The 258,975-nt window shown below is 43.0% G+C and overlaps 3 protein-coding genes across 4 annotated transcripts; 1 reads left to right on the forward strand and 2 right to left on the reverse strand.

The window, feature by feature from the left end:
• Positions 1 to 7,264: 7,264 nt before the first annotated feature.
• STIM2 (stromal interaction molecule 2) lies at positions 7,265 to 82,097 on the reverse strand. The gene is made up of 12 exons (XM_081924463.1): positions 81,782 to 82,097; positions 47,232 to 47,362; positions 35,097 to 35,211; positions 22,043 to 22,154; positions 21,475 to 21,590; positions 18,253 to 18,430; positions 17,182 to 17,359; positions 14,921 to 15,088; positions 13,707 to 13,807; positions 12,910 to 13,148; positions 9,676 to 9,910; positions 7,265 to 8,699 (listed from the first exon to the last, which is right to left on the reverse strand). Exons 1-12 carry the CDS (start codon positions 82,050 to 82,052, stop codon positions 8,222 to 8,224), a joined length of 2,322 nt encoding a protein of 773 aa, XP_081780589.1. The 5' UTR covers positions 82,053 to 82,097; the 3' UTR covers positions 7,265 to 8,221.
• A 19,922-nt stretch (positions 82,098 to 102,019) lies between these two features.
• TBC1D19 (TBC1 domain family member 19) lies at positions 102,020 to 177,906 on the reverse strand. The gene is made up of 21 exons (XM_081924535.1): positions 177,692 to 177,906; positions 171,586 to 171,658; positions 170,150 to 170,195; positions 168,540 to 168,615; positions 166,405 to 166,479; positions 166,171 to 166,234; positions 162,585 to 162,631; positions 159,519 to 159,629; positions 157,087 to 157,159; positions 155,513 to 155,551; positions 150,492 to 150,604; positions 136,302 to 136,376; positions 133,270 to 133,332; positions 124,301 to 124,385; positions 121,288 to 121,332; positions 119,090 to 119,122; positions 117,169 to 117,278; positions 114,808 to 114,899; positions 112,728 to 112,843; positions 111,549 to 111,619; positions 102,020 to 103,954 (listed from the first exon to the last, which is right to left on the reverse strand). The coding sequence occupies exons 1-21, from the start codon at positions 177,788 to 177,790 to the stop codon at positions 103,880 to 103,882; spliced, it is 1,581 nt and encodes a 526-aa protein (XP_081780661.1). The 5' UTR covers positions 177,791 to 177,906; the 3' UTR covers positions 102,020 to 103,879.
• A 33,262-nt stretch (positions 177,907 to 211,168) lies between these two features.
• CCKAR (cholecystokinin A receptor) lies at positions 211,169 to 236,096 on the forward strand. Of its 2 annotated transcripts, none has more exons than XM_081924575.1 (5): positions 211,169 to 211,519; positions 214,823 to 215,068; positions 226,177 to 226,438; positions 230,448 to 230,575; positions 235,453 to 236,096. In XM_081924575.1, exons 1-5 carry the CDS (start codon positions 211,411 to 211,413, stop codon positions 235,977 to 235,979), a joined length of 1,272 nt encoding a protein of 423 aa, XP_081780701.1. In that variant the 5' UTR covers positions 211,169 to 211,410; the 3' UTR covers positions 235,980 to 236,096. The 2 variants fall into 2 exon arrangements, with proteins under 2 accessions (XP_081780701.1, XP_081780702.1); XM_081924576.1 differs by having other exon boundaries at positions 211,430 to 211,519; positions 214,869 to 215,068.
• Positions 236,097 to 258,975: the final 22,879 nt, after the last annotated feature.

A 258,975-nucleotide genomic window follows, 5' to 3' on the forward strand; every position in this document is an offset into this window, starting at 1 on the left:
ATCTACAGGAGCTAACTGACTCAGGCATTTCCTACAAGAATGAGAATTACCTCTTTTTAGTCCCTATCTTGCTTTTCCAACCTCTTGCTAATAAATTTGACACAGTCGCAGGAGGGAAATGTAAGCCAGGAACAGTCATATTAGCAGTTTGCTGGGGAAGTATTTGGAATTTTGCAAGGCCTGGACTCTTATAGACAGTGCGACTCTGCCACCCAGAGGACAAATGCCGAAACTTTTCCTAACCAGACACTTCCTTTTCCACAGCTCAAATAAAATGATGGTCTCTCTTGATAAAATGACAGTCTTGAATGTCAGGCAATTATAGCAGATCATATTATGCCTGTATTAATATTTCAGTCGCACTGCATAATTATTGAAAGAGTGTCTTCTATGTCAAGCAACTCCGATTTAGAATTGTCAGGACTTTTTGAATACAGGGAACAGTTGAAACTCCCAGCCTAGAAATCATGTTGCTCCCCATTTATTGAAATGAGAATTGTGTGTCTGCAGCATTCTTTGTAGGTTTTCACAAGCAGAGCATGAGGGTGGTGCCAATTAACTGAGTATATAGTGATTTGAGAGCTAGTGCTTCTGAACATAGAAGTACAGTTGAGTTCCTACAGCTAATTGTCATTGACCCACCTCTGCTCCCATTCATTTATCTATTTTAATCCTTCTTTAAATCTTCATTTTCCCCCTTTTTTTGTTGAGACATTGTGGGGGGAAGGGGTGGAGGGGGGGAAGATGGTTGGGGTGGGGTCGGGTGGCGATGTTCCTATTTTGCTTAAGGTATGCAGGGTTTGGTGTCAGCGTTGCTCGTGCAGATTCTCTGCTGTTCATTTGTGCTTCTTTGGTGGTGAAAGAGGTTGGTGTTGGCCTAGGATGTGATTGTTTGTTTGTGATGGGCTATGGTGATCACTGTTTTTGTGTGCGAGTGGGATGGGTGGGTGTTTTGGATCAGGTTAGCCATACTGATTTGTATGCTGTTGGTGGATTATTGTCATTGTCTTGTTGAGCTGTGTATGTGATAAAGGGGAGCCATACCGGGGTAAAGGCGTCTTCTTCTGTTTGTCCCCGTGTCAGTTTCAGTTTGTTGGTTAATTTTTCTAGTAGGGCTGTTTCCCATACTATTTGGTACCATTGGTCCATGCTTACTCCTGACAGGTCTCTCCAGTGTCTTGTTATAGTGTTTCTTTAAATCTTTCTGAACTAAAAGCAAGAGCCACGTGATACTAAACCTCACAACATTCCTGAAGAGCAGAGATTCTCCAGCTGTGATCTGCAAGCTCCATTCTGATGGGCAATGGTGCTGACCATTAAACCCTTTGGCACCACTGAGCCTCTTGAGCTTGCCAATCAGAAGGTCAGCGGTTTGAATCCCCGCCTGGCCTGTTGGCTTTGCTAATAAAGTTTTGATTTGATTTGAATCCCCGCGATGGAGTGAGCTCCCCTTGCTCTGTCCCAGCTCCTGCCAACCTAGCACAGGGGACAGCAACCTTTTTCAGCCGTGGGCCGGTCCACCGTCCCTCGGACCATTTGGGTGGCCGGACTATATTTTGAAGAAAAAATGGAACTAATTCCTATGCCCCACAAATAAGCCAGAGATGCATTTTAAATAAAAGCACACATTCTACTCATGTAAAAACACCACACAGGCCCCCACAAATAACCCAGAGATGCATTTTAAATAAAAGCACACATTCTACTCATGTAAAAACACGCCGATTCCCGGACTGTCTGCAGGCAGGATTGAGAAGACGATTGGGCCTTAAGTTGCCTGCCCCTGACCTAGCAGTTTGAAAGCAATCCAGTGCAAGTAGATAAATAGGTACCACTGTGGTGGAAAGGTAAACTGCATTTTCATGTGCTCTGGTATCCGTCGCAGTGTTCTGCTGTGCCAGTAGCGGGTTAGTCATGCTGGCCACATTACCTGGAAAGCTGTCTGTGGACAAACGCCGGCTCCCTTGGCCTGAAGGCGAGATGAATGCCGCAACCCCAGTCGCCTTTCACTGGACTTTAATGTCCAGGGGTCATTTACCTTACCTTCTACCTGAAGGAGCATCTCCACCCCCATCTTTCAGCCCGGATCCAGTTCTGAGGGCCTTCTGACCATTCCCTCATTGCAAGAAGTGAGGTTACAGGGAACCAGGCAGAGGGCCTTCTCAGAAGTGGCACCCGCCCTGTGGAATACCCTCCCATCAGATGTCAAGGAAATAAACAATTATCTGGCTTTCAGAAGACATCTGAAGGCAACTCTGTTCAGGGAAGCTTTTCATTTTTGATATTTGCTGTGATCTTATTATGTTGGAAGCCACTCAGAGTGGCTGGGGCAACCAAGTCAGATGGGTGGAGTATAAACAATAAAATTATTAATATTATTGAAATATTTGAATTATGTACAGTGGTTGTAGGCTCCCGGTAGACCTCCTCCCCTGCAAAGCTACTGTGGGCTCTGAACCTTTGCAAATTTACAAACGCCACCTAACTAAAGTGAAGAGTTGTGCTGCAGTTCAGAATAGGTCCCTGCTCTCAACACACCGCTTGCCCCACCCAATGTTGCAGGGGACAATTTGCAGGTGTTTGGCTCCATTTTCGGGTGAATCGGAGGTCGTCAGAATTTTGGCAAAAACCGTGACCTGCAAGTCAGGGCGCCTAGACCTGTTTTTTCGCAAAAACCATGACTCGTGGGTAAGGATGCCAAGGGCTCATTTTTTGGCCTACCTTAACATGCAGCGTTTACATAGCCAAACGTTGCAGGTGGAAATTTGCAGGCGTTTGGCACCGTTTTTGAGTGAATCAGACAATGTCACAATTTTGGCGAAAACTGTGAACCAGGTCAGGGTGCCGAGACCACATTTTTGGCCTACCTAAAAACGTGGCATTTCCATTGCCAAATGTTGCAAGAGGCAATTTGCAGGTGTTTGGCGCCGTTTTCGAGTGAATCGGACGTCAGAATTTTGGCAAAAAGCGTGCCCTGCTAGTCATGGCACTGAGGGCTCAATTTTGGCCTACCTGGAAACACGGTGTTTGCACCACCAAACATTGCAAGAAGCCATTTGAAGATATTTGGCACCATTTTCAAGTGAATCGGACGTCAGAATTTTGGCAAAAACCATGCCCTGCGGGTCAGGGCGCTGAGGGCACAATCCTGGCCTACCTGGAAACGCGGTGTTTGCACCATCAAACGTTGCAAGGGGCTATGGGGTGTGTGTGGCTGCGTCATCTCCAAATTCAGCAGCAGATGTAAAGCTAAAACAAGACTCTCTGCATTGCAGCAGCACATTTAGATCTCCACCACCAGCTCCCGAACAACCCACTAGATTTTCCCCCTCCTCAGTCTGTCACCATCTGCCCCTAAAGTAGGTCACCTGAGGCCTTCTTGTAGCGCCAAGCCTTTTTAGAACTTTACATAAAAGGATGCATCATTAGAAGTCACATTTTATTTTCACATAGCTTAATAAAGGTAAAAAAAAGGTAAAGGACCCCTGGATGCTTAAGTCCAGTCAAAGGTGACTATGGCGTTGTGGCGTTCATCTTGCTTTCAGGCCGAGGGAGCCGGCGTTTGTCCACAGACAGTTTTCCGGGTCATGTGGCCAGCAGGACTAAACCGCTTCTGGTACAACGGAACACTGTGATGGAAAGCAGAGTGCAAGGAAACGCTGTTTACCTTCCCGCCGCAGAGGTACCTATTTATCTACTTGCACTGGTGTGATTTCAAACTGCTACGTTGGCAGGAGCTGGGACAGAGCAACAGGAGCTCACTCTGTCGTGGGGATTCGAACTGCCGACCTTCCGATTGGCAAGCCCAAGGGGCTCAGTGGTTTAGAAGACAGAGCTACCCATGTCCCAACTACAGCCTGCAGACACATACATTCATGCACCCAGCCCTGTCATCAGCTTCCTTCCTCCCTTCTTCCTACTGCAGCAGCATAAAGATTTTCACAAGTCGAAATGTTGGTGGTGGATAAGATTGCAGGACTGGGAGAATAAAAAGGTGCAACTGCATCAACTCTTGATTCCACAATAGATTTAAAGGTAAGGGGAGGAATCTCCAGGTTGCAACACATGTCATCTACTTATAGGGTAGCAAGGAGGGACAAGGCAACTAAAAGGACTGGAGGAAGATTCAGTTTGAAAGGCCTCTGATCTTCCAGATCTTCCCACCTCCCTGAAAAGTTCTGTATAATGGCATTATAGCAGGAAAATAAATTCAAATACTAAGCAAAGGCAAGCCCTTCATGAAAGGTTACCTACCAGCAAGATAGTTGAGCTGGAACGGATTCTGCTATGCAGTTATGCAAATGTCAGCCAACACTTGGACCCCCCCCCCCAATCTCCGATGACTATTGAGACCATGTCCCATTGCCACTGTGAAGAAATATGTGAATATTTCTTACAAATGTCCTTTGTACTTGCTAAGTAAAGAGGAATCGGGAAGAGTTCGCTTCCACAAAATTCTCGATCAGCTCTACACTCTTCAAGACTAAGAGACGCCGTTATTTGACCGATATCAAAATGGTGATGGCTTTGTACAACCAGCCACTATTTCACTATGAAAGCTCCCTTTGTTACTGAACTGTAACTTGAAACAAAAAGATAAAAGCTTGCTGAACATAAAGATTGGCTGCTTTTATCTGAAAGCTTGCCTTCTGAATCTCACAGCAGTTTTAGATTCCAAGATCTTAGACTGGTGGCCCAGCTACGCCCCTCTCTGGACAGGGATGGCCTAACTACTGTTGTCTATGCTCTGGTAACTTCAAGGTTAGATTACTGCAATGCGTTATACCTAGGGCTGCCTCTGATGAGTTTGGAAACTTCAGCTAGCGCAGAATTCAGTGGCCAGGTTGCTCTCCAGAGCAAGACGGTTTGAGCATATTGAACCCATCTTGGTCCGATTGCACTGGCTACCAATTAGTTTCCAGGCCCAATTCATAGTGGTGGTTTTTCCCTATAAAGCCTTAAATTGCCCAGGACCGCAATACCTCAAGGACCACCTCCTTCCATATGAACCGACCAGGAGCCTGAGATCATCTCTGGAGGCCCTCCTTCGTGTGCCTCCTCCTCGAGAGGTCTGGAGGGTGGCAACACAAGAACAGGGCCTTCTCTGCAGTGGCTCCCCATCTGTGGAATGCTCTCTTCAGGGACGTTCACCTGACGCCTTCATTATGCACCTTTAGGTGCCAGGCAAAAGTGTTCCTTTTTAACCAGGCCTTTGGTTGATCTGATTTACATCTTAAGCCCTTTTAAAATGTGTTTTTTTGGGGGGTGGGGCTATTGGGTTGTTTTGGTTTTTATTAGGTATTTTGTGATTTTATATCTTGATTTTATTCTGTGAACCACCCTGAGACCCCTGGGTTTAGAGCAGCATATTAAATAAATAAATAATGACTTCGCACTGCAATAGTGTTAGTTTTAACACAAAAAATTACATCTGGCCCTTAAAAATTACATTAAGCTAGCAGCATAAGATCATACAAATCTGACACATGCATAGAGAGGTGAATTACACGTGTATGTTCATTACTTGGCTGCAAAATCACCCATCACATCTGAAAGGGTTATTGCAATTATAACACCGCATATAGAACTTTAAAATAACTTGCAAACACAATGCTTTTTTAATAATAGTCCATTCACACATCCAAGCTGCCAAGTCATTTACCCATAGTTGCTGATCATCAGCTATTACACATACATGCAGGTGTGGGTGGCGCTGTGGTCTAAACCACTGAGCCTCTTGAGCTTGCCAGTCGGAAGGTCGGTGGTTCGAATCCCCACAACAGAGTGAGCTCCCGTTGCTCTGTCCCAGCTCCTGCCCACCTAGTAGCTCGAAAGCACGCCAGGGCAAGTAGATAACTAGGTACTGCTGCAGTGGGAAGGTAAACGGTATTTCCGTGCGCTCTGGTTTCCATCACAGTGTTCCGTTACGCCAGAAGCGGTTTAGTCCTGCTGGCCACATGACCCAGAAAGCTGTCTGTGGACAAACACCGGATCCCTCGGCCTAAAAGCGAGATGACCCCATAGTCGCCTTTGACTGGACTTAACCGTTCAGGGTCCTTTACCTTTACACATACATGTGTGAACCCAACCTTGTTAAAACAAATACGTAAGAGTTTATGCTAGAACCAAGGGGTGTAACAGGATAGGACTGCAGTTCTATACAATTGCTTGGAAAGAAGACCCACTGAACCTGGACAGCTGATTCCTACTTAATAGCAAACAACTATTTGGTGCTATGTGAATGACCTCAATGTTTATAAGTTCCCTCCAAATCAGAATTGTGAACCGGCTTCAAACTAACTTGGGTTAGTTTGAATATAGTGCCACTGTATTCTGCTCTGGTCAGACCTCACCTGCAGTACTGTGTCCAGTTCTGGGCACCACAGTTCAAGAAGGACACTGACAAACTGGAATGTGTTCAGAGGAGGGCAACCAAAATGGTCAAAGGCCTGGAAACGATGCCTTATGAGGAACGGCTAAGGGAGCTGGGCATGTTTAGCCTGGAGAAGAGGAGGTTAAGGGGTGATATGATAGCCATGTTCAAATATATAAAAGGATGTCACATAGAGGAGGGAGAAAGGTTGTTTTCTGCTGCTCCAGAGAAGCGGACACGGAGCAATGGATCCAAACTACAAGAAAGAAGATTCCACCTAAACATTAGGAAGAACTTCCTGACAGTAAGAGCTGTTCGACAGTGGAATTTGCTGCCAAGGAGTGTGGTGGAATCTCCTTCTTTGGAGGACTTTAAGCAGAGGCTTGACAACCATATGTCAGGAGTGCTCTGATGGTGTTTCCTGCTTGGCAGGGGGTTGGACTCAATGGCCCTTGTGGTCTCTTCCAACTCTATGATTCTATGGTCTCGAAAAGTGGAAGGTGCAAGTAGTAGTGTTCTGGTGTAGCACTTGGTTTATGCTAAAAGAAGAACAAAATAAATGAATCAATGGCAAACAAGAAGAGGGGAAGAGAAAGTGTACAAAGCACAAGGCTTATTTGTGTAGCAGTTTGGCATGACATCTAACCGAATCGGGGGAGACTTGCTGCAAAAGTAAACATGCTCGACTGACAATTTGCTTCAAAACTGACTATGCCCAATAATAGGATTAAGTGTTATTAATACTTATGCTCACTCCAATAAAATATATAAGATGAAATACAGGCATCCACAATATAACGGCAAGTACCAGTCGTGGCAGGCCATTACCTCTAACAAGCAAGAATTTGGGGGGATTTGGACTGGAATGGCTAAAATCAGAACAAGTCAATGCACAATAATATTTTCAATTTATTATCTTTGCCACAGTACAAATATTCACAAATCAAACATCCGTCGTCTGTCAAAGTATGTAAACAAGTGCCCACAGTTGTCCCTATCCCAGTTTTAAGGTTGTGAATGTCTTAAAAAGTCCTTCAAAATCAAGTTTTGAATTTTGTCATTTGAGAATGGAATCAGGAGCCTCTTCTTTTTATAATAAGTCTTTTTTTTTTTTTAACCATTCAGCCTGTGCAATGCAGTAAAATCACAGTGAAAGCCCTGGATAAACATGATTTTTTACAACAGGACCCAACCCATTAGGTTAATAAATGCATTTAAAGAAGCATTATGTTGGCGAAACGAGGTTCCAGTTCCAGAAATCAATTGTTAGAAATGCTAGCTTCTACATTAAAAACAATTTTAAAAAATAACCATGAACCAACCCATCTCTTCCATCATTTTACAAGTCTAAACAGTTTCACTTGCAAAGATACTTTCCAGTCAGGAAAACAGTAGTGCAATTTAAGTAGTTTTACTTCATTAAAAGTTACTGATGTCCAGTAATGCAAATGCCATAGCTTCTGTGGAAAGATAAGAAGATGCTTCAGTAAACAAGAAAAAACTTTGGCAAGCCCAGACAGGCTTACTAGTCCGTTAAAGCTCGTGTTAAAGTGTTGTGGGGTTTTTTTAAAAAATGGCGTTTTTATATAAACTAAAAAAAAAAGCAGAAATAAATAGACAAATGACTGTAAACTGTCTTGAAATTAAAATTTTTCATTGACAGCTGGCACAACTTTTACCATAAAGTCATTTAAAACAGAAGAGGAATTGACCTAAGAGGTTTTCCTGCTGCGGCATCCAAGCCCAGAAAACAAAGAAAACTACATTCTTAATTTAGAAAAAGAAAAAAAGAAAAAAGAAAACAACAAGTCTAACGATGCCACGATTGCGCATTATCCTCCGGCAGCCTCACTTTGACTTCTTCTTAAAGAGGCTTTTTATTTTGGAGGCCTTTTTGTTTCGCTCTCCATTCTGGCAGAGGTCCTGTGGGTTGCTACTTATCCGAGGGACAGCTGAGGTTTCGTGACCCGTTTTGCTTTCGCTGCTGGTGGAGGAGCAAGAGGTGTGGCGAGGCTTGGGGACGGGGGCACTGCTGGAGAGCTGGTTCATGCTGCACGACTTCTCCAGAATGCCATTGTACACCTTGTTTGCGGGACTGAAGATCATACTTTTAGTTTCCGTCATGCCAACACAGTCAGGGGAACCCCTGGAAATATCGGCCGTCAGGGAAGAAGAGTCTCCAGTAGACGACTCTTCCAATGAGAGTTCCTCTCGTGATATTTTCTGAGGTGACAAAGGTTGATATATTTCAAGGCTCGAAGGAGGAGATTGTTTCCTTCCAGAAGAATTTAAGGAGTCACATTCAGAAACTGTATCTTGTACTTCCCTGCAGCAAAGAGGAGACAATTGTAAGGTGTCAGACTGTTCCATTTAAGAATTTATCCATCTATCTATCTATCTATCTATCTATCTATCTATCTATCTATCTATCTATCTATCTATCTCTATCTCTCTATCCCTCTGTCAATAATCAAATTACCTACTTCATTAAATCATCCAAATCCTGAGTTTACACACAAACACACACACAACTTTTACTTGTCAGCAGCGGAAACAAAAACTGCAAATGGCAAGGCCCATCATGAAATAGGTTATTTCCTGTGTCGGACGTTCAGAGTCCAAAGAGCGTCCGCAAACTGGAACACTCAACTTCTGGGTCTGCAGCATTCGGGAGCCAAAACATTCGACTCACAAGGTGTTCGGCTTCCAAGGTATGTGGAAACAATCAATCTACTCCTTCTGCACTAAAATGATTTTTTAAAAGAGCCAACTCAATTCTTGTTTATCTGACCCTCCCCAGGATTCATAAAATTCTAAAATTGTGTAACCGTTCACCCCCCCATCTCTCTTCAAAACAAGGCATCAAGCAGTTCACTGCACAGAGACTCTGCTAACAGAAAGATGGCCCTGGCACCACAAGAAACACAGTGCTCAGAACAGTCTCCTCCACTTGCTTCATTGTCAGCCATGACTTCATCACCTCAAGGTCAGATCTCTGTTAGCAGCTTTTATGTCGGGAATGCCCTTGTAGACCGTGCCAAGTGTAGCCGCCTGCCTGCTGTAACAGACGAGTCTCTAAGGGCACATTAAATCTGCATTTCAAGCCCTGAATACCTTGCATCTTGCATACCACAGAGGGCACAGGGGAGTTAACAGCCTTATCGCAATCTTCCAGATCTAAACGGAAAAGATCCTTTGCAAATCCTTCTGGTGTGTCCAAGTCTGGACAGCGAGGGCACATAGAGACTTCATGGCACTAGCTCTAACCGAAAGCGTCACAGTAGCGTCCCCAATGCCCATACCATTGCTTGTCAGCAGTGAAGTAAATTGCCTCTTCCTCCTCTTCTGTACGGTAAGCAGCGGGGCAGCTGGACACAGAAAGGATGTCTGGATCTGCAGAGTGCAACGTAGCTTGGGCATGTGGAGGGTGCGGTGTTTGTGCTGTGTGTTGCGACTGCGGAGACGACGGCATGACGCTTCGCCGGGAGCGACACATGCTACTGCTCCTTGCTAAGGTGCTCGTTTTCACGACGGACCCTGAGAACGACAAAACAGGGTTATTCAAAAATCAACCAGCTGCTCTAAGTCATCAACCGAGCCATTACTCTGTTGCAGGCAGGCAGAATTTGCAAACAGTCCTATCTGCACGAGCCCACAAGTGATTTTGAGTAGAAGCAGCAGCAAACATAGACTTCATTTTAATCTTGAATAATATATCCTTCCTTCCTTCCTATTAATCCATACTTAAAATACATCAGCAAAAGAGACAGGCAAGGGCAAGGCAGGTGTAAAACTGACCTCCACTTGACGGAATTTCACAGAAGGCTCGGTTATCATTTTGAAGTCTTACTGGAGAAGGTCACAAAGGAAGTCACAAACTTATGATGTTGGCAGCAACACCTGACTCAAATATTTAACAGGAATCTGTAACATCTCACTAAATGTATTATGATCAATGGGATGGATAGAGAGGAATTCTATGAACATCATCTATTAATTTTAAAGGAAAAACTGTATCTGTGAAATGAGCCTTAGGTTACTTATGATATCTGAAACAGTATCTAAGGAGCTGTGGAAAACAGTTAAAATGTGAACCAAAAAACAACCTCAGAATTGAATGACTGTCCAGTTGAAGAGTGTTGCTGATTAGATCATGCGACTTCAGGATATTGTTCAGGCCCAGATCAACCTGATCACAGTTGTGGTATGCTCTGTGAGTGCAGCTTTCTCTCAATTTAAGCTCAAGAGTGTTTGAGGACCGGGACATTCGCAGGTAAACCAAAATGCTTGCTTACAAAGCTATACTACCAACTTTCCTGTACACTTGTGAAACATATACCACTTATAAACGCCATCTCCAACTCCTCGAAAGATTCCATCAATGTTGTCTCTAAAAAAAATTATATACCACTTGGGAAGACAGGTGAACTAATGCCAGTGTACTAGAAGAAGCAAAGATCACCAGTGTTGAAGCGATGATTCTTCAACATCAACTTCATTGGACTGGTCAGTGTTGTGTGGATGCCCAATTATCATTTTCCAAAGCAACTTCTGTACTCTATTCCCAACTTAAGAATGCTAAATGTAATGTCGGTGGACAGCAAGAGAGGTTTAAAGACGCTCTCAAGGCAAATCTAAAAAAAAATGTAGTATAAACACCGACAACTGGGAAGCACTCTAATTGGAGAACAGCCTTTATCAAAGGTGTCATAGACTTTGAAGAAGCACGAACTCAGGACAAAAGGGAGGAATGAGCTAAGAGGAAGGCACGTTTGACAAACCCTCACAGTGATCAACTCCTGCCTGGAAAACCTATGTCCACACTATGGAAGGACGTGTGGATCCAGAATTGGCCTCCACAGCCACTTATGGACAGATTGTTAAGACCACGTTCATAGAAGACCATCTTACTCAGGTACGAGAGACTGCCAAAGAAGAAGATGATGTCGCCCTCTGCAAATATCAGTAATTACATCAGATGTAAACCAAACCAAAATAATTTTCAACTGCTGCAGATTAGAAGCAGAGTGGGGTTTTTTGTTGTTTTTTTAAAAGGCTTTATCAGTAAAATCACACAGCCCTCAGAATCTCAAAAGGTTAGGGCGGCAGTAGAGGGAAACAATTGTTTTGCCAGCCATAGAAATGAAAAGTTTGGTGGGGGGAATGTGGAAAGTCTTACGGGTATTGAAGAAAAGATGTCTAGAATCAGCTGTGAAAATGAAGTTTAAAAGGAACAGCATTAAAAATGCCCTCCTCTGCACAGCAGAACCCTGGTAAGACTCTTAATCTCTGAGACACTCTCTCCTTTCAGGCTTCCCAGAAACAAGAGTGCCCAACAAGCAGCTTTCTGTTGCAACTTCCAAATGAGAGCCCTTTCTTTTATTTCCGACAAAAGCAGGAAGGAGAACGCTCCATCCACAAAGCCAGTATTTCGAGGCTGCCTGCGAGAGAGAAAGCAGCTCTTTAAGCACCACACTGTGCACAAAGAAGCACAGTGCTAAAATTTGAAACCCTGAGCGTGTGGCTGTTCTTTTCTCCTTTTTTGGGAAACTAGCGGCTGGGAGGGGAAAGCTTCCGGCACTTTCCAGGAAGCAAGCCTCCAGAGCCCCATTTCCCCTCTGCCTTTTAAATGGGAAGAGCTGGACCCGACTAAAAGAGCACACCTTCTCTGCTTCCTTCCTGGAAGAACATGTTTTGTTTTCAAAAGATCCCCTCCCCGCTGATTTTTTATTCCCATAAATATAATTCACTCTCAGTTTCAAAGCTCTTATACCGTCCATTATGTGGGATGTAACTGAATGCAAGTAAACCTTATCATTGCTTTCTAAAAGAAGACTGTTGTGTCATTATTGTTTTTAAGAGGAAACTAAAGGTCACTGGAAGGACAGATCCCGAAGCTGAGGCTCCAATACTTTGGCCACCTCATGAGAAGAGAAGACTCCCTGGAAAAGACCCTGATGTTGGGAAAGATGGAGAGCACAAGGAGAAGGGGACAACAGACGACAAGATGGTTGGATACTGTTCTCGAAGCTTCCAAACTGCGGGAGGCAGTGGAAGACAGAAGTGCCTGGAGTGCTCTGGTCCATGGGGTCACGAAGAGTAGGACACGACTAAATGACTAAACAACAACAGCAAAGGGGATTTACCAGGAAGATTCCAATCTGGACAAGCCAGACTGGACTGCTTAACTCAAAAGGTTCTAACAAATCCATCAGCTAGCTTCCTGTTATGTACAAGGGAATGTGTTCTCCTACTAGCTCACTAGCGTGAGTGAAGAAGGATAATATTTAATCAATATATCCTCTCCTACTATCCTCAACATTCCCACACATTAAATAGCTGGGGTTCCATACGCCAAGTTTTTCTGCTTTTCCATATTTCCTAGCATCTTTGTTCTGCTGAATCTTGCTATCCCCTCTGACCCATTGCTTCATTTGGTATTTCATTCTGCCAATTCTTCAAATGGTTGGGGTTATTTGCCAAACTCCTGTGTATCTCCAGGCATTCAATGTCTTCTTAGATATACCACCACATACCATGAAACTGAGAAACGATAGGAGGAGTGTCTTCGTCAAGGTCATCTACACCCCCGGCAATTGGATACGGCGGGATGGAAACTCGCGGCATTACCACCCAACTATGATCAGAGTAAAGTGATGAAGTCAGACTCGGTAATCCTGAGTTATGTGCTATCTGGAAGCCACAGATCTTCTCAATCTGCTGCCATCGGTAGAGTCGCTCTCTCAAACAAGTGGTTAATTCAGAAAGTGCTTTCCTAGGAAACAACAGAAGTTTGCGTTTGCTTGGGGTGTTATCCTCTCCAAATTATGCATTTGGGGACATTTATGATCAGCCATATTAATGTATACAGTACTATCATTTTTCAGGAGCTACAAACAAACAGTTATGTTATAGAATGGGGTATTTTCAATTGAAAATGCAGCCCACATTAAAAGGTTCGTAGACAGCTTTCCAGGTCATGTAGCCAGCATGACTAAACCGCTTCTAGTGCGACGGAACACTGTGATGGAAATCAGAGCGCACGGAAACACTGTTTCCCTTCCCACTGCAGTGGTACCTATTTATCTACTTGCACTGGCATGCTTTCAAACTGCTAGGTTGGCAGGAGCTAGAACAGAGCAACGGGAGCTCACTCCATCGCAGGGATTTGAACCGCCGACCTTCTGATCGGCAAGCCCCAGAGGCTCAGTGGTTTACACCACACACCACCCACGTCCCAATAAATTAAAATTAAAATATCAACATTAAAATATTGAGCACCAACTTTATGCATTAAGCACAAAGGGTTTCACCCACTAAGAAGTTCTCTTACTTTGCTTCCAGAATCTTGTGGTCCACTTCATCGAGAGAAGAGCTGTGCGCAACATGCAATGTCCCAAAGACGGTACTTCTCTTTTTCTTAATCTTTTCTGCCTATTTTTGAAAAAACAAACTTGAAGCCAAGTTTACATATACAATGCAATGGGTAAAGAGGAATATATACCTTTTTTATCCAGCCAATAGGATTTGGGAGACATTACGAGGTTAAACTATAGTGAATCAAACTCTAGTGACTCTCTCAAGGCAAATCTTTAAAAAAATGTAGTATAAACACCGGCAACTGGGAAACACTGGCCTGCAAGCGCTCCAGCTGGAGAACAGCCTTTACCAAAGGTTTGAAGACGTTCAAACTCAGAACGAAAGGGAGAAACATACTAAGAAGAAGGCACGCTTGGCAAACCCTCATCATGTTGAACTTCTGCCTGGAAAGCTATGTCCCCACTGTGGAAGGACGCATGGATCCAGAATTGACCTCCACAGTCACTTATGGACTCACTGTTAAAACTGTGTTTATGGAAGACAATCTTACTTGGCTACAAGTGATCACCAAAGGAGGAGGAGGAGAGGAAGAAAAAGAAGAAGAAAACTATAGTGACCTGGGAATATCATATCGAAAGAGACATGCTGTCCTATCACAATCTCTAAAATAGAACAAAAACTCCCTTAAGGTTTCCTATCCTTACATAAGCGAGAACAGCTAGGGGAATAGTCAAAGGTATTCTCAACAGGTAACTCTACAACTATGCAACTCCCCCAAACCAGAGACACGCCAAAAGTGCCTTTTAAGGTGAGATTAGCATTCATTTATTTCTTTTATTAAAATGCTTTATGAACTGCCTTTAAATACAATTTACAGATATTGCGTTAATCTGAGTAACTTATGTTTGCTGCCTCAAAGGGTATCTCTCCTGGACTTTAAGCCAAAGCACAAAGTTAAAAAATCTAAAACATTTAAAGCTGGGCTGAACTCAGAAAACTGCGGGCAGGCTAGAATAGAGTAGCAGGAGCAGCTGCCCAGGGCACAGCTCTTAGGATGCCCCAGAATTGTAACTGTCCTTTTTGCTCAAAACTTAAAATTTGCAGGAGGCAAGGGCACACACACATACATCTAGTTGCAATCCCACATCCTGAATTGTATTAGTTCAGTGATGAAATCAACAGAGGACACACTGCTTTTGATTGTGAGGACTCAAAAATGAACAATACCTCATCCTTGGCAATTGCCAATTGCATTTCTGCATTTTGTCTCTTAATGTTGTAGTACTGCACTTCCACTTCGTGCGTGAGCTGGAGCCATTTCTGCAGCGCATCAGGAACAGACCAATTGCTTCTCAGTTCAAACTCCTTCTCGGCCTTTTTTAAGGCCATGCGGACCTAGGAGCCAGAAGAGATATGCAAAGATATTGAGACACCTAAGCCTGAAGTGTAAAAACGTTTTTAAAACAGCTTTTGCCCCTTAACACTTTGCATCAACGATGAGTCACTGAGTATTACTATATAATATGGTTGATTAATTGATTACTCAACTAAAATAGATTTTTTAAGATGTTCCAGATATAAGACTTCAGAATTTCTCAGGATTATTGTAATTAATGTAAAAACCCCAGTACATGTAGAAATTATAGGTGGTGGACCCCATCTTTAAAGAGGCATTTATTTACTCCCGCAAAAGGGAGAAAGCCTTATCTAAGATGTTGGCTACTGTGGTGTGTGCATCCTCTTAGCACCAAAGGGCACACTTTATTCTTTTCAGGACCAGTGCTTTTATTTATACAAATTTATATAGCTTTAACTGCAGGATGAATAAATTAAAACTCATAGGATTAATTTCTCTGGGCAAGACCCCCTTGAACAAAAGCCCTATCAGACTAAAGAAGAATGGCAACTTAAACGGATGGAATATGCACAACTTGCAGACCTAACACAAAGAATAAGAGAATGCTTAAAGAAGATTGGAAAATGTTTATTGAATATATGGAGGAAAATTGTGTTTATTTGAAAACGTGGGCAGCATTAAGATAAATTCAACAGTGTAAATAAGTTTTGATAGATGCAATAATGGAATACCAGATGGTTCAGTTTATATAAAATATGCAGGGATTTATGTGATGCAAAATGAACCATGGAAAGAGAAGAAGGGAAGTCACTGATATTTTAAGGTTGTTTAAATGAATATTCTAAAATGTAAAACAGGAAATTCAATAAAATTATGAACATAAGCCCTATCAGTGTCCTTGAACAAATGCGGTGTTTCAGTTTTCTTTCCCTATTATTTCTTTAGACTGCATGTGGATGATTCGCAGCCTGCAGGCAGCCCTTGGGCACCCACGGGTGCAGCCCCCAAGTCTCCAGGAGACACACCCACTTTCCACACTGCTCAGTCATCAGCTGCCCCGTGGGGAAAAGATTCCTGTTCCTGCAATGCTGAACAGTGACAAGGTGACAATTTCAGCTGCATCAGGATTGCTGGGAAGCGCAGGTTAAGCCTTGGGACATCCCGGTGATGCTAATGCAACTGGGGAGGGTGAGATTAAAGTCTGTGTGTGTGCCAGTTAGTGTGAAAAGAGAGAAAAACAAAGCGAGAGAGTGGGGGAGCTACGTGTGGAGCCAAGCTGTTACTCCAAAGGTAAAGGGACCCTCACCATTAGATCCAGTCGTGCCTAACTCTGGGGTTGCGGTGCTCATCTCGCTTTATTGGCCGAGGGAGCCGGCGTACAGCTTCCAGGTCATGTGGCCAGCATGACTAAGCCGCTTCTGGAAACCAGAGCAGCGCACAGAAACGCCATTTACCTTCCCACCTGAGCAGTACCTATTTATCTACTTGCACTTTGACATGCTTTCGAAACTGCTAGGTTAGCAAGAGCAGGGACTGAGCAACAGGAGCTCACCCCGTCATGGGGATTTGAACCGCCAGCCTTCTGATTGGCAAGTCCTAGGCTTTGTGGTTTAACCCACAGCGCCACCCGCGTCCCTGTTACTCCAAAGTGTATAGTTAAAAAGAGGGCTACCAGAGGAACTTTTAAGTGTATAGATGCAGAGCTGCAAACTCAGCTCCCCTTGGAATATGATAAGAGGAGGGATATTCCTGATGATGTGTGGAAGAAAAAAGGGGGAAAGAGGAGGAGGAGGACATGGTGAGTGGAGTGGGGTTGGGTGGCAATGCTTCTAATTCTTCTACTTAGTTTATGTGTGGGGTTTTGTGTCAGCATTACTTGATGAAGCTAGGCACCTACAGTGTGCAGCTCAAAGGCCCCAGTTCTGACTCTTTCCTTTTACTGATTGTTACATCTATTTCTCTACCAGTTTCAGCTTTATATGTCTAAACTACCTTTCTGGACTTGATCTCCATTTGCTTCTCTGATTTACGATTTCATCATGTCCCTTACTCCAATGCTACAGTGCCATTAAGTGGCTGGAAAAGGTACAACTCTGCGTGGGCTGAGATGGTAGATTTTATTTGCAAATACCTGCACCAGCTCCTCTTCTGCATATTTAAGCCTGCTGAGTTCACATTCAGCTCCTTCCCTCAACTCTCGCAGCCGACATGCTTCCCGTTTTGCGTCGCTGATTTCATCCATCATCTTGCGCTCCAGGTTTTGCTTTTCCACAGCAACAGTCCGATTTTCCTCCTGTGCTTTTTCAAGCCTTCAAAGTAGACATTTTTTTCCCACAAGTTAATAGTGTTTGTTCAGTTCTGTTCATGCCTCAATTGATTGGACAAATAATTTAAGCTACTCTGTGGCATCACCAAGCGACATGTCACTAAACCTCTCAATATGGGTCAAAAGAACACCAGAGGGTTACCTGTCTCTCTCAACAAACTTAGCTATGTTTACTGTCAAGTTACGAAGCTAAGGCTCAGGACCGCAATACCTCAAGGACCGCCTCTTTCCATATGAATCTTCCCAGACCCTGAGATCGTCTTCTAAGGCCCTCCTTCGTTTGCCTCCTACTCGAGAGGTCTGGAGGGTGGCAACACAAGAACAGGGCCTTCTCTGCAGTGGCTCCCCATTTGTGGAATGCTCTCCCCAGGGATGTTTGCCTGGTGCCTTCATTATGCACCTTTAGGAGCCAGGCAAAAACATTCCTTTTTATCCAGGCCTTTGGTTGATCCGATTGACATCCTATGCCCTTTTTAAAATGTGGCCCTTTTCAGAGGTGTGTGTGTGTGTGTGTGTGTGTGTGTGTGTGTGTGTTATTGGGTTGTTGTTTTTATTCTGATTATATATACTGTGATCTTTTCTGCGAACCGCCCTGAGACCTCCGGGTATAGAGCAATATATAAACTCAATAAATAACAATAATAAGGCAAGGACATTCAAATTTGTGAAAAACATCAGAACTCATACATTAACAGGAATGCTGGTGTAGCTTAGTGGCGAAATGTAACTTGAGTAGTCTCCTCTTCATACATCACCTTAACCATGAATTCACTATGTGGAACAGGCAAAGTCCTGCAATATTTTCACACTAAATGGCCTTTCAAGGCTGTCATAAGGACTCTGAATACCCTAAAGTATTGTCTATTTTTTACGTACCTCTCTTGCAAATCGCACAGACTCTGTTCTGCCGTTTGAAGGCTTTCTAAATCTTTCATCATTTTTGTCATATGCTCTTTTGAAGTCTTGTTCTGAGTATATGCAAACCAGCAGCCCCCGACGCCAATCACTATAGAGATGGTGAGGATGAAATCTTTCATCCAGTTGTGAGGCGGTCCTGAAAAATGCAGTTGTACATGAGTTAACGAGATAGGTCATCTAACAAGATTGGGCTGATTTGGATACAAGGCTAAACCAGGGTTTAGTGCTACACAAGCTACAACAAGCCATGAGCCCATACGCTCGCCTCCAGCATAGCTCTGTGAGTTCAGAAACTTCCACTTCCATTTTAGGTCGACCAGTTTGTCGAAGTTTTTTTTTTTAAAAAAAAATTACAAACTGCAGTTAATCTTAAGTATGGTTAGTGCTCAGCATAATTTTTTCCCCTCTCTCTCCTGGCAACCCGTCTGCACATGTGTCTTAAAGAAGAGTCACTGTAATCCTGAAAGGGTCAAACCAAGTTAAATTAAGCTGGCTTGTTTTCACTAATCATGCCTAAGATTAACTGCAGCAGCAGTAGAAAACACGTGGCGCCGAGAAAAAGGTTGATGAGCAGCGTTATTTGGTGCAGCCGGTGGTTTTTCTGATGAAATATTCCAGAAAGGAGTACCAAAATCTTCGCTTGGGCTGCCACTGCTGCCTGCTAGCCTTTGCCTGCCCTGGGGCTTACTTCAAAAAAACAAAAAAGTTCAAAGGGGTGGGGAGAAGCAATGAAGTTATCATCGTATGCTTTGGCAGTGGCTGCCCCTGCCTTCTTAAAAGGAGCGGGTGCCTCCTTCATCCCATGCTAGCTGGAGATATGGGGGAAGTGGCTGGGGATATTCCTGCAAACGTCGGCTGCAACTGCCAGCCAGCCAGCCACAAGTACCGTATTTTTCACTCTATAGTGCGCACCGGCCCATAGGGCGCACTTAAGGTTTTTTGGGGGGGGGAATAAAGAGGGGAAAAATTATTTCCCCCCGAGCTTCCCCCGACCCCAGCCCCCAGAACAGGCTGCTATCCGCAAGCCTTGGGAGCCCGGCGGGAACTCCCAAGGCTTGCAGACATCTGCCCGAAGCCCGGGGTGCGCTCCCAAGGCTTGCGGATAGCTTCCTGAAGCCTGGAGAGTGAGAGGGGTCGGTGCGCACTGACCCCTCTCGCTCTCCAGGCTTCAGCGAAAGCCTGCATTCACCCCATAGGACGCACACACATTTCCCCTTCGTTTTTGGAGGGGGAAAAGTGCGTCCTATAGGGCAGAAAATATGGTACCTCTTTCACTCCATGCTGGGGGTTTTTTATTATTATTAAAAGAAAAAGGTTGGGGGGAGCAGTGGTATCCTCACACACTCAGGCTGCTGTTGTCTGCCACCGATGTGGAACTGGTGGCAGGTGCTTCCTCTGCCCAAGGGAAGGCCTTTTTCTGAAGGAGGGGCTATGTGCGAGAGAGGAAGAGATGTATTTGTGGCATTTGGTGGGAGGGAGAGATCTATATGTTGTCTGTGCGGATGAGAGAGAGAAGGAGGCAGGCATGTGAGGTCTCCCAGGGAGAGAGGTACATCTGGACAGAGAGGAAGAGATCTATGTGTGGCCTGTGTGAGAGAGAGGAGGGGGAGCTATGTGTGCATTTGTGGCGTGTGAGATGAAGAGAAGGAGCTGTATCTGTGAAGTGCATGTTTGTGAGTCACATGTGTCTGTGCTCTGAATACATGCATGCGCTCGGTGTAAAAAAAAAAAAGAGAGGTAAAGGTAAAGGACCCCTAGACGGTTAAGTCCAGTCAAAGGTCACTACGGGATTGCAGCGATCATCTCGCTTTCAGGCCAAGGGAGCCGGGTGTTTGTCCACAGACAGCTTTCCAGGTCACGTGGCCAGCATGACTAAACTGCTTCTGGTGTAACGTAACACCAGGACAGAAACCAGAGCACACGGAAACACCGCTTACCTTCCCGCTGAAGTGGTACCTATTTATCTACTTGCACAGGCGTGCTTTTGAACTGCTAGGTTGGCAGGAGCTGGGACAGAGCAATGGGAGATCACTCTGTTGCAGGGATTCAAACAGCTGACCTTCTGATTAGCAAGCTCAAGAGGCCCCGTTTTTTAGACCACAGCGCCACCCACTCCCCATGTGCTCTGTGTGTGCATCAGAGGTCAGAGGGAATGCGGCTGCCCACCTTGGGTCACCCCGCCCCCTCGTAGTGGGGAATGTTACCTGTTGTTATTAGATAACATCTCTCTCTCTCTCTTTCATTTTCTCGGGGTTTGGGTTGGGTGTGGCATGGTGAGTGTGTAAAAGCAACATTGTGTGATTGTCACAAACAGGACTCCCATGGCAAGCATGAGGTGGAAGAAACGTCAAAGAGCAATTCTTCCAATGTCCTTGGCACCAATCGCGATTTTTAATTCTTTTTAATAAATGTCATCCATAAAATGTCAAATTTCAATTGAAAAGTTGATAATAAAATACAAAATAAAAATGTGTAGCACAAATTCAATAGAGAAGGGGGAGGGACATAGAAAGAAGGGCTGGGTGGGATCTAGACATTTTTCAATTTATCAAGGTATGAGTACCATTGTGGTGGTGGTGTTATTTTTATTAGGTATTTTGTGGTTTTATATCTTGAATTTATTCTGTGTACTGCCCTGAGACCCCTAGGTATACGGCAGTATATAAATTCAATAAATAATAATAATTTTTACACCCCCTCAAAAAAAAGGCTAATTCAGAATTTGACTGCCCCCTTGCCATTTCCTTTCACTTAAAAACAAGTGAAATGATAGTTTGCATCTACAGTTTGTCTGAAACAAGGCAGCTTCAAACCATGCAATGAAACTGGTTTGCTATAATTAGATGACTCATAGCTTAGGATTCAGATGTAATGCTAAATTGTGGCTCATCTAAAACAGAAGTGAAAGCTTCCTAACTCCTTAGGACTGCACAAGAGGATAAAATAGCACACGAATCCAAGACTTACCTAGGTTTATTCCTGTCTTGATCAACCATGGTTTATTTTTATACTCAAAACACACCGCTGAAGGATACCCACAAGAGTATCATTGGACATATCCCTCAGAGGAATTAGCTAGCCTAAATATTAACGTAAATCACAGTTCAACAGAACAATTCTTTCTGCTAGCAGTTTAAAGGTGTGTACCTGGGGAGGAGGAAGAGAGGAAATAATACTAACGTGTGAGAGGTCCAAATAAGACAACATCCAAGGCCTTCAGCTGTAGTTTCTGCCGGTGGCTCCGATCAATTATTTTCAACTGAGAGATCATAAATGCGGCTTCATTAACTGCTATCCTGTACACAATAAAGCAAGGATTTTATGTTCCTTGTCCTGAAAGCAACTGTTAGAGACACAACTAAAAATGCAGATTCTATTGTGTGCAGTAACTCAGAGTCACTGAGAAATAGATAATATGTTGTGTGGTTTATTAAATTTCATGTACAACACTAAACCAGAGATGGTAGATTTTAATATACCAAACTAACATCAAGTTTGGCATTAACAGACTGTCTTTGTTTAAACTGATATAGCATGAAACTATACAGAACTGAATGACTTTGTCAGTTTAAGTGCAATAATGTACCATCAAAAAAGCAGATTTCTTAGGCTAACAATGTTTTAGATGTAAGAAATGTTTAATCTTAATGTTTAATATATTTCACTAAGCATGCTCTGCTTAGTGAAGAGCGTGACACTGCAGGAGAGCCCAAAAAAGTACAAAACTTATCAGGGCTGAAAAATTCACCTTGGCAATGTTGTTCCTTTGACGTTATTTTCTCTGAAAGTCTTCTCATACTGAGGAAGTTCAACAAATTCTACCAGCCACTGAAGAGTCTCCTCCTGCGTCCAGTTGTGAACTACAACACAAATACAAATACTATTTTACACTGGCTAGATTATCAAGAATTAAAACAACCGTACAAATAAAAAAGCAATGGCAAGTTATTGGCAGGTTCGCCGTCTTCATCATGTGCTCATCCAAGTCAAGATTACAGAAAGATTATAAAGAAGTAATTCTTAAAAATATTTCATTATTAAAAATTCCATGGCATGATTGAAAAAAGAAAAGGTCTTGTGACCAGTGAAGTGTACACAGAGTTCTTGATCCTATTATTCTTCAACTCATACTGTGGAACGAAGCGGATGCAAACAGGTTGTGTACCCACATAAGGGAAGATCTCTACTTGAGTTTGGTAGAACATCATGTGGGTCCATGATATTTTGGTGACACAGAGAGCATGCTAGTTGGGAAATGAAAAAATTAAAGAAAGCAACATACAAATCCTAAAATACTACTGATAATTAAAACTTTAAAATACAGTGCCATATAGACTGGTATCAATCTCAATTTCAACTGTGCTGCTCCTTAAATATAATAATAATAATAATAATAATAATTTTATACCCCAGTCACTCTGGGTGGCTGCCAACAGAATATTAAAAACACGATAAAACATCAAACATAAAAAACTTCCCTAAACAGGGTCACCTTCAGGTGTCTTCTAAAAGTCAGATAGTTGTTTATTTCTTTGACATCTGATGGGAGGGCGTTCAACAGGGCAGGAGCCACTACCAAGAATGCCTGGTTCCCTGTAACCTCACTTCTCGCAGTGATGGAATCGCCAGAAGGCCCTTGGCGCTGGACCTCAGTGTATCCAAAATGAACAAAGAGGAGCAACCAGCAGGCTCAGAAGAACTCCAAAGTCTCAGAAGACGACACTTTGGAGTCCATTCACCTTCCCAGCCAAACCGAACACTGACTGAGCATGCTCAGTGCGTAAGGCGAGAGAGAAAAGGGGAATGGTACGGAGCGGCTCCACAGACGAAGCTGCACAGAAGCATTCCACACTGCAACGTTTTGCATCCGCTAATCGCCTACATAACAAAACAATTAAAATGCCCAGTGTTCACCCAGCTAAAGGGTTTATCTTTATCTTCACATGCAACACTTATTAATGTGAAAGCTAGTGGCTTGGCTAGGATAAGGCTCTCTACGTTCAAGACCTTGCAGACAAGAAAGCACAATCGCTTAAATATAGAAGGAACCGTAACCTTGGCCTCAACTGACAGCTTTAGGAATTGCTTGATGCCATCACAACAAGCTAGTAACATTCTCACTGGAATACTAAGAGTGCTTTTAGCATGCCAAAGTGCTTGCTCCCACCCAGCGCAATCTATTCTTTTCTTTCTTTCAAAAAGAAGGGCATTCTTGTTTCATGATTCACGAACCGCCAGATGATAACCGTCCGCATGGCAGAGGAAACCAAAGTCAGCCTTAAAAATACCTAGGCTCAGAGCCATAGCTAGGTGATCTTGCACCCCTGGCAGAACCGTCCAGATTGCGCCCCCTAGCCATGGACAAATTAACTCTTCTTTCCACCTCTCCTCCACACACACCCTTCCACCCATTCAATTCACCCTCTATTTCTTATGAGGCAATAATCAATATTTATGTTTATGGACATATTTTTAGCCGATTTTGCGGGGGGGGGGCAGTGGCCCAACTCACCACCCCCTAGCTACGGCCCTGCCTAGGCTAATAAACGAGGCACAGCTGAACTTCCTGGAGGGGAGAATTCCAGAACTGGGCTGCGGCCACTGAAAAGACACTTACATGCCCTGTCCAACTAAGCATCAATGCAGAGAAGGGGCATTCCTTCAGGTATCCCAGTCTGAAGCAATTTAGGGCATTATAAGCAATAATTAACACTTTGAATTGTGCTGAGAAACATGTTGGTAACCAATGCAACTGTTCTAAAATGGGTAGAGCATGCTCCCACAAGCCATATTCTCGTAAGCATCTGGACCAGCTAAGGCTTCTAGAAACACATCAGAGACAGTCTTATATAATTATTATTATCATCATCATCACCATCATACATACATACATGCATACATACCCAGCCCATATGGCTGGGTTTCCCCAGCCACTCTGGGGGGCTCCCAATTGAACAACAGAAACAACAAAAATAATAATAAAGTGATAAAGCATCAAACATTAAAACTTCCCTAAACAGGGCTGCCTTCAGATGTCTTCTAAAAGTCAGATGGTTGTTTATCTGTTCAACAGCTGATGGGAGGGTGTTCCACAGGGTGGGCGCCACTACCGAGAAGGCCTTCTGCCTGGTTTCCTGTACCCTCACTTCTCGCAATGACAGAACCACTAGAAGGCCCTCGGAGCTGGACCTCAGTGTCCGGTCTGAACAATGGGAAGGGGGGAGATGCTTCTTCAGGTATACTGGGCCAAGGTCGTTTAGCGCTTTAAAGGTCAGCACCAACACTTTGAATTGTGCTCAGAAACATACTGGGAGCCAATGTAGGTCTTTCAGGACCAGCGCTATATGGTCTCTCCCAGTCACCAGTCTAGCTGCCGCATTCTGGATTAGTTGTAGTTTCCGGGTCACCTTCAAAGGTAGCCACACGTAGAACGTGTTGCGGTAGTCCAAGTGGGAGATAACCAGAGCATGCACCACTCTGGTGAGACAGTCTGTGGGCAGGTAGGGTCTCAGCCTGCGTACCAAATGGAGCTGGTGGACTGCCAACCTGGACACAGAATTGACCTGCGCCTCCATGGACAGCTGTGAGTCCAAAAGGACTCCCAGGCTGAGCACATGGTCTTTCGGGGCACACCTGCCCGCTCCCTGTCCCCCATGTCACAGCAACCCTAATCTACTTGCTGATCCTGGCCTTCTTAATCCAATGCATTACAATGTGCCACATGAAATTAAAAGCTTATACCATACCCTCGTCATCCTTTGAAATCCATTTCACCTCTCACTGTACTCCTCAAACATAATCTCTGGTCTACAGGCAACGGCCTGTTCAATGGCTTTGGTAGTTCCGAATCTTCCTAACTGCAGTCTTTGCTGCCCTAGACTAATGATTGCTTGCCTCCAAACTGTTCCTTCCAGACACTTTACTAAGCCTGTGTGACTTGGTTTTGTTTTAGACTTCAGTTTAGCAATACATAGTTCATGAACTGCTTTTAAATCTGACTTCTTCTTCTTGTATTATTATTATTATTATTATTATTATTATTATTAAGCTCCTGTAGGCTGGCAACTCCCGATTTAGATAAACTCCAAGTCTTGTTGCTTTCACTGTTAGAGTTCTGGGGAAAGTAAGGGTGCATGGAGTTCAAAGAAAATCCACTGCGAATTAAAAGCATAAGTAGTGGCGGGCAACTTAGAGAAAGTCACAAAATGTCACAAAACAGGAGCTCATTATTTAGCTTAACAGTGAGGTTCTATTCACCACAAAATTAATTTCCTGTGGAATCTGGTGGGAGATTTTGCAAGGATTAACATGTTGGTGTTGTTGAGATGCTAATCCCACTGCGGCTCATTTCCAGAACTCTCTTTACCAAAGTCAGAGAGTTGTCAGTGGGAATGAACACACACACACACACACACACACACACACACACACACCTCTTCCTATAGGAAGCCCCAAGCTGTATGCTTCCAGAGAAGATTTGGAACGTGTGGCCTACCCAAATGACACCAGAGACAATGCCTCGTCATAACACATATCAGATAAAAAAATCTATAAAAGACCTAAAGCTTCAAAGCAAAACATAACTTGCCATAGGCACAAAGCATGCCAAAGCAATGAAGCACACTATCACAGCTTGATTATTTTGGACAGGTCTTGCCTGCAAGCTAGCATTGCACCAAACATACCACTAATCAGCAACCAAGTAGATAACATTTTTTCAAGCTGCCCCTCCTTCCTGGGAATATGATTTCGGCCAGTTGGGGATCATGCACCAAATGTGATCACAGAATTTTGCCACGCTTGCCAGAAGGAGCAGAAATGTAATCTCTTATGTAAAGTATCTTATTTGTGTGTGTAAAGCATATTGTTTGAGAATTGCACTCCCGACTAGGGAGATTCAGATAACCCAAGTTTTATTATTCAAAACATTATTATCAACACAACAGAGGTCTAAACAGACTACTACATTCACTCAAAGCTCTAATACACAGTGGTTTGCTGTTTTAAGGAAAAAGACGGCGCTGGCAATCACCATGAAGTTGTTACAGTAAGTATCACACTTTTAACATTTGGGGGAAAGGTGCTGGTACTTGAGTACCTTGAGTACCCCAGGAAAAAAGCACTGTTAATATAGTATAATCTCCCCAGTTCCTCACTCCCCCTCTCCTTTTCCAGAGTGCCACTTGGTTTCTTTTAAAGAGGCTCTAACACATATTAATAATCAGCAACAAGAACATTTATGTTAGGCTAATTACATTTCACATGAAGCAGGCTTTAATTATTTTTTTTTTAAAAAACCCTTATAAGTATCATTGTCTTCCTTTAGTATCACTCCGCTCCACTTTTCCAAGTTTGCAGTTTGTACTTGAAACTTCACATCTAAAACGATTCCAAGAACCCCAGATTTACTGTGAAACTCAAAATAGGAAAGAAACTCAAAATAGGAACAGCAAGCTTAAGACCTCTCCCCCCAATTTAATAGCTGTGTACAGAAAAGCAATCACGGTTACTAGCTATACTGAATAAATAACAGCTATTTACAGTTAGCAGTAATTTAAGAGAAACTTAAATTTGCCTCGGGCAGTTCTCCTTTCAGCATTAGTAAAGGGGCCAAGTTGTCCATCTCTGCTCAAACTGGTGCCAAGATGTTACATAATGAAACAACAGTGATGTTTACTCTAAACTCACATTCAACCAACAATTGAACATTGCAAGCATGCGCTTCCAAGAAAGGGGATCTGGAACTCCTGCATTGGCTTATTTGAAAAGGAATTTGAGGTTACATATTGCATCCCCAGTAGTGCTTGGCTTGCATTCATTTCCACTGTCTAGCTATTCAAAACCCGTGGCTGCCAATAATGAAGAATGTGCAATGCAACCATAACATTTCTAGATGGTATGCAACTTGTTCCCAGTTGCTGGAAGAACATCTGCTGTGCACAGAGCCTTAGAAACATTATTTGAAGATGGTCACATGCTACCCACGCCACATTTGTGTTGGTCTGTTTCTCCACTATTAGCGCTGTTCTTTGCACATATGCAATTTCAACTGAATGAATTACTGTGCCAGAAGGCTAACTTCCAAGTCATGCAGATTAACCATTCAATAGCAGAGCATTTTCTCACTAACTGAGGCCCCTGACAACTTGTTAAAGGTAAAGGTAAAAGACCCTTGGAGGGTTAAGTCCAGTCAAAGGCCACTATGGGGTAGCAGCGCTTATCTCGCTTTCAGGCCAAGGGAGCCAGTGTTTGTCCGCAGTTTTCCGGGTCATGTGGCCAGCATTACTAAACCACTTCTGGCGCAACAGGACACCGCTACGGAAACCAGAGCGCACGGAAATGCTGTTTAGCTTCCCGCCGCAACGGTACTTATTTATCTACTTGCACTGGCATGCTTTCGAACTGCTAGGTTGGCAGGAGCTGGGACAAACCAATGGGAGGTCAGTCCGTCGCGGGGATTCGAACCGCCAACCTTCTGAACTGCAAGCCCAAGAGGCTCAGTGGTTAGTCCTCATTCCCTTCTGGATGGAACACTAGAATTTGTTCTGCTTTGGACTTGAGCAATTTGCTCCTATCCTGCTTTTTGCGTTATAACACATACAAAGTTGTACAGATGAGCATTATGCCTTTGATCAAGGACAAGAAAGCAAGAGTATTCACTCTGAATGCCACTCCCCTCCCCAATGTGCGCACACAGCAACAGGAATTCTCACAGGCTTTATATGTTAGCATCAAGATATATGACCTGAGTGGGGAACCTTTCTGAGTGAAAAGGACCACAGTCCCTACTGGGCGGCTTTCTAAGGGTCACGTGCCAGTGATGAGTGGGGCCAGAGACAAAAGTGGGCAGATGTGACTCATATTTGTACACTAGGCTACATTCCAGCCATGAAAAATATAAGTACCAGACGTTTTTACACATCTCTTCCACCCAAGCAAGCAAGAAGCATTATCACACATCAGGAGCATATTCCAGCCTGGTAAAAGCACACAAGGAGGGCACGGAAAAGTCACCTGCGGAGAATCCTAAGGGCCAAATATAGAGGGTTGGAGTGTTGCCTTTGGCCCCTTAGCCCGAGGTTCCCCACTTCTGACATGCTAACACCAACAGTAATACAGTGGTACCTCGGGTTAAGTACTTAATTCGTTCTGGGGGTCCGTTCTTAACCTGAAACTGTTCTTAACCTGAAGCACCACTTTAGCTAATGGGGCCTCCCACTGCTGCCGATGAGCTGCCGGAGCACGATTTCTGTTCTCATCCTGAAGCAAAGTTCTTAACCCGAGATAATATTTCTGCGTTAGCGGAGTCTGTAACCTGAAGCGTATGTAACCTGAAGTGTAAGCGTATGTAACCCGAGGTTCCACTGTACAGTGGTACCCCAGGTTAAGAACTTAATTTGTCCTGGAGGTCCGTTCTTAATCTAAACTTTTCTTAACCTGAGGTACCACTTTAGCTAATGGGGCCTCCCACTGCCACAGCACAATTTCTGTTCTCATCCTGAAGCAAAGTTCTTAATCCGAGGTACTATTTCTGGGTTAGCGGAGTCTGTAACCTGAAGCGTCTGTAACCAGAGGTACCACTGTACTTTCAAGCAAAAAGCATTTTTGATCCATTTATCATTTGGGGTATTAAGAGGGGGGATTTATGCACATGCACCTGTATAAATGGAAGTATAGTAGCACATGTAAAAAATGTACCTGTTTTAAAGAAAGGAGAAGGACATTAATTTATGGACACACAGTTTGCAAGATGTGGCAATCAAAGCTATGGGTGGAACTCAATTCACTGCTAAGGAAAACTGTTCTGTCAGCTCAAGCATTTTTGCTTGTCCAACTGATCTCCCCTCTTCTTTGTCCACTTGCTGCTCTCCCAACCCACCAGAGAGGACTTGGCGGGGGGTGAGGGAAGGACCACTGCCCTAGCAAGAGACCTTGCGTTGGCTTCCACCAACAGAAAAGGTTAGTTGAATCTTGCTGTGTATTTCTTTTGTTCCCTTTTATAGTTTTATTTTATTTTTATTAAAGAATAAAACAGAACATACAAATGTGAAAAATGACAGATATTAACAATAAAAAACGTATTTATCCAGTACAAGGAGCTTTCGGTGATAAAGTCAAAAATCAGGAGCTACAGATTTATGAAAGGGGTGTAAAAACACAGTAGAATGGGTTAGTTAAATCTGGCCCTATATTTCTAGTTCATTTGATGGTGTGTAGGCAGCCTCTTTCATTGTAAAGTCTGTAGAAAAAACTGCAACCTCAAATTACCATACTGCTACCATAGCTCAGCAGATATTGGACAAGTCTCCTTCAGCCTAACTCAGAGTTGTTGCACTGCTAAAATGCTGGGAAGAAAATCAGGAAGGTGCCAGCAACAGGGGAAAGGAAGGAGGGGTACACCCAGGTGCACAATATTTTTTTCATTTTTAACTGAGCCCAACACATTCTGAACAAAGTTCTTCCTCAGGGACACTTTTGAACAATAGATTTCAGCCTGGCACCTGCACACTGCGGCAACTTATTTTTTCCTTGGGCACCTGGAGATCATCCTTTCTTTCTGTTTCTTGCACAAAAGACAGGACACAAATATAGCACATAAAACACAGCTGTAATTATAGAAGAATGACCAGAACAGCTAAATGCTTTAACAAGATAAACAGCTTTCGATACCATCAACCATGATATCCTTCTGGAGGGCTTTGTGGTGGTTCCAGTCCTACTTGGATGGTTGTTCCCAGAGGGCGTTGTTTAGGGAGTGCCCCGTGAAGCCTTCAATGTGGGGTCTGCAGGGCTTGATACTATCCCCTATGTTGGTCAACATCTACATGAAACTGCTGGGTGGTTTGGAGTACGTTGTCGGCAGTATGCCGATGATACCCAGCTCTATTTCTCCTTTACATCTGCAGCTGAGGCCGTGGAAGCGCTGGACCAGTGTCTTGCCTCAATAATGGACTGGATGAGAGCCAACAAACTAAAACTCAATCCAGATAAGATAAAGGTCCTGTTAGTGGGTGGTTCCCTAGACCAGATGGGTGGGAGATCGCCTGCTCTTGATGGGGGTTACACTTCCTCTCAAGGAGCAGGTTTGTAGCTTGAAGGTACTCCTGGATCCTTGGTGTCACTCAAGGCTCAGGTGGGCTCGGTGGCCCAGTGCGCCTTCCATCAACTTCAGCTGGTGGTCCAGCTATACCCCTATCTGGACAGGATAAGCCTGACTACTGTTGTCTATGCTCTGATAACCTCAAGGTTAGATTACTGCAATGCGTTATATGTAGGGCTGCCTCTGAAACGGTTCAGAAACTTCAGCTGGTGCAGAATTCAGTGGCCAGGTTGCTCACTGGAACAAGACGGTCTGAGCACATTACACCGATCCTGGTCTGACTGCACTGGCTACTTTTACCAGGTCTTTGGTTGACTGACATCCTATGTCCTTTTAAAATGTGTTAATGGGTTGTTTTTGTTTTGATTATGTATTTTGTGGTTTTATATTCTGATTTTATCTTGTGAACCATCCTGAGACCTACGGATATAGGGGAGTATATAAATTTTAATCACCATCATCATCATCTTATGAGCAATCTGCAATGGAATGGTCTCACAATTTCATTATTTTTTAAAAAAGAATCTTAAATTGATGCCTTGGCATAACCTAATCAGTCACCTCATGATGAAGTATTTCTGGGTAGGGCTTACTTTGGTGCTTAATCGGCCATGATCAGTACTATTTATGGCCTGTGACTCTGACACACAAATACCTTTCAAGCAAGCTCAAGGAAGTTGATGTTATTGACACCATCCTTTACACGAGCATCTTAAATCCATTTAATTCCATGCCAATAACTTGCTTAACCTGCAGCAGTTAACCAAATGGTTGGGAAAGCAAAGCAAGCCACAATTTTAATTAAAACAAAATACCAAATTAAAGTTGCCATTAAGGACAAACATACATTACAGGGCAAGAGAGTTAAAAATTATGTTTTCTTTTCCACCATCCTATTTTTGCATGGCCTAAAGCAAAATGCAGACCTGTTTTGCAAACTAGAATATTGAATTTATGCAAATATAGCTGTCCAATTAGATTCATAATAGAAGGCTGACATGCTTTTAGCACCCCAGGGGAACTTGTTTACAGCTCCAGTTTGCAGATTAATACCTGAAAGTTAAACCAGAGGTTAATTAAGTCCATCTGGTTGCAAATGACTTTGGAATGTTCAAGGAACAAGAAGATCTCATTTAGAAAACCAAAGTAAATAAAATAAAATAATAAGCAATAAAACTGTTTGTTTACAACGTGGTAGAGATGTACTATGCATCATATTCATGGTACACCAATTACAATAATTTCTACAATTTATCATGGATTATCTAGTGGGGGACTTGTGTGAGACAAAACCTAATGATTAGTCTCAGGGGGGAAATATTCAAACAAGCAAGAAAAGTTTTATTAAACAAAAAAAGTTTATGAAACAAAGTCAGTCAGGAAATGCATTCTTTCAGGTAGAAGACTTGAGAAAATGGAACAACACCAACTTCACCCTATAAGACAAAATAGGTAAAGGTAAAGGGACCCCTGACCATTAGGTCCAGTCGTGACCGACTCTGGGGTTGCAGCGCTCATCTCACTTTATTGGCTGATGGAGCCGGCGTACAGCTTCCAGGTCATGTGGCCAGCATGACTCAGCCGCTTCTGACGAACCAGAGCAGCCCACAGAAACGCCGTTTACCTTCCTGCCGGAGCAGTACCTATTTATCTACTTGCACTTGGACATGCTTTCAAACTGCTAGGTTGGCAGGAGCAGGGACCGAGCAACAGGAGCTCACCCTGTCGCGGGGATTCGAACCGCTGACCTTCTGCTTGGCAAGTCCTAGGCTCTGTGGTTTAACCCACAGCGCCACCCACGTCCCTGCATAAGACAAAATGGTTATGACCAAAATGCTCACCCTCCCAAAATTAACCTATCTATTCAAAACTCTTCCAATCTGGATTCCCCCAACCCAACTCCGCAAATGGCAGAAAAAATTACACTTGTTTATCACACAAAAATCCAAGAATAAACCCCAAATACCTACACCTCCCGTCCTCAGTTGGAGGGTGGGGTATTCCCAATATAGAACTATACTACATTGTCAACCAAGTGCACCACATAATCCCATACATTTTAGAAGACTAGACAAAACATTGGGCACACTTGGAGAGAGACATCGTCAAAAATACCTCCACCACAGCATACCCATTCTTCCCAAACAAAGTAAGAAAAATCCCTACACTAAACAGGTTCACACAGACCATACTTAAAGCATGGAAGGAAGAAGCAGGTAAACCGTCTCCAACTCCATCTCAACTAATTTCCCTGGCTCACCACTCATTATTCCACCATGCAGCACAAAACTCCCAGATAAAAACCTGGCAAGCCAAAGGCTCATACCACCTAGCAGACCTTTACAAAAATAACAAAGCCACATTGACACAAGAAATACAAGAAAAACTAGGGGATACCCAAATGCCCTGGCTAACACACCACCAATTACATGCCATCTTAAACAATCCAGTAGTAAAATCAGCAGCAACTAGGCCCTTGACAACCTTCGAAAAGCTCCTCCTAACATGGCAAGGGGATAGTATCCACAATATTCAAAATAGTGCTCCAAAATCCCACAAACCCCCTCGATGTAATAAAAATACAATGGGAGGAAAACATAGGCTATGATATTAACCCCACCCAATGGACTAGAATGTGGTCTAAACTTCCCTTTAAATCCATCTCAGATAAAAGAAAAGAACTCACCCCGAAACTCATTTATATCATGGAAAGTAGCACTGATACACCCAGGAGCCTCACCAAAATGCTGGAGAGGCGGCACTTCCACAGGCACATATTTCCACATGTGGTGGGAATATCCCAAAATCCAACTCTTCCGGACATCAGCCATACAAGAAATATGCAAAATAACTAAGCAAGCATTAGAAGTCACCACACAGCTGACCCTACTGAACATCTTCCAAGATAATAATGCCCACTCACATCACAATGAGCTCATAACCCACCTACTCTCAGCAGCCAGAAGCATATAAAAGGATGTCACATAGAGGAGGGAGAAAGGTTGTTTTCTGCTGCTCCAGAGAAGCGGACACGGAGCAATGGATGAAACTACAAGAAAGAAGATTCCACCTAAACATTAAGAAGAACTTCCTGAAGTAAGAGCTGTTCGACAGTGGAATTTGCTGCCAAGGAGTGTGGTGGAGTCTCCTTCTTTGGAGGTCTTTAAGCAGAGGCTTGACAACCATATGTCAGGAGTGCTCTGATGGTGTTTCCTGCTTGGCAGGGGGTTGGACTCGATGGCTCTTGTGGTCTCTTCCAACTCTGTGATTCTATGATCATAGCCAGACATTGGAGAGACATGTCAAGAGTAAACATGGACCAATAGAAAAGCCTTAATAGAAAAACCAACCAATAAACTGAAACTGACACGGGGACAAGTAGAAGAAGACACCTTTTTCACATACATAGCCCAACAAGATAACAAGAAGAATCTGTTCACCGCTACAAATCAATCTGGCTAACCTGATCCAAATATGTGCACACATAAACAAATCTCACTACAGCCAACCACTCCCTAGACCACCCTCAACCTCTCTTACCACCAAGGAAATACAACAAGCAAATAGCAAGAGAACCCATACAAGTGACGCTGACACAAAACCCCACACATACACTCAGGAGAAGAATAGAAGCACCCCACTCACCATTTCCCCTTCCCCCTCTTTTCTTCCCAACCTAATATTGCATGCAACACTAATGTTTCACAACAAATGAAACTGATCTGTAGAAAACACAACTTGAAAAAAGAGACAGTGCATGTGTTTATATATATATTTAATAAAAATATATAAACAAACAAACAGCAATACAGGGAATGACCAATTGACGCAAAATCGCACACATGCACGCACACAGCGCCGAACCTGTAAATGACCTAAACGTGGCTAAAGGGGTGAAACAGGGGAGGGGCGGAACACTTTACATGAGGTCTGAAATGTAACCCCTGTGCAAAACAAGGATTACCTGTAAGAAAAACTTCCTTAACTAAGCATAAGAGGGGTCTGATGTTCAAAGACTCAAAATCCTACTTAAATAAAATAGTGCAAAACCATCCTTTAAAAAAAAACAACCCAAAGCAACAAAAACAATACACAGCAAAATGTACTACACAATGTGCTAAATCTTTACACGAATTTCTACAAGTAGGCACACAACAAACCACAACTTTTAACATCACCACCTTTCAAGCAGTAGAGCAGACTTGCAGATATAGCATAATGACTAAGAATGAACTGTGAACCAAAGTATTCCAAGACTGAAATCTAGCATCATTTTTGATCTCATTATGTACGAAGATTTTACTTAGCCTTTCGTCTGCAATACGGGAACAGCAACACTGTCGTACCTTGCACAGTTGTAAGGATTCCCAAAGAGCTTTACACATTACAACCTGCTATATAAAGGCTATCTGTTGTTGTTTTTTATTGCTCCACAGACCACATTGACTCAGCTCCTTGTTAGCTCTGGCTTGCCTCTCCAAAACCAGACCTTTCTGCAACCTCCTGCTGACTCCAAATTGCCTAGAATACCCTGCTATGACACGCTGCCAACAACTGAGCTCATGACCTTTGCCTGCAGGTCCCTTCTCCCCACGGCTTCCAGTCCTAGGTCAAGACAGTAATTAAATATGGTCTGTTGTGTTCACTAATGAGAGCAGTAAAGACTGCAGAAAAGGGACCAGTACAGCTTTCAGTATCTTACCTTCAGATGTTTTCCAGCGTTTCCACAGATCTTCAACGGTGATGTGTTTGTCTTCCCGGTGTAGATGGTTGTGCTTATTAGAAGCGTCTTTATATTTCATATCTTCTCTGATAAACTGGAAAAGAAAGAAAGCTAGGTCAGAGAGTTCTTGCAGCTAAGACACTAACAGTGGTGGGTTACAAACCCCCAAATTGGTGGTACTTAAAAAGATCCTCTCAGTACTTCATCACCAATTTCCCCTTACTTCCACTCACAATTCTCAATCCTTCATTTGTCATTAGATGGTCACTGTAATTCAGAGAACGCAATGGTTTCAGTACAATTCAATATAATTCAGGCAGAATATTCACATCTCTGCTCCTGAAAAATGTGGAGCGACTTGCATTGCACTAGCACTGTAGAATTAAGTGCTTTTGAAATGTTGCTTTTAAAAATAGTAATAGAATCAAACTCTTTCCTCATTGCTTTATGGTCATACCGTTATGGTCTCACACAGGTTCAACCTTTGATCATAACTGTTAAAGGTAAAGGTACCCCTGCCTGTACAAGCCAGTCTTGACAGACTCTAGGGTTGTGCGCTCATCTCTATAGGCTGGGAGCCAGAGCTGTCCACAGACACTTCCGGGTCACGTGGCCAGCGTGACAAGCTGCATCTGGCGAGCCAGCGCAGCACACGGAACGCCATTTACCTTCCCGCTGGTAAGCGGTCCCTATTTATCTACTTGCACCCGGGGGTGCTTTCGAACTGCTAGGTTGGCAGGCGCTGGGACCGAACGACGGGAGCGCACCCCGCCACGGGGATTTGAACCGCCGACCATGCGATCGGCAAGTCCTAGGCGCTGAGGTTTTACCCACAGCGCCACCCGCGTCCCTATCATAACTGTTGCTTCAACCAAATTATTATACAGCTTATCCTAGTATTTTTGTTGCTTGGTATTTCAAAATAAAACAATTCCTTCCAGTAGCACCTTAGAGACCAACTAAGTTTGTTATTGGTATGAGCTTTTGTGTGCAAGCACACTTCTTCAGTAACTTGGTATTTCAAGTTACTTTTAAATGCTGATTTGCATTACCCAACTGATGCAGGCTAGAGTTTCAAACTGAAAATGAAAAGGGCCTCCCATATGAATGCTTCTTATTTTGGGAACCGCCCTGAGACCTCCGGCTATGGGGCAGTATAGAAATTCAGTTAATAATAAGAACAACAACAACAACAATAATAATAATAATACAGCAATGGACTAGATTATGTTTATATAAACCCTTAAATTGGGCTTTTTTTGCTTTGGTACTGGACTCAATCCTCAATATTCTCTGGTTGGCCTCTGTTATTTTCTCCGACCGATGGAGAACCTACAAAGGACTCTACAAGGGCTCTTGTGTCCCCCATAAGGGAGTATTACACAGGGAACCAGGCAGAGGGTCTGCTCGGTAGTGGCACCCGCCCTGTGGAATGCCCTCCCACCAGATGTCAAAGAGAAAAACAACTACCAGATTTTTAGAAGACATCTGAAGGTAGCCCCATTTAGGGGAGTTTTTAATGTTTAATAGACTATTGTATTTTTATATTACGTTGGAGGCCGCCCAGAGTGGCTGGGGAAACCCAGCCAGATGGGCGGGGTATAACTAATATATTCTTATTCTTATTCTTATCATCATCATCATCATGTGTGTGCAAGCACAGTACAGCAAGTTACTGACAGCACAAATTTGAAACCAGAGAGGGACCTAGAAGGATGTGGGCTGACCCTGAAAGTGGGAGGGGGGCTGCATTGACAACATTGATCCCCCAACCCCTTGTGGAAGCTGTGCTGCTCTCCTTTGCCTCTGAAAGGAGGATGCAACTGTCCCTGGTACAGGGGAGATGGAGCTGTTATTTCGCCCTAGGGCTCCTTCATGCTAGATCTGGGATCTAGTGGGCTGCCTTTAAAAGTATGGGAAGCTGCGGGGGTGCAGCACTGTCAGAGGAGTACATTTAGAAGGGCTTGCTACTTTGGCAAGCCGCTTTGGCAAACAGAGAGGCTGCAAGAAAAGGCTGCTGCAGCAGCAGCATTTGAGACACTGAAGGAAAGGTTATTGGCTGCATGAAAGAAGAGAGTTTGAAACCTGTTTAAGTAAACACATAAAACCTGTCAGGGATGTGGAGACTGCCTAAAACAAAGGATTACAGTTCTGTTGAAATGGAAGCATTAAGTAAAGCTTACCAACTGAGATTGTGATGTAGATATGGACATTTAACTCTTTAAGTAGCCTTGACCTTGATAGAAATAAGATTACTATTTGACAGCTTATTTGGGAAACATATTTGACATTACTCCTTGCAAGCATTACTCCTGTGCAACCGAACTTCTGTTTTTTCCCCAAGCCAAAACTGTACAGTGTACACCGATAAAATTGTCACTGAACACAGGAACTATCAAACTGAATCAATTAAACTAAACATATCTAAATGAACTTGAGAGACTTTATAAGCATTTTGGGCATGCACTGGCTGTGACTGAACAAGCTAGTTAGAAATTTCATCACCTTGGATTACATAGAGTGAATTTTGAACTTACTTAAAACACATTTGACTGACTTAAATTGAAAGAAACATTAGTGACCAGATTTGGCAAAGAAACAGACCATCTTGATTTCTTAGATTTTAACGAAATGGATGAATATCCTCTATGAGTTATTTGATTTACATATATGGATAGTATTCATTATACTCTATCGAATGAACTGATTTTAAAAAGACATATATGATTTCAGCTAAGAATGAATGAATATAACCTTATATAGAAGTGTAAGGTAAAGATAAAGGGTAAAGGACCCCTGAAGGGTTAAGTCCAGTCAAAGGAGACTATGGGGTTGCAGCGCTCATCTCGCTTTCAGGCCGAGGGAGCCAACGTTTGCCCACAGACAGCTTTCCAGGTCATGTTGCCAGGATGACTTAACCGTTTCTGGCGCAACGGGACACTGTGACGGAAACCAGAGCGCACAGAAACCCCGCTTACCTTCCCGCTGAAGCGGTACCTATTTATCTCCTTGCACACGTGTCCTTTTGAACTGCTAGGTTGGCAGGAGCTGGGACAGAGCAATGGGAGCTCACCCTGTCAGGTAGATTCCAACCACTGAGCTTCTGATTGGCAAGCCCAAGAGGCTCAGTAGTTTAGACCACAGCGCCACCTGCGTCCTTATAGAAGCATATTGGGGAGAGGGTAGTACCTCTGGTGAGGAACACATCATGCTCCTTCTGGGGTAGTCCCCACCCGACACTAAACTCTCATCTGTGGCTCCTAGAAACTGTCAGCATATCAGCATATCACAGCCACACCCTGGGAAACTACTTTGACTGCAGCCTCGGCAGGCCCCGTTGAGCCCATCAGAAGGCGTGCAGGGTTCCATCGGGCCTCCTCCCGTCTGACATCACAAATGCTGCACACATGATGTCGTGCACACACTTGCACACGTGATGTCACATGCACACACATCTCTCTCCCCCCATCCCCATGTTGAATGGAAGCCGGCACACCTCGGCATGGGAAACATTATATTCTGCCTGCCTCTAATATTTTTTATTGGAACCTCCGAAGGCTTGCATTCTTCTAAAATCTAAAGTTGCCAGTAAGTCTCACGAGAACAAGAATAGACTTGCAAAGTATGTATCAATTTTAGCAGTGCAGCTAATGTGCTCCAAATATTACTGGGGGGGGGGTTCATCTCTAGCTTCTGAACAAGCAACATACATGCTGCCATTATAACTGGATAATCATTTCCTAACTGAACTTTTTAAGGCAGGAATACAAAGCAAGTTTTTTAAAATGCTAGGGAGAAAAACGTGAACCCCAAGTTACACCAGAAAATTCTGGAGATCCAAATCACATCATTTTCAAAACTGGTTTGGTACTTTAGCAAGATTCAACTCTTTGGAAGTGGAAAACTAGTAATAGGAACAGGTTGAAACCTCCCTGTGATTTTAAAAAACAACTATCTGCAGAGAGCTCTTTTTAAAAAAAATATGGGAATGTTTAAAAGCTAATTCTCCCATCCACAGTCTAAAATGGTAGAGTCCCTCTACCACCTCACCTTGCTCATAAGTAGAGCCAGACAAAAATTCAGTTTTTTTCCAAGGAACCTCAAGGACATAAGTTTAGAAACTTATGTATATTAGAGTAGCAAGGAAATATACAGATAGCTTCCCTATTTTTGCATGCCCAGACTGGTAGCAAAGATCAGACACTCTCTAGTTTTAAAGATGTAATGGGGAAAGAACCTGATCTTTGCTACCAATTTGAACGGTGTTAGAATACAACCAGTGGAAATAGTCTCTGATGTGATGTTGAGCAGCCTTTCACAATAAGTGTGGGGAAAATATCCAAATGCTTTTTGCTCTGTATTAGGAAACACAATGAATGCAGCCAAACATTCACAATACTCACAGTCATTCAACCACAAAAAAAGGATTGGGGAAGTTGGATTTTCTGAAAACAAGGCTCATCACTTCTAGCATAAACAACCATCAAGGACACTTCCTTTTACGTAAAATGTTCTTACTTTCATTTGGCAGGCCTGGTCTTGTTCTAGCAAGTAGTCTTTGTGAAAAGAAAAGAAATGGTATCCTCAAAAGCCCCCAAATTCAAAATGCAAACCAAAGTGTTCAATGCTGCTTGGAAATATTTGGGATCACACTCCTAAACTGGAATGTTGACATATTGATACCAACATCTACAAATTCTTACTCTAGCCAATTTAGTTGCTGCAAAAGAAAAGCACCTTTTGGGATCGTAGTCCCAAAGCATAAAAAACAGCCTACTTGCAAGTCAGCAATAACAGCAACCATTTATTAAAATGGGCTTTCCAAGAGACAAAGAGATAATTTCAATCGTCAGTTAAAACACATCAAGCTGAATGTAGAATGCCTTACAATTGTAACCAGCCTGCAAATGAAGCTTAGCCCCGCTTTTTAAATTGTAAAATCCTCAATATTTGTGATATATAGTTTCTCACTAGCACATTAAGTTGCTTTGGCTTTAAGTCCAGGAACATTTCCAATGGTCCTAGAATGAAATACCAAAGGCAGTCCTACTACAGTGGTGCCCCGCAAGACGAATGCCTCACAAGACGGAAAACTCGCTAGACGAAAGGGTTTTTCGTTTTTTGAGCTGCTTCGCAAGACGAATTTCCCTATGGGCTTGCTTCACAAGACGAAAACGTCTTGCAAGTTTGTTTCCTTTTTCTTAACACCATTAATACAGTTGCGACTTGACTTTGAGGAGCAACTCATAGAATGCAGTGTACATAGTAGCCTTTTTTGAGGTTTTTAAAGACTTTGGTGAGTTTTGAAGCTTTTCCCAAACTTCTTTTGCAGCCATTTGGTAAGTTAAGCTTTTAAAACTTGGGGGGGTGGATTTGGGGTTGGGGTGTTTGGAATTCAAGGACCTGGTGTTGGGGAGGGGTTTGCAAGAATCTGGAAGCTTGTGTGGTTTTTTTCTGCATTTTTATGATTTTTTGTGACCATTGGGCCACTCTACTGTTTTTTTTATAAAAAATCTGGATTTGAATTTCTGTGTGCTGGGTGGCTGGGGGAACAGTTGGGGAGGGGTTTGCAAGAATCTGGAAGCTTGTTTTTTCCCTGCATTTTTATGATATTCTGTGACCATTGGGCCACTCTGCTGTTTTTTTAAAAAAAATTATGGGTTTGAATTTTGAAATGCTCTTTACAGTATGTGTGACTTTAAAGAGCACTTAATAAACGCTTGTTGTACCAAATTCGGCTTTGTTTGGACTTTTTTTGACCATAGGAATGCATTAATTGATTTTCAATGCATTCCTATGGGATTTGGTGCCTCGCAAGACGAAAAATTCGCTAGATGAAAAAATTCGCTAGATGAAAAAATTCGCGGAATGAATTAATTTCGTCTTGCGAGGCACCACTGTACTTTTCTTAGGAGGCTCTAAGAATGGCAAAATGCACAGGGAATTAATTTTTTCAAAAAAAAAGATTCATATTCCACCATACAATCAGCAGTCTCCAAGAAGCTTTTACATACTAACACAAGTACAGCACAAGTACAAAATAAATCAAGCTCCAAACCGCATCAACCTAAAAAAGTAGTTTATGCAATTCATTAACAGCATAGTTATTTTATGCCACTCTAAGCCTAGAATAACAGAACAGTTTTCATCTACTGCCTGAAGGATAACAGAGCGGGTGGCAGGCAAGTTCACACAGATGGCTTTCCTAACATCTCTGATGCAATTTCCTGTTGATATGGCAGGTGGTCCAGGTCAATCTGTAGAATGCTTAAGTGATTCAGTCTGCAGAAACAATCACATTTAAATTCCCCTTTCCACTGGACAGTGTTCATTCCGCTCGTTGGCATTCCTATCCATGAAACAATTGGATTGATGGCTTTGCTGCAAATGGAAAACTCAGAACAACTGCCTGAACGCAAGCTAGAGTTCATTTTAGAGCCTACTCTGTGGAGGTAAATGCACCAAAGAATGCACAAGGACTTCCAGGGGACTAGTTTTGAAAGCAAGCGCCCTACAGACTTGAGTGGATCAAATAGAACTCTCAAAACACCACCACAAATTCTTTTCAAAACCCCTTTCTACAGGTAACACTGCTTGCCTCAGATGCAACGTGTTCAAAGAGCTGTAGCCTACAACCCTGAACTCCTGTGTTGCAATTCTCTCCTTCTGGGCCACAGTACTCAGCCATAAGGTAGCAGTTCAATTCCAGGCATTTGTAGATGATGCCGATTACGTGGACCCATTTTAATCTGGCTTCCAGCTCAGATGTGGCACAGAAACTACCTTGGTCATTCTGTAGGTGGCATGCAAAAGGATAAGGACAGGGGTGTGAATCTGCAGCTGCTTCTCAGTATGAAAGGTTTCTTTCGAGACCACCTCTCTGGGATGAATATGTTCATGTTTACTCTTCTCCGGTGGGTGTATTCAAGAAAGTGGAGCTGAGGAAAAGTAGTTCACTGCTATGTGTTCCCCAGCTTCTAGTCCAGTCCCCATCCTATTGAAAATGTTGAGGAAGCTGCTGGGTGAGATTTTTTTGATATTTGGAGTAAGGGATCATTAGTAGGCTATTTCTCCTTTTCATCTGAACAAGGAAAGGCAGTAGAAATTATGAACAGGTTCCAAGAATCAACAATGCCCTGGTCTAAGAAACTGAGGCTTAATCTAGATCAGGATGCTGTGGACATGACATCTGACCTGTTCTGGATGGAGTTGCACTCACCCTTAAAGAGCATGTTGGAAGCCTCAATGTATCTCCAGGATCCTATACGATCTAGCACTTTCGCTAGATGCTCAAATCCAGTGACGCAAGCACATTTACTAGCCAGGCGCTTCCTAGACGGACATATGTTTTATACATTTATTCACACTAGATTACTAGCGTGGTAGGGGAGGTTGCCTTTGGAAACTATCCGAAAACCTCTAGTTGCTTCAGAACATAGCAGCTAGATTATTAACTAGAATGTGCCAGCCTAAATATCTCATCCGTCTTCCAATCTCTTCACTGGCTTCCAATGTTACTCCAGCTTTAATGCTCTAAACAGCTTGGTACAGAGGTAGTTGTGCCTACCCAGTTTTTCAGATCTGCTTCAGGGATTCTCCCTCCAGGTGGGCCAGGCTTTAGTGGTTAGAAGGGTGGCCATCAAAAAGACAACCCTTCCAGTGTTGGACCTTGTCTTTGGAATAACTTCCCAAGCAGATCTGTGTGGCACAAATATTGTCTTTTTAAGATGACAGGTTAAGGGATATATCCACCTAAGTGCTACTCAGAGTAGACGAAAAAAGAACTTGTTAGTCATGCCCATTAATATTAATTAATATAATAGAAGCATCGAGTTGCAGAGTTGGAAGGGAACACGAGGGTCATCTAATCCAACCCCCAGCAATGCAGGAATCTTTGCCCCCAATGAGAGGCTTGTCAATATGTCTACTCTGAGTAGGACTAGCATTGCCTATAACCCTAAGACTTTTCATTTTAAATAATTATTTACAATTTTCAGCTTTTATTATTAATAATTAATAAACACAATTTACCATTTTTTCCCCATCTATAAGACACCCCTAGGTATGACGCTCCCTATTTTAGAGGGCTCAGATTTAAGAAAATGTGGGGAATGTGGAAAAATGTGTATAAGACGCCCCCTAATTGCTGACATTACTTTTTAGGAAAAAACCCTAAGTCTTATACATGGAAAAATACAGTAAGTGGCATACACAGATTAAAATCAAGACATTCTCCATCTGCGGAGAGATGGAGAAGGAAAAGGGAAAAAACAAACTTAGGCAACAGTTCTTAAACTTATAATGAAATGTAAATAGTTCACAGAGAGAAGCCAACTAGAGCTAGCCTTTCAGCTAAATCAATGGAATGGGCTCTGCCCATCTCTTTGGCAGGGTTAGCCAGGTTGAATGACTAATATATTTTTAATGCTGTATGGGGTTCTGCTTTGTCAATTTAATTTGTGCTTTTTAGTTGTTTTAGTTGGATGACCGATAGAAAGCTGCTTTGGACTATTTTTAATCTGCAACCCATGTTCCATGAAAGTAGGAGAAATCTAGCAACATTAAGACACGCTATGAAAGCTGAAGACAATGTTTTAGTATGATTGGAGAACATTCCAACACTCCTATGTAGGTTTTGCTAAATGTTTCCAACGGATTCTCTTCATTTGATATGTAATGACATAGAGTTAGGTTTTTTAAAAATCATAAATAAAAGGTTTAACACAAAATTGTCTTGAATTGGAGTAGTATTGTCACATGAGCACTATTGCCAGAAAAATGAATAGCTATGTGGCCATTTCAAGCTCAATTTGGATCAATAAATGTAAGTTCATTGTAATAAGCATTAACTGTTTTTCCTGAATATTCACACATTGAATGCAGGATTGAAATCTGTACAGTATATGAACCCGCTTTATAGAGTCAGACTGTTGATTCTTCTTGGGAGGCAGCTTTCTAGAGTCTCAGACATACTTCCCCCCAAACACCTTCTACCAACTATGGGAAAAGTGGGGGGATGCTGAATCACATACATAAGGGACGTCCATTTGTGACTTGTTTTTATTATCCTATAAAAGCTGCTCGAATGCTCAGTAAACCCAGTTAGAAGAGTCTGCTGGAACAGATCAATGCCCCATCTAGTCTGTGGCCACAGCAAGGAGGACATGAACGTAAGAGCAGTCTTCCCTTCTGCAGTTTCGAGGAACTGGTACAGTGGTACCTTGGTTTATGAACTCAATCCGTTCAACGGAAGTCCGTTCTTAAACCAATGCTGTTCTTAAACCAAGGTGCGCTTTCCCTAATGACGCCTCCCGCCGCCGGTGCCCTTCCACCGTTCAGCTTCCGTTTGTAGACCGAAGAAAAGTTTGCAAACTGGAACACTACTTCCAGTTTTGAACATTACCAAATAGTGCATAAACAGGGCTGTTCTTAAACCGAGGTGTGGCGTTCATACAGAGCCCCCGGTCGTCTCACAGACTATTGACCCGTACACCACTAATCTGCTGCCACCAACCAGGTCCTCCCTGGTAAAATCACTTCAGTCTCAGCCAGCTTCTCAATTAATAAAGAAGAATGTATTTTATTTCAGACACAAACTTTTACGGCATTCCAAACATTGTTGCTCTTTACTTTCTTAGTCTTATTTTCCTCTCTCTCTCTTCTACCTCCCCGCGCTCAAGAACCCACTGCCCTAACTGTCTCTCTATTACCAACTGCCTTTCCCAACCAGCCAACCCACTAAAACCAACCAGCTACCCACCAACAACTCCCAATGAACTCCACCCAGAACTGGTTTTATAGTCCCACTGACTCCACCCCCCTAGGTTCTGACTGGGCAACCTGTTTAACTATTTACCTCCAGTACTCTATCATATGTTAATGTCACACGAGGTACCACTGTATCTTAAAATAGTCATTTATACTCTGTGGCATGAGTTGAAAGCATACAGCATTTAAGCTCACCCCACTTTTTCTAGTCTGTTTTAGCATAAAGTCTGTCCATAGCATGGGAGAGAGGGGTGGACTCAAAATGCCTCTTCCTTACACCTCCAACCTTGTTATACAAGCTGCCCTAAATCAAGAGGAGCAGAAGCAGCTGAGCAATTCACACCTTCTACTGCCTTTCATAGTGACTGCTACACTGGAGGCCAGGACATGCTCGAGACTGAGGAGTAAGGGTCAAGTTCGTACCATCGGCAGCTTTCCTGTACCCTGCCCTACATTCTGTATTCCTAAATGTGCAACTTTGCTTCTGACAGCATTAAAATGAATGTGACCATTTTCCACTTTCCCATCGGGCACAGTGCTATTTCCCCCCAATTATAGTAGCAATTGTGCTTGAAAATGCATGATATTCTCCCTGAATGTTTGTTAACATTCACAATCCCTATCCTAGAAAAAGTCCATGTTTAGACTTCTGTGTTATTTTCTCTGCTCTACTGGTTACAACTGAGCTTTCCACTTCCCCATCGGGCACAGCGCTATTCTTTTCCAGTTATAGTAACAATTGCACTTGAAAATGCGTAAAATTCTCCCCAAATGTTTACTAACATTCACAATCCCGATGCTATAAAAAGTCCATGTGTTGTTTTCTCTGCACTACTAGTTACAACTGAACTGCCAAACTTTTCACAGCATTTTTTTTAAATGCCAAATAGTTATCATCAAAGTATGGCTAAATTTTGAAAATTTAACATGACTAAATTGTAGAGGTTAATTTGGAGTTTTTAAAGAAAGCATGTTCTTGGCCCGCTAACAAAACTTTTTAATAGACTAGCGATCCTTAAAGAGGCTCATGAATATAATAGAGTTTCCTATGAAGTGATGTGATGCAAAATTGTATATGAAAAAAGCAAACAGCTGTAGCAGGGTAAGAAAAGCAGTGACAGTAATACACTATGGACAGCTGTATAAACTGAAGACTTGGCACTCCTACTCATAAATTTTTAAAAGCAGTGCTTTGTCAAAGTAAGCACAGAAAATCCAGCAAGATTCTCTTCCATTTCTATTTCCCTTGTTCTCTACTTCACTAATAATCTCCATACAGTTTACTAAAAATAGAATTCGGTAACATTTTCTTATTGCAAAGTAAATCAAAATACTTAGTCTGTTAAAATATAGATTACTGTTTAGTTTTAAAACTTGGCACTTATTTTGGCATAATACTTTACATCACTATGGTTGTGTAAAGATTGTTTACTCTCTCATAGTTTCTGCTTCTTTGGGGAAGCAACTATCATTATATTGACAAGGCTGCTTCTGTGCAGCTCTGCAGATTCTTTTGCAGATTAGCACCTGGACAGACAATAACCCATTGGGCTGTCATACTTACCAACAACTGCAGCTTAGTCGTACTCAGCCCAGTGTTCCGGGGTGTAGAAGGGTATCAGGGGTAAGATTGGAGCTGGGAGGGGTGCAAAAAAGGGTCTCTTGGGGGGGAGGGGACATACGGAAGGATCTTTTCCGGGAGTGATTAGAGGGGGAAGGGTTTCAGGGGGCAGGGGGCATATTCGGGGGTGGGCTGAAGGGAGAGGGAGCAAAGGAGGGGGACACAGTCTGAGGGGGACACAGGGGGGAGGAGGATATCTTCAGGGAAGATATCAGGGGGGAGGGGGGCATATCCGGGGAGGGGGAAGGCAGGAGGGGGATATATTCAGGGAAGATCTAAGGGGGGAGCGGGCAAATTCAGGGAGGTGAGAAGGCGGGAGGGGGATATCTTCAGGGAAGATCTCAAAAGGATTGATATGTTTCATAGACAGCTGAATTGGTCTATTTCAATATATTTGACTATAAATGGTAAGCAAAATTTTCTTTGTAAGTTCATTAGTAGCAATGAACGGACGACAATTGTAAATATGAGCTTAGACGAGTATGGAAGTTTCAAAGGATCTTGCTTTGCTTCCTAATACAAGTAAATTAGATCATTTGTAGAGCATCAACAAAATTTCTGGTTCACAATTTTCCAGAAAAGCTACACCACTAATGTAAAGCATAAACTCCACAGCTGCAAGGGGTACAACAAAACAGTGGTAAGTTAAATGTTTATGTGCTCCTTTTCATGCAAAATTCCATTTTTAAGGAAGATATTTAGAGTAATATATTTTCTTCACGTACCTCGTCACTTTCATCTACTTCAATGCCCCCATCTTTGTCATCATCCATTTGTTTATGAATTGTGCGAAGAGCTTCCAGGCTGTATTTATCTTCCTCAGTGAAACATGGTGGACTCAGTAAATGGCAAGGATCTAAAGGACAAAAATCAGAAACAATTCTTAACAATTTGGGCTTCAAGAGGGAAATGGAGGAAACGAAACGCTACTTTCAAGTTTTTAGGAATTATAAATCTCAATTCATAATAGTGGGGCCCAAGTTCCATGCTACTGAACTGCCATTGGCCCAAGTCCACTTACCCTTTCGGTGTGGTGGCACTGCAGAATAGCTGAGGCGCCAATGGGACCCCGACAAGGGAATCATGACATCAGTGCCCCTTCCTGATAGGTGGCGGAGCCATAAGCCCCCACCGCCTATCAGGAGCTGGATCCTGGCTTGCATCCTGATTTGGCGAATGGGGATGCAGGCTTGGACACAGACTGGGCCAGGATGTGGAGCTGACGAAGCGGTCTGCTTCATGGCTATTTAAACAGCCCTCACCTGGGGCCCTACCTGCTTTTCCCTCATCGTATTCCCCACCCACCCACCCTTGGTTCAAGCTCATAGTCAAGGACTTTGCTGTGGCTACGGTGGTTGCCATTTTATGGGGCCGGGTACGAACTTGTCCACCAGGCAAATTGGCTCCAGCCCAGTGGTTTTGCCTACTTCATAGCAATCATCACAACTGGGTTGGGCATTGGGGCAATCCTTTATTTTGGATGGAGGGGAGGTTGTAGTCTCCACCTGCCCCTGCAAATGCTGGGGTATCCCATTAAAGGGATTCGGGGAGGGGAGTGGACATGTCCGCTTGCCCAGGCAGGGCCAGGGGGGAAGGCACTGCCCCAGACAGTGGTCCCTGTGGGGGGTCACCCTATCTGATGTAAGTCTTAGGAACCCACACCTGAATTGACCTACGAATCACTTCTGGTGGGCAGGCCAGAAGTATTCTGATTGCCCCATGCCCAAGCAAAACCTCTTTCATCTATATTCAATAAAGTTGTGACCTTTTTCGATCCAAACCAGTCTTAGTGGTCTTTTATTTATACAGGTTGGGGATTGGGAACATGCCAGGACCTAAAATTCACACACTCCAGTATAGCATGGGAAATGCTTCACAACAATGCCACTACAGGGCATACAAGAACATTGGACCACACAGGCTGAATCAGTTAACACAGGTTTTGCTCATCAAATCCCTGGTCTCTTATTTAGCCGCATGTTAATCAGGTAAGAATGACCCTCATAAGTGGCAATTCTAGTCTTCATATTCATACACACACACACACACACACACACACACACACACACATACAAAAGTGTGTGAATATTAATAATAAAGATAGGAAGCTTTAAACAAAACAGAGCCAAGCAGTTCTATCCTGTTTCCACTTCCTGTTTTATTTAATCCACTCCACTTGGTTTATTTAAACCAAAGACTTGTACACTGACCACTAATAATGAATCATAGATATTGTAGATATTATTGCAAATTTATTATGCTATTTTTGCGATGTACAAATGGCATTTGAAGACTTGGTCTTTTTATTTATACAGTTTATTATTCCTATGATCCTTGTTTATAAAATCCAATAAAAGGTTACTTAAAAGGGGGGGGATAATAATAAAGAGGGGTAATAAACTAAAAGGCAGCAAGTACAAAATAACTTATTACTGGGAAGCGGTTGTTAATAGCTTCTCTAACATGCGTGTTTTTCATACAAACATACAATAGTGGGGGTGGGAAAGTCCACACATAATGTGGAGTGCAAGTGTGTAGAACAAATTTGCTGGAAGCACCCATTACAATAGACTAGAAGCGGTCCAAGCTTCTTCATCCTATAATACTATGTTTTGGTCAGAACAGCTAAAAGGAATCTCCCTGCAAAGAGCTGGGGACAAGAGGAGGTAGAAATGCCAGAAATGCAAATAAAGGAAGTAGAAGCAGCCATGCAATTAAAGAGGAAGTTGGGCAGCGCTGAGGTGGTACCAGTGGGTCACCAGTAGCTCCCCGACTGTACTACTAGGTGCCACAAGTCCTTCTTAATTTTCTTCCACAAACAGAAATTGTGGGCTTCCCATAGGCATCTGGATCCAAAAGGCCCTTGGTCTGATCCAGCAGAGCTCTTATGCCAGCCTGTGCTGTTATGACCTGTCTGAATTTCCTTGCACAGCACAAAGCATTCTTCCTTACAAAAGATTCTGCAGAAAACGAGGGAAAGGAGAAGTATTAAAGCATTCTGAGTAAATTAGTTCTTGGCATCCGACAAGGCCATCAAACTTAAATGTGCTTTCAATTTATTTTCCTGCAGGAAACATATTGTATACCACAGAGGAAATCTAAGTTATTGCTATTAAATGACAGCTTATCCAGAACGGAAGTCCCCTAATTAACTTTTAATTAACAGCTTTGGTCGCCCTGTATGATGACCTCTGTCAGGAGAGAGACAGGGGAAATGTCTTCATTTTCCTTGACCTCTCAGCGTCTTTCAATACCATCGACCATGATAGTCTTCTGGAGCAGCTGCCTGAGTTATGGATGGATGGCACAGCTTTGTGGTCCTACTGGATGGTCGTTTCCAGAGGGTGACGCTTGGGGTGTGCTCTTCGGCCCTGTGGTGCTCTCAATGTGGGATTCCTAAGGATTCAATTTTATCCCCCATGCTGTTTAACATCAACATGAAACCACTGAGGGGGGCTATCCAGAGTTTTGAAGGAAGTTGTCAGCAATATGCTGATGGCATATGGCCTTACTTTCGCTGGACCATTGCTGTCTTTGGAAATGGACTGGATGAGAGCCGACAAACTGAAGCGTAATCCAAACAAGACTGAGGCACTGTTAGTGGGTGGTTCCCTAGACCGCATGGATGGAAGGCTGCCTCCTTTTGTTTTTGATTTTTGTTCAAAAAAAATTATTGATTTTCCAGAATTTTTAAACAAACAAACAAACAAACATATTAACTGTACTTAATCCAATCTTAGTAACATTGTTGAGTGACTTCCTCAAATCCCCCGAGCTGAATTTCAGTGTATTTCATTGTAACTGTTTTCCAAAACCAATTTTCTCATAAAATTAACTTAATCACTTAACATCTTTCTTCCTTTTCATTTTAACTTTAAAGATATTATTCTCTAACATCACATATTTAAATCCTAGGCCTATGGTATTTGCAAGTTTTTCCAGTTACCGTATTTTTTGCTCTATAAGACTCACTTTTGCCCTCCTAAAAAGTAAGGGGAAATGTGCACCTTATGGAGCGAATGCAGGCTGTGCAGCTATCCCAGAAGCCAGAACAGCAAGAGGGATTGCTGCTTTCACTGCACAGTGATCTCCCTTGCTGTTCTGGCTTCTGAGAGTCAGAATTTTTTTTTCTTGTTTTCCTCCTCCAAAAACTAGGTGCGTCTTGTGGTCTGGTGCATCTTATAGAGCGAAAAATATGGTAAGTTATCTTAGCAGATTTAACTAAATAGTCTTTGAATTTCATCCATTCCCCCTGGTACTCCTCCTCCTTCTGGTTGCGGACTCTTCCAGTCAGGTTGGCTAGCTCCGAAAAGTCCATCATCTTCATCTGCCATTCCTCCACTATTGGGACTTCTTGTGTTGGAAGGCTGCCTCCTTTTGATGGAGTTAACCACCCTCTGAAAAACCGGGTACACAGACTAGGGGTACTTCTGCATCCTTTGCTGTCGCTTGAGGCTCAGTGGCCTCAAGCTCTTTCCACAGCGGCTTTTCTAGCTCTCCATTTGTATTTTCCTGCTGATCACAGTAAAACCTGCTATGGAGGGAGTTTTTTAAGCATTCCACCTCATTTACTGGACTCTGGGACGGTCATGTGAGGGCCCTGGAGGCTTGCCCATCCTTTACAGAGTTCAGTAAGCAAGGTGTGGGGGACAATGCCTGTTCCAGACAGGTAGGGATGGTCATACAGAGGGAAGGTTCTGCATGTTTCTGGTTTTACATGATTTTGTATTTACACATAGACCCTCAGAAGCCAACTCTCACGTAAGCTGCAAGTTACCAGTACTAAATTTCATATCTCTCCTCAAACGTACATTGAATTGTCCCATACTTTGAATCATATTTCATCACAGCATAGGCGAAACCTTTGTGATGATGCAAAAATGACAAAATGCTGCTTTTAATCAGTTTCACTGGGGATATCAGCTGCATCTCTTCTCTGGCTACAGATATCAATGTTCTCTTAGAATCCAGTGTTGACAACTACAACATGTTGTAGATGAGGCTGTCTTTGAAAAGTATCCTCATTACTTGTTAAGCACCAAGCAGTTCTGTTCTCAGGTACCTTTAATGGTTCTTAATGGCATTGGAGCCACAGCTATTTATCTTTTATCTGTTGTTTTTATTTTAGTCATAACTTCTGGCTTTATTGGTTTATGTTTACAGGTTTATTTGCTGCTTTTATGGTTATTTGTGTCATTGCTTATTTTCTTATGTTTTTATTGTAAACTCCTTAAGACCACTTTGTGAAAGGTAGGGTAAATACACCCATAAATTAAATGTGCAGGGGTACCACATTGCAAATAAAATCTAGATTCTAAAATATGTCAAACCCCATTCTATTACACACACACACACACACACACACACACACACAATAATCAGGGAATCTGTATTGTAGCAGTGGGAGGGGCTGGTTCTCACTTGCAGTCCACACCAAAGTAAGTACCAACTACGGTCACAGACATGAGGCATCCACTAAAGACAGCCCGACGCTTTGTAATTAAAAGTTTATTCCTAAGACACTGGACTTACTTTTTACACAACTTGTTCCTCATAACCCTCTTAATTTTACAATGGACAAATAGGTGCTATTTTTCTCATGTAAAACGTTATGTGCTTTTTTATACAAGAGAGCGGAAAACAGTATGGGTTCCCTTGAGCATTTGTCGACAGAACACTTGATACCGCTCACAGATCAAGTTCCTGAAGGCATTCAAGAGTGAAGAACATGAAGGGAAAACAGTGAACAGTTTGAAATTAAGAAACAAGTCATTTTATGAAAAATAAAGGCCAGTTTAATTATAGCTGGGGTGGGGATTGATAAAAGTTAAAAAACGTAATTCTTAACAACATACCTATGTTCTATTTTACTTAAGACTAAAAGAATGCCTTTAGATTATCAATATTATTCTTGCTATTAAATTTTTTTACTGTTCTTCTGCCCATAGAACACCCAGCAGTTAAGATGAAGAGAAGTACAATATATTTCTAAGCAAATAAAATAAACACAGTTACAAAAAGGGAATGAAGAAAAAGCAATTTAGAGAAACGTAATCTGAAAAAGCAGTAATCATGTTAAAAATAATTTTTGAAAAGCAATTGAATTATACATTACTGCCAAGTAAAAGTGTTTTCTATTTGTGTCTGAATGGACCAAAAGAGGGAGCCAGAGAGATCGCCACGGAAGATGAGCCATAGCATTGGCACCATCACTAAAACAGCCACATCTCTTATGCTCACTCATTTAACAGCCCAAAATGGTGGTAAGGACTCCAAGGAAGTTCTTAAAGCCTGGGCAGGTCTGCATGGCAGATCAAGACCATTTAAAGACTTTCCAAAAACGAAGGGAACCAATCAAGCTGAAACAAGATTGGAGTTAAACATGCCAATGATTAGCCAACACTCAAGAGTCCAGCTGCCACATTTTGGACTAACGGACATTTTAAAGACATTTTCAATATGTCAGAATGTCAAAAGATAGCCCCCATATACAGAATAGTGCAGTCATTTGGTCTGGAAATAACTGAAGTATGTATGCCAGGTTCATTTTCTCTAAGAAAACCAATTCTGAGACAAACTTCACAGAATTTTGTTTATGGGCATCTTTGATATCATGATGACAGGTGCAATGTGTCACTAACGCAATCATACAAGTCAAGCAGCGAGAGGAACGAGATGATGTTGAAAAGCAAGAAAACACCAAAAATACAGATGTCAAATATTGGTTTAAATAAGAGGCTCTTTTTAAGAAATGTGAAAAAATGGTGCAGAGATCATAATTATTTGTGCATATGAAAAGCCTAGTCAGGAAAATAGAAGAGTAGCAATTTAAAGATTGAAAGACACAGGGCAATCTAGGCCACGGCACACACCATTTTTAACAAAGGGTGGGGTGTAGTAAAAATACAAATCACAATACAATCACTAATGGTCAGTAATAAATGGGAAGAAAGCCCAATATTGGGGATGGGGGAGAGGGAGAGAGCACCTCCAGCTGCACAGAAATACCTTTGAGCCCAATGCAGGAGCCAATGCACTTCAGAAAACCTAAAACCACAGCATGTTTGTCTCTTAGCCTTCCTGATTAAGAGAACTCTTAAGAATCATGCAGAACATGCCTATAAAACAATCACACACTCCCATGCTAACTACTTCATGCACCATAAAGAAACAGAGGCCAATGAAACACATCTGGGGGAAGTTAAAGTTGTCTGAATGTATGGCAAGGGAACTGAATCTTTAACTCCATGATTCCCAATGAGCAGCACACTAACACTGCCACCTCTATGAAAACACAGGCATGAAAAAGAGATCACAAAACAGCAAGAGAGTAAAAACAGGGAAAGTGGCAAGACCACAACAATTAGGTCAGTTTCCAGAGAGTCAATCTCTTCTTTGAACAGTCAACTCCAAAAGCCCCCTTTAAAACAAGCTTCCCATCAAGTCACTGATTCTATTGTTTTAAACTTAACACAGCTGTTCAAGGAGGTCATGCTAACACAGGAGAGTTTGTCCTTACATGTAACCAGAGCCAGTTCCATTAAGGACTTTCAAGACGTAGGCTGATACCCTGGATTTGCCTTGGTATTCAACAGGGAAGCTAGTAAATCAGTGCAATAACATGTTCTCTACAGCCGCAGCTTAGTAGCTGTTTTCCAAATCAATTCCAACCTGGTGGAATGCTCTGTCACAAGAGACAAGGGCCCTGCAGGACTTGACATCTTTCCGTAGGGCCTGCAAGACAGAGCTGTTCCGCCAGGCCTTTGGTTAGGGCGCAGCCTGACTCCCTCCTCTGGCAACCTTTACAAAACTTTATGGCTGCCATCAATCTTGATTTTAATTAATTTTTATAATGTTTTTATAATGTCGCACTATTTTGGTGTTGTTAGCCGCCCTGAGCCCGGCTTCGGCTGGGGAGGGCGGGATATAAATAAAATTTATTATTATTATTATTATTATTATTATTATTATTGTAAAGACAATTACTATAATTTATGCATCACGACTGAAGGGTTTTTTATCTGACTTTTGGAACTTAGGCTGAAGACCAAAACGGTTTCTAAGACTGCAATCCTATACCCACTTACCTGGAAATAAACCCCATTGACCACACAATGAGACTTGTTTCCAAGCAGACGTACAAAATTGCACTCTAAGAGCTGGAAGTGGTTGGACAGACACAGCTGCCATTAGCATAGAACGAGGGAAGATCCGGGTTCAAATCCCAACTCACCCATTAACCTATTTGGGTGCCTTTGGGCCAGTTTCTTTTTCAGCTTGTTAGGGTTGTAGGGAGAATAAAATGGGAAAATTGGACATAAATGGAATAGAAATGTGTACACATATTTCTTTCGTCCTACTGTTATCTATGAGCAAACAATTTGTAAAAACACAACCCAAACCTAACATGCTATTTGCTGTAGGCAATGGACAGTCAAGTATATACAGTATGGGCAATACTGCCACGACAACAAAACCATCTTTACAACTCTAAAAAAGGACCTTACTGTGACAATATATATACAAGAGAGAGGACAAAGTGTGTCTCAGCTGTTTCTGTTTAAGTGCAGTTTTCTACATCTTATGCACAACTGCTCTAGGGGCCAGTTCACATATTAAAATCTTCTCTGCCATATCAATTTGTGTACACTGGTACATCAATGTGTAAAGGGAAGTATAACCCCTGGTACATAAAGGTAGCAGCTGCTATCTCTGTGATAGCAGAGGCGGGAAAAAAGTTCGGAGTTACGAACCAACATGATGCAGGTGGTAAGTCCACCCTCTGATATGACAAGTGGCTAGCAGAGGGTTTCCTTTGAAGTGTAGTGATGAAAAGTCGTAAACACCACACTTGTAAGACAAGTGAGTAGTAAATGAGGATCCCGATTACACACACTGTCCTCACCATCTGGTAATCATTTACCACCTAATATCTAGGCAACACAATTCAAAAGAAATATGCTACCTCCTACGAAAGAGTTGAATGCACCAAATTTAAAATTAAACCTGTTCTGCAGATGTACCCACAAATTTAGTTATGTAATTCTTCACTGTCAGTTTTCCAGGCACCAAAATGTTAGTGGAGATGCTAATATTTGCATAATGCATTTTACAGAAAGAGAAAGTTGTATCAGTGACTTCATTAAAACCCCAAAGCCATCTGCTATGCAGGCACATAGGAATGGTGCAATTTGACCATGGCCAGTGTTCAAAACTCCCATTGTTCTAGGCACATTTTGCAACTGGGAATTTCATTAGCGCGAGCAGTTTCTGAGCTCTGGGCGCAGTACTGCACCCTAAGATTTCAGATTAAAACTGCAGAGTGGAAGGAAAGGAGGAGCTTTTCCTGCCTCCCCACTTCCAGCTACTCTCTGAAGGCTGGAGAAGAGATCATCTTAAGAATATTAGGGGGTGGGGCAGGGGAAGGACTAGACCATGTGAAAAATGAACACAATGTTTTAGCTGCAGTTCATTCATTTTCAGCTTTGTATTCTTGTTATTAAAAAAAAACGCACCTAGACATTGCGTTGTTGCGCCCATAACCTAGGCTTAAGGTGCCACTTAGCTCCTGGCTTTCATATCTCAGTTTCCAACACTGACCTTGACTCATCTCATGCCTTCCAGTAGCAAAATGTGTGACCGAAGACCAACTAGTACAGCAGTGCGAAATTCAAGCTAATAAGTCTATTTAACAAGAGGGAAGAAATAGTTCCACTCCATTCTGCCTTGGTCAGACCCCACGGTGAGTACTGTGTCCAGTTCTGGGCACCACAGTTTCAAGAGGATGCTGAGAAGTGAGAACGTCTGCAGAGGACGCTGACCAAAATGATAGAAGGATCTGGAAACCAAGGCTTATTAGGAACAGTTGAGGGAGTTATGTAAGTTTGCTGTACAGGAGAGAAGTCTCAGAGGTTATATGATAGCCATCTTCAAATATCTGAAGGGCTGCCACATGGAAGATAGAGCAAGCTTTGGTTTTTTTGCTGGTCCAGAGGGTAGGACCCAACCCAATGGATTCAAATTAGAAGAAAGGCAATTCCGCCTGAACATTAGGAAGAACTTTCTGATGCTAAGAGCTGTTCAACAATGGAATTGACTCCCTTGTGCTCTCCTTCACTGGAAGTTTTCAAACAAAAGTTGGATGGTCATCTGTCAGGCATTAATTAGGTGTGATTCCTGCATTGCAGGGGGTTGGACTAGATGACCCAGGAGGTCCCTTCCAACCCTACAATTTGTGATTTCTAAGTTTGGAATTTTGTAATACACATGCTCAAGGAAAGAATACTTCGGCTGCATTGTTCTGAAGTTCCTGACAGTATTCAACATATTCCCGGGTAAGAAAGAAATTGAAGTGGCTGAGCGAACTTCCTCTGTAAATGGTTCATCATAGCAACTGGAAATGGCTGCAGTGCCAAGCAAAGGAAACACAAACAGGGAGACAATCTGTTCTTAGCTTCACAGTGTTTCCTCTATACTGGTGAAAGGGAGATGGCAGCATCTTGACTGATATATAAAGGTTTTTTTGTTTTTAGTGGGTGACTAGAAGTATTTGTCAAGGCAACGTGAACAGAGTTAGCAGGGGAGGAAACCGACTGCAGCAAGATCAAGGGCAAACTGCAAGCTTTAAAGACTACATGAATACAGAAAGAGGAATACCACAAAACCCAAAAGGTTTATCCTTTTGTTCCATCTGATTGTAACTATACCATTCCTACCATCCCGAATAAGTTCCACCTACAACCTAGGTACTGATCCCCCTCTTCTCTTGCCAGAAAGTTTCTCTGCTACCTTCAAAGTTAACACACCCATTCAGCTTTCAAACAAAATACTGTGGTTTAGACCACTACTATTACATATAAAAGGATATGCAGTCTGATGACATTAAATAGAACTACAACTATTCTCAAAATTTCATACATGGTTCTCCCTCTGTAATGAATAGGACAGTTTGGTTCAGGGTTCACCAAACTGTAGCTCCTAAACTTCATGCACCTCTTTGACACTTCCAGCTGCAGCTCTTGAGACCACAAAAGGTCCCATGTGTTTTATAATTTCCTGTACCCTTCATTGCCTAGAAGAAGGGTCGATCAATCTGCCTACTATCTGACTTTTAGAAGACATCTGAAGGCAGTCCTGTGTAGGGAAGTTTGATGTTTTACTGTAGTTTTATAATCTGTTGGAAGCCCCCCAGAGTGGCTGGGGCAACCCAGTCAGATGGGCGGCTTATAAATAACATTATTATTATTATTATTATTATTATTATTATTATTATTATTATTATTATTGTTATTATCATCATCATCATTGCTGCAAGTCAGAAACTGTCCAGCAGTGCACATTTGCAGTGTTCAAAAAGGATATTGTGCAATATATTTGTGCAGGCAGTGATAGACATCTTGCCATCTTGCAATAAATCCTTTCTAATCAGATGCTGGAGTTTGCTGTGGCATCTGATTTATATTCTGTGCATGCATGAAAGCATAACATAATCAAGTCATAAGAAATGCAAATATGGAGAAAATTGAAATTTTAAGCCAAAATGGGAGGAAGATTTTACATGCACCGTTAAAGGAGACAAACCTCTTGGCTTTAACTGCAATGCATCAGTCACTCTAAACTTTAAAGTACCGGTAAGCAGCTTGAAATGCCACTCCTAAACAAATCAAGAGACATTTCATTTGAATACACACACAGAGCCTGCATTAGAATTAAGGAAAACATATTGCTTTCTGCAATCGCTAAAGCAGTCTTTCCCAACCTAGTGCCCTCCACAGGTTTTGGACCACAAAACCCGTTGGACCTAGGCAGCATGGCCAATGGTCAGCGATGATGGGAGTTGAAGTCCAAAGCATCTGGAGGGCACCAGGTTGGGAAAGGATAAATTACAATTACATACAACTGACTACTAAAGACAGGACAGGGTGGCGCTGTGGTCTAAACCACAAAGCCTAGGGCTTGCTGATCGGAAGGATATTGGTTTGAATCCCCGTGACAGGGTGATTTCCCGTTGTTTTGTCCCTGCTCCTGCCAACCTAGCAGTTCAAAAGCACATCAAAGTGCAAGTAGATAAATAGGTACTGCTCCAGCAGGAAGGTAAATGGTGTTTCCTTGCGCTGCTCTGGTTTGCCAGAATGACCCAGAAGATGTCTGAGGACAAACACCGGCTCCCTTGGCCAGTAAAGCAAGATGAGCGCCGCAACCCCAGAGTCGTCCACAACTGGACTTAACAGTCAGGGGTCCCTTTACTTTTACCTAATGACTAAAGACAGGATCCAACGTTGCATGCGGTGCACAGAAGGTTGCAGGGGTGGGGAAAGGAAGATGAAGTCTCACTGTGTGATCTTAAGTCTGTTTCACTTCCACACAGACAGCACTGGACACAACTCTAAGACTGGATTGCTAGAGAAGCTTGAGAAAACTGGAAAGTGAAACTTCTATGTAAACCCTACCATAATTCACACACTAAGTCTTCAGTTGTTCATGTTCACACACTACCCACGGTGAATAAAACAGACCTCTTGTACGTGGGTGCTATTCACAGGCAAACAGGGGGTTCCTATTCAGGAACGCCTTAGATCAAGGGGGGACCTGTGGCCCTCAAAATGTTGTTCAATTACAGCTCTCATCAGCTGTTAACATTGGCCAGGCAGAATTGGGCTGATGCGAGTTCAAATCCAACATAATCTGGAGAGCCACAAATTCCTACCTCCGCTTTAAAGTTTGTTAGGTCATCTGCAACAGTCATTAAAAGACACTTACAAACCCAGAGCTTTCTCCTGCATTTTGGAGTCCTGTTGGACCTAAACGACGTAAGTTTCTACTAGCACTTAACCAAATACAGAAATTGGTACTTTATACATCTCTTTGCAAGACGACAAAAACTGCTGTGCTTGCTAAATACTGCTACCCTTCACGTACCTTCCACATAGCAAATAAACCACTACAGATACGTCCCTCCCTTTTGATATGTATCATCTTCCTTTTACACCTTCTCAATTCTATTTTTATCACAGCAGATTAAAAATGCAGCTATCAGCCACTGAGTTTTTTCAGTAGAGTCTCCCACACACACACAAATGGATAGATCATAGCAAACATGTGACAAATACTCCTGACAAAACTAGCAAGCATGTGGTAGGTTCAACCACTGAACCAAGTTTCCTGCAATTTTGAAACAAGGAGGTAGAACAGGTGGCCCCTGAGATGTTGCTGCACAACCAGTCATCATTCCTAATCAATGGCCCATACCAGAAGAGGTTGATGGGAGATGGAGTCCAACATAATTTATTAACATTTAGGGAACTCTCCGACTGTAATCCTGTACTCACTGATCTAGGAGGAAGTCACTTTGAACTCAACGAAACTAGAGGAAGAGAAGTGTTGTGAACTGCCCTTAGATCTACAGGTGTAGGGAAGTATAGAAATTTACTAAATAATAAATAATAATAAATGAATGTGGTTTGCCTTTTCAAATAAACACACAAACCAGAACAAAACTCTCCTCTATGTGTCCTAAATTTTGAGATGTAGTTCTGCATGTCAGCATGTATAGAATTGCACTGTCAAAGACACCTCAGAGTTTATCTACTTTGTCTTAATCACCTTATTTCTTATAGCATTTAATGGCCTAGTCTACATGCTCATCATTAAAGCACCTTTAACATAAACAATGATACAAGCATCCTGTTGGTCATCTGATCATCAGCATCTGATCAGAGATTCTGCAATTAAAAACCAATTACAGTAAATTACAGATTCTTACTTTTAAGAACTAATTTATCACTTTGTGCTTTTGTCAATTGGATATTGTGTTTTATACATTTTGGTACATATTTGCAAGGGGAGAAACAATATAACTGGGCAGCATATTGAACACAGGAGGAAAGAAAGATGGGGAAATCTGAAAATAAAGTCAAGCCTTCATAACTGGTCAACGGCGTAAAATATTGGTAAGAAAAAATATTGAGAAGGAACATCAGATGATCAGTAATATCTGAAAACAGATTTTGTTTTTTGGAAGGCTTTCCCATAAAGCAACAGCTACTATATGAACTTTAAAAAATGGAAAACCTAGAAGTATTACCTCAAAGTAACTCCCACTGAACACAGTAGAGCTTGCTTCTGAATAAACATTTCTAGTATTTGCACTCCAAGTGCTAATAATTTAAACCCCAGAATTTCAATAAAAGCTCGAAAATCCTCAATTTATACTTACCAAGAACTCCTAAAGCAAAAATACCATCTAAATTATTCTGAACAAGGCATTACAAATTGACGGCAAGCTCAGTAGTGTTTTGTTTAGTGATTTCATAATTTACTGTGCAGTAATATTTACTACATATGTGCAAAACAAACACAAGCCTTGAAAAACTCTTGAACTCAAAATCACAGGACTTAATCAGCTACCACACAATGTTACAGAAATGAAGATTTACCAACCACAGTACAAAAGGACTTTGTTTGTTTTTGTAATGCTGTAACTGCTCTCTTACTGAAGAAAGATTTAAGAAAATGAAATGTAAGACATTGGCATCTAAATTCCTTTTTATAATCCAGAACACATGCCTTGATCTTTTGACTCTCTCCCAAAAGTATTCATTAGTAAGTTGCAGTCTGACCAGAAATTGTTTTCCCTTCCTAGACTATTTCTTAAGTTCCTACCAAAGGAGAGAAATAAAAAATAAGTAAAATAATTTTTAAAATTTGGATCCGTTTTGATTCACATTTGAGTATATAGTTTTTCAAGTCTCAATGAATTTTTATTCTGATAGAATAGAAAGGTAGCAACATTTCAGGAATACAAAGAGCAAGCTTGCTATTTACATCATGGGCTTTATACAAAGCTTGAAAACATCTGCATTGCTGGGATAGGTTATCTTAGGGTTACCAGACTTCCCCGGTTCCCGAGGACAGTCCCCGGATTTGCAAATCTGTCCCCGGACAAATTCCGTCCCCGGAATGTCCCCAGATTTGCAAATCTGTCCCCGGGAAATGTGGCAGTGGCAGCCTCAGCAGCCCGGAGCCAGCCTGGTAGCGCAGTTGGCTCTGGCTGGCTTCAGGAGCTACTCACAGCTGCCACCACTGCCGAAGGGGAACCGGGGATGTCTGGCAGTACAGATCTCCTGCCCCCTTCCCCCTTTGTTTTGACAGATCAGGGGAGGCTCAGGAGTTGTGGGTGGGCGGCCGTTGCCCAGGAGGGGCACAAGGCAAGCGGTTTCTCTGTCAGGCAAGGTGCAAAGCCCTTCAGTCAAAACAAAGGGTGAAGTGGGCAGGAGACAGGGGGAGGCTCGGGAGTCACAGGCAGGTGGCAAGCAGTTGCCCAGTTTTTTAAAAACTCTGCGCATTTATGTTTCACAGGGTGTGAAAGAAGGGCTTTCCCCATTTATACAATATGCATGTGTGCTTGGGCCTCACCATCCCCACTACTGACTCGCTGTTGCTACTCAGCTTCCCCCCCCCAAAAAAAGTGTCCCCGGACTCATTGAAAAAAATCTGGTAACCATAGGCTATCTGCAAAGCCAAGTTACACTTAGAAATAGACAGGATTGCCTTAGCAAATATTATACATCTTCCAATTTGCTTATTTTGAAAGATCTCAGGTCTTTTTTCCAATCAAATACAAGAATCCCTAAAATTACACAAACTCTCAGCCTTGAAATTACAAACTAGAATTCAAGTGCTTCTAAAGCTCATATGGGGATCTTTAATGAGCTCCTGGTGTTTTCACTACATCTTTAGTTAAAGGTAAAGGTAAAGGTACCCCTGCCCGTACGGGCCAGTCTTGACAGACTCTGGGGTTGTGCGCCCATCTCACTTAAGAGGCCGGGAGCCAGCGCTGTCCGGAGACACTTCCGGGTCACGTGGCCAGCGTGACATCGCTGCTCTGGCGAGCCAGAGCCGCACACGGAAACGCCGTTTACCTTCCCGCTGGTAAGCGGTCCCTATTTATCTACTTGCACTTAGGGGTGCTTTCGAACTGCTGGGTTGGCAGGCGCTGGGACCGAGCAGCGGGAGCGCACCCCGCCGCAGGGATTCGAACCGCCGACCTTTCGATCGGCAAGTCCTAGGCGCTGAGGCTTTAACCCACAGCGCCACCTGCGTCCCAACATCTTTAGTTACATCGCCTTTAATCAAACATTCAGTATATGCAGGGGAAGTGTTTGAAATATTTGATCTTTTTTGAGATTATTAACTAAAGAATGATTCTTAAATTGAGGTTCATGGTTTATTTTCTAGGAAGTCCTCAATACTATGATGTTAATAAGGGGGAGGGGGGATACTGAAGAGTCATATATTACTGAAGTTGCTTACTTCAGTAATATATGTATTATTAGCATGTACATGCATGTACTGTTACATGCTAATAATATATGTATTATTAGCATGTAGCAGGGAGAGGCTCACTGTTCCCCAAAGTGCAACAGAATATAGAAGTGATATAAATTCTTTACAATGCACCAGCAAAAAGAGTTACACTTCTGTGTTGCAACATTATGAAGATTAACAAACTTGTACGACTAAACTTTGCAGAAAGTGTGGTGGCTCAGCAACTTTGGGCATGCTTGCAGAAACTGGATTATCTGGACCCATTTCAATCTGTTGCAGTTTTTTTCTCCCAAAGAGTAAAGGCAGGTACAAGGTCAGAGAGAGAGGTAAGGTAATGGTTTTCAATAGTGTTCACGTGTATCACAGAGTTCTTCTTTTGCCTCGCCGGGAAGTAGCGGGGTGGGGCAAGGAAGCTTGCACTTCTAAAGTAACAGGCCAGAATAGCTGTGAAAAGGTTACACAAGTGTTTCCATGGTTATTTGACAATGGGCTGTGAACAGGTATCTTTGGACATATTCTTCTTGGTTCTTTGAACCAGGTAGTTGTTTCAAGTTGTCAGTGTCGGGAATTTTGACCTGTGACTGTGTGGACTGTGATCTGCTGAAGCTGTCAATCAATTAATGGACTAGTTGTCTAGGTGGAAGATTCTCTAGTGTGGAGGTATATGAAGGGTGAGGTTATAGAGTGTGAAGTTTGTTCAAATGCTTTGGTAAAGAGGTGCTCTGTTGAGAACTCTGTTAGAGGGGTTTCTAAAGTGAGGTTTTCAAGTCTTGGTTTATATATTTAAGTGGAGTTTATATACTGCTAATGAGATATAAGTTAAGGTAAGGTTTATAAGATAGATGTTTTGATGAGTTAGGTGTGTTTTTCCTCAACTTTGTCAGGTTCCACAGGTAGTGTTTTGTTTTATAATGTATGGGCTACATTTAGTTTAAGAAGGTTGAATTGGTTTTTTCTAGCAGCTGGGTTACAGGCTGGATAAACTGTGAGGAAGGGGAAGATTCAATCTGGCTTCTTGGCACTGAAACAGTTTTCACTGCCCTGGATGATAACCTTTATTGGAAAAGAGACACAAGTAGTGTGTGAAACCATTGATTCTCCTTGATCTATCAGCAGCTTTTAAGACCATCAACAATGCAATCCTCCTCAAGTACCATATTGGCCCAAATATAAGCCACACCCGAGTATAAGCTGCACCTATAAAATTGGACCAGGGAAGAAAAAAAGAAAAAATATCCAAATAAAAGCTGCTCCATTCCTCGCTGCTCCTGGCTGCATACTGGGGGTGGGGGGTGCTTCCTGGCTGCATATCATAAGGTCGCGAATATAAGCCACACTTTAAGTTTTCACGGTCAGAATTTGGGGGGAAAGTGAGGCTTATATTCAGGCCAATTTGGATTGGGAATTGAAAGCATCATGGTACTGTGATTCCTCTCCTACCTGCAGGGTCATTTCCAGAGTAGCATTTCGGGACTACTGCTTGGTCCCTCATCTACTATGCTGTGGGGTTCGGCAGTGGTCCATCCTGTCTCCTATGCTGTTTAACAGCTCTATGAAACTGAAGGGGGTAGTCATCTGGTGATGTGGAACATGGCGCCATCAATATGCAGGGGGAACCCAGCTCTCTCTCTCCCCAGTATGAATGAAGTGAAGCTCTGCAAATGCTGGACTGGTGTCTGGAGGCAGGCTGGATGAGAGTCAATAAACTAAAGCTGAATCCCAACAAGATGGGGGTGCAGCTGATGGATGGTTCTTGTGTCCGGGATTTGGAGGTATGGCCTATGCTAGATGAGATTGCACGCCTCCTGAAGGAACAATTTTGTAGCTTGGGAGTACTCCTTGATTCTGCACTGTTACTCGAAGCCCAGGTGGCATCAGTGGCCACAGCTGCAGCTGTTCCTGGGCCAGGATAACTTAGTAACAGTTATCCATGCTTTGGTAACCTTACATTTAACATACTGCAATGTGCTTTATACTGGGCTACTTGTGAAGATAATCCAGAAGTTGCAACTGGTGCAACATCAGGATTGTGAGCGGTACTTCTGTTTGGGGCCATGTAACACAAAAGCCGCTTTGAGGTTCCCCACCCCCAATCAAGCAGTACATAATTTTTTGAATAAAATAGATAATGTACATGTACAAAGTGCTTTGTCTGCCAATATGATACAAGACTCAATTCAAGATTTGTTGTTGCCATATAAAGTCCTGAACAACCTGCATTCCAAGTACTTGAAGGAGTGCCTCTTCCATTATCTGCCAGACCATGCCTTAAGATCTGCTGAGAAGGCCTTCCTTGTGCAGTAGTACCTTGGAAGTCAAACGGAATCCATTCCGGAAGTCCGTTCTACTTCCAAAATGTTCGGAAACCAAATAGTGGCTTCTGGTTTTCTGCAGGAACCTCCTGCAGGCAATGAGAAGCTGCAGAAGTCCCGTTGGACATTCGGGTTCCAAAAGAATGGTCACAAACCAGAACAATCACTTCCTGGTTTGTGGCATTCGGGAGCCAAAATGTCCGAATTCCATGGCATTTGGGATCCAAGGTACAATTGCACTCTCACAGCTAAGCACAGTACATAGTGTGGCGCCATCTCAGTTGTGGCATCCTGTTTGTGAAACTACCTCCCCCTGGCCTAGAGGTTGGCTCCCTCCTTATTGAATTTTAGGCAAGGATAAAGATATTTTTTATTTTTAAAAAATGTAGTTTTGAAGTTTGTTCTGATGTTGTTTTGCTACAGCTTATTATGATTTTGATTGCCAGACACTTTGAAAGGGCCTTGGTCCTGGAAAGCAGCATAAAAATCCTATAAATAAATGGCAGGTTGGGTTGGTCTTTAAGAAAAACAAAAATAATTGAAGAAGTATGTGGCAGTTGTAACCAAGTTCATACTCACAGCAGAATCACTGAAATAGTTATGCAAGTCCAACATTTTCGATCAGTCTATGCTGCGTAACACTGAATATCAACCATAACAAAACATCTCAGGATATTTCAACCAAGCCTCAATACCTGCCTCCTACGATTGGACCCTTTCCATTTTCCTTGCATGTTTATTCTTGTAAATACTATACAACTGTTCCAGTGAGCAGAAGGTACTAAGTTTTAATTTGGAAACTTTTCAAGTCCCCTATTGTGTGATGGCCATAAAGTAAGAGGGTGTGGTATCTCAGAAGGAACTGGCAAACCACCAGACTATGTTCCTCAATACAACAGTGCTGAAGGAATTCTGGTCCACAGTGTTCAAAACATGATGAATTCCCAGGTACACCATCCCACTTTCCTGGTCCTTAGCCTTAAAAAGACATCTACGCACCTCTTTCCAGACGAATCAGTGTTAGAAACTGACATATGAAAGCAAGGAGCTAAATTGCGCCTAGGTTATGGGTGCAACAACGAAACGTCTAGGTGTGCTTTTTTAACAACAAGAATACAAAGTTGAAAATGAACTGCAGCTAAAATATTATGTTCATTTTTCACATGGTCTAGTCCTTTGCCTGCCCCAACCCCCTAAGATTCTTAAGAGGGTCTCTTCTCCAGTCTTCAGAGTAGCTAGAAGTGGGGAGACAGGAACACCTCCTCCTTTCCTTCCTCTCTGTCGTTTTAATCTGAAATCTTAGGCACAGTACTGCACCCAGAGATCAGAAACTGCTTGCAATGATGAAATTCCCTGTCGCAAAATGCGCCTAGAACAATAGGAGTTTCGAACACTGAAAGGAATGTGAAGAAACAAAGACATTTATAATACACATGGCTAAAACAAGTGACAGTGCTCATAGCTCACTCCATAAGTGCTCATAGCTCACCCCACTAACTATGGCAGAGGATTCAAAGATTCCAGATCTGTCTATCTCTAGAACTAGGACTTCTGATTGAACACAGGTGGTCAAGCTGAAGCAGAAATATAACATCTTTTAAATGTCAATCACTATCCCACTGCAGCCTTTCTCTCAGGTGCTTCAGGTACAGAAAATTTCTGTCCAATAAACAGTGAAGGGGGGAGAGGCTACCTTTTGTTAACCCCTCAAAGTAAGTATCAAAGGAAACAGAAGTTTGAAGGTGTATCTATCTACAATAGAACTATCATTACGGAGAGTCAGTCTTTGGCTGCTTATTATGCAGGTGGCAAGTCTGGCTAGCACTCTGTGCATGCTGCTAAACACCTTGGCTTCTTTAGCATTGCTCTACAGAAGGCTGTGCAAGACAAGGATGAAAGAAGCAGTAAGCCTAGCTGCACACAAGCTATCTTCATTAATAGGAGACTAACTTCTCTGCAATGTCTGCAAACATAAAGTGCTCCAGACGCATGACCTAATTGTGCCTGATCTATTGGCTAACTGCCAATACCAGCAAGTGCCTCCATTAGGCCATCCTGGCAAGAAAAAAGTGGCTTCCCCAGCAAGAACTGCCTCCACTGGTAACATAAACAGCAATCATTTGTATCTCTGAAAGTATCTTCCATCTCTATTTTGCACAGGAAAATCCATTGACACCTCACTATTTTGCCCTCAAAGCCAAGAACAGTTTAGATTTCAGATACCAGACTGCAGCCCAGGAGCCAGAGTGGTCCATCATTTTCACTTTAGGATACCCATCTTGGTCTAGAATTCCCATCTCAACCTAATTTATGGTACAGAACTCTAGGGTGGCTTACAGTGTTCTAAACCACTGAGCCTCTCGGGGTTGCCGATCAGAAGGTCAGCGGTTTGAATCTGCATGACAGGGTGAGCCCCCGTTGCTCTGTCCCAGCTCCTGCCAACCTAACTGTTCGAAAACATGTCAGTGCAAGTAGATAAATAGATACCGCTGTGACGGGAAGGTACCGTATTTTTCGCTCTATTGGACGCACCGGACCACAGGACGCACCTAGTTTTAAGAGGGGGAAATCAAGGAAAAAAATTTATCCCCCCCCCAGCCCCAAAGAGCAATGGACAGGCTGCGCGCAGCCTGTCTGCTTCTCCCAGAGCTTCTCTGGGCTGCGGGGGAGGCCCGGGTTCCACCCCCCAGCCCCAAAGAGCAAAGAAGCCAAGACAGCGAGCGGGATCCATAGCCGCGCAGCCTCTCCAGCCAGGAGCTAAACCTCTCCAGCGCGGCTAAAGAAGAAGACAAGGCAGCAAGCGCGATCCATCGCTGCCTTGGCTTCCTCTTTAGCCTTGCGCAGCATCTTTAGCCTTGCGCCACGGGATGGATCGTGCCCACTGTCCACCAGGGCTGGACTAGATGACTCCTGGGGTTCCCTTCCAACCCTGCAATTCTATGACTACAGAAGGTGTTGGGGGTCTCCACCACTGGAGGCTTTTAAGCAGCGGTTGGGGGACCATCTGCCTGGTGTTCTTTAGCTGTGATTCCTACATTGTGAGGGGGCTGGGCTAGATGACCCTCGGGTGGCCCCCCCAACTCTATACAGTCCTATAGTTCTGCGGCAGGAGATCCAAGCCACTTCACACAATGCCCACTCCCAATTTTCATCAGAGAGACACTGGCTTCAGTGTCTAGGTAGGTACCCCCCTACCTGCCACACTTCCCCCACCCCACTTAAGCTGAGGGAATTTCTGCCCAGAGAAGCTCCTAGGTGAGGCAAGGGTTAAGATCTACCTCTGGTGGATCACAGAGAGGCGCGCAAGGCTAAAGAGGAAGCCAGGGCAGCGAATGGGATGGATCACGCTCGCTGCCCCGGCTTCCTCTTTAGCCTTGCGCAGCCTCCCCCGCCCGGCTGGAGGGGCGCGCAAGGCTAAAGAGGAAACCAGGGCAGCGAACGGGATGGATCGCGCTCGCTGCCCCGGCTTCCTCTTTAGCCTTGCGCAGCCTCCCCCGCCCGGCTGGAGGGGCGTGCAAGGCTAAAGAGGAAACCAGGGCAGCGAACGGGATGGATCGCGCTCGCTGCCCCGGCTTCCTCTTTAGCCTTGCGCAGCCTCCCCCGCCCGGCTGGAGGGGCGTGCAAGGCTAAAGAGGAAACCAGGGCAGCGAACGGGATGGATCGCGCTCGCTGCCCGGCTTCCTCTTTAGCCTTGCGCAGCCTCCCCCGCCCGGCTGGAGGGGCGCGCAAGGCTAAAGAGGAAACCAGGGCAGCGAACGGGATGGATCGCGCTCGCTGCCCGGCTTCCTCTTTAGCCTTGCGCAGCCTCCCCCGCCCGGCTGGAGGGGCGCGCAAGGCTAAAGAGGAAACCAGGGCAGCGAACGGGATGGATCGCGCTCGCTGCCCCGGCTTCCTCTTTAGCCTTGCGCAGCCTCCCCCGCCCGGCTGGAGGGGCGTGCAAGGCTAAAGAGGAAACCAGGGCAGCGAACGGGATGGATCGTGCTCGCTGCCGGCTTCCTCTTTAGCCTTGCGCAGCCTCCCCCGCCCGGCTCGAGGGGCGCGCAAGGCTAAAGAGGAAACCAGGGCAGCGAACGGGATGGATCGCGCTCGCTGCCCCGGCTTCCTCTTTAGCCTTGCGCAGCTTCCCCCCGGCTGCAGAGGTTGCGCAAGCCTTTTCTAGAGGAGGGAGAAGGGACTGACTGGCGGTGTCTCTCCCTTCTCCCTCCTGGGGAAAAGCCCGCAAGAGCCGCGTGAAGCTTGTGTGGGGCTCTTGGGGGCTTTTCCTGCCTGCCTCCCCCCTGCATTCGCTCCATAGGACGCACAGACTTTTCCCCTTAGTTTTTAAGACGGAAAAAGCGCGTCCTATGGTGCGAAAAGTACGGTAAATGGTGTTTCCGTGCGCTCTGGTTTCCGTCTCAGTGTCCCGCTGCGCCAGAAGCCGTTTAGTCATGCTGGTCACGTGACCCGGGAAGCTGTCTTTGGACAAACACCAGTTCCCTTGGCCTGAAAGCGAGATGAGCGCCGCACCCCATAGACACCTTAACTGTCAAGGGGTCCTTTACCTTACCTTACCTTTTAGATTCCACATCATTGCCACTCCATTGAAGAAATATTTCAGTGAATGCTTACTAAGTGGAATTCAGAAGTTGCATGTAGCCACAATGCATACCTTCGTTTTCAATCCAATCCCTCTGTTCAAAAGCCTGTGAAAGTCAGGAAACCCACTCCTACTCTCTTTGGAACAGGTAACTACTGGTACCTCAACTCCTTTATTTCTCTCTACTCCATTTCTCATATCTCAATGCCTTTTCTACCTTTGTGTGGTCCAAACACTTGCCATTTGCATCTCAGCTTCTCCTGGTACATCAGGGCCTTCAGTCTGATAGATCCGTAGTGCCACACCCTGCTCCTTACACAGCCACAGTAATATTATCTTCCTCTGTCTCCATCTCTATCCCAGGAACAGGCAAAGTGTCTGTTGTTGGTCCAGGCAGAATGGAGTTAGTGAAGCCCGATTATAATTTCTACGCCAACAAATTTACTCTCTGTGTTTACGGAATAAAGAAACATTACTTTCCTTCATGCCCTTAAACACGACTGCTAGCTATTTCACAGTCATTACATATTACAAGCTTATAAAGCATGACGTTTTCTTTATGCATTTGTTTCTATTAAAGGCAAGAGAATACAGGTATTTAAGAGCTTGAAACAAAGCTTTGAAAAGCTAAATTTAAAAATGGATTCAAAGCTGCTCAGAGAAAGAATTCTTCTTCATGAGACACAGCAAAGAAGCACCTTTTGAAATAAGCATGACAAATTAGCAAGATGCAAGTAGGTTTCCCATCCCAAACAATAACACCACTGTTGGCCTTCCTACCCTCTTTTCTAGGAAAACACAACGAAATAGTAAAACATCCCACACCGCTTCTGGCGCAACAGGACACCGTGATGGAAACCAGAGCACATGGAAATGCCATTTACCTTCCTGCCACAGCACTACCTATTTATCTACTTGCACTGGCGTGCTTGCAAACTGCTAGGTTGGCAGGAGCTGGGACAGAGCAACCTTGTCATGGGGATTCGAACCGCCAACCTTCTGATCAGCAAGCCCAAGAGGCTCAGTGGTTTAGACGACAGTGCCATCCGCATCCCTATAATCAAGTGTAACACCAACCAAACAAGACTCCTGGTAGTATTTAAGTGTGTTGCTGTGTGGTACAGAGAGGGACATTATCCCACATGCAATAAGGTCTCTAGCCAAATGCAAACTACCAAGGAAGGCAATGAGGGAGCTCAACTGAATCCGCAACTGGCTATCTTTGAAGCCAATCCAAATGACCACTCCACCCGATCCAATAATCCACTCCTATTCAGTAATCTACCTGCTGTGAGAGACCATATTCTATATCCAGAATATTAATTCTATATTAATCAGATATATGAATAACGCCCCCAAAGACAAACAATGTGGGCATTTAATACATTCAGTAAGTCACCCTCCTACACATGTATGTTCCAGACAGCAGTGAAATATAACCAGGATGATTGGCAGTAAACTGGAAGTGCCTGCTTTAAAAAAAAACAACCATATTGTAACGTGCTGGTTTTGCCCTCCTTTAATAGGTGTAGAAACTCATACAAAACTTTGTTACTCAGCAAAGCTTTAACACATGGCACAACTGGAATGGAATCTTGGTTTATAAATCACAGCATTATCTATTTGCATGAGGCTTTCCTACAAAATTGTGCCCAATGCAACTGATAGAATATCAGGTGAATAATAACAATTTTAAAAGATCAGAAACAATTAAAAGCAATCATAATATTAATAAGTAAAAGCCAAACCAAAAAAATCAATCCATACAGTACTTTACTGAAATTATAAATATAAGCTATCTCAACTAAACAGTTTAAACTGAACAACATTGTATAAAACAATAAAAATTAACTAACCTAATTTAATGGCTTGCATTTGATGAATACTTTTCAAAGGCGAGCAACACCCACATCTTTAGGCATTGACAGAGGCTCTTCAGTATAAATGCTACTCAAGAAGGGTTGCAGCTTTTCCGTGATGTTATGGGGAGGGTACATATTGAGAATTTTTTCTGCCTCTCATGTAATTCTAGCTCCTCCAAGGTCACTCAATGAAACTGAGTGGCAGACTGCAGATTCAGGGTGGACAATAGTACATACTTCTTCACAAAATGTGCAATTAATTTATGGACTTGAAAGCCACAGGATGTGCTGACGGGAGATTGGCTTAGATAGCTTTAAAAGAGGATTAGACTAATTGGGGACAGAGAGGGGAGATAGAACTCTATTAGCCATGACGGCTAAATGGAACCTCCAGTGCAGAGGCAGCATCCCACTGAAAACAATTTACTGGAGGGAAAACTATCAGGAAAGAGTATTTCCTTCATGCCTAGCCATGGGTTTCCCAGGGTCATCTGGCTGACTATTATAGATAGACCCTTGGACCAATTCAACAGTAATCCTCTTGCATTTTTAAAACTTTGTTTCTATGAACATGGCTCTTCTTCTATATATATTCTTTCAAATATGGCATATTTTGAAGTTTCAATTATATTTCCATATTTGTTTGCATACAAACAAACAAACATAGGAATGAGTTTTGGAAATACCAAAGAAAAATGTTCCTTCTTGCAAAAGACATAAAGAATAGTATGTATAGTAGGATGGAGTTTCCTTCTCTTCAGAAGAGATACTGCATTATCTTCTGACATGTAGCTGGGCCAAGAGGAACAGGGTGGCACCTAAGAGACGGAATGTCCATTGACAACACTGAACAGGAATGTTTCTGTTGTTGCAAGGATGCTTCTGTTATTGGGACCAGGTCACAATAACTACTGAACAAAGATATAAAACTATTGTTAAACGGAGCAAGAATTTCATTAGATAAATAAAACCAACCCTTTAGATGTAACTTTGGAAGAACAGTTTGCAGTGAGATAAATAAATTAGGAAAAGAGATCTTGCTAGCCAACGTTTTTGTTTGTACCACCTTACTGGAGCATTTCAGGTTACCACTAAGAGAAGTCAGAATCAAACATACTTGGAATTGCAACAATCAGACCACAAAGTCAAAAAATATGATATACAGTACTTTCATTGTTAATTACAAAACACCACAATCTCAAATATGCCTGTAAGCATGATCATTTGCTTTGAAATGTTTATTTTAAGCCCTTTTTTTGACAAAACTAATACAAGTGGTGATAAGTTACTTATTTATCACTACAAGAAATAATAATGCTGACCCAGCAATTTAATAAGTGTTTCACCCATAAATTTATACAAAAGACAATTTCAATCCATGGAGACATGCCTTATTTCTCTGAATTAAGCTGCACGGAAATCGATGGGATTTACGTTCACGTTCAAAACAAATTCTTTTAAAAAACAGGGGTGCTACTTAGAACAAGAGCTCCTGAAAAATGAAGATCCATTCTGAATCCACAATTTCTGTCAAATAAAATACCAGAAAACAAAATGGAACTTGAAATACGTAGTGATCATGTCCTTCCAGCGTAGGGATATGCCTGCGTACTGGGAGGGATTTCACCCAAGCAAGCCAAAGGCCTCTGCTAAAACCAACCCTGCATGCTTTGCTGGGTAAGGGATCTTAACTTCATAGAACTGACACACCATGCAACTCATAGCACTGAATGAAGAGGTCCAAGCTTTAGTTGTCCTAAGCTGGTTGAACAGCTAAGTAAAAAAATTCCTTCAAGAAAATTATTCCCCAACCTTATCACCCGTGCAATAGGTACATGAAATCAATAAATATTATTGTTGATCTATAAGCCTGCAGCGATCAGAATTTCTAGCCCTGCTCAACAATTCATGTTAAGAAAGAACAGCAGTTGATCCCTTCAGAAAGCATGCTGACAAAAGAACGCCAAATATAAGCAGGAACAACATGACCTCAACAGCCAGAGCACTAGAATCGAACTGTGTCACAGAAAACAAATTAACTCTCTGCACCCCCACAAAAAAAATACTAAAAAGCAAAAGAAGAAATTAAACCCATCCTTCTCCAGAGAGCAAAGACAAACTTAAAGTCTGCCACTATACACCAATATTTTCAACAATGATCAGAGCCACTTTACACATTGCAGCAAATATAAGGTGCCCAACTTTGAGTTGACCATATCTCTTCTGCAACATCTGAAGCACTTTTGTGTAACTGAACACATGCAAAAAAATAAGTTCTTAGGATTCTCAGCCAATCATGTGGCTTCCAGGGGCATGACTGCAAGGGTTTTTCAGAGACATGTTGCATAAGAATGAATGAATTTACTTTATTACGGTCACAGACCAGCAGAAGCAAAACATCTAAATAAATAGCATAACAATATCTCTAAGCAGATAATTATTAAATTAATTGGGAACAAGAACCAAACGTAGATTAAAACGTCTAACCTAGAATACTTGATTAAGCATAGGTAATGGATGAATAAAAACCAGTAAGGAAAATTTAAAGGAGATCAGTTAAAAAAAAACAGCTGTATGGGGTGGGGCTTCATAAGTGCAGCTCTAACAATATGGGCCTTTTATTTAGGACTGATTTCTAGCATAGATCATCCTTCGACGAATATCTATCATGGCAGTACAAAATCTAGCAACTAAATATGTGACTTCTGGGCTATCGTCCTGTAGTAATAGGGAGATGTAGTGTTGTTCTGAACACCCAGGGAACTTATATAGGATGGGCTGGATAAACCTAGCTTGAATGTCTACGTAATACTGGCAATGAAGAAGGGCATGCTCCGTTGTTTCCTGCTGCCCAGAGCCACATGGGAATTTCCTCTCCTCATATGGTATCTTCCTATAACTGCCTTCCTGAACTGCTGAAGGGAAGGCCTGACAACGCGTCAAGGCGAAAGCCCTTCATTGTTTTGGTATTTCAAGATTAGCTATGTATGGCATTTAGTAAGTGGAATATCTTCTAGTTTCACCAATTAATAATTGGGGGGACCTGGCCAAAGAAAAAGGAAGACCACACACCGTTTTATAATGGTTTTTGCTTGCTCATTCCCCATGTTAAGTAAGAACTGTGGATTGAATCCTAGAGTTGTTATTATATTATGCACTGCTTGTTTCCATATCGATTGGAAATCGTCTTTTAATAGTCAAGGAAGCAAGGCCGCTGGGAAGAGAGGCCAGTCTCAGCCAATAATTGCATAAGAGATATTACCAAAGATGGGTGTGTGGGAAGTAGCCCTCATTTAGCACTGTTTATCTAAAATCAACTCTTTGCATATAAAAAATGTGGTAACTTTTTGCAAACCTAACCAGTACAAAAGTTGAAAGTTAAATTTCTACTGTGCACTGCATCCTTTCTGAAGTTCCATTTACGATGGAAATGATGTCTGCGATAAAAGTAGCCAATAATATTCCCAACTGAAAACTATCTGTTCTTAGCACTATAGTCTGAAACACATATTTGTGATATACAGTAATATATTTTTTGGCCTATCAGTACAGTGTTACCTCTGGTTACGTACTTAATTCGTTCTGGAGGTCCGTTCTTAACCTAAAACTGTTCTTAACCTGAAGCACCACTTTAGCTAATGGGGCCTCCCGCTGCTGCCGTGCCACCGCCACACGATTTCTGTTCTCATCTTGAAGCAAAGTTCTTAACCCAAGGTATTATTTCTGGGTTAGCGGAGTATGTAACCTGAAGCGTATGTAACTCGAGATACCACTGTACTACATATACAGTGGTACCCCGCAAGACGAACGCCTCGCGAGACGAAAAACTCGCAAAACGAAAGGTTTTTTCGTTTTCGAGTTGTCTCGCAAGACGAATTTCCCTATGGGCTTGCTTCGCAAAACGAAGCTTGCCCCGGGGACAGCGGGTCTTCTCTTTTGAAGCAAGGGGCGGCGGGGAGATCGCTTCTCCCCACCGCCCCTTGCTTCAAAAGAGGTCCGGGGGCAGCTCTTCCCGCTGCCCCCGGACCTCTTTTGAAGCAAGCGGCTGCGGGGAGATCGCGTCTCTTCGCAGCCGCTTGCTTCAAAAGAGATCCCGGACCTCTTTTGAAGCAAGCGGCTGCGGGGAGATCGCGTCTCTCCGCAGCCGCTTGCTTCAAAAGAGATCCCGGACCTCTTTTGAAGCAAGCGGCTGCGGGGAGATCGCTTCTCTCCGCAGCCGCTTGCTTCAAAAGAGATCCCGGACCTCTTTTGAAGCAAGCGGCTGCGAAGAGACGCGATCTCCCCGCAGCCGCTTGCTTCAAAAGAGGTCCGGGGGCAGCGGGAAGAGCTGCTGCGAAGCCGGGCGGGGGGCGGGAACACCTGCCCCAGCCACCCCGCTTCGGAACGCTGCTCCGAAGCAGGGGGGGGCGGGAACACCTGCCCCAGCCGCCGGGCTTCGTAGCGCTGCTGCGAAGCCCGCGCCCCCCAGCCTTCAGAAGAGGTCCGGGGACAGACTGTCCCCGGACCTGGTCTGAAGGCGGTTTCCCTAGGAACGCATTAATTGATTTTCAATGCATTCCTATGGGAAACCGTGCATCGCAAGACGAAAAAACCGCAAGACGAAGAGACTTGCGGAACGAATTAATTTCGTCTTGCGAGGCACCACTGTATATAGCATTCACTGCCTGTGGTTAGTACAAATGCAAGATTACTGTAATTAGTGCAATATAAAAGTATATAACTATTACATAATGAATTTGCTTTAACTACTGTGGGTATCACATAGCTTGGTTTCCACAGCAACCAACACTGCAGAATGATAACTGTATCTAAAAAGAATGAAAGACAGATCATTATATAACTGTCACCAGCAGTGCAAGATACTTCATAGATAGTTAATCACCAACTTTCAGTTTGGGAAACATAAGAGTTCCCAGGCAACAGACTTTTTTTTACTTCATCCAGAGTTTTATTATCAGAAAATTAATACACACAAAAATGACCATTTCTAATTCAGTTCTGGTTTTCTTAATCCTTAAAAAGAGATGCCAGCTACACTGCACATTCATTCTACTATTTTTGCTATCTTGTATCATCACATTGTGAAAAACTATTTAATAAGCAAAATCCACCTTGGACCAACAATATACTCAGTAGACTAATGTTGCAGATCAGATCCAAGTGTTCTTGAAGACAACTGATTTTCTAGATCCATTCAAACTGGGGTTTATGTGTCCTTTGTTAACTTTGCAGTGGTTCCAGTCCTACTTGAATGAACATTTCCAGAGAGTGCTACTTGGGAGAGTGCACTTCAGCCCCATAGAGCCTTCTAGGTGCGGTTCCTCAGAGTTCGATTTTACCCCCTATGCTATTTAACATCTGTAAGAAACAGCTGAGTGGAGTCGTCCAGACTTTGGTAATTACGCTGTCAGTAACATGTAAATGACACACAGCTCTACCTCTTCTTTACATCTGGCAGGCTTGGCTATGAATGTGCTGGACTGTTGTCTTGTCTTGGTATCTAGATGAGAGCCAATAAACTGAAGCCCAATCCAGGTAAAACTGAGGCACTGTCAATGGGAAAAGGCCTGCTCTATTGGGAAGTAGAAGAGAAGCTGGGATTTCAACCGTTGAAACTGTGTGAATTTTTATTTTATGGAGTCCGCTTTAGCTATTTGCTTATATTTTGATTTAGGCTAGTACATGTTGTGAGCTCTTGGAATAGAAAAGTGTACAAATTCAAAGAGACAGAAATAGCTTCCCTTCTCACCCAAAAAACCAAAACAATCCAGAGTAATGTATTGCAGAAAAGTTTGCTAAACAAATGATTGTTGTTGACAATGTTTGCTGAATAAGATATTTTGCATGCAATGACATCTTCAGCCATAGTAATATGAAGAAGAATTTGGTTCCAATTTCCATTCCCAGCCTCAAAGCTGAAAGGCTCCTCACATGAATCCACGTAAAGTCCTACATCTATTTTAGGCACTCCATATAGGACACTTGAACCATGGCAATTTACCACAACCTATCCCAAACTTAGAATATATGCAGCATACCATCACTTGTCAAGTAGGATTGTTTCTCATTTATCAGTGTAAACATGCAGCTGTACTTCAGAATCACTATTTAGAAAGTTGAGATAAAAGCAGCATAGTGCAATAGATATCAATCTACAGGAAGACTTCAGAAAAAGAAAGATTAACAAGAAGAAACTGATAAGAGAAAAACATACCCACAGTAGACAGGAAATATGCTGAGAACTTGGACTACAGGTAAGAATCCCTCAAATCCCGAGATGTTAATACACTGTAAGTCAAAGTGAATTGTATGTTGTATATTGTTTATGTAAGATGCCTAAAGAACATTGCTGATCAATGGTTTATAAAGTTCTCTGGGCAGCTCACATAAACAATATACAAAATACAATTCCCAACACAATAAACAAAATAAAGTAAAACTCTGCAAAACTTGACTAAAATCAGCATAAACCCCAGCAGCAACAATACTTAAAACCAGCCAAACAAAAAAACCAGCAACGGGAAACTTGGTGCAAGAACTAAAACAATACATAAGATTGTAAATAAAAGGTCTGAGAGAACAGGAACTGGTCTTCACTTGGCACCTAAAAGATCACAGTATACATACCAGGGCAGTGCCCATTTGCCAAAACTTCTTTTAGACCAAAGAAGAAAAACAGAGCTGAGAAAATGTTTTTATACAAGAGAGAGAAAAAAGGCAAGAAGGGTAAATGATTCACTGCACACTATGTCTCTGATCCTAAAAAACAGAACAGAGAAACCTAATTTAACATCATGCTATTCTGGAAATACCACAGATCCTTAAGCTATTTATCCAGAAAAAAACTTTTCTGGATAACACACTTTTCAGATTTATTACAGTATAAAGAATGGTTTAGGTCCTAAATTGCCACCACTCCCCTCAATATCCCAGGGGCCAACCAATTCACAGCAGCAAGGTTTCAGGGGGCTGCAGAGGAAAAGGGGGCAGGAAAGCCCTGTTCCATTAACATGGATCCAAGCCAAAGTATTTAAAATAGAAAACAGGACCACTCCCATGCTAACAGGATAAAATAGAATCACAGGCTCAGTCCAGTTATCAGAAAACACTAGTCAAATCCCCAACATTATTCCATCATTTACTACTGCAGACTGCTCCACAATTCCCCATTCATACCCACTGCCCCCCCCCCAAAGCAGCAGCCATACTTGGTACCTAGAAGCTCTGGCTCCTCCCGGCATCACCATTCTGGCTGGGAGAAATTGCTAAAACTATCCTGAGTCGGGAACCCACAAATACAGGACACATTTTCTCTGGCTCTTCAGCTGCTCCTGATCCCTGGCTGTGTATATTGCTTCTCCCAGTTACAGAAATACCATTAGAAAAAGCAAAGTAGCAAAGCCAAGCAAGTTCTGGAGCTTAAGAATATCCACGAGGACAAAACAGTTCCCTGTAGCATTCTGCAATGTGCTGAAGCAGCCATTAGAACAGGACTTGAGTTCAAATACCTATTTACTCATAAAACTCACTGACAGGCCACAGGCAAGTCACCAGCTCTCAGCCTAACTAACATACCTCACAACATTGTTTGGAAAACTTGATACTACCATCCACATACCATTCTGGACACCCTAACAGAAAGACAGGGCACAAATGTAACAAATAAAGAAAATTCTGCAAAAACCCACACACCAAATGACCTGATACATGCTCCCCACCCCACCCCAGGATGCTTATCTTTCCCACAGAAGCACACTTGTCTTTTTTGCCATCATTCGCAGAAACTACATACTTCTGAAAACACTTTCATGTTTTGTTGTTTTTTAATTTGCTTTTAAACAGTATGGTCAATTCATTTCCAAAATGGTTACTTTTCCCCCCAGGAAAGTGATTCACTGTCAAGGTGTTCGCTGAACACACTTTTGAAGATGTTAAGGTACAGGGTCACAGGACAATGTCAAAGTTTCAGTTCCATCTCTCGCGTCCATGAAACTTCCTGCAGAACAATCTACATTCCATCTTCTCATTTTCAACAGTATGATGGCGAGTTTATTTCCTGGGAATGAATTCATCCGCCTCTGAGCAAGTCTTCCTGCTGATAATATATTATCAACACTTCATAGGACTGTTTATTTCAATCCCAACTTCCTTCATTCTGCTTCAGATTCCACTAACGTGCAAACAGCGTCTTTTGCCCTCTGCACAGCGCAAGACCCAGACGTAAGATAAATGCTTAGAGCAGTTGCTATATTCCACAGTTACACACAACTATAAAACATGCAGACAATAGGATGATAAATATTAAACAGCACCCTCCTACGAAGATTATTTTTAAAGCCTCCGGAGCACTTTTATAGCAACTTCCTTGTGGGTTAATGTCGAGTTAGAAGTCTGGGATTGCCGGGAAAGCTCCATGCACTTGCCTCAGTTCCGCATTGCTGCTTCTACTCCTTTTGACTAGTAATTCAAACACAGAGAGAAAAAGAGAGAGGACCACAGTTGCCTGCCGACACATCTGGTTCTTCTGCAGGAGTAAGTGGATGAGCAATGAAAGAGCCAAGAGAACTGCATTGACAGCCTTCCCACTCCATTTATTTTTTACAAGCCGTTTAAGACGTGTAAAAAAACAACACATTGCAAATGGATAAGATAAATGAGGAGTTGGCCCAAGGGGGGCTTTGAAACTGAAACTGAAATCCTAAGCTCTTCATTAATGCTCCACTCAAAGACAGGAATTGAAAGGGTGCAACACTGGCTACATTTCAGTGTAGATACAGCAAGAGTGTTCAGAACACTTCCTAAACAGTGTGATTTAACAGTTAGACTTGGGAGACCTGAGTTCGAATCCCCACTCAGCCATGAAGAGCACTGGGTGATCTTGGGCCAGTCACCAGCCCTACCTCACAGGGTTGTTAATGAGGATGATCTGGGGAGGAGTACACAACCTTGAGCTCCTTAGGAGGAAAAAAGTGATGTATAAATATAATTAACAATAATAATAACAGTGACCAAACACTGCAAAGAACTGAAGAATGGAAGACAGTAATTAATTCTCCCAGCACGCCAGGACTGAAACAACCATGTATATGAAGGACTACACATGTGAAATGGATTTTATATTTGTAAGATGTAACACAGGCACTGTTTGTAAGGAGGAAAAAATGTCTCTTAAATAAGAGATGATGCGGCTACGGGAGGAAAGGATCGACATATGTTTGCAACAGCAGCGGGAAACCTGATTTTATGAAATTGTATTAAATCGAAGTAATTTGGTTTGGTAATAATCTGGATAATTAGTAAAATAATTGGGGAGGGGCGGGAACTACCAATGACCAAACTCTGTCAAATGTTCCCTATTATGCAGCGCTTAGGGTAAAACGCCACTTCTCCTCCCACCTACACATCCATAGGTACCTCAGAACCCGCAACTCGGGTCCTCGGATGTTGTGGGACTACAACTCCCTTCCTGGCAGCTAGGGGGGGGGGGTGTTATTGTTTTTATTTTGATTTTATATATTGTGATCTTTTCTGTGAACATCCCTGAGACCTCCAGCTATAGGGTGGTATATATATGCAATCAATCAACAAACAAGCAAACAAAATCTGAAGACCCAAGGTTGAGAAAGGCTGGTTTTAGGAGGCTTTCTTCCCTTCCCCTGATCCGCACCAACCCCAAGATCCCCCCCCAAAAAAATCTCCATCCTTGGAGAGACTGCCCCCACCCACCCACACACACCGCTTGGCTTCTCCCTCCCCAACTGAGGACCACTTTACACGCGTCGCACCCCAACAAGTGCTCGCTCTCACGAAACACGCGTCTCCCGATCCACACGTGACGCCGACACCCCCCTCCTCCTTCCGGAGCAGAGGCGAGACCCGAGGGATCCGTTCCGTGCCCTGCATTGAATGGCCGTTTCCTCCTTTCGCCTCCCTCACCAGCAGGAGATGCCGGCGCCGAAGATCCGCATCCCCGCCCCCGCGCCCCCAACTCGGGGCCAACTTCGCGCGTCGCAGCGCCCCGGCGAGAGAAAGGAGCCAGACACGCGTCCGCCGTTCCACACGTGACGTCAACGCGTCCCTGAGGAGCCGCAACGAAGACTCCCTCCCTCAGCGCTGAGGGCTCCCCCGTTTCCTCCTCCGGCGGCGGCGGCGGGGATGCTCCAACCCCCCGGCGGCTTCCCTCACCCGCTGCTTCTCACCTGTCCCCGGGGCCGGGTTCTCGGAGGCAGCCGCAGAAGCCGCTCCGCCTCCGCTTCCCCTTCTGCCGCCGCCGCCGCCGGCCACGTCCGCCGCCTCCGCCTCGCAGCGCCCCGGGGCCGGCGGCGAAGGCGAGGAAGCAGCGCGGGCGGCGGCGGCGGCGGCATCCGCCTTCGGCAACAGCAGCAGGAGCAGCAGCAGCAGCAGGGTCCCTCCCGGCCGCGCGGCTCTCCTCACGGCGGCGGCGGCGGCGGCGGGGCAGCAACGGTTCATCGGCGCGGCGTCTCGGCTCGGCTCAGGCGACGGGCTCCTTCGTCGTCGCCTCAGCTCGCGAGGATGCCGCCCGCGCCGCCGCCGCCGAAGCCCCGCCCCCCGCCGAGGGAGGGGGGCCTCTCGCGCTCCGCTGACGAAAGCAGCCGATGCGGCGGTTGCTGCCCGCTCGCGCCGGCGGGGCCGCTACTCCGCATGCGCGCCGCCACGCAGGCGGCGGGGCGTGCGCAGTAGCGGCGTGCGAAGCCGCGCCTGCCCTTACGGCTTGAAGGGTCTCTCTCTCTCTCTCTCACTCTACCAAGGCTCAGGGGCATCCCTTTGAATGGGAAGCTGCCACGTGGGGATGCGCATGCTCAGGAGCATCGCTGTCTTATTGACTCCTGCCACGTGGGCTGAGCATACTCAGGGCCAGCGCTTTATTTTTATTTTATTTTTTTTGAAATAATTTTATTTGGTTTAACAAATATGAAATCTCATAACAATATAACCATATATATCCATGTTTAAAGATCCTCTGAATCTCTAGACTTCCCACCTTCCCCTCCATAAGTCTATTACTCAGTTATTTATTATTATTATTATTATTATTATTATACACACACATACTGAGTAATACACACTGAGTTATACAAACACACAAAACTGAGTAATATGTAGTTGAAAATGTCATATGTTACATATATATATTACACACACACATATATATGTAATATATATTTAAAATACTCATTTTACATCCTTAAGATATCAGTGACTTCCCTTCTTTCTGTTGTTCATTTTACATATAATGAATTCCTGTATATTTTCCAAATCTATACCATTCAGTATTCCATTATTGCATTCATACACACAGAGTGCTTTTTTTCTTTAAAAAATGTCTAGGGGTACTCTCATTTTCCTACACATAATATAATATTGCCCCTCAATGAGGCCAAAGTTTGATTCACAAAATGTTTAGGGGTATGTTGTGGTGATCACACAGGATTCCCGGACGTTTCACCGTCTATTGATCCCTGTGCCACCACTTTATTTCTCGCTGCCACCACCCAGGCCCTACCTGGGACAATACTGAGTCCAGTCAGGGTTAAAGTGGAACATAAACTTCTGTTTATTTATTGCAGTTTAACAAGTGTCTCAGTCAATTACAATCATGGGGTGCCTATCCAGACCTATAACTTCCGCTACTGCTCTCACTCACTAAACCACCTCTCAGATATTTACTTGTCCTCCTAGCCCCTGTTTCTTACTCAACTTATTTCTCTACACTAACTGAATCTACCCACAGTCTCTATCCCAATTCACTCCTACTCCATCCAACCAACCACCCAACTCCCAACGAACTCCTCCTTCACCCCTCCCAGAGCTGGTTTTATAGTCCCTCTGACTCCACCCCCCTGAGTTCTGATTGGGTAACCTGTTTAACTATTTCACCTCCAGCACTCTCATATGTTAACGTCACATATGTGTAGCCCTGCTTCCCCCCATAAAAAAGCACTATGTGTTTGTGTATATATATAATTTGGTACCTTGGTTGGGACCTTGCTCGTTTTCCATTTTGGGGCCGCAGTAGTAGCATACATAAATAACCTTTTTTGACACCTGGGAATTTCAGTCTGAATTATCCCCAACAGAAAGGACTCTGGGGGGGGGGTTGGGGGGGAGTACTTTTAAACATTTTTTTTCAATTTATTTTGGAACATTTCCCAATACGGTGGCATCATTTTTAATTAAGTGCATGGGTGGGCCAGAAGGATTGTGGTAATTCTTTTTCCTTTTGCCAGGAAGTACATTCCACCACATCTAATACTCAAATTTTAGCGCTGCCAACTTGATACCACAGATCCCATTTTTATGGATTTCTTCAAAGAAGTTTCTCTGTGCCGCTGTAACAATTTGTCTGTATTTTCCCGTAAGAAAAAACAGTTTCCAGAGAGGGCATCGTGTGTGCAGGCTAATCCCTAGTTCCTGTTTATCCAGAAGCAGGTCCTTCTTCTTTGAAGGAGGCTCCTTTCCAAAATAAAGGTGTGCATCGAACTGCGGTCAGTTTTCAAATGAATGGAGAATGGAGAACTGCAAAATCATCCATCCACCCCTTTGAAACAGACTGTGTATTCTATTTACTGCGTGTAAGATCATTGTTTACTGGAGACATTGTGATCAAAATGCAATCAAGCTAATCAGAAGTTTTTTAAAAAGAAAACAACGGGCTGCTAAAACTGATGCTCTGTTATTGAGTACCTTCTGTATGCAAGGCAACCTCAGGATATTCGAAGCAACAGAATCAAATGTGTGTGTGTGTTTTCCATTCTCCCACTAGCCCTATAAATTATTGGTTGCATCTCTATTTTCGTTGCCAGCCATCGAGTCTGCTCTCCGGCTTACTTAAGGAATCTTATAAATCCAGATGGTTCTAACTCTTACATAGCAAAATCAGAACTATTGGTATTTATTTACCAATTATTTATACTTTTCAGATATATACATTTCACTGATTTTACATGCATTTTGACATTTTAAATCTTGACTTCCTTCCCCCTCTTTCTGCGGTCCCTTAAATTTATTTTTAATATCTTCCGCATATCCAAATTAACTTAACTTACTCTGTTATTTATCATTCATGTGTGTGTGTGTGTGTGTGTGTATACTCTCTCTCTCTCTCTTATATAGCTCCTGGTTATTACAATCCTGCCAGTGTTTTTATCTGTTTACAATTTATCTGTAAATATTCAATAAACCATTTCCATTCTTTTATAAGAAGTTTGTTTTCTTCTTTTCTTATTCTTCCAGTAAGTTTTGCCATTTCTGCATACAGTGGTACCTCGGGTTACATATGCTTCAGGTTACAGACTCCGCTATCCCAGAAATAGTGCTTCAGATTAAGAACTTTGCTTCAGGATAAGAACAGAAATCGTGCTCCGGTGGCGGGGCGGCAGCAGGAGGCCCCATTAAAGTGGTCTTCAGGTTAAGAACAGTTTCAGGTTAAGTATGGACCTCCGGAACAAATTAAGTACTTAACCTGAGGTACCACTGTATTCCATAATTTTTTGTATCCATTCATCCTTGCAGCAATGATAATATATTAGTTTAAACATAAAGGACTAGAAACATTGGGCTTTTAAATCAGTCTTGCAATCAGACTTAAAATCTCACCTGTAGTGGCTGATCGCTGCATTTCAGTCTATTCCCTCTAACCAAGTATGCAAAAGGAGGGAGCTACCTCTGCATTTGAATATCCAGATGATTTGTTGTTGTTGTTTAGTTGTTTAGTTGTGTCTGACTCTTCGTGACCCCATGGACCAGAGCACACCAGGCTTCCGCTGCCTCCTGCAGTTTGGTCAAACTCCTGTTGGTAGCTCCGAGAACACTGTCCAACCATCTCGGCCTCTGGCGTCCCTTTCTCCTTGTGCCCTCCATCTTTCCCAACATCAGGGTCTTTTCCAGGGAGTCTTCTCTTCTCATGAGGTGGCCAAAGTATTGGAGCCTCAGCTTCAGGATCTGTCCTTCCAGTAAGCACTCAGGGCTGATTTCCTTCAGAATGGATAGGTTTGATCTTCCTGCAGTCCATGGGACTCTCAAGAGTCTCCTCCAGCACCATAATTCAAAAGCATCAATTCTTCAACAATCAGCCTTCTTTATGGTCCAGCTCTCATTTCCATACATCACTACTGGGGAAAGCACAACTTTAAATATACGGACCTTTGTTGGCAAGGTGATGTCTCTGCTTTTTAAGATGCTGTCTAGGTTTGTCATCGCTTTTCTCCCAAGAAGGAGGCATCTTTTAATTTCATGATCGCTGTCACCATCTGCAGCGATCACGGAGCCCAAGAAAGTAAAATCTCTCACTGCCTCCATTTCTTCCCCTTCTATTTGCCAGGAGGTGATGGGCGCAGTGGCCATGATCTTCGTTTTTTTTATGTTGAGCTTCAGACCATGTTTGGCGCTCTCCTCTTTCACCCTCATTAAGAGATTCTTTAATTCCTCTTCACTTTCTGCCATCAAGGTTGTGTCATCTGCATATCTGAGGTTGTTCCAGCAATCTTACTTCCGGTTTGGATTCATCCAGTCCAGCATTTTGCATGATGAATTCTGCATATAAGTTAAATAAGCAGGGAGACAATACACAGCCTTGTCATACTCCTTTCCCAATTTTGAACCAATCAGTTGTTCCATATACAGTTTTAACTGTAGCTTCTTGTCCCACATAGATGATAGAAAACACTATTACAGGAAAGTACCCACAGCCTGATAGATATCTGATCACCCTGATTAAACTTCCACCCTGTGAGCAACTGTCCAAATCACTTCAGAATTTTTATCCCTTGACCAATTCTATATTATTCAACAAATATTTATAGAATTATGGGGAATGGGAGACGTTGGAACAATCTGCAGCTGCATGATAGCTAAAGTAAACACTGCTAATCCCCAAACATCTGCCTGGGGTTTCCTGCTTCATTTTTCCTACTAGAACTGTAATCCTTTTACATTGTGAGCTCCTATAGGAAATTTTATTATTCGATTTACGCCAGACAACCTATAAAGGAGGCCTAGAATTATTTGCAAGCAGGGAAGAATTCCCACTTCAAAACATATAAAACCCACATCAGGGGGAGATGGGAAGCTGTTATTTTCAAATATGATATCTAAATCAACATGTTCTCTAGAAATAGGAAGAGGGCACATGTATCTTAAAGAAGAAAATATTTGGAAATGTATAGAGATACCTAAAATGAAACTTATTCATTTTAGAAACTTATTCATGTATCATGTATCCAAGAATGTTACTTGCCCCAAAATGGAAAGAAGCAGAAGTCACAGCAAAGGAAGAACGGATACAAAAACTTACAGAATATACAGAAATGGCAAAACTTACTGGAAGAATAAGAAATCAAACTTTTTATAAACGAATGGAAACGGTTTATTGAATATTTGCAGATAAACAGATAATCGTAATAACCTGCCATTTTATAAGAGCATATATTTGTTCATTTGTTAATATTTAAATATTAAACTTAAATATTAAGTTTAATATTTAAATATTAAGTTAATTTGGATATGCAGAAGATATTAAAAACAAATTTAAGGAACCGCAGAAAGAGGGGGCAGGAAGTCAAGTTTTTAAATGTCTAAATTATTGTAAAATCAGTGAATGTATAAATTTGAAAAGTATTTTTTAAAAATTAAGGGAATGCTTTGTGTGAGAATGTCATGCCTTGACAAACATCTCAGATGCTGGTTGAGGGATAGGGTCAAACCAGGCAAATCTGGAGAAAAACGACGTGGAGAATTGATATCCCGCAAAACAGTAAGCTCTTTCTTGCAGTTTTCAGTGTCCAAATGCTTAAAATGTTATATGCTTTCTATCCAGGACATACCCTGGCCCCCAAATTGCTGCAGCATCTTAGAACACGAAGGGTGACTCTCTATCTCTCTCTGTCTTGCACTATCATCTCATTCATTTCCTTGTACACTATGCACTCCATCTTAACTATGGGGTTTGGCACTCTGGCTTGTTCATCTAAGCAGTTTAAAGCAACTCACACTGTCAGCCGAGCCTTCCAGAAAGCACTCTTGAAGCGGAGAGGATAAATATTGTTATAAGAATTCTAAGGTCCCAAATATAAAATAAACGTTCATAAATGTACAAGGCAAACACATACAGTGGTACCCCGAGTTACATATGCTTCAGGTTACATACGCTTCAGGCTACACACTCCACTAAGCCAGAAATAGTGCTTCAGGTTAAGAACTTTGCTTCAGGATAAGAACAGAAATTGGGCTCCGGCGGAGCGGCGGCAGCAGCAGGCCCCATTAGCTAAAGTGGTGCTTCAGGTTAAGAATAGTTTCAGGTTAAGTACGGACCTCCGGAACGAATTAAGTACTTAACCCGAGGTACCACTGTACATAAGTATATAAACCACATGTCTGAAATAGTACAGGATAGCAATCCTGAAGCAATTTTGACTCTCCCAAACCATTTTGACTCTCCCAAATTGACTTCAAATTTTTCTCTGCAAGGAGGAAGGAAATGGGAAAACCTGTCCATTGTGTTTTGCTTACCTGTCTTAAGGGCGTCTTTGTGTTTGAATAGGGTGAGCCTGTGACTGGGATTCAGGAATTAAACTATTTACCATCGCAAAAGAATGGCCAGGCTGCCCAATTAAGCAATCACTGGCCATTGTCAGGCATCCTGGCAGACAGGATTTCTGCTGCAGACCATCTCCTGTGATGTATTTCTGCTGTAGACATACATCATCCTTCTTTGATGTATGTATGATGTTTTGGAGTGGTGGTCTTGAGCTACAGGGTGGGCAGTTTCAAAAGTCTATATAAGGGCTTGCGCACCATTGTTCTGAGTTCCTCTTCTCTCCTGCATGTGGTGAGTGAGAACCCTGTTGCAACAGTATAATAAAGATCAGGCTTACTAGCTGCTTTGCTTCTCAATATTCTCTGCTTGGCCTCTGTTATTTCCTCCTACCGATAGAGAACCCACTTAAGGACTCTATACGGGCTCCTAGGTACCCCATAAGGGAAAAGGAGCAGGTTTTTTCTGTAGCAATGATGAGCTAGAAATCCAGAAAAGTTTGGAGGCTAGAAAGGGAGCCTTTCTCAGTGGCCAAAGCCAATGCTGTTTGGGCACAAACATATATAGCTGGTGGTGGCGCTGTGGGTTAAACCACAGAGCCTAGGACTTGCCAATCAGAAGGTCGGCAATTCAAATCCCTGTGACGGGGTGAGCTCCCATTGTCAGATCCTAGCTCCTGCCCACCTAGCAGTTCGAAAGCACGTCAAAGTGCAAGTAGATAAACAGGTACTGCTCCGGTGGGAAGGTAAATGGCATTTCCGTGTGCTGCTCTGGTTTGCCAGAAGCAGCTTAGTCATGCTGGCTACATGACCCAGAAAAACTGTCTGTGGACAAACATCGTCTCCCTTGACCAGTAAAGTGAGATGAGTGCCGCAACCCCAGAGTCATCCACGACTGGACCTAACGGTCAGGGGTCCCTTTACCTTTACCTTACATTCTTTATTGCTTTCGTTTTATGGGTCAATGGTCTCGTTAGAGAGTAAAATTCATGTTAAACTGCTGTTTTAGGGGTTGTTTTTTAAAAGTCTGGAACGGAATAATCTGTTTTGCATTACTTTCAATGGGAAAGCACGCCTTGGGTTTGGAACGCTTTGGTTTTGGAATGGATTTCCGAAATGGGTTAAGTTTGAGAACCAAGGTACCACTGTATTAGCAACTAAAGCAAAAGGATATGCGCTTCTCTCCGGCAGTTCTTCAAAAGAAGATCGCATAACCCTCTGCAACACAATGGAATGGTTGATCCCATTTAACTCACAAATACCCACTGTGTCGTATCATGGGGAACTATGGGTATTCCCTGCTGACGTTATTGTGACATGAATTCTCAGAGAACTCTATGGAGGCAAAGGAACTGCTATTGTCTTGTTTCACATTATTTCTTGCTTTTAGTTTAGTCCACGTAGGAGTTAGGAAGTGCCTGGCACTAATAAACTTATCACCCTCTTAAAAGGTAAAGGTAAAGGTACCCCTGCCCGTACGGGCCAGTCTTGCCAGACTCTGGGGTTGTGCGCCCATCTCACTCAAGAGGCCAGGGGCCAGCGCTGTCCGAAGACACTTCCGGGTCACGTGGCCAGTGTGACATCGCTGCTCTGGCGAGCCAGAGCTGCACACGGAAACGCCGTTTACCTTCCCGCTAGAAAGGGGTCCCTATTTATCTACTTGCACCCGGAGGTGCTTTCGAACTGCTAGGTTGGCAGGCGCTGGGACCGAGCAACGGGAGCGCACCCCGCCACGGGGATTCGAACCGCCGACCTTTCGATCGGCAAGCCCTAGGCGCTGAGGCTTTTACCCACAGCGCCACCCGCGTCCCCTCATCACCCTCTTACATTAGGTTAAAAAGGTAAAGGGACCCCTGACCATTAGGTCCAGCCGTGACCGACTCTGGGGTTGTGACGCTCATCTTGCTTTATTGGCCGAGGGAGCCGACGTACAGCTTCCGGGTCATGTGGCCAGCATGACTAAGCCACTTCTGGCGAACCAGAGCAGCGCATTGAAAGAGTGGCGTAGCGTGGGTTGTCAGCACCCGGGGCAAGGCAAGTAATTTGCACCCCCTAACCCGTGGATTTGCACCCCCTAACCCGTGGATTTGCACCTCCTAACCCTAACCCCCAGATGTTGCGCCCGGTGCGGCCGGCCCCCCCCCCGCACCCCCCACGCTATGCTACTGCATGGAAACGCTGTTTACCTTCCCGCCGGAGCGGTACCTATTTATCTTCTTGCACTTTGACATGTTTTCGAACTGCTAGGTTGGCAGGAGCAGGGACCGAGCAACAGGAGCTCACCCCGTCGTGGGGATTCGAACCGCCGACCTTCTGATCGGCAAGCCCTAGGCTCTGTGGTTTAACCCACAGCGCCACCCGCGTCCCTAATTATTCTGATTTTTACTTTGTTATAAGCATTTTTATTTCTTTTCTTATTTTATCCAGTACTGGGATGAACAATAAAAACCAGAATAGAGAACAAACACTATAGTGCAACGTCTTACGCATGTGCCTTCTTAGAGTTCTTAATTTCTTTTTTGCCCTCCACAGTTGCACAGAGAAGACTATAACTATTAATGGTGTTTGCTGTCCAGCTATAACTGCCAGAAATATTGCCAAATGTGCCACGCCTGAAGTGCAGGATGTTTGAGATATGCAAGTCATGACATAAGGTCAAAAAAGATTGCCAAATCATATAAAGAGAGTCCGGTATGTCTTGACACTAACAAAGCTTCAGCTGATGAGTGATCTTTTCTATGAAAGTTATATTCCACTTAAATTGAAACGAACTCTGCAGTGAAAGGTCCTTAGCAGTTTCCCATAACTAATGAATCTACCAGCGCCATATGTATAATCAGTTCCTTCAACAATATATCCTTGTTCTCATCTTCAGACATATTTAGCTACGACAGGTGTGGACAAAATAGAAGAAGAAGAAGAAGAAGAAGAAGAAGAAGAAGAAGAAGAAGAAGAAGAAGAAGAAGAAGAAGAAGAAGAAGAAGAAGAATAGTAGTAGTAGTAGTAGTTTGGATTTGATATCCAGCTTTATCACTACCTGAAGGAGTCTCAAAGCGGCTAACAATCTTTCCCTTCCTCCCCCACAACAAACACTCTGTGAGGTGAGTGGGGCTGAGAGACTTCAGAAAAGTGTGACTGGCCGAAGGTCACCCAACAGCTGCATGTGGAGGAGCGGGGAAGCGAACCCGGTTCCCCAGATTACGAATCTACCGCTCTTAACCACTACACCACACTGCTGTTCCACATAAACCACTTCTCAGAACTTTTCCACATCCCTTCATAAATATTGGTGGTCCAGAAGAAAACATTTTGGATAGCTGAGCTGGAGTCTGATACCATTTGTGAATCCATTTCAGTGAATTTCCTCTCATGTTGTCAGAGACCTGAATTTCCAATTTGCATATCCGCTTCCTATGTTTTTTGTGTTTGCTTTTTAAGAATAGCAGTGGAACTCGTTCACATCCTGCAAGATAGAGGGCAATTTTTTATTATTATTTAAATTTTTATTTATACTTTTCAAATTACATTTCACTGATTTTACAATCATTTTAACATTTCAAGGTTTGACTTGTTTCCCCCTCTTTCTGCGGTTCCTTATATTTATATTTTAATATCTTCTGCATATCCAAATTCATTTAATCTGCTCATTTAATTATCTATTTTAAACAATAATCCTGCCATCATTTTTATCTGTGTTTTATCTGTAAATATTCAACAAAACATTTCCATTATTTTATAAAAAGTCTGTTATCTTGATTTCTTATTCCTCTGGTAAGTTTCGCCATTTCTGCTTATTCCATAAGTTTTTGCATCCATTCTTCCTTTGCTGGGACTTCTGCTTCTTTCCATTTTGGGGCGAGTAACATTCTCGTTCCTCGGCCTTTCGGCTAAGATCAAGTGTCATATCTGTTCTTATCAGATAGAGGGCAATTTTTAGACTAAGCCTCTCTCTCCCCCTTTTGCATACTGCTGAGTAAATTTCCAAAGGTGACAATGGCCCCGTCTTGCATTTTAGTACAGTCGCTAGTAATAAAACTGCAAATAATTCTGATTTTTTTCTATGCAAATATTCTGCTGGTTGGATCTGATGGGGTGACCAAGGTGGGTGACCAGCAGCAGGTTGAGCCAGAACCAACTAATATTGATTTTGTCCCTTCGAGGCGCTGTGGGTTAAATCACAGAGCCTAGGACTTGCCGATCAGAAGGTCGGCGGTTCAAATCCCTGCGACTGGGTGAGCTTCCATTGCTCGGTCCCTGCTCCTGCCAACCTAGCAGTTCAAAAGCACGTCAAAGTGCAAGTAGATAAATAGGTACTGCTCAGGCGGGAAGGTAAATGGTGTTCCCGTGCACTGCTCTGGTTCGCTAGAAGCGGCTTAGTCATGCTGGTCACATGACCCCAAAGCTGTACGCCGGCTCCCTTGGCCAATAAAGTGAGATGAGCACCACAACCCCAGAGTCGGCCACAACTGGACCTAACGGTCAGGGGTCCCTTTAGCTTTACCTCTCTCTACTGAGTTCTGCTAAGAGGATCCTGAGAGGCAGTATATTGTAAGTAAGAAGGCAGTTGGATGAGAAGCTATTTGAGAGCAGAATGAGGTTGGTGGTGTGGGAATGTTCAGGGTAACAGGAGTGGATATATTGTTTATTAATATTCTTCCTACCTTGCGCTAGCAAGTTCTTTACTTAGCAGGGTTTACATTCCCCTTTTCACATGCACAGCAGATAGCTGGTTGCAGGCTTGTATAAGCCTCTCACTATTGTACAATTCAGTCTGCCTGAGATTGAATTGTACATTTCTGATAAGTTCCCTTGAATCCCTCTTAAAAGAATAAAGACGCCACAACCTTATTCAAAGTCAATAAAAGAAGTTTACTTACATCAGTTCACAGCTGGATCCCTGAAGGCAGACTTAGTTACAAATATGTACACGTGGATCTACCCCATATGGGGAAATAATTCCAGTGCTTCTGCTAGCTGAGAGCTTGCAGAGCAGTCCTAGCTAGAAGCTAGTCAAACAAAGAAGAAAGTGAAAAAGGGAGAAGTGTGCTGCATGACTCGTCCTTTTGTTACCTGGACAGGTTAAGTCACGCCCACCTTTAGTCACATGCAAAGGAAAGATGCTCCAGCCAGGAGGAACAGGAAGTTTCAACTGGCTGTACCTCGCCTGTAACTCTAGCATTACAAGGAATGCTGTACTCGACTGCTCCCAGTAGATTACATCCCACAGGTGGAGCATATTGCTGTTTTCTTTCTGATATGAAGTTCTTGATTCAACAGCAACATTTTAATGGCTTAATTTGGTGCCATCCGACTGTCTTTCATGCAAAATGATCCCCATGACCTCATACAATGGGCAACTCGGATATTTAATCATTTGCCGTTCATGTATTATTATTATTTTTTGAATTCTTCAGACATCTTTATTGAAAGTTCAAAAAGTACATAATTATATGTGCACTAAACACGATGAGACGTAAATAAAAGAAAGAGAAAAGAAAAAAAGAAACAGCACCCGTGTAAAAGGAAAAATAAAGCGGGGAAGAGGGAAAACCCAAAACTGTATACTTTACAAAGTTGCTATTGTACTTCACCAGATCTTAACCTATTACAGTACAGTGGTACCTCGGGTTACATACGCTTCAGGTTACAGACGCTTCAGGTTACAGACTCCGCTAACCCAGAAATAGTACCTTGGGTTAAGAACTTTGCTTCAGGATGAGAACAGAAATCGTGCTCCGGCGGCGCGGCAGCAGCAGGAGGCCCCATTAGCTAAAGTCATGCTTCAGGTTAAGAACAGTTTCAGGTTAAGAACGGACCTCCGGAACGAATTAAGTACTTAACCCGAGGTACCACTGTATTGTCCAAAAACAACTGGAGACCCAAGTTTGGGAAATACTGGCTTAGATGGATTTGATTGAGCAGTTGATTGATTGATTGATTGATTGAATTTATATACCGCCCTATACCCAGAGGTCTCAGGGTGGTTCACAGAATAAAATTACAACCTATAAAATCAAAATAAGAACAATAACCCAATAACCACCCACATAAAGAACCACATTTTAAAAGGGTATAGGATGTCCATCAGGTCTGGTTAAAAAGGAATGCTTTTGCCTGGCTCCTAAAGGTGTATAGTGAAGGTACCAGGTGACCTTCCCTGGGGAGAGCATTCGACAGACGGGGAGCCACTGCAGAAAAGGCCCTGTTCTCTTGTTGCCACCCTCCAGACATCTTGAGGAGGAGGCACACGAAGGAGGGCCTCAGAAGATGATCTCAGGGTCCAGATAGGTTCATATGGAAAGAGGCGTTCCTTGAGGGATTGTGGTCCTGAGCCATTTAGGTTTGAATTGAGCCTGGAAACTAATTGGTAGCCAGTGCAGTTGGACCAGGATGGGTGTAATATGCTCAAACCGTCTTGCGCCGCTGAATTCTGCACCAGCTGAAGTTTCCGTACCATCTTCAGAGGCAGCCTTACATATAACACATTGAAGTAATCTAACCTTGAGGTTACCAGAGCATAGACAACAGTAGTTAGGCTATCTCTGTCCAGATAGGGGTGTAGCTGAGCCACCAGCTGAAGCTGATGGAAGGCATTCCGAACGACAGCAAAGGATCTAGGAAACCCCCCAAGCTACGAACCTGCTCCTTCCGAGGAAGTGTAACCCTATGAATTTCGCTTGGTGGGAGATTATGGAAGAAAGGTACAGTGGTGCCCCGAAGGACGAACGCCTCGCAAGACGGAAAACCCGCTAGACGAAAGGGTTTTCCGTTTTGGAGGCGCTTCGCAAAACGAATTTCCCTGTGGGGTTGCTTCGCAAGACGAAAAAATCTTGCGTCCCCCCGCGGGTTTTTTTCGCTTTTTTCGCCCTTTTCCTAAGCCGCTAAGCCACTTATCAGCTGTTCCGCTGATAAGCCGCTTAACAGCTGATAGCTGAAAGCCGCTAGACCGCTGTAGTGCTAATCCGCTAAGCTGTCAATGGGCTTGCTTCGCAAGACGAAAAAACTGCTAGACGAAGAGAATCGTGGAACGGATTCTTTTCGTCTAGCGAGGCACCACTGTACCGGTAATTGTCTGCCGCATGGGATGAGAACCAGCAATAATGGTGGGCATTAGACTCCTCTGGGTGAGAGCTGGTAGCAATGTCTGTGTTGTTCTAGGTGAGAAATGAAGCCTGGTTCTTGGATTTTGAGAGATTTGAGTCTCCGATCTATACAATTGAATGATCTGGAAACATGGTGGTGTTTTGTGTTAAGTTGTGGGTGAACATATCAGACGACACAGCGATTCTTCAAACAGCTCTTGTTTATTCAGATGCCAGAACAGAACTGAGCTGAAGGGTTCAGTCAGCCTGCTTATATAGAGCTCCAGTACAACGTAACTGTAGCAACTTTCTAAAACTATCCAATCACTGAACATCACTTTCAATCCCTTATCTGCATAACTATCTACAGTATCCCCCTGCTGGCCCAGGGTGAGAACTTCAGTACATAACATTTTGTATACTACTGTGCTTTTATAGTGTTTGTTTGTTGGTATTACTCTCTCTTCTGTTTCATTTAAGCTACGAAACGAGGTTGGTTTATATGTACCCTTTTGAACAATGTTGTATGGATTGATTTTTTTTCTTTTGTATTCACTTACAGTACTGATATTATTTCTAATTGTTTTTAAAAAGTTATTTTCATTGCTGTTGCTTGTTGGATATATTGCGAACCACAATCAGTCACAATTTTGTGCAGAAGTGGTCTAAAAATAAGCAAGGTGGAAAAAATCTCTTTTCCCCCCCTGATGTCTTTTGGCTATAAATATTCTGATGGACAGGGGTTCTAATGTCATTTAGGAATGGTGAAACTTACCGGAAGAATAAGAAATCAAAATAACAAACTTTTAATAAAAGAATAGAAATGGTTTATTGAATATTTACAGCCGAATAAAGTATTATCTATCTATCTATCTATCTATCTATCTATCTATCTATCTATCTATCTATCTATCATCTATCTATCTATCATCTATCTATCATCTATCTATCTATCATCTACAGATAAGAACATTGGCAGGATTAGTGTAATAACCTGCAGTTTCATAAGAGTACTGTATATATTTAAAGAAGATGAATAAATGAGCAAATTAAGTTAATTTGGATATGCAGAAGATATTAAAAATAAATTTAGGGAACTGCAGAAAGAGGGGAAAGTCAAGTTTTGAAACGTTAAAATGATTGTAAAATTTGTGAAATGTATAAACCTGAAAAGCATCTCTTTTTTTATGTCATTTAGGAATGACAGCAGGATCAGCCAGGCCCCAACCCAATATCCTAGATTATATGCAATTATTGGCTCACAAGGAAGTGTATCTGGTATCTAGCCAGATGGAATGGCAATTATTTCATATTAACTGGGCCTCCGCTTCCATAAAAGAGGGTGTTCTGTTTGCCCCGTGTCAACATTGCTATAGTTCTTATGGAGTACTTTAAAAATAAAATACCTACAACTGCTTTTGAAAAACCTTCCTTTCCCCCTTTTTGCAGTTTAATCTTTAAGGTGCCCAGCTCAGCCCTGCTACTACTGTAATTTGTACCTCAAAATAGTATGCGACTGTACACACATACAAAACCCTGTGGTCTCTACCTGAAATTGGGAATGAAAATAAGGAGTTCCGTTTCATCATGCAATTTTTAGGCACTTGACAGCTGTAGGAATTCCATTGCCACTTGAGATGGGAGGGGGGCAGTTATTGGGTTGTTGTTATGTATTCTGTGGTTTTATATTTTGATTTTATTCTGTGAACCGCCCTGAGACCTCCGGGTATAAGGTGGTATCTAAATTAAATAAATATGTCCCCCTCTTTATTTCCAACTTTCTCGGGCACATGAAACTAACCACAATTACCTTGAATTTCTGCTTAACCCTCAAGAAAGAAGGGCGTTTTCGCTGGCCAGGTTTAATTCAAATCCAGCAAACCTCCTTTGGGGAATGTTCTCAGGCAGGGTGGGAGGAGAAAGAACTTGCCCAGGTGAAGACCACCTGGTGGAAACCCTTACACATATGGTTCTTAATTGTAAACTATATGCTGATCTCCGTCAGCAATTTCTAGATCAACTCTGTATCCCCAAATGGAAACCAGAGTCGGAGGTCATACATTTTCTATTACTGGGGAATGATCAGGAGCTCACCAAGTTAGTGGCTAAATATCTCTATGTGGTTTTTTGTCATCAAAATACACTGCAGACATCTGATCTCCCTGGAGACCTAGAGATGTGACGACAGACTGCTCTGCCTCCTTTCTTTTAGCAAATGTTTTGTGCCACTGGAGAAGTGGTAATTCTGTATTGATTTGTTTTGGATGTTTGTATGTGATGCCGATAAAAGTTTTGATGAATAATTAACAATAATAATGAAATAAAAAGAAAGAAAGAAAGAAAGAAAGAAAGAAAGAAAGAAAGAAAGAAAGAAAGAAAGAAAGAAAGAATAATAGGATACTTGATTTAGCCTGGCAGAGAGAGAATCTGAAGTACATACATGCACACACACATAATTTTATTAGTGTGCCAGCTTTTCAAACCATGCTTAAGGCGGCTTACAACATGAAAAAAAATACTGAACTGCAACACGACAAAAGCAGTCATAAACAATAAATTTAAAAATGGACAGCCAAATGGAACTATTTCCACATAATTCACAAGATCTAGCATAAAAATCCAAAAAAATCAACAGCAACAACCGCCTCCCAAACAAAACAAAATAACCCTCAAACACTCCAGCCCAATAGTGGCATCTAGGAATTTGCATCTATGCTTACAGAACCTTTATTCGTATTTGTATATGTACCATTTGTAATTGTTAGCTGTGCTGCACTTAAAAAATAACTTTTGCTCAACCGATTGAATGGCACCATTATATTCAAATTGCATGGTGGAACACCAGCAAAAACACAGGAAGCCGAACAAAGGTTTTCTTAATGGAAATCACTTCCTTAACACCTCATGGACAAATTATGGGATGGCCACTGGCCACCATCCCGAGGATGTCCATTTTAGCTTTGCTCAAAACCTGTGGGATTATTATTTTCCTCTGAGCAAAAACCATCCCTTCTCTACACCACACACTGTACACACACATTGCCTGAAGCCCCTTTTGGGGCACGCTGGAAGGAAATCTCTGAATTTTGCCCTTGATTCATGATGCAAATAAAACAGGAATGAAAAGCATCCCTAACTGCTCCTTTTTAGAGGAAACTAGTCTGAAGCTTTCTGCCGGTAAAATGAGTGGGCTTGTGCCATCAGTAGTTGCGCAGAAGAAGGAATTTTAGCAAAGGAAGTTTTTCTCTTCCACACCTCTATTCAAAGAACAGGAGCAATGACCCCCCTTAGGCTGTATTATAAGAAAAACTGCTCCCTTTCCCTTATGGGGTATTCCAAAGCCTGTATAGAGTCCGTAAGTGGGTTCGCTATCGGTAGGAGAAATAACAGAGGCCAGCCAGAGTAAATTGAGAAGCAAAGCAGCTAGCAAGCCTGATCTTTATTCAAGGAAAACTGTTGCAACAGGGTCCCCACTCAACATATGCAGGAGGGAGGGAGAACCCTGAACAATGGTGCACAAGCATCATCACTTCTGTCCTAGAAAATTTCCTCTACACTAGTCAAGTCTCCTAAGCATTCTGTCCACCCCACCCCACATTCTTGGATCGAGCATTTTGGATCCGGGTCTCTGTTTTGAAACCGAACGATGCTGACACAGGTGCAAGCAGAAATTTCCAAATCATTTTAGGCCCTGTCTTTGTTTTCTCAGCCACACATACCGTGGTAGCTCGGGTTACATCCGCTTCAGGTTACATCCGCTTCAGGTTACAGACTCCGCTAACCCAGAAATAGTACCTCGGGTTAAGAACTTTGCTTCAGGATGAGAACAGAAATCGTGCGGCGGTAGCAGGAGGCCCCATTAGCTAAAGTGGTGCTTCAGGTTAAGGACAGTTTCAGGTTAAGAACGGACCTCCGGAACGAATTAAGTACGTAACCAGAGGTATCACTGTACTATCTTCGTATGGGAGCTGGAGATACGGTCACGCATGCAGATAACATCACTTGGTTTCTCATCCTTGGTTTCCTCAACACTTGATGTCTCAAAGCTGAATGTGTGAGCTGCAAAAGCTTTGTGAGATGTTATGTTTGACCCGTGAGGACTCATTCGTACAAGCAAGCTATCACAAATTGTATACCGCTTAATAAAAAAATCGAAGTGGCTGATAATAATAATAATAATAATAATAATAATAATAATAATAATAATACATAATACATAATACATAATGCACATCCACCTCTGACTTTTGTCTTCTGGGTTTCTGGGGTTTTTCCTGTTATTCTGTCTCTCACAGCTACAATAAACCTACCATTAAAATTATGGACTGGTCATTTCTTGGTCAGAGGGCAAACAGGCAAATTTAGCAGGGGTCAAATACTTTCCCCCAATAATAATAATAATAATAATAATAATAATAATAATAATAGTATATTATTTATACCCTGTCCATCTGGCTGGGTTTCCCCAGCCACTCTGGGCGGCTCAAAGCACATTAAAAAATTGTAAAAACTTTAGATATTAAAAACTTCACGATACAGTGGTACCTCGGGTTAAGTACTTAATTCGTTCCAGAGGTCTGTTCTTAACCTGAAACTGTTCTTAACCTGAAGCACCACTTTAGCTAAAGGGGCTTTCTGCTGTCGCCGCGCCACCGGAGTACGATTTCTGTTCTCTCCCTGAAGCAAAGTTCTTAAGCTGAAGCACTATTTCTGGGTTAGCGGAGTCTGTAACCTGAAGCGTATGTAACCTGAAGCGTCTGTAACCCGAGGTACCACTGTATTTCTATGCATGTTTATTCAGAAGCTAACCCAAGGAGGTTCAATAGAACCAGGGTTTCCAGGCTCTGGTTTCTAGCTGTTTTTGGACTGCAGTTCCCATCATCCCTGACCACTGGTCCTGCTGGCTAGGATGATGGGAGTTGTGGTTCGGGGGCAGCTGGGAGACTCGAGTTTGGGAAACCCTGAATTAGACTTACCCCAGGTTAAGTCTATATAGGATTGAAACCTATGGGGCTATTATGGGGCTACTTCATACAATGCAAACTGGCTCGATTTTTTTGGTTGTTAGTCGCTATGAGTTGCCTTGGGCAAGATAAAGCAGCTAACAGACGTAGAAGAAGAAGAAGAAGAAGAAGAAGAAGAAGAAGAAGAAGAAGAAGAAGAAGAAGACCAGTGCAGTCAGAAGTAAGCAAGCTGTGCTGAGTTCAGTGATGCTTACTCCTGGGGAATGATGTACAGAATCATCATCATCATCTATTGGAAGCTGCCCAGAGTGGCTGGGGAAATCCAGCAAGATGGGCGGGGTATGAATTAATAATAATAATAATAATAATAATAATAATAATACAGTGGTACCTTGGGTTACATACGCTTCAGGTTACATACGCTTCAGGTTACAGACTCCGCTAACCCAGAAATAGTGCTTCAGGATAAGAACTTTGCTTCAGGGAGAGAACAGAAATCGTGCTCCAGCGGCGCGGCAGCAGCAGGAGGCCCCATTAGATAGTGGTGCTTCAGGTTAAGAACAGTTTCAGGTTAAGTACGGACCTCCAGAACGAATTAAGTACTTAACCCGAGGTACCACTGTCATAATAAATTCATATCCCGCCCATCTGGCTGGGTTTCCCAGCCACTTTGGGCGGCTTCCAATAGAATATTAAAAACACAATAAAACATCAAACATTACAAACTTCCCTAACCAGGGCTGCTTTCAAATGTCTTCTAAAAGTCAGGTAGTTGTTTATTTCCTTGACATCTAATGGGAGGGCGTTCCACAGGGCGGGCGCCACTACCGAGAAGGCCCTCTGCCTGGTTCCCTGTAACTTGGCTTCTAGCAGTGAGGGAACCACCAGAAGGCCCTCGGAGCTGGACCTCAGTGTCTGGGCTGAGCGATGGGGGTGGAGACGCTCCTTCGGGTACACTGGGCCGAGGCCATTTAGGGCTTTAAAGGTTGGCACCAACACTTTGAATTGTGCTTGGAAACATCCTGGGAGCTAATGTAGGTCTTTCAGGACCGGTGTTATCTGGTCTCAGCGGCCACTCCCAGTCAGCAGTCTAGCTGCCGCATTCTGGATTAATTGCAGTTTCCGGGTCACCTTCAAAGGTAGCCCCATGTAGAGCGCACTGTAGTAGTCCAAGAATTGCAGTCAGGCTGCTTCTTATCTCTGGACTCTCCTTTGGAGTCTGTTGTGATGAGCTCCTGGACTTCAAACTTTGCCACTGCACCACTGGTGACATTGGCTAAAAAAAGTGCTCTATGGCATATACACTTTTGGGACTGACTGCATTCTAACAGGATTTAAAGCAATGGTGTGGAACTTGTGCTGGTGTGGATCCCAACTCCCATTAGCCTTTGCTAGCCTGGCCAATGGCTAGGGATGATGGATGCTTTGTACAACAACATCCCAATTTAAAACCTGCTTGTATGCAGAACTGTTTAGTAGTAGAGAGAGACAATAGAGATGTATTTTCACCTCACAAAAGAGGTTTTATCTATGGAAGGTGTAAAAATGGGGAATGCTTCACAGTGGTCTGTAAGTACAGTGGTACCTCAGGTTAAGTACTTAATTCATTCCGGAGGTCTGTTCTTAACCTGAAACTGTTCTTAACCTGAAGCACCACTTTAGTTAATGGGGCCTCCTGCTGCCGCTGTACCGCCAGAGCACGATTTCTGTTCTCATCCTGAAGCAAAGTTCTTAACCCAAGGTACTATTTCTGGGTTAGCGGAGTCTGTAACCTGAAGCGTATGTAACCTGAGGTACCACTGTATCCTGAAACTGAACAACAGATTCTGCAGCCAGCATATATATTATGAAAGAAAACACCATTTTTATTATTTCAGTTAACAAAAGGAGGAATTAAGCTCCAAGGTCAATGCCATGGAAGCTTCACAACAACAGAAAGGCTGTGTACAGTACAATAAATAAAACACTTTTAAATTATTCAACTCAACCTTTAAAATACACTTTAGGAAAATGGACAAATATCAGTGTAGGTTGCCACCATCTTACATGCAACAGAGCATAAATTTAAATTTGGACTTGAAATCATTTTTCAGCTTTGCTGACAGCTCAAAATCTGGATGATGAGAGTGCCACACGTATCAGGTGGACAAGTGACTCTCAAGTCTCTGCGGCAAGGTCTATGCTGGGGAAAAAACACATTTTGTGGATCTGCTCAAAAGCCATGCCGTTCTCTTTTCTACAAAGATTCGAATACTGCAAATGACAGACAACAACTTGGAGCCGGGGAACGTTCATAAAACTTCCTTTCGATGGGAAAAAAAAGTATTACAAGTTACGTCTTTAGGCCGCTGGGAATTGCAAGAGCAAAGTGGACCTTGTGAAACAAATTGGCCCAAAGTAACGCAGCATATCAATGATACAGCTTTACCGCGAATGAGGTCTCGACATCCAATCTTAGCCAACAGCTGTATGTGGTTAAATTAGAACAACCTGGTAATCAATTAGGATTTTAGGGAGGCTTACTGGAATCCCTGGAGAAAAGGGGGGGCAACGAATCATCATCGGTAAAAGACTGTCTGTCCCGACGGCAGCGCGACTCAAAGTCACGCAGCAATACGAGCTTAGACTCAGCGAGTTGATACACAAGTTCCTGGACCAGCAGGGGCTAGGGAAATGGCAGATGCAGCACATTCAGCTCCTAAAGAGGAGGTGGGAGCTAGGGGGGAGAAAACTATTGACGTCATTCACAAGCAACTGCTTTGGCTCATGTTCAGAAAGGCTTTGATAGGTTCTGAAGAAAGCTGTGCTGAAGCATTTTTATCTGTAATATAAAGCTTTGCAAAGCAGAATCACCACGGATAAAGGGTTGAGAATAAGTTGGTAAGGGCTGGAGGAGAAAGATTAGCTTTTTTCACAGCACAGAAGGTTCTATGATAAGGACAATTGTTGCCGGTCGGTCCTGCTGTCAGCTCCAAAACGAACAGGTTTTGGAGGTTTTTGGAGGTGTTTCAAAAACTTACAAGACCTGTTGGTTCAAAGAGAACAGCAGGGGAAAGGGAAAAGGGAGTACGTCACAGAAAAAAGATGCCTCCATCATACCACCTTCAACTCTAAACTCGTCCTCGGCCTTCAGCCAAGAACAATAAAACAAGATGCTTCTTCCATCAGGAATGATATAGAAAGGTTGCAAAGAGAGGTATTGCTGCGATTTTTCAAAGGAAGTGTTATTGTTACACTTTTAAAGTTAAATACTTTACAGAGATACTTTTTTTCAAGTGTTGCAGGACTTTGAAGATGAGGGATGGTGTGACTGGATAACAGATTATAACTGAAGACATCCTTTCCCCACCTTACAGCGTCAGAAAGGCAGAATTGAACTCTAGTGTTATTATATGCTATTTCCTTTTTGGTGCATTTAATTGTACATGCATTTGGGGGTTATCACTTAGGTGGATTGGCTGTTATGTGATTTGCATTACATCCAGGTACTGCAGTTTGGCTAAAATTCAGCAGCATGCAGCAGCACTAACTTGATATGCAAAAAGCATTGGGGGGGCGTTTCCATGTCAGAAGTGCATTTTTAACTCTTGCAGAATTCCGCCCATTAACGTTTGAGCTTGATTTTAATGAAAGCGTTGCATAGTTTATTATTAGCGTCTGATGAAAGTCTAGCAGTGCAGCACAGCAGCTCTGAGGAACATCAAGTGCCGGTGGCGAACAGAAAAATCTGAAGAAGAGGCATAACTTTCAGAGTTGAAAGATCAGCAAGTACAGCCTGGAATAAAAGGGGAAAATATCACATTATGTTTATAATTAAGAAATAATTGCCGCTTTAAATTTTTTTTGCACCATTAACTAATGACATCTCCTTAATTTACCGTATTTTTCGCTCTATAAGACGCACCAGACCACAAGACGCACCTAGTTTTTGGAGGAGGAAAAGAAGGAAAAAAATATTCTGACTCTCAGAAGCCAGATTAGCAAGAAGGATCGCTGAGCAGTGAAAGCAGCGATCCCTCTTGCTGTTCTGGCTTCTGGGATAGCTGCGCAGCCTGCATTCGCTCCGTAAGACGCACACACATTTCCCCTTTCTTTTTATGAGGGAAAAAGTGAGTCTTATAGAGCAAAAAATACGGTACTTGCTTTAGCTTTTATCTACAGAAATTCTCTTTAATTCTGAACCGTACTATGAGAGTCCTATACATAGTGGGATCAAGTACACCGAATCCTTATTTTAGGATTTAGGCCTCATTCAAATATATGTGGTATCATGGGTGCGGAAGACAGTCTAACATTTCACCTTGTATCTAAAAATAATTGTACGTTCGGAACCCTTATCCTGCTTGTCTGGAGTACTACTTGCGGAATAAGTCTTGATTTGTAAGAATGCTTCACAGTGAGCCTTCTCAGTGAGAGCGACATTTATTTTTGAAAATCTTATATTAAAGTAAGAGTGCTTAGCATAATCATGTACAGATGACCCGCTTTCATAAAGGCAGCAAAATGCAAAGATCACTCTCCCCAGTCCAAATATTTTGAGGGACATTTTGTTCAGACGAAAATGATCCCTGGACAGAAAAGGTTATACCGTGCAATCTATACAATATCATGAAACTGTTAAGAAGTGGGACAGGCTGGGGGGGTAGGGATGAATGGAAGGATCATTTATGGAAACATAATAAATCATAGTTAATCTTCTCATGGCAACAAAGGTGTTAATCTTCAAAGCTTCAGAGTCCAAGTCTTGGAGATTTAAGTAACCATATCCTCTGACATTTGTCTCCCATTTTTTTAGTTTTGGAATATGGCCTTTTCGCAGGTGGCATCACCATCTGAAATAGAGATGATCACTACTGATATTAGGGAATTTTCTGTGGTGACTCCATGGTAATGATATTTCCTTCCATTAGAAATATATGAGATCTGTGTAGCCAAAGGTTGTAGGATGACCGTTGACCCCCCACAGCAGAACTTTAGATTGTCTGCCTTGGATAGGGAGTTTCTGTTTCTGTATTGATACCCTGCCATTTTAATTTTTGGGGGACAACAGTTTTTTCTAATCATAAAGTAAATGAAAAAAACCTGCTGTTTTAAAAAACGTACTAATAAACCTAATCAAATGTGGGCCACTTGGGGACTAAAAGGGCTTAAAAATGTATTAGTAACAACAACAAAAAAAGCAATAGTACAAAACTAGCAAGGGGAGGGGGGGAGGAAGAACCAAACACCATGAGCATCTGTGGTTTCTGAAAATATATGACGATGCAAATACTGGAAAGTGTACTCATCAGCTCAAAGTTTTAAATTGCATAAGGGCACGACTTATGTCCTGCAGAATGAGTATGGATGAACCTTTTAAATATAGCTCCCTTAATTGAGTTAGGCAAATAGCGGATGTGTGGATAACTCTTGAAGCGTTGAACACAGAAAGAAGGTGATTGGTTATGAAGTGGTTTTGCATTTTCTTTAATATTACCTTGCTCAGGGGTTCAGGACGATCCACTATTATGTAGTAATGTTTTAAAGAGTCTCTCTCTCTCTCTCTCTCTCTCTCTCTCTCTCTCTCTCTCTCTCACACACACACACACACACACACACACAGAGGTTTTCTGGCTTATCACTGTTAACTGAGAACAAGAGCATTCCTGTGTACAGCCTGATCACTCCCATTTCATTTCCCCCCGCCTCTCAATATGAGTGGGATAAACCAGGGGTATTTCCAAAGCCCATATTGTGGGGGGGGGGGGTTTGCTCCTTAATAAGTCATGAACAGCAAGCCAACAACAAACCACGGCTGTAGCTTGGCTAGAAATTGTTGCCTGTTAAGAGAGCCCAGTATGATCCCTGGCTCAGAGATAACACAAAGCCAAGGTTTGTCTTGTTCTTACCAGGGGAGGAGTGAAGTGAGAGCCACCTGGCAGCCCATATAAACACAGAACTGATTCTCGGGAAACAACAGTAAGTTAGAAATCTGCCTTGTTATGTGTGAATGGGGCCGTAGTACAGTTGTACCTTGGAAGTCGAATGGAATCTGTTCCGGAAGTCCATTCGACTTCCAAAATGTTCAGAAAGCACGGCTTCTGATTGGCTTCAGGAAGCTCCTGCAGCCAATCGGAAACCACGGAAGCCACAGAAGCCCCATCGGACCTTCGGCTTCCAAAAATAGTTTGCAAACCGGATCACTTCCAGGTTTGCGGCTTTCGGGAGTCAAAACGTCTGAGTACCAAGGTACGACTGTATATGAAAATTTTCTTGCCGTCATTGCTCATTAGTTCATAAGGTAAAGGTAAAGGGGCCCCTGATCATTAGGTCCAGTCGTGGCTGACTCTGGGGTTGCGGTGCTCATCTTGCTTTATTGGCCGAGGAAGCCGGCGTACAGCTTCCGGGTCATGTGACAAGCATGACTAAGCCGCTTCTGGTAAACCAGAGCAGCACACGGAAACACCGTTTACCTTCCTGCCAGAGCGGTACCTATTTATCTACTTGCACTTCATGCTTTCGAACTGCTAGGTTGGCAGGAGCTGGAACAGAGCAACAGGAGTTCACCCCGTCGCGGGGATTTGAACCACCAACCTTCTGATTGGCAAGTCCTAGGCTCTGTGGTTTAACCCACAGCGCCACCCACGTCCCTACCTCAAGTTATACAGTGGTGCCTCGCTAGACGAAAAGAATTCGTTCCACGATTCTCTTCGTCTAGCGGTTTTTTCGTCTTGCGAAGCAAGCCCATTGACAGCTTAGCGGATTAGCGCTACAGCTGTCAAGCGGCTTCCAGCGATCAGCTGTTAAGCGGCTTATCAGCGGAACAGCTGATAAGCGGCTTAGCGGCTTAGGAAAAGGGCAAAAAAAGCAAAAAAAAAAACCTGCCGGGGGATGCAAGATTTTTTCGTCTTGTGAAGCAACCCCATAGGGAAATTCGTTTTGCGAAGCGCCTCCAAAACGGAAAACCCTTTCGTCTAGCGGATTTTTCGTCTTGCGAGGCGTTCGTCTTGTGGGGCACACTGTATTTATTTGTTTGTAATATCACAGCCCAAAGGCAAAATGTCAAGAAGGCAGCAAAGAGTTGGACAAGATAAGCACCTGTGCACATATAAATTAAGCACAACCTACATTAAAGTTGATGTGGACGGTGCTGTGGTCTAAACCACAGAGGATCCCCATGACTGGGTGAGCTCCCATTGTTCGGTCCCTGCTCCTGCCAACCTAGCAGTTCGAAAGCATGTCAAAGTGCAAGTAGATAAATAGGTACCACTGCGGCGGGAAGGTAAAGGGCGTTTCCATGCGCTGCTCTGGTTCGCCAGAAGTGGCTTAGTCATGCTGGCCACATGGCCCGGAAGCTGTACGCTGGCTCCCTAGGCCAGTAAAACGAAATGAGCGCCGCAACCCCAGTGTCGATCGTGACTAGACCGAACAGTCAGGGGTCCCTCTACTTTTACAATAAAGTTAAACCAGGGTTAGAACAGATTTAAGAACAAAGCCCTAAGAAGGTAATCCTGCAGCAATTTACAATTTTTTACCTCTACTCTAGCAATTAAGACAGATTAGCTACAGATAAGCCTTAATGGAAGCAAAGTCTGGAAAGAGTAAAGTTAGCATATTTGAAGTGAAAAGCTCCAAGTACAGATTTAGTTCAGCAGTAGAATATAGTTTAGCTGATTTCCTGGGAGATATAAAAAACTGAAAACTAAAACTGTAAGTTTAGCTGAGGTTAAAGAGAGCCATGTTTCTGGGCTCTAACACAGGTGCAGTACAAACCCATGTATGTCTACTCTTAAGTCATAATCAATCAATTTATTGCATGTAGCCAAAGGCATTCACAATAAAATCTGCCCCATTCTTCCATGGGACTGAATGTGTTTGGATATGACCTTAATCATCTTTAGCTGTAATCTTGTTCATGCCTGTTGAGCTTCATAGCAGCCAAGCCACCTGAATAGCTTTGCGGCTGTAAACTAGCCAAGTAAAAGGACCCCTGACCATTAGGTCCAGTCATGATCGACTCTGGGGTTGCGGTGCTCATCTTGCTTTACTGGCCGAGGGAGCCGGTGTACAGCTTCCGGGTCATGTGGCCAGCTTGACTAAGCCGCTTCTGGTGAACCAGAGCAGTGCACGGAAATGCTGTTTACCTTCCTGCCAGAGTGGTACCTATTTATCTACTTGCACTTTGACGTCCTTTTGAACTGCTAGGTTGGCAGGAGCTAGGACCGAGCAACGGGAGCACACCCTGTTGCAGGGATTTGAACCGCCGACCTTCCGATTGGCAAGTCCTGGGCTCTGTGGTTTAACCCACAGCGCCACCCCTTTTTTGAAGGCCAGTCATTTTACCTAACTGGGGGAAAGCTAGCCATATTTAGTAAAAGTTTGGAGAGAGCTCTGCAGATGAACTGGACCCTAGAGATGAAGCATTGAATTAAGGAGTTGGGAAAGTTAAGAACTTTTGCAAGTTTGCCAACACAGTGGGGCCAGGAAGCTTTTCAGAAAACCTCACCAAACCTCACAGCACTGGACTCTGCTTAAAAAAAAATTCCAAAAAGGAAAATCCGAAATTAGAATGTCACCCAGATTGCCACATGTACAACTGTCTGCCTGATGGGTACAACTTGTGTTGACATGATGCAATAACAGAAAAACTAGCTCTTCAGGACAAAGTTCATTCCTTTGAAGGCAAGGTGACTAATACAGGTAAGATGAGAGAAACAAAAAGGGAGACCTTTAATGATACAGTAAGGAAATGCCAGTTTCCTGTTGGTAGCTCCGCTGCTCTTAGAGAGAATTAGGGTTTGGACAAAAGGGGAATAAAATGGGAAAATGTGATTCAGTGCAAGTATGTATAAAGTGTCATACATTGGGGCAAAATAATGATGATGATGATGATGATGATAATAATAATAATATATTATTTATACCCCGCCATCTGGCTGGGTTTCCCCAGCCACTCTGGGCGGCTTCCAAAAAAATATTAAAATACTGTAATACATCAAACATTAAAAGCTTCCCTAAACAGGGCTGTCTTCTAAAAGTCTGATAGTTGTTGTTCTCTTTGACATCTGGTGGGAGGGCGTTCCACAGGGAGGGCGCCACTACCGAGAAGGCCCTAACTTCATTATAAACCTTTAGGTGCCAGGGGAAAATGTTCCTTTTTAACTGGGCCTTTGGTTGATTTGATAGATATCCTATGCCAGGCATGTCCAAAGTCTGTTTCGGGAGCCTAATCCGGCCTGCCAGTCAGTTTAATCCTGCCCCGGCAGTTTATTTCCTGGGGTAAAATCCCCCCCAAAAAACTTCAGTCCTAAAAAAAGTCAACAACTTTGGTCGGCCCTCATGCATGTTCACTTCATCAAATCTGGCCCTCTTTGAAAAATGTTTGGGCACCCCTGTCCTTTTAAAATGTGGGGGTTGGGGGGTTATTGGGTTGTTGTTGTTATTTTGATTATAAATTTTGTGGTTTTATACTTGGATTTTGTTCTGTGAACCGCCCTGAGACCTCCAGGCATAGGGTGGTATATGAATTCAATAAATAATAATAATATACACTGAGCCAGCAGTGACTGGCAGGAATGAGATCTTAGGGTCATGGTTATAGCTAGGTGAAGAAGTCCACATGGTATTGCAGCAGCTATGAAGAAGGTGGATTCTACACTATGGATCATTAGGAAAGCAGAAGAAAACAATGGTGTGACCATACTCGTAATAACTATCACCAGGATATTGGAAACATGGAAACTGGCAACCAAAATGCTAAGGAAGCTGGAAAAACTCCCCTACAAGAAGAGGTTACAACGTTTGCACATAATTTTGATGTGTAAAATTATGCATGGTCAATTCTGTGTCCAGGGCAGCTGTCTACCATCTCCATCTGGTACGCAGGCTGAGACCCTACCTGCCCGTGGACTGTCTTGCCAGAGTGGTGCATGTTCTGGTTATCTCCCGCTTGGACTACTGTGATGTACTCTAACTTGGGCTACCTTTGAAGGTGGCCCGGAAACTACAACTAATCCAGAATGCGGCAGCTAGACTGGTGACTGGGAGTGGCCGCCAAGACCATATAACACCTGTCCTGAAAGATCTACATTGGCTCCCAGTACGTTTCCGAGCACAATTCAAAGTGTTGGTGCTGACATTTAAAGCCCTAAACAGCCTCAGCCCAGTATACCTGAAGGAGCGTCTCCACCCCCATCGTTCAGTCCGGACACTGAGGTCCAGCTCCGAGGGCCTTCTGGCGGTTCCTTCCCTGTGAGAAGTGAGATTACTTCTGAGCAGGTGTTTAGAACTAGACCGTGAGAGCGTCTTTTGAAAATCTACACATAGCAGAAATGGTTCGTAGTAAACATATTTTTTTCCAAAAAAGTTAAAAAGTAGACATGTTGGCCGGCCCAGGAAAAGGGCTCCAAAATCCATTATTAGGGCAGTACCATTTATTAAGGGACGCGGGTGGTGCTGTGGGTTAAACCACAGAGCATAGGACTTGCCGATCAGAAGGGCGGTGGTTCAAATCCCCATGACAGGGTGAGCTCCCATTGCTCGGTTCCTGCTCCTGTCAACCTAGCAGTTTGAAAGCACGTCAAGTGCAAGTAGATAAATAGGTCCCGCTCCGGCGGGAAGGTAAACAGCATTTCCGTGCGCTGCTCTGGTTCGCCAGAAGCGGCTTAGTCATGCTGGCCACATGACCCGGAAGCTGTACACCGGCTTCCTCGGCCAATAAAGCGAGATGAGCACCACAACTCCAGAGTCGGCCACGACTGGACCTAATGGTCAGGGGTCCCTTTACCATTTATTAAGGAAACTAACATGTCCCAAAATAGCCTTTATCAGGCTAGATGGTAAAACAAAGCAACAAGGGAGAAAGCCTCATTTGAATACTTGCTACTTCCTCCAATATTCTGGAAGTCTCTTAGCAGATGAAGATCCAGCCAATTTCTATCCTCTGCACTTGCCTTGTTCAGCCTCTGCCCTGACTGAAGTTCAGCAGGACTCGAAAACTTCCACGCTTTGGTTGGCCTAATAAAAGTATTCCCCTAAAGTAGATTTAGGAATTTCTCGAGGTATTCTATCATTCTTCTCAGAACAGTGGTGCACATTTTAAAAAGTGTACACTCAAAGTATATGGAAGGCCCTAAGTGTAACTGAAAAAAATAATTCAATTATTTCATAGTGTTTATAACCCAGTTTAAACATTCTTCTTTGTATCTGTCATAGGAGTATCATGAGCGTCAGCCATATATTTTCATAACTTCCTTTGAATATTTAGCCGAGATAAGAATTTCAGCAGAGAGCCTCACATTGCATGCTATGTGCACACGAAGCTTAAATTACTGTGTTTGGCAAGATGTCACAAACTATTTCCATTTTCTCCCACTGAAACTTATCCTTACTTCAGCCGCAGCCAGTGAAGTCACCTCCATTAGATTCACAGCTCGGAAAGCAAACACAGCAGCTGCCAGGACTGAAAAAGAATGCACAATATTTAGACTGGCGGCCTACTAATTAGTTGCTACAGTTATTTTGGTCTAGCTATTCTTTACGTTCAATTCCGTAATCACTTAGTTTGGGAAATACTATATAGCCAGCTTAAATGCGCCATTCTAGTCAATTTGTGACAGTTTCGTTTTAAAGACGTACGAGAAAGTCATTTAATGTGCACAACAAAATAAATATATTAAGAATTTCTTAAGTTAAATGTGATCTTTGCCTTACTTGTAGTTCTATAAATCCAGTCTCAACACAAATAGAAGTTATTAATATTGCAGCTGTTGTATAAGGGATTATTATTTTGACCAGAATATAATTGAAATTAATAAGCTTCTGCAACGCAGAAATAAAGAAAATCATCACACCATTAAATCTACCACTTGGGGGACTACCTAAATTATAAAATGCAGTATGTGAATGATTGGTATTAGTCTTTGTTTTATAAATGGGACACGGGTGGTGCTGTGGCCTAAACCACAGAGCCTAGGGCTTGTTGATCAGAAGGTTGGCAATTCGAATACCCGCGATGGGGTGGCAATTCGATGGGGTTGGCAATTCGAATACCCGCGATGGGGTGAGCTCGTTCTTTGGTCCCTGCTCCTCCAACCTAGCAGTTCGAAAGCATGTCAAAGTGCAAGTAGATAAGTAGGGACTGCTCCAGCGGGAAGGTAAATGGCGTTTCCGTGCGCTGCTCTGGTTCTCCAGAAGCGGCTGAGTCATGCTGGCCACATGACCCGGAAGCTGTCTGCGGACAAACACCGGCTCCCTCGGCCAGTAAAGCGAGATGAGCGCCGCAACCACAGAGTCGGCCATGACTGGACCTAATGTTCAGGGGTCCCTTTACTTTTATGCCAGTTCTCAGAATAGCAGAAGTGAGTGAACAGGACAGAGGCCCAGCCACTCTCCGCTTCCAAAATTCTAAGTACACCGGAGGTCACACAAGTACACCGGAGGTCACACAATTGAATAGCTACTGAAACCATGCAATTGCACATGAGGAAACTGAAGCCTCTTGTGTTGGTATCGTTTTTCTTTAAAAAGGGAGAAATGTCAACACCATCAACAAAATATGTTCTCATTACCGGCAAGAATTTCCAGAGAGTTGTATCCCAGAACTCTGTCCCACAAAAGCAGAAGCTGATCTGTAGCTAAGTAGCCAGAGAATGCTCGTACCATCCATTTAAATGATATCCTTAGACTATGAGTGGGAAAAAACACACACGATTATATTTCCCCATAACATACAATCACAGTGGATTTGCCTTTTGCCTTAGATGTGCTTATGTGGATTTCTGAGCCTTAAACGGAAAAGAGCTCAGCTAAAGCCAAAGCCAACTAAAAAAGTAATTCTTCTTAATGCTAAATCTGGCATGATACACTCAGTTCACACATTCAGAATCTATTTGCTATCTGCTTCTTGAGCTTAACAGTATTTCAATAGTCAAAATCGAAAAAGAAAGTACTGTTTAGAATCTTTTGTAAATGCATTCTCCTTAGGGTAACAGCAAATGTTATGTGTCTCCACGCAGGTAAGCAAAGATGTCAACCTTGATTTTTGTTACTCTGAGCCTGTACCTTGAAGCAGGAGTCTTTTTCAGACCTGAAAAATCATCTTTTACCCAAAAACGTGTTTTGGGACCCGCTTCTTAATTTTTTTAACCTGTATTTGAATTGTGATATTTCTAGTGTTCCTACCCACATCTGATTCCGTTGTGGATCCCAAGGGAGGAGTGATATACTGTACTTTTCCGTGTAGACTAGTTTTTTTTTAATACTAAAAATAATGTTAAAAAGAGGGGTAGTCTTATACACGAGGGCAATCTCCCCCCATTTTTCTTAATTTTAAGTCTCCAAAAATACACTGGGGCGTGTTATACATGAAAAAATATGGTATATCGTTTTTATTTGATTTTACAAGTGTAAAATCAAAACCAAATACATAGCCATATAAAGAGATTTCTCTGAATTTCGAGATTTCCCATCATCCCCTCCCTAGATCCTATTGTCAACATTCTCAATTGTTTGTGACTAGTTATGTTATACAGTGGTACCTCGGTTTTCGAACAGCTTAGTCTGTGTTCCAGTTTGCAAACTTTGCTTCAAAAGTCAAACGTGCTCCGTTTTGAGTCCTGAGCTTCTGTTTCTACTGTTGCGCTGCTAATTTGCGTCCCCCATTATAATTGAAACCTTCCATTTCTGTTTTTAACTGTTGCACTGCTAATTTGCGTCCCCCCGTTGTAATTCAAGCCATCTGTTTCCGATTGCAGTGTTCTGAGGTGATATTTGGAGCTTATATTTGGTGCTTTTGTTTTTGCTATTTATTTTGCATTTTTTGTTTTTGAGGCTTTTTCAATTCATTTGTTTTTGTGACCATGTGGAACCCAGTTCAGCTACTGATTGATTGATTGATTGTGTGACTGCAGAAATGGATAAAAGCCCCCCATCCAAACAATGACTAGCGTCTCCACCCCCATCTTTTTGCCCGGACGCTGAGGTCCAGCGCCGAGGGCCTTCTGGCGGTTCCCTCATTGCGAGAAGCAAAGCTACAGGGAACCAGGCAGAGGGCCTTCTCGGTAGTGGCGCCCGCCCTGTGGAACGCCCTCCCATCAGATGTCAAAGAGATAAACAACTACCTGACATTCAGAAGACATCTTAAGGCAGCCCTGTTCAGGGAAGTTTTTAATGTGTGACATCTTAGTGTATTTTTGGTCTATGTGGAAGCCGCCCAGAGTGGCTGGGGAAACCCAGCCAGATGGGCGGGGTACAAATAATAAATTATTATTATTATTATCATCTTCAGTGCAGGTCAGGAAAAAAATAATTTTAATTTTTATCATCTATAATATTGTCTTATTTATTTTATAGTACAGCACATTGATTATTGCTTTCATTTTAGGGGTTCTTTTTAAAAGTCTGGAACGGATTAATCCATTTTGCATTACTTTCTACGGGAAAGCGTGCCTTGGTTTTGGAACGCTTTGGTTTTGGAACGGACTTCCGGAACGGATTAAGTTTGAGAACCAAGGTACCACTGTATTTGTAATTTAGTAAACCTTTTCAAGTTGTAAGCTGCCTCGAGCATGGGTTTAACTACAGAAAGTTGGCATGCAAATATAATGATGACGATGGTGTCAGTTTTTAAAGGTAAGGGAAAATACTTACGGCTGTGCTCCTATTTCTCGAAGGTGATAAAACAGCTGTGGTAGATGGGTTTGGAGAAGGGTTTCAAACAGCAAACATAATGATACAATGCCCTTTAAAAAAGAAAAAGTATAATAATTCACTTTTTATAAAAGCACAACCATACAACAAGTGTACCTCTTACTACTAATGAGTTTTAAAGATAGATAGTGAAAAAAATACCCAATGTAGTTCATGCATAGATTGAAAACATACATACAACAAGTCAAAGTAGTACAGTAAGATTTGATAAAGTGAGCTTGTGGAATTTTTCACATTAAAACATCGTCGGCTGCAGACACAGACAACAGATTCTTTCCTAGATACATGCAATGAAGGGCTACGAAACGGAATTTAAGGCCAACAAAATTAACGTATAATTATAATCTTGATTTCAGCATGAGTTTTCTTAATTTTTAAATTAAAAATTAAATTAAATTAAACCACAAAGTCAGCACTACGCGCACTCCACACCAAAATAAGAAAAACTGAATTCTGTGATGGATATTAGTTTTACAATATAGCAAAGCTTCCTTTTTTCCTGTTATACTGTCATTTTTACTGTTTTACATAATTTTTCCTGGTTTTTCTGTCATGAGGAAGTTGGGATTCCACTCTACTTCCTAGGATTAAGTAGACATTACATCTTCCAGCATTTATTTGCAACCAAAAGCATGAGAATTATGTTCTTGCTTTGTTTTGTTTTTTAAAATGAAAGCTAAAAGATTCTTGGGAAGCCAAATTTAGTACCTAATACTTTTTCTGAGTCCCTATGAAATCACAGTATTTACATAGCCTTGCACCCTATACCTGCAGGTCTCAGGGCATCTACAACATAAAATCACAATATAAAAACATAAAATACATAACAAAAACAACTTAATAATCTTCCCCCCATAGGGCTTTCCCTCCCTATCTTCTCACTGTGTACCCCATAAACCTGTGCTGGAAATTCTCCCAATGCAGATTTAGGGGTTGTGGCAACACACAAAGGAAATCTTGTTTCATGAATGCAAAAACTCATTTGAATCCCTCCCAGAGCCAACCTAAATTAATCCCCTGGATAGAAAATATCAAACTTCTCCAGAACATTTAACGCGTGGGAAACACTCTGGCCCGATTCAGACATAACACCTTTCTCCCTGCCTAGGTTTTAAGTTGCAGGCAACTCCTGTTAACGCTGGATAAAATTAACCTGGGTAATTTTGCATCAGGTAATTAAATTACAATCTCAAACTGAAGAGGATGTTGTCATTGAAGGCTCAGTATGTTAGCCGTGGTTGAACATGACCCAAGGACTGCGAGACTTCGTTTCCAAACTCACTCCCGTTTCTGAAATTCTTTTCTATCCCTGTACGTATACATCTGTCAATTTTTTTTACAATGCTTTACAAATCTCACAAGTGGACCCTAGCTCCAAAAAAAGCTTAGGCCGCAAGAAATGTATTTGCCTTTGAAACCGACACATGGTAGCATAGTTTTGCAAGCAAAATGACATGATAGATTACCGTATTTTTTGCTCTATAAGACTCACTTTTTCTCTCCTAAAAAGTAAGGGGAAATGTGTGCATCTTATGGAGCGAATGCAGGCTGCGCAGCTATCCCAGAAGCCAGAACAGCAAGAGGGATTGCTGCTTTCACTCCGCAGCGATCCCTCTTGCTGTTCTGGCTTCTACGATTCAGAATATTTTTTTTTCTTGTTTTCCTCCTCCAAAAACTAGGTGTGTCTTGTGGTCTGGTGCGCCTTATAGAGCTAAAAATAAGGTATATTTTAATATTCTGCTGGAAGCTGCCCAGAGTGGCTGGGAAAACCTGGTCAAATGGGCGGGGTATAAATAATAACAAATTATTATTATTATTATTATTATTATTAGGTCCCAGGTTCAAACTCCAGATCTCTAGTTAAAGAATCTCAGCAGGATTGGAAAAGACATCCAGCTGAGGCTTTAAACTGTTGCTTCTGTAGCTCAGTTGGCTAGAGCATGGTTTACACCAAGGTTGCAGGTTCGATCCGTAAAAAGGACACCTGCATGTTCCCGCATTGTAGGGGGTTGGACTATAGATGATCCTCAAGGTCTCTTCCAACACTTGTGATTCTATTATCCCTATGAAACAGGCCAATAATCTGACAGTATAAAGCTGTCTTGTATGTTCATATTTAATACGCAAGAGATTTTATCAACACAGAGGTCTACATTTTAAAATATTTTTGTACAAGTCAAACAAAGCGAAGGTTTGCATAGACAGCGGTCCTGAGTTTTTAGAACAGGCACAGTAAAAAGAGACAGGCATATTTTAGTTCGTTGTGTTTTGCATGTTCAGATTTGTTCAAAGCAAACTTACGGACGGGTGAGAAGAGATGGAATGAAGTCGGAAGAAATAGCGCACGTATATTTCGCGAAACATCTGGTACAGCTTGGAAGGTTCGTTATACAGGAAACAAAGTGGAGCGACTGAAAGGATAAAAGACATTTGTTATCGCAACACCACTACTTGTTAAAATCACAAGATGCATGTCAAACAAAACCTGCGTATTCTGAACGAACACCAGTTCTTTGTGGAGGTAGAAATAAGAACAACAATATGTTAATGCAGCCGCAGCTATGGAATAATCGTGTCTTTTCTTAATTCAAGTATTGCCTTTTTATTGACAAGTGGAATAACAACATGCCACTTTAAACATGTGATTACTTTGGGAATGACAGTCTCACGGTTGAGACAGATTTGCTTGAAGGCACAATGCTGTTACTCAGGACCAATGCATGGGCTGCACATACAAAGTCACACAAATTTATTTACAGTGGTACCTCAGGTTACATACGCTTCAGGTTACAGACTCCGCTAACCCAGAAATAGTGCTTCAGGTTAAGAACTTTGCTTCAGGATGAGAACAGAAATCGTGCTCCGGCGGCGCAGCAGCAGCAGGAAGCCCCATTAGCTAAAGTGGTGCTTCAGGTTATGAACAGTTTCAGGTTAAGAACAGACCTCCAGAACGAATTAAGTACTTAACCCGAGGTACCACTGTATTTATTTATTTGGTAAAGTAACCAGTGAAGAAACTGGGGTAGCCACATAAATACTATTCCATAGGTAAGTACTTCCATGCAACCCCAACCTGGTTGCAAAATATGAACCAGCCCAGAACCTGCGATCATCACCTGAAGCTCTTCTTTGTGTACTCCCTCCATGAGAGATACCAAGGGCGGCAACACAAGAATGGACTTTTTCTGTGGTGGCTCCCTGTTTGTGGACTGTTTTCTCCTGGGAGGCTTGCTTGACACCATCATTTTATCTCTCTACACACCAGACAAGAACTTTCTTCTACAACTAGGCCGGTGGCCTTTAACGATCTGTGGCCTTTTAGAAGTTGGTTGGGTGTTTTAAATGTATTTTTTAACCTTCATTTTAATGTATCTATGGGGGGGTGTTTGGTTGGTTACTTGGTTGGCTGTAAGTTGCTTTGAGTTACAGTGGTGCCTCGCTAGACGAAAAGAATTCGTTCCGCGATTCTCTTCGTCTAGCGGTTTTTTCGTCTTGCGAAGCAAGCCCATTGACAGCTTAGCGGATTAGCGCTACAGCTGTCAAGCGGCTTCCAGCGATCAGCTGTTAAGCGGCTTATCAGCGGAATAGCTGATAAGCGGCTTAGCGGCTTAAGAAAAGGGCGAAAAAAGCGAAAAAATCACGCGGGGGGACGCAAGATTTTTTTCGTCTTGCGAAGCAACCCCATAGGGAAATTCGTTTTACGAAGCTCCTCCAAAACGTAAAACCCTTTCGTCTAGCGGGTTTTTCGTCTTGCGAGGCGTTCGTCTTGCGGGGCACCACTGTATCTTGGGCAAAATAAAGTGACTAACATTTAATTAATAATAATAACAAGAACAGCAACAATAGAAAAATTAATAAAAAATCAGAATTAGCCTCCTGGGCAGGGGCGGACTGTGGAAGAAGACTCTTCTTCCTCCAACGATGAACAAGAGGCCCCATCACTTGCCAAAGATTCCCCGGGTCCTAAGGCTATGAGATGCAAGCCAAGCATAGGAGCCCGACAGCTCAAACAACTCCCTGGCCCCATTCTCCACAAATCCCACCTACTGAAGTGCTGGAACTAAGACCAGCAATCCAACTTAATCCCCACCAAACCTCCAGGTATGATAGCTATGATAAACACAGACAGATATTATATTGCAACAATATAAACTGACTTACTTATTCAATTAATCAAACTTCCAATTTTTAGCTCCAGTGCTAGTACTGAAGAGTCACTTACCGTACATCGAAAAGCCATGGAAAGGGATTACACCTGCAAAACAGACGTTCCAGTTTACTGTGAGGGTTGTTCATGATTCCACAGTTCTTTATGCTTTGTAGGGGGGAAAACCCCAGACAAAAGTACACCCAGGGAGAATCCCACAAAATATTTCAGAACTTGATTCTTTTCATATGCATAAACATATCTTTACCTCTAGAGATGGAACTAATAACTGCTCTCCTGGAAACTGGAGATCAGGATCAATGAACTTGTGACCCAGCTAGGAGAATGACGTCCACCTCTGACTTATGATGGCTAACCAGTGGCTCAATAAAATCTCCTTCTTCAAATGCCAAAAACAGAAGGCCTAACAAGCCTAACAACAGATGGTTGGCGAGCTGCGTTCAGTGTAAAGGGTCAGAAATTCCGCAGGCTTCTTTTAGTTCAGAGTTGATGGCTTTTTTTGAGCCAAATTTAAAGTTGGCCACCCCCCTAAGTGCTGCATGTCCACAATGTGCTCACAATCATTGCACATATATGTTCACCGCCTACACTCGCTACATATGCAGACACACAGTGTTCTCTCTGTGTCTTGCACTTCCCAATGCGATTAGGAATAATAATAATAATAATAATAATAATAATAATAATAATAATAATAATAATAATAATAATTTTATTGTTTACACTCCGCCCATCTGTCTGGGTTTCCCCAGCCATTCTGGGAGGCTTCCAGCAAAATATAAAAAATAATAAAATGTCAGACGTTAGAAACTTCTCTGAACAGGGCTGCCTTCAGATGTATTCTAGAAGTGGTGTAATTCTTTATCTGCCTGACATCTTATGGGAGGGCGTTCCACAGGGAGGGTGCCACCACCAAGAAGGCTCTCTGCCTGGTTTCCTACTGAAAACTCAGAAGTGGAGCCACTTGTGACAGTTCAATTGTGAAGGAGTTCTAAGATGTGTTGGTGCTATTTGTCTGGAGTTGTATTATACTGTCTTGCAAATACACTTCTTCTCCTTCAGGTGCAGCACCATTGCTAATAATAATAATAATAATAATAATAATAATAATAATAATAATAATAATTTATTTATACCCCTCCCTCCCCAGCCAAGACCGGGCTCAGGGCGGCTAACAACCAATAATAAAAACAAGTTGATTAAAATACAATTTAAAAGATTAAGATACAATATTAAAATAATTAGGGAGCAATCTCATCATAAGAAGAGAAAGGAAAAAGAAAAAGGGGGAGGGAATCAGACTGATTCTGAGCCAAAGGCCAGGTGGAACAACTCTGTCTTACAGGCCCTGCGGAAAGAGATCAGATCCCGCAGGGCCCTGGTGTCAAGAGACAGAGCGTTCCACCAGGCCGGAGCCAGTGTTGAGAAGGCCCTGGCTCTTGTTGAGGCTAATCTAACTTCCTTAGGGCCCGGGACCTCTAGGGTGTTGCTATTTATGGACCTTAATGTCCTCCGTGGGGCATACGAGGAGAGCCGATCCCGTAGGTACGAGGGGCCTAGGCTGTGAAGGGCTTTAAAAGTCAAAACCAGCACCTTAAATCTGAGCCTGTACTCCACCGGGAGCCAGTGCAGCTGGAAAAGCACTGGGTGAACACGCTCCCATGGCAGAGACCCTGTGAGGAACCTCGCTGCAGCATTCTGCACCCGCTGGAGTTTCTGGGACAGCTTCAAGGGCAGCCCTGCATAGAGCGAATTACAGTAGTCAAGCCTGGAGGTGACCATCACATGGATCACTGTGGCCAGGTCGGGGCGGGAAAGGTAAGGGACCAACTGCTAGAAGGTCTTAGCGCAGGGCTGCCATATTCCAGTCCCCCAAATAACGGGGGGCCCGGTTTGCAAATTGTGCAACTCACTTGCACAATTGCAAATCGCATGGTGAGTTGGGAAAGGGTTCAGCAAGCCTGCTCCCACAGACTTCCAACTCCAAACCATGAGCTAGTGGCAGAAAGGCCAGCTCATGCTGTAAAAATTGTACTACAGCATATGCAAAATATGCTCAGCCAAAGACAACGGTTGGATTAAGCATGCCCAAACAGTGGCTAGAACATGATAAAACATGGTCAATTCTCTAAGAAAAGAACCCTGTTGTGTTTCCAGTTGTCCATTACATAAATCAGGAGAATTTGTGGTCTTAGAAATTACTGCAGTTTCCCCTTTCCCCACTAGAGGAGGCAACAGGATAACTGCTTTACCATTTGGCGGATAAAAGACAGCATATTCTTCCATGCCAAGTTTCCCTGTGAAAAGAACAGTCAATGGAAAAGAGTAAGTAACAGACGTACGGGAAGAGAACACAGACTTTTCAAAATTGAAAATGTAGATCTGATACAGTTAAGAAAGTGGAACGGCAGTGGGAGGTTAGGAATGATTATGATGTAAGGCTACAGAGCTGTAAAACAGACCAATCTACCAAATAATCTTCTAAAAGAATGAAAAATGAATGAGATCTATGCAAATACGTGAAACATGTCTTACTCAAACCTTTAATAGCCACCTACTGGATTTCTTAATATGAATTTTGGGGAAACAATCCTGTCCCCATTTCTGACTTCGCACGCAGACAAGCAAGTTGGACAGGATTGATTGATTGATTGATTGATTGAATGATTTTATATACCACCCTATACAGTGGTACCTCGAGTTAAGTACTTGATTCATTCCAGAGGTCCGTTCTTAACCTGAAACTGTTCTTAACCTGAAGCACCACTTTAGCTATTGGGGCCTCCTGCTGCTGCTGCGCCGCCGGAAGACGATTTCTGTTCTCATCCTGAAGCAAAGTTCTTAACCTGAGGTACTACTTCTGGGTTAGCGGAGTCTGTAACCTGAAGCATATGTAACCTGAAGTGTACGTAACCCGAGGTACCACTGTACCTGGAGGTCTCAGGGCAGCTCACAGACCAAGTGAGTGAGTGGTTTTCTCAATTCACTTGCCATTTAGCAACAACAGTTCAAATACTGAGCACCAAAGCAGATGTGATTGATGGTTCGCTTCTCTCATAGCTAGGTAGATTTAATTTAAAACAGTCCTGTGAGGCTGGTAGTTTGACCGGCAAACTATCACTGGGTGCTTAACCCTTTCTTTCTACGGCATTTCCCTGCTGTAATTATCCTACTTCATATCTATTTCGGAGGTGGGAAGGGACTTAAACATCCCTCCCACAATCACAGTTAAACTAGCAGCTGATGCTGCAACTTTGGAGTAAAAATGTCGCTGGGAAATCCTCATCACGGATCTTTCCCATCACATTTCCTTTGCAGCTAGGATTTGAACCTGCCGTTGCTCAATTGTAAGTGAAGGGAAAAGCTGACTCCTTTTGGCATACTCTCTCCACAGCGGCGCAGAGATACGGGACCCAAACCTGCCTCCATTCGCCTCTTCACCCAGATGAGCTTCTGAAGGAAAATGCCATATATCAGGTCTAAGAAGAAAAGGACTAAGCCCTCTCTGCAACGCCACTTCCCTGGTCAAATTAAAGTTCCATGCAGCTGTTAGGGAAAGGAAGTGTGAGGTCCTGATCAATTATGCCCTGGGTCACATCAGGCAGAGGAAGAGAGCAAAAAGTGGTGAAAACTCTGCTGCCCATTCAGTTAAAGGGCCACCACTTTTCCTCTCAAGGCATCAAGGGGAATAGAGCACACCATGGTTTTTTTGGGGGGGGGGATCAGTTGAGACCTTCTACTGGAAGAAGAGGATCTTAGGCTGTTCTACCCAGCACAATACAAAACGGCCTTCCTGCCTTCACTTTCTGTGAAGACAGATTTCCATGACAAAGCCAAGCGTCATTCCCTCTCCCCCTTCCCTTCTGCCTAGTTTCAGTAAGGCTTAAAAGAAATTAGCAGGACTTAAAAAGTGCTTTGCTTTGAGAGGATCAAACCTATTATTTAAATCTAGAGCGCAGAAGCATTATTCGAGCGAAACTGCTGTTTTAGCATATGCCTACGTGAATTTTAAAACACAGTGGTACCTTGGATTACATACACTTCAGGTTACAGACTCTGCTAACCCAGAAATAGTACCTCGGGTTAAGAACTTTGCTTCAGGATGAGAACAGAAATTATGCTCCAGCGGTGCGGCAGCAGCAGGAGGCCCCATTAGCTAAAGTGGTGCTTCAGGTTAAGAACAGTTTCAGGTTAAGAATGGACCTCCGGAACTAATTAAGTACCTAACCCGAGGTACCACTGTAGGGGCATTTTCTCTCTCTGAAGTTAAGCAGGGACCTATGGTGCGATCTGGAGAGAATGTAAAAGATGACAGTCATGCTTGGTTTTATGGTAGACGAAAATGCCCTCTAGTTCTGCTTTTGATCTGTTTTCGTCTTTTCTGTGAACCGCCCTGAGACCTCCGGGTATAGGGCGGTATATAAATTCAATCAATCAATCTTTCATAAATACTGTTCATGTACAGTATGTTTAGCAGTAAAAATCCAATCTGCAACACTGAATCCTGCAGGATTTTTTTTTAAAGCTGTATTATAAAACATAATTAGCATTTTTAAAATGCAGTAACAGTTGGGCACAAAGTCACAAGCATTCTGTTGGCCAGGAAATATACCTTTGTAGACTTCCTACTTTTATGGCGGGGAGAGAAATCCTATTATACAGTACAGCTGTTTAAAGTATTGAACTGCCTCACAGGTAGGCGACTGAAAAGAAAGCACAAACACACAGCCAGCTGCCTTTACAGTCACTAACAAAAACAGTATGGGTACATGTTATTTTTTCCCTCCACAGGGATAACAGTATCAGTGGGTGAGACTTGTCAGGAGAAAAGCACTGCAAGAGGGACGATTAGAATGACCCTCTTCCCCTGGTCTTCAGCTTCAAATTGCAGCCTCAGTATATAGAAGGAGGCTAAGCATGGAGAAAGAAACACAGAACTACACATAATGTCTAGTTCCGCTCTTTGTCAGACTTGTGCAACACAAGAATTGCCACCCCAAATGTAGCCTACCGGCTATGCTGCCAAGTGCTCAACCCCCGCAACAAAAAAGCGAATTAAAAAATCCACCTGTTTTTGCAGGCAGCACAAAAGTAGGTTATTTGTGGTGAGCCACAAATACAGTTTGCATTGTAGGGCTAAGACCTGGACCAGAGAAATCTGGTTTTGAGTCCTGCTCAGCCGTTGACGATCACTAGTGGAAGTCAAAGGCTGGTCACCAACAATAATCTTTTATAAATACCATCAATAAATATTTGTTTCTTTACCTCGAACGTATGACCTGGGTGGAGTAGCACTATTGTACGCAAAGTGTTCCAACACTGAAGTGTCTCGTGAGAAACAAAGTAATACCTGTAAAAACAACAACAGGAATATCAGAAACTGTTCAATGAATAAAATCACCTTGAAGTTTGACATTAAACTGCCATTTCCTGCAAAATAAAAATACAGGCAAATAAATTTGACTCGGTTAGCCTCTTCATCCTCTCAAGTTGTACTGGACACTTTGAGAAAGGTGAGTTAAATCCTTGAATTTCTCTATAACATGCAAATTGTCTCGCCAATTCAGAGCAAAGTATATCTAATTCAGACAATAGATTTGTCCACACTTTTACAGCAAAACTAAATGTAATGCAAGAGATTCATGATCAGATCTCCCATTTTCTGGGTTTTCTTAAAAGCAGCTAACAGGGAACCTCAAATTGCAGAAGGGGGGGGTTTAATATTTTCCATCCATGTCTCTGTCTCTGTCTCTCTCTCTCTCTTTCTCTCTCTCTCTCACACACACAAACCTGCTTATTTGTCCAGCTGTGGAAAACACAGGTGAAAACAGAATTACATTTCCAGGAGTGCTTCCATCTCTTAAAAATCTAAACAAAAGAACTGGTCTTTTAGAAAACTAATGCAAGTTTGAGGAGGAAGCAGTTTATCTTGCCTTCATTCTGAACAACAGCCAGAAATTCACTTTTCTCTTTGTATTCACCTCTGTTGTTATAAATTAGCTTTAAATTTTTCCTATTTATTAGCACTTTGTTGAGTGTACCATGTTTTGATAGTTTAGATAGGATCAAAAGCTGGCAATGAATAATGTTGGTTGTAAAGTGTGTGTTTAAGATAAAGGCCCTTTGTCATCCGAAAAAAATGTTAATCTGCAAAATAGTAAACTGCTCAAGGAGGTAAAAGCCAGAAAATTATTATGTCCTCTGTCAGAAGCGCAGACATTTTCCCAAGACATTTTTGCTTTTGACAAATATAATTATCAAAAGGCTGCGTTTACAAAAATATTAAACAAAAAGGAGCTGTCTGAGTCGATGATGTACAGTGAAACATTACCATGGCATTCTAGGTAGAATGAAGGCAAGATAAACTGTGTTTCCTCCTCAAAATTGCATTAGTTGTCTAAAAGAACAGTTCTTTTGTTTAGATTTTGAAGAGATGGAAGCATTCCTAGAAATCTAATTCTGTTTTCACCTGTGTTTTCCCCAGCTGGACAAATAACAGGTGGGGGGGGGGGAGGGAGAGGGAGAGATAGACGGACAGAGACATGGATGGAAAATATTAACCCCGCTTCTGCAATTTGAGGTTCCCTGTTAGCTGCTTTTAAGAAAACCAGGAAACTAGGAGATCTGATCATGGCTCTCTTGCATTACATTTAATTTTGCTGTAAAAGTATGGACAAATGTATGCAGCTGCATAGCAGACAGGAAGCAAAAGTATATGGATCTACATTCTACCTAAAACAAAAAAAAATCCTTCCAGTAGCACCTTAAAGACCAACTAAGTTAGTTCTTGGTATTGCATGCACACGAAAGCTCATACGAAGAACTAACTTAGTTGGTCTTTAAGGTGCTACTGGAAGGAATTTTTTTTGTTTTGACTATGGCAGACCAACACGGCTACCTATCTGTAACTACATTCTACCTAGAATGCTTTCAGTGCCATGGCAATGTCTCCCTGTACATCATCCACTCAGACAGCTCCTTTTTGTTTAATCTTTTTGTAAACACAGCCTTTCAATAATTACATCTGTCAAAAGCAAAAATGTCTTGGGAAAATGTCTGCGCTTCTGACAGAGGACCTAATAATTTTCTGGCTGAGATAATGGTTTTTACCTCCTTGAGCAGCTTACTATTTTGCAGATTAACATTTTTTCAGATGACAAAGGGCCTTTATCTTAAACACACACTTTACAACCAACACTATTCATTACCAGCTTTTGATCTTATCTGAACTGTCAAAACATAGTACACTCAACAAAGTACTAATAAAAAGGGAAAATTAAAAGCCAATTTAGAACAACTGGGGTGAATACAAAGAGAAAAGTGAAGTTCTGGCTGTTGTTCAGAAAGCAGATGCACACACTTTTGCTTCCTGTCCTGTTTCCTGCCATTTACATTCTCAGATTTCCCCAAGAACAGTGAAAGCCTTATATTTCTAGCAATAAGCAAAGCTGAGATGACCCATCCCTGGGCAGAGAGGCCTGGGCAAGCCACAAAGTCCTGCCAATTCAAGAATAGCTCTTTAGCAAGAACACTGTAACTCTTGAAACAAGAATAGTCAGGTTTTACGTCACTTTATTTATGTTTCGTGTAAATTTCATTTTACGTTAGCACTTGTTCAGATAGGGACCCATCAGAGAATACTGCCGTTCACCAAGGAAATTCAAAATGTGAAGTTTGTGTTTTATTTTGGTTTGTGTCCATTGCTATTGGCTGTTTTACACTGATATATAACTCCCTTGCTTTGTGATAGTCTGATGGCACCTATAAATAAATAAATGAATGAATCTGAACAACAGTCAGCAGTGCAAGGCTACCTCTCCTGCTAAGCAATGACTTAGTTTTAAAGAAGCTGGGGAGGATATGACTTGATCAGTCCAGACGTCGCATGCAATCCATTCTCCCCAATCACATCACTGCATTTGCTTGTATGAGACACAGAGAAACATCTGTAATGAGACATTAAGAAAACTGGCGGTTTTCTTTGCAGCTAAAACACGCACACAGACTTCATTATATTTGTATAGTTATCAAGGTGTTTGTGCTGAATCAAACCTAATGCCGTAGTACCACAAATGTCTGCATTTAGCCAAAATGAGATGGGAAAGACAAGTCCCTTCATTCTTCCCAAAGAATGAAGCGTTGCTCCCATCAGAGCTTATACATTAAACATGTGTCCTCTGATGGTTAAGGTGAACGTGGGAAGCAGATTTGCAAAGGAGAATCAAGTAGGCAGGAGGAAGGTACCTTGGTTAGAACAGAATCATAGAATCATAGAGTTGGAAGAGACCACAAGGGCCATCGAGTCCAACCCCCTGCCAAGCAGGAAACACCATCAGAGCACCCCTGACATATGGTTGTCAAGCCTCTGCTTAAAGACCTCCAAAGAAGGAGACTCCACCACGCTCCTTGGCAGCAAATTCCACTGTCGAACAGCTCTTCCACTGTCGAACAGGTTCTTGAGGGGAATCTGTTGCGGAAGTCCGTTTGACTTCGGAAAACATTCGAAAACCAAATCACGGGTTCTGATTGGCTGCAGGAGCTTCCTACACTCAATCGGAAGCCGCGGAAGACTTTCGGGTTCCAAAAAATGTCCGCAAACCGGAACACTCACTTCCGGGTTTGCGGCGTTTGGGAGCCAAAGCGTTCGAGTCACAAGGCGTTTGAGAACCAAGGTACGACTGTACTTGCTGTGCCAGCCAATAGTTCCCTGAAAATTCCACTAGGCCATTTTCTCCATAGGCAGGCCTGGCTAAACGAAAAAGAGCAAAAAACAACAACATGTCTCCAAGGATAGAGTAACATTTCCAGGGGAACTGGGGGGGGGGGGAGCATTCAGCAACCCCTTCCACCAAACGACACTCTATTCTAAGTGTCCCTCCCCACAAGGCACATGCACTTAGAGCCCCAGTTTTCACTTTCTAATATGAATTTTTACTCTTAGATAGCTGCCTGCTATGAGGTATAGGAGTGACCACACCTACAAGAAAGTTTAATTCTGTTCATTTCCTGCCCATTCGTTTGTTCTCTGCACCGGTCAGTGTTTTTGTTGACGAATTAGATGAACAAGGACACACACCATTTTTGCAAAATGATAACTTAGTACTGCCCTGCAGAGAGCAATTTACGGGTAACTGACTTATCTATATTTATCCCCAGGATTTTGAATGACATGAGATTATTGACTCTGACAGAGATGAGTTCGCACTGTCGTTAGCATTTCAGAGCTAACTGATTCAGAAAGTGGCGTTTGAAACTTCCATCAGTCAAAACTGTCAAGGGACCACTGACTGGAAAGTATTTTTCATTCTACCTGCTGTCAGTCCAGAATCTCCTTTTAATTATGAAACAGATTTTTTGAATTAATTTTGCCTGCCCAGGACTGGGCTGCACTTCCCCTGAAATAGCAGGTCCAGAGTATGAGGGTTCTTCTGGTTCCACCTTTGTCACTGGGGGCATAGGCAGCCTCAGTGGTTTAAGTGCCTTTTACCAGCTGCACTGGGTATAACAGCTACAACCAGGATAACTTGACCACAGCAGTTTAGGCATTGCTGACTTCAAGATTGGATTACTGCCATGCACTTGTGGGGCTTCCCTTCCACTTGATCCGGACATCTGGGCACCACAGTTCAAGAAGGACACTGACAAACTGGAACGTGTCCAGAGGAGGGCAACCAAAATGGTCAAAGGCCTGGAAACGATGCCTTATGAGGAACGGCTAAGGGAGCTGGGCATGTTTAGCCTGGAGAAGAGGAGGTTAAGGGGTGATATGATAGCCATGTTCAAATATATAAAAGGATGTCACATAGAGGAGGGAGAAAGGTTGTTTTCTGCTGCTCCAGAGAAGCGGACACGGAGCAATGGATCCAAACTACAAGAAAGAAGATTCCACCTAAACATTAGGAAGAACTTCCTGACAGTAAGAGCTGTTCGACAGTGGAATTTGCTGCCAAGGAGTGTGGTGGAGTCTCCTTCTTTGGAGGTCTTTAAGCAGAGGCTTGACAACCATATGTCAGGAGTGCTCTGATGGTGTTTCCTGCTTGGCAGGGGGTTGGACTCGATGGCCCTTGTGGTCTCTTCCAACTCTATGATTCTATGATTCTATGATTGCATTTTTTTGCAGAATACAGGTGCTGACAGCTGTGGGACTCTGTCACCATATAACACCTCTGCTCATAGATATTCACTGGTTGCCAGTTTGCTACCAAGCCAAGTTCCAGGTGTTACTGTTGGTAAAGGTTAAAAAAAGGTAAAGGACCCCTGGACAGTTAAGGCCAGTCAAAGGCGACTCTGGGGTTGCAGTGCTCATTTTGCTTTCAGGCCGAGGGAGCTGGCATTTGTTCACAGACAGCTTTCCGGGTCATGTGGCCAGCAGGACTAAACCGCTTCTGGCGCAACAGAACACCGTGATGGAAACCAGAGTGCATGGAAACGCTGATTATCTTCCTGCTGCAGCGGTACCTATTTATCTACTTGCACTGGTGTGCTTTTGAACTGCTAGGTTGGCAGGAGCTGGGACAGAGCAACGGGAGCTCACCCTGCTGTGGGGATTTGAACCACCGACCTTCCGATCAGCAAGCCCAAGAGGCTCAGTGGTTTAGATCACAGTGACACCCACATACCAACAGTAACGTTACTGTAGGTATATAAAACCGGTAACGTGGGACCTGTTCAAATCTGTCTTTTAGTGTTGTGGTACCTACACTTTGATACTCCCTGTTAATAGACATTTATTTATTTTTTAATGAATATTTATTGGTATTTTCAGCATACATATAAAAATCAAAAACAAAGATAAAAAATAAACAAAATAAAAACAACACAGAAATACAAAAAATTCAAGACTTAACAACAATTAAAAACACATAAAGTTTCAATTACTTATTTTCTTTTACCTTATTTCTCAGACCTCCTCACACCTCCCCTTCTTGTATTCCAATTTAAATTGTCAGTTCAGCAAGTCCTTAACTTATTTCTCCACTTTAACTTAATAATTTGTTCTAACCTGCTGTTATTTTACTTTTATTCTTTCTTCCATTTCCTCAATTTATATTTTTGCAAACCTTATTTCTATTTGATTTAAAAACCAATTTTAACTTATCCAAATTTACACATCAATACTTATACCTCATTAATTATTCTTAAACCTTTTCCCTAAAGTCGACCAAAATTTCCCTTCCACGGTTTTCCCAATTTCCATACAACTAACAAAAATATAAAAGCCAAGCAAATTATATTTGTATACCTTTTGGATTCCCAAACTCCGCCCACCCTTTTCCCGGTTCCTGTCCCCAACCAATATCCATCAGTCTTTATATGTTATTTAGCCTGGAGATCTCACGTCCGAGGCCCTTAAATCTCTCTCAGTTCCTCTCTGCCGGTCTTTTTGATAGTCTTTGATATTAAACCCCAAATCTCGGAGAGGCTCCGGCCCAACAGGATCCATATTGCTTCCAGCCAGACCTCCATATTTAAAAACAAAGCCTGTGGGGTACTCCAACTCTTGTTTCATACTCCTTTCAAATCCACCTGTTAATAGACATTTAGAGAAGTGCTTTTGCTGTATTTTTTTGGCACATTCTTGTTTAGGCAAGCCTATCAAAACATCTATATGGGGACACACTGGGCTATTTTTGAGGTTCTTCCCCACATTAAGGTTATTTTTAACTAACTTTTTTTGTATTTCTGCAAACTGCAGGCTTCCCCTGAACCTGCTAATACTTGGATATAGGTGCTGCTGCTTTGACTAGATAAGGACTCATGCTCAGATCATGAGTTTTCAATTAGTATATTAGCATTACTAGTAAAGAGGGATAGGGAGGTATAAATTCTGCTGTAGATTTTTAATATTAAAAAAAAACAGCATCATACATATCACACACAAAACAGGAGTCCTGATTATTGTTAATTTCTAGCATTCAGAGGACTAAACAAATCAGTCTGTCCTCTAAGGAGGGATACATTCAGCCACCAATATATTTCAGCTTGTTTTATGTAGCTATAATCGACAAAATGACAAGCCCACCCTAACAGCTGTGACTAATCGAGTTGAAAGTGCCACGAAAATGTGAAGCCTCCCCCATGACATTTATGTAGACACTGCAATCAAATACACATTAGGAAATTTGCAAATGTAATAAGCTTCCATTTAAGGAGATTAAAAAGAAACAATATATGCAAGTCCACACAAATTAGTTGGCTCTCCTTTACTAGAAGCAAAGGTAATAAATTACGGATGCTTGTTTACTTAAGACTAGCACTTCCCCATCCTAAGTGTTCAAGGTCGGAAACAGTGTTGTATAAATATAAGAATACAACATTTCCTGTGCAGAGGCTTTAGGACAAGAGGTTGCTTAATACTATTATATTTTAAAACTAGCATTTCTCTCTGGGAGTTCCTCCCAAAACTCTTATCTCACACCTTTCACAAAACTCACCTTTTCTTTGCCTTTTAATCTTCATCTCCAGCTGAAACATGGTTTTAGCACATCTAACTGCATTTGATCACATTTTTTTACCCTCCCATTTCCCTTCCTTCTTTATGATGCCATCAGTGACAAAATTTAGCTTGCAAGGTCCTTGGGGTAGTCCACCAACCCCTTTTGCTCATGTCATTCTGTGTAGCACCATATATATCTGTAGCTCTCTATATAAATCATGATCAACAATACTACTTTTCTCCTGCAAGCCCCATAGGACCCCAATGTGTACATGGTTTCGGCATGCAGAATCTGCACCAATATCTTTCAATATCTCTCCACAGTTGCTCTTAATAAGCTAGATAGCTTAGGGCTCATCCATACTGTTGTTTAATATGGATAGCAAGCTGGGAGTGGCCGCCGAGACCATGTAACACAGGTCCTGAAAGACCTACATTGGCTTCTGGTACGTTTCTGAGCACAATTCAAAGTTTTGGTGCTGACCTTTAAAGCCCTAAATGGCCTCGGTCCAGTATACCTGAAGGAGCATCTCCACGTTTAGAAGACCTCTGAAGGCAGCCCTGTTTAGGGAAGTTTTTAATATTCGATGTTTTATCGTGTTTTTAATATTCTGTTGGAATAAGTGGCTGGAGAAACCCAGCCAGATGGGTGGGGTATAAATAAATTAAAATTATTATTATATTATCATTACTGCACCTCCATTAATTCTCAGTTGTACACATCGCATTCTCTTACAAATTACTGCCTTTCCACTTCCTGCTCCCTCAATCTGGCTTTTCTTATACTAAGGATACTCCAAAGAGGAGAGGGTATGAGAAAATTCACAGTGTTCTGAAAGAGTATGCCGTATGGCCAAAGAAAATCAATAGAGGTCCAGAATTACTGCTATAAGTATTCGCCAGTGCACATCAACGGACAGTACAGAAAAATCTAGCATCTCAAAGTGTAACCCTTCCCAGGGTATTCAATTTTCAGAGAGTCTTAGATCCTTATCAGCTAGGGCTAACTTAGTAAAACCAGTCATCCAAACATTGTGGCTCCACAAAACGACAATTTGAATAGGAGTTTGGCTTAGCTTGCTAGTTATCTTTAACTTTTCTTTTTCTTTTCTTTTTAATACATTTTTATTAATTTTAACATACAAATTATAAAATGTACCACACAAATTATTACAAATATACTTTTTTTGGACTTCCACCAGCACCTCCGATGATCTTCTGTCTTAACCTCTTTTTATGCATTACTTAATTTTATATTGTCTTTACCTCTCTTAACTTATCATCTCCCCTTTTCCATTTTTACAATATTTCCAACAATACTCCTCAGAGAACTTCTTGCAAACCTAGAAATGTCGTCTGATCATCACAAATACTTTTCATATAGTTCGTAAATTTACTCCAGCCTTTGTTAATTTCTGGTCCCACTGGTTTTGAATCCTTCCTGTTAATTTGTCTAATTCTGCATAGTCCATATCTTTAACTTTGCTGGCTGAAGGTAAAAGTTAGCCATGCACAGGAATAGCTTAGTGATTCTGGACAGTGACTGATGGATCCATTTAATTGAGACACTAAGTCATCCAGACTGTAATCGTATACACACTTCCTTGAATGAAAGCCCCACCGAACATAGTAGAACTTCTGAGTAGGCATGCATAGGTTTCCGCTGCTGGTCAGCTTAGTGCAACTGTAATTCACTACCAGTTTTACTGGGCTTAAAAGACACCTGGAACAAATTGTATCTAATTTGCATGTCACTTTTCCCTACTGATAGGCTGCTGCAATAACAGTAATTACTTACCTGATATAAATAATCCTCAAACACGAAGTAGTAGTCATCATTGCTGGCTGTCAGCTTCACATCCTGTAAATGAAAAACCATAAAAATTTGAAGCTGAGAAGTATATTTTCCAGCTGGGAAGCTCCTGTGGTGCATTAGCATAACAAGATATTATTGTTGTCATGCTACAGAGTTAATAACTATGCACTCCACCTGTTGTCAATTTCACATTTCCTGCACACAGAAAAAAATCTATTAGTATCATCATAACACTAGGTACTGATATCCACATGCTTTTTGAACACGTCAATTCTAATTAGTTTTCATCAATGGGAGTTTCCCCACTCTTTCAATGGGAGAGGGAATGCAAATTATCTCACAATTAACATTTTAACTGCATTCCACAGTCATCAAAGAACTGAAAAACTAATCAGGCACCCCTTTGGGAGTTCTAGGTTTGTATTTCTCAGACAATAAGCTTTCCTTTGCCATGGCACGTGGCAATCTCTCTGAGAACTGAGGAATGGTTTTGAAGAAGTTTGAGACAATGCATGGAATCAAAGAATTTTAGAGCTGGAAGGGACCCGAGGGTCATCTAGTCCAGCCCCCAGAAATGCCATACCAAAAATGCTTGCGGATCCCAGCTGAAAAACAACAGTAAAACTATGCATTTCTAAAACAGTTTGCATTTCTGCATGCCCTTCCTGACACACGAAGAGGCCAAGGAATATGTTCTTGGTGGTCTGTAAATTGTTACAGTGTCTGTGTCTTACAGTGTCTAATTTATATATATGTATGTATGTATGTATATATATATATATATATATATGTATGTATGTATGTATATGTATGTATATATGTGTACAGTGGTACCTCGGGTTACATATGCTTCAGATTACATACGCTTCAGGTTACACACTCCGCTAACCCAGAAATAGTGCTTCAGGTTTAGAACTTTGCTTCAGGATGAGAACAGAAGTTGTGCTTCGGCGGCGCAGCAGTAGCAGGAGGCCCCATTAGCTAAAGTGGTGCTTCAGGTTAAGAATAGTTTCAGGTTAAGAACAGACCTCCGGAAGAAATTAAGTACTTAACCCAAGGTACCACTGTGTGTGTGTGTACATATATGTGTGTGTGTGTGTGTTTGTACTGAATAAAATAGCTACACAAACCATTTCTCTGGAAAATCACAGGAAACCACCTAAATAGTCTGAGCCGGTGAATTGTGAAGATGCATCACAGTTTGTTCTAATGTAACACTGCTGTGGCAGAATGTCGCACTGGTACAACACCACCAGAGACCCAGCAAAGGAGCATATCAGGGGAGAAGTCAGACTCAGAAAGTTTATATCCTATCCCAAAGTAATATGATAGAAAAAGAGATGATCTACATTAAAACACTCTGAACTCAGCAGAGAGCCAAAAACCATTTCCCCACTCTATTCGCCATGCTTGTCCTATCCATTCATGACAAAAGTACAGATGTCTGACTAACAGCCAAAGTAGACAATGTATAGGAGTCCATGGATGCTGTTATTGTTGGTTGTAAATTAAGGCAGGCTTTGCATTAAAAAAAAGTAGCTTCAGAAGGACTCTCATAAATCAGGGCTGTATTGAAGGATGACATTTAAGACAGACCCTCTCTCTATTCAACCCCAAATCCAAATCTGAGATCCAGCGCCGAGGGCCTTCTGGCGGTTCCCTCATTGCGAGAAGTGAGGTTACAGGGAACCAGACAGAGGCCTTCTCGGTAGTGGCACCGACCCTGTGCAACACCCTCCTTTCAGATGTGAAGGAAATAAGCAGCTATCCTATCTTTAAAAGACATCTGAAGGCAGCCCTGTTTAGATGGGCGGGGTATAAATTATTATTATTATTATTATTATTATTATTATTATTATTATTATTATTATTATTATCTTCTCACATGCTTATAGAAATCGAATCTCAACTTCTGTTTCCTCCTGAGCAAGTTGTGCATATAATTGTTATGCTGGAAGAGTTGAGACAACATTTCTTTCCGGAGAAATTGTCTGAATATCTTCTCTCCGCATCAGAAAAATCCGTCCACTTTGCAGAAGTTTCTCCACCATTTATTGATGTGGCTGATCAACCCACCAGCAAACACTGTGAAACAGGACATTGTGAAGGATGCAAAATATTGGCCAGGCTGCCACCACACTTGCAAGATAAAAACAACCTGCGATAGCGGCAAGGGCGGGGGGAAGCCTAAGGGGAAAATGGGAGAAGTTGGGCTAATGCCACTGCTAATGGTGTCCCAAAAAGGAAGCTTGCCCAACCCCTGCCTGTTCTTTCTTTTCCTTTCCAAAATAATTCAACGGGGGCGGGGGGAGCAGCAGAAATATTAACTATTGCACTGAACCATGGCAGATATACTTCAGATACATGCAACTTTAGATGAAACCTTTCACAAACTATAACAGTTGTTTTTCATTTGAAAGTACAGTGGTACCTCGGGTTAAGTACTTAATTCTTTCCGGAGGTCCGTTCTTAACCTGAAACTGTTCTTAACCTGAAGCACCACTTTAGCTAATCGGGTTAGCCGAGTCTGTAACCTGAAGTGTATGTAACCTGAGGTACCATTGTAGTAATATAGAGATTCTGACAAATCTCTATATTCAGCAAATAGATACAGATACAGTGGGACCTCGGGTTACATATGCTTCAGGTTACATACACTTCTGGTTACAGACTCGGCTAACCCAGGAATAGTGCTTCAGGTTAAGAACTTTGCTTCAGGATGAGAACAGAAATCGTGCTCTGGTGGCGCGGCAGCAGCAGGAGGCCCCATTAGCTAAAGTGGTGCTTCAGGTTAAGTACGGACCTCCGGAACGAATAAAGTATTTAACCTGAGGTACCACTGTACAGAGACAGAGAGAGAGAAACCTTCTAAATGGAGATCATTATCCCAGTTGGTATCTGCATTGGGCAAATTGTTTCAGGATGCCTCATGGAAAGAGACTCATAAGTAAAAATTGATGATGATGATGATACAAACCACATCAACAACAGATATATAAATTAGAAATACTCACTTTATAAATCAAATTGTCCACCAAAAGGTCATGCTGAATCACATTAGACTTCAGTTGTTCATAGTACAAAACATCCTGGAACGAAATAATGCTAAATATTATTCGTTGTGTGAGACTTAAAACAAATGACACACTTCATAGTGGTGTTTTGCTTATTTTAAGACCATATGATGTTAAAGTTGAAAATGGAGTAAGCAGCTTGAAAAGAAGGATATCAGGACACAATTGGAAAGATACTGTTGAGTATATCCCATTAAAATAAATGGGATATACTTTGTGCATAAGTCAATCAAAAACTAAAATCTTTTTCAAACATCCAAATATGTCGCTTCCTTCCGCACAACCAGGCAATGAAAATTATCAAGTCTTCATGAACTGTGGTAACTCTAGTAACTAATTCCTCCTGGAGCCAAAGGACAATATAAAATTGCTTTACAAATAAAAAAAATATGGCTCCATCTTTGCAAGTTTTTAAATGGATCTTAAAAAGCATTTTTATTTCAAGATGCATTTAATTAGGATGCTATGTGTTAAGAATTGATGCTTTTGAATTATGGTGCTGGAGGAGACTCTTGAGAGTCCCATGGACTGCAAGAAGATCAAACCTATCCATTCTTAAGGAAATCAGCCCTGAGTGCTCACTGGAAGGACAGAACCTGAAGCTGAGGCTCCAATACTTTGGCCACCTCATGAGAAGAGAAGACTCCCTGGAAAAGACCCTGATGCTGGGAAAGATGGAGGGCACAAGGAGAAGGGGACGACAGAGGACGAGATGGTTGGATAGTGTTCTCGAAGCTACCAGCATGAGTTTGACCAAACTGCGGGAGGCAGCGGAAGACAGAAGTGCCTGGCGTGCTCTGATCCAGGGGGTCACGAAGAGTCGGACACGACTATATGACTAAACAACAACAACAACATGTGTTAAGCTCTATATTGTTTTAACGTGCTATTCATAGTTTTGGATCTGTATAATGGTTTTATATATTTTCTAAATATTCCCAGTTGAATGAATGAATCTTTATTGCTAAAAGCTATAAGCTTCGGATACAAATAAAGCTATAAGCTTAGGATACAAACAATGCGTAGGATACAAATAACTGATTTAAAACTGAACAGCAGCAGCAACAGAAGCGAAGCAAACATGCAAAAATCATTCTTGCATAAGTTAAGCACTCCACGTTTCACACTCCCACTTATGATACTTGTCTTGGTGCCTAGCTCTCAACTTACTTGCAGCCAAGGCAAATTTTGCAACCCGTGTAGTAATAAATGCATTATTGCCAGCCAGCAAAATAGAGATTTTCTAAATAACTAATTATTATTTTTTATGTGAGCCACCCTGGAGGGCTTTGCTCTGAAAGTCAGCATACATTGGGGTAGCAATCCATGCATCCATCCATCCCTCAATCAATCAATCAATCAATCAATAATATTCTAAGTATACAACAGAAGAGAGTGAAACTTAAAGAGCCTATAAAATAAAACTGCAGGGGAAAAGGAATTCTGCTAAATTCATGAGGCAAGAAACTGGAGGGTAACAGTTAACAATTTTCCCCAAGAACGTCAGTGGTATTCCTCTAAATAATTTATGCAAAGCTATAGCCTCTTCACAAACATAGCTGGCTAGAAGCAGACTCTAGCCAAGCAAAACCTAGAAGCAGAGATACAGCCATAAACACAGCTCACATGGATCCTATCAGGGAGACAGAAGCCACAGCTGGAAGAATACAATTAATGACTTGGCATACAAACGTCATGATGGCTAACATAGTTTTGGAGGTGGTCACTGCAAGCACTTTGGCATAAAGAGGGGGGGGAGAGAAAGATAATAGAAACTTGGTTCTCCTTTTAAGGCAGCATATGAAAATATAATAGTTGTAAAATATACACATCACAACTGTGTTTATTGTATTAAATTATCTGCTTTTTCCATAAACACATTTTGTTCTATTTTAGGATTTTGAAGTTGATGATAGGCAATTGCACATCATTCCACAGATGGAAGAAGATGTAAAAAATTCAACAGTGCAAAGGACAAGACTTAACGATGAAAAGGAATGCGAACTAGATACATTCAGAATATATATAAATAATCTACTTATCAGGTATACAAGCCTTTCTCCCAAACACAGTAACCTGTCCATAGAATGGGGGTTTGTATAAGTAGAATACAAGTTACGTATGTTGAACTATGAAGAACTGATCTCCTGTTTTTGAAATTTAAAAAGTTTTCACATGAATGTGAAAGTGGATTTGTTATTTATATAGCATATCACATGAATAAGCAACACTATGTCGGTGCCCTATAGACATGGCTTAATTTACAAGTTTTTTAAAAAATAAAGTTCTAAGAATGTGTGCTGGTGAGTCATTGGATGTTACGGCAACCCTGCATTAACGGGAAAGAGCCAAGATCCAAAATATGAACCTATAACATAATATTATACAAGCTTCATAATTAAGAACAATGACTACATAGGTAGGAATGTTGCAAAAAAACAAAAACACCAGCATCTTTGTGGCAAGTTCTACCTCTCTCAGCATAGCGTCTATAACTAAGGGCATTTATTTTGTGCACTGGGGGGCTATTACACCCAGTGGCGTAGCGTGGGTTATCAGCACCCGGGGCAAGGCAAGTAATTTGCGCCCCCTAACCCATGGATTTGTGCCCCCTAACCCATGAAATTCCCTAACCCCCAGATGTTGCGCCCGGTGCGGTCGGCCCCCCCTGCACCCCCCACGCTACGCCACTGATTACACCGACAGCTTCCGAGGCCGTATTCTATGACACTGGCCATATTTGGTTTGCAAAGTCCACTTTGCCTACTAGAAACCCCAAACCCAGCAACTGGAGTCAGGTGCAGAATAGTGGATGGGTAGAGGAAAAGCTTGTGGTGCTGGAGGAGACTCTTGAGAGTCCCATGGACTGCAAGAACAAACCTCTCCATTCTGAAGGAAATCAGCCCTGAGTGCTCACTGGAAGGACAGATCCTGAAGCTGAGGCTCCAATACTTTGGCCACTTCATGAGAAGAGAAGACTCCCTGGAAAAGACCCTGATGTTGGGAAAGATGGAGGGCACAAGGAGAAGGGGACGACAGAGGTCGAGATGGTTGGATAGTGTTCTCGAAGCTACCAGCATGAGTTTGACTAAACTGCGGGAGGCAGTGGAGGACAGGAGTGCCTGGTGTGCTCTGGTCCATGGGGTCACAAAGAGTTGGACACGACTAAACAACTAAACAACAAGAAGAGGAAAAGCAAAATGCTAAGTATTGGGTTAGGGGGCAGAACCAATTATCAGCTGCTGATGAAATCACGCAAGTGAAATACTTCAGAGAAGGTCTGATATGTGTGCACTTTTAACTAGTCAATATACTAAACTGCCTTATATGAGTTATAGGGAGCGGGTAGCGCTGTGGTCTAAACCACTGAGCCTCTTGGGCTTGCCGATCAGAAGGTCGGTGGTTCGAATCCCTGTGATGGGGTGAGCTCCTGTTGCTCTGCCTCAGCTCCTGCCAACCTAGCAGTTTGAAATCACGCCAGTGCAACTAGATAAATAGGTACCTCTGCGGTGGGAAGGTAAACGGCATTTCCATGCGCTCTGGTTTGCGTCACGGTGTACCGCCAGAAGCGGTTTAGTCCTGCTGGCCACATAACCCAGAAATCTGTCTGTGGACAAACCTTGGCTCCCTCAACCTGAAAGCAAGCTGAACGCAGCAACCCCATCGTCACCTTTGACTGGACTTAACTGTCCAGGGGTCTTTTAAAAGATAAAGGTAAAGGACCCCTGAAGGTTAAGTCCAGTCGCAGAGAACTCTGGGGTTGTGCCGCTCATCTTGCTTTACAGGCCGAGGGAGCCGGCGTTTGTCTACAGACAGTTTTTCCGGGTCATGTGGCCAGCATGACTAAGCCACTTCTGGCGCAACAAAACACCAAAACCAGAGCAGTGCATGGAAATGCTGTTTACCTTCCCGCCAGACCGGTACCAATTTATCTACTTGCACTTTTGGTGAGCTTTCAAATTTCTAGGTTGTCAGGAGCTGGGACCGAGCAACGGGAGCTCACTCCATTGCAGGGATTCGAACCGCCGACCTTCTATTATCGGCAAGCCCAAGAGGCTCAGTGGTTTAGACCACAGTGCCACCGCGTCGCAGCCCCATAGTCACCTTTGACTGGACGTAACTGTCCAGAGGTCCTTTATCTTTACCTATTTGAGTTACATCATTGGTCCATTTAATTCATCACTGACTGACCACAGTTCTCTTAAGCAAGCCATTCCAATAACAACTACAATATAATTTCCTTCCTGGACTCATAAGCTTTCAATTCTTGATATATTAATTTTTTTAAAAAATTGAATAGGCTGTCCCACTTTTTAGTGAACATAGAATCACTCGGGACCTTTACTCATGCAATGGTACTGTTGTACAAAAGGAATGCTGGCCAAAAAACTACAGCTTTTCCCTGAAACCTTTAAAAACCCCAAACACACACCTTACTTTGTTTCCCAAAAATAACATAAAATAATGCCAGGAGTTTCAGTTTCAATGTCACCTTTGGTGGCATCATGTGGCAAAAGGTAAACAAAAAAGTTATATAAATATTTATTATCTGCTTATCACATGAAGCTTTTATTAATTTCAAACTGAAGAACCACAGCAAACACAATGATAAATAAATTACAGTATAGATAACAACCCAAAGAAGTCCTTCATGGTGACTAGTCAGTCTATAGTACAGTAGAAATACAAATCTAATCTCATCAGGTTTCCATAAACTAAATTTGAATTATTCACTACCATGACAAATATCTTGTTATACTGTGTGTGTTTTCAATAATTTAAAGCTCAGTGAAATGCAGTTATAGCAGATCCATAGCTCCTTCGCTTGAATTCTACATTTCACTGAAACTAAAATAAAAATAAAAACAGGGGCATCCTCTCAGAAAATCAAATCGATATTCTTAATGAAAGCACATGCAATGATATTACCATCGCTCAACAGCTTCCCTTACTGGGCTGGCCAGGGTATCCCAAATGTGGTGTTGGAGGAATCCCGAACAATAACTCTGGGTGATTTCAATATCCATGCCAAGCTGAGGCTGCTGTTGGATTAGCTCGGGATTTCATGGCTCCATGGCAACCATAGGACCGTCTCAGGTTGTTCCCGGCTGAATGCACAGGGCACGACATACCCATGATTTGGTCTTTGCTTCAAGTGGGGTGGGAGGTAATCTGGAAATAGAGGGGTCTCTGGGGATCCACTGTCATGGTCAGACCACTCCTGGCAACAGAGGTCACGTGGGGCTCTGGTGACAGAGGCAGATCAAGGAGGATGCCAGACTGTGTACCTGCTCCTTTGGAGAATACAGCTCCATCCAGTTGACCTATCTCCTACACGCAGGAACCACATACCCGCAAGGCCATTGCCTTTACACCATTGCTATTTGTCTGCTGAAAACAAGATGAAGTTAACCAACTGGCATGTATTGATGTTTTTAATTATGTGTTACGGATATTTATGGGCTGATATTCTACAGCAAAGGACACAGGTGGCACTGTGGGTTAAACCACAGAGCCTAGGACTTGCCGATCAGAAGGTCGGCCGTTCGAATCCCCGTGACGGGTTGATCGGTCCATTCTCCTGCCAACCTAGCAGTTTGAAAGGACATCAAAGTGCAAGTAGATAAATAGGTACCGCTCCGGTGGGAAGGTAAACAGTGTTTCCGTGCGCTGCTCTGGTTCGCCAGAAGTGGCTTAGTCATGCGGGCCACATGACCCGGAAGCTGTATGCCGGCTCCCTCGGCCAATAAAGCGAGATGAGCGCCGCAACCCCAGAGTTGTCACGACTGGACCTAATGGTCAGGGGTCCATTTACCTTTTATTCTACAGCCATACCTCGTGTTACGTTTGCTTCACGTCGCGGCTTTTCAGGTTACGAATGCGGTAAACCCGGAAGTACACTTCCAGGTTTGCCACAAGCGCAGAAGCAATCTGCACGCTTCACGCATGCGCAGTAGCGGCGCTCTACTTACGGACTTTTCGGGGTGCGAACGGCACCCCAAAATGGATTGCATTCGTAAGTAGAGGTACCACTGTATTTTGTATTATGTAAGCCAAATTGATACACTTAATGTGTGGCTTGTAAATATTTATAAAATAGATACATCTGGGAAATTTGGCAAGGGGTATTATTGGTAAATGGTTGCTTCCAACAAATAAATCATCCTGACTATTGTACAAAAATGATACATAATGAATTGAAAAGGATGTTTAAAATAACGTTTGTAAAAAAAACAACCCCCAGGAGCTTTTCTTTTGGGAATTATAGGGACAGAAGGACCTAAAATGTATAGAAACTTATTCATGTATGCGACTACAGCGGCAATAACATTACTCGCCCCAAATTGGAAAGAAGCAGAAGTCCCAGCAAAGGAAGAATGGATACAAAAACTTATGGAATATGCAGAAATGGCAGAACTTACCGGAAGAATAAGAAAACAAGGTAACAAACTTTTTTAAAAAAGAATGCAAATGGTTTATTGAATATTTACAGATAAACTGTAAACAGATAAGAACACTGGCAGGATTACTGAAATAACCTGCAGTTTTATAAGAGTATATATTTAACGTAGATGAATAAATGAAAAAATTAAGTTAATTGGGATATGCAGAAGGTATTAAAAATAAATTTAAGGAACTGTAGAAAGAGGGGGAAGGAAGTCAAGTTTTGAAATGTTCAAAATGATTGTTAAATTGGTGAAATGTATAAATCTGAAATGCATAAATAAAATTTTAAAATAAAATAAATAAAATAAAATGTGTATATTTTAACAACACACAATTTGTTGTGATTATTTATATCTCATAATAGCCACAGAAGGGGAGACTGCTTTCAACCAGCCTGCCTCAAAGCTGCCCTAGTGAGCATCAATTCTTCGAGAGACAGTATGACAAGAAATCTGAAAGGAACAAACCGGAGAGTGCTCCTTATTGTAGGCATTCAGTCATACCTAACAACATAATATGCACTTTTAGTGTTTTCCTACCAGGATAAGACTTGCAATACTGCCAGCAGGTGTGCATGCACAAACTCCCTGAGATGCTATAATTCTTTGAGAACAATACATCTGGCGCTTTCAGTGTTCTGTTGTTAATTTCAGTGACAAACTGACTGGTTCAACTGAATATTCAGCTTCTTGGAACGTGGACACATTTTCTATTATTAGACATAAAGAAAAACCCTAATAGATTCTAGAGTTCCATGTGATTTTAATATACGTACGGTACTTCCTGCCTTTCAAATACATCATTGTGTCCTATGAATTTGTGCTCATATATCCAAAGAAGTCTGTAGCATGAGTACGTTAGCCTTTTGCTTATTTTTATGTTTGTGCCCCTGTAAACAACCTATTTGTATAATGTTGTTCTAAACTGCAAATTGGCATCTGTACCTAAACTTCGTGGAACACAAATTGGTTCAAATTAGATGTTCTCCTCTGAAATGAGTGTATTTGAATGTTCACACACTTCTCCCAAAAAGCTTCTGCTGTACCTTTCAGTGTCTTAACAAAATTTATTTCTCTAAATAAGATTTAGAGGTTCAAAAAGTCTTCAGTTTGTAAATACGGAGAAGGATAAATGGAAATTGGCATACATTAACAAAGAAAAAGTAGCTCAGTCATTTAGTCAGTTACAAATGGCACAAGGGAGAATTCTAGAACCAAAACTTAACAGCACGGCTGAATTAGAAAGACATACCACACTTTCTGATTTAACTGCTTCTAAAAATTACACTATAAATATATATTTTTAATTGTTGTGCAATAAATATACATATCTATGACAGTCAAAATTATCATACTAAAATATACTTGAAATCCATAGCTAGCGTGATTTGAATCTTTTAGGATGGGGAGGGGAGATGAGTAAGTGAAAGCGTTTTGTAAAATTATGCAAGGAGTGACTCACCCTTTCTCAGAATACTAGAATCCAGGTCAGTCAATAAAGCGGAATGGTGAATATGCAGTAACAGCAGAAAGAATACTATTGGCCCAAAAATGGAAGCAAGAAGAATTACCAACAATTGAAGAATGGAAGATGAAATTAATGGACAATGCGGAACGGGAAGGATCCGAACCCGGAGGGACCAGAAGTTTACCAAGGACTGGAGTAAATTTACGGATTATTTGAAAAGTATCTGCGATGACCAGACAACGTTTGTAGGTTTGCAAGAAGCTCTGTGAGGACTAATATTAGAAATATTGCAAAAATGCAGAAGGAGATGGGTTGTGTTAAAAATGTAAAGGCAATATTAAGTTAGGAAATGCATAAGAAGTGAATAAGACGGAGGATTGTCAGAGGTGCTGATGGAAGTCTAATAAGAGGGTATTTGTGATGAATTGTGTGGTATGTTTTATAATTTTATATTTTAAAACTAAAAAAATATATATTTTAAAAAATAAATAAAGCGGAATAGTAGGAGATTCAGGACAGATTAAACAAAATATTTCTTTCTCTGGCTACCTCAAGATGTGGTGACACAGTTTAGGTGGCTTTCAAGGGGCATTAGAAAAAGTCATGGAGGATAAGTCGATCAAGGTCATGGTGGCTATATGCTTCTGCCAGGATCACAGATCCTCTGATTGCCAATTGCTGGAAAACACAAGCAGGAGTCTACTGCTACCCTCAAGTCTTGATTTTGAGGTTCCCATTGGCTTCTGGTTATCTCCTGTGGGAAACAAACTGATGGGATTAGAAAGGGTTTTGGTCTTAATCCAAAGAGATTCTTCTTGTGTTATCAGATTAGCCATGCCAGAAGTTCTCAAACTATGGACCACTGGAGGTATGCAAGTTCCATTCAGTAGTCTGTGAAAAGGCTTCACAGTACAGTCGTACCTTGGAAGTCGAACGGAATCCGTTCCAAAAGCCCATTCGACTTCCGAAACATTCGGAAACCAAATCGCTGCTTCTGATTGGCTGCAGGAAGCTCCTGCAGCCAATCGGAAACCATGGAAGCCCCGTCGGACGTTCGGCTTCCAAAAATAGTTCACAAACCGGAACAGTCACTTCTGGGTTTGCAGCATTCACGAGCCAAAACATTTGAGAACTAAGCTGTTCAAAAACCTAGGTACAACTGTAGTTGAGAATATCTTCATCCCATCTGACATAATTTATTTTTAAAAATCAGAGCCAGATTATCAAACAGGCTAAGGTGGCTTTAGTCCTGGGGAAACCTTTAGTCAAAAACCTAGGTACGCCTGTAGTTGAGAATGTCTTCATCCCATCGGACACAATTTATTTTTTAAAATCAGAGCATTTGGGGAAATGATCTTCATAATATAAATGCTGGAACAGTTGACTTATTTCCCCTAAAAGACTTTGGTAACCTAGATGTGTACTTTAATACGTTCAACAAAGAAAAAAATATATTACATGGCCTGAGACTCTGGCAATTTTCAATTGGTCCACAGAAAAAACAGTTTGCGAGCTGACATATTGGATTTTGGGTGTTTCACAATGACTTACAATGACTCCATCATAATCGTTGGCTCCCCACCCTATAACATTTCTTGCTACGGGCAAGGTTCATACTTGGTTGCTTGTCTGCACAACACTGAAAACAGCTTCTAGCTATGATTGGCAAGATTAAGGACAGATCATCTGATAAGACAGAACTGCATGTCAGTGAGCTAGGGCACTGTTGGAGCAGTTTCAAGTAGTTGCTGTGTGGCAGTCCGAACTGACCATTTCTTTAGATATTTTACTTGACAAATTAAGACAAAAATATCACAAATATGGTACCACTACTGTGGTATGTAGTGAAGTCAGCCAATTACAATTAATCTCTCTCATCTGTTTACTATTAGAAAAGAGGAAATAAGCAAGGCTTTAACTGTCAGAATAATTTGGAACAATTCAGAGTTAATTAGCCATCACAACATTGGTACAATGTTTTTCATTATGACAAAAGTAGCGCTTTCTCTTTCAACAATGTATAATCCATTACTTCTTGGATTATTTATTCTTGATGGTCTGATGTAAGTATATGCACCAAAAAGCCAAACATTTCCCCCTAAGCTTAGCAAAATCTTTTCCAATAGTGCTTTTAAAATACTGAAGTCTGTTTTCATCGTTAGATACAGCTATCATCTTACTGTCAACCCACTCCCAATCATATATAACAAGGAATAATATAAATTCTTTCTCTCTCTCATGCACTCATGCATGCCACTTATTCATCATCTGTCCATGCCTTAAAGGTAAAGGTAAAGGTACCCCTGCCCGTACGGGCCAGTCTTGACAGACTCTGGGGTTGTGCGCCCATCTCACTTAAGAGGCCAGGGGCCAGCGCTGTCCGGAGACACTTCCGGGCCACGTGGCCAGCGTGACAAAGCTGCATCTGGTGAGCCAGCGCAGCACACGGAAACACCGTTTACCTTCCCGCCAGTAAGCGGTCCCTATTTATCTACTTGCACCTGGGGGTGCTTTCGAACTGCTAGGTTGGCAGGTGCTGGGACCAAGCAACGGGAGCGCACCCCGCCGCGGGGATTCGAACCACCGACCTTTCGATCGGCAAGCCCTAGGCACTGAGGCTTTAACCCACAGCGCCACCTGCGTCCATGCCTTACAGTACTCTTAATTTCAATTAACTGAAAATAATATCTTCATATCTACAGTATCAAGCATGTAGCACAATACTCTGACTAATAAAGACTAATAAAGTCATGATCTCTTTAGCTAGGCTGTGTTGAGCATTTTAAAGAAAAATTAAGGCAACGTTTACTGCAGCAGAGAGGTAGAGCAGCACATCAACCAAATAGTAAACATAAAGCAAAATGAGCAAATGTAAAGTAAAATGAGCAAACCAATTAAATATATGGTCATGTTGTGCTGATGCCTGATTATCGTCTTCCAAAGAAACTACTCTATTCCGAACTTAAAAATGGAAAGTGTAATGCTGGTGGCTCAACAAAAGAGGTTTAAAGACTCTCTCCAGGCAAATCTTAAAAACTGTAGTATAAACACCGACAACTGGGAAACACTGGCCTGGGAGTTCTCCAATTGGAGAACAGCCTTTACCAAATGTGTCATGGGTTTTGAAGACGTTTGACCTCAGGATGAAAGAGAGAAATGTGCTAAGAGGAAAGCATGCTTGCCAAACCCTCACTGTGATCTACTCTCACCCGAAAACCTCTGTCTCCACTGTGGAAGGGCGTGTGGATCCAGAATTGGCCTCCACAGTCACTTACAGACTCACTCTTAAAACTGTGTTTATGGAAGACAATCTTACTCGGCTACGAGTGATTGCCAAAGAAGAAGAAGATACAAACACACACAAAACAGAATATGCAAGAAGGGGAGTTGTGTGGCTTATCAGTAATGATGTCACAGGCCCTACCTGGTAGCTGAATGTGATACCTATGCCACTGCCTAATCTGTGCAGGGAGGCCGTGTGAGTACAGGAACGTATGAGGAAGACCTGCACATATTCAAAAGAAGAAGGAAGCAGCTACCCCACAGTGCTGTAGAAAGAAAGGAGAGAAGACCTATGGAGAAGTCCATTTTCAATAGGAAGAAGGTGTGACGTGGCATAAAGGCTCGGGAAATTATCGGGAGCAGTAGAGGAAGAAAACAAGGCAAATGAATAGAAGCACAGGCTAGGTGGCATGTTCAGAAAAAATACTGAAGCAAAACGTTGGGCAGCAGAGACAAGAACAGGAGCTGAAAAAGTATTGGGGAGGCAAGAGAAGTAGCGTTACTCCAGAGGGGAGGTCATTTATGTCATTCCATGGCATGCCAGGTTTTCACAGCAAGGAACTGTTGTTGTTGTTTAGTCATTTAGTCGTGTCCGACTCTTCGTGTCCCCATGAACCAGAGCACGCCAGGCACTCCTGTCTTCCACTGCCTCCCACAGCTTGTTCAAACTCATGCTGGTAGCTTCAAGAACACTATCCAACCATCTCGTCCTCCGCCGTCCCCTTCTCCTTGTGCCCTCCATCTTTCCCAACATCAGGGTCTTTTCCAGGGAGTCTTCTCTTCTCATGAGGTGGCCAAAGTACTGGAGCCTCAGCTTCAGGATCTGTCCTTCCAGTCAGCACTCAGGGCTGATTTCCTTCAGAATGGATAGGTTTGATCTTCTTGCAGTCCATGGGACTCTCAAGAGTCTCCTCCAGCACCATAATTCAAAAGCATCAATTCTTTGGCAATCAGCCTTCTTTATGGTCCAGCTCTCACTTCCATACATCACTACTAGGAAAACCATAGCTTTAACTATAAGGACCTTTGTTGGCAAGGTGATGTCTCTGCTTTTTAAGATGCTGCCTAAACAGCAAGGAATAGGTTTCTCTTATTTGAAATGTTCAACTTACAGTGGTGCCTCGGGTTAAGTACTTAATTCGTTTTGGAGGTCTGTTCTTAACCTGAAACTGTTCTTAACCTGAAGCACCACTTTAGCTAATGGGGTCTCCTGCTGCCGCCGTGCCGCCGGAGCACAATTTCTTTTCTCATCCTGCAGCAAAGTTTTTAACCTGAAGCACTATTTCTGGGTTAGCTGAGTCTGTAACCTGAAGCGTATGTAACCCGAGGCACCACTATACACAGTTCTACATACACACAGACATAATTTTATTTGTATGCTGCCTTTCCACAGTTCAAACTATGCCCAAGACAGCTTACAACATGGAAACAATACATAAAAGCAACACAACAAAAGTCACAAACACTAAATAAAACATTTAAAAAATACAAAACCAAACTGAATAATTTCTATGCGATCGCAACAAAATCTAATATACCAAAAAGCCAAAGGGCAGCAAGGTCCGCGACTTTTGTAGAGACAGGACACACACGGAAAGCGTAACACAGCAGCCATGGCCTATGGGGAGCGAGGCACGGGGGCAGTGAAAGCAGCCTCAGTATCCTTGCAGAGCCTCTGCACTTGTGAGGACGGGAATGAGGCAGGGCAAAGTCATGGGAGCTCTAGGAAGGCAGCTCCACAAGTGGATGAGCACCTGCAGGGCTGCCACTCCAACTTCACAGTATAGAAATATGTGGTCCGAACATCTTCCGCGCATGCAATGGCAGGGTGCCCTTAAACCTTCCAGACTGAACTACGCAGTGGTAAAAATCAACTGGGCCATCCGCTCTGCGATTATATGTCTTGGCGGCCAAGTGGTTCACCATGAGGACATCAAACCCAGCAGGGTAGAATTATTCAGACCTGACGGGGTGCACCTGACCACCTTAGGGAATGAACTCTGGTTGGATGGTATCAGGTGTTGCCTGCAGGATTGGTTGTCAGGATGCTGAGGGGTTTTTTTCAGCTGTAGGTTGTCTTGGTGGTGAGACCGCAATTTCATGGTCTCGGGTGGTGGTTTTAGGGCTTGGGCAGAATCTTTTCCTCTATCATTCCTAAAGGGGGGCGTGCAGTGGTCACACAAGAGCCAGTGTGGTGTAGTGGTTAAGAGCGGTAGTCTTGTAATCTGGTGAACCGGGTTCGCGTCTCCGCTCCTCCACATGCAGCTGCTGGGTGACCTTGGGCTAGTCACACTTCTTTTTAGTCTCTCAGCCTCACAGAGTGTTTGTTGTGGGGGAGGAAGGGAAAGGAGAATGTTAGCCGCTTTGAGACTCCTTAGGGTAGTGATAAAGCGGGATATCAAATCCAAACACACACACCCCGCGGTGGCATTTCAGGGTTCCCCGTTAAAGGGTTTTGTGTGAAGGGAGTCACTGGCCGTACGGTGATAGGTTGCCAATAAACCAGTTCTGCGGGGGGGGGGGCTTGCTGTGTAAATATGTGTTTTGCAGTGCCCCCTCCGATCCGATTAACCCTGCTGTGCCTCAGTCCCCCGGACCGGGGGTCTGAGAGGGATACAAGCCCAATGCCTAAGCCAAGGTTTCCTCCATTTGAAACTGATAATAAAGTTGTGGCCATTTTAAATCCCAAAACACGTTGTCATGTGGGCTGTCTCGCGGGGGCGCAGGGGTCTCCACCTGAGCACGCAAAATAAACTAGGGAAAGAGAGGTTCAGATAAAAAAAGTCAGAAAAACACTGTTAAATGAGCACAAACACCCTTGCGTGACCTAAACTAGCATCACGCTTAATAACGCAGCCAAACGTTGTTTATAATTTAGCTATTGGGTATGTAGCTACTGCAAGTCTATATTTTTACTACACTTTTGCTACTTACCTCGGGTTGACTGGAAACGTTCAGAATCAGGGCCCACAACTCGGCTCGTAGCAAATTTGGACATCCCTGCCGGACATATTGCTGAGCTGCTGCACTATCCTGCTCCATTAAAACTACAAGAAATGCAGGTGTTAATAATACACACAAAAGACATACAAACACATTTCGGCTTTATATTTTATTAGCATTTCAATTAAGTGTTCCCCCAAGACAATTTAAGATGGCAGGGGGGAAAAACCTATCATTTTTTTGGCTATTCCACAAATATGGATATGAAGCCTGTGCAGAATTGGAGGCTGAATCACACAAAGCAAGTTTTCAAAATAAAGGGGATTTTAAAGCTAAGAATACCACATTTGGTTAGAAGTCACATTTACAGCACGGTTCTATACACATCTACTCAGAAGTAAATCACACTGCGTTTTGGGATGCTTACTATGGTTAATATGTAGGACTGTACTCTCAGTTAACGTAATGATAATAAATGTCTTGAATCACCAAGCTGATTGCCATGGATTAGTAATTTTAGTTTCAGACATTATTTAGTATTTCTAAAAATAAATTCTGTGTGTTCTCTTCACTTCCGGCACGTTCACACTATTTTTCAAACCTTTTCCAACAGTGGCACTACAGCTATAGAACCTGTTGCCAACTGTGGTACACAGTGCCTCATTACTGCTCGCCTTTAGAAAATGCTTTAAAAACCTATTTGGGGGCTGTAGAACTGAATTTGATTTAGGTTTATTTATCTATTGGAGTTTGCTATTTTACTGGGCTGAATGCTTTTTAGTATTACGGCTGGTTCTATTATTGTTTATTTTAGTGCTATGTTTTACTGTTTTGAGATTTTTGTTACTTCCACCCTGAAAAAGGTAAAGGTACCCCGACCGTTAGGTCCAGTCACAGATGACTCTGGGGTGCGTGCTCATCTTGCTCTATAAGCCAAGGGAGCTGGTGTTTGTCCGCAGACAGCTTCTGGGTCATGTGGCCAGCATGACTAAGCTGCTTCTGGCAAACCAGAGCAGCGCATGGAAATGCCGTTTACCATCCCGCCAGAGTGGTACCTATTTATCTATTTGCACCTGACGTGCTTTCAAGCTGCTAGGTGGGCAGGAGCTGGGACCGAGCAACGCCGTCAAGCTCACCCCATCACGGGGATTTGAACAGCGACCTTCTGATCGTCAAGCCCTAGGCTCTGTGGTTTAGACCACAGCGCCACCCGCGTCCCTCCACCCTGAAAAGAGGCCTATAAATATTTCAAATTAAATACTACCCTTATCCATTTGTTTTGTACAAATATTCCATTGTGTGAATGGCAGGTATTTCTGCAGCTCACCAATTCTCTATCACCTGCAAGTCCCTGAACCCTCTGAAAAGTCACTTTCAAGAATCTCCAAATCTTCCATATCCATAGTGTTTGAGGTGTGTTAGGCTGCAAATGGTATGTGTGAAAAACTGGCGAGGCAACTGATTGTGCAATTTAGGATTCAAGCCATTGATCATAATATTTCTGAAATATTTATTGGGTCTGGTGGGCTAATTAAAGGGAGCCTTTTCAGTTTGGAAGTGCTTTTGTCCTTTATGTTAGGCCAAAGCAGTTTTAAGTAGAGGTGTGTAGTTTTATTAATGCCACCTTTCAATAGCATGTGCCGTATAAAGGGTAAAGGTAAAGGTACCCCTGCCCGTACGGGCCAGTCTTGACAGACTCTGGGGTTGTGCGCCCATCTCACTTAAGAGGCCAGGGGCCAGCGCTGTCCGGAGACACTTCCGGGTCACATGGCCAGTGTGACATCGCTGCTCTGGCGAGCCAGAGCTGCACACGGAAACGCCGTTTACCTTCCCGCTGGTAAGCGGTCCCTATTTATCTACTTGCACCCGGAGGTGCTTTCGAACTGCTACGTTGGCAGGCGCTGGGACCGAGCAGCGGGAGCGCACCCCGCAGCAGGGATTCGAACCGCCGACCTTTCGATCAGCAAGTCCTAGGCGCTGAGGCTTTAACCCACAGCGCCACCTGTGTCCCATGTGCCGTATACACCAAAACAAATGTGCATGGAGTCATCACATGTATGCCCAGTTTGCATATTACCTCCTAAACTGAGGGGCTCAGCTCACTTGTATGTGGCTGAAATGAATAGCAGATGTGATTGCCAATATTCAATAAATATATATTAGCATGAATACAGTACCAGCTTTTTTGTGGTGTTCTTTTCACACCTCAAAACATCCCTAGAATCAAGGATGAGAGTATTTGCTCTCTAATGAAGCACCTTAGCAATTATGGTGACAGATTATTGCTCATAAGTCTTCCTCACATTTTACAAAGGAGATTTTAAAGTATTTAGGAAGAACACATTTAATAATTAAGTATCAGCATATAGTTCACAGTGAAGAAAGAGGAAAAGAACTGCCTTTCTGATCTTTGCGCGGATGAAGTTGAGAAATACTTAGCAAAGAGAGAAGGTGAGCGAGCTCTTATCTTGAGAGACGAAGAATCCATAGTTTAAGGTTGGTGTACGTGTACAGTGTGTCAGAGAATGGACATTTATACAAAGGGGAAAGCAGTTGACAGTGATCAGTTAACAAAGGAAACTATTAACTTATACCCAGAACAACAAGAGCAGACTGTGGGTTCTGGTGCAGAGCAAACTGCTGTCGCTTAAGGTCAAAAAGGTGGCAGAACAGCTTTAAAATTTATTTCTAGAGGGAAGACAAAAGGAACTGGGGCCCATCCAATTCAAAGTGCTCAAAGTCTGCTAAATGGGAATACAGCAGCACTTGAAGCTTACAGCAGGACATGACAGGCAATTAAAGAAACCAAGGACATAAAGGAAATTGAACATGCTAAAGGACTTTGGGGGAAGTGCTGAAATTCAGTGGCGGAGAATGTCCTGTCTGAAACCTTAGATAGCAACTGCAAGTTATGGCAAACGATACTGAGCTACAAAGACCAAAAATTTAACTCAATGTAAGACAGCTTGCAACAAGAGGAATGCAACATACTGATGCATATATGATTTAGTTTGGTTTTGCAGATCTCTACTCCTGAAGATACCTTTGAGCCACTTAACTTGTTTCTTCCTAACATCTGGATTGCAAAAGAGAAACCGAGTATTGACCCACAAAGTAAAGGTTTGAAAGAGACAATGCTACACCTGGCAGTAGATAGGGATAGCACTAGTGAAAATGCCAAGGCGGGTATGTTTATGCTTTTCTGCTTCTTGGCAAGGTATACACAAACCAGAAATAATTTCCTGGGGCTGTCGGCCAAGATAATACATGGCATTTCCTGGCTAAGCAAGTGGCACGAATATTAAGGCTACCCAATTAGCAGCAAGTCAAAGATAACTCAGTTAGTAACAGATGCCTGCTTAAAGGCTATCTGGGACCATGGAAGAACTTTGATGCCAGCCCCCAGTAATTAGGACATTGCTGGAAAAACAAAACAAAACAAAACAAAACAAAACAGAAGGCCTGCTTGAGAAGTTTAAATGTGAAGATTAACACCTTTGATGACTAGTTTGGTCAAGCTTGCAGTGCATGAGTCACACAGTGAGATTATGACTCAACACAAATCACACTTCCTATTTTTCTGCTGTCCACCTACCAGGGACCTCCTGCATCCACACATTTCATTCCATTCCCCTTCCCTTTTTTGCATTTTATATTCAGTGAAAAGTGATTATCCAATATTTGTAAAAAAAAGGTAAAGGGACCCCTGACCATTAGGTCCAGTCATGGCCGACTCTGGGGTTGCGGCACTCATCTCACTTTATTGGCTGAGGGAGCCAGCATACAGCTTCCGGGTCATGTGGCCAGCATGACTAAGCCGCTTCTGGCAAACCAGAGGAGTGCACAGAAACACTGTTTACCTTCCCGCCGGAGCGGTACCTATTTATCTACTTGCACTTTGATGTGCTTTCGAACGGCAGGAGCAGGGACCGAACAACGGGAGATCACTCCGTTGCGGGGATTCGAACCGCCGACCTTCTGAGCGGCAAGCCCTAGGCTCTGTGGTTTAACCAACAGCGCCACCCACCAATATTTGTATTGAAACAAACTATATTTTTTTAATGGCTTTGTACAGATCTGAAATGATGCTATTAAATCAAGGTCACGGATGTCTAGGTTACTTTCATTATCATCATCTACTATAATTTATACCCCACCCAGCTGGCCGGTTTTCCCCAGCCACTCTGGGCGGCTCCCAACATAATATTAATAATATTCTATTAATTTAAGTGGTTGCCTGATCAGAAGCATGTCATTTTGGGTTTTCTCCCTTCCCACCCCAAATTATCATAGTTGTCATGCTGTCTTTTAATATAATTTAGAAGAGGAGAATGTGACACGGGCATGGCCTAATTCCTTTCACAGTCACTCTTGTGAAAGGAAGGCAGAGAAAAAAATAATTTGTTCCATGTGAGTTTGATTCCGTTTAATTAAGGCGTAGGGTTGATTTCCTTTCAACTGGTAGAATAATGACCTTATTTGAAAGGGCATAGCCATCCTGCAAGCTGACTTAGTGCTACGTGTTTCATTAGGTTTTGGACTAGCGACTAACCACCTGGAAGAATTAAAGTTATATTCTTATCTGATGCAGGGACATAAACTCCATTAACACTAATGAGAGTTCTTTGTGCACAGAAGCAACTCTGGTGATTTTAAAATAGAATTCAAACTAGGAATTCAGCAATTTGGAATAAAGCTGTCATAAAAACACACACACACACACACAAACTTCGTTTTTAATCTACCAGCTGTGACACTCTTTATCAAGAACCCATAAATCTCTAGCAGTTCCATCACGTTAAAAAGGTACAAGTTACATTTTATTTTACATCATTTACAGTGCAATTCTACGGATGTTTACTCTGAAGGAAATCCCAATGCATCCAGTGGAACTTAATTTCTAGTATTTAGAATTGCAGCCTTATTACGCTTCATACCAGACAAAACAAAGAAAACCCACAGAAAAACTTAAAACCCTTGTAATTTGTTTACAGTCAGTATCCAATTCTTACCTTTCTGACCAATACGTAGATGTTCATTTTCAAAGAGTTCTAAAACAGCAAGGCAAGAAAAGAGTGCAAAGAGTTCAAAACTATATAAACTTTACAGAAGGACTTTGATTTACTGTATTTTTCGTTCTATAAGACGCACCAGACCACAAGACGCACCTAGGTTTTGGAGGAGGAAAACAAGACAAAAAATATTCTGAATCCCAGAAGCCAGAACAGCAAGAGGGATCGCTGCGCAGTGAAAGCAGCAATCCCTCTTGCTGTTCTGGCTTCTGGGATAGCTGCACAGCTTGCATTCGCTCCATAAGACGCACACACATTTCCCCTTACTTTTTAGGAAGGAAAAAGTGAGTCTTATAGAGCAAAAAATACGGTAATTTGAAGCAAGAGTTTGTTTTTTTAAAGGAAAACAATGCTGGTTCTCTCTCTCTCTACTCTAAAAAGATTAAAGGGCAGTTTAAGGATACGGTTATCAGAACGCTATATGAGATGGAAATTCAGAAGATGGGTTTGTGCATGTCCTTATCTTAGCTTCCCTGTATAGCCTGTTAGTGCGCTATTTTAAAGTATCATTTTATTTCGTTCTCTCCCTTTGTAAACCACCTTAGGGGGGGAAATTAAGGTCTAATTTTTTTTCTGTCTAAAATAAACAATGTTCTTCAAATCTGCTATTTCTCATTCATGAGAAAGATGCTTCAACTATAGTTATAGAACATCAGCAGTGTTATTAATTTCCACCCATTTAAATTTTGATGGCTATCTGCTCATTCCCATCATGAGACAGGTACTATTTCCAAGTGGTGAATGCATTACCAGCAAGGAAAGCTTCCTGTAATTTAGAAATGGAGCTGAAGAGGGCATATGCTAATCTAGTTAGATAATAAATAGAACACAAAAAGATGCCTTGAGGCTCTAACTACTTTGCTGTAGCACACGTTTTGTCCTTCATCAGTTGAATAAAGATAAATCAAGATAATGTTAGGTATACAGAGTATTCTATACGCAGTATGAATGCTGCTGGAGATAAAAGCCCTAGCCGCAATAACATTGTTCATCTCTAAAGCATTGCAACACTTTCCCTCTTGCTATTCTGGATTAATCTGTAGTTCTAAACTACTAGGACCATTCTGCCTGACAGCTGGTTTTCAATATGCAGGGATTTTGTCTGAAGAAATTGCTAGTCATGTGATCCCACACCTGCACTCTGAAGTACAGACCAAAGCTTACTACCTCAGTGACAATTAGTCCTACCTTTTTTGGATTAAAAGATTTACATTCAGTCTAGGATCTGCTATTTTCCAAATCAGACTTCTCACATTTGCTTTAATAAAAGCAGTGTTTTAAATTTTGCCAAATTCCAACCAAGAGAGGGCTCCGGGAATGAAGATACTGTGCTCAGTAAGTTTTGGCTTTTCCTGCTATCATTACCATACAAGTTATACTTGCCAAATCTCTTCCTACCACAGTGCAAATAAAGACACAAGAATTGTCAATGGAAAAGACGTTAGCATCTATATCTCACACGAATCCTTGTAAGAACCAAGAACAACTTTACTATTTTAAACAAAGGCACTAACCTGGAGGAACATGTGCAGAATCATCAATATCCAGCTGGCCAGTGTTCAGGTCTAGCTCATTGAAATATTCTTTCTTGAGAAAAAATGTACAAAAAGCCAACAAATATTTTATCAGCAAAGGATATTTCTTTAAATTTTAATTAGTTGTCAACAAAACTCCAAATTGCTATCAATTAGAAATATGATTTACTGTATTTTTCGCTCTATAAGAAGCACCAGACCACAAGATGCACCTAGTTTTTGGAGGAGGAAAACAAGGAGGAAAAAATTCTCAATCTCAGAAGCCAGAACAGCAAGAGGGATCGCTGCGCAGTAAAAGCAGCAATCCCTCTTGCTGTTCTGGCTTCTGGGATAGCTGCGCAGCCTGCATTCGCTCCATAAGACGCACACACATTTCCCCTTACTTTTTAGGAGGGGGAAAGTGAGTCTTATAGAGCAAAAAATACGGTATACTACAATTGTCATCTAGCCCAGTCCTCCAACTTAGGAATGAATCAAGAATTAAAAGCAGAGAGGCTCAACTATGTGGGTACCCTGTTAAGATTTCTTATGAGCAGTACTGCAGTGGGCACAGCATGCTGTTAGCAGGACTCCCAACTTGATTTCAGCCACATCCCAAGCAATATGTCACCTAGTATTCTGTAGGGCAGTGGTTGCCAATCAGGGGTAATATCACAAATGTTATGGTCTGTTTTAGTGCTGTGCAATTTTTCAATATATTGGCCAAAATCGGTTTTGAAATCACACCGCAATAACGATTTTGACCCAGTGTCAGGCTTTGGGGAATTGGCTCCCTCCCCTTTGGCTGCAGATTATCAGAACAAAGGAAAATGAGTCTTCTTACCAGTTACAAACTTTAATAATCACAGCGACAGAACAAAGAACGCATCTTCTACTAATGGCAGTGCTCCCAATTAAAGAGCCCACCCCCTTCGGTCCCTATGAACCTACGTCATTTCTACGTCTCGTAATCTGAGCTTGTCCCCTCTGTGCATTCTGTTCTGCCACTTTCTGAGCCCTTCTCGGCTCTGGAGAGGGTGGTGGAGGAATGCTGTCTGTGAATCTGTTAACCTTCTCCCTTCCAGTGTTTCTTTTCCTAGCTGTTCCCCATCCAGTATATCCCAGCTTCTGCCTTCTGAACTATGTCCCTCTGCAAACCACTGTTCCAAATCTATATTGTCCTCCTGCTCCTGGGGAGATTCAGGATCTGGATCAGGATCAGGGGGAGGGCAAGGCTCCCACCATTCCTCCTCAGTGCAGCCCTCCGCAACACAGTCCCTGACACCCAGCAATACGCAGCACTTTGTAGCTCCTTGCGCGAGGGGAGAGAAGGGCAGTCGATTTCAAGGCACCACCAATGATCTCCGCTGGTGGTGCTGCCGATCCGAGCTGCCTTCCCTCACACTGAAGGAGACCAGGGTAGTCAATTGCAAGGCACTGCCTTCCCCTCATGCTGATGGAGACCAGGGCAGCTGATTGTCTTCACTTCAAGGCATCGTGGCACTACGTTCCCTTGGCAGCCACAGTGGACATGCTCTTTGCTGGCTGCTCCCCTGACGGTGGCTAGATGTACCCCCCCATCCCCGTCCACTCAAACCATGCAGTGAGGTGACTCTACTTCCTCTCCTCCCCCTAACCATCCAATCTCCGCGGCTGCCCCTTCTCTTATTCCCACTCCTGAGCTGCACATACCCCACCCATCCGATCTCCGTGACTGCTCCTTCCCTCATGCCCACGCCTGATCTCCCATTTCAGACATCGTGATATATCGGAATATCGCGATGTTTAGCTACTGATATATCACAATGCTGAAAACCAGATATCGCTCAGCTCAGCCCTAGTCTGTTTTTTTCGAGCATACCTAAAATCCTTTGCATATTTTGGGTTACCCCACATTTTGTTCAAAAAAATTGCTTTGCAGAGGTAACAACCATAAAGTTATCAACATTTTAAAAAGTAGGGGGTCCATGGCTTGGCTTTTGAAAAAGAGGGGGTCCTCAGTAATTAGCTGATTGGGAACTGCTGCTGTAGGACATTATTTAAACATATAAAGTAGTGGGGAAATTTCCACCAGGAAACTCACATTGCCCCTGGATGTAAATTGCTCACTCGGCTTCTTTCTTCAACACAAGGACTTGGGTCCTTTGCTCGGCCAGAGCTCAGTAAACTCAAATTCTTCCCCCACCTTCCAACTGTCCTTTCCACATTCTCCCCTCCAAAATGTTGTTCAGAGCACTAAGCAGGCAGTGGTCACAATAAAGCAAATAACAAGAACACCCACTGAAAACCTATCTGAAGGCCCAAACAGGAACTGTGAATGTTCAGTATCTCACAGTTAAGAAAATCTAGCTCTTTTGTTCATATATACTTATTTCTACTATTTTAGAAATGCTTTTGAATGATGAATGATATTTAAAGATAATTATTATTACCAGTTCAGGGATGTCCTTCACTTTCAATGGCACCTGAATTAATCCCAGGTGGTTTCTAAAACTAGGCTGCTCACTGTTTTCATAATTCGGATTGCGAAGGTTCATCAATACCTTTAAGAAAAGCAGTAGAAGTTAGTGTTTTCTATTGGCCTGATCAAGCAGGCTGTTCTTATGTTCCCATGTTCATTCATCACAGTAAGCCACTGTCAAATATTTCTGATTGCATGCTATGGTCCTAGGAAGCTTCTCTGGACTTGTGCTGTGTAAAGACAAGGTTAAAGAGACAGGAAGAGTCTGCTGTAGTTTTTTCATCTGGTCTCTTTTGTTTATATGAAACACTCCAGCTTGTACATGAATAATTTCTCTGAGTTAATACAGGATTATGGACTGAATATAAATTTGTAGATGCAGGCCAAGCACTAAAAGGTTAACATTCAAAGAATGTCAAGAGATGTCAAGAAACAATAGAAAACACAAGAGACATAACAAAACACTGTTTATTTATGCAAAGTGTTTTCATAAGGTTAAACTGAGACAGATTTAATTAGCCTTAATTGCAGATAAATGCTATAGTTACATTATAATTCAAGCCATCAGCAAAATAAAAAACAACAACCCAAGAACATTTAAAGTTCAATAGTTCAGGATCGCAACGTAAGCCTTCTATCTACATTTGCATGAGTGCAATAGAATGTTCATTAATATATGCAAATTAAGCTATGATAGAGTCAACCAAACTAATGGCATTTGCAATGCTAAAGTGGAAAGACATTCCTATTTACACAAGGGAATTTTTCAAATATGAGACTTTCATTTACCTTCACAAACGGCATATCCATATGCTTGCTTTCTGTTCTGTTGTTTTTATTAGGCAAGCTAATACAGATTTACACTGCCATACGGAAATAGTTCTTGGAAAATAAGATACCATACTATTTTCATGTTCAAAAGCTCTATCAATCAATTTTGTAGCCACTGGTTCAGGTTTCTTCTGCTCATGCTTTTCATTTTGGATTTTAGTAGTTGTTTCCTTCTCTTCTCATTAAAATATGTCGCGCTCTTCCTTGCACAACTGGATTTAGACCTCTCTCACTTCTGAAGCCACATGGTAAAACGAGGACATATGACCTTAAATATGGGGGCAGGGCAAACACATGGGAAGGGGGGTGCCCAAAGGGACACTCTGTGTTGTCCTCTAGCTGGACCAAAAGATTGAGGACATGGATTGTCAAACTGTTCTGGGCGCCATGAAAGTCCCTTGGAAACTTTAAGAGCTAACCGCTAAGAAGATTTGTAATGACAGGGAAGCTTTCGTGAAAAGCATTTCCACTAATCACCACTATTGATCTTCTCCCTGCAGTGTGTAGCTACAATGTAAAGGTAAAAGTAAAGGGACCCCTGACCGACTCTGGGGTTGCGGCGCTCATCTCGCTTTATTGGCTGAGGGAGCCGGCGTACAGCTTCCGGGTCATGTGGCCAGCATGACTAAGCCGCTTCTGGAAACCAGAGCAGCGCACGGAAACACAGTTTACCTTCCCGCTGGAGTGGTATCTATTTATCTACTTGCACTTTGACATGCTTTTGAACTGCTAGGTTGGCAGGAGCAGGGACCGAACAACAGGAGCTCACCCCGTCGCAGGGATTCGAACTGCCAACCTTCTGATCAGCAAGTCCTAGGCTATGTGGTTTAACCCACAGCGCCACCCGCATCCCAGCTACAATGTACAACAATGCAACATATGCAGTGTTATGGTGGAATCCAGAAAGCTTGACCACTGCAATGCATGAGCCGAATGTTTTTTGGGAGTTTGCCTTGGCAATATGAATGGGGTTTAATGAACAGAGAAAGTGTGAAACTACTGACCTAGGATACAATGAAGTAACGCAAGTGAGAATAGAGATACAAGACGCAATGGGTGTGATCCAGTGGTGACTGTCCTCAGAAAGGAATCTGTTGGCCATACAGGGGAGAAATTGCCCATACAGTGGTACCTCAGGTTAAGAACTTAATTCGTTCTGGAGACCCATTTTTAACCTGAAACTGTTCTTAATCGGAGGTAAAACTTTAGCTAATGGGGCCTTCTCGCTGCTGCTGCGCCGCTATTGCGCAATTTCTGTACTCATCCTGAAGCAAAGTTTTTAACCTGAGGTACTATTTCTGGGTCTGTAACCTGAAGCATCTGTAACCCGAGGTACCACTGTATTCCATCTCAATCTGCTTCAGAGGTTTGGGGAAGATTTGGGGGATGTTGCAGAGGGGGTTCAGGGCACTGGAGGGGCAAGGAGGATCATCAGAAATGGCCTCTGTCCATGTTCCGTGGCCAACATTCCCATCTGATGAAATGCAGTCCTTATATTGACAGACTACTGTGCAACAGACTCTTGAATTGCGATTCTTACAGCTGAGCAGAATTTGAACGCCGACACACAAGCTGACAGAATTGCTAAATGTTGTTTCATTTCTTTAGTCTGTGCCCAAATAACGAGTTAAAGCTTACTGGGTGGAATTCATCTTTGCACTAATTTGATTGTTCCAGCAGTGCAAGTAATTCTGATTGCCAGAGGAAACAATCTCCCATCTCCCCCCACCCCCCCCCACCGTTCTGAGGGTTTTCCTGGCCCATCCAGAGCAGATCTGGCTGAGCTATTTTTTGCAGGGCGGGGAAGGAGAAGGGGAGGAGTAAGCCCACTGCACTTGCAGGAAGCCTTGCACTGTCTTCCGCTAGCATGCCAGGTTAGCTGAATCCGGCCCAGTTTATGGAATTTATGGCTAAAACACTCAAGGAAGGTATGAAACAGGAAGTGGCCTGGCAGAGAGGAAATTCAGCCCCCAAGCCTGTGTTTCCCTACACCTGCCATAGAGGAACACCACAAACCTTTTTGGCTTTTAGATATTTCCCAGTCCTTGTTTCCCCATTTTACTTCCATAACCATGCCTGTAGTTTAAGCCGTCGCTTTGAACTGGCAAAGTCTATATGAACTTCATAACTCCAATAAGACCCTTCATATTTTATTGTATAAAGATCTATAAATACATAATTGAAGATCTTTTTTTTTTTTTATTACCTCAAGAAAATCTTTAGGTGCGTAAACGGGCCTGAAGAGACTTAGATCTGAAATGAATAAGATACATAAAGTTATTTGATTAAAAAGAATTGTCTTTGTGGAAAAAATATCAGGAGTGGTCCACAGCTTTCATCAGATTCTCAAAGGGGTCCCATTTGCCTAATGCGAATTAAAGCAATATGTGTTCATATAAAATAAATTTTGAATATACATTCAAAGCAAATTCTGAAGCATGCAATCTTATCATCAAGTATCAGCTGAAGTGCAAAGACAGCTGTTAAAAGCTAACATAATGGCCAGATGTTATCCACATCTACATGAGATATTGCCGCTTCCTTCCAGAATTCTGCCAGTACCTAGGAGACACTAATTTAAGCAGTCTGCAGCCTCAATCTTAGGGTGCAGAACTAAATGCAGATATCATGGATTTAACTACAGCTTAATCTCCGCCCTGTCTTAGAGAATCTAGTCTAATGAAGTGTTTTGAGAAACTCAACAGCTTGCTCACTGTTTTATGATGTTTTGGTAATGCTCAATGGTGAACTTTGGAATCCCTAATAAATTTCATCTCAGCGAGAAAGTATAAAAAAGCCTTGGCCCAGTATACCTGAAGGTGAGTCTCCACCCCCATCACTCAGCCCAGACACTGAGGTCCAGCTCCAAGGACCCTTGGGCGGTTCCCTCACTGAGAGAAGCGAGGTTACAGGGAACCAGGCAGAGGGCTTCTTGGTAGTGGCGCCCACCCTGTGGAATGCCCTCCCCTCAGATGTCAAGGAAATAGACAACTATCTGACTTTTACAAGACCTCTGGAGGCAGCCCTGTTTAGGGAAGTTTGTAATGTTTGATGTTTTATTGTTTTTAATATTCTGTTGGGAGCCGCCCAGAGTGGGCAGGGTATAAATAATAAATTATTATTAATGATAGTAAGACCCAGAAGCTTTTGAAATTAAGCTGAAGGCCACATGTCGCTGTAGGGCTGCCAAGCTGGACCTTCAGCAGACTGCTTTCCAGTCTGAGTTTGAGATTTGAAGCAACTTACTCATCCTTGCAGGGTAACCTGCACACAAAGATGGAAAAGGGAAATGCAACTCCATTAGCTGACCTGGACCTCTCAGCAGCTTTAGATGCCATGGTATCCTTCTGGGCTATCTCTTGGGAGTGGATCAGGAGGCAATGGCCCGAGCACTTCTGTATTATTTTTATTATAACATTTGTTAGGCTTACACATGCACATTTACACTCCAGGAGGAGTTTGGATGGAGTTTGGATTTGATATCCCGCTTTATCACTACCCGAAGGAGTCTCAAAGCGGCTAACATTCTCCTTTCCCTTTGTCCCCCACAACAAACACTCTGTGAGGTGAGTGGGGTTGAGAGACTTCAGAGAAGTGAGACTAGCCCAAGGTCACCCAGCAGCTGCATGTGGAGGAGCGGAGACGCGAACCCGGTTCCCCAGATTACGAATCTACCGCTCTTAACCACTACACCACACTGGCTCTGCTGAAGTACAAAGTACTGAATGATATCAATGAGATGTATTAATTTGTGTCCCTTCACTGTCAGGCGGCAGAGGAACCAACCCCCATGGCAGGTTGCCAGGAACGGACAATACAAGGGAAAGTCCTTACCATCTGCTTTTATTCAATATTCACAGAATAATGGCGTTGTCCCGAGTGAATCTCCACCCTCTCTGTCTCTCACTTCCTCATGCGTCATCACTATGGGTGCTGAAAAGTGCCCTCTGCCTTTGAGCTCTTTGCTCTCCTACTTTCAAGGCCCGCCGGGTTCTGGGAAGGGGAGTCTGGAATGCTTTCTAAAGACCCTGAGACTGTCAGCTGTCGCCCCCCTGCTGCTGCTGCTTCTTCCTCCTCCTCCTCTCCCATCATTTCCCAGCTTTCCCCCTCATCTGCCTCTGAGCTGTGACCTCTCTCAAACCCCTGTTGTAATTCTGAACTGTCTTCTTCTTCTCTGGAAGGGACAGGCTGGAGAGGCGGTCTCCACCATTCCTCCTTTGCCCAGTCACTGACAGAAGGCTTTGTGAACTGGTGGAGGCTTCCATGAGCAGAAATGGGAAAGGTGGGGGAATTTTATACCACCCCCCTTGGTAATCCTCACAGAACTCTAGCCCAATGGTTGCCATTAATTTGATTTTGATCTGATTTTGGAAGGAATTGGTTTTAGAATGCTGTATTACTTTACTGTTGTTAGAAGAAGAGGAGTTTGGATTTGATATCCCACTTTATCACTCCCCTTCAGGAGTCTCAAAGCGGCTAACATTCTCCTTTCCCTTCCTCCCCCACAACAAACACTCTGTGAGGTGAGTGGGGCTGAGAGACTTCAGAGAAGTGTGACTGGCCCAAGGTCACCCAGCAGCTGCATGTGGAGGAGCGGAGACGCAAACCCGGTTCACCGGATTACGAGTCCACCGCTCTTAACCACTACACCATGCCGCTCTGAGCCCGGCTTCGGCTGGGGAAGGTGGGATATAAATAAAACAACAACAACAACAATAATAATTATTTTCACTCTTTCCCCTTCCCTCTACGCCCCATCACCTACAAAGGGTTGGGGAGCCTTTGGAACAGGATGGGGAGTGGCTTGAGGGATGCAGGGGGAAAAGGAGGAATTTGTGTTTCCCCTCCCTTTCTATTTATAGACGCCTCTGTCGTCTCTGCCATTATGGAGCCAGGGCAGGTCCCTGGGTTTCTCAGCGAGCAAAATAGCAAGGGCAGATAACTAGAATGCAGGCAGTGGAAATCTTACAGTGAATATGACAGAGTGCGGGTGCAAACACATAATCGCGCCTACCAGATGGCATTGGCAGCAGCAAAGAAAGCTCTTGAGCTGCACTTTCTAGGAGGCTGGTTGGTTTCAACCTTTCTTCTGGGTCACTGGATCCCTAAGGCCAACCACAATAGATTCACAGGAGGTCAATCCAGTTACAGTGGTGCCTCGCAAGACAAAAATAATCCGTTCCGCGAGTCTCTTCGTCTAGCGGTTTTTACGTCTTGTGAAGCAACCCTATTAGCGGCTTAGCGGATTAGCGCTATTAGCGGTTTAGCAGCTATTAAAGGCTTAGCGGCTTAGCAGCTAAAAGGCTATTAGCGGCTTAGCGGCTTAGAAAAAGGGGGGAGCGAAAAAAATCGCAAGACTCGCAAGACGTTTTTGTCTTGCGAAGCAAGCCCATAGGGAAATTCGTCTTGTGAAGCGCATCAAAAAACGGAAAACCCTTTCGTCTAGCGGGTTTTTCGTCTTGTGAGGCATTCGTCTTGTGGGGCACCACTGTATGTTAGGTAATTACCTTTAAACTCTGGCCTTCAAATCTTCCTGAAACCGCTGTTAAACCAGGCACAGAGAACCTTCCTAGGAATGTTTTATCTTGCTGCTGATTTAACATTGCAATGATTTTTATATCTTAATTTTGTTATGTGATTCTGTATTTTATATTACTATTTGCGAACCACTCTGGCATTTTCTAAATTAAGAGTGTTATGTAAATGGATCAGTTAAATAATAAAAAGCCTCTCTATCAGCAGTGGGGCACAACTAAATAACGTCAAATTTGCATAAAGTAGGATTCACATACCTGGCTCATCTGTGCCCATTTCATTCCATTTACTTAGAAGTTCCTTTTGCTCATTGATTGATCTCTGTAAATCATTTTAAAAAATGTATTTTGCAATAAGCCAACCAAGAACAAAAAGCAAAAGTTTCTGTTAGCATTTAATAACATGGATTAAAAATCCACCTCCACCCCATTAAATTAGGACTAGCTTTGCCTAAGTGCAGCATTCACAGTAAAATAAATTAACAACGTTACCTTTTGTGCTAATGGAATGCCGAGTTCTGTACACATACTATTGAGGCTCTTCAGAATGCGTTTTTCCCAGTTTCCCTGCAACAGATGACACAAATCAATATAACCTTTCCATCTTTCCACCTATTTTCAATTTTTAATTGGTGCTTTGCTTTTTAGCTTGTGGGACACAGGTGGCGCTGTGGGTTAAAGCCTCAGCGCCTAGGACTTGCCGATCGAAAGGTCGGCGGTTCGAATCCCTGCTGCGGGGTGCGCTCCCACTGCTCGGTCCCAGCGCCTGCCAACCTAGCAGTTCGAAAGCACCTCCGGGTGCAAGTAGATAAATTGGGACCGCTTACCAGCGGGAAGGTAAACGGCGTTTCCGTGTGCAGCTCTGGCTCGCCAGAGCAGCGATGTCACGCTGGCCACGTGACCCGGAAGAGTCTCCGGACAGCGCTGGCCCCTGGCCTCTTGAGTGAGATGGGCGCACAACCCCAGAGTCTGGCAAGACTGGCCCGTACGGGCAGGGGTACCTTTACCTTTACCTTTACCTTGCTTTTTAGCTTAACTGTTTAATAAATAAAAAAAGACAATAATAATTTCATTTATTTGAGATTTTTTTTACAAAAAAGTGCACTGACTTGCAGCACCATGAAATATGAAAGTTAGAGACAATTAACACCAAACACCAAGAAAAACTAAATATATGATATGATATATGCCGTACTTCCTCAAACAGGCAATGCACCCACTGAATAGCTGCCACCAAACTGTCTTGTAGGGGGAACACACAGGCTGACAGCAAGTTGGCCTGGCCCAGTTACTGTTCCCAACTGCCACTGACCATGCTGTTCACCAAAGCCACTGAGTATGCCCCACGGAGAGCCTCAAGGTCCATAAATAGCAACACCCTAGTGGTCCCAGGCCCTAAGGAAGTTAGATTAGCTTCAACCAGAGCCAGGGCCTTTTCAACACTGGCTCCGGCCTGGTGGAAAGCTCTGCCTCATGAGACCAGGGCCCTGCAGGATCTGATTTCTTTCCGCAGGGCCTGTAAGACAGAGTTGTTCCGCCTGGCCTTTGGCTTGGAGCCAATTTGATTCCCTCCCCCTCTTTCTTTTTTCTTTCTCCTCCTGTGATGAGGCTGCATTTTAATATTTTAATGTTTCAATATTTTAATTGTTGTATTTTAATTTTGTTTTTAAGTTGTATTCATTATTATTATTATTATTATTATTATTATTATTATTATTATTATTATTATTATTATTATTATTATAATTTGTGGAGGAGATTGAAATTTTTCTCTATGTAAACAATACCTTTTTTAAAAAAAGCCATAGCTTAGATCAGGGAGGTTAAGAAGACTGTAGCCTTGATCAGAGCAGGAGAAAGATGCTCCATCCCTCTGATCAACATTATAGCCTTCTAAAAACTTTTTTTAAGAAAAGGAGAAGTCGCAGAACACATGTATGCAGCTGCATGTTACATATAGTGTCAGCCCCAGAACCATCACTTTAAAATAGAGAGGTGCAATCGTGCTAGCTTGGCAGCACTACTCTGGCGCTTTTTCCTCTAAAAATCCAGAATACTCCATATTGCAATATATTGCTTATAGGTCCCACTCTGAGGCCATATAGCAGAGGTGGGCAACCGATGGCCCTCCAACTTCTATCAGGCCCAGCCAACTTGGCCAATGCTCAGTAGTGATGGAAGCTGCAATCCACAGGTTTCCCACCCCTGACACACAGAGAGACTTCCATTAAAAAGGTAAAGGTACAGGACCCCTGGATGCTTAAGTCCAGTCAAAGGAGACTATGGGGTTGCGGTGCTCATCTCGCTTTCAACCGCTTCTGGCGCAACGGGACACCGTGGCGGAAACCAGAGCACAAGGAAATGATGTTCACCTTTCCGTCACAGTAATACCTATTTATCTACTTGCACTGGTGTGCTTTTGAACTGCTAGGTTGGCAGGAGCTGGGACAAAGCAAAGGGAGCTCGTCCCGTCGTGGGGATTCGAAGCGCCAACCTTCTGATCGGCAAACCCAAGCGGCTCAGTGGTTTAGACCACAGCGCCACCCATATCCCTATTAAAAATGTTTACAAATACAGTATGTATGACAATACTTAAATACAAATAGTAAAATTAAATCACAGCAAACCTGGGCTTTCCTCATGTAAGCCAAAGATTCTTTGGTGTGTTCAGGAGGGGCTGATGGGTGGCATGGCAAAGGGAACCTTGAGGAGGAAAGCAACAACAGGTTTTGTTTTTACTCCATTTATTACTTTGATTCTCTCTTCAGAGTTAATGCTAAAAGATTGAGTGCATCACCACCACAATCATTTTCAGAGACACTAATAAGATAACAAGCAATCATCCTCAATTCACAGCCACCAGCCTTGTGAAACATTACTACATCCCATTACTTAACTCTGCGTTGAACAAAATACAATAATTTACTGGAAAAACAAACCCACGATGGGCCACTCAGACACAGGCACAGTCATAATACCAGATAATTTCAGCCTTTTTGGGATTGCATATCCATTAAAAAAAAAACTTAAAACAGCAAAACATACTTGAAAGGGGATGCGGGGAGTGAATTTATTTCTTACTCCATCAATAAAAGATTCTCCTGGTACTCTGTCAGAATTATGTTCAAACAAAGCATGTCTAATACCATGGTTCAAGTCAGGCATAGGCAAACTCGGCCCTCCAGATGTTTTGAGACTACAATTCCCATCATCCCTGACCACTGGTCCTGTTAGCTAGGGATGATGGGAGTTGTAGTCCCAAAACATCTGGAGGTCCGAGTTTGCCTATGGCTGGTTCAAGTCATGACTATTCAGTATATATTTCCTAACACATCAAGCCATAGTACCAGGCCACTAGACATCTGAGATTGCCAGGTTGTTTGACTTGGGAAACATATCCCCCCCCCATAGCTAAGATGTTAGGGTGCACTTGTCCTCTTCTCCCCACAACAACTGTAACATTGCTTACACCCAACTTTCAGCTAGCCCCAGCCCTCCCTCCAGGCTGAAAAACTCTTCCAGCATTAAGTGAAAGATAACTCCAAAAGCTCTGCGTTATCCACTCACTTAATACTGAGAACATTTCAAGCTTCAGAGTGAAGCTTGTGGTGCTATAATTGGTCTACATAAATAAAAGCTATAGAGTGACAAAATAGGAGCCATTTAATAGGGAATAAATTGGCTAAACAAAGTCTGATTGGACACTACTATTATAGCCAGACTTCCTGGAAGGAAAACTGCTTGATCTTCATGAATGATTTCTTGTAATACTTATTTCAGTCTTTTCGCCATTATTTCTGCAAAAATTTTGTAATCTGTATTCAACAATGAAATTGGCCTATAATTCTTTACTTGTGTTAAATCTGCATCTTGCTTTGGGATAAAGGTTATAAAAGCTTCTTTCCAAGTCTCCGGAATATCTCTTTCTTTCAAAATATTGTTCAAACAAAATACACTGAATTAGAGACCAACCTTTCATCCGCCAGCAAAACCATCTCTACTTTTATTAAGTTGATTAAAACAAAAAAGCAGTATGTCTCTTTTGTGCCATTTCCCTCTTCATTTCTGCGGCATTCTCTACACAAAGCAAAAATTATAATCCATTGCAGATTGAAAAAGGATCTGGCTGGGCCTTCTTTGATGTACACATTAAGTGATATTACAAATAATGCATGCAGATAGGAAGACAAGAAAGTCTATGCCCCATCTCTAAAAATGCAGACAAAAACAAACTCACACACTGAGTTCACTATAAACAGCATTTTGCAGCTTCTTTTCCCATCCTGGTAAAATAAGAGGTTAGAAAATGAAAGTTAAAGGAACTCATATTATAAAAAAATACCATCAAACTTCTATGTGCATTTGGGAGTAAAAACCTTTGAAGTGAAGTAAGCATACAGAGGTTCCACTACCAAAAGCACTCTAAAAGCGCAAGCCCCCTGCTCATTTATTCCAAAATTGTTTAACAGTACTACCCAATAGTATTTGTTTTATAGACTGCAGACTAAAACCCCAATCCTAAACACATTTGCTCAGTAGATAAGTTCCCTTGCACCCACAGAATTTACCGTATTTTTTGCTCTGTAAGACGCACCTTTTCCCCTTCAAAAATTAAGGGGAAATGTGTGTGCATCTTATGGAGCGAATGCAGACTCCTTGGCTTCAGCAATAGCAACGCGAAGCCTCCGAAGCGCAGAGGGAGAGCTCCCCCCGTGCTCTGGAGGCTTCGCATTGCTTTTGCTGAAGCTGCCTGAAGCCCCTGAAGCGCAGCGGAAACTCCCGCTGCGCTCCGGGGGCTCCAGGCAGCTATCCGCAAGCCTTTGGAGCGCAGCAGGAGTTCCCGCTGTGCTCCAAAGGCTTGCGGATAGCCACCTGAAGCCTGAAGAGCGAGAGGGGTCAGTGCACACCAATCCCTCTTGCTCTCCAGGCTTCGCTTCGCTGGAGAGGCGCTGCACAGTTTTCCCTCTCTGCGAAGTGCCCCTTCAGCGAAGTGGGAGGAGAAATGGAAGGGGTTCCATTTCTCCTGCTGCTTTGCTGAAGGGGCGCTGAGCAGAGAGGGGGATAATTTTTTTCCCCCTGTTCTCCCCCTCCTATGGTCCAGTGCGTCCTATAGAGCAAAAAATACGGTACTTCTAAGTAAATGCATGGGATTCCAACTCAAGGTTGTGGCCCTCACTGCACATGACATCAGTGCATACTGTTAGCATGCAAACCATCTGCCTCAGCACAAGACTACATGGCTAGAAGACTGTACAGGCAGAGGAGCTCCAGAGTCGAATTAAGGGGCGAGTGACTGATTCGGTCGCACTGGGCACAGAGCCTCGAGGGCACCACAACTATGAAGTAGACTGGAAGATGAGAGGCTGCCGCTAAAATTTGAGACCCCAAGGTCCGCCACTGGTAGCTTGGAAACTGGAAAAGAACTGGCTGTTTGTTTTTCCTTTCAGATGTTTACTCCTGCTGTAAGTGACTAGTCAAGATCTGTGTGCCAGTAACACTGGCAAATTTATTTACAATCCAGGGGTAAAGCAAGCTTCAAGTATGTGGATGCTGCCTCAATATTCAGCAGGGGGCAGGCTTAATAATAATAATAATAATTTTATTATTTATACCCCGCCCGTCTGGCTGGGTTTCCTTAAAAGACTTTGAAAGGTAACAAACTAAAGAACAAACCTGATGTCTTCAGAAATTCCTTAATATCTTCCTTCAAGGATTCTAGCTTAATTTCTGGATTGTGTAGACTGAGCTAACATAAAAGATTAAAAAAAAAGTCAGAAGCGTAAGCATTCTTTAGAAAAATTAAAATTTTAAAATTTTAATAGAAACGCCTATAGATATATTGGGAAACAATACCCTAAATATTCTTAAGGCATAGCAAATGTTGAAACCTTCCAAATGTATTGTGCTGCATCACAAATGATTCCACAAGATGTCACAAGCCTAGGCATGAGGTTTGTAAATGTCTGTGCAGCAGACCTAGGAGCAAGGTAAGAGTGAAGCAGGGACTTCTGAGCATCATGAATATGAACCAGCACACAGCTCATTCACATTAAATTATAGTTAAATATCAATTATGGCTTAACATGACATGCTAACACAGCCACTATGAGCAAAGTCAAAGGCATGTTTTGACTTTGATCAAATGGAAGGTGTGAAGGGGAACCAGCAATGAACGGCTCCTATGAAATCATGGCCATAATTTTTTCTGTCTGTATTTTTGTGACCATTTGAAGTTAAGTGACCCAATGTCTGAAACAGTTTCCTTTCCAGGACTTTTACTTCTAATTTTGCAATCCACAATTTTTTACCAAACAAAATTGTTTCTAAGTAGGTAAGCTACTAAAACAAAGTGCAGGACAGTAAATGTTGTGAACCATCATGTATTAGATATTATAAAGGACTGAATGTTCTGGACATCTGATTTGACTTGTCAATTAAATTATGCATCCTAGCTGTGGAAAGAATGATGTGCCAGAAGGGAGCACTTTTCATGTTTAAGAAAAACATCCAAGCTGATGAAATGGAAAATAGCTAAAAAAAACTTTTAAAAATCTAGCTCTCTCACTCATACATAAATAATTTTTAGTATCAGAAAATTGAAATAACTTCAAAGATTATCTGAAGTCTCTGGAGTCCTTCATGTTGCTAGCTATCAATAAGGAAACAAACATATAAAGTATTTCACATATACATTACTAATAGCCATCTCTTATACATACTTTTGAAGCACCACAAATTGGTACTCAACTTAGTGTTACTTGTTTTGTGCTGTAAACATATAGCATCTATCAGCTGGCAACTAACTAATAATGACAACAATTTTACTTTATCTCTTAATTTATCAGGTATTATGCTTCAGGGTGTGTTATTTTCTATAAATTTCAACATAAAGGTGTACTGTAAATATTATCATTTTCTACACCACAGATTTCATCTGAGGAAAAGATTATTCTTCTAATAGCAGATGCTTCAGGAGACAAATGAGGGAGAGCAGGGAATGACTGTAAGTAGTTACTGCTGTAGTAATGGAAAGCAATAACAGGTATTTATTGCAACTCATGTAAAAAAAATACCCCCTGACTTAAAACTGGTAGCAGGTAGCACTCTAAACTAAAAGAAGGAAGTAGTGAACTACAGCATACAAAATTGCAGGGATATCAGCAAAAGGTTTACCCTCTGTAAGTTACAACGTTTATGAAACATTAATAACAAGTAAACTAAGAAGAAACACATTGAAGGAAGAATTGGGTCCAACTACTATAACTAGAACGGGACGCAGGTGGCGCTGTGGGTTAAAGCCTCAGCGCCTAGGACTTGCCGATCGAAAGGTCGGCGGTTCGAATCCCTGCGGCGGGGTGCGCTCCCGCTGCTCGGTCCCAGAGCCTGCCAACCTAGCAGTTCGAAAGCACCTCCGGGTGCAAGTAGATAAATAGGGACCGCTTACCAGCGGGAAGGTAAACGGCGTTTCCGTGTGCGGCTCTGGCTCGCCAGAGCAGCGATGTCACGCTGGCCACGTGACCCGGAAGTGTCTCCGGACAGCGCTGGCCCCTGGCCTCTTAAGTGAGATGGGCGCACAACCCCAGAGTCTGTCAAGACTGGCCCGTACGGGCAGGGGTACCTTTACCTTTACCTTACTATAACTAGACAAATTCTTCAGTAAGAACAGTATCTCCTAATTTTAACATAAGGGAAAATTATCACAAATTAATCAATGGCCTTAATTGCAGGAAGAATATATAACATACGTGAAACAGAATCTATAACATGTATAAAACAGGTCAGAAAATGCATTGGAGATACCATTGGCAGATGAAGGCTCATTACTCTGAGATAATCCAGTAATGTCCACCTTCTTGAAAAAAATAAATCTGCTTGTGCAAAGGGACTTACCGTTTCTCGTCTTCCTGCTCCAGTCCCTGTGTACCTCCTGAATCTGCTTGAGGGGCCCCAACCCTTCCCAACAGATTTTAGGGGTGCACAGGGGACTGCAGGATGGGGGAGAGTCCCATTGCGTGAGTGGGAGCCCATTCAAACTACAGTAGATCTTAACCTTCGTAATTTTATTAGGTTGCTTGGATTCATCAGTGACATTGGTAACAATGTTTCCAAACATATTCTCTCAACTTCAAAAAGTTTACCCCATATTTACATGTCTCAGATTAAAAGAGGAAGAAACCCTATGACTACAAAGCTGAACACAAAGAAAAAGAAAACCTGTTTTTTCTGCTTGAGGCACCCAAGAACAAATACATATCAAGCAAAACCGACTTTTAAGGCTTCTCCAGCCGTATATGTTTACAACAATTTCTTGGATCAAATATATATACTGTATTGGCCCGAATATAAGCCGCACCTTTAAAATTCAAGGGTGGGGGGAGACAATACAGTGATACCTCGGGTTAAGAATTTAATTCATTCCGGAGGCCCGTTCTTAACCTGAAACAGTTCTTAACCTGAAGCACCACTTTAGCTAATGGGGTCTCCTGCTGCCGCTGTGTGATTTCTGTTCTCATCCTGAAGCAAAGTTCTTAACCCGAATAGTTCTTACTATTTCTGGGTTAGCGGAGTCTGTAACCTGAAGCGTATGTAACCTGAAGTGTCTGTAACCCGAGGTACTACTGTATCCAAATATAAGCCGCTCCCTTAAAATTCTGCAGGCACTCACACCCGTTCCGTTTTACCGTATCTCTGTTTCAGCAGCAATATTGTAAAAGCCCATTTTTGTAAGGTCGCGAATTTAAGCCGCACTTTAACTTTTCAAGGTTGGAATTTGGGGGAAAAGTGAGGCTTATATTCAGGCCAATACGGTACCAGGCTGGGAGCCTGAAGCTTTGTGAGGATCTGCTGGCATTGCTCGACGCCCTTTTCCCATGAATGCACTGACATGGCATTGCCGAGTGGTGAGATTACATTTCATTATCTCCTGTATTCCTTAATCCACACATGCATATTAGTTAATTAATTAATATCCCACCCAATATGCTTGGAAATCCTCTAGCCAGGTAGCCTAGAACTGGGGCCTAAAGCCAGCAGGTACAAAATCCATCAACATCACAATAAACTTACCTAAAAACTTATTTAGAATAGGGATAGCAAGCAATATTCTGCAGCTCTGAGTCCAAAGTGCCCAATAGAAAAATCACTATAACTGAAGATCAAACTAGGCATGGTATTGAGCAGTCCTGTCAGTTGAGAAGCAGCAACATGTCATCCAAACCCTCTCAAGCTATTAACACTGGGGTGTTAAGAGTTGTGCTCTTATTGTGAGGATAACATAAGAAGATAGGATTTGGGATATAAGTTGCAGGAGAATCACTATGACTTACTTCTGCGTAAACATTATTAGGATTAGTATACAGGCAACTCTGAACTTACCGTATTTTTCGCCCCACAGGACGCACTTTTCCCCCTCCAAAAATGAAGGGGAAATGTGTGTGCGTCCTATGGGGTGAATGCAGGCTTTCGCTGAAGCCTGGAAAGCGAGAGGCATCGGTGTACACCGACCCCTCTCACTCTCCAGGCTTCAGGAAGCTATCCGCAAGCCTTGCAAGCCCGTCGGGAGTTCCCACGGGCTCACAAGGCTTGCTGGTAGCAGCCTGCAGCCCCGGCGAGTGTCCGCAAGCCTTGCATGTCCGGCGGGAGGTCCCGCCGGGCACGCAAGGCTTGGGGCGGCAGCCTGTCGCCCGAAGCACAGGGAGCCCTCCGGAGGGCTCCCCGTGCTTCGGGCGAGTGTCCACAAGCCTTGCGAGGCTTGGGGCGGCAGCCTGCAGCCTGAAGCATGCGGAGCCCTCCAGAGGGTGCCCCGTGCTTCGGGCAGGTGTGCGCAAGGCTTTTTTTATTCATTTCCCCCCCCCCAAAAAAACCCAAGGTGCGTCCTATGGGCCGGTGCGCCCTATAGGATGAAAAATACGGTAGGTTCCAGGGATAGTCCATATAGCCCAAATCGTGTATGGGCAAAAAACAAATTGGGTTCAATGGCGGGTGGGATTGCCAAAGTCCTTTTTCTGTGGATGCCTCCCCCCTCCTTCTTTTAAAAAAAGAAAAAAAGAGGCAAGCGTGTAAAGTTGAATGTATGTAAGTTAAGTGTGCTTAATTTGAGAGTTACCTGTATAGTACTGAAAGAATCTTTGCACATTAAAAGGAATTATTACCATCCTGCACAGCTAAAATAGTTAAGTTTCATATTTTTTCAGCACTAACCAGATAGATTTTTCTGAAGAACTTACAAACAATAACCCTGTTCACTTCTTTGTTCCCAAAACCTGCTGTTCAGACAAACACTGCTTCTGACAATGGAACATCCATGCTGCTGATGGACCTTCCTCCATGCTATCATATTTTCCAGCATTATATCTCTGCCCTCCAAGTTACAATATTTAAAGCAAATTCCATCATTATATCTTTCCTTTAAACAGAAACGACACCTTTATGTCAAGGATTTAAAAAATAAATAAATAGCAAAATGAACTTCGGTTGGGAGGGAAGGACTGCATAAATTTGAGGGGCCAAACTAAAGTGGGATTTTTCAGAATCCTTATCAGCAAAACTAACATTAAATAAAGGATGCCAAAAGGTGATAAAATAAATTTGAGGAGGAGAAATGAATTGCTGTATCCTTGCAAAAAGGAAAAAAAAGACATGGTTATTACACAAAAACACAAAACAGAATCTTCTTTTGGCGCCATGAGCATGTCAGGGAAGGCTGTTAACAGTTCTGCGTAGTAGATGGTGGGGGGGGGAGAGTGGGGGAGAGAGATTTGGCATCAAGTTAGAAAAAAAGGAAAGAGGCAAGACAAAGGAAGGAAGGCAGCATTTCAATAGGAGTAGGAAAATAAGAGTACCCCTAAATGTGGTTTTTTAAAGAAAAAAGCACTGGAGATATATAGATATGGTTGCAATAATGGAACACTGTAAAATATGGAGGGATTTACTATATGTAAAATGAAATATAAAGAAGAGACCATTACAGTTTAAGGATTATGAAACTTTTATTATTTCTCTATGTAAGGTGTGACTGATGGTATTTTCCCTATGGTTTTTTTTGTCTTTTTTTTACTGTGTGTTGAGCAAATAAAATAAAATGAACCATGTAAAATTAACCATATGTGAAGAAGACTGGAAAATGTTTACGGATTATCTGGGTGAAAATTGTGTACACTTAAAAATGCTGGTAGCATTAAGATAAATTCAACTGTAAATAAGTTTCGATGTATGTAATAATGGAATGCTGAATGGTATCGTTTTTGTAAAATATGCAGGGATTTATGATATGTAAAATGAACCATGGAAAGAGAAGAAGGGAAGTGATCGATAAAAATTAATACTTTAGAGTGTAAAACAGGAAATTCAATAAAAATTATATAGGAAAAAAAGAACAATAATTTCATTTACACAGTGTTGTGTTGGAATGACAGTGGGGTTTCCACCCAATAATTTCATTTACAAGCTGTTGTGTTGGAATGACAGTGGGTTGTTGTTTTTTTCAAGCTGCCTTTTGTTTCTTTTCTTATTTTATTTCCTTCTCACTTTTATTTTCACTGAAATATTTTCAACAGAGAATTGAAATTTTATATTTTATATATATATAAAGCTAAAGGGGAGGAAGAGGAGATTTTATATTTTATATATATAAATTTTATATATTTATAAACCATATATAAATTTTATATATATAAAGCTAAAGGGGAGGAAGAGGAGAAGGGCGAGGAAGGGGCAGGGCGTGCGGGGACCGAGGAGGCAGGAAGATGCTGAGAGAGAAGAAAGGAGGCAGCCAGCTCACCCGGGCCTGTCGCTCCAGCTGGGCGTGGAGTCCGGAGCCCTTCAGCCTCTGCACGATCTGGGCGATGGTCAGCGAGAGGCCGCCGTCCTGGCCGAGCATGGTTCCCCTTCCCGGGAGCCGGGGACGGCGGCTCCGCTCTCCTTCTCGGCGCCCCTCCAGCCGCCGAAGGTGGGGTTGGCGCAGCGGGCGGACGGGTTTCAGCGACGCACACGCGCCTCGCCCCGTCTCAAGCCGAGGCGTTGCCGGGCAACGGAGGAGCGCGGGCGGGAAAAAAGGTTCCGTAGGAAACGCCGCCTCCGGAAAGAAACGTTCCGAGGGCGAAAGTCCTCGGAAGCAAAAGTCGCTGGTCTTTTGCCTTCTTGTGATATGTACAGGATTACAATCCGGTGTGTGTGTGTGTGTGTGTGTGTGTGTATATGTATGTGTGTGTGTGTGTGTGTGTGTATATATATATATATGTGTGTGTGTGTGTTTGTATATATGTGTGTGTGTTTGTATATATGTGTGTGTGTGTGTGAATATATATATATATGCTTTCGTAGATTTTCACGGGTACAGGAATGCAGGTTTTGGTGTCCTCGGGTGTCTTCCCGTGTAAAAGTTGGGGTGTCTAGGCGAAACGTCGCCTAGACACCCCAACTTTTACACGGGAAGACACCCGAGGACACCAAAACCTGCATATATATATATATATATATATATTTGCTTTCGTAGATTTTCACGGGTACAGGAATGCAGGTTTTGGTGTCCTCGGGTGTCTTCCCGTGTAAAAGTTGGGGTGTCTAGGCGACGTTTCGACGAGGTCTCATGAAGATGACGAGTGAGACCTCGTCGAAACGTTGCCTAGACACCCCAACTTTTACACGGGAAGACACCCGAGGACACCAAAACCTGCATATATATATATATATATATATATATATATATATGTATGTATGTATATATGCAATGAGATGTAGTGCACTTTACCTGAGGGAAATCTCATGCGGTCAATCCTCAAGGGAGGAATGGAGTAAATATGTGAAAAAAGAAAAAGCATATATGTATATGTGTATATATGTGTGTGTGTGTGTGTGTGTGTGTGTGTGCATGTATATGTGTGTGTGTGTATGCTTTTTCTTTTTTCACATATTTACTCCGTTCCTCCCTTGCGGATTAACCGCATGAGATTTCCCTCAGGTAAAATGTACTACATCTCATTGCACTTTTAGGCAGATGCTTGAGAGACATAGTCTTTCAAGCATATATGACCTGTCCTTGTAAAATGTTTTATGGAGGAACAGAGTATGTGTATGCACACACACACACACAATATTTTTAAAGCTACTATATATTATTTTTAACGCTACTATACCCAATACTCATTGACATATACATCCTCCATAGATCATTGGTCCAATACTTTTTTAAAGATAGCTAATGACCAGAGAGCCTTGCAGTTATCAATTTTAAAAGCTATTATGTGATGTAGGGACGCGGGTGGCAATCAGAAGGTCGGCGGTCCGAGCTCCCGTTGCTTGGTCCCTGCTCCAGCCCACCTAGCAGTTTGAAAGCACATCAAAGTGCAAGTAGATAAATAGGTACCACTCCTGCAGGAAGGTAAATGGCGTTTCCGTGCGCTGCTCTGGTTCACCAGAAGTGGCTTATTCATGCTGGCCACATGACCCGGAAGCTGTACGCCGGCTCCCTCGGCCAATAAAGCAAGATGAGCGCTGCAACCCCAGAGTCGGTCATGACTGGACCTAACGGTCAGGGGTCCCTTTACCTTTACCTATCATGTGATGTATGAATAAGCACTTTCTTTTTATATATCCTACATCTGATGCTAGCATTTTATTGAATGGCCCCAAGTTTTAATATTATGAGAATGGAAAATTAGTCTCTATTCCTTTCTGTTAATTCCCTCCAGTTTATTACTTTATGAGCCTCTATCACACCCTTCTGTTTGTAGCCATATATATATTCTTTTTCTCGCATATTTACTCCATTCCTCCCTTGCAGATTAACTGCATGAGATTTTCCTCAGTTAAAGTGCACTACATCTAATTGCACTTTTAAGCAGATGGCTGCCAGGTGGGTGCCTTTTATAACTCTGTTATGCTTTAGTTGAGATTCCTTGCATTGGGACTAAATGACCCTCGGTCTCCCAACTCGACAATTCTATGATTCTACGATTTGATTTTTAGAACTGCATGGCTTTTCACTATCTCATATTTCCTCTTATTGAACTGACTGATTACAATGAAAGATGGCTGCAGTCTATCTGGGAGAGCACATTATGGCATGTAAGCAATATATAAATTAAACCATAATAATTGCTGGTCTCCATTTCATTTTAGATCGACCAAAAGCAATAGAATTTAAGCTGCAATACCTGTAACTAAATAGGACTTATTTCTGAGTAGACGGGATTAGGATTGTGCTGTAAATTCATCATGGCTTCCTTCTCCATTGGTTCCAGTGGGGTTTAGTCCGAAGTAACTTTAGCAGGTTTACAAGCATGAAATCAAGTATAAAATCCATACGTAATTAAAATGCACAATAAACCAAATATCATCAGAACATTAAAAACACCCATACTTAAAATATACAGTAAAACAAGCGCATGAAAAAGCATCACTGTTGTAAGCCAGAAAATAGCTTATCTCCTCGAGTTTATGCCAATAAAACTCAGAAACGTGAGGAGTGAGGAGTTCAATGTTGTTTATCGGAAAGCAATAGGTTACAGTTGGATCGTTCCGCAAAACTGCAACCCTGCCCCAGTGGTTGTGGCAGTGGTATTTATAAAATTTCAAACAAAGCATTTCAATTTCCACCAAACATATACATCATTACCTCATTTCATGTTTCATAAAGTAAAGGTAAAGGGATCCCTGACCATTAGGTCCAGTCGTGGCCGACTCTGGGGTTGCGGCGCTCATCTCACTTTATTGGCCGAGGGAGCCGGTGTACAGCTTCCGGGTCATGTGGCCAGCATGACTAAGCCGCTTCTGGCAAACCAGAGCAGCACACGGAAACGCCGTTTACCTTCCCGCCAGAGCAGTACCTATTTATCTACTTGCACTTTGATGTGCTTTCGAACTGCTAGGTGGGCAGAAGCAGGGACCGAACAGCAGAAGCTCACCCCGTTGCGGGGATTCGAACTACCGACCTTCTGATCGGCAAGCCCTAGGCTCTGTGGTTTAACCCACAGCGTGCACAATAAGCACTGGCAATTTCTGCTGATTAAGTTGTGATTGCCACTGTGTTCTGTTACATTGTGTTAGTGTGCATGTTGGGAACCTGTGTTACGTTTAGCCATTTGCACCATGTAGCAACTTATGTTCTAGCTTTGAGCTGTATCTTTGTGATTCACATATTAGGTGTATTTCTGCCCCAATGGGGACGGCAACTTGCAAAATCATCAGTTTCATAAAGTAACAGGCTACCATAACTTCTCTATTAGAAGCACACTCAAGGATCTACATGGGTACACATTATCACATTTATTGTGGCCCTTTGGATCACTGCCACATCACAACCAAACAGTTTTTAAAAGGTAATTAAAACAATTGGGTCAAGATCAGTTTAATCTCCCATCTTTTGTTGTTGTTGTTTAGTCGTTTTGTCATGGCCGACTCTTTGTGACCCCATGGACCAGAGCACGCCAGGCACTCCTGTCTTCCACTGCCTCCCGCAGTTTGGTCAAACTCATGCTGGTAGCTTCAAGAACACTATCCAACCATCTTGTCCTCTGTGGTCCCCTTCTCCTTGTGTCCTCCATCTTTCCCAGCATCAGGGTCTTTTCCAGGGAGTCTTCTCATGAGGTGGCCAAAGTACTGGTGCCTCAGCTTCACGATCAGTCCTCCCAGTGAGCACTCAGGGCTGATTTCCTTCAGCATGGATAGGTTTGATCTTCTTGCAGTCCATGGGACTCTCAAAAGTTACCTCCAGCACCATAATTCAAAAGCATACCTCCCATCTCTCCCATCTGGCAAATAGCAGCTGTAGGGTGGAAGAATGACGTGGGTTAGGACAGTGGCGTAGCGTGGGGGGTGCAGGGGGGGCCGGCCGCACCGGGCGCAACATCTGGGGGTTAGGGGACGCAAATCCACGGGTTAGGGGGCACAAATTACTTGCCTTGCCCCGGGTGCTGACAACCCACGCTATGCCACTGGGTTAGGAGGACCTGGTGCTGCGTAGGACACTTAATCCTGTTTTCTAGATATAAATTGCCCTCCTCGAAGTTGCTGTTTTTTATTTTAGGGAAAGTGTTCAGTGAATTGAAGACCTCACCAGGAAGATACTGGGAAATGATGCTAATATTTATTTACAACAACTTTCTGCTCGAGCGAGCTGCGCCCCCCCCCCGCTTGATTTTGGGTGATTTCTCCTCCTTCTGCAATTCCTTCCATGTAACATCCTGGGAGTTTCCTGGGGTCATAGAGGCTTTTCTGGGGTCATAAGGGCCTGCAGTGGGGAGGAAGGAACAGTAAAGCAGCTTTGTGCAAGCAGAGCTGTTGACACATTAGATATCGCTACCGGATCTGTTGAGGCACCAGTGCACAGGTGCCTATGAACCCATATCTTACACTTATACAGTGGTACCTTGGTTTATGAACATAATCCATTCCGGAAGTCCGTTCTTAAACCGAAACAGTTCTTAAACCGAGGTGCGCTTTCCCTAATGGGGCCTCCCGCCGCCGTTGCCCTTCCACCATTCGGATTCCATTCTTAGACCGAGGTAAAGTTCGCAAACCATGACACTGCTTCTGGTTTTGTGGAGTTTGTAAACTGAATCGTTCATGAACAGGACTGTTCTTAAACCGAGGTACCACTGTAGTCCTATAAACATTGATTTAGAGGGAATTAGCAATACTACTCTTGAGATCTTTACTGGTGACGACTTTAGCAATGACCCATAAAAGCCAGTGTGACCACGGTTTGATTCAGGGAGTTAGCAATAATAACACCATTGTTAGAATATTTATTCACAAAATGACTTTAAAGGGAATAAAACTCCGTAGCTTGAACTGTGAGTACAGAACCGGAAAAGAGTACAATTAAAGGTTGCAATGGCTATTACGTTACTATTGCGGAGACAGAAAGTCTATATAGCTACTTAGTACAGTACAGCGGTACCTCGGGTTACATACGCTTCAGGTTACAGACTCCTCTAACCCAGAAATATTACCTCAGGTTAAGAACTTTGCTTCAGTATGAGAACAGAAATCACACGGCAGCATGGCGGCAGTGGGAGGCCCAATTAGCTAAAGTGGTGCTTCAGGTTAAGAACAGTTTCAGGTTAAGAACGGACCTTCGGAACAAGTACTTAACCCAAGGTACCACTGTACTGGAATACGAGGCGCAGTATTGAAGGCCAACCTTAGCAATGGAGAAATAAAACCAGGAAGTGGAAGAGTTCACATGCAAAACATTAGATTTCAGGTCTCATAGGATTTGCAACCAAGGACCTTTCTTTTGACCTATAGGAAAACTCACATGATGAATTGCCTAATTCCAACCAAGTGTGATTTTATTTGGAAGAAATATTGAATTTATTTGGCCCTTTGTCTCCTCCTTGTGTCCTTCAAACTTTCCTTTCTTTTCCTCTTTTCTGTCCTGCTCTGTCTCACTAGTATTAGTAGTTGGTACTTTTGCTCCTTAATGATTTTGCGTTCTTTGTTTCTGTACGGTTATTTTTGTGTGCTGATGCCCTTTTTGTACATACTGTACATGTTATACGAATAAAATAGACTAAAAAAAGGTCTGCAAGCAGACAAGATCCATGAAACAAGAAAGGCAGAGAGAATATGTTGACGAATACAGTATGTTAAAACAGGAGAATATGTTGACGAATTATGTACCAATACTAATGAATCTAGCTCATCATAGCAAAGCAGTTTGTGCTCCAACATTGGAAAGGCAGAACAGCACCACCAATTATGCAGTGGGCTGCAAGTCTTAATGAGTTAGCAGCATTTGAGAAAGTGGCCTGTTACAAGCTTCATCAATAGGAAGACAAATATTTAGACAACTGGGCTCTGTATATGGGCTTGTTTCCATGATGTGCTGTTGGAGTATGGACTGCAATGGTGGCAGGTGTTGTTGTTGTTTTTTAAAAAGGACTAGCGGGTTCTAGGTCTTCAATCTCATCTTGTACTCCCCCAGATCTGTCCTTGCTGAAAGAGGGGGACTTATATTGTTCAAGAAAGACAGAAGAATGAATTTGATGTAATCAAGGCATGATATGCTTGCTGGAGGAAATCCACGGACTCGAAAAGGAATGAATAGTTCCTGGATTGCAATCATTGCCTGAATCAGATGTGGTACAGTGGTACCTCAGGTTACATACGCTTCAGGTTACAGACTCCGCTAACCCAGAAATAGTGCTTCAGGTTAAGAACTTTGCTTCAGGATAAGAACAGAAGTTGTGCTTCGGCGGCGCAGCGGCATCAGGAGGCCCCATTAGCTAAAGTGGTGCTTCAGGTTAAGAACAGTTTCAGGTTAAGTACAGACCTCCGGAACGAATTAAGTACTTAACCTGAGGTACCACTGTACTGGGTTTAAGGGATTCAGTTAGGATCCCAACTGTTGCGGGCACATTCAAAAAATTCAGAAAAGCGTTGTGGTGGTGGTCAACAAAAGAGGTTTAAAGACTCTCTCAAGGCAAATCTAAAAAAAGTAGTATAAACACCAACAACTGGGAAACACTGGCCTGTGAGTGCTCCAATTGGAGAACAGCCTTTGCCAAAGGTGCCATGGGCTTTGAAGATGCTGCAACTCAGGATGAAAGGGAGGAACGAATTAAGAGGAAGGCATGCTTGGCAAACCCTCACCATGATCAACTCCTGCCCGGAAACCTATGTCCCCACTGTGGAAGGACGTGTGGATCCAGAATTGGCCTCCACAGTCACTTACGGACTCATTGTTAAAACCGTGTTTATGGAAGATAATCTTACTTGGTTACAAGTGATCACCAAAGAAGAAGATTCACAGAATGGCTGCTGTGGTGGGTGCAGCCAACAAAGCAGACATTTCACAGAAAGGAAACCACTTTGCCTGAAATACATCAAACTTGGCCAAAAAACTAAATGCAAGATAGCCATGGGGGAATGTCATCCCAATGCAAAATATGTGCTTGACCCTCCTGTTTTCTGCTCCAACAACCTCTAGAGATGCATGTGAAAACAATGGGAGGAATGAGGATGATTAAAGGAGAAGGGGTAGTGTTAAGTTGTGGGTGAACATATCAGACGACACAGCGATTCTTCAAAAAGCTCTTGTTTATTCACAGGCCAGAACAGAAGTGAACTGAAGGGTTCAGCCAGCCTGCTTATATAGAGCTCCACTAGAACGCAACAGTAACCATTTTCTGTAACTATCCAATCACTGAACATCACTTTCAATCCCTTATTTGCATATGTGGACCTGAACTATCTACAGTATCCCCCTGCTGGCCCAGGGTGAGAACTTCAGTACATAACACTCCTCCCCACTGAGATAAGGCATTAGTTACAATCGTAATGGTTTTCTTATTTACAGCACTACACGTAATGGTTCAATTACGCACAAAAGCATATCGGTTACATTTCACCTACTTCCATTAGACCGACAGTATTACATGTCCAACAACATAGTCCTTTAAGTAAGTTGGGCACTTGGAAACTCTGCCAGACCACCGGGGAGCGGTACCCAGGGTGAGAACTTCAGTACATAACAGGTAGAGTTATGAGGCCAAGACCAACACAACCAAGAAGAAAATGTCATTTTTTCCCCTGCACACAGGGCTGGCCTAGCACATTCCACACCCCAGTTCAGTTTGCATTGTGCTACAACCTTTATTTACACCCACAACCAAGTAAATTACTACTAGTGTTACACCAGCTCAGTGTATAATGGAAATCACCTGCACCGAGGCGATCATTAGAGCCTTAAACTTCACATCAGGCTGACAACTGCAGCCCTAATCTTATTTGTCACTGCAAAGCTTTATTGATTTGTTTGTATAGAGCCACAGACATGCCCTATAATATCTATGTATCTCGTTGCAGAAAGCACAGCATCGTATCTTCCTAAAATTTAATGCCTTCTTTATAAAAAATAACCAGTTCACGGGTATCAACATAATGAGATCTTTATCCCTGTGCTACAGACGTAATCTTCAGAGTATAGTTGGGGATGGATAATGCATGTTGACATACCACAGAAGAAAATATATGGCCGTTGCTGGTATTTCTTTGTGAAGAGCACCAGTTTTTATTAATCAGTGAATGAATCTGTAGACTAAATTTCACTCTCAAAGCCTTCAAAACTCAGCACTTGCATTCATAGAATTATACGGCTTTAGTTCTAGATTTTAGCGATATTATTGTATTAATTTCGTATTTGAAATAGGATATGGATTCGGCTTTCTGACAGAAGTAATCTCGTGACTGCAGCTGTCAGTCTACTTACTTGTTCTAAAAAAAACGTAATATGGACTTCAATTGGATTACACAGGTTGCAGATCAAATAGGTTAGATATTGTGCACCAAGTGTCATTGAATGGAGTCAGGGTGGAGATGGCCCAACTGCGTTCCTAGGTTCAATTCCCTACTAAGCCATGAAGCTCACTGAGTTAGCTTGAGCCAGTCACAGCCTAGCCATGCAGAGTTGCTGGGAGGATAAATGGCAGGGGGGGAGGTAGGCGAAAATAATGCCCACCACCAAGCTACTTGGAGGAAAAGTGGAACTTAAATAAATAAAATTTGGATCCTTTATTCTATCAATATTATTGCATGCCATTAAACAGTCTACATTATGTTTTCAGATTTTCTACTAAATAATAAACATTAAAAGAATCTTCATTTTCTCATGTCCCTGATTTAGTTGTTATCATTGTGTTACCACAATTTAAGCAAACATTTAAATGGTAGGTACTTGTTTATTTATATATTTTATATATATATTTTATAGGGATGTGGGTGGCGCTGTGGGTTAAACCACAGAGCCTAGGGCTTGCTGATCGGAAGGTCGGCAGTTCGAATCCCCGCGATGGGGTGAGCTCCCGTTGTTCAGTCCCTGCTCCTGCCAACCTAGCAGTTCGAAAGCATGTCAAAGTGCAAGTAGATAAATAGGTACCGCTCCGGTGGGAAGGTAAACAGCGTTTCCATGCGCTGCTCTGGTTCGCCAGAAGCGGCTTAGTCATGCTGGCCACATGACCCGGAAGCTGTACACCGGCTCCCTTGGCCAATAAAGCGAGATGAGTGCCGCAACCCCAGAGTCGTCCATGACTGGACCTAATGGTCAGGGGTCCCTTTACCTTACTTGTTTATTACAACTCTTAATTTTTCACATCATAAAATATGGGGCTGGCTTGGGGGCATGATATTTGGCCCAGATGCCAAAATGACTAGTTCTGGCCCGCAATGATAACTTAGCTCCTGTTTACAACTCGTAGGCTAAGAATATGACTAGGACAAATTTCAATGGATTCTAGTCATTTAATGTCAAATTATAATTAAATGCACGGGCTAGAAGAAGCACGGGAAAACACTCTTAATTGCCTAATTGCATAGCCTAGCAACCGGTTGTTGGATTTTCTCACGTAGAATTTTTTATCTGAAGAATTCAGTACTGTTTCCCTCATGAGCTGTTCAGATGTGGGAGCATCCCTGGTATTCACTTGTAGGTCCCTGCCTTGATATTTTGGGATCTGGAGGAACGGATAACGCTAGCTCACCCCCTGAGCAACTGCCAGCCCCCTTGATGCTTAATTTCACCCCCCTGCCCCCTGCATGGCTACTGTACTAAATAACCAGAGTGACAATGTTCCAATAACATGTTCTATAACTAAAAAGGCAATGCATGGTACAACAGGGCAGCAGACCAAAGTTAGCAATGCGTTGGGTATGTAGCCTGCTAAACATATTTCTTAACGGACTATGTACTGACACTAATATCTGCAAAGCCAGCCAGCGGAGCATTCCAGACTAACACAAAGGCATGCCACTATTCATTTCGCTTTCCCCCTTCGCTGTGTTAACAGATGCTTGAATTTGAACCATTGCGCATACACAGGTCCATAAATTTTGCCTGGTTTGTCCAAAAGGGGAAAGCATCCAGCCACTAGGCAGTGAAGAAGTCTGCTGATCTTAACTAGCAATTAATGACTTATCTCGGTGAACAGTGAAAGTTGATTTTGATTTTGAAAGGAAAGGAAAGGTCTCTCCTAAGAGAAAGAGGTGTGGAAATGTCCAGGGAAAGGGATCGCGTGACAGTACACCAGGTACCTCTTTAACGTTAGTACAAAATGGTAACCGATTATGGGGTTACCATTTACTCATCTGAACAGGCATTATATGGAAAACTTCGTTTTTTAGAAACTCTCACTAATAAATAAGTACTTTATAAGCAGAAATGCATGTAACGTATTTAGTCTGAGGAGTGGAATCTTCACTTCTCTGGAAGTTAGGTAAAGGTAAAAGGATCCCTGATCATTAGGTCCAGTCGTGACCGACTCTGGGGTTGCGGCACTCATCTTGCTTTATTGGCCAAGGGAGCCGGCATACAGCTTCTGGGTCATGTGGCCAGCATGACTAAGCCGCTTCTGGCAAACCAGAGCAGCGCACGGAAACGCCGTTTATCTTCCCGCTAGAGCGGTAACTATTTATCTACTTGCACTTTGACGTGCTTTCAAACTGCTAGGTTGGCAGGAGCAGGGACCAAGCAACGGGAGCTCACCCCGTCGCGGGGATTTGAACCACCAACCTTCTGATCGGCAAGTCCTAGGCTCTGTGGTTTAACCCACAGCGCCACCCATGTTCCTTCTCTGGAAGTTAACATTCACTATATATAGTATAACGCAAGATTATCCAAGTGACCATGGCTAAGCCAAATGTCAGTTATGAATCTTTTGAGTAGCCTTGTCCCTATTACACACCTTCAGTCTAGGTTTGTTACAATGATCAAACCTGGCAGGCGAGAATAGTGTACACTGCTTTGAGCTCTTAGGAGGCAAAGTGGCATAAAAAAGCAATTTATAAATATATAAAACACTGCAATGCTCTGCCTGCATAAGCAAGAATTGTTCATTCAGAGTAACAACCTTGGCTCAACAAAGGCTGAAACAGCATTGAGCTTCTTTCTTTCTTTCTTTCTCTCTCTCTCTCTCTCTCTCTCTCTCTCTCTCTCTCTCTCTCTCTCTCTCTCTTTCTTTCTTTCTTTCTTTTCTGTAATTCTTATCACACAGGGAGAAAGCAATTTGGAGAGTGCAATTTTTAGCAGGTAAGCAACAAGAACAAGAAAGGGTTAAGCAGACCGTCGTTGTCATCATCGATGTTGCTCTTTTAAGAAAAAAATCTCCAGAGAGAAGAGAGAACAGAACTGCCTGTTACATCTAGTCTGGACCTCAGAATAAGAACAGAGAATGAATTATAGCTCTAGGTATCAATAGGCTAAAAGGTAAAGGTACCCCTGACCGTTAGGTCCAGTCACGGCCGACTCTGGAGTTGCTGTGCTCATCTCGCTCTATAGGTCAAGGGAGCTGGCGTTTGTCCACAGACAGCATTTGGGTCATGTGGCCAGCATGACTAAGCCACTTCTGGCAAACCGAAGCAGCACACGGAAATGCCGTTTACCTTCCCGTCGGAGTGGTACCTATTTATCTTCTTGCACTTTGACGTGCTTTCGAACTGCTAGGTGGGCAGGAGCTGGGACAGAACAACGGGAGCTTAACCCATCACAGGGATTCGAACTGCTGACCTTCCAATCAGCAAGCCCTAGGCTCTGTGGTTTAGACCGCAGCGCCACCCGCATCCCACAGTGGTCAAAACCACAAAGCCTACGGTTTGCCGATCGGATGTTCGGCGGTTCGAATCCCCGTGACGCGGTGAGCTCCCATTGCTTGGTCCCTGCTCCTGCCAACCTAGCAGTTCAAAAGCACATCAAAGTACAAGTAGATAAATAGGTACCATTCCGGAGGGAAGATAAACGGCGTTTCCATGCACAGCTCTTGTTCACAAGAAGTAGCATAGTCATGCTGACCACATGACCCGGAAGCTTTGTGCCGGCTCCCTCGGCCAGTAAAGGGAGATGAGCCCCGCAACCCTGGATTCGTTCACAACTGGACCTAACGGTGAGGGGTACCTTTACCTTTAAGGCATCAAGGGCTGATTTTTTTGCCAGCGATAAAAGGTGCTTTTTGCACTGCCAAACCATGCAGGGGAGAATTTGCAACTGTTTGGCATTATTTTTGAGTGAATTGGACAAAGTCATATTTTTCAAGAAATTGTGACCTCACGGGTTAGGGAATTTTTTTAAAAAAAGTATTTCCACGGGTTAAAATACCAAAGGCTGATTTTTTTTGCATATGATAAAGGTGCTTTTCCCATCGCCAAACCTTACACAGGAGAATTTGCAATAGTTTGGCATCATTTTTTAGTGAATTGAATAACGTCATATTTTGGTGAAATTGTGGCTTAGGGATTTTTCAGAAAAATGTTTTTCCGCAGGTTAAGTAGTTGAGGGCTGATTTCGTGGCCTATGATAAAAACCCTTCTGTTTCCACCACCAAACCTTTCAGGGGAGAATTTGCAACAGTTTGGAACCATTTTTTTAGTGAAATGGAGAACATCAGATTTTGGGTGAAATTGTGCCCTCACGGGTTAGGGATTTTTTCAAACAAATGTTTTTCCGCAGCTTAAGACACCAAGGGCATTTTCTTCTTTTTCTGGCTATGATACAAGGTGCTTTTCCCACCTCCAATCCTTGCAGGGGATAATTTGCAACACTTTGGAACCATTTTTGAATGAATTGGAGAACGTCAGATTTTTGCTGAAATTGGAGACCTAAGTATTATGCTAAAGGCTAAGAGCAAAAAAGAACACATCATCTAGAAGCCTACCTTTTATAAGAATTATGTACGCAAAACATCGTTCTGAGCAATAGTTAAATTTATGGATCCCTCCACGTAATCTCTGTCGTAGAATACAGACACCCAGAAGCTAAGCAAAAGCCTCGTACATACCTAACTTTTAAGTGCTTTCCAGTAAACTGCCATTGTCACTTTGCATCTAAATGCCACCTTTTTGATTTGCTTAGATGCTTTACACAAATCTTGTTTGTTCCTTTGTCTGCTTTGGGTGTAGCAGGAATAATTACGGGATTGTGCAGCAGCTTTTATCCAATAGAGAAATCAACGAAACCTTAGCATATTTAGGGCAAGAAGGACACACTTATTTCTAATGTTTGGGCTATTTGAGTTCTAGTGTGACAATATAACAGGGAATTTTAAAAATTACCTTTTCCTTGTACATTTTGTTTATTACGCTGTATGTTCTCCCACTTCTTCAATATCTCAAAGTGAGGGATTTGATAAGTAAATGTGCATGCTAAGTGCTATAAACTAAATATAAGTGATTCATCAGCTACACATTTATTGCAACCCTACTTAGCGCAGAAGCTGAGCACCAGGTTCTTCCTGCATAAGTTTGCATCCCGCATGCATGAGGACTTGGATGAGTTGATGGCAGCTCTCCCTGGACTCAAAATATTTTGGTCGCAATTGCTTCAGCGATGTGCGTGGCGCAGTAGCCACTGCCTAGCTGCCACCGAGAAGGCCAGGATAGCACAAGAAGGTCCTTACCTTGGGAGGTGCGGTTATCCGCGCACTAATAATGCTGTGGCTAAGAAGGTTTAGCCTTGGGGGGGAGGGTGCCTTGATTTTGCACCCTGACGTTACCATCAAAGCTTCTCCCTTTTAGAGGGATGATGGAGTGCACCTCTCTCCAGCTGGGATTGACCTCTGGTTGAGTGCTGTGTCCTTGGGGTTGAGGAATTGATTGCAGTTTTGAGTGGTTTGGCAGCGAGCTCTCACGGCGCATTTTGGCAGTTACATTGGTTAATTTTGGTCGGTGGAGGGGATGTGGTTGGCTGTGCCTGCCCCTCCAATGGTGCTACTGCAAGGGTATTCCGTTAAAGGAATCCAGGCGCTCGCCATGCTTTTGTCCGAATCCCTGGCAAGGGGCTTGGGCCACGCAAGAGCCCCTGGGAGCATTTGGGGAGAGGTAAGAGCCTGACACCCAGCTTTATTCTCTCCCCCAAAATGTTTACCCTTACGGACTTCTGCAGGCTTGCGCTTGTCAGTTCCGTTCCTACCTCTAAGTGGGGACAGATTGTCGCTAACCAATGCGTAAGCAACCACTCACATACTGTAAGGCAATAAAGTTGTGGCCAAAATTATCCCAAAAACCAAAACAAAAATGTTGTGTGAACTGTGTCTTTATTTGGGGGTGTCCTGGCGGGCCTCGACACGCAACTAAATGTGCATGCTAAGTGCTATAAGCTAAATATAAATGATTCATCAGCTACACATTTACTGCAACCCTACTTAGCGCAGAAACTGAGCACCAGGTTATGGCAAAAATAGTTCATTTCTGAATGCAGGGAGGAAATTGTATAATCTCTCCAAGTTATAAATACTTATTTAGAACACAGATGTTTAATTTAGTAAGAGACTCACTTGCCAAAGTTAATATAACCTCTACAGGTGCATTGTCTGACATTGCACAAAAAAACCTCCAGTAGAATAGCACGGAAAGAAACAGAATTAATGTCACCGTGACACAGACTTGAAATGTAATTACTCTTAGTATCAGGTGTCATCTTATTATGCCTCCACACAGAACTGCTTTGGACTCATTCCACAAGACCTGTGCCTGCAGCTAGGGACTGGAATCACTTGTTATTTGAAATATTTATATCAAACCACTCTACCTTCACTTTCAAGGTAGCTTTCGACAAAATTTTAGAAAATCTATAAAATAAATAAAACCAATAAAACAAAAACATGTGTACGCTGGAAGCTGCCCAGAGTGGCTGGGGAAACCCAGTCATATTGGTGGCGTACAAATAATAAAATAATCATCATCGTTGTTGTTATAAATGCTTTTTTCTGGGGGTACACATACCCCTAAACATTTTGTGAATCTTTGTACTTTGATCCATTTACTGTACTTATTTTCCCCGATTTGAACAAGAAAATGGTGATTTTCTTGAGTCCAAATGAGAGTACCCCTAAACATTCTTTTAGGGGGGAAAAGCATTGGTGTTATTATTATTGCTAAACTACCCTAAATAATAGGTACGCGGGTGGCACTGTGGGTTAAACCACAGAGCCTAGGACTTGACGATCAGAAGGTCGGCGGTTCGAATCTCTGCGATGGGTTGAGCTCCCATTGCTCTGTCCCAGCTCCTACCAAACTAGCAGTTTGAAAGCAAGTCAAAGTGCAAGTAGATAAATAGGTACTGCTCTGGTGGGAAGGTAAACGGCATTTCCGTGCACTGCTCTGGTTCGCCAGAAGCAGCTTAGTCATGCTGGCCACATGACCCGGAAGCTTTATGCCGGCTCCCTCGGTCAATAAAGTGAGATGAGTGCCGCAACCCCAGAGTCGGCCACGACTGGACCTAATGGTCAGGGGTCCCTTTACCTTTACCTTTACCTTTACCTTTACCCTAAATAATAACAGAACAAAACCAGAAGCTGCATACTTCAAAACCTTAAGATGCATCAAATCCTGTAAGTGAATGCCTAAAAAACCTCAGATTCCTTAAAAGCTGAAATAAACTATGGATTTAACTGTTGCAGAAAGACTATGAAGGAAGTGCTGAATGAATGGGGCAGAGGGAGGATGCTCCTCAGTTATGGTGCCCCAACCAAAAAGGCCCTGACTGCTGCTGCTATTGGGCTGCCAGGCCTCCATTCTGACCCCACGTTTGCCTGCCCTACTCCAGGTGCCAGGTAGAAAGCTTGCATGTTCAAGAAAGTTAGAGGCATTACAAAATAAAAATGTCATTAAGAAGACAGTGTGTGCAACTTGAAAGCTTCAGCCAAGCAGGAACAATTAAGCCCTTCTGGCTGGAAGAAAGTTGGCTAGGCAGGTGAGAAGGAAGCACTATTTTTATTTTTATTTTTTTGCAACAAAGTAAGCTGAGGAACCTCCTGGCCATAGAGCATCACAGACCAAATAAGCAGCTTATTTATATCTTGTAAAAATGTTTTTCTGTCCTTTTGTTGTTGTTGTTGTTCTTTAGTCGTATAGTCATGTCGGACTCTTCATGACCCCATGGACCAGAGCATGCCAGGCACTCCTGTCTTCCATTGCCTCCCACAGTTTGGTCAAACCCAACGTTAGTAGGTTCGAAAACGCTGTCCAACCATCTCGTCCTCTGTCGTCCCCTTCTCCTTGTGCCCTCCATCTTTCCCAACATCAGGGTCTTTTTCAGGGAGTCGTCTCTTCTCATGAGGTGGCCAAAGTATTTCAGCCTCAGCTTCAGGATCTGTCCTTCCAGTGAGCACTCAGGGCTGATTTCCTTCAGAATGGAGATGTTTGATCTTCTTGCAGTCCATGGGACTCTCAAGAGTCTCCTCCAGCACCATTCTGTCCTTTTAACACCCTATAAATCGGATTTACCTACATGAATTCAAATTAACCTTTTTATTATAATCCAGTAGCTTTGGTCCTCTCATACTAACTCCACCCAAGCCCACTTTTGTAAACATGCCACTAGAATGTTTGACAAAGAATCAAGTTGTGTGTGTGTGTATTAGTTTTCCAAATTTTAACAAATCCATCCAAATTATTTAAATTTAATACATTTAATACAATAAAAAGGTATCCCACCCCCGTTACAAGCATATGTCCATTACATTCCTGAAGTTATAGCTTCATTCTTCTTCTTTAATCACCTTCTCAACCTTCTACTAATTTTAATCAATTTTCATAGCCAGCCGATCTTGTTACCTCACAATCAGCACCATTGTTGTTTCCAAAACATATAAAAAATAATCAAGGTTTTAATAAGGCGAATTCCAGCTACCTGTTTAAATCCTGCAGTGATGGCAGCTAATTGAATTTCGCTTGCAGGTTCCATGACAGCTCAGAAACCACTGACGATTAAGCAGGAAATTAAGAGGAATAACCCTTCTCCCCCAAAACACCAATTTTTAGTTCCAAAATCTTCTCTGACCAAGCAGGGCTTTCAAAATATCGCAGAAACTGTAGTGGAATAAGTGTTGGGTCTCCTTTTAAGACGATTAGCTGAATCATTTGCACAAAAACAAATGTGCTGTCACAATAATAGAATCAGAGAGCGAAAAACTGTCAGGTTTTTAAAATTTCCAAATAGCATCAGCTCATAGGCGTTTGGTATGCTGCACTTTGGCTATGGAGCTTTCTCCCTCCTGAGACCCAGTTGCCCCCACGGTTGGCCATCTTTCAATGCCAATTAAAAACACTATTATTACCCCAGGCTTTTTCTGCAGATTGATTTGTTACAAGCTGTATACCATGGCTGCAGTTTTGGTCGGGGGAAGACTGATGTTGAATGATTGAACTGGCTGCTTTTATTGGATTCTCCATCCCCCACCCCCAATGTTAATTCCCGTTGTTTTATACATCTTACCATTCTGCAACCCAACCGATCACAGGCAGGGTAATAAATAAATTAAATAATTAATAAATTAATATCAGAATAGAGGGGGAAAGGTGATCCTTTCCTTCCGGGCTGCAGTTGTAAGGAACATGCCTTCTCTGAAGCTGCTGTTTTTTGGGGGGAGAAATTCCCCATTGACATCAATAATAGCAGGGGAGGAAAGAGTTAAATTACCCCTTTGCCTCTCCTGCAGCTGAAGCTATTTGCATTTTTTTAACTACACAGCTGTACAAACATACGCTAATGTACATACATACATTAATGTAACATTAATTACCGTACAAAGATACATTTACTGTTGTGTCTAGCTCATAGCTGTCAAGCGTCCCTTATTTGGAGGGACAGTCCCTTATCCCAGCACCATGTCCCGCTGCTGTCCCTTATTGATGGATGTCCCTTAAATTTCCTGGGTTTCAAAGGAAGCAGCTCCTCTCCCTCCCTCCCTGCCGGCCTGATGGAATTGAGAGCTGCAGATGGAGCACGAGAGAAAAGATACAGAACTGCAGCAGCATCTTCGTAGCTTGGACTTCGTTTTGCGCGAAAAGTGGTTGCTGCTTGTAGTTATTTAATTGCAGTGTTTCATCTGCTGGTGTATTGAGCAGCAACCTCTGGAAACGAAGGGCTAAAAACCGGCGCTGCTCTCCAAAATTATCTGGTCCCTTTTAACTGGTTGACTAAAATCCCTTATTTTGGCTGCTGGTCCCTTATTTTCAAATCTGTAAGTTGACAGCTATGGTCTAGCTTGGGCCTGTGAATGTCACACCAGGACTCAATGGGACAAGGGGTCTGCCTTCTTTCCATTTTTACTGAATAAAAATGTTATGTACTAAGCTTGGATCCTAGAACAATAGGCAAGTAGGATCCTAGAATGCAACAACTGATTGGCCTGCAGGAAAAGACCAATCAGGCTCCAGGAGAGGAGCAGAATCAGCCAATCAGATGGGACTCATTGTGTAAATAATGTATATAAAAGCCTGAGGTTTGGGGGGCAATTCAATCGCTGTTTTACAAGCTGCAATAAAGAGCATGAAATCACTACAGGACTCTGAGTATATTTCAAAAAATCTACCAAAATATTTGCCAAGCACTGGATTTCTAATGCTCCTTTGGTGGACGAGAAAGGAACCTTGATTGATTCTCTAGGTAGTTCCAATTTCCACACTGCAGTTTGGAGAATGACCAGCTTCCATAAATGTCTGAAAGGTCATATAACACTGACAAAAGCAAAAATAACTGTTCCTGCAATGAAGATTTCCCAGACATTCTCTGCTGTAAATCTAGGGCTACACTCGATCTTTTAAAGGGGAATTAGGATTGCTTCAAAGGTAAAACTTAATAACAGAAATATAACTAAATAGAGTAGTCCTCCATGAAGGCACTCTCCTTCCCTTATTGGGGAAAATGCTTCAGTGCTGGACAACAAATGCAGTAACTCATCATTGAGGGAAGCCAGTGAACTGTTCGGCTTGTTTTGGAGCTTGCCTTCTGCACAGATGAGTACAAAAGTAGAATTAGTTGGCACAGTGTTATATCATTGGCTCGACCTCTCAGGGCTGTCTTTACCCGAGAGTGCAAGGGGTGTGGGGCACCCGGGCGCCGAATTCTGGGGGGCGCCGGGCACCCGCCGCTGAAGCCTCCTAAGCTCTTAACTATTTACCTGTCATGAAATAATTTTGATCAAGCTAGAAAAACGAAATACATATATACCTAGTCTTATGTACTGAAGTTCTCACCCAGGGCCAGCAGGGGGATACTGTAGATGGTTTTCACTCAGGTCCACATATGGAAATAAGGAATTGAAAGTGACGTTCAGTGATTGGATAGTTACAGAAAGTTGTTACTGTTGCTTTGTAGTTGAGCTCTATATAAGCAGGTTGGCGGAACACTTCAGCCCAGTTCTGTTCTGGCCTGTGAATAAACAAGAGCTGTCTGAAGAATCGCTGCATCGTCTGGTATGTCCACCCACAACTTAACACCTAGGTATTACCAAAATGTATATCTACTGTTTCACTAAAGGATTTTTGACTTTGTGCGCTCATTTACCAAAGACACGCTGCACCAGCAGCGGCGATTGCGTGTTGGGGTCTCCAAGCCACCCCCCTAAATAAATCACAATTCACACCAACATTTTTGTTTAAGGTTTATGGCATAATTTTGGCCACAACTTTATTAAAATACATAATGTGAGTCATTGCTTAGGCATTGGTTATGACTATCTGTCCCCGCCCAGGGACAGAACTGACATCCGCATGCCTGCGGAAGTCAGTAAGTGAAAACATTTCTGGAAGAGAATGGAGCTGGGCACCAGACCCTCACCTCTCCCTGAATGCTCCCAGGGGCTCTTGCACGGCCTTAGCCCCGTGCCAGGGGTTCAGACAAAAGCATGGCGAGCCCAAATAAGGGACCAGCAGCCTCGAAAATAAGGGATCAGCAGCCAAAATAAGGGATTTTCCAAGCACAGGTATGTTCAACTTCTGAGCCCCTCCAAGCCAAAGGCAGAAAGCCCAGCCAGCAGCCAAACGAAGCCTCAGGCGGTGGTTCCCACGCGCAGCAACCCAGCAAAGGGGATGCAGCAAGGAAAACCACCGTCACCTCTCCGCTGGGAAGCGCTGAGCAAAGGCGAGTCCCCAGGCAACGCGGCCGATTTGATCGGCACAAGGCATGCAAGCTCCACCCCCTAGTCGTTCTTAGACTCCTTATTGGGTGAGCAACGCAGCCAAGCAACACAGTTGGAGCCTCCCTCCTCCCTGGCCAGCAGGGAGGGAGGGAGAGGAGCTGCTTCCTTTGAAACCTGGGAAATTTAAAGGACATCATCAATAAGGGACAGCAGTGGGACACGGCGCTGGGATAAGGGAGTTTTCCGCCAAATAAGCGACAGTTGACAGCTATGGGCAAGCCCCTGGATTCCTTTAACGGAAGACCCTTGCAGCAGCAGCATTAGAGGGGCAGGCACAGCCAATCCTTACCCCTCCACCAACCAATTTTTAACTAACGCCTAACCGCAACCTTACAAGTTGTGACGATTTGCTACGCAGTAGGCAAAAACCAAATGGCACCAGCCAATCAGCCAAGTGGGGAAAATTCCTACCAGGCCCCTGCCCCAAAAGCAGACGACCCCATGACAGGCATAGCAAGGTCAAACGCAAAACCCCTAGATTAGGGACAGTGGGCGGGTGATCAGATGCACACAGCGAAAACGGAGGCTCAATGCTGCGATACCTTTATTCAGCAAGGTAGCTCAGTCAATAGAGCATGAAGCTCTTCATCTCAGCATCATGAGTTTGAGCCCAACATTGGGCAAAAAAGATTCCTGAATTGCAGAGGGTCAGACTGATGACCCTCATGACTGTTTTTGACTTTACAATTCTTTGATTCTGTGTAGCATTTGGCCTGCCAGACTGATAACTTTCAGGTGATTAACTCTCAAACTAAAAAAGATGTTCTCTTCTCAGCCTGTCTTCATTTTCAAACACTCACAGTTGTTTTGTTTTATTGTGTTTAGCTGTTTGATAGAGGAAAAGAAAAGGAAGAATTGTGGCTGGCAGCACCATGAAGTAATCTTCTGGGAGCGCCCAGATACAGCCAGAATCATGCAGAGGCACCAACTGTATGAACCGGTGCCCTCCACGGGATAATAACAGGCATGCAGTTGGCATGATTTATAGTTTTGTGGCGACTCTTCTTTATTTAGTGACATAATTTATTTCCCTCACCTTTGACATCAATTTAGGTTTCCAGCACTGCTTTGCAGAAACAAGAAACAAAAAACACCTTGGACTCATTGGCAGGATTTAAATAAACATTTACAACTTTATTTACAGAGAACAAGAAATATAACAGATGATAACAGAACATTATGTATAAACAGCAGAATGTAACATTTGGTGTAACAAACCAGAAATGGAAGTTGGGGGAAGTCAACAGGGAGGGGAAAAACTGGAAAACGAATGCTAAGTGATGATATTGGATATTTGTTATGAGGAAAGAAAATAAATAAATAAATAAATTTTTTAAAAAAGTTTCCAGCACTGCTAAGTACTTCGGGATGAATACGCTTCAGCTTAAATGTTTTTGGGTTGCGTTCTGCGGCAACCCAGAAGTAACGGAGCGCGTTACTTCCGGGTTTTGCCACTCGCACATGCGCAGATGCTCAAAATGATGTCATGCGCATGCGCGGAAGCAGCGAAACATGACCCGTCACGTCTTACCTTCGCTTCAGGATGCGAACAGGGCTCCAGAACGGATCCCGTTCGCATCCAGAGGTACCACTGTATTAAGAAACAATAAGAGCACAATTTAAAAACAACAACAACAACAACAACAACAGGAAATGATAGTGCAAGGCATAAGAAGTAAAACTAAAACAGCAACTCCATTCAGCTACAAAGTAAAACCAGGTTTGAAAAAAACAAAAGGTTAGCAGCTCTAAAAAGCCTGGGGGAAAGAGATGTTTTTGTTGGCAGCCATGAGGGTGCAACCAGCTGGACCTCCTAGGAAGGAACCACCATGAAGAAGGCTCTCTCTCTCTCTCTCTCTCTCTCTCTCTCCCTGGACTCCACTTCTCATGGCAGTGCCCCCAAAGAAAGGCCTCACATGATTATTTAAGTGAAAAGAGGTTTGGGAGAAGGCAGCCCAACAGGTATTTGGTCCCTAAGCTGCTTAAAGATTAAGACCAACCCTTGGAACTGAAATCAGAAACATACCAGGAGACATGGGAGATGTTTCATTATGAGTTGGACTGGGACCTGGGAGTCTAGGTTTTGAATCCCCACTCAGCCATGAAGCTCATTGGGTGACCTTGGGCCAGTCGCCATCTCTTAACCTCGTCAGTTTGCATTTCTTAGTGCAGAAAGTATTAATCTGATGTGCAGAGAACTTTCCTATTTTAATTAATTCAAGAGGGTTCAGGAAGCTCCTCTGCGTGAAAGAAACAAGCAGAAGGTTCGTGATGTTTGGGTTATTCCTTCAGAGATGCAGAGTACAGATGGCTTAAACTGGTTCTCTTCTGTCAAGGTCATGCTGACTATAATAAGAGGCCCGAAGGAGCCTGGGTTTCACTTTTCTCTTTCTATCTCTCTTCCTTCTGGTGTGGTGTTCTGTACATAGTACGCTATAATGTTAAGGTTTAATCTTATTATAAGTTATTGTAAGTTTAAGTTAAGTCCGTTGCAACTGGATTTCAGTGCCAGTGCATTTTTTTCTGGGGGGACGCATACGACTAAACATTATGTAAATCTAAATTTGGCCTCATTGAGGGGCAGTATTTCAATATGAGTAGGAAAATAAAAGTACAATGGTACCTCGGGTTACATACGCTTCAGGTTACAGACTCTGCTAACCCAGAAATATTACCTCGGGTTAAGAACTTTGCTTCAGGATGAGAACAGAAATTGTGCTCTGGCGGCGCTGCAGCAGCAGGAGGCCCCATTAGCTAAAGTGGTGCTTCAGGTTAAGAACAGTTTCAGGTTAAGAACAGTCCTCCGGAACGAATTAAGTACTTAACCTGAGGTACTCCTAAACATTTTTTAAGGAAAAAAAAATCACTGAACAGTGTCAATCCTGATCGTATTGGATTTGTGACCATTATGCTCATTTGCCTTCAGTAGCAGTAAAGCTCTGCTGGATGAAATGCAATTGCCTCTGGTCTATTTTTTGGGAATCCTGCAACGTGTGTAAGTTTTTACTCTGCTAACTATACATTGGAATCTGCTCTGGATCAATATCAATGGGGAGGAAGAAAACCAAGTACATCTCCTTGAGATCCTTGGAAGATAAATGGAATAAGTGAATCAATGAATAACCAGCCTTTAGCTGCAGTGCTCTGGGATGAGCTGCCATTTCTGGACTGCCTTCAACGAAAGATCCACATCAACCTCTTTGCAGATCTGCAACTTAGAAACACGAGGGCATAAATAACTGTGGCCAGACTAGCTCTGCCCAGGTCAGGGTTGCAGTCACCATGTAAGTCAGTATGAAGGTCAGACTGAAAGTCCTTTGTGCCACCAAGACTTGTGTTGTTTAGTCGTTTAGCTGTGTCCGACTCTTCGTGACTCCATGGACCAGAGCACGCCAGGCACTCCTGTCTTCCACTGCCTTCCTCAGTTTGGTCAAACTCATGCTGCTGGCTTCAAGAACACTGTCCAACCATCTCGTCCTCTGTCGTCCCCTTCTCCTTGCACCCTCCATTTTTCCCAACATCAGGGTCTTTTCAAGGGAGTCTTCTTTTCTCATGAGGTGGCCAAAGTATTGGAGCCTCAGCTTCATGATCTGTCCTTCCAGTGAGCACTCAGGGCTGATTTCCTTCAGAATGGATAAGTTTGCTCTTTTTGCAGTCCATGGGACTCTCAAGAGTCTCCTCCAGCATCATAATTCAACACCAGGGCATAGATAACTGTGACCAGACTAGCTCTGCCCAGGTCAGGGTTGCAGTCTGCATGTAAGTCAGCATGTAAGTCTTGACAGACTGAAGGTCCTTTGTGCCACCAAGACTACTTGAGTTTTAATTCATAGAGATTAACCAAAATGCAGAATGAATACCCGGTCCTTTAGGGAAGTGCAATGATCTCTGAAGCTGATCGCTCAAGTCCATTAGGACTCTCCAGCACCATTTCCACACTTCTTCTGCCTCACCTGACTTGAGTGTTGACATTTCCAGTCCTCCTTAAGGATCAGACATGTGGAATTGTTGCATGTCACATGTCTGTTTAAATTCCAGCACAGCTTGCTGGGAACTTCCATTGTGTATAGCTTTTGTTTTTGCTGTTCTCTCTGAGACGACATGAGAGAGATACGACATGTTTCTTTGTTCTGAATTATTTTTAATAAATCTGTAGCTGTAGAATGACTTCACAAGCCTCACACCTATTCTGCGTGTGCAGTACACTCTGCTAATAGCGTGCCCAGGCTTTTGAAATCCAGGTCACTGATTTAAGTTGGAGTGTGGGCCGATGGATGGAGACGGCACAGCTGGGGCTTGCCAGCTGGCCTCCTGGCCCTCTGCATGTCGACAACAAACAGTCATCATCACCATCAGTGTCATCTTCAGTGTATCAGCGGCAGTTTTTTAAACTAGCGTGAGTCTACAAAATGCGGCAGCGGCATGTCACTCTACCTGGAGGCAACAGTGTGCTAAATACCTCCATACCATCCAACATTTCTCTGATGAAAATAGGGACATCCTATTTAATAATGGAACGTGGGTGGCGCTGTGGGTTAAACCACAAAGCCTACGGTTTGCCGATCAGAAGGTTGGCGGTTCGAATCCCCGCGATGGGGTGAGCTCCCGCTGCTCGGTCCCTGCTCCTGCCAACCTAGCAGTTCAAAAGCACACCAGTGCAGGTAGATAAATAGGTGCTGCTCCAGCGGGAATGTTTCCATGCGCTGCTCTGGTTCGCCAGAAGCGGCTTGGTCATGCTGGCCACATGACCCGGAAGCTGTATGCTGGCTCCCTCGGCCAATAAAGCGAGATGAGCGCCGCAACTTCAGAGTCGGCCATGACTGGACCTAATGGTCAGGGGTAACCTTTACCTTTTACCCTCTACCTCATTACATCATTACCAAGTTCTTAATGAACCCGCCATGGCGATGGGGCAGTGGAAGGAGAGAGTGAGAAGAAAATGGGAGGTAATAGGGGCTATGGGGGGGGAGGGATGTGTGGTAAAGTTAGTTGAGGTTGGGGCGAATGTTTACCTACCCCCTCAGCTTCAGTCTTACCTTCACGGCTATTCAGGATGGAATTTTTCACTATTTCCAGGCCACCTCAGTGCATGTTCCCATGGATTGGGGGTGGGGTGGGGAGAGAAATAAAATAAATCAGGCTAAATTATTTCCACGTAACATCATAATAGAATTTGATCCACCAGCTGTCAAGAACAAAAGTTTCCAGAGTCTCGCTATGGATTAATTTTGTAGATTACACTATCGGCCTCCACAGTAATGCTTTTGTCTATATTATTCTTAAGAAAATGCAGCCCTAGGTAATCTGGACTGTGTTCTGTGTTTATACAGTATTATATTGTGCAGGCAATAAGTAGGACTGGGAGGATGTAAATGTTATATTTGTTCCCATTAGCAAGCCTTCATTTATGTTTCGGCATTTTTTAAATAGCAGCCAAAGTGAGATGGACATCGGTCAGTGACAAGAGAAAAGCAGGGCTTAAGAAGAAAGCAGACATTCTGCAGGGGACGACCCAAAGGATTGTTATAAACGGATCTTCCGTTAATTAGTCTTGCAGGATTTGACTCTTTATTGACTTGCCAGAAGTATCTAGGTCTTTGTTTGGAAAGCTAGCCATGGTAGAGACCTTCCAGGGACATCGGCAGCAAAGCAGCCTGGTAATAAGGTCTATCTAGAGGTCAAGGAGAAGGTCAAATGGCAAGTTAGCAACCCATGACTGAGGGGGAGAGAGGAGATAACAGAGCAGGAGAAGAGAATGAGGTAGTTCTGCCGAAATGGCAAAACTGTCCGGAAAGCTCAGGAACCAAGAGTACCAAAGCTTCAATAAAGAACGGGGAAAAGTTATAATTTACTTGAGAGAACACTGTAAGCAGATCAGTAGCGTAGCATGGGTTGTCAGCACCCGGGGCAAGGCAAGTAGGGTTAGGGGCAAGGCAAGTAGGGTTAGGGGCCCCCTAGGGTTAGGGGCAAGGCAAGTAGGGTTACGGGCCCCCTAACCCTAACCCCCAGATGTTGCGCTCGGTGCGGCCGGCCCCCCCTGCACCCCCACGCTATGCCACTGAAGCAGATGAAAACATGAGCAGGATTGCAATAACAGCTGTAATGGAGAAGATATCATGGACAAAATGGAGAGACATAAAATTTGGATGATGAAATAATAATATGCAGTTGAAAAGGTTTATAATAGGACCCAAGGAGGGGAAGGTGGGAAGTCTAGAGATTCGGAGAAATCGCCAGATATGGATATGTATCGTAACTCTATACTTGTAAAATCAAATAAAAATTATTTCAGAGAGAGAGAGAGAGAGAATGAGGCAGTTCATGAAACCAGGTGTCCCACGCAATGGCGCCTGGGAACTCACAGGGCCACTAAATGGCCTAGATGATCTATCCAGAATAATGTGGAGATACAGACCCTCCAAGTGTCCCTATTTCCCAGGGACAGTCCCAGATTTACAGAAGCTGTCCCAGTTTCTGATTTGATCCTGGAATGCCCCACTTTTCCTTAGGGTGTCCCTATTTTCATCAGGGAAATGTTGGAGGATATGGAGTTATGTGACCCACGGGCCAAGGAGATAAGTAACTATACAACCTTCAGAAGACATCTGAAGGCAGCCCTTGATAGGGAAGTTTTTAATTTTCATTTTACATTTTTATTTATACTTTTCAGATTTATACATTACAATCATTTTGATATTGCAAAACTTGACTTCCCCCTCTTTCTGTGGCTCCTTAATTTTTAAAAAATATCTTCTGCATATCCTAATTAATTTAATTTACTCGTTTATCCATCTTCTTTAAATATATACTCTTATAAAACTGCAGGTTGTTACAATAATCCTGCCAACATTTTTATCTGCCTACAATTTATCTGTAAATATTCAATAGAAGTTTTTAAATTTTTAATTATGTTTTTATGAATGTTGGAAACTGCCCAGAGTGACTGAGGCAACCCAATCAGATCAGGGTATAAATAATAAAATTATCATTATTAAATAACGGGACCCCTGACCGTTAGGTCCAGTCGTGTCCAACTCTGGGGTTGCGGCGCTCATCTCGCTTTATTGGCCGAGGGAGCCGGCATACAGCTTCCGGTTCATGTGGCCAGCATGAATAAGCCACTTCTGGCGAACCAGAGCAGTGCATGGGAACGCCGTTTACCTTCCCGCCGGAGTGGTACCTATTTATCTACTTGCACTTTGATGTGCTTTCGAACTGCTAGGTGGGCAGGAGCAGGGACCGAGCAACGGGATCTTCCCCGTCGTGGGGATTTGAACTGCTGACCTTCTGATCGGCAAGTCCTAGGCTCTGTGGTTTAACATTTTATCATATGTGGTAAAAGGGTAAAAGAGTATAGGGAAATGATATATAATGAACTGAAAAAAATGTTTCCAAAAAAAACACAGAGTCCTTTTGGTTGGGGATAATTCAGAGGGAAATTCCCCGGTGTCAAAAAAGATTATTTACATATGCTACTACTGTGGCTCGTATTTTGCTAGTCCAACAATGGAAAACGAGCAAGGTCCCAACCAAAGAAGAATGGCAACTTAAACTGATGGAATACGCCCAACTTGCAGATTTAACATATAGAATAAGAGAACGGGAAGAATATCTATTTAAAGAAGACCGGAAAATGTTTACGGATTATTTGGGTGAACATTGCGTAGATTTTAAAACGCTGGTAGCATTAAGATAAATTCAACAGTGTAAATAAGTTTTGATGGCTGTAATAATGGAATGCTGAATGGTTTAGTTCATGTAAAATACGCAGGGATGTACGGTATGCAAAATGTACCACAGAAAGAGAAGGGAAGTCACTGATTTAAGGTTGTCTTGAAATGTAAATCAGAAAAAAATTATAAAAACTATAAAAAAGAACTTCTTGGTGACATCTGTTACAGAAGACAGAACTGTGTTTTGAAAGGCTAAGTCTTGTATTTGGAGGCATTTGATTTTAATAGAATTCTGGATGAAACCACAAAACAGACAAGAAGGGGTCTTAAAACTATCTATACATTGCCATTGTCATGTAAATTTGTGTCCTCATTTGTCCTGTTTTCTGGTGGCATGTTTCCTCTTTCTTGACAATGCATAAGTGACCACCCTAAGTGCCAGTTAATACATTTCTAAGGCTGTCCCAAAGTCTTTTAGTTGATTAGTCATCTGAATGAATTAAATTTAAATGTCCTTGCATGTTGCCAAATCTTTGATACAAGCGCTTTTTATGGACACTGAAGAATATGGGTGATAACTTTTTGCATCACGAACAAAGACCTGTATCTCCTTGTTAGAAGCAAACACTGTCTGGTATTTTCTGTTAAAGCAAAATTAACATTTGACATAACAAACAAAGATCTGTATCTCCTTGTCAGACGCAAACACTGTCTAGCATTTTCATTTAGAGCAAAATGAACTACGGTATCTCGCTTTTTCTTCCAGTCTCAGCCCCCCTAATTGCAATTTGCCTCCATGAAAGTTTTACAAGCTTAATCCACCAATTAAATTGATTAAAACACTTGCAGCTTTGATCCAGTACAGACTTTACAGTTTTCTGAAGATGGAGGAGCCACTTGCTGACTTAAACACTTGCCTTACAATCAGGTGATTTTAAATGAATGGTTTTTGGGTTATTATTACAAAAGAATAATAATCGTTATACACATAGCTCCCGCTATCTGAATACAATGTGTTCTCAGGGAATCATTCGTTAGGGGAGCCCGTTGCATAATGAGTTTGACGAATTTCATTGATTCCTATAGGGAGATTTTAATGGATAGGCAAACTAAGGCCCAGGGGCCGGATCCGGCCCAATCGCCTTCTAAATTTGGCCCGCGGACGGTCCAGGAATCTGAGTGTTTTTACATGAGTAGAATGTGTCCTTTTATTTAAAATGCATCTCTGGGTAATTTGTGGGGCCTGTCTGGTGTTTCTACATGAGTAGAATTTGTGCTTTTATTTAAAATGCATTTCTGGGTTATTTGCATGTCGACGTCCCCAGGTCCACCCCAATAACTCACACATCACACAGAATTTTTGTTTAAGGTTTTTGGCATAATTTTGGCCACAACTTTATTAAAATACAAATTTGTGAGTGGTTGCTTAGGCATTGGTTGCGACTATCTGCCCCCACCATGGGGGACAGACTGACATTCCGCACGATGCGAAAGTCAGAATGGGGGAATACACTTGGGGGTTACGCGGAGCAGGGAACCTGCCCTCACCCCAAATGCAACCAGGAGCTCATTGCTATGGCCTGAGCCCCCTTGACAGAGTGGACAAGCAATAGTTAGCCCCCAGTTCCTTTAACGGAATCCCTTGCAGCAGCAGCATTAGAGGGGCAGGCACAGCCAATCCATGCCCCTCAACCAACCAAACCATAGAACCAATGCCTAACCGCAACCTTACAAGTTGTGACAATTTGCTACGCAGTAGGCAAAAGCCAAATGGCCCCAGCCAATCAGCCAGATGGACAAAATTCCTACCAGGCCCCCGCTCCAAAGCAGACGACCCCATGACAGGCATAGCAAGGTCAAAACGAATAACCCTATTCTAGGGAGGAGGGGACAGGCAATCCGCTGCTCGGGCGAAAAGAGGAAGCCCTAGCCTCGTGCAAGGAGTTTTAGCATTTCTGGCTGTCAATCAATAAATGGCAACATTAATTTCTTCCCAACAACAAGGGAAGCCCCAATCGCATCAGTGGCCAACGATCAGTTATCCCACCCCCAACTTTGGAGTGTCCTGGCGGCCCCCACCGCAATACGTGCTCTCCATGAAGGAGAACAGGCTTTGTGGGGCATAGGAATTTGTTCATATATTTTTTTCAAAATATAGTCCGGCCCCCCCGCAAGGTCTGAGGGACAGTGGACCGGCCCCCTGCTGAAAAAGTTTGTTGACCCCTGTTTTAATGCATTCCTGACCATGAAATTTAGACCCCAAAATGACACACACAAAAGGAAGAAGCAAGAAGACCTACTAAAACCTTACAAAAGGCAAACGAGGAAAGGAAAACTACTCTTATTTATCCAGTCTCTCTCAGTACTACACACAGGTCTTGCAGTCTGGATATCTGAATTGGTGGTGGGTATAACAATGTTTGGATAATAATCCTCATGTTTGGATAAGTGAATATTTCGTATGCCCAAAGTGTTAGGATAGTGGGACTGACATGTACTGTATGTGGTAAATTAATACACCCAGCAGAAAGACTGCATGTGATACAGTGCAGTTCAGTATCTCATAAAGGTAACTTTCTACATGTGGCAACATACAAACATATAATCAACATGTGACAACATACAGACATATGAACAGTGCTTTTTTCTGGGGGTACCCCTAAATATTTTGTGAATCTTTGTACTTTTGTCCATTCACTGTATTTATTTCCCCGATTTGAACTATAAAATGGTGATTGTCTTGAGTCAAAATGAGAGTACCCCTAAACATATTTTTAGGGGGGAAAGCACTGCATATGATCAACCCTCACCTGTAATCTGAAGTGATACAGTCCCATACTGTACATCAGTTTATCACCTTAGTTCTGTGTGTAATGTGAAGAGCAGTTCTAAGTGTCAACTTGGATGTAATGCAGCAACAGTCTCTCTCTCTCCCTCTCTCTGAAAAGCAGGTAAAAAGGTGAGATAACTTCAGCAGGTGAGGAGGGACCACTTCATCCTATTTCACCAAATTCAAATGTTCCTTTGCTTTCTGCAGCAGACAAATGATAACGGTAAAGGGACCCCTGACCAATAGGTCCAGTCGTGGCCGACTCTGGGGTTGCGGCGCTCATCTCGCTTTATTGGCTGAGGGAGCCAGCGTACAGTTTCCGGGTCATGTGGCCAGCATGGCTAAGCCGCTTCTGGCGAACCAGAGCAGCGCATGGAGACGCTGTTTACCTTCCCGCTGGAGCGGTACCTATTTATCTACTTGCACTTTGAGGTGCTTTCGAACTGCTACGTTGGCAGGAGCCAACTAGGCTCTGTGGTTTAACCCACAGTGCCACCTGCATCCCTAGACAAATGATATATTTCCACCTACAGGTGAGGAAGTGGCTTCTGGGTGGTGATTTTGAGCCGAAAAAGACAGGAAAGGAGAGAATCACACAATTCTCCCTCCACCCACGTCCTTTTACCTCCAACTGAAGCTTCACACGTTTGCTTTTGTTTAAAAGGAAAAAAATATGATGGGAGCTTGTTAATGCTTATGATCCACAACATTTACTTTTGTGCTACGTCTCCATGGGATCAGAGTGAATCCTGAGGATGAAAAATGCTAGACTTAATGTACCTAACACTCTCAGCCAGATTCCAACAGAGTATTAGGTGTTCCTCGGCTCTGTGTTTTAAAATTCTGGATTTAAACTGCCCCCGTAGCCATTTTCCTAACCTCCTATCTAAGAGAAACAGGAAAGTTATATGTAATTTAAAATATATATATTTATACTTTTCAAGTTTACACATTTCACTAATTTTACAATCATTTTGATATCTCAAAACTTGACTACCCTCCCCTCTTTCTGCTGTTCCTTAAATTTATTTTTAATATCTTCTCCATATCCAAATTAACTTAATTTGCTCATTTATTCATCTTCTTTAAATATATACTCTTATGAAACTGCGGTTATTACAATAATCCTGCCGGTGTTTTTATCTGTTTACAGTTTATCTGTAAATATTCAATAAACCATTTTCATTATTTTATAAAAAGTTTATCTTGATTTCTTATTCTTCCAGTAAGTTTTGCCATTTCTGCATATTCCATATTTTTTTGTATCCATTCTTCTGTTGCTGGGACTTCTGCTTCTTTCCATTTTGAGGCAAGTAACATTCTTGCCGCTGTAAGGTAAAGGTAAAGGGACCCCTGACCATTAGGTCCAGTCGTGACCGACTCTGGGGTTGCGTGCTCATCTCACTCTATAGGCCGAGGGAGCCGGCGTTTGTCCGCAGACAGCTTCTGGGTCATGTGGCCAGCATGACTAAGCCGCTTCTGGTGAACCAAAGCAGCACACAGAAACGCCGTTTACCTTCCCGCTGGAGCGGTCCCTATTTATCTACTTGCACTTTGAGGTGCTTTCGAACTGCTAGGTTGGCAGGAGCTGGGACCGAGCAACGGGAGCTCACCCCGTCACGGGGTATCGAACCGCTGACCTTCTGATCAGCAAGTCCTAGGCTCTGGTTTACACACAGCGCCACCCGCTATCCCTATAATTCCCAAAAGAAAAGATTCGGGGGTGGGTGGGTTACAAAGGATGTTTTAAATATCCTTTTCATTTCATTATATATCGTTTCCTAGTAAACTTTAACCTTACTACAAGACCACCTTCTTCTTCTTCTTCTTTGAGGATGACTCGTAGCCGAGTAAGATTGTCTACCATAAACATGGTTTTAACAGTGAGTCCATAAGTGACTGTGGAGGCCAGTTCTGGATCCACACGTCCTTCCACAGTGGGACATTGGTTTCCGGGTGGGAGTTAATCACGGTGTGGATTTGCCAAGATTGCCTTCCTCTTAGCACGTTTCTCCTTTGCGTCCTGAATTCGAGTGTCTTCAAAGCCCATGACACCTTTGGTAAAGGCTGTTCTACAACTGGAGCGCTCGCAGGCCAGTATTTCCCAATTGTTAGTGTTTATACTACGTTTTTAAAGATTTGCCTTGAGGTAATCTTTAAACCTCATTTGTTGACCACCAGCATTACGCTTTCCATTCTTAAGTTTGGAATAGAGCAGTTGTTTTGGAAGATGATAATCAGGTATCCGCACAAAGGACCTCCTTTCTCTTTACATTTCCAACACTTGGGACTGTACAGTGGTGCTTCAGGTTACATATGCTTCAGGTTACATACGCTTCAGGTTACACACTCCACTAACCCAGACATAGTATTTCAGGTTAAGAACTTTGCTTCAGGATAAGAACAGAAATCAGGCTCCGGCAGCGCAGCGGCAGCAGGAGGCCCCATTAGATAAAGTGGTGCTTCAGGTTAAGAACAGTTTCAGGTTAAGTACGGACCTCCGGAACGAATTAGGTACTTAACCTGAGGTACCACTGTACTTTTTTTAACTACCTGTAAAGCACTGTGGCCTTAGACTGCCTTCCCATGCACAGTTTGGAGCGTTGAACTGAGTGGATCTATGCCTGAGCAAAGGAGCATAAGATAAGGCTGCGCAAATCTCATGTATTGACTCAAGTTTATAAATAACTGTGACCGGAGAAGTCTTGAGCATCTGCTGGCTGAGAGCAGTTGGGCAAGGGGTTAATTTTGCAATCATTCCACGGCATGGTTATATCCCCAAGCCACCTCCGTCCGTAAAAGAAAGGGGTGGATCCAGAAGAGAGGAATCGAGTGTGTGTGTGCATGCCTGCATTTCTCTCTGCGGCATTCAAGCTGCCTCACGCCGTCCTCGAAGCAAGCGTCCCCAATCTTCTTTGAATTGCACGGACTAAGCATTCCCGATGGGTGGCTGAAGAAGAATAACTCTGGACAGCGACTCTTGTCAAAGCCCACCGCTGCAGGTTTCTTTTAGGCCTGAAATAATGGACTGGTAGTCCCCAAACTATGCTTGCTGCCTTAGAAACTAAACTCTGAAGAGTGAAGGATGGATCTAAGTAATGACAGCCTACTTGACAGCAATATTCCTGCTTTCCTGTGCAAGCTTGGCTTGGAAAATTACACCATTTTCTGCCCGAATCACTCTCAGCCTAAAGGTAGGGTACCGTTTATTTATATATCTGTAGCAATACATATGCATTTTTAACACCATCAGCTTCACCTGCAACTAGTTTAGGGTAAGCAGTTGATAAAGGGTTTTAAAGCAAAGCTCTGTGAAAACATTTGCTGATAATAATTAGTCATTTATATACCACATTTCACTTCCAAATGAATACCAAGGTAGTAAGACAACAGCAAAAAAAAAAAAAAGGCAGTAAGACAACAGCAAAATACAACAATTAAAACCGTGACCATGAAACGAGAATAAAGCGTCAGTATAAAATACATCACCCAGAACCTCCAAAAGCTGCTAATAATGGCCAGGGATTTTTTTTTTAATGAGAGAGGAAAGTCAAAATAAATGGTTTTACTTGGTAACTACGCCTACAAAGCAACATATATGTTTGCTGGAAAATTGAACAATTGCAACACAGGGCAGAAAATAATGCAAAGAGTAAGCTGAAACACTGGTGCAATTTTAAAAGTTTTTTTTAATAAAACACACACACACACACCACTGCAGTTATTATGAACTGCATATAGAAGGACTTAGAATGTGTTTGTGTGTGTGTGTTTTATACCAAAGGTGTCAAAAGACAGAGTCATATATTACACCACCTGTTGTCTAATATATTCCTAAATGGGTAAAAATGGGGATTCAGAAATCCCCATTTCAGAAATTCAGCTGCATAATTCAGAAGGGTTATATTGTAAGAAGTACCAGATGCTGAATATGCTACACCTTTGAGAAAAGGCATGAGATGTGTTCCAGATAGACCAGAACTCAGCTGCTTAGAGCTAAGCTTGAGAGCGCAGCAGAAAGAACGAGACCAAACACAACCAGATTCCTGGTTTACACCAGCCTATCTAGAAGGGCTGGTTGCCACCCTTTTCACAGCAGTCAATATAGCACTGCCTCACATTTTAATGTATAGCTTCCTTCACATTTTAGGGCAGAACTACATGTCCTTCGGCAGCTGATACAGAAATCCAGCCCCATCTCCGTCTCTGATGTGCAAATCGGAGGCAGGGGAGGTATTTTCAGGGGAGAAGCAACAGGCAGCAACTGTCTCCGCACAGTTGCTTTCCCCCTGTAACTTTCCTGTATGTACCTGCTCTGCTCTCGCTGCGTTGACAGGCAAACACAGTCTCAGGACTCCGGCTGGGAGGAGAGGAACCAGAGATAGGGCTTGCTAGGGAGGCAGGTCTGTATAGTAAAAGCCATGGTTTTCCCAGTAGTGATGTATGGAAGTGAGAGCTGGACCATAAAGAAAGCTGATCACCGAAGAATCGATGCTTTTGAATTATGGTGCTGGAGGAGACTCTTGAGAGTCCCATGGACTGCAAGAAGATCAAACCTCTCCATTCTGAAGGAAATCAGCCCTGAGTGCTCACTGGAAGGACAGATCCTGAAGCTGAGGCTCCCATACTTTGGCCCCCTCATGAGAAGAGAAGACTCCCTGGAAAAGACCCTGATGTTGGGAAAGATGGAGGGCACAAGGAGAAGGGGACGACAGAGGATGAGATGGTTGGACAGTGTTCTTGAAGCTACGAACATGAGTTTGACCAAATTGCGGGAGGCAGTGGAAGACAAAAGTGCCTGGCGTGCTCTGGTCCACGGGGTCATGAAGAGTCAGACACGACTAAACGATTAAACAACAACAATTTACTTGAGAGACCACTGTAAGCAGTTGAAAACATTAACAGGATTGCAATAACAGTTGTAATGTAGAAGATATTGTGGACAAAATGGAGAGACATAAAATTTGGATGATGAAATAATAATATGCAGTTGAAAAGGTTTATAATATGACCCAAGGAGGGGAAGGTGGGAAGTCTAGAGATTCGGAGAAATCTCAAAATTTGGATATGTATTTTGTATTGTTGTAACTCTATATTTGTAAAATCAAATAAAAACCTGATGTTGGGAAAGATTGAGGGGAAGATAGAGGACGAGATGGTGGGACAGTGTTCTCAAAGCTACTAACATGAGTTTGACCAAACTGCGGGAGGCAGTGGAAGACAGGAGTGCCTGGTGTGCTCTTGTCCATGGGGTCACGAAGAGTTGGACACGACTAAACAACTAAATAACAACAACAAGGGAGGCATAGACCCCTTGCACCCTATCCTCCCTCCTGCCTGACTCTTGTCCCTTGCAAACACCTACTACACACATACACACACACCCCTTTGCATATCTGGGTGAACAGCTGCAAAGAAGGACAGGGCTCTTGGGCCTGCAAACATCGTTTAGAAGAGGGCATTTGGGAAGTGGCAGCAGAAAGAAAGAGCAAAGTCTGAAAAATGCCAACCCTCCAAATTACCCCTAAGGGTTCGGCAGGCTTTGTGTGAGAAGGATGAGAGAGCTGTTGCCTGCTGAAATAACCTCTTTCCTGCACTAGGAAGGGTACAGAATCCCAGTCCATCTTACGGCCCCATCTGCACTGTGCATTGAAAGCAACATCATTCCAGGGCTTCCCCCAAAGAATCTTGGGAAATGTAGTCTCTTAAGAGTGCTGAGGGTAGTTAGGAGACCCCCCTGCTCCCCTCACAGAACTACATTTCCCAGGCGGGTTCAACAATCAATCCCTTTTCCCAGGGAATTCTGGGAATGGTAGCTCTGGGAGGGGAACCGCGGTCTCCTAACAACTCTCAGCATCCTTAGCAAACTACATTTCCCAGGGTTCTTTGGGGGGAAGCCAGGACTGTTCAAAGTGGCATAAGACTGCTTTAAATGTCATTTTAGCCATTTCTGCATAGTCCATTAACTTGGCTAAAATGACTGAAAGAGTCAGAAATTTTACTAAGGAATGGGGGAAATTTATAACTTATCCTAAAGACCATTGTAAACAGTTAAAATCGTTAGTGGGAATGGAATATCACTTGCAGTTTAAGGTTCAATTCTGGACATAATGGAAGAGGTAAAGAGTTTAGATTATCATAAAAAACGCTGGAGAAATTCATTAATAATAGGACCCACAAAGGGGAGGATGGAAGTCCTGGAGATTCCTTGGAATCTTGTTTTTATGTTGTACATTGGATATGTGATTGTAAAATTTTAAGTTGAAAAACCAAATAAACAATTTTTTAAAAAGACTGCTTTAAATTTTTAGGGCAGATAACAACAAGAAGAACAACAAAGGGGCCTTAATCTCCAAGCTCAATGGAGGGATAGGAAAATCTGTCAGTTGAGTGGCTATCTGTAAAATGCAGACAGAAAATAAATTCTGTACAACTTAGTGTGGCTGCTCAGCCTCTTCCGATTATGACGACAGTGTGTTTTTTGCTTTTTGCTTTAGACCATGCAATTCGGATTCTTCTCTATTCTCTGATATTTCTGCTCAGTGTCTTGGGCAACACGCTGGTGATCGTGGTGCTGATCCGGAACAAGAGGATGAGAACGGTGACCAACATATTCCTGCTGTCGTTGGCCATCAGCGACCTCATGCTGTGCTGCTTCTGCATGCCCTTCACGCTCATTCCCAACCTCCTGGAAGATTTCATTTTCGGCATTGCTGTCTGCAAACTTACCAGCTACTTCATGGGTGAGTCGATGAACATCCACATTTCGGCTGCCTATGCCAAGACGTTTTCAAAATCTCCGCTTTCAGAGACCACATCTGAAGTTGACCACCCTCACAGCTATTCAACAGACTAGAAATACTATATTGTGGCTGCCTAGGCTGGGATCAGCCCAGTTTTAGAGCCATGGATTTCTGGTTCATTTCAGACCTGTTGCCTGCTCCCTATTCCTCACCCACCTATTTATTCTCAATAAAGTTTCACACTTTGACCACTGGTTCATGGATGTAGCAAAGGCAGCTGCCCCCCAAATCAATAAAAATCAATACAAAATACATAGATAACTGAGGTTTTGTCCCCCCAACAAAAAGTCTGCCCCCCTAACAAAAATCCTGACTATGCCCAGTGTGTGCAACCGCCACTATGGTCTAAACCACGGAGCCTCTTTGGCTTGCTGATCAGAAGGTCAGTGGTTCAAATCCCCACAACAGAGTGAGCTCCCGTTGCTCTGTCCTAGCTCCTGCCAACCTAGCAGTTCGAAAGCACACCAGTGCAAGTAGATAAATAGGGACCACTGCAGCGGGAAGGTAAACGGCGTTTCTGTGCACTCTGGTTTCCGTCAGTGTTCTGTTGTACCAGAAGTGGTTTTAATCACGCTGGCCACATGACCTGGAAAGCTGTCTGTGGACAAACGCCGGCTCCCTTGGCCTGAAAGCGAGATGAGCACCGCAACCCCACAATCGCCTTTGACTGCACTTCACTGTCCAGGGGTCCTTTACCTTTACCTTTTTTTTACATATGAGAGATTAGGTTGTGGGGAGGGGCATTGCCTTCATGCTCCCCAGGGGCCACTGTTAGCTGTGATTGTTGGCATCTGCCTGTCCCAAGACACAATGGAGTGAGTCTCTGTGGGTGGAGCCAAACCCCTGGAGAATCACAGCGCCTGCTGTGGCTGCTAACTCGTAACTGCTGCCTCCTGTGCTGTTTTTGCTGTGTTAGCAACACCAAAGTAACCTCTGTGGGGTCTAAGCCAGGGCAGTGAGCGTGGAGGTCCTAGGCTGCCCAGGAGACGAGAACCCCGTCTCCACCTATCATATAAAACCATATTTTCATTTACCTCTGCTTCTTCAGCAAAGGTTCTAATTAAATTTTTCTCTTTCGTGACCCATCAGTTCTACTTTGAGCGAGAGGTTCAAGAATGGTCAAGGCACCATTGGTCCAATGGTACTTTGTATGTTTGTTTTTAAGAGCTGGAATTATTACGTACCCAAAATGTCGGTGAAAAGCCATAACAGTGACAGAATATTGGGCTACAGAAGTTTTTAGTCTTACCCACCAAGACACAATTCTTAGTTTTTTAATCATGCATCCTATGGACAGTCAGGGGGGTGGGGGTGGGGTACCAGTCTCGCTTTGGGCTCCTGGGATGTGGTGCTGTAAGGGTGTTGTTACACTCCTGGGATACATAGCACAGCAGTGAAATGGGAATAATAATAATATTTATTTATTTATACCCCAGGGATACGGGTGGCGCTGTGGGTTAAACCACAGAGCCTAGGACTTGCCGATCAGAAGGTCAGTGGTTCGAATCCCCGCCATGGGGTGAGCTCCCGTTGCTCGGTCCCTGCTCCTGCCAACCTAGCAGTTCGAAAGCACGTCAAAGTGCAAGTAGATAAACAGGTACCGCTCCGGCGGGAAGGTAAATGGCGTTTCCGTGTGCTGCTCTGGTTCGCCAGAGGCAGCTTAGTCCTGCTGGCCACATGACCCGGAAGCTGTACGCCGGCTCCCTCGGCCAATAAAGTGAGATGAGCACCACAACCCCAGAGTCGGCCACGACTGGACCTAATTGTTAGGAGTCCCTTTACCTTACCCCAGCCACTCTGGGCAGGTCCCAACAGAATATGAATAACACAATAAAACATCAAACATTAGAAACTTCCCTAAATAGGGCTGCCTTCAGATGTCTTCTAAAAGTCAGATAGTTGTCTTTTTCCTTGACATCTGATGGGATGGCGGGTGCCACTACCAAGAAGGCCTTGTGCCTGGTTTGTGGTACAACTGGCAGAAATGTCTAGAGCAGAGGCAGTCTGGTGCAGTGGCTGGAGGGGATGAAAGCAAGTTACTTATTCTCTCTCTCCCTCTAGCCCAACTCTCAGAGTTGTGCCAAGGCTGTGATGGTATTCGTAGCTGCTTGGAGGAAAGGCACAATACAAATGTAACAAACAAACACTGGGTGGGCATGCCGCTAGGTGCTTGAGAGACAAATGAGCCTTAAGGGATATAATTTGCTTTGATACCTGCCTGCCAACAATCAAGGCTGACTGAAAAGTCTTGCAGATTTGGGAAATTGCTTAGTTAGAAATAGTAGCAACAAGCTGTGTTCGGCCCAAGTAGAACGGATTCTGCAATTTTCTCAATTACTAACCAAAGTCAACAGACTGCTTTGCGGGGGGGTTAGACTAGATGCCCTCAGGGTGTTTTCCAACTCTGCAATTTTATGATTCTATTATTCCAGACTTAAGTCTCAAGCAAACCTAACAAGTGGTTCATTTTCTCCTCCGGTTTTGCCATAAATGAACAAAATCGACTTTTATATTGCTACGTAACTTCTAACTAAATATGCTAAGGGTCACAGCTGAGTAAGTAGGGCTATAAACCTAACCCCACTTACTTGGAAGTAAGCCCCATTCGATTCAACAGGATTTACTTCTGAGTAGACAGGGTTAGGATTGTGCTGTCGTCCCTCTTCCTTGGTAGAGAACTATATCCTATGTGTGTAGGAATAATGGATGTAATTCAACTAACTTCTACTCAAGAGTAGACCCATTTCTAGGACTGTCAAAAAGGATTAACTCAATTTTTACTATTATTCATAAACAGAAGCATGTAATGAGAAACAGGACATGGGTGTCTTTCTCTAGTAGAATTGCTACGGTAATTGTTTTGGTTTTCAGTTGTTAGCATAGGGGAAAAAATTGTCTCAAGCTGCAATATTATATACATTTACCTGAGAGAAAGCCTGATGAACTCAGTGGGATTTATTTCTGAGTAAGAAGGTGAAGGATTGTGAAGTCAAAACAAATTGTTCCTCAGATAAGAGAATCTGTTGTCTTGGGCAACCTACATCCAAAAAACCTCTGCAAAAAAACCCCACAAAATAAGAACCTATAATAAAAATAAGAGACAAAGTTCATTTTTAAGAAACTGGGAAACACTTTTGATTAGACGATCAATAAAACAGTGAAACATAAAAAAATGGCAGTCAACAAGTTAGAGTTAATTGCCGATATAAAATCTGAGGGATGGAAGCTTGCCCTTTTTCTTGGTAATTACCGCCATAAAGACATTTCAGGGGAATACATCACCACGACATTTACAACAGTATCAATATATAGCCCTTTGTGGATTTATTATGTAAGAGATACCTTAACTTGCTAAAAGCTATAGTCACACACAGTATATTTTTTACTTCAACTCTTCGCTTATTACAGATACATTTTATGACTTAAGATATAGGATGCCTTTTCTCAGATAAGTTTTACATTTGGCACCCAAACCTTTACATTAGTGAAATTGCGTTGTTTTTTTTTATAAAAAAATCACAGGTATTGCAATGTTAAAATCAAGAGCCATGCTTTTGCTCGTTTATCAGTGTTGCGGAATAAGTGGGAGATGTTTTTGCACTGACAGGCAGAGACCCCCCTGACCCTGGGCGACACCCGCGTGAAATAATGACTGAAGACAATGTGTTATGGGATTGAAATTTGGCCACAACTTTATTAAAACTTCAGATGTAGGGAGACCTTGGCTTAGGCATTGGGCGTTTATCCCTCCCAGTCCCCAGCTGGGGATCTGGGGGACATCAGGGTTATCCAGAATATGTGGAGCATAGCTGTCAACCTTCCCTTTTTTGGTGGGAAATTCCCTAAATTCCCTTATTGCAGCGCCATTTCCCGCTGCTATCCCGGATTGTTAGATATCCCGCAGACTGTCCCTGGGACACGTGAGGCTGCTGATCCCTTATTTTCAAATCTGAAAGTTGACAGCTATGATGTAGGGATTGGCCTGGCTCTGGAGAACGTCTGTTCAAGCAGAGAGCCTGCCCCCCATTTCGCCACCATCGTAGGGGAGAGCAATGACAACCTAACGGCGTATGGCCAATGCCTCCCCTCAAAACAAGCCCTTTAACGGGGAACCCTGGGATCGCCACCACAGGGGGGGGAATGGGTCACCGCTTCATGACCCCCCATTTAGGAAAGATAGACTAAAGGATTCCGCCCAAGGCCTGAAACCACCAAAGTTGTGATGTATTGCTACGGGAGAGGCAAAACCTGCCAATGCAGGAAAATCCCTTTCCGGCCCTTCAACAGCGACCATAACGTAGCAGCACCCGCGTACCTATGGAGAAGAGGTTAACCTGCAAAAGAAGGCTTAATTGAGGGAGGGCAGGGTGGGAGAAGCTCTGGAGCTGACTGAAACCCCCAGGTAACGTCCACCCACTGTTGTGTGAGCTGGTCGATCCCTCCCCTTACCTGGCCAGCTCTCTCCTGGCAACACCCCCCTTCAGCTGGGATTGGGTAACTGGCAGAGGTAGGCGGCTACCTCCAGGTGTCCCACCTGGGGGGGGGCGTATTCAGGCTGTAGTGGCGGGAGCCGCATTAGATTGGGGGGGGGGGTTGTGCGCAACCGCACAAAAGGCGCCCCCATTTGATGTGGGGAACGGTCATTCTTCAAGTCAAAGCAGTGGTAGTGGTTTCCAGCTTGTGTTCTTGGAAGCTTACCAGGAGAGGAAAATCTATAACAGCAGACCATCTCCCCTAAAAGACGGGTTACCACTATTGCTTAAAATGCATAGCCATAGGAGGCTATTGGGTGTTTTCCTGGGCGCGCTCTCAGTATGTGGAGATACAGTGGTACCTCTGGTTACATACGCTTCAGGTTACAGACTCCACTAACCCAGAAATAGTACCTTGAGTTAAGAACTTTACCTCAGGATGAGAACAGAAATCGTGCACCGGCAGCGGGAGGCCCCATTAGCTAAAGTGGTACCTCAGGTTAAGAACAGTTTCAAGAGCGGACCTCCGGAACAAATTAAGTACTTAACCCAAGGTACCACTGTACAGTCATACCTTGGGTTACAGACGCTTCAGGTTGCGTTTTTTCGGGTTACGGACCGGAACAGGTTACTTCCGGGTTTCGGGGGGCGCACATGCGCAGAAGCGCTAAATCACGCTTTGCGCATGCGCAGAAGTGCCGAATCACAGACACGCTGCTGCGGGTTGCAAACACTGCAGGTTGTGAACGTGCATCCCGCATGGATCACGTTTGCAACCTGAGCGTCCACTGTACATTGAGACCCACCTGGCTGTGGGAGCCCCCTAAGTTGCGTGCCTAGGCACCTGAGCCATGAAGTTCCCAGGAGAACAGTAAAACACACTGACACAGAGTATTTTGGTTTATGGGTTCGAATAGGCCACAACTTTATTGGTTACAGATGTGAGCGGTTTGGCTTAGGCATTGGGGTGAAGCCAGACTATATCTTGACTCCTGTCTATCTGCAGGGAGTCCCTGGAAGGATAAACCACCAATAGAGGGTGCCCTATGACTTACAGCGGATAGTGGCACCCCGAGGGGTGCCCATAAGGGCTGTGACATGGCCCTAGTCCATGTCTGGAATTCGAATACAATCCACACCCCTGAACCCCTTTAACAGGATACCCTTACTGAGGAGGGGAAGGCGAAAGCAACAACCTCCCCTCCAACCAAACAAAGGCTAACCCAATGCCTAACCTCACAAAAGTTGTGACGATTGCTACTAGGTAGGCAGAAACCAAATGGCCGGTGCCAATTTGCCAAGTGGAGAAATTCTTATCCGGCCCCAACAGTATGGCAGCCGACAATTGTCCATAGCAAGGTCATATCAGAGCAAAGCATGAAAAGAGGCTGGGTGTGTTGGGTGGTCCGCCAAAGAGGCAAGAAGAGGGTGCCGGCCTGCCGTGCCACGATTAAATTGCCTGCGGCCACACTCACCCTGGCAGCAGGTTGGCTGGGGCTGTACCCAGCACAGATGAGCAGCCGGTCGTGATGTGGGGGGAGGCGCCATACCTCCACACCCACATTGGAAAACTGTTGAGGCTCGGCTGACTGGCCACAATGCCGCCCACCAGATAAAAGATGAGCGGACTTATTTTCCATTGAGCATTGCAGGGCCTTGGACTACATCAGGCAAGGCCAAATTTGGCGGTCCAGCTGTTTTGGGACTACAACTCCCATCACCCCTAGCTAACAGGACCAGTTGTCAGGGATGATGGGAATTGTAGTCCCAAAACAGCTGGACCGTCGAGTTTGGCCATGCCTGGACTAGGTGAGCATTGGGATCCCTTCCATCTCTACCATTATATTATTCTATGCAGCGATTCCATGGCTAACCCTAGCCCCCTTTGTGTGAACAGTGGGAGGGCATGCTTTGAAAAGGCAGCAGGATTGCACCACTGGCTCTGTCCACAACATCACATCACTTCCCTTGTGGTGCCTATGCAGGTAAAAATCGCCTGAGCTCTGCAAGTGCAGCTTTCTCCCGATTGAAGTGCAGAGCATTTGAGGACCTGGACATTCACAAGGAAACCAAAATGCTTGTTTACAAAGCTATTGTACTACCAATCTTCCTGTATGCTTGTGAAACATGGACCACTTAAAAATGCCATCTCCAGCTCCTTGAAAGATTCCATCAACAGTGTCTCTGATAAATTTGACACATCACTTGGGAAGACAGGCGAACAAATGCCAGTGTACTGGAAGAAGCAAAGATCACCCGTGTCGAAGCAATGATTCTTCAACATCAACTTCGTTGGACTGTTCATGTGGTGCGGATGCCTGATGATCGTCTTCCAAAGCAACTACTCTACTCCGAACTTAAAAATGGAAAGTGCAATGCCGGTGGTCAACAGAAGAGGTTTAAAGACTCTCCCAAGGCAAACTTAAAAAAAATTGTAGTATAAACACCAACAACTGGGAAACACTGGCCTGTGAGCGCTCCAATCGGAGAACAGCCTTTACCAAAGGTGTCGTGGACTTTGAAGATGCTCAAACTCAGGACGAAAGGGAAGAACGAACTAAGAGGAAGGCACGCTTGGCAAACCTTCACCATGATCAACTCCCGCCTGGAAACCTATGTCCCCACTGTGGATGGATGTGTGGATCCAGAATTGGCCTCCACAGTCACTTACAGATTCACTGTTAAGACCGTGTCATGGAAGACAATCTTACTTGGCTATGAGGGATCACAGAAGAAGAAGAAGAAGAAGAAGAAGAAGAAGAAGAAGAAGAAGAAGAAGAAGAAGAAGAAGAGGAAGAAGAGGAAGAAGAAGAGAGGTGCCTATGCAATGCATGGACCTGTTTTGCAGGAGTAATGCAAGAAGAGGGCCCATAGATGCTCCCTGGCAGAGTGTTTCCCCCGACACTATTTTGCAAACCACTGGGCCTTCTGAAGAAATGCATTGAGTTCAGCATAAGTGACCTTCCTCACTGCAGACCTGGAGCAATAGGGAATAGTGCAAGGTTGCATCTTTGACTGATAATCTAATTTTCTGCTCTGTTAGATACAGATTGTAGCTGAATTATACAGCCACGCGTCAAGAATTACGGTTTTAAATCAGGCCAGCTGTCAGAACTATATTGACTCCTTTCCTGTAAATGAAATGGAAAAGTTTGTTTCATCTTGAAGGCCATTTCCTGAGTGTTAATGTGCAGAGTGTCAAAGGGTTATCCGTTCCGAGAGTCAGGAACAAGAAATTATCCTTCCTTAATTAATTAGATACTCATAAAACTACAGGAACGAGTTACTAGTTCCAAATGTATTATTAAAAAGGTCTAAATGGCAAATGCTATACAGATGGGCATCTGTGCTATTTGCTACATTGGTTTCAACAAACTGTGTTCGGGGGTTTCTGAGCAGCCACCGCAAATTTTACCAGTCTGCCCATAATATATTTCTCCCAACTGGGCTGCAGATAAATAACGGTCCAGCTGTCTGCATTGGCTAGACCCACAGTTTCTCTGTTTATTTCTTTAATTCAGCTTATATTATACACTGAAGTACGTTGTGTCACACAGTGCTTGAAGGGGGTCGGGGATGCAGTAGGGTTCTGCCCTCCTGCTTTTGAGGCAGATCTATAACCATCCTATAGCTTTTCAGGTAAATAGAACTGAATCTGGCCTAACCATCCATGAGTCAAGATGGCCCGTGAAGGGTTGGCCACTTCTGGATCTGCTTCTTTTGCTTGATCCGGTTCCCCAATCCTACTACCCAATCCTGCATTGGTGGCTTTGATAAAATGAATATTATATTGTTGGAGAAGGGGCATAGCTCAGTGGTAGAGCACTGCAATTGTAAAAAGGTAAAGGACCCCTAGGCGGTGATGTCCAGTCAAAGGCGACTATGGGGTTGCGGTGCTCATCTCACTTTCAGACTGAGGGAACCGGCGTTTGTCCACAGACAGTTTTCCGGGTCATGTGGTCAGCATGACTAAACCGCTTCTGGCGCAACAGGACACCATGATGGAAACTAGAGTGCACGGAAATGCCGTTTACCTTCCTGCCACAGTGGTACCTATTTATCTACTTGCACTGGGGTGCTTTCATATTGGCAGAAGCTGGGACAGAGTGACGGGAGCTCACTCCGTCGAGGGGATTCAAACTGCTGACCTTCCGATCGGCAAGCCCAAGAGGCTCAGTGGTTTAGACCACAGCATCTGAGGCAAACAGTACCTGCCATATTCAGGTAAGACTGGGAAGGACTCTTCGCTGAAACCCTGGGTAGGATTTAAAAATAAGGGGTACCTACTAAAAAAACAGAAGCCTTTTTACTTGGTATAGTGGGGGGTGAAATCCCCCAAAAGGATGTTACTTTTTTCTGTATGCCACAACAGCTGCGAGAACATTGTTAGCGAAGAATTGGAAGAAACAAGATTTACCAACTATTGAAGAATGGCAGATGAAGATGATGGACTATATGGAACTTGCCAAACTGACCGAGAGACTCTGAGACCAGAGAGAAGAGACAGTGGAAGAAGACTGGAAGAAGTTTAAGGAATATTTGAAAAAATATGTTAATATTTAAACCTTGGAATAGCTTTGGAAGTAGATATAGGCTGTAGGCTTAGAAGTAGAAGATAGGGTATTTTAAAATAGTATTATTTGTAAGTGATAAAATGTGCAGTTATTTTAAGTATGATTTAAAAAAAAGATGGTTAGAAATTATGATATATGTAAACTGCTAAAGATGAAGTAAAATGAAAATCATATAGGTGGGACTTGGGGAAGCCAACTTAACAATGTTTAGAAAGGATATGACAAGAATTTGTTTGTATTGTTTGTCTTTTCTGCCTGGGTTTTTTATTTGTGTTATAAAATGATTAAAATAAAAATAAGGGGGACCATCCTAAGGGGTGCTCAGGATGTGCTGAGACAGACACCTCTCACCTCAGGTTACTGAAAGGATGCCAATCTCAGTGTTTGCCACACGGAGTTTTTATACACTGGGATTCTGCAGCAGGTATGCCAGGTTGCTGTATCAGGCTTCAGATCAGAAGTCTTATGTGTTTATGGCTCCTGACCCAATACCATGCCAACCCTGCTTACTTCAGCATATAGGCAATAAAAACTTCTCTGTTTTCACCTACAGCTGGATCTTGAGCATTATTTATCCTCTATCTAGAAAGGGGGGGCGGGGGGACCACAATTCGCTTGCTGCACAACTTGTTCAGTAACCTGCTCATCAAATGGCAACTTCTCATTGTAAATGGAGCAGTTCCCCAGTTTAGTTTCAGCACAGTTGACATTTAGAAGTTCTCTGATATGCAGTACCGTCCCATAACTTTTTTGCAGCCGTTGGAAAACTATTAGAGGGCAGCAGAACTGTGTCGTCGGCGTAGAATTGCGTGTTTACTTTGCACAGGAAAAAAAATGTTATATTTGCTTTGTAAGGCCAAACTCATATGGGAAGATAAGTAGCGTTTTGTAATTCTGAAACCGAGTTGTTAAATAGAAAGAAGTGGCCTTCAGTTCCGCATTTAATTATTGGGTCTGTATGGAGTTTTCTAATCAAGGCAAACAGTCATCTATCTGCTTTTGTGCTCTGTAATGTTGGCCACAGTTAATCCTCTGAGGTGGTATTATTTGAAAAGTTTAGAGGAGATGCATTTTGTGAAAGAATGTTCTCTTTTGTCTGATTTCTTTTGTCTGTTTTGAATTTCTCTGGGTGACCTCTGGTATTAAGAGAGATGGTGAAAAGCATCTCTCTATCTGTTTTCTCTGCACCACACATAATTGTTTTAGACCTCTTTTGTAAATAGAAGACGTAGGAATATTCTAGAAGAAACTTGTAAATGGCCTTGAGCAAGTTGCTAGGCAACGGAAAACTTCCCCGGCAACAGGTGTCCTTATCAGGGCATGCGATCAACTAAGTTGGGGTCAGTTTAAATGAGTATGTGAATGAATAAACATTAGGTCTCTGGCCGGATGGCTAAAAAGAGAAAATGATTATGTTTCTTTGTTGTTTTTCTTTATTAATGACCAGGTGTAAAGTTTTGTTAATAATAAAGACTCTTTATTCCTGTAATGGGAATTTCACTAAGAGATAGCTGGAATGCTGCTGCTGCTGCTGCTGCTGCTGTAAGGAAGTAAAAGATGCAGGAAAAATTTCTGTAAAAAGAACTCTGTTGCAGAAAGAAATGAATACTAAATTGGCTGGGAAATGCCCCAACACGCTGTTTCAGTATAACTTGTAAATGATTACAGGTAACAGACAGTAGCAATATTTCAAATAACTGATCAATCAATACTTTTTTATTGTTTTTAAAAATCCTCATATATCTGAAATGCCCCATAATAGGGCAGGTTGGCTTTTATTGATCCAAATGGAACATCATCCACAGAAGCCAGGTCTCTTGGGAACCTCTGAGTCCAGCCATAGAGGCCTGGAGATTGAATGGTCCTGCTGGCTGCTGGCAGATAGGTTATTGCCATGCTGCTGGTTATTACTGGTCTGATTCCCACCGCTTGCCAAAAGAAACAAGAGACAACCATTTACTCTCTCTACTCTCCTTTTCCTCCCCCTTCCTCATGCACTTAGGTGTCTCAGTCAGCGTTTCGACCTTCAGCCTGGTTGCAATATCCCTGGAGAGATATGGTGCTATTTGCAAGCCATTGCAGTCTCGGGTTTGGCAGACAAAATCTCACGCTTTGAAGGTGATCGCTGCAACCTGGGGCCTGTCCTTTGCCATCATGACGCCGTATCCGATTTACAGCAAGCTGATACCGCTTGAAAGAATCGACAACAGCACAGCGAACATGTGTCGCCTGCACTGGCCATACCCAGTAGTAGAGCAATCTTGGTAAGAACAGATTTAAATATATATCCATAGATAGATAGATAGATAGATAGATAGATAGATAGATAGATGATAGATAGATAGATAGATGAGAGAGAGAGAGAGAGAGAGATGATAGATGATAGATAGATAGATAGATGATAGATAGATAGATAGATAGATAGATAGATAGATAGATAGAGATGATAGATAGATAGATGGATAGATGATTGATAGATGATAGATAGATAGAGATAAATAGATAGATATAGATAGATGATAGATAGATAGATAGATAGATGATAGATAGATAGATAGATAGATAGATAGATGATAGATAGATAGAAGATAGATAGATGATAGATAGAGATAGATAGATAGAAATATGGCATTTCTTGGGAGATAGTATTAGATGGCATTATTGTTGGTACAATTTAATATGCCAAATTATGGACAGCCAGTCCTTCAGCCTGTCAGCGGGGCAAAATAAGTGCAACGTTGAAGGATTTGCTGCATCCTATTATAAACATGGTGATTGCATCGGCCAGTTTGCCCGCTGCCTTGCGGGACATCTTCAGGAGAAGAAAAGGCTCAGGATTAAACCCTACACAAATCCAGAGTGGAGTCCCCAAGATAGCATCTTGTACGCCTCCTTCCGGCAACTCCAACAGCCAAATGGATTGCTCTGCTTTCTATATTTCACCAGCGAGGCCCAGTGGGGGGTGGGTCTTGCCATCTGGGCAGCCCAGGACCTCCCTATGCACTGCCCAAGCTTGCTGTCTCCAGTGGATTCCAGGCAGTTTACTATAAACACCATCCAGCCCAGGTCTCAAAAGTTGCACATGTAGGAGAGAATCCACACAGGGGTCAACAGAGCTCTTCTCCCTCCCTGCCTCTTCCCCCTGGGCTGGCGCATGCACACTGCAACACACCAGCCATTACATCCCTCCTAACTGATCTTCTCCTCCCCAGGACCAAGTGAGCAGACTAATGGTCTGGCCGCAGGTTGCCTCCATGCGCAGCTCTGTGAAGGAGCAGGCCCCCAGCAGTATGTATAGGAGATGTGCACAAACCTTCTGTGGCAGATAAGTGGCTGTGCAAGGGCTGTGGGTGAGGATGGAGGTAGATGATAAATTGCAAGGCGATTCCCTTCCACATCACCTCTTAAAGGAGTTAATTGGGGGTGTGGATCTCATGCCCATAGTTGTTTTGCACCTATTAACGGGGGCGCTGCCTCAAGTTGCCACGGAGCGATGCAAAATTCAGAGCACGTTTCAAAGGCCTGGAGGGGGCAGGAGTTTCATCACACAGCCTCTCCAAACGGTGTCCTGATTATGAGACACAGTGCTGAAAAACAAGCCAGTCATGTGCAATTGCTGCTACAGCCCTTCTCTGTTCACTTCGGGATTTGCAGAATTCTGACAATCAGAGTGATAATAAATTCCACAGAGGCAGCTGTGCCCATTTGTTTCAGGAAAGACAGAGAATAGTGACAACTCAAAGGCAACCCAATTCATTGTGGCTTGAGCATTCTCTCCCCCCCCCCACACCATAATTTTTGATTAGAGTATCTGTTTTACATTTTTTATTAGATTTTCTGTTTTACATTAATTCAAACAACCTTAAAATATCAATGACTTCCCTTCTTCTCTGTCCATGGTTCATTTTGCAAAACATAAATCCCTGCATATTTTACTGTATATAAACTAAACCAGTCAGTATTCCATCTTGACATCCATCAAAACTAATTCACACTGTTCATGCTGCCCACGTTTTCATATAAACACAATTTCCCTCCATATATTCAATAAACATTTCCCAATCTTCTTCCAAGAAGATCGCACGTTCTTCTTGTTCTCTTACTCTATATGTTAAGTCTGTGAGTTGTGCATATTCTGTCAACTTGAGCTGCCGTTCTTCTTTGGTTGTGACCTCGCTCGTTTTCCATTTTTGGGTTAACAAAACATGGGCTGCAGGAGTAGCATACATAAATAACCTTTTTTGACACCTGGGAATTTCCGTCTGAATTATCCCCAACAAAAAGGACTCTGGGTTTAAAAGTACTTTTAAACATTTTTTCCAATTCATTATGGATTATTTCCCAATACACTTTTACCCTTTTACAGGACCACCACATATGAAAGAACGTTTCCTCAGTCTCATTGCATCTCTAACACTTACCTGATTCAGTATTATATATCTTTGCAAGTCTACTTGGCGTTAGATACAATCTGTAAATCATTTTCAGGTAGTTCTCCTTCAAGGAATAACATTGTGGCTTGAGCATTCAAGGAGTGGAGCTCGTATTTTTTCAACTCACGTAAAAGGGGCAATATGAGCAGAAAGGGGCTGTGGGCTCTACTTCTACACCCTTTATCCCTTACCCCAAACATCCATGAAGTTACAGAGATGTCTCATATAGAGAAGCCTACATATGTCAACCCCTATGTACCTGGACTTCCTAGGATCATGGAACCTTGGAGTGGGATCTAGGACTCATTTTGTAGCCTTATTGGAGTTCACCGATTGGGTCTGCGTTGCTCCCGGACAGGAGGAAGGAAGTCAAATGACACCGAGGGTTGGTTCAGAGAAAGAGTTCTTCATTTCTGCTCTCTGGAACAGCAGAAAGGCACCTGCGTGGTGTGTCCACAGCAAGTCCAAAGAAATGAGAAATTTCATGCAGTATATATATCCTCCAGGCACCCTCTCCCTCCTTCCCCAGGAATCCAACCACGTCAGCCTATACATGCAGGTTGACATCACATATGTTCCTGCTCCGGTATTCTTAACCATAAAAGGGTATTCCTTCCTGTACTTCTGACCATAAAAGGGTATTCCTTCCTGTACTTCAGGACAGTAAGATAAGACCTAGACATGTCATCCCTCCTCCACTGAAACAGCCAAGGTCATCCTTGCCGTCACGAACTGATAAAGGTGAGGGCTCTGAGCACTTGTTTATACAGCCGGGTTTTTGTTTATACATTGACTCAGAGCTCAAGTTAATGGATTTTAGCTAAGGAAAAATAGGGATTTTGGTGCCCGTTTCAAACTGCCTGCATAGTCAGTTTTGGGTTTGGGAAACCCATTCCTTCAATTTGAGTAGACTTTGCTTCCTTAAATGTTGTCCCACCTTGTCTGAAGCCAGGCCCCGCAGCCGTTTCTACCCAAATTGCCATGCATGAACAGCGATTAGCCTACACCTATTTTCAAACATAAATTAGCATTCAGGGCATCTGACAAGTTACATTTTCAGTGCCACAACCAAGATGCAAACTGTCTGACGGGGAAAGGGAGTGAATGTAGGACCATTCTACTTTTTTCTACAAAACTATCACTTGTCTCCCGCGTCACTGAGTCTGGGGAAGTTTTTAATGTTTGATGTTTTATCGTATTTTTAATATTCTGTTGGGAGCCACCCAGAGTGGCTGGGGAAACCCAGCCAGTTGTGCGGGGTATAAGTAAAAAATTATTATTATATTTGTTATGTACTGAAGTTCTCACCCTGAGCCAGCAGGGGGATACTGTAGATAGTTCAGGTCCACATATGCAAATAAGGGATCGAAAGTGACGTTCAGTGATTGGATAGTTACAGAAAGTTGTTACTCTTGCGTTGTAGTGGAGCTCTATATAAGCAGGCTGGCTGAACCCTTCAGTTCAGTTCAGTTCTGGCCTGTGAATAAACAAGAGCTGTTTGAAGAAACACTGTGTCGTCTGATATGTTCACCCACAACTTAACAATATTATAAGGAATTACTGATCTGCAAAGTGAGCTGAGCAACTAAAAGGGGTGGAAACCCCCCCGTAAACCTTTCCATGTTTCAGAAAAAATACTGTGGGATATCTTTTGTGAACTCTGACAAGTCATACTACATCCTTTACAACTGTGAGCTATAATAATTACACTCGGTTTTAAAACGAATCAGAATCAGAAACCCAGAATCAGTTTTAGTCCATTCCAGAGATGAGAAAGAAGATGGTAAGAATATTTTAACTTTTTCTCTGCTGGTCTAAGCCTCTCTTCCTGTTTCTGCAGGTACATCTTCCAGCTCCTCATCCTTTTCCTTATCCCAGGGATCATAATGATCATTGCATATGGCTTAATCTCCTTGGAGCTCTACCAAGGGATCAAATTTGATGTCAGTCAGAGGAAGTATTCACGAGGTAATCTTCATGACCAGTCCCATTCGCCTTCTTTCACTCAGATGTGAAAATGTGATGAGCCGACATTTTTTCCCCTGGTAAAAAACATTTGCAACAGAGCAGTCTTGCAAATGTCTGAGTTACAAATCATAGCCAGGATTTTTAAAAAGCATTAATTATTCCATGTGTGTGTGTGTGAATGTGTGTATTTGTGTATGTGTACAATTGCGTTCCTTCCCCTCTGGTATTTTCATTCACTTTTAACAAGAATAGATACAACGGTATTCCAAGACAAGCAATATAGAACTAACCATAAAAAAGCTACATAGAAAACTGCCTTGTACCAAGTTAGCCCATTGCTCCATCTAGCCTAGTATTGTTTGTGTAATAATTTTTATTAGTTTTCAATTACAATAACCCAATTGTCACAATTCCAAATTATAATACAATTAATAATGCCAATTGTTCAGATGCCAAATTATATTATTTTGTTGCCCCCTCCCCTTGTGTGCTAGAATTGATGGTTTGATAATTTAGTTTAACTCTGCATTCTGAAAGCCTGATATTGTTGACATTGATTGACAGCAGCTTTCCAGACTTCAGGCAGGGATCTCCCGGCAACAACACTCTCCTGCCTCTTTACAATAAATCTACAATCTATACACAAATAGTATTCCCATCTGCAAAAACCAGAGGCAACAATTATAAGTAATTGTTGTAAGGTATTATGTTTCAAAACATCCTAATAACAGAGACCAGCGTTATCCTAGTTTACTTCAGGAATAATGAGAATGCACCCAGGGGGGCACTTATAATAAAGGATCTATTTCTGGGGAGGTGCCTAAATCTCCCATGCCCTCCTGTCCTCTTCAGCATATTTCCCCCTCAGCCAAGGTTCCTTCCAGTTTTAGGATCCCTCTAGTTCAGGCATAGGCAAACTAGGCCCTCCAGATGTTTTGGGACTACAACTCCCATCATCCGGAGCTAACAGGACCAGTGGTCAGGGATGATGGGAGTTGTAGTCCCAAAAAATCTGGAGGGCCGAGTTTGCCTATGCCTGTGATAGCTGGATTGGGCGGTGGGAGAAGTCACTTAGAAACGTCTGCAGAGATCATACGGGGGGGGGGGGAATCAGCAGGTGGGGAAGGGTTAAGAAATTCTGCCGGTCTACTGATTTCTCCACCTTTAGAATCAATAGCACCCACGTGTTAATGTAATAAATAAGAGAAATACACACACATGGGCGTAGCCGGGGGGGGGGCAGAAGGGGAAGTTGCCCCCCCCAGTCAATAAAAATCAATAAAAATAAGCAAAAATATGTAACTAGCTGAGGTTCTGCCCTGCACTGACATAAAGCCTGCCCCCTAACATCAATCCTGGCTACAACCATAGAAATACAGGACTGACACCTGTATTTATTATTACAATGGTACCTCGGGTTACATACGCTTCAGGTTACATACACTTCAGGTTACACACTTCGCTATCCCAGACATAGTGCTTCAGGTTAAGAACTTTGCTTCAGGATAAGAACAGAAATCGTGCTCCAGCGGCGCAGCGGCAGCAGGAGGCCCCATTAGCTAAAGTGGTGCTTCAGGTTAAGAACAGTTTCAAGTTAAGAGCAGACCTCCGGAACGAATTAAGTTCTTAACCCGAGGTACCACTGTATTATGTTGTTGTTGTTGTTCATAGCATCTGGTCCCACCCAAAGAGATTGAGATCACTCCGTTGACTCTGTGTATCTCCAAGAGATTGACATTTCCAGTTTCGAAAACTAAAATGATTATTTGCCACTGCTTCTACTAAAAAATAAAAATAATAAGTGCCGTGTTGGGACTCAGTTCCACTCTAATCAGAGCTATTCGATAACATGTGATATCAAAGCTTCACAAGAACCACATCTCTCCAGCTTCAGGTGAAATTGTCTCCTGACTAACTAATCTCACCAGAATCCCAGAGGCTCTGGAAAAAAAGATTTTCAATTGAGCAGAGGGGAAAGTGCCTTGTTTTTAACATAGTCTATTACAAAACAGGCCTTTTGAAGAAAGAAATATTTACTAGTAAGCTAAATGAGTCTAGGTAGCTCAAAATTGCACTGACATCAGGTCCAATGGTGCCAGCTGGTCAATGAGCCTAGTAGTGTACTATAATCATTGAGCGTGTTTTTTCTGAGGCTAGATGGTGTCATTATGCAATTAATCCTGATGGAGGCCTCTGTTAACAGAACATTTTGTACAAAAAAAGGCACTTTCAGCGAATGATCAACTGCTATTATGCCATTAATTGCACCAAAATACCACGAGACTACCAGGCAATACCCTGAGATCAAAATAAATATGTGTCTGGGCAACCATAATGCCTGAAATTAGCAAAAGTTAGAATTAATAAAGGTTATAGGCTAAAATTGGGCCAAACATTGCTGGATTGGGTTTAGGATAACAAACTGTACCAGTGTGAAATGGCTTGCTAGGGAGAAGCCATTAGCGGACAAAGGCTTGAAATGGCCGGTCATTAGTCCAACAGTGGGAGCCATGGCAAGACAGAAGACTCTGCAGAACAGAGAGGGTGAAGTTGCCAGGGTTACAGTGGGCAACGTTAACAGGAAAGGGGAGTTCTTTTTGGCAAGGATTTAGGGGGAGAAGGAGAAGGAGAAGAGGCTGTACCCAGAGACCAGGGAGCTGTTGCTCCAGACCCAAGCTTGCTGAAGAGAAACGACAAGAGACAGTCTTGAGGTGTTACGCACGCCCTCCACAGAAAGATTTAGGTTGTAAATATGTGCAAATAAATCATATTTCATGGAGACACCATTAGCCTCCGTTGTGCCTTAATTTTCTGAAGGAAACACAAGACCCCTGGAAACTCATGCACCGCTTGGGCAGAGATTGAGGCGACCTGTAACAATATTGTATGTACTTTGAAGACTTTTCAGCTCACTTTGTCTGACTGATTGATTGATTGATGGATTGATTATTTGTTTTGAATATTTCTACCCTAACAACTAACTAATTAAACATTAAGCTATTGAGGCAGGGACGCGGGTGGTGCTGTGGGTTAAACCACAGAGCCTAGGACTTGCCGATCAGAATGTTGGTGGCTCAAATCCCTGCGGCGGGGTGAGCTCCCGTTGCTCGGTCCCTGCTCCTGCCAACCTAGCAGTTCGAAAGCACGTCAAAGTGCAAGTAGATAAATAGGTAGCACTCCAGCGGGAAGGTAAACAGCGTTTCCGTGCGCTGCTCTGGTTCACCAGAAGCGGCTTAGTCATGCTGGCCACATGACCCAGAAGCTGTACGCCGACTCCCTCGGCCAATAAAGCAAGATGAGCGCCGCAACCCCAGAGTCGGCCATGACTGGACCTAATGGTCAGGGGTCTCTTTAAATAATAATAATAATAATAATAATAATAATAATAATAATAATAATAATAATTTTATACCCCGCCCATTTGGCTGGGTTTCCCCAGCCACTCTGGGTGGCTTACAGCGCACTGAAAATTGTAAAACATTGGACATTAAAAATTTTCTGATACGAGGTTGACTTTAGAAGACAAGTGTCTTCTAAAAGCTGGATAGATGTTTATTTCCTTGACATCTGATAGGAGAAGAAGAAGAAGAGTTTGGATTTGATATCCCGCTTTATCACTACCCGAAGGAGTCTCAAAGCAGCTAACATTCTCCTTTCCCTTCCTCCCCCACAACAAATACTCTGTGAGGTGAGTGAGGCTGAGAGACTTCAAGGAAGTGTGACTAGCCCAAGGTCACAGGCATTCCACAGGGCGTGCACCACTACTAAGAAGGCCCTCTGCCTGGTTCCCTGTAACCTCACTTCTTGCAGTGAGGGAACTGCCAGAAGGCCCTCCAAGCTGGATCTCAGTGTCCAGGCTGAACAATGGGGGTGGAGGTGCTCCTTCAGGTTGTTTAAAATATGATCAATAGTAATAATTACCAGGAAGGATCAATAGTAATAATTACCAGGAAGGTACCATACAGTGGTACCTCGGGTTACATACGCTTCAGGTTACAGACTCCGCTAACCCAGAAATAATGCTTCAGGTTAAGAACTTTGCTTCATGATGAGAACAGAAATCAGGCTCTGGCAGTGCGGCAGCAGCAGGAGGCCCCATTAGCTAAAGTGGTGCTTCAGGTTAAGAACAGTTTCAGGTTAAGTACGGACCTCCGGAGCGAATTAAGTACTTAACCTGGGGTACCACTGTACAGGTGGCGACCATTATATGTGGGGGCACTGTTCCTGGCCCCAACAAAGTGTGCATAAGCCTGTTACACCCTGTTCCACCCTGCCGTCATTCTGCCCCCTATTCCACCCCCCCATTTCGCCCTCTTCTGAGTCCAAAAGGACCCACGTTTCAATGGTCACATGTCAATTGGACGTGTGCAAAATGGTTGCCCCCTGTATATTAAGTTCCCGTGCACCACACACACCCCGTCCTCAGATGTTCCAACTGCCACACTGTTTCTGAATCACCCTGAGTCCCTGTCAGGGGGAAAAGTGGGGTATAAATAAATATAGCACCATCCATATAGCGCTGGTCCATATCAAGTTGCAGAGGAAATTACCTCAGTCCAGATATGGCTTAGACACCACACCAGAAGGCTGGGACCTGTCATACGAAGGTGGGCAATTCTCACTCTTACACAACCCTTTCTAGATGCAAAGACTGAAGCACGCCTCTAACTTCAGTGGCCCAAAGTGTGTGCCTTGGCTTTCAGAAGTTGAAAAACAGCCCCCCCTACACTCACACACACCTGATCTCACACACTGGCCTTCAAAGATATTTATTTGCACATTTTGAAGTGTATCTTTTGTCAGCCGTGCAGCGGCTTTTGTGCCCTCGCACATTGTGTGCTCTTGATAACGTGATCGCATTTGCTCTTCCCGTACAGAAAGGAAAACCAGCACCAGCAGCAAATTCGAAGATAGCGATGGGTGCTATCTGCAGAAATGCAAGAAGAAGAAAAAGATGCCCCTTCAACAGTTTCCGTCCAATAGGAGCCTCTCCAAAATTGACCGGCCTCGAAGCAATTGCTCCACCGCTAACTTGATGGCCAAGAAGCTGGTCATCCGAATGCTGATAGTGATAGTGATCTTGTTTTTCGTTTGCTGGACGCCGGTGTTCAGCGTCAACACTTGGCGTGCGTTCGACAGGATGTCGGCGCAACTGCTTCTCACGGGAGCCCCCATCTCCTTCATACACTTGCTCTCTTACACCTCTGCTTGTGTGAATCCCATTATCTACTGCTTCATGAACAAACGCTTCCGCATGGGTTTTCTGGCGACGTTTACCTGCTGCGCCAAGCAAAAGCTTCCAGTGGCCAGAGCAGAGATGGCGGAGGAGGAGGAAGGCAGAACCACAGGAGCAACGCTTTCCAGGTATTCTTACACCCACATGAATGCATCTGCTCCTCCCTGAACGTGCCCAAGGCGGGGAATCCATTATTTTATCTCCTCCTGTGGTCTTGACTTGTGTTTAAACCATCTGCCATGCCTTTGTATGAACATGCTTCAGTAAAGTGTAGGAGAAAAATAATTTGCGAAAGGTCTCCCATCAGTCGGCAACACTTTTCGGCTTTGGGTCTCAGAAATAGATAGAAGTTACATCAGATAGAAAAGGTCAGTGACGATAGCCCTTGGGGCACATTGGAGAGGCTGAGAAAGTGTCATGGGTACCACCATAAAACAACTCTCAGGCCAAAAAAGATGGCTGTCAGTGGGGACCTGCCTTGTCAGAAATGATTGATAAAATTCCCAAGAAACAGAGGACAAGACAGAGGTTGGGTTTGAGGCCAAACACTAAACCACCTATTTGCCCCCACCAAGAACAAGAAGAGATTCCATTTCAGAGATGGAAAATGGGTGCTGTGCGGCGAAACGTCCACCCACAAAAGGAAAAAAATAAAGGGTGGCAAATGTCACCCATCCCCAAAAGCAACAGACTTTCCCAATAGGCTTTGACATCACATTTTTAGTCCAGGCACTTCCACAAAGAATCACCGTTATTTTATCTGTGACAATTTCACACAATAGCTAGAGGTACGCACCAGATCTGGAAGAATCCCAAACCAACTAATGAATGAATGAATAAGAGGGCTGCCTTCAGATGTCTTCTAAAAGTCTGGTAGTTGTTCTCTTTGACATCTGGTGGGAGGGTGTTCCACAGGGCGGGTGCCACTACCGAGAAGGCCCTCTGCCTGGTTCCCTGTAACTTGGCTTCTCGCAGTGAGGGAACCGCCAGAAGGCCCTCAGCGCTGGACCTAAGTGTCCGGACAGAACGATGGGTGTGGCAACGCTCCTTCAGGTATACTAGATGAAATTTGCAGGCAAAGTTGCAACTCCTGAGTGAATCAACCCTGTCAAATTACTAGGTCCAGGTTTTTTTGTACTAGGCCCCTTCAGTCTGAATTGGGGAGAGGACCAAAGCAGAGTTAAGGTTTTGTGGGGAATTGTTTTAATATGAAAATGGCATACACTGTAAAGTTACTCTGACCTGCATCATTTCAGAGTGTTGTAGCTACAATGAGCACTTTGATCCAGCCAAGTCTCTACTTGCCTCACACCTGATGTCAGGTGTGGCATCAGATGTGAGGCAGGTGCATGGATTGAGGTGAGTAATGGCCTGGTGGGCCAAATAGATGGGCCAGAAGTTCCCTACCCCAGGAGAGAGAGAGTTATGATGAATGGGGGGAGGGCGGCGGCTTCAGATTTCTGCCCAATTAGCACCAAAGGTCGCAAATCACATAAGCTAAGTGCAAAGCTCATTGGCACAGAGGGAGAAGGACTTAAATGTCCAGCATTTTTTCCAAGCAATTACCACTAGCAGATCTAGCAAGGAGCAGAGGACAGCTAAGAACAAGGCATTATGTTCCTGCAACATTGCTTTCCCAAAGAATTGTGATTGGAGGACCCTGGTAAAAAAAAAACCCTGATTTTTAAGATCTTCCAAGGATACCCTGTTGGTCCTTCCACAACCAGAGGATTGTCACCAGAGGAGGGTGGAGGCCTTTTCGGAGATAGCAGCCATGCCATTCCTCAGGTGATTTGTGAGGCAGAGAGAGAAATAACCTTCAAACACCTCTTTAAATCATGTATAAGCTTACCTTTCCTGGACTCCAACTCTTCATGTTTTTTGCTTTGTGCATTGCTCAGTTTTACTTGTGATGATACAGTTGTGTTTTGTTTTTATCTAATTTTAATCTAGTTTTTAGGGCAAAATGATTGAACGTTGTGTTTTCACTGTTCTTATGTAGACTGCTTAGAGATTTTTGTTATATTAAATGGTATACAAATGTTATAAATAAATATGGTACTAAGAACTAACTCACTGTTTAGATAGGTCATTTCCTGGTCACACTGATAATCTTTTTTTCTTTTAATGTCCCTGGGATGCAACTGTGGGCTGCCCATAAAAATCAGTAGAGAAATCCAAGGTATGGGAGCTGGAATTAGCCATCAATAATACTCCAATCCTTGCTGGATTCAAAAAAAATAAAATAGCAGCAGAGAGGACAGCTCCATGCTGTTTCCTACTTTGTTCTTAAACATCCTGCTAATTAAAGTTCCAAAGCAAAATTCAGTTCATTGCTTCTGAAATGAGCTGTGGCTGGAACAGCAGAGCTCTATGAGGTGCCTTCTTCTTCAGCGATATCTCTCATAGCCGAGTAAGATTGTCTATCATGAACATGGTCTAATCAGTGAGTCCATAAGTGATTGTGGAGGCCAATTCTGGATCTGCATGTCCTTCCACAGTGGGGACATGGGTTTCTGGGCGGGAGTTGATCACGGTGAGGGTTTGCCAAGCATGCCTTCCTCTTAGCGCGTTTCTCCCTTTTGTCCTGAGTTCGAGTGTCTTCAAAGGCCATGACACCTTTGGTAAAGACTGTTCTCAGATTGGAGCACTTGCAGGCCAGTGTTTCCCAATTGTCAGTGTTTATACTACATTTTTAAAGATTTGCCTTGAGACAGTCTTTAAACCTCTTTTGTTGACCACCAGCATTACACTTTCCATTTTTAAGTTCGTAATAGAGAAGTTGCTTTGGAAGACGATCATCAGGCATCCACACAACATGACCAGTCCAACAAAGTTGATGTTGAAGAATCATTGCTTCGACCCAGGTGATCTTTGCTTCTTTCAGTACACTGGCATTAGTTCTTTCCAAGTGTCTTTCCAAGTGATGTGTAAAATTTTCAGAGATACTGTTGATGGAATCTTTCTAGGAGTTGGAGATGGTGTTTATAAGTGGTCCATGTTTCACAAGCATACAGTAAGGTTGGTAGTACAATAGCTTTGTAAAGAAGCATTTTGGTTTCTCTGCAAATGTCCCAGTACTCAAACTCTCTGCACTTCAATTGGGAGAAAGCCGCATTCACAAAGCTCAGGCGATGCTGGATTTTGGCATCAATGTCAGCCCTTGTGGAAAGATAACTGTTTAGGTAGGAGTGTAGTTCATTCTGTATACTACCAATTAGGCTCTGAGTGATTTATTCCTCTTGCAGGTAAGGCATTGGGCTGAAACCGACAGAGTAGCTTATACTCAGGGCTTTTTTTCAGTCAGAACTCACCGGGACTCAGGTATCTTTGATGCTGACATTCATTTCTTCAACCCCTGCAAGCCATAGGATCAGGTAACACACACCCCAAGTATACATACCAATGCTTTGTGGTCTGAGGAATAAGAACTGTGCAAGCAAATGTATGCAAGTGTAGAGGTGAAGCGAAGTTGGAAGGGACCCAAAGGGGCATCCAGTCCAACCCCTTGCAATGCAGAAATCTTTCACCCAATGTAGTGCTCGAACTCACAACCCTGGGATTCAGTCTCATGCTCTGCCGACTGAGCTGTCCAGCTTTTGATTTATGCTCAACAAGGAATTTAACAGCCAGTGTGGTGTCGTGGTTAAGAGCAGTGGACTCGTTATCTGGTGAACCGGGCTCGCTTCCCGGCTCCTCCACATGCAGCTGCTGGGTGACCTTGGGCTAGTCACACTTCTCTGAAGTCTCTCAGCCTCACTCACCTCACAGAGTGTTTGTTGTGGGGCAGGAAGGGAAAGGAGATGGTTAGCTGCTTTGAGACTCCTTAAAGGGAGTGAAGGGACACAGGTGGCGCTGTGGGTTAAAGCCTCAGCGCTTAGGACTTGCTGATCGAAAGGTCGGCGGTTCGAATCCCTGCGGCAGGGTGCGCTCCCGCTGCTCGGTCCCAGCGCCTGCCAACCTAGCAGTTCGAAAGCACCTCCGGGTGCAAGTAGATAAATAGGGACCGCTTACCAGCGGGAAGGTAAACGGCGTTTCCGTGTGCAGCTCTGGCTCACCAGAGCAGCGATGTCACACTGGCCATGTGACCCGGAAGTGTCTCCGGACAGCGCTGGCCCCTGGCCTCTTAAGTGAGATGGGTGCACAACCCCAGAGTCTGTCAAGACTGGCCCGTACGGGCAGGGGTACCTTAACCTTTACCTTTTAAAGGGAGTGAAAGGCAGGGTATCAAGTCCAAACTCAGAGCAAGAAGAATGAACGGCTGCTGAATAGATCCAGTAAGAAGCCAAACTTAAGAAAAGATTTTGTTTTTAATTGTGTGCCAAGGAAGAACTCCAGAGCGGAATTTTAATGGCAGAGACTGGACATGTACTCTGTGAGTTATTTATGGCTGCAGCCCATACGCTCGTTGGTAAACAGCGGAAGGAATGGAATGTGACCTTGTTCCATCCAGAGAAGCACTGCAAAGAACTGAAGAATGGAAGACAGTAATTAATTCTCCCAGCACACCAGGTCTGAAACAACAATGCTTATGAAGGACTACCCATGTGAAATGGATTTTATACTTATAAGATGTAACAGAGGCTCTGTTTGTAAGGAGGCGCTGTTTGCAAGAATGATGTAACAAAGATTGACGGATGACAACTGAACACTAAATGAGAAATGATGCAGCTATAGGAGGAAATGATCAACACATGTTTGCAACAAGAGCAGGAAACCTGATTGGTTGGATTTGTAATAAGTTGGAAAATTAATAAAAATAATTGGAGAGAGTCTCATGCTCTGGCGACTAAGCTATCCAGCCTTGTGTGATGTACAAGGACCAATTCCTTATTAAGATTGGCTAACAGGGTTCTTAACACCGAGGTTAAGAAGGACAATCATGCAAACTTGGGACAACAGGAAGGTAATTCTGCCAATCCCTTCCGTAAAGGAAGTATTCAGGATAGAATAATTCCATCCAGGCATGCCAATCCTGTGTGCCTCTACATCTCACCAATTTCATTTGTGTGGTACTTGATTTCCTATAGATTTGTCCATTACTTTCAGGGTGATTTCTGTGTAGCATAACTTCCTGGATAACACATGTAGCCCGGGCTTCATTTAGATGCAAAGGTACACTTGAAATTGTTTTATGGTATGATTGCCATACGTCCTCTTTTTCCAGGACATGTCCCCTTTTTCATGGGTCATCACAGCGATCCATAGTTCAAAGGAGATGTCAGTAAATGTGTCCTCTTTTTTGTTCTTCAAAATATGGCAACCCTAATTTATGGGCAATGTTTGCTGAGATCTTAGCAGGGGGGGTGGAAGGTAGTAGGAAATTGGATGAATAAGAGCTTTAAAGTAACTGAAGGGTTCTGGTGCCCTGTTGAGTTCCTTGCCTGCAGTCCGGCAGAAATCCGAGGTACAGCACTCAGAATGGAAGATCATGCAAAAATGTAATATGCCAGTGTCCTCAATTTATATATATAACCCCCAAAATTCAGCATTTTGATACAAAGTTGACTACATTTAGAATTTATTTTTTAAAAAATAGTTTGGAGTACACAGAACTTCAACTACATGAAAAGGCAAAATGCAATAGAAGTCATAAGCCATTTCTATGAGAGGTTTGGAATGCCCTGAATATACACACAGGCTATAAAAATGTTTCCTCTTCTATTTTACTGCGTAGATGATTGATGTTTGTATATCTGTGTAAGTAATTTTGCAGCCAAATCATGTAACTTCTCTTTGTGTTTTCCTAAGTGCTTATTTTAATCTGTCTTGATTATACTGTTTGGATGTGCTGGTTAGCTATAGGCCAAATTCTTCACTCTCCAGAACAAGAGACAAAAACGGGCATTACACGATTTATACTCAGTGTACGTATTTTCTTTTGTGAAAGCTCGTTCTGAACATCCACATAGTAATTTTAACATGCTGACTTTCACGCTATCATGACTACAAATGCATCTGTTTAAAAAAGAAGTGTTGGTAAGATGCTTAAGAATATTTCAATATGTCTGCAAAGCGTTGCCTAAATGCAGTTTAGGAGGCGTTTGGAGGATGGATGGCGGCTAACGGATTGAGGCTGAATCCTGACAAGACAGAAGTACTGTTTCTGGGGGACAGAGAATGGGCAAGTGAAGGAGACTCTCTACTCCTGAATGGGGTAACTGTGCCCCTGAAGGACCAGGTGCACAGCCTGGGAATCATTCTGGACTCACAGCTGTCCATGGAGGCGCAGGTCAATTCTGTGTCCAGGGCAGCTGTCTACCAGCTCCATCTGGTACGCAGGCTGAGACCCTACCTGCCCACAGACTGTCTTGCCAGAGTGGTGCATGCTCTGGTTATCTCCCGCTTGGACTACTGCAATGCGCTCTACATGGGGCTACCTTTGAAGGTGACCTGGAAACTGCAACTAATCCAGAAAGCAGCAGCCAGACTGGTGACTGGGAGTGGCCACCAGAACCATATAACACCGGTCCTCAAACACCTACAGTAGCTCCCAGTATGTTTCTGAGCACAATTCAAAGTGTTGGTGCTGACCTTTAAAGCCCTAAATGGCCTCAGTCCTGTATACCTGAAGGGGCATCTCCACCCCCATCGTTCAGCCCAGACACTGAGATCCAGCTCCGAGGGCCTTCTGGCGGTTCCCGCACTGCAAGAAGTGAGGTTACAGGGAACCAGGCAGAGGGCCTTCTTGGTAGTGGCGCCCACCCTGTGGAACGCCCTCCCATCAGATGTCAAGGAAACAAATAACTACCTGACTTTTAGAAGACAACTGAAGGCAGCCCTGTTTAGGGAAGTTTTTAATGTCTGATGTTTTATCGTGTTTTTAATATTCTGTTGGAAGCTGCCCAGAAGTGGCTTGGGAAACCCAGCCAGATGGGCGGCATCTAAGCTATTATTATTATTATTATTATTATTATTATTATTATTATTATTATACATTTGTACCTAGGCACCCCAAATGACAGGGTTCTCAAATGCCTAGAGTACACCTCCGCAAAGTACGTGTGTATAGTTCTTCCTGCTTAGCGTAGCAACGGAGTGAAAATTTGGAAACCTTTCATATTCACATGCCATGATTTGTTGCTACCTGACACACACTGCTGTTGAAGTTATCAACATTTGCTTCAATGCTGAGACAGCATTTCATTCCTTAATGTGCAAACACAGCAACGAACTCAAAGGAGGAGAACGTTTTAAAATATCCAGCTTTGCACCGCTCATCATAATGGAGGGTTTATTTCTGCCCTGCAAAAATGCAGGTGATTTCATAGTGCAGGGGGTGGTAAATTTATGTTTTTAACATAAGCAGAAATTTAACTAATGATGATTTATACAGCATCATTAGTGTACGTACAGAACACTTTATATAATAATATAAGTCAGATAAGATACTTTCTTTCCTGGAAGAGCTTCCAATGTAAAGTTGTTGCGTGTCGAGGTCCCCAGGTCCACCCCAATAACTCACACATCACACAGAAATTTTTGTTTAAGATTTTGGCATAATTTTGGCCACAACTTTATTAAAATACAAATTTGTGAGTGGTTGCGTAGGCATTGGTTGCGACTATCTGCCCCCACCATGGGGGACAGACTGACATTCCGCACGATGCAAAAGTCAGAATGGGGGAATACACTTGGGGGTTACGCGGAGCAGGGAACCTGCCCTCACCCCAAATGCAACCAGGAGCTCATTGCTATGGCCTGAGCCCCCTTGACAGAGTGGACAAGCAATAGTTAGCCCCCAATTCCTTTAACGGAATCCCTTGCAGCAGCAGCATTAGAGGGGCAGGCACTCAACCTACCAAGGGCAGGCACTCAACCACTGCCCCTCAACCAACCAAACCATAAACCAATGCCTAACCGCCAACCTTACAAGTTGTGACGATTTGCTACGCAGTAGGCAAAAACCAAATGGCCCCAGCCAATCAGCCAGATGGCAAAATTCCTACTAGGCCCCCGCTCCAAAGCAGACGACCCCATGACAGGCATAGCAAGGTCAAAGCGAACAACCCTATTCTGGGGAGGGAGGGACGGGCAATCCGATGCACGTGCGAAAAGAGGAAGCCCTAGCCTCGTGCAAGGAGTTTTACTATTTCTGGCTGTCAATCAATAAATGGCAACATTAACTTCTTCCCAACAACAAGGGAAGCCCCAATCGCATCAGTGGCCAACGATCAATTAGCCCGCCTCCCAACTTTGGAGTGTCCTGGCGGCCCCCACCGCAACACGTGCTCTCCCTGAAGGAGAACACGCTTTGCCAGGTTTTCTTCACATTCTGTAAAAAATAAAACCCAGTCAAGTTTGCATGGATGAGAGAATTCCTACATACACTTTCTTATCGCATATTAGTGAACTATCGACTGGTTTGGCACAGGCAAACATCAGGGAATAAGTTATGTGTGTGGATGAAGCAACTGAAAATCTACTGGGAGTGTGCGTGTTATTCTTTCATTTGTTACTATGCTGTGTATTTTTGTAGTTTGATATTGTAAACTGCCCTGTGATCTTTGGATGAAAGGTGATATAGATTTTTTTAAAAAAAATCAATATTGGTATCACCTTAAAAACAAGGCTTTTTGATGGAAGCAGTTTGTTCATCACACTTGCCCTCAAGTAAACAGATTTTCCAGGTTTCTGTATTGTTTAAAAACCTGCAAAACCTGCTTGATCAAAGGTGGCAAGCAACAACATAGATGTGTGCACACACCAGACAGCATCGTGATGGGAGTCTTTTTCAAGCACTTTGTTTTCCTAAAATCTGTTAACGTTCATAGATATTTTGAGACCTGCATAATTTTAGCAGCAAAATATATGGTCATTTGTGAAGACCTATGGAACATAATAGGGACGCGGGTGGCGCTGTGGGTTAAACCACAGAGCCTAGGACTTGCCGATCAGAAGGTCTGCAGTTCGAATCCCCGTGACGGGGTGAGCTCCCGTTGCTCGGTCCTTGCTCCTGCCAACCTAGCAGTTCGAAAGCACATCAAAGTGCAAGTAGATAAATAGGTACTGCTCCGGCGGGAAGGTAAACGGCGTTTCCGTGCACTGCTCTGGTTCGCCAGAAGCAGCTTAGTGATGCTGGCCACATGACCCGGAAGCTGTGCGCCGGCTCCCTCAGCTAGTAAAGTGAGATAAGCGCCGCAACCCCAGAGTCGGCCACGACTGGACCTAATGGTCAGGGGTCCCTTTACCTTTACCTATGGAACATAATAATCAGTATACTTGCCTGTTCACTCGTGTGGTCGATGTGATACTGTGTAGTTGCTATAATATTTGTTGAAGTAGGGGCACATATGAAAAACACCAGATTCAATGCTAGACATACTAAGAAAAATATTGTTCTGCTAGTACACCTGGGGTCTGTAGCAGCAGAATGGAGGGAAGGAAAACAAAACAAGCTTCCATTTCACAGACAAAAGAGAAATTCATGTTCACCTTAAGCTGTATCAGCAACAAACATGCTTTTTAAATATTAAAAAAGGAGAAGAGGAAGTTACTGCAGAAGGATGAGAAAGGGAAGCAGCAGAGGGTTGAACTGACAAACACCACGTAATTATCCTGAAAACTGAATTCACCTGCTTCTGCCAAGGATGATAATGATGAAGATAGATTTATTAAATTTATTGAATTTATACACTGCATCCATCTCTGTCTTGGGGATAATCTGTCCCTTTAATGTGAGGTGCAGGGTACATCGTTACGGCTATTCTCAAAATGCTCAGAGACTTGGAAGATAAAAAAACCTATTGCCTCCAATAGTAGACTTTTTCCAAGCTCTGTCCCAGCACCTGCCAACCTGGCAGTTCGAAAGCACACTAGCGCAAGTAGATAAATAGGTACCCCAGCAGCGGGAAGATAAACATCGTTTCTGTGCGCTCTGGTCACGGCTGGATTTAGGTTTGATGAGGTCCTAAGCTCCTGAAGGTAGTGGGGCCCTTTATATGTCCAGCTGTCCTTTGTCAAGAACAAATTGTTGCTTTTTTTGCGTTGGGTTTTGCTATATGGTGATTTATGGACCTAATAGGTATCTAAAGCCATTTGCACATAACAAAATATGTATTTTATCAAAGTAATTGTTGAACTGAAATACATTTAAGAAGAAGTATATTACTAGTGAAATAATTATTAAGCTCTAATTGTAAGCAGGTTTTATTTTTATTTTTTATCTTATATTTTGGAAATGTACATCCAGGTTTTTTCCTTTAATTTTTTGGGGGGGCCCCAAGAGAGTGGGGCCCTAAGCTATAGCTTGTTCAGCTTATACGTAAATCCGGCACTGGCTCTGGTTTCCATCACGATGTTCCCTTGCGCTAGAAGCCATTCAGTCCTGCTGGCCACATGACCCGGAAAGCTGTCTGTGGACAAACGCCGGCTCCCTTGGCCCGAAAGCAAGATGAGCGCCACACCCCATAGTTGTCTTTGACTGGACTTCACCTTCCAGGATTCCTTTACCTTTACTCTTCTTATTATTAACCTATCCTGGAGACTGCAGCAGAGGAGAGAAAGTTAATTCTTGCCTTCCCAGCTGTGTTTACCAGAAAATCAACCCCTTCCCCAAATTGGAGGGAAGCAAATATTTCCACACACACCCCAAGACTTATCGCTAGCAGAGGAAGAAAGTAAGTGTTTATAAGCATGCATGTGTGGTTGTGGTGCATGCATGGTGCCTACCGCAGCTTATCTCAGTTTGCAAATGTGTCCACGGGCCCTGCAAAACATGAAACAACACATTGCATGAAAGAGGAGGTGGTCTTGTTTGTGTAAGAGATTTTACTTGCAGTGCTGCCCTGCAGGATAGCAAGAGATTGCCCAGAGCCTCCCTATCAGGGAAGAAAGGGTGAATGGAGATGTACATCAGGAACAAGGGGGAGATAAAGACTGACATTGGGATTTGCTGCCCATGGATCCTGCCGCCTGAGGCAAGCACCTCCCCTTGCCTCATGGTTGGGTTGGCCCCGATATGGCCTGATGATTATACCTGTGATGGCACCACTGAGCCTGCTCCAGGAATAAAGCTTGCTGGGAAATGATTTACAATGAGTTTTTTAAAAATGTTTAAAATAACTTTTGTTAAAAAAAACCAGAAATCTTTTTATTAGGAATTATAGGTGCAGAGAGGGACGCGGGTGGTGCTGTGGGTTAAACCACAGAGCCTAGGACCTGCCGATCAGAAGGTCGCCGGTTCCAATCCCCGCGACGGGGTGAGTTCCAGTTGCTCGGTCCCTGTTCCTGCCCACCTAGCAGTTCGAAAACACGTCAAAAGTGGAAGTAGATAAATAGGTACCACTCCGGCGGGAAGGTAAACGGCGTTTCCGTGCGCTGCTCTGGTTTGCCAGAAGTGGCTTAGTCATGCTGGCCACATGACCCGGAAGCTGTACACCAGCTCCCTCGGCCAATAAAGCGAGATGAGCGCTGCAACCCCAGAGTCGGCCACGACTGGACCTAATGGTCAAGGGTCCCTTTACCTTTACCTTTACCTTTATAGGTGCAAAGATACCAAGGGAACAGAAAATACTTTTCATGTACGCGACGTTAGCCAGAAATGGAAGGAAGACAAGATTCCTACAAAAGAAGAGTGGACAATAAAATTGATCGACTATGCTGAGATGGCCAAATTGACTGGGAAAATCAGGAACCAGGATGAGGAAATCTTCAAAAAGGACTGGGGAAAATTTGTAACTTACTTGGGAGAAGATTGTAAGCAGATAAACACATTGGCAGGAATACAATAACACTCGCAATGTGAAATGAACTATGGAGATAATTAGAGTTTTCTGGACAAATAGAGAACGTTATGATATGCAGTGAAAAAGGGCTGTCGATGGAGGGAAGGAAGTCTGAGAATTTGGAGAATTCTTTATGCTTTGATTATATTTTTTGTATGGATTTAAAAGGAAATGGTAAAAAACCAATAAATTTTTCAGAAAAAAAGAAAAAAAAACTGCCTGCTCCGGGAGACAGATAATCCCTCCATCCCAAATAAAAGAAACTCATTTGCTGATTCTAACCAAGAAAAATTGCAGCTCAGTATCGTTCTTTTAAAAGCTGAATGAAAAATGGTGCGGGCGTCAGGCATGCCTTAGCAGCAGGATGGAATCCATGCAAGAGCTTGTATTCCCAAGACAATGATTTGCTAATTCCATTCTTATCTTGTGAAATCCCGCAAAAGGTTTGGAAATCGGACAAAAACGCCTCTGAGATGACGCTTGTTATGTTTCACATTTGATTGTTTGCTGCTGCACACTGGGCTGCCAGCAGAAAAACAGAACAGAAGAGGGTTTTTTTTCCTGGTCTAGCAAAGATAACCGCTGAATGAGGCTGACTTGTTGGTAAAGCAAATCCTGCTGGGATGAGCTCTTTTTCTCGATCTTTTGTCTCCAGAGTTCATTTACTTCGTCAACAATTTCCTTCTGCTTCCAAAACACATTGGGGGCAGAAAGCACAATTCAAAGACACCACCTTGGTATATTTCAATGGATGTGGGTTCCATAAATAAGGTTTACCTGAAATAAACAAGTCCCTAACTGTGTCATTGAATGTGCCCCTGAACAGGGGGTCACTTTCCTCAAAGACACCCTACCAGTTTTGTGGGAGCAGCTAGAGTTTTAAAAGAAGCTCCGGAACATTCACTGAGCTACCAGTTCCCAGGATAAAGTTGGGGGAAGTTGCAACAGCTGAACTGATATATATAGGTGATAACTTTATAACACTGATATACCCTGCAAGTTCAACAAGATAATTGAACAATGTGCCAAACAGTTTTATTGACGTTTACTACAGAGTTTCATTTCACCTGGTACTAACATCCTCTAGATCCTATCGATAACCATTTCACATGCATGCAGCTGTGGGGACTGCGTTGCAATCTCACCATTTCTCCTAACAAATAGTTTTAGCCTAATGGTAGTGGCAAATTATGGGACATGGGTGGCGCTGTGGGTTAAACCACAGAGCCTAGGACTTGCCGATCAGAAGGTCGGTGGTTCGAACCCCTGCGACAGGGTGAGCTCCCATTGCTCGGTCCCTGCTCCTGCCAACCTAGCAGTTCAAAAGCATGTCAAAGTGCAAGTAGATAAATAGGTAACACTCCAGCGGGAAGGTAAACGGCGTTTTCGAGCGCTGCTCTGGTTCGCCAGAAGCGGCTTAGTCATGCTGGCCACATGACCTGGAAGCTGTACACCGGCTCCCTCGGCCAATAAAGCGAGATGAGCAACTCCAGAGTCGGCCACGACTGGCCTAATGGTCAGGGGTCCCTTTACCTTTACCTAGTGGCAAATTAACTCTGCTCCTGGAGTAACACTGGAAAGCTCACCCAGCCGGGACACAGAAAGGATTGACAGATTGACAGCGCTTTCTCGATTCTGTGGGTGGCTGTTCTTAGCTGGTGGAGCGATTTGTCTGGTTAATTCTGATAACAAACGAGACTCTGGCATGCTAACTAGTTATGCAACCCCTGAGCGTTCCTTTTTAACCAGACTCTTGGTTGATTTGATTGACATCCTATGCCCTTTTAAAATGTGGTTCTTTTGGGGGAGGTTATTGGGTTTTTGTTTTTATTTTGATCATACAGTGGAACCTTGGTTCTCAAACGTAATCCGTTCTGGAAGTCCATTCGACTTCCAAAACATTCGAAAACCAAGCGTGGCTTCCAATTGGCACAGGTGCCCTGGAAACAATAGTTGATAACTGTATTGGACGTTCAGCTTCTGAAAAGCACAATTTGAAAACTGGAACACTTACTTCCGGGTTTTCGGCATTCGGGAGCCGAAATGTTCGAGTACCAAGGCGTTCGAGAACCAAGGTTCCACTGTATATATTGTAGTTTTATATTTTGATTTTGTTCTGTGAACTGCCTGAGACCTTCGGGTGTAGGGCAGTATATAAATTCGATTAATAATACAGTGGTACCTCAGATTAAGAACTTAATTCATTCTGGAGGTCTGTTCTTAACCTGAAACTGTTCTTAACCTGAAGCACCACTTTAGCTAATGGGGCCTCCTGCTGCCACGCTGCCGGAGCACGATTTCTGTTCTCATCCTGAAGCAAAGTTCTTAACCTGAAGTAATATTTCTGGGTTAGCGGAGTCTGTAACCTGAAGCATCTGTAACCTGAATCGTATGTGACCCGAGGTATCACTGTAATAATAATAATAATAATAGTAATAATAATAATAATAACCAGAACCCATACTCTGCATGCTTGCATTAGTTTTGTCTAAGCTCTTGCCATAAAGGAAAAGCGGTATTAATACACACCATGGATAAAATGTTGAATTTCCACAGCTTCTTTGGCCAAAGGCTTCTGTCGGCTTCCTTCCAGCATCTGATTTCGAGCCAAAAATCCATGCTGTTTGCTTTTGGTCGACCTTGGCATCTGGCACAACAGCATATGCATTTTGGTACTTTTTCAAAGCCCCTCCAGTAGCTGTGAGATTTTCCACACCTGTGTGCACCTTTTATCTTTGATAGCGGCGAATACTTTGAAGGAGGTAGCAGGTTGGCCGAGACTATGTCTTTCTTCATCTTCTCTGTGGTAACACTTGTTTTCAAGTCACATGGTGAAACCCATTTCTACTCTTTCTCTCCAAGCGCTTTACCATGCCTTGCAAACAGATCAAAGTTTCCGGATGTTTCCAACTTTACCCTGGATCACCCCCAGTGGCGTAGCGTGGGGCGTGCAGAGGGGGCCGGCCGCACCGGGCGCAACATCTGGGGGGGCGCGCTCCAAGGGTTAGGGGGCGCATAATCCACGGGTTAGGGGGCGCAAATTACTTGCCTTGCCCCGGGTGCTGACAACCCACGCTACGCCACTGACTGCGCGGAGAGAGAGGGGCTTCGGCAAGGACGCAAAAAGGAGTCCCACGGGGCCATAGCTGTCAACTTGTCCCTTTTCTTGCGAGGAATCCTATTCGGAATAAGGGAATTTCCCTTAAAAAAGGGAAACGTTGACAGCTGTGCACGGGGCCGCTCCATATAGGGACCGATCATCCTGACCGGGTAGCTTCGTTTTCTTCTGAATTTAAAATAAATTCCGAAAAGTGGTGCGGTGGGACAGAGCGCTCGTCTCTGACTGGGGACTCCTGGTTCTGATCAGTGGCGTGGCGTGGGGGGTGCAGGGGGTGCCGGCCGCACCGGGCGCAACATCTGGGTGTTAGGATTAGGGGGCGCAAATCCACGGGTTAGGGGACGCAAATTACTTGCCTTGCCCCGGGTGCTGACAACCCACGCTACGCCACTGATCACCCCCCATTAAGCTGTTTTAAAGCTGTATTTCAATCAATTGTTTTTATATTTGGTGTTAGCCGCCTTGAGCCCGGTCTTGGCTGGGGAAGGCCGGGTATAAATAAAAAATATTATTATTATTATTATTAGAGGCTCAAACTCGTACATTATTACTTATTACATTTATAGAGCATGTTTTCCTCAGAGGAGCTATCATCCCATCATTCACACTAATTATCATCTCCATCCTGTTCTTTTTAAAGTCACTGGTTAGGAATATAACCATTTACTTCATTCTAACATACCTTCCAACAGTGATTCCCTGTCAGGAAAAATAATAATCCAGGGTATAAAGAAATATATCACAACAACAACCAGTGCTGTTTTTGTAGAAAAAGAGGTGCCAGGACTCACCATGAACACATCTCTTGTTCAGTTAGAATGGCAATGGCGCCCACCTGAGGTTCCGGCAAGTTCCGGCTGGAAAAAAGCTCTGACAGCATCAACAACAGCACTGGTCCTGGACCAACTTAAAAGAAAAAATGGTACTATTTTGATAATCTGACAAAGTATATTAAAATACACACACGATTTCATATACATTATTAATATTTCAAATTATACACACCAGCTGCTGTATGAAAAATGGCAGGCTGGGTGCTCCACTGTGACTTATATGCATTTATTTATTTATTCATTTATTCATTCATTCATTCCATTTATTTATTATACTTTTCAAGTTTATACATTTTACTAATTTTAAACATTTCACTAATTTTATAATCATTTTGACATTCCAAAACTTGATTTCCATCTCCCTTTTTCTGCAGTTCCTTAAATTTGTTTTTAATATCTTCTGCATGTTCAAATTAATTTGCTCATTTATTCATCTTCTTTAAATATATACTCTTATAAAATTGCAGGTTATTATAATAACTCTGCCAATGTTCTTGTTTATAATTTATCTGTAAATATTCAATAAACCATTTGCATTCTTTAATATATATATATATATATATATATATATATATATATGTAGGTTTTGGTGTCCTCGGGTGTCTTCCCGTGTAAAAGTTGGGGTGTCTAGGCGACGTTTCGACGAGGTCTCACTCGTCATCTTCAGGCTGGTGCTTTCGGCTTCTTGTTACTGGAACAGAGCAGGATCTCAGTGTTTGAGTTCCTATAAATACTGTTGAGGGGGTGTGGTGTATAGCCTCCAATGTTCTGGGCAGAGAGGAAGTTCCCAGGCTAGTGTGCCTTTTCTTCTTTTGTTCCTTAATTACTTGAGGGATATCTTGAGTGATTTCTTGAGTGATATCCTGAGTACCACTTAGGTGGGTCATTAGGTGTGGATTAGTTGCTAAAGTCTTTGTGTCTTGACCTCTTGAACTTTGTGAAGAGTTTTTCTGAGAAGATGGCTGTACTGCACTTAGTTGTGCTCTGGCTTGGCTTCGTGTATAGGGGCGAGCTGTGGTTTTGTGGCCTGTGTCAGCCAGATCTGTGTAGGGATTGCAGGGGGGTGCAGCATCCGGAGGTGCCACCATGGTTTGGCTACTGGATGGTGTCTGTAATTTATCTGTGGAGAGGGTCTGGGTTTGGGTCTGGTGTGGTTGATTGGTGATGGCGTTCTGTGTGCCTCTGGATCTGGTGTCAGTTTTTGTGGGGAGGGCTAATTTCCAGATGTCTGGCAAGCGGGATGTGTCGTCACGCTTGTTCATGTTGTGAGGGTGTTTCTCTATCTCGATGGCTTCCATGATTATTCTCTTGTGGTGATGTTCCATGTTAAAGAGCAATTTGGAATCTGCAAAATTAATTTCGTGTCCTGTTTCTTTCATGTGTTGGAAAAGAGAGGAAGTTTTTTCTTCTTAACGACACATCCCGCTTGCCAGACATCTGGAAATTAGCCCTCCCCACAAAAACTGACACCAGATATCACTCAAGAAATCACTCAAGATATCCCTCAAGTAATTAAGGAACAAAAGAAGAAAAGGCACACTAGCCTGGGAACTTCCTCTCTGCCCAGAACATTGGAGGCTATACACCACACCCCCTCAACAGTATTTATAGGAACTCAAACACTGAGATCCTGCTCTGTTCCAGTAACAAGAAGCCGAAAGCACCAGCCTGAAGATGACGAGTGAGACCTCGTCGAAACGTCGCCTAGACACCCCAACTTTTACACGGGAAGACACCCGAGGACACCAAAACCTGCATATATATATATATATATATATATTCTTGATTTCTTATTCTTTCGGTAAGTTTCGCCATTTCTGCATATTCCATAAGTTTTTGTATCCATTCTTCCTTTGCTGGGACTTCTGCTTCTTTCCGTTTTGGGGCAAGTAGCTTTCTTGCCGCTGTGGTAGCATACATGAATAGGTTTCTAAACAGTTTAGGTAGTTCTGTCCCTGCAATTCCCAAAAGAAATGCTTCTGGGTTTTCAGAGGTTATTTTAAACATACTTTTCATTTCATTGTATATCATTTCCCAGTAAGCTTTTACCTTACTACAAGACCGCCCCATGGTGACTTACAGTGGTACCTTGGGTTAAGTACTTAATTTGTTCCGGAGGTCCGTTTTTAACCTGAAACTGTTCTTAACCTGAAGCACCACTTTAGCTAATGGGGCCTCCTGCTGCTGCCGTGCCGCTGGAGCACGATTTCTGTTCTCACCCTAAAGCAAAGTTCTTAACCTGAAGCACTTTTTCTGGGTTAGCGGAGTCTGTAACCTGAAGCGTATGTAACCTGAAGCGTATGTAACCTGAGGTACCACTGTATTTGGACAGCTAAACAGACACTTGAAGTTTTCACACAATGAAGATGGTCTTTTCCAGAAACTGACAAGGAATGGATAGGTCCCCTTGTTGAGTTCATTCCAGAGTCTCAGAACAACAACTAAGAACATCATTGCTCTTCCAACGATGAAACAATCTTGAAAGTAGTGCCCATGGGATAGAGCAGTATAAGCACCCATTTCACCAACTAAGAGTGCATGCTTCTCTGTTTTGGGGGGACAGGGGGTGGGCAGGTGTGGAGGACTCCCTGGTCCTGAATGGGGCAACTGTGCCCCTGAAGGACCAGGTGCGCAGCCTGGGAAACAATTTGGACTCACAGCTGTCCATGGAGACGCAGGTCAATTCTGTGTCCAGGTCGGTTGTCTACCAGCTCTATCTGGTACGCAGGCTGAGACCCTAGCTGCCTGTGGACTGTCTCGCCAGGGTGGTGCATGCTCTGGTTATCTCTCGCTTGGACTACTGCAATGCACTCCATGTGGGGCTACCTTTGAAGGTGACCCTGAAACTACAACTAATCCAGAATGTGGCAGCCAAACTGGTGACTGAGAGCAGCTGCCAAGACCATATAACACCTGTCCTGAAAGACCTACATTTACTCCCAGTACGTTGCTGAGCACAATTCAAAGTGTTGGTACTGACCTTTAAAGTCCTAAACAGCCTTGGCCCAGTATACCTGAAGGAGCGTCTCCACCCCCGTCATTCTACCCAGACACAGGTCCAGCGCTGAGGGCCTTCTGGTGGTTCCCTCCCTGCAAGAAGTGAGGTTACAGGGAACCAGGCAGAGGGCCTTCTCGGTAGTGGCTCCCGCCCTGTGGAACGCCCTCCGATCAGATGTCAAGGAAATAAACAACTACCTGACTTTTAGAAGACATCTGAAGGCAGCCCTGCTTAGGGAAGTTTTTAATGTTTGATAATAATAATAATAATAATAATAATAATAATAATAATAATAATAATAATAATAATATTCTGTTGGGAGCCGCCCAGAGTGGCTGGGGAAACCCAGCCAGATAGGCGGGGTATAAATAATAAATGTTGTTGTTGTTACTACAGCTGGCTTTTGGTGCTATCTCATCATTGCAGTTTGACTGTAAGCGGAAAACAGGATTGCAACCAACTTTCTACCCCTAAATGTGCGGGTGTGGGTCTGGGTAGATGGATGGGTTTGGCCACGTGTGTTTCCCCATTCTGTCCATGTGAAGAGGTGCAACGTAGTTGTGAGCCGTGAAACAAAAAGCACCTAAATCAAAACAGAGCCGAGCAGTTCTATCCTGTTTCCACTTGCTGTTTTTATTTAATCCGCTCCACTTCTTTTATTTAAACCAAGGACTTGTACACCGACCACTAATAATGAATCAAATGTTGTAGATATTATTGCAAATTTATGATGCTATTTTTGCGATATACAAATGCCTTTTGGTTTTTATTTATAATGTTTATTATTCCTACGATCCTTGTTTATAAAATCCAATAAAAAGTTACTTTAAAAAAAGCACCTAAAACTGTCATCAACACAGCAGCAGGTTGTGTCACCGTTCCGTTTTCTTCCAAAACAACTCTGATTCTTTAGCTAATGGGGCCTCCTGCTGCCGCCACGCTGCCAGAGCCCAATTTCTGTTCTTATCCTGAAGCAAAGTTCTTGACCTGAAGCACTATTTCTAGGTTAGCGGAGTGTGTAACCTGAAGCGTATGCAACCTGAAGCATATGTAACCCGAGGTACCACTGTATATAGACTATATGGGTCAGTCACTGTCTCAGCCTCACCTACTACACAGAAATGTTGTGAGTATAAAGTGATTTGGGAGAACCACATGTATAGCTACGAAATTCGTGGAGGTATGGACAAAAATAATGCAGTGAAGGCTTAGGATTTATTTTTAAATGGCCACGTACCAGGTGACATACTCTTTGACAGGGGTGGCTGGGTGAATGGAGAGGAAAGGGTGTTAAAAGCAACTGCAAAGCCATTGCTTGCAACACAAGGCATGTAATCATCTAGCTCTTCTCAGCTAATAAAGCCAGTAATATCGTGTGGTTACCTCGCAATAAGCCCATTATCACCATTTTATTCATTAACAATAATGGAAGCCTGCCATTCACGACCAAAATCAAGTTTCTCCCGCATAGCAGGGAAGGGAATAAATTATGAAATGAAAATAAAAGCAGTAACAATGACCCCAGAGTACTTTTGTGCACTTTGCACAAAACCTCGATTTTTGTTAAGCGCAACGGGGAAATAGTATGTTAAGATAGCTAATATTTGAGAAAGACTACACTTCAGTTTCACAGAATTTTAAAAGGATAAAAGCCAGGATGATTTATGCAGCCGGACAGGATAAATTACGCCTCCCTGCCTCCCCGTTCCATAAAATGTCAGGTGCATTATTGTTTAGCATGAAAATGGCTTACCGTATTAGAGCTGGTGTAGTAAAGGGAGCATTTCGGGCTAGGAATTCTTCCAGAGTTTGCTCCAGGCACGTAAGCGGCAAACAGGATGAAACAAGCCACTCTTGAAATAATACCAGCCTATATTTAAAGGTTATTAGTAGGATTAGTAAAGGTAAAGGGACCCCTGACCATTAGGTCCAGTCGTGGCCGACTCAGGGGTTGCGGCGTTCATCTCACTTTATTGGCCGAGGAAGCCAGCGTACAGCGAACCAGAGCAGCGCATGGAAACGCTGTTTACCTTCCCGCCAGAGCGGTACCTATTTATCTACTTGCACTTTGATGTGCTTTCAAGCTGCTAGGTTGGCAGGAGCTGGGACCGAACAATGGGAGCTCACCCTGTTGCGGGGATTCGAACCACGACCTTCTGATCGGCAAGTCCTAAGCTCTGTAGTTTAACCCACAGCACCACCCGGTTCCTGCATTAATAGGATTACTAGGTGAAAAATACGTACGAAGTGCTTTGATCACTTTAAAGTACTCTATAAATGCGTGTTATTCTAACATCACATTCACTGACTTCTCTGACCCTCCTTAGGAATATGAACATAGTGCCTTAAGATGCTGTTTATAACATGTACATAACGAAGAAAACTTAAGTGTAACCGTAGTGTATCAAGAATCCAATCACATGTACTTTGTTGGCAAGACTATAACAAATGTGGCTTTGAACACATGGAATACCCACACACTTTGAAATGTTTAAATCAGAAGAGAAACCCCACTGCCTGACTATTGATGGTTCTAGCAAGAAAAGACCAAAGTACAGTGGTACCTCAGGTTACATATGCTTCAGGTTACATACGGTTCAGGTTACATACTCCGCTAACCCAGAAATATTACCTCAGGTTAAGAACTTTGCTTCAGGATGAGAACAGAAATTCCTTCTGGGCATGGTCGGCCAGAACGTGTTAAAGAAGGACAGAACTTTTTTTATGTATGCTACAACGGCGGCAAGGATACTTATTGCTAAGAACTGGAAAACCCAAGATCTACCCACACTGGAAGAATGGCAGATGCAGCTGATGAACTATATGCAATTAGCTGAGATGACGGGCAGAATCCGTGACCTGGGAGAGGAGAGGGTTGAAGAAGACTGGAAGAAATTCAAGATTTATTTACAAAAGTATTGTAATTTGGTTGAATCTTAACAAGGAAGTCAGAGTAGAAATAACTGTCTACCATTAAATTACAATTTCATATTTGAGTTTAACCTAAATATTGGATTTAAGATCATAAACAAGATGATAATTTGCTTGGAAAAATCTGTTTGTAATGATGAAAGTGGAAGCGGGAGACGTGAGGGAGTCCACAATAGAATGAAAGGATGTTATGAAACTTATTCTGTTTGTTAAATATGCATTTGTATGAAAAAACTCAATAAAATATTATTAAAAAAAAAAAAACAGAAATTGTGCTCTGGCGGCGCGGCAGCAGCAGGAGGCCCCATTAGCTAAAGTGGTGCTTCAGGTTAAGAACAGTTTCAGGTTAAGAACGGACCTCCGGAACGAATTAAGTATTTAACCCAAGGTACCACTGTATTAGCAATGGCCAATGTTCCTCTGAGCAGTAGCTAAGGTGCAAGATAGTTGTCATTTGCAGATGGAATTTGAATCATAAACTCTATTTAAACATTTAAAAAATGCTTAAAATAACTGTTTCTTAAAAAAGCGCCCCAAAGCCTTTCTTTTAGGAATTTTAGGTTCCGAAATCACAATGGGGCAGAAAAAACTATTTATGTATGTGACAACAGCCGCGCAGGTGTTATTGGCCCAGAGATGTAAAGAAGACAAAGTCCCAACCGGAGAAGAATGGCTAATTAAATTGATTTTGCCGAAATGGCAAAAATGACTTAAAGAATTTTAATTCTTCTTATTAAATTATAATAAGGAATGGGGGGGGGGATTTTTATAATTTACCTTGAAAACCATTGTAAACAGTTCAAATCGTTATTAGGATGGGAATACAACTTGCAGTTTAATGGTGAATTTCGGATAGAATGGAGTTGTAAAAGATTTGGATTAGTATAAAAGATGCAGGAGGAAATGACTAACAATAGGACCCACAAAGGGGAGGAGGGAAGTCTTCTACGGAAGCTTGTTTTCATGTTGTATGTGTGATTGTAAAATTCTAATTTGAAACACCAAATAAATAAATAAATACTCTTTAAAACATGGGTAGGCAAACTATGGCCCGTGGGCCGGATCTGGCCCCATCGCCTTCTAAATCCGGCCCATGGACGGTCTGGGAATTAGCGTGTTTTTACATGAGTAGAATGTGTCCTTTTATTTAAAATGCATCTCTGGGTTATTTGTGGGACCCGCCTGGTGTTTTTACATCAGGAGAATGTGTTCTTTTATTTAAAATGCATCTATGGGTTATTTGTGGGGCAAAGGAATTTGTTCTTTTTTTTCCTTTTCAAAATATAGTCCGCCCCCCCTCCCCAAGCCTGAGGGACAGTGTACTGGCCCCCTGCTGAAAAAGTTTGCTGACCCCTGCTTTAAACTCTACGAGCTAAAAGTGTGCATTTTATTCCTACTATGCAAGCATGCCTAGAAAAAAATGTGTGTGTGTCAGGTGCTGATGGCTCAATTCCACCTTCAAGCAATCAGTGACTGACTGACAGGGAGCAAAGTGGAATGCAGTATTAATTGCATGTAAAAAGGTCAGGACCGACAGATTTCTGTATTATCACCCAAG

This window comes from Podarcis melisellensis, assembly GCF_964234715.1.
Source record: "Podarcis melisellensis genome assembly, chromosome: 9".
NCBI lineage: Eukaryota > Metazoa > Chordata > Lepidosauria > Squamata > Lacertidae > Podarcis > Podarcis melisellensis.

Excerpts from the sequence above, each read along its gene's own strand:
- STIM2 (XM_081924463.1), bottom strand. The coding sequence starts at position 82,052 with ATGAACCGTTGCTGCCCCGCCGCCGCCGCCGCCGCCGTGAGGAGAGCC. Across the intron at positions 47,363-81,781 it reads GAACCCGGCCCCGGGGACAG|ATCCTTGCCATTTACTGAGT; the intron begins GTGAGAAGCAGC and ends TTTGTCCTTTAG. Across the intron at positions 35,212-47,231 it reads AAGTAGATGAAAGTGACGAG|TTTATCAGAGAAGATATGAA; the intron begins GTACGTGAAGAA and ends TTTCTTTTCCAG.
- CCKAR (XM_081924575.1), top strand. The coding sequence starts at position 211,411 with ATGGATCTAAGTAATGACAGCCTACTTGACAGCAATATTCCTGCTTTC. Across the intron at positions 211,520-214,822 it reads GAATCACTCTCAGCCTAAAG|ACCATGCAATTCGGATTCTT; the intron begins GTAGGGTACCGT and ends TTTTTGCTTTAG. Across the intron at positions 230,576-235,452 it reads TCAGAGGAAGTATTCACGAG|AAAGGAAAACCAGCACCAGC; the intron begins GTAATCTTCATG and ends CTTCCCGTACAG.
- TBC1D19 (XM_081924535.1), bottom strand. The coding sequence starts at position 177,790 with ATGCTCGGCCAGGACGGCGGCCTCTCGCTGACCATCGCCCAGATCGTG. Across the intron at positions 166,235-166,404 it reads GCATTCCATTAGCACAAAAG|AGATCAATCAATGAGCAAAA; the intron begins GTAACGTTGTTA and ends AATGATTTACAG. Across the intron at positions 155,552-157,086 it reads TTCTGCACATGTTCCTCCAG|AACTCTTTGAAAATGAACAT; the intron begins GTTAGTGCCTTT and ends TTGCTGTTTTAG.